The sequence below is a fragment of the Aedes albopictus genome, chromosome 2 (assembly GCF_035046485.1).
Source record: "Aedes albopictus strain Foshan chromosome 2, AalbF5, whole genome shotgun sequence".
Taxonomy (NCBI): Eukaryota; Metazoa; Arthropoda; class Insecta; order Diptera; family Culicidae; genus Aedes; species Aedes albopictus.
The window spans coordinates 487,878,880-488,115,540 of NC_085137.1; the positions used below are offsets into that span (position 1 = coordinate 487,878,880).

Here is a 236,661-nt window from a genome sequence, read left to right on the forward strand (position 1 = left end):
GATTTTAAGGGGATCTATGACAAAAGTTCGAAGATCAAAAGATCGAAGGTCAGAAGTTTGAAAGTCGAAAGGTTAAAATTTAAAAAAATACCAAGATAAAGGGCCGAAACAACAGAAGGTCGAAGTGTTAACTTAACCCATATCCACCCAGCGTCCTATAAATAGGATAGTCCTTTTCATGTGAATATCTCCAGAATTAGGCAAAATTTCAGGAAACTTTCTTCAGAGAAGATGTTTTCCACACCCATACCTTGCTCATAGTGGACAATACAGTTTGCGACTGGTTCACTAGGTGGCGTTAACTATGCTGCAAAGAATGCATATTGTCACGATCTGTGAGCTTCATCTCCAATGCGAAAAAAAATTATTTCCCTGAAATCTTGACAATGGTTAATAATTTACAGTTCATTTCTTCGGCAGAGTTGTTAATCAATACATATAAAATTCTATGCATGTATGATTGCATGTTTATATGCTTGTATGTTTGTATGTTTATATGTATGTACGTATGTACACTCCCGACCAAAAGTTTGGGGTCACCCCTCCAAATGATGTATCGGCCAAAAGTTTGGGGTAACTATCGTAAAACAGGGAAAAGTGATTTGTTGATATCTTTGTCATCTTTCATTCAATTTTAATTCTTCTTGGCTTGTATGAAACAAAATGAATGATACGTACTGCATAGACATTGAACCACACATATTTGTTGAAATTTACATACTAAAACGTAAAGTTGCCTCATTTTTTGAAGTGTGGTGAAATGTGTTAACTTTACATAACATTTTTATATACAAAAATCGTTAAATGCTTTAAGTTAAAGACATCAAACGTAAATTTAGGTAGTTAACTTTGAAATGATCCAAAAAGAATTTAAATTGAACTATAGATGACGAAGATATCGCCAATCCCTTTCCATGTTTTACGAAAGTGACCCCAAACTTTTGGCTGATACATCATATTGAGGGGTGACCCCAAACTTTTGGTCGATGACATGAAGAGTTAATTTACTTAATAACTTTTTTTTTAGATATTTTAGCTAAGTTCTGGGAAAAGCAGTTGAAAGCTAATAGAAAATGGGTCATATTACCGCTTTCATCTTAAGATTTGGTCAATCCAATTTCCAGCGACACTGCCGTAAGTTTATATTCATTTTTTAGAAACATGTTTAAAGTTTCTTTGACTTATTATCTTTTGAATGAAACCTAGGGTTTTGGAATCGGACGCAAATTGGCGGAGATATGGGCCTAAATAAATGACATGTTATTGAGGGGGTGACCCCAAACTTTTGATCGGGAGTGTATAGGTATATGTATGCCGGAACATAGGCATAACTCTGAAATGCATCAAGAAATTTCAATCAAATTTGGTATACACATTCCTGAGGATGTGATAGCAGCAAATTCAATATGGCGACTTAGATTCCAAGATGGCGGTCAAAACTCTAGAATATATGCTTTTTAACGGCAATGCTGTTTCGGATACTATGCAATATGGGTATCTATCGATCGGGCTTCACAAGTAGAACTCAAAAATGAATATACGACGCCATTTTTAAATCCAAGATGGCGGACCATATCCAAGATGGCGGCCACAGAATGGTAGTTTGAGCTATGATACCATGCAATATTGGTATCTGTCGATCGCGCTTCACGAGAAGAAGCCAAAAATTGATATTTGACTCTATTTCAAAATCCAAGATGTCGGACCATATCGAAGATGGCGGCCACAGCATGAGAGTTTGAACTATGAAACCCTGCAATATGGGTATCCATCGATCGGGCTTTATGAGTAGAACTCAAAAATGAATATCCGACACCATTTTGAACCCCAAGATGGCGGCCACGGAATGGTAGTAGCTACAATACCATGCAATATGGGTATAATACCATGCAATATGGGTATCTACCGATCGAGCTTTATGAAAAAAAAAGGGTAGAAGGTTCTGGTATATGGTAGGGTAGCGGGAAGGATAAACGGTGGAGCAGTCGGTCGGGTACAGGGCTTGGGTGAAGGATAGAGTAGAGGGAGTGGAGTAGAAGGTTAAGGTAGAGGATAGACCAGACGGTAGGGAAGAGGGTAGAGAGTAGGGTAGTCGGTACGGTTAAGCACAATATAGACTAGAGGGTACGGTAAAGGATAGGGCAGTGGTTATGGCAGAGGATAGTTGAGAGGGTATGACAGATGGTAGGGTTGAAGGTTATGATAGAGCGTAGGATAGAGGGTTGGAATAGAGGGCAAAGACGACAGTAAAGTAGAGGCTAGAGAGTAGGGTGAAGAATTGAGATGAGATTAGATGAGCTGAAGTTCTTTTTTGAGATAGCTTCAGGAATTCTTTCCTGGATTTCTTCAGGCATTCCTTTCGAGAATCTTCTTAGGTTTATTCCCAGGATTCCTTTAGATATTGCTTCCGCGATTGCTGTACGGATTCCTCCGGAGTTCTCTTCGGAGATTTTTGCAGGGGTTGCTTTGGAAACTCCTGAAAGGATTATTCTAATTATTCTTTTCTGCATTCCTTCAGGATTTTGTGCTGGAATTCCTTCAAAGATTCCTTCCTGCTAAGCTTCTGGCCGGCATTTCTGTCATGATCTCCCTAAGGATTCTATCAGGTATTCTTTACGAGGTTCCTTCAGGAATTACTTCAGGGGATTCTGCCAGAATTGCTTTGGAAAATACTGAAAGGATTCTTTTAGAAATTTTAACCGGCATTCTTTCACGGATTTCTTCTAGAATTACTTCACATATTCATTTTGGTATACTTTCAAAGTGTTCTATTGAAACAAATTCAGAGAATCCTAATAGAATACCTTCTACGAGCCGGGATTCTCGCTCGAGATTCATACAGCAATTCCTCCCGGGATTTCTTCTGTGATTATTTCAGGGATTCCTACCAAGCTTTCAGTTGAAATTCCCTCAGAACTCTAACAGATGTGCCTCTCAGCACTCCTTCTGTAAATCCTCCCGGGATTCCTTCGGGGATTTCTACCGGGAATGTTCTTCCCCCCAGCGTTGTTTTCCAGACTTTTGTACGTAATTCAAAATTGCAATCGGTAGTTCGAATAAAATTGAATTTTTGGGTAGTTTATCATTTTTCATGTAGCCGAAAGACACATTATCTTTTCGAAGTAACTTTGATAGTACCCAGAATAACACAATAAAACCCACATATTGTTCACGAATAAAAAATCTTGGAGTAGTACAAACATAAGTGGAGAAGCCGTGTAGAGTATATCTTGTTGAAATTTTATGTGAAAACATGGAATGATGATGAATCTGGGCTTGTTATCGCGAGAAATCGAAGACGACCTTATAGTTGAGGTCAAAATACGTATCTGTCAAAGGACAAATGAAAAGGAACAGTACTTAACACGATTTTCTTTTTAAAATATGTAAAACTTCTGAAAAGTTTACGTATGGCGAGTACGTAAAGAGAATTTGTGGGGTAATGAAGGAAAAGTTCAATTACTTTATTAGAAATCATTGTCTGTGTAAAACCTAACTTCTACAGTATTTTAACGTTTGGTTATGCCACACATAGTGAGCTCTGTTTATTTGATTTGTTAAAAAAAATGAGAAATGTTGAACATTGCAGTCGAAATTACATTATTGGGGTCCTTGTCCACTTAAATCAACTTTAATTGCCCATACAGAGTAGTGCTAGATTTATTCACACCGTACATATTTATGCATGCATTACGGCTTGAGTAGCGTAATTATGTACATATATGTATTACAACATTTATCATGTCTGGCTTCGTGGTTGTTCGGCTAGTGTCATCAAGAATCGCATCCTGCTGAGTTCGATTCCCGCCGCACCTATCAGGAAAAGTTTTCGCCTGTGCCCGTGTTTTTTTTTTAATTCTAGACGTCTCGAAACACTGATAAAACTGTTAAAAATTGCTATAGATATGCATACAAAATTAATCACAATTCACAAGTTTGGTTATGCGTAATAAACATATGAGCGTTGCATGATTTAAAAAAAAAACATAGATTTTTCAAACATGAAATACATTTCTTATCTTCCCTATTATCTGCTCTACCACTTGCTTTCATAATGAAAAGTATGAAACAAACCACACAGCATAAAGAACGAGATCACAAAGCATAAAACTCCAATTTCGAAGCATTCCCAATCACACCAGCGCCGCAGCCGTCTCACAACCATCAAGCGCAAAACAGCAGAGGTACCTAAGCAAAACGAAAAACCACATTGCCCCTCTAGCAACGCAGCAAGAGCTAGTGTTTAGGGTTACCAACCTGAACCGGCATGCAAGTCACCGCGCGCATCGATGCGCGAAGGAGCACGCGATCGCGATCGTTCTCGCGCCACACAGTCAGCCGAAAGCGCAACGCGCGCGAATGATAATGGCCTGCTATGATGGCCGATCATCGCCGCCGTCGCCGCCGCGCTCAGCGGCGGACAAAACGATAACCGCACCGAACCGAATCGCTTCGGTTTTTTGAGAGAGGTTCAGTTCGGGAGAGAATCTCCGCCGCTGCCGCTGCTCGCTCGGAAACGATCACTTTTTGTTTATCTTGATCGTTGAGTGGGCGAGGTGGTGCGCGACGCGCGGTCGACCACAGGTTGATCCAGTTTAGAATGTGCCGTGCCTTTGCGAGCGGGCGAGCAGCCTGTTGCGCGCTTATCCTGCGCGAAAGGCAAACGGAACAAACGCGACGAAAGCTGATAAAATTTGAATCGAGAGAGCGAATGGTGGTGAGAGAAACGATCTGTCTGTCGCCGTTCGCCACCGCGCTGCAGTCAAGCCGCATGAAAAAACAACAAACGAACGGAACGATCAGTCTCTATTTGACGCTCGTTGAGGAAGGGTGTGTTGTCGCGTGTTTGCTAACCGGGCTTTCTATTGGCGATAGGATCAATCGAAGATCGCGTGCGTGCGAGTGTTCTTGCAGTAAATCGGAAGATCGATACAAAGTGTAACATTTTGGCGAAACTAAATCGGTCGATTATGATTGTGACAAGTAATAGAAGCGCTTATGATTTTTGTGTAGTTTGACGCAAGCGTCGCGCATTTGTTTACATTCGGTGATTACCGGCGACGCGCTTTGTGGTTTATTTACGTTCCGAAGGAGATGATGGTGTGACGCGAAGCGTGAAGCGACAACAGTGCACCACACCAAAACGTTCAATATTGGAATAAAGGCGGTTTTGTGTGTGGAAATGTCTTAATCGTTATCATACGGGCGGATCGAAGAGGGTTCATTTATCTTAATGGAATAAAGTGGTGATTCGTTGCTTTGGTTGGCACACACTTGGAAGTTTGCAGAGTTTGTATGTTTGTGGGATTTCGGAAGATCAGAAGAGAAGTGATAATACCAGACAGTGTTTTTGATTGAGTGATAATCGTGATAGCCGTTGTGGAAGATTCAGATTATTGGGATCACTTGGTGATGATAAAAGTGTGAAGAAATCAGTGATCGTAATCGCAGTGACCGATTGGATTAACACAGTACACTGGAACTTCGGGACCGCAGATCGTTCCCAGTCTGGCGTCCGCCAAGCTTGTCGTTCCGCTCCTCGTTGCTGCACATCAAAATGCTACTGTCCCTGCGGAGGACGGGCAGCACGAAGCAGCTTCTATGAGGTGTCTTAGGAAGAAGATGAGCCAGGTCTTCTCGCTGACCCACCGATACAAACGGGCCCTACAAATAATGGCGATCGTCACCTTCCTGATCTACATGACACTGGTCCTGTACCAGAACGTCTACGGCTACAACAGCGCAGGCAATAGTGTACAGGTACGCGGAATTTCCCAAAATCGTTGTTACGGATCATGAACGATTTAATTAGCCGTAAAAACCAAATTCCCTCGCCGCCGGATTCCGGGCAAAAGTCCAACCGAATCGCCGAGTGTCAGGCAAAAATTTGCAAAACATTTTTCCTCGTCGCTGTCCACCTTGTCCGTCCGGCCTGGCCTTATCGATCCGGGTAGACAGCCCGAACTAACAATCCCGAATCACGCAAAAATTCTCGGTCTTGGTCTCGGTATCGAAGCAAGCCAAGTCAAGGGAGAAAAAAAACAACGCATTGCCGTCGGTGTTTTGGTTTTCTTCGTTCCGATCGTTGTTGTGGGTTGATCGGATCGAAGAAGACCATGACGGGTGGTGGCGGCGGTGGCGACGAACAGAACGCGATCATCCAGTCAGAGCTCCGTCACTTTTGCATATATTACTAAGGAGACGACGATGACCAAGACCGACCAAAACCAAGACGGCGCGGTACTGGCCGCCGGCGGCGGCGGCAGCAGCGCGGTCAAGTTTTGCGGTTTTGCGCCGGATTGCGTTTTTTTTATTGAAAGTGACGGGAGGAGATCAATGCACTTGATCGGGTCTCTTTGGGCCAGTAATGGGACGGGGGATGATCGTTGTCCATCGAGAGGGGTGATGGGATGATGATGACGATGGACAATTGAGTGATTTTCTTAGAGAATGTGAAGGCTATGGGGTTTATGGACTATTGATGTTTTTAAAGTTGCGCTAGTCTGAGAACTCCGTCTTAATTGCTTTATCATTCTGAAATTATGATATTAGATAAGATGGTCATCTACATCTTTAGAGCATGAAATAAGAAAGATCGAGGATACTTGAATAGATTTTCATTTGTTATCTACATAACAACCCTTTTCTATTGTTAAAAATTACATTTACTGTAAACTTTATGGTGGAAAACCATAGTATCTGTAGTTGCTCTATCGTTCTAAACATTTGTTTTAATGATAGCTATTATTCATTGAACGTATTGTCACAATACATTCTATTGTATTGTTATGACCATATCAGGGTTCTATACCCACCTGCAGAACCTTCTATTAGGCAGAAACACATTATTTTTATCTTGTTCGTTCATTAAGGGCTCAATCGTGTGTAAAGTGTTACGGAGCCGGAATATGCTAGCCAAACCTTCGTCGATGAGGTCATGTTGAAGATGGTTTTGGACGACCAATCTGCAGTTGATGAAAATAAGGACCAATCAGAGCTAAACCAATCAGAAACAGGACAGGACCACACATATCTTTAAGATATTATCTGCTTGTGTCGGCTTAGGGAAATTGCAATGAAGAATTTCATGTTTCAGTTTTGTTGTTCAAATACGCTAAATAGTGTCTGTTTGTTATGTATTTTTTTTTGTTTTTCAATGTCTTGGTTCAAGCGTAAACCAACCAAAAAATATGTCATTCTATTATTTTTTGGTTGAACGCGTAAATCGAATTGTCCAAAATAAATTCGTATGAAATAATAAGTAAGAAAAAACTGAAATTGTTGTATTATACCAATGTATCAAATTTCAACCATCACGCAACAATAATGACAATTTCGCAACCTGTATTTGTTGCGGCAATCCACCCAATGCGACATAAGTTTATCCCAACTTGAACAGAATGGGATAAAGATCGTATATCAAGAGTTTAGAGATGTTTGAGCCTAGCATTGCGATTTGCGAGGGATAAATTCGAGTCGGTAAAAACTGAACCGCTATTGAAGATCTACCATCAAACAGTTTCGATTTTAGGGTAATTGATTATTCACGAGTTAAAAAGTACGCAACAAATTCAATTTCTGTTTTGTCACCAACAATTTTTTTTTTTTTTTTTGAGATCATGATATTTTGAAACAGATCAAGCACAGACAAACAGACGTCTCACTCTACTCACTTTCCACCGTTTCCCTTTTTAACGGATTATTCAAATATTCTGTAGTTTGCAAACCGCTCGCTCATAGCGCTCGCATCGCTTTTGCTCCTGTTTGACGTTTGCTCACTACTGCCATCGTCTCAGTGGGTTTGCGTACCACTGCATAATTAGCATTGGGCGATTATGTTTACGTGACGATGATTTTTATCACATTTTGTTCCAAGTGATACGTCTGTTTGTCTGTGGATTAAGTGTTTTCCGAAAAAGTGCTGTGACGAGTGATTGTACCTGATCTGCTGATACAAACTTTCCAAACTACAGTTTCCTTCCTGAAGAACGAGGGATGTTCATAATCTAGATACACCGCAACTTAAGGTCATGTAGTAAAACCTTCCTGCCCATCCCCATGCACCCTTTCTTATGTTTCATTTCAGAGACTTCGCAAAGGTACTTAAGCCTAGGCACAAGGGCCAGGACACTTGGGGAAATATCTGTGTCCCCAAGTAACACGCATGTCATAGAAGAGTAACGGCAGCGCAAGTTTTGGTAGTATAGAAGTTATTGTGACGTTATTTTAACACAATGTTGGAATTACGTCAAACTGACTTCTATACAACCACCGCTGCCGAAACTCTAATATGGCATGTGTGTTGCTTGGGTCCTATCCTAGGATGCTGAAGATCAAGGAGTGACACTAACCTTCTTAACAACGTCACTCCCATCCTCACTTTTTTGAATATATGTATCGTATATGTATCGTATCGGAACGGTTGGTACCCCAAGCAACACGACTTGTTTCAAAGCCAGTACCAGCAACATCAGTGCAATTTATTCACTGTTTGTATTAAGGACAACAGAACATAATTGCTTCTCCTTTGAAACGCAAAAAGCGCAAATTCTAAATCGTTATGCAACTTGAGCTAAGGGGATTGATAAAAAAAAAAGAAAAAATGTCCAGACTCGAACCATGGACATCAGGAGTATTAACACCTAACATACTACACTAGAAGCTCTGTGAGATATTTGCTGCTCAACGAACCATAAAAGCTACTGAAGTTACGCGTTACTTCATTGTACCTTCTTTGTCACAAGTTAAAAAGCTGTCAAAATGAAAAGACGCGCAAGTTTTCCGTAACACATTTGGAACCTAATCTGAACAAACAAACCACAGTAAGATGTTTCATGTGTGTTACATAGCACATTTAATGCAAGCTGACTGTATTGTCACTTGTGAAGAATTTGTTAGCTCCGCCTCCATAAATCGATGTCAAATACGATGTTTTTTGTAATTCCTATGAAACAAAGCTGCAACTTAACAATATTTGGAGTTTAAATGCAACTCAACTGACAAGATTGAAGTTGCGTGTGCTTTTATTGCAACTCTTTTAGACCAAAGCATAGAAAGCCACATTTTGGAAGAAGTTGCAGGTGCTGCTTGGGACGAGATACCTGCGTTTTTTAAATACCAATAACAACAACAATGCTGCACAGAAGACCTAACCGCTTTAATGCTTGTAATACATCTTCGAAGTGCTGCAAGTATTAATAATGTCAAGAAAATTATAGAAGTGGTCGATTCTATAATTTTCTAGGATTCTTCCAAAGAATGGCTGTGTATGTCTAGACTAGACTAGATTAAATCTCAAAACCCGTAAAGAATTTTTGAATATTTATCTCAACAAATTTGTCTAGGTTAGTCTCTAGATGCTTGCTATGGAAATCCCTTTAAAAGTGTCTCATGGAGTGTCTTGCCGAATCTTTGAAGTTTTGAAGGTAATTTAAAGAAAAAATCTAAATGCATGCAATATAAATTATCTCAGAGAATATCTGGCATGTGTAGAGCTTCCTGAAGGCAAAAAATACTGAATGTAGATCAAAGATTTTTAGAACAGTTTTCGGTAAAATACGTCCCAATTCAGGAAACTGTGCCCCAGTTCTTGAAAAACAATTACTAGAGGAATCGCTTGATATATCTCAGATTTGCCTGAACAAACTTTTGAAATTTTTGGCCTCGTAGTGTGGGTTCGATTACCGTTTCAGTCAGTGAAAACTTAACGTCAAACGAAGAATTTCCATCTGGATCACTGGGTGTTTCGTGTTTTGTCCGTTGTCTTATGTTTGTGATCATTCAGTCTGTGGATTGTGCAACCTCTAGATAAAAACGGTGTTATGTTAAAAAGCAGTTTCTAGAACTGCATCACTGTTTATCAAGTGACACAATGTACCTGATGAAGGTACATTTGCAACAGTGACGTTTGTTGACAGTTCCCACGGGGCATCCCTCGCAGACAGTACCTTTATCACAGCGAGGTAGTCTAATCTCGAGTAAACATTCCCAATAAATGATAAACTCGTTCGAATGAAGGAATGCAATGAAACCTAATTTGCCTTTAACTCTGTTCAGCTCGCTTCATTGAAGTTCAAGCCCATACGCCAGCATTTTTTTCCTTCGGTACACTTCACCAATTTATGTGTTTGTTTATGATAACGAACCTGTGCGCGCGAGTCACATTTTTTTTTTCGTTTGGTGAGCGAGACTTGACTTTGTTGAAGTGATGATGACGATGGTGGCGGTCGGCTAGCGCGAGCAGCCAAATCGGTTAAGTGTCCTCATCATCATAGTCGTAATCGTATGACTGGAGTACAATGAAAACAATGGTCTGTCTGTTTTGTCAGTCAGATTTTGCGTTGACTGCTGCTGCTCGAGGAGAAACAGTCAACCATCAGTCGGCCGGCCGTTCGAGTGCCGCTTGACACTGTGTGAGGAACGAACCCTAGCAATGGGTTGCGATGCGAGGTTAGGGTCAATTCCGATTTATGGCGGATGTTGACGGGGTTGTCTTCTGAAAGAGGGCTGCGTGTTTATATTTGGAACTTTTGTGTATTGTCATTGGTTTACATTGACAGTTTGACAGAATTACACATTTATAGCTGTTGTTGTAGCTATTCTGGCAAAAATCATACAATTTTATCACAAGAACAATTGTTAGACCATAACATAACCATAAGCAGCATGGTTCTCATATGGTAATAACCTGAGACGAGACTCGCGAAGACGGTCTTCTTTTTCTCCACATTATTATTTTTTTCTTTTTTCTATCTGTGTTGACATTATGTTTTGGGCTGGTGGTTCAAACACGTACGTGACCGCATCACCTCACATGCAGTGTGACTGAATCCCATTCACGCACAAAATCATGTTGAGGTGAAATTTTGCATCGCCAACAATCGCCAAGCAAAGTAATCATTGGAATATTTTGTTTTCAATTTATTTTTGACAGTACAGGAGAAGAAAATGCTGCTCGGAGTGAATTTTGGCTTCAGAATTTATTTCGGATAGCAATACTTTACTCGTTTTAGGTAACCTAATCAAACGGGCTACAACTGACAGCTCAGTTGGGCTGCACTTGACGTTGCTTTTTTTCCTCTTCGCGAGTCTCGTCTCAGGTAATAACGTTTTATATCAGCATGTTTTCTATACCACTGCTTCTGGAAGAATTTTATCACATGTCAGGCTATGTATTAATCAATGTTGATATCAAGTGGAAGATTTAGGTGATGGTATTTGAATGGTTTTCATTGAAAGGTACACAAAACAATGTGGAAAATGAAGCCTACATCCATTTCACTAGTGACGTAAGTATACCAGTGGACTATCTCGATATTGACCTAATTTGACAGTTTGACAGATGATAAGTTATCACTTCATCCAAAATCACTGTTTACAATGTACTTACCGCAAAAACAGGCTTGTCCGCACTGAGCGCATGAAAATTCTGCTCTTTTGATTTACATCCCCTAAACCATCGTATTTATTCAACCTTCCTATCCTACCTGATAGAAGGATGTTGAAATATCCAAAATGTCATTTCGAACTGTCAAAAAATCGCACCGCAGTGCCACACTGTGCGCGCAAAGAGATTTTCACCCGGGTGAATTCACCCCAGTGAATTTCTCTTTGCACGCTCAGTGCCGCGCTGCGGTGCGATTTTTTGACAGTTCGAAATGACATTTAGGATATTCAAACATCCTTCTATCAGGTAAGATAGCAAGATTGCATAAATACGATGGTTTTGGTGGTGTAAATCAAAAGAGCAGAATTTTCATGCGCTCAGTGCGGACAAGCCTGCGCAAAAATATAGAATTAAAATGACACGTGTTGAAGCTACCGTCTACCCCCGTTGGTTTGACCTCATCTAATCTGAACACTTTTTAATTTGACCCCCTCTAATCTGAACATCGTTCACACTAAAAATGGTTTAAACGTCATTCTGCTCATGGAACGGGGTGAAACGGAACGCAGAATCAAAACAAAACAGCAAAAAGGGTTACCACCAGTGTGTTTTTCGATACCCACAGGGTTACTAGGAGTTCAAATTAAAAAATGAACCCCGTTGGTTTGCATGAGGTGTCGTAAAACCAACGGAGGTAGACGGTATTCTAACAACTTGGCTTATAAAATAATACAATTTCATTACAAGTACTTTTAATTGTTAGGACATGTCATAACCATTTATGGTATGGTTGTCGTATGGTAGCTTAATTCAATATCAGCAAGTTCATTAAACTATTGCGTCTGTAAGAATTTTATCGTATTTCAAACTATGTGCTAATCAATTGGAAGATTAACGTTATGGTATTTCAATGGTTTCCACTTAAAGTTACGCGAAATATGTGGGAAATAAATTTTAAAACCATTTTATATGCAAAACAAGCAACTCACCTCGACATTGACAGAGTTTGACAGATTGACAGAACGACATGTTAGCACTTAATCCAAAATGATTTGTTTACAATATACTTACCGCAAAAATATAGAATTCATAGTACTTACCGCTGATTGTCCTCTCTTTCTGAATATCAAATCCCGCGTTTCTGAACGAGCCGGTCCGAAAACGACATCGTAGCCACTCAAAAACAAAAGCCCCAATTAGCTGCTGCCGCCACCATTACCTCTGACCTACCAGCCACCTCTCGGTTTCGTGATACCGATTATCTCCCGGCACGTTCAGCAAGAAATCCAAACCGAACTTCGAATGCACAGATCTCTTCAGCTCCGGCGAGTAGCCCCGCGCGAGACTTGTCCAAAATGGTTCTCCTAAAAGCTTCCGCTAATTTTCCAATCAAGCCCACTTCAGTAGAACTCACTGACTGACTGTGTGCATTGCATACCTCTTCTATACGGTAGGCAGAATTATTGTATGAAGCAGACAGGCAGGCAGGCAGTAGTTTCAGCAAGAACAAACGAAAAACAAATCCAACTCGGACCGACACGAGATGAATGAAAAATTGGACCGATTTGTTTGAAAGGAACCTTTTTCCTTCGTTTTGTTTACCTCACTCACACTAGCGTCTGCAAGAACAGTGACACAGCGCCACTGACTGCGTGAACGAATGAGTTGGACTGGCAACCTCTGAACAGTGATGCCAAACTTTTGACAGCGTGTCAAGTGTCAAATGCAACAATTCCCGATTGTTTACTAAAACTAGAACTACTCACTTCTCACGAGTAAGGTCTTAGCCTACTGTGATATGAATCCAACAAGTAGAACTTTTAATGTCTTACTCATTTTCGGTTTTGTGGCTTACTGTAATCCCATCCCATGTTTGTTTACATTCTGTTTTTCGGTTTTTGTTTTATGTTTCCACAGACGGTACCACAAAACGACAGACGCCTAGGAAGAGGGAAAACAAAATCGTATGAACGACGAACGAGCAATTCGATACGGGCTCGCCGTGCGTCGTAATTAGATCCATTACCCTCCTAAAGAGAGTGCGGCGTGGTTTGCTAGGTTTGCTAGCGCAGCCAAGACCACGAAACCAAAGAGGGAATAGGGAAGACAACGCAACAACGATTGGAAAACCATCCAGTTATCGGTCCCGGCAGGGTAAAAGGTCAATCACAGGTGTTTTCAAATGTTTCAGTTTGCTTGCTTTCCTGTGGTATAGGGTACTTAGTGTAGGAGATAATGCTTTGTTTACATCGGTGTTTTTCGGTTTTTGTTTTGGTTAGTTGTTCCAGACTTGCTTTGATCTGTGCCGACATAAAAACAATCAACGCAACTGTTTTCAGACGATGTTTAAATCTTGTTAACTGAATTATTATTCGACTTATCGTCCTTATCATTCACAGAATAATCCAAACCATTCACCATACTGTCGGTGAACTTTCCTTGTAGATTCCAACCATTTCGGCGTCTGTCGTCTCGATTTTATGACGAACCGCGTTGTCACCGATTTGCATAGACACCCATATGTCATTCTTTCACTTTCCTGTAATAACCATCATCGGTGCCTTCAGACAATGTCGATCGCATGAAGGTTATCGAAACCGGATTTTTGGAGATGCAACAATGTTGCATATCCACCACCGTGCATTCCAGTAGCCCGCTGTCATTTTTATCACTTTTTTTTCGGTGTCACCTGGTCCGTCTGGATGGGGACCGCCCGTGTATCTTGCTCCATTGTTGATAAACAATCTACATCGTCGAAAGAGTGTGGCGAATTGAGAGAGCGGTGATCCAGTCTGGCCTAATTATCGCCACGTGAAGTCCATGGAGTCGGGGCTTTTGTGGTGCAGATTGTTGCAAATATTTTTGTTGATCTCAGCAGATGAGATGGGGAATTGCATGTGCAATTGCTTTGCTTCGCTTGAATGGGATTCAAATTCAAAAGAAGGCGGTTTTTTGCGATGAGAAAACGTCAAGCTGTGAAAATGACATCGGCACAAGTAATTCAAATGTCGGGATCGTTGAAACTGAATTCGCAATGGAAAATTCGATAACTGCAATGCTTTTTTTATCACATACCTGACAGGTGCACATCATTAAAGACTATGTCGGCAGCACTGGCTCTCAAACAGCTAAATTCTAAACCGATGTTAAACTTTTGATAGTTGATTGTTTACTATTTCGGAAATGGTTTACATATGGTATCTATTATCTATGTTTATTTCCAGTTTAAAGCAGTTTGGTTTAAAAACAAAAAAAAAACTTGGTGTTACTCGCAAAATATCTGTGATTATTTTCTATTGGAGGATACACCTTATGATATTCCAATGGTTTTTATCCCAAAAGACGTCATACGGTCGTACTATCGAAAATTTTAGAAATTCTCAAAATTTTGCTAAACAAAAACTGCAAAATGAAACAGTAGGAACAGAATACAGCGGGAATTCCTAACGGAATTCAACGTGAATTCCGAACGGAATCCAGTGAGCATTCCGAACGAAATCCAGTGGGGATTCCGAACGAAATCCAGTGGGGATTCCGAACGGAATCCAGTGGGGATTCCGAACGGAATCCAGTGGGGATTCCAAACGGAATCCAGTGGGGATTCCGAACGGAATCCAGTGGGGATTCCAAACGGAATCCAGTGGGGATTCCAAACGGAATCTAGTGGGGATTCCAAACGGAATCCAGTGGGATTGTTTACTATTTCGGAAATGGTTTACATATGGTATCTGTTACGTACAGTGTTAATTAGATGTAGATAGGCCGATATATGACTCACCAGTCGAAGCGAAATCAGAATGAGCATGAGTACCGCCAGAACAATTTCTCTAGTTCGCGCACCGCAGATCGACAGATCGTGCAGGTAGTCCCCGATCCTCGGCTTTTGAGTGCCACCGATCGCGCTGTTGATCAGCAAGCACAGATAGGCAAAGTTAGTTATCTCCCGTACGTCGGTCGCGCCGGCAGTAAAATATACAGTCCGCTACAGTCAGTATCGTGTTCAGTTTTTTGTAGTTTAATACACCGCCAGTTGTGAAAAATTTGTATTTTTAAATCCAAGTCCGAAAATACACTATTCCGCGAGTGAACCGTGGGTGTGAATATCCGGCCAGTGAAGATAGTTTCATACGTAACATTTTCTGGTCCTTCGAGCCGGATAGGGCCAATCCGCGGACCACGTTTTCAGTGAATAGTGCGGCGTGGCTTGGGTGCATTGTACTGCACACCCTTTGTCCGTCGGTCGAAATTGTGCTCGATCAGTGAACTCTCGATCGAAGCCAATAATTGCGCGCGCGTGTGCAAAGTGATGCTGCCGACTTGGGGCAGCGAAGAAAAGTGATTTGGAGTTGAATCCCCTGCATGAAAGTGGATTCCTTGTGTACTGCTGGGAGCTGAATTTCCTGTGGGACCCGGTTATCCTGCAAGTTGCTGAGACCGCCGTCCATCCGTCGGCCGTTTATTGGATTCTTGGTGCTGTTCGCCGTCGTCCTGTTCCCCCTTGGAGCAGTTTCATCCCGCACCGAGGAGTCAGATAAGTAGCCAGTGTGTGTGAATGTGTGGTTGAGGTGGCTTTGGATAGCGTGGTCTGCATGTGACGCAATCCAGCCGATAGCGCTTTGTTCTGCTGCATTTAACAAGCGCTCTGTTACCGTACTGTGGTGCGAGTTTGGACAAATTTGATTATTCTTGTGGAGGATGTTTTTTGAGTTCTCCGGTTGATAATTTGATTTTGGCACATTTGCGATTTTGCCGTTTGGATAATTCCCACAATTCGTGGTTGATAATTGAGCTTTCTGTCTGTTCTGTCAATTCGTTCCGCTTGAGGTCTCGGTATCGGTTTTCTGTTCTAGTGAAGTGTGATAGTGGTGAATTATCAACGATGACGAAGTCCAGTTTAAGGCAGTTGGTGAAAGAAGAACACCAATTGCAGTCAGCGTTGGAGAATGTGCAAAAGTTTGTGGATAATTTCGACGAAACTCGTGATCAAGATGTGGTTGAATTTCGTTTAGTGAAGCTAGATGAGATTTTCGACAGATTCTGTGCAGTGAGAGTGAAGATTGACGTGCTTTTAGAGGAAACTGGTGAAGACTATGAAAGTGCTGGTGACGATGAAGGTGCTAACAGTGTGAAGTCCATTCCTATCCGCACTGACAGTGTCCGTACCTACCAGGATTTCGAGAACTCGTACTTTCGACTGAAGTCAGCACTGTCTGCAAAACGACCCAGAACCCAACTAGGAGTTGTGGAGCGTCAACCTGCGGTTGTAGGTGTTCAGCCATCACGATTGAAGTACCCGGAGCTGAAGTTACCGTCGTTTTCCGGAAAGCTGCAGGATTGGATCAATTTTCGAGATAATTTCCGATCGCTGATTCACGACAACGCTGAGCTGAGTCCCATCGACAAGTTTAATTACTTGCGAGCTTCGTTGAGAGATGACGCGCTACTGCAGATCAACCAAGTGCAAGTGAGCGCTGCATCGTACCCAATTGCCTGGGGAATCCTCGAAGCGAAGTATGAGAATCATAAGCTGATTGCGCATGAGCACCTGAAAGCGCTGTTTGCAGTTCCATCAATGAAGTCGGAGTCTTTCGAAGCACTGAACGTTGTCCTAACGACGTTCAAGGTCAATCTACAGCAGTTGGAGAAGCTTGGAGAAAACACCAACAATTGGAGCACTCTTCTGGCGTTCATGCTATCGCACAAGCTAGACACCGCTACGCTCCGCCAATGGGAGACTCATTATGGCTCCAAGGACATCCCACGATATGACGCCTTGCTAGACTTTCTGGATAAGCATTGCGCGATTCTGCAGTCTACTTCGACACGGAGTGGATTTGAGCAAAAACGTCCGTTCAAGAGCTCAGCTGTTCACACTCTAGTGCCATCCGCTACCAGCAGTTGTCAAATCTGTAATGGTGGAGAGCATAGCGTTGAGCAGTGTCGTCGCTTCAGCAAGATGCGAGTGGTGGACAGAAAGCTGGCGATTCGAAGACTTGGGCTCTGTCTGAATTGCTTATCTTCCGGACACTTCGTGGCAGATTGTTCCAGACGTACGTGTTCCAAGTGTGGTCAACGTCATCATCACCTGCTGCATCCGTATTCTCCACCCACTTCTACCCCTCAGAATCCGACTCCGAATACCCCGAACAGGCCTCAAGCCGCGAACGCGAACACAAATGCTCAAACACAGTCTCGTCCTCAGTTTCAAGGACATCAATCGCAATCGAATTCTCAAGGCCAATCCCGGATGAATAATACTCAAACAAATCCACAAACACCTCCCGTCCAAAACACTTCTCCGCCACATACACGACAGTCACCTCCCACAAATACACCGACTACTTCTCACCACACTGCTATTTCATACAACACTCGAAGTCAGCGAACTACTACACTTCTGTCAACCGCGCTCGTGAAGCTCGCCGATCGCTTCGGAAACACAGTCATTGCTCGTGCGTTGCTGGATAACGGTTCGCAGATATGTATGATCACGGAGAACCTGTCTCAGCGGTTGAACTTCAAGCGGTTCCATGAAAATCTACCGGTGAATGGTGTTGGCGGTGCTTCATCGGTGTCCAAACAGTCAGTGTTGGCGAGAATTCTGTCACGTTGCTCGTCGTTCGAAACTGAGGAAGTGAAATTCTACGTGCTGCCTCGGATAACGTTGAATCTGCCGCAGCAAAGCTTCGATATCAGTACTTGGAAGCTGCCGTCCGACATCTGTTTCGCTGATCCAGGCTTCCATGAGTCCAGTGCCGTAGATGCAATCCTTGGCGTGTCTGTTTTCTACGATTTGCTGATGGGAGAGCAGAAAAGGCTCTCGGAATCTGGTCCGATATTGTGCAACACAAAACTCGGATGGATAGTGGCCGGAGAGATTCCAGAAACTCCTGTCACAACCCTTAGTGTAGTCACCGCTTCAGTTTCCACGGAAGAGATCCACGAGCAGTTAGCACGCTTTTGGGAACTGGAATCCTGTAGAACGAAGAGCTGTCTTTCCATCGAGGAGTCTACGTGTGAGTCGATCTTCGAGCAGACAACGACGAGAGATCCTGATGGCAAGTTTCGGGTAGTATTACCGAAGAAGGAGTATGTGCTGAAGCAGTTAGGCGAATCTAAGGCGATTGCCACCAAACGGTTCATGGGATTAGAACGTCGCTTAAAAGCGAACCCGGAAATGAAGGCTTTGTACACAGAATTCATCCACGAGTACCTGCTGATGGATCATATGCGAGAAGTTCGTGACGACGAGGAAGAGCCGAAACACAGTTACTATTTGCCGCATCATGCAGTCCTGAAACCTGATAGCACCACAACGAAGCTCAGAGTAGTTTTCGATGCGTCGTGTGCTACAGACACCGGAGTTTCCCTGAACGATACCCTGATGGTAGGACCGGTGGTACAGAGCGACCTCTTGTCCATTCTTATTCGCTTCCGACTCCAACAATATGCGATCGTCGCTGATGTGGAGAAGATGTATCGCATGATCAACGTAGTCGAAGAGGATCAACCGCTGCAGAGGATTCTTTGGCGAGAGTCCGTAGATGAGCCACTCCGAACGTATCAGCTGACGACCGTGACCTACGGTACCTCTGCCGCACCGTATCTAGCAACACGGAGCTTGAAGAGATGCGCAGAGGAGGGAGAGCAGACAAATCCACCCGCAGCCAAAACCATCAAGAAGGATTTCTACGTCGACGACATGCTAACTGGAGCGAAGTCTGTGAAGGAAGGAATACGGCTGTGCAAGGATGTCCTGTCGCTACTTGGTTCCTTTGGTTTCAACCTCCGGAAGTGGCATTCCAATCAGCCTGCGATTCTGAAGAGCATTCCACGTCACCTGCGTGACGAGCGAGAGCTGCTGGATATTGACGCGACATCTACAGTAAAGACCCTCGGCTTAACCTGGGAACCGGCGACAGACTTGTACTGGTTCAAAACACCTCGCTGGAGCCCGAAGCTGCCAGTGACACAGCGTATCGTACTGTCTGATTCCGCACGTTTATTCGATCCGTATGGTCTTGTAGGGCCAGTGATCGTGCAGGCGAAGATGTTTCTACAAGAACTTTGGAAACGGAAGTATTCTTGGGACGAACCGTTGAGCGCAGATCTGCAATCACAGTGGCTCGAGTTCAGAACGAACTTGGATCGAATCGATGCAGTTTCCGTACCCCGCTGGATCGCATTCAGCGATAATGTGATATCATGCGAACTACACGGATTCTGTGACGCCTCAGAAAAGGCGTACGGAGCAGCAATATACCTTCGTTGCGTTGCACAGGACGGAACAATTACAGTTCGGCTGGTGATGGCTAAGTCCAAGGTAGCTCCATTGGAAGACTTGAGCAAGAAGAAGAAAAGGCAGTCAATACCCCGACTAGAGTTGTCTTCAGCACTGCTATTGGCGCACTTGTACGAGACAGTAGCAGAGAGTATCCAGATCCCAGCGAAGACATTCTTCTGGACCGACTCGACCATCGTGAAGTGTTGGCTTTCTTCCCATCCGTCCAGATGGCAAGCGTTCGTCTCCAACAGAGTGTCAGATATTCAACACATCACTCGAGAAGGCGTTTGGAACCACGTGCCTGGCGTCGAGAACCCGGCAGACGTAATATCTCGAGGTGCAACACCGCTGCAGCTTGCCGAATGTTCAATCTGGTGGAGTGGACCGACGTGGCTCCAAGAAGACCCGAGTGCTTGGCCGAAGATGAGTAGCAGCCCAGAACAACAGTTTGATTCAGTAACGTTGGAGGAAAAACCGCTAGTGACAGCAGCGTTGCAGATGCTACCGCCCAGTGAGATCTTCGTCCGCTATTCGTCTTTGCTGAAGCTAGTTCGATCAACTGCCTGGATACTTCGTTTTGCCAACAACTGCAGAGCTGGAAATCGAGCCTGCAGACGAAGTGAAGTCCTGAACGCGAAAGAACACGAAGAAGCTCTGATCGCATTAGTGAAGCTGGCGCAGTCGGAGTGTTTCCCAGTGGAATTGGCAGATCTAGCAGCGAAGGGACAAGTGAAACCCAGTTCGAGATTGCATACGAAGGATCCGTGTCTGCGAGATGGATTAATTCGTGTTGGCGGAAGACTTCGCCATGCTCCAGTGTCGTTCAGTAGAAAGCACCCGATTGTACTGGACAGCAATCACCCGCTGACGAAGCTGATAATGGTTGACTACCATCACAGATTGCTCCACGGAGGAGCGCAGCTGATACTGTCCTGTATGAAGGAGCGGTTCTGGCCGCTGTCCGGAAGAAACTTAGCTCGGAAGGTAGTGCACGAGTGTGTAACCTGCTTCAGAGCTCGTCCACGAGCCCACGAACAGTTGATGGGAGACCTGCCGATGGAACGAGTGACTCCTGCTCCTGTTTTCCTTCGTGTCGGAGTCGACTACTGTGGTCCGTTCAACGTTCGTCAAGCGTCTCGTAAGACAGCACCAATCAAATGCTACCTGTGCGTGTTCGTCTGTCTAGTAGTGAAGGCGGTACACATAGAGATGGTTGCAGATCTCACTACGGAAGCATTCATAGCGGCACTGAGACGATTCGTGTCGCGGCGTGGGAAGCCAGAAGTGATCTTCTGCGACAACGCTACGAACTTCGTAGGAGCGCGTCGAGAAATCAGTGAATTGCATCGTCTGTTCCGAGCCGAACAGTTCCAGAACGCAGTTGTGACGGAAGCAGCCAGCAACTCGATTGAGTTCAAGTTCATTCCCGCCAAATCGCCGAACTTCGGCGGATTATGGGAAGCGGCCGTGAAGTCCCTGAAAGGCCACATGCGAAGAGTGATAGGGAACACCGTACTCCGTCCGGATGAACTGTTAACTGTTGTGACGCAGATCGAAGCCTGTCTGAATTCGAGACCGATAACTCCGATTAGCAACGACCATCGAGACCTGGAAGCATTGACCCCCGGACACTTTTTGGTACAGCGTCCGCTAACAGCGATTCCGGAACCGAGTCTGGATGACATCCCGGAGAACCGACTGAGCAGATGGCGCTTGGTTCAGCGTTACAGTCAGATGCTGTGGAAGCGATGGTCTACGGACTATTTGTCAGATCTCCACAACCGTAACAAGTGGACGCGAAGAAGGGATAACCTGCATATCGGAACAATGGTGTTACTAAAGGAGGATAAACTACCGCCGCTGCAGTGGCAGCTTGGACGCGTGACGGAGATTCACCCGGGAGCAGATGGTATCATCAGGGTGGTTACCGTTCGCACGCAGCAAGGAATATTTCGTCGAGGAATCCAGAAGATATGCATTCTCCCGATTCAGGACAACCAACCGCAGGTCGAGGAAGCACATTAGTTCAGCATCAGTACATCAGTCCGCTAAGTAGAATAAGTATTTCCGCCCCCGTTGGGGCACTTTAGGCAGCAGGCGGCACACATTTCGCCGTTGATGTCTGGGGGCGACCCTCAAGTTACGTTCATCCTGTTTTCGTATTTTGTTGGAACCTACCGCTTTGTTTTCCATCGCTAGGGATGTCAACACCAACTGTCTCCACTGTCGTCGCCGCAGCCCAGACGATCCGTTAGATGTGATGCTTCTACCATTCCTGTTACCTGCTCAGACAACCACCAGGCTAAGTACGCCCCCATATGGGGCAACTGTCGGCATTCTGCGGTGCTTTATTACCGCTACGCCACGGGGGCGACGTATAAGTTACGTTGATCCGCTTAGTGTTTCTTCTGGATCCCAATAGCCTCGTATCTTCGACAGATCATCCGCATCCTCGTTCATCGCTAGTCATCAGTGTTTCCTAGCCCGAGAGAGATGCCCGGACTTCCATCCGATGTACAGCCAATCGTTTTTCATCCGTTCAACGTATCAGCAGCAAGGGGCTGCGCTTCAGCTAAGTATTCATTGCCCCCACGGGGCAACTTTGGCAAGCTTTGGACATTCCGTCCATTTATCGCCAGGGGGCCGACCGTTAAGTTACGTGTCTCCTCTGTAAGTCCGTGTATCGGATTACAGCCGTATTTATCTTCGACAGGCATCGAACCGTCAGATACCGCAGTCGCCAGTGGCAAGTTCCAATTCTACCGGACGTTGACATCAGTGCACGGATTCATCGTCTACGTGATGCGGACATCGTCATCAGTGATCAGTCGTAGGAGGACCAACCGATCCTGTCCAGTTATTGAACGATCGTCTATGTATATAGTGTTAGAGTAAGCGACGAATCTCAGATGAGATCGTTGAACCGTTTGTGACGAAGAGTCGACCAAAGCAAAATTGTATTCCTATTGTTCAGTTGAATTAGTTTGTTATAGTTCCAGTTTGTTTTTGTGTTGAGTTAACTCAAGGCCGCCGGCATGTTACGTACAGTGTTAATTAGATGTAGATAGGCCGATATATGACTCACCAGTCGAAGCGAAATCAGAATGAGCATGAGTACCGCCAGAACAATTTCTCTAGTTCGCGCACCGCAGATCGACAGATCGTGCAGGTAGTCCCCGATCCTCGGCTTTTGAGTGCCACCGATCGCGCTGTTGATCAGCAAGCACAGATAGGCAAAGTTAGTTATCTCCCGTACGTCGGTCGCGCCGGCAGTAAAATATACAGTCCGCTACAGTCAGTATCGTGTTCAGTTTTTTGTAGTTTAATACACCGCCAGTTGTGAAAAATTTGTGTTTTTAAATCCAAGTCCGAAAATACACTATTCCGCGAGTGAACCGTGGGTGTGAATATCCGGCCAGTGAAGATAGTTTCATACGTAACAGTATCTATTATCTATGTTTATTTCCAGTTTAAAGCAGTTTGGTTTAAAAACAAAAAAAAAACTTGGTGTTACTCGCAAAATATCTGTGATTATTTTCTATTGGAGGATACACCTTATGATATTCCAATGGTTTTTATCCCAAAAGACGTCATACGGTCGTACTATCGAAAATTTTAGAAATTCTCAAAATTTTGCTAAACAAAAACTGCAAAATGAAACAGGAGGAACAGAATACAGCGGGAATTCCTAACGGAATTCAACGTGAATTCCGAACGGAATCCAGTGAGCATTCCGAACGAAATCCAGTGGGGATTCCGAACGGAATCCAGTGGGGATTCCAAACGGAATCCAGTGGGGATTCCAAACGGAATCTAGTGGGGATTCCAAACGGAATCCAGTGGGAATTCCGAATGGAATCCAGTGGGGATTCCGAACGGAATCCAGTGGGGATTCCGAACGGAATCCAGTGGGGATTCCGAACGGAATCCAGTGAATATTCCGAACGGAATCCAGTGAGGATTCCGAACGGAATCCAATGAGGATTCTGAGCGGAATGCAATGAGGATTTCGAACGGAATCCAGTAGATGATTCCCATAATGGTAGTTTAATAGTAATTTCTTTGGATTTTTTTACATTTCATAAATCCGGAGTAAACATATCACGAGCATTGTCATTATATATGTGATGGTTAGTTTTATTGCTGATTATGGTTATTTAATGCTCATTTAATGCCAGTGGATGAAATAGCATGACGATAAGATAATTATAAGTTTTGTCTATAGGGTTCAAGATCGCACCTGCCATATGGCTCCGCACCAAATCTCTTCCCAAAGACGCGATAAATTCTAAGCCTCTTCCCAGCTGCACCAGCTGATATTACCTGTCAGATCATTTCCTTTCGACAAAGAAGTAGATCACCCCTTTCCCACCACGCACACTGCACCTGACCTGACCGAAGAAGAATTCCCATACTGTTCTCTCCCAGAAAGGTATATAATTCCACAGCATCAACGGGGGCAGCAGGCGGCATTCGCACGCCCCTGACCTGCCACGACCTTCGGTCTGTATTTCAATTTTTGCCGTTGCTGCTACACTGTTGTATCGATCGAACCCGCCCGGAACAGCACGCATAGCACATCTCCTCTGCGCCATCTCACCTCATGTACTAGACTCATAAGGCTGCGCTGAGAGTCAGCAACGGGCGAGATCCGACCAGCAAGAGGTGGTACCCTCATCAGCCCCGACTTTTCGCGTCCATCGCCGTCTCCGTCTCTCCGCGTCTTTTGATCTGTGCCTTTATCAGCTTCGCTTACGATTTCGAGCAACTGACCAAGGGGTTTCGAATTGATTAAGTTCGGAAACTTGTCCCTTCCTCAGTAGGGGTCGAGGGAAGCGAAGGGTAGATGGCCAGGGGTGATGATCGTGCGAGGATCGCGCGGGACTTCATCATCGTCGTCATCGACGTCGTTCGTGATGATACTGGCTCGCACAAAATTTATTCCGAGCACCTGTCTTCGGTTTGTTGGCCGGTTCTTCCCATTCGACGGGGATCTTCGAAAATACGCATCGTTCGTGGATGGCGGAGTGAATGAGGCCTCGTCAGTGGGTTGTTTTCGTCTGGGCACGACTTTTTCGCCTTCGATGGATCTATACGATACACAATATGGGATGGTTCCGGGAGGTTACTACCGAAGGAAAGGGCAATTACTATAGCGGGAGAAAGGTGGATCCTGGTGAACGTGGATCCAGTAACCGCTTTGGGCTCGTTCGGTACGAAGAATGATGGTCATCAATCTGAATGGTGTTGGCACTTTCGATTTACGGGCGTCTGTTGATCAAAAGTGAAGAAATTCCAGAGAAAGGATGCGTTTATCGATGAAAACCATACAAGTACCATAGAAATATGATTTATAGAATGGTAATGCAACAGTTTATTCAGTATCTTTTACATTCAAACGTTTATAAGGCGTTTAAAAACGTTTGTAAATTTCTGATAAATTTTAAGAGTTGTATAATCATTTGGTAGAAAAACCATTTAACTACCATTGTGTGAATCATCCTGCACATGTCAGCAATAAATTAAACTTAAACTGTTAAAGAGTGTCCCGTCATTATGGGTCAAAGGTATATATATCAACTTACTGATAATAACACACGTACCGTGCTGCAACTATTACCCTAATGGTGATCAAATAGTTCTCCAGAAAAACGGCACAAAATTAAACTTTCAGTTTATTTCAAAGACTCAAACACTTGCAAAAAAACTCTCAACAAAATTCAATACCCGACCAGGTCCAGGAAGGCGACAAGTGTGCAGCAGGAAATGAAGTTAATTACTTTAACAGTTAGTACAGTCAGTCAGTGTGCTCAGCCGTCGTCTTCGTCGACAGCGACGCAAACTTACTGTTGTTGTCCGTCCAACAGTTGGACTTTTCGTCGTCGTTGTTCACTTGTACAGCGGACTGCTGCACTCATTAAGAGAAGTGCCTTGCACAAAAAATTGAAGAAAAAAAACGAGAGCAAAGTTAAATGGAAAGGAATAAATGTCCTGGCTGGAGTAACTTTTTCTGTCCCTTCGTCGTAAATGTGTCTTTTGCTGTGTTACGAAAGATGATGGTAATTAAATTGTAAGAAAATGATGGTACAGCTGCCGGCAGAGGAGTTTCGGAAAAGGATACTTGACGTAATAAATCGTTGGCCTGGTTCTAAGTGAATGGCTGTTGAATAAACGTTTCTGTTTATAATTTCAATTTGAAGAGAAAAACTTGTCAAAATAATTGTGGGCAATGTTGAGAAATGTATTTCAAATCATTCATAGAACAAGCAGAACATTTGGGATTGTTGTTCTATTTTGTTTTCTATTATAACTGTTTTGCTATTATGAAAGATGAGGTAAATATTAACTAACTGTTAATATTATGGTTTTTTATCCTTCAAAACAGTATTTTTCTTAGAATTTTCAAGTAAACTGATTACAAATAATGCTATCCAATTTTAGGTATGATACGGGTGATTCTACCGATAATATTATTTGTAAAAAAAAAACTGCCTGAATGATTCCCGCAATCAATTCCGGAGGAGTTTTTAAGCGAATTTCTGAAGAAATGATTCATGCAACTTATGATAATCTCGTTAAAGAATAAATAAAAATTCCGTAATGTCGAAGGAAACTCAGAATTTTTTTTTAATTATTTTTTAAAGAATACCAAGATTATCCAAATAGAAATATCGAAACAATTCTAGAAATCGCCAGAGTAAATCATGCGACAAATTTTCTAGGTATTTCTTGAGGAAATTTCCGGAGAAATTCTTAAAACAATTGGCGGACATACTTCCATATATTTTGATGAACGAACTACCAAATAAATTGCTCAGTAGATAGGCAATGGAAGTTTCTAAAAAAGTTGCCTGAGGAATTTCCAGAGGAATTGTTGGAAGAATTGACGGAGGAATTTCTCAAAAAAATTGCAGCAAGAAATTATGAAAAACTTCCTGAGGAATTTCTAGAAATTTCCGGCACAATTTCTGACAAAAAATGAGGAAACTCTCAGAGGAGCTTATTAAAGAATTACCTGATGAATCGCAGAAGATTCTGTCGGAAAAAAACCCCCTGCGAAAATACTGGATAAGACTTAAAGAAACTATTGGGGCATAAAGAATAAATCAATGCAAAAAATCTCAATAATAAAAATAAAAATTAAATAAAAGGCTGCCGGCAAATATTTTCAAATAGTTTGATGAAGGAATTTCCGGAAAAAAATGCCGGAGAAGAATCAAAAACTGCTGGGGCATGAAAAATAAGTCATAGCTAAAAAATATCATTCAAAGAATTGAAAAAGGCTGCCGGAGAAATGCGTTATTAAGTTGCCAAAGAAAGGTTAAAAAATGGCAATGATTTCTTAAAAAAAATTTACGGAAAATTTTTGAAATAAACTAAAGGATGAATTGCTAAAGAAATATCAGAAGGGCATTACTTGCAAAACTCTGTCGAGGAATCATTTAGCGAAATTTAGATGTAATTGTTCAAGAAACCGCCAGCGGAATTACTCAAGAACTTTCCAGTTTTTTAAGGTTTTCCAAAAGATTTCCCGAACGAAAGATCGGATGAGTTGCTCATGGCATTGCCAGGGGAATTTCTCAAGTAATTGCCGAAGAAGTTCCAATAGAAACTGGAGGTGTTCCTTAAAGAACTGTTGAAGAGTTCCCAAACGAAAGGTCAAAATATTCCTGAAGAATCTGTGACTGAATGGATTTCTTGGCAAAGTTTTGAAAAACTTTATCCCAAAGGAATTATTGGAGGCAATCATTAGAAAATTTAGAAAAATCATAAAGAATTCCTATGGATAGTCCTTTGGAAATTTCTTCACGAATTTCACCGATAAATTTTTAGGATTTCCAGCAATGTTTTTCAGGGCTTTTTCAGCAGCTCTTTCAGAAAGCTCTCTGACAGTTTATTTTTTTTCCAAAAAATCTTTAAAAACTCTATCGACAATTCTCTACAACAGTTACTTCAAAAAAATATCTCGAATTCCACAGCAATTGCCTTTTGGAATTCCTTAAACAATTTGTTCTGAAATCCCTCAGTCCTTTTTTTTTTGGAAACATACCGAAAGTCTTTTAAAAAGTTATTCATTCTTCCACGAATTTTTCCCAGGAATTTCTATTCTTGAAAAATTTGAAAAAATCTTAATAAAAACCTACAACGAAGGTTTCTTCAAGAACTTATCAGGCTACTATTTCAGGAACTCTTACGAAACTTGTTTTATTGCATTACTTAAATATTTTTTTAGAAGTTCATCCGGAAATTCATTCAAAGATTTCTCCTACCATTTTTCAGTAAAATCCTCGACATATTTTATTATTCCCATGCCATTTTTTTCAGATTTTTTTCCTTGTGGGATTTCTCTGGCAATTTCTTTAAAAACTTCTCCGACGATTTATTTAAGAATTCCCTGGCAATTATTTTAGGAATTCCTTCGAAAATTCCCATGAGTATTCCACTGTAATTTACTTGTAGAATTCCTAAGGTAATTTCCTTAGAAATTCATTCGGAAATCCCTCCCTTCAGAAATTGCATAATCAATTTGTGCTGAAATTCGTCTGGCAATCTTGTTTAAGAAATCACACCGGCAATCCTTTGGAATTCTTTCGGAGATTCTTTCAGGAGTTTCTCTAGCAATTGCTTTTTATTTGTAACTACTTCAAAAGCTTTTCAAACCAGTTTGCCAATTTCTTTAGAATTCAATCCGAAAAATAGTTTAAAAATTCTTCCGACTTTTTTTGTGAATAATTTTCAGAATTTCTTCCTTAAAAGTTTTTTTTTTGAAATTTATTTTCTCGACTGCTGGGCTTATTTTCCAAAAAATCTCCTTTAAATTCTAACAGCAACTGCTCATGGAATCCCTCTGGTTTTGTTTTTTCATGATTATTTTTTGGAAAATTCTCTGCATTTTTTAAAGAATTTTGATGAAAAGTGGAGAGACGAACCAGCCAAGGGCTGGAAGTCTCTTTAATAAAGACAAATCAATCAATCAATTTGATGAAATTTTCTTTTGGATTTTCTTCGAAATTTTTTTCAAGAATTCCTTCGAAAATTCCCTCAGAAATTCCACCAATTGCCTTATGGAATCCGTCATGCAATTTTCTCGGAATTCCTTAGGCAATTCCTTTTGAAATTCCTCCTACAATTGATTCAGCAATTTGTTCTGAAATTCTTCTAGAATCTTTTATAAAGAAATCATACCGACAATCCTTTTAGGAATTCTTCCGAAGATTCTGTCAGGAATTTCTCATGCGATTTCTTTTGGACCGGGGTTTTTTTTCAGGATTTTCTTCGAGAATTCCTTTGAAAATTTCTTGAGGAATTCATCTGGCAGTTTGGAAGAAAATACTACGACGGTTCATTCAGAAATTTTTAGGGTAACGATTTCGAAAATACCTACAACAGTTTCCTTTGGTATTCATCCGGAAAGTTTCTCCGACATTTTTTTTATTATTTTTCCGGCATTTTTTGAACTTATTTTTCAGGATTCCTTTTTTAAGAGGTCAATGCGGCACATTTATTTGAAAAATCTCCAAATTTAAGAATTTAGAAATTTCCTAAAAATATTTCAGGATTCACTCCCATTATTTCTCTATGAATTATTTCCAATACAGTTTCCTTTGAATTCCCTTCGGCAATTCATTTTTAAATTTCTTCGACACAACTCACATTCCTACAAATTCTTTCCTCTGGAAGTGGAATTGCGCTAGAAATTTTCTGTGGAATTCTCCCTGAATTTGGGAACGCTCCTAAAGAAATACTCTGTAATTTCCTTCAGCAATTTTTCAGTCAACTTTTTAAAGAATTCCGCCGAATTTTTTTTATATAATTTCTCCGGCGATTTATTTAAGAACCTCTCGAACAACAACTTTTTGAAGAATTCCGCCGAATTTTTTTATATAATTTCTCCGGCGATTTTTTTAAGAATCTCTCGAACAATTGATTAATAAATTCCTCAGGGAAATTTCTTAATAAACCCCTCCAAAAATTTCTCAAAATCTCCTTTTGTAAATTCTTTGCTAAGAATTTCATTGCTACAGAAGTTACTAAATTATTCGCCCGAAGAATTCTCAGTAGAAATTACAGGTGATCTTCTAAAGAAATTTTAAGAGGAAAAGCTGAAAAAAGTTTTCAAGTTATTGCCTTCAGGCTGGAGAACATTTCGGAAAAGTTGTTGAGGAGATTTCCAACGAATGTTCTACAAGAAATTCCCGGGAATACTTCAAAAAGAACTGTCAGTGGAGTTCGTCAAGGAACTGTTATAAGTTTTTCTAATGAAATGACCTGAAAAATTCCCAAATGTATTACTTACAAAAATCCAGAAAATTTTCAAAATAAAACGATGCTGCAGACATTCCTACATACAAGCCTACAGGCATTTCTGAAAGATCAACCAAAACAATTTCCGAAGTATTGCCTGAAAATTTTCTGAAGAGATTTTCGTAAGAGAAACTGAAGGAATTTCTAAAAAAAAAACTACCAGACGGTTTTTAAAATATATTTCAAAGGAATTGGCGGATGAAATCCTACACAAATTGCTGGATAAATTCCCAAAGGAAATTCCAGAGGAGTTTTAGTGTATATTGCAAAGAAATTTCTGAAATTTCTTGTCTAAGCGAATTGCCAACAAAACAATTCCGAAAGAAGCTTCCAGAGGAAATCCTTGAAGAAGTTGTCGTATGAGTGCCTTGAGAAATTTCTATACTAAATACTTAAGAAATTGCCAAAGAAAGTTCTAAAAAAAACAGGGATTGCCTCAAGGTAGTCCATGAGATATTCTTAAATATTGAGCCGGAAGGGTAGTTAAATAAATAAGCATCGGATTTTCTGAAGTCATTACCGAATGAATTCGTAACACAATTGCAAGAGGAATTTCTAAAGAAGTTTCTAAAAAATGTAATTAAATTGTCAGAAAAATTCCGTAACAAGATGTCAAAGGTATTTCTGATGGAGAAATTCATGACAGAAATTCTTAAGGAAACCTCAAATTAACCGCTTAATGAATTTTGAAAAGAATTTCTAGAACAATTCTTTTAGAAATTTCCGGATAATATCCTGAAGACATTGAAGAAATTCGAGGTAGTATGCCTAAAAGAATTATCGAACGATTTCTGAAGGAATTGCCGATGGAACTTAAAATGAATGAGCAGGATGAGTATTTAAAGAAAATAGACGAAGGATGCTTAAAGGATTTGACGGAGAAATTCATGACGAATTTCTCTAAAGAATTATTATAAGAATTGTTTAGGAAATATCGAAAAGAATGCATAGGAAAGTTTTCGCAAGAATTACCGAATATTAAACTTGTTGTTGAATTACCGAAAATTGATCTGATTTTTACTGCATTACTACCGTGGAGATTTAATTATGTACTATTGAAATATTTCACGAGCAGTAACTTTATCCTATTTAGTACATTAACCATCGTTGACTCACTATTTATGTTATAGTTTTTATCTTACAAAATGGTGTTTTCTAAAGATTTGGCAGGGAATCGATTGAAAATATCATTAATATTAGGAAATCATTTCATCATTTCATCACTAGATTCTGTTAAAAAAACGCCGATACATTAGGGGTACTCACTAAACAGATTAAATTGCTGCGTAAGCCATGATTTTCTGCTGATTTGAAATGTTTCATGATTTTGCGAACGAAATAATCAAAGATTGCCTTGGTGATCACAACGTTTAATCAGTTTAATCAGTTTACCCTGTTAAGTGAATCCCCCTATTTTCTTCAGCATTCATGTTGAATCGTCGATGAAAACGTTTTCGACTGTTCAAATATTATAAATCAAATAGTACAACTTTAACCTTTGACTTCGCCAAGTATCGAAACCAGACATTTACTCTTGTTCCTGTCGAAGTTTTCGTTCACATTACTATTTTAATACTCAAGCAATCCAATTTTTAGCCACGATCCTCCCCCCTCACGATCACTCTCGTCCTCATCGCTTCCAGCCATCCGCCACCTACTGCGATCGTTCGCTTAACCTCAAAACAACAATACAAATGGTGGTCGGCAGCATTACCATCAGCACGGCACAGATCGTGACAGTCGAGTGCACCTGCTGTGTTTTGTTTCGTCGTGGTTTCTCGTTTCCGAATCCAAATCCGACCCGCTATTCTCAATATCACGCCTGTTATCATACCATGGCCACCAGGCCATGTTCCGTTCCATGTTTTGTGTCATTCCCCTGGTCGGCGGCTTCCTGCCGCGCGTTCGTAAATTCGATTACCGAGCCTCTGATAGATTTGCTCTTTTTTCTTTTCTCTCCATTACAGGAACTGCAATACAACTCGCTGGATCCGGCGGCTACAGAAAATGTGATATCAAAACGGGATAACGGTGTAGTTAATAGTGATGTTCTTAGTGGTGGTGCTAGTGAGGATGATACCCCGAATGGTAGCGCCCGAGTGGCCAAAATTGGCGCCAATAGATTTAATAGGAATAGCAAACCGACCCGGTCGGACTACTACGATTCGGGCTACCCGAATGGGCAGCAGTCGGTCACGGGGACGCCGAAGCCGCCGACGACCGAGCTCGACGATCTGCTGATCAGCGTCAAGACGACCAAGGGTTACCACGACACGCGGCTGGAGATGATCACCAAGACGTGGTACCAGCTGGCGAAGGAACAGGTAAGAGCGGGTGGGGGTCTATGGTTACGCACCGTTGAGCGTAACGTTTCTGAATAGTATGCGGGAGGGCGGAAAAGATTGGAAAGTTTTTGCGGGTATTTGTTGTCGGTTTATGCTACATTGTGGTTTTAGTGAGTAAACGAGTCATTGGTTGAACTAGTTTTGCTTGGAAGATTACAAAAACAGTTGATTTTTTCGGAGAAACATATCAAAACAATATGAGTTATAATACTTTATATTCTCTGATAATAACTCAAGTTTTTATTTAATCAGCACAGTAATAAAATGAAGGTCAATCAAAATACGATGCATGGTATTTTTGCATTAGCTATCGTACAAAAACCTGTAGAATAACAATTTAAATTATTGCTATTTACCATACGATGAATCGTTAATGTACAATCACAAGCACAAACAGTACATGCAAATAAGTATTGAATAACTATACAACAACCATACATCTCATCTTAAATTCTTCATGCAAATCTCGGGGTGAAGCAGTAGACTGTTTATGTCTTATAGCGTTTCACATAATCATGCTCTTGACCTTCACAGCAAGACCTACCCCTATTTTAAAACACTCGTTTCTTTTAAGCTCTGCCATTACCTTTTGTCTCCTTCCACATTATAATTACCAACTCGTGCACATGAACGAATGGGATTAATTTCACTCCGCTCCTTCACCATCGGTCCGACCTTCTCCTCTTCAACCATTTTGCCACCTCGCAACGAAAGGACATAATTGCGATGATTTTTTTTCCTTACATGCCTACTTCTTGAATTTCCTGAACAACACTTGAAGAAGGCACAAAGCGCAAAAGAGTATTTAATTATAACCCAGCCTAGTGTTGCCCTCGTTTTTTTTTCTCCCCTCCTATTTACAGTTCCTACTGCTTTCTTGAAATGATTGATCTTTCAACTCGTCGCACAACCTGGCTTCTAGCCGCGCGATGATGACATTTCAATTAGACCACTTCATGCAAAAAAAAGCCGGGAAAATGTTACTTTGTTGCTCCGTGAACGCCCGTCGAATTGTGCAACTTCATCCCGATGCAATTAAAATGCAGGTTGCAAGCAGTTTTTGCTGCTCCCGATTTCCGATTTGCCGTCACCCTTTGTTGTTTGACAGGTCGATGATGGATCAATCAACCCGTTGATGGTTCTGACGTTACCTCTGGATTACCATTCAGGTTATGATCCATTTTTCGACAAGTGCATTTTGAATTACTCTTCACTTTTCTCTTCCTCATTCGCATTCGAATCAATTCTAGAACAATAAAGTTATCATTTTACCAGCCTTCATCTGACCGGTGGTGGTCACCATTCAATCATAGTTCCCCATTCAGGTAACAATCATCCCAATTCAGTCAGTCCGTCAGTCTACAGTTCCACATTTAAGGTCGGTCTTTGTGCGGTGGTGGTATGTAAACACTATTCCGCTGTCACCACTGGAATCCGAACAATCGGACAAGCTCTCGTTTTCGAATCTGCATATGTTTACCATAGGTAGTAACCACAATCGATAAAACCGTACCTCGTCGCTATCCTCCCACCATTCAGTCACCATACGAACTACTGTGATCCATCATCGATCATGCATGCATGGCGCTCTATGCGCACCTATATCTCATATGCAAAGCCCTAGCAGAAGTAGGCTGATGCATATTGTAGACTGCACATTGAGACATTTTATCGCATCCATCGCCGCACAGCAGTGCAGTAGTAGGCTTGTGCTGCCGGGTTACGACGTTGTTCGCTGCACGGATGCTGGAGGAGATCTTGTAATCATCAATATGCAATTGTAGGCAGCCAGTATGAATAAATAGCGCTTCGAATTCTAAATTGCTCCGTTTGGGTGCGCTGAGTTGCAGCAGGAGGGAAATAAAACAAAAACAGCGAAAACGAGATTCAGAGTACTTACTTTCCATAACCAGTTCGGAGGGAATCGAGATCGTTCGACAGAGAAATTTTACGGCAGCGTACTATTTACTTCAAATGTGATTTTCAATAGCAAACGTTACAAACCTTCAATTGAATAATCTTATACATTGAATTTACTGATCATTATTTTATGAAGAAAGACAATTCAAGAAAGAGCTTCAAGGTTCATCTTAAAAAAGGAGTTTTATTCGATTTTTGTTCGAAAATATTGACATACTCGTATAACAACCATAAAACTTATGGTAAAAGGAGAGTTATCGTTAGAAAAATCAGCGACAGATTCCCAACACAGTCTAGATAATAATGCAGAAAAGAATTCAAATAAGTTCGAAATAGAATCAAGGTGGTGGATTACAAACGAAATTCAGAGATGTATTCCAGAGATATATTCCCTACGAAATTCAAAGATAGATTTCAGGCGGAATCCAGAGATAGTTTGGTTTGGAGAGACTCCTCTACAGAAATGTGGAAGCATCATCCTCAGGATATTAAGAGAGTTCTCCAAAAGATTCTGAGAGAATCCTCCTCAGGATTCTGAGAAAATCCTCCTCTGGATTCTGAGAGAATCCTCCACAGGATTCTGAGAGAATCCTCCACAGGATTCTGCGAGAATCCTCGTCAGGATTCTGCGAGAATCCTCGTCAGGATTCTGCGAGAATCCTCGTCAGGATTCTGAGAGCATCCTCGTCAGGATTCTGATAGAATCCTCCAAAGGATTCTGAGAGAATCCACCAAAGGATTCTGTGAGAATCTACCAAAGGATTCTGTGAGAATCCACCAAAGGATTCTGAGCGAATCCTCCAAAGGATTCTGAGAGAATCCACCAAAGGATTCTGAGCGAATCCTCCACAGAATTCTGAAAGAATGCTTCAAATTATTCTGAGAGAATCCTTCACAGGATTTCGAAAGAATCCTTCACAGGATTTTAAGAGAATCCTTCTCAGAATTCTGAAAGAATCCTCCTCAGGATTCTGAAAGAATCCTCCTCAGGTTTCCAAAAGAATCTTCCTCAGGATTCTGAAAGAAACCTCCTCAGGATTCTGAAAGAATTCTCCCCCGATACTGAGAGAATCCCCCTCAGGAATCTGACAGAATCCTGCTCAGGATTCTGAAAGAATCCTCCTCAGGTTTCCGAAAGAATCTTCCTCAGGATTCTGAAAGAATCCTCCTCAGGATACTGAAAGAATCCTCCTCAGGATTCGGAAAGGATCCTTCTCAGGATTCTGAAAGAATTCTCCCCCGGTACTGAGAGAATCCTCCTCAGGAATCTCACAGAATCCTGCTCAGGATTTTGAAAGAATCCTCCTCTGAATTTTGAAAGAATCCTCCTCAGGATTCTGAGGAAAAAAGAGTCCTCAGGATTCTGAGGAAAAAAGAATCCTCCTCAGGTTTCCGAAAGAATCTTCCTCAGGATTCTGAAAGAATCCTCCTCAGGATTCTGAGAGAATTCTCGTCGGGATTCTGAGAGAATCCTCGTCAGGATTCTGAGAGAATCCTCGTCAGGATTCTGAGAGAATCCTCGTCAGGATTCCGAGAGAATCCTCGTCAGGGTTCCGAGAGAATCCTCGTCAGGATTCCGAGAGAATCCTCGTCAGGATTCCGAGAGAATCCTCGTCAGGGTTCCGAGAGAATCCTCGTCAGGGTTCCGAGAGAATCCTCGTCAGGGTTCCGAGAGAATCCTCGTCAGGGTTCCGAGAGAATCCTCGTCAGGATTCCGAGAGAATTCTCGTAAGGATTCTGAGAGAATCCTCGTCAGGATTCCGAGAGAATCCTCGTCAGGATTCCGAGAGAATCCTCGTCAGGATTCCGAGAGAATCCTCGTCAGGATTCCGAGAGAATCATCGTCAGGATTCCGAGAGAATCCTCGTCAGGGTTCCGAGAGAATCCTCGTCAGGGTTCCGAGAGAATCCTCGTCAGGATTCCGAGAGAATTCTCGTCAGGATTCCGAGAGAATCCTCGTCAGGGTTCCGAGAGAATCCTCGTCAGGATTCCGAGAGAATCCTCGTCAGGATTCCGAAACAATCCTCGTCAGGATTCCGAGAGAATCCTCGTCAAGATTCCGAGAGAATCCTCCACAGGATTCTGAGAGATGGATTCCAGACGGAATCCAGAGATGGATTTCAGACGGAATTCAGAGATGGATTCCAGACGAAATTCAGATATGGATTCAAGACGGAATCCAGAGATGGATTCCAGACGGAATACAGAGATGGATTCCAGGCGGCATCCAGAGATGGATTCCAGACGGAATCCAGAGATGGATTCCAGACGGAATCCAGAGATGGATTCCAGACAGAATCCAGAGATGGATTCCAGACGGAATCCAGAGATGGATTCCAGACGGAATCCAGAGATGGATTCCAGACGGAATCCAGAGATGGATTCCAGACGGAATCCAGAGATGGATTCCAGACGGAATCCAGAGATGGATTCCAGACGGAATCCAGAGATGGATTCCAGACGGAATCCAGAGATGGATTCCAGACGGAATCCAGAGATGGATTCCAGACGGAATCCAGAGATGGATTCCAGACGGAATCCAGAGATGGATTCCAGACGGAATCCAGAGATGGATTCCAGACGGAATCCAGAGATGGATTCCAGACGGAATCCAGAGATGGATTCCAGACGGAATCCAGAGATGGATTCCAGACGGAATCCAGAGATGGATTCCAGACGGAATCCAGAGATGGATTCCAGACGGAATCCAGAGATGGATTCCAGACGGAATCCAGAGATGGATTCCAGACGGAATCCAGAGATGGATTCCAGACGGAATCCAGAGATGGATTCCAGACGGAATCCAGAGATGGATTCCAGACGGAATCCAGAGATGGATTCCAGACGGAATCCAGAGATGGATTCCAGACGGAATCCAGAGATGGATTCCAGACGGAATCCAGAGATGGATTCCAGACGGAATCCAGAAATGGGTTCTAGACGGAATCCAGAGATGCATTCCAGACGGAATCTGGAGACGGATTCCAGACGGAATCCAGACATGGATTCCCGACGGAATTCAGAGATGGATTCCAGACGGAATCCAGGGATGGATTCCAGACGGAATCCAGGGATGGATTCCAGACGGAATCCAGGGATGGATTCCAGACGGAATCCAGGGATGGATTCCAGACGGAATCCAGAGATGGATCCCAGACGGAATTCAGAGATGGATTCCAGACGCAATCCAGAGATGGATCCCAGACGGAATCCAGAGATGGATCCCAGACGGAATTCAGAAATGGATTCCAGACGGAATCCAGAGATGGATTCCAGACGCAATCCAGAGATGGATCCCAGACGGAATCCAGAGATGGATCCCAGACGGAATTCAGAGATGGATTCCAGACGGAATCCAGAGATGGGTTCCAGACGGAATTCAGAGATGGATTCCAGATGGAATACAGAGATGGATTCCAGACGGAATTCAGAGATGGATTCCAGACGGAATACAGAGATGGATTCCAGACGGAATACAGAGATGGATTCCAGACGGAATCCAGAGATGGATTCCAGACAGAATCCAGAGATGGATTCCAGACAGAATCCAGAGATGGATTCCAGACGGAATCCAGAGATGTATTCCAGACGGAATCCAGAGGTGGATCCCAACGGAATCTAGAGATGGATTCAAACAAAACCCAAAAGTGGATTCCAAAGGCGGAAACCAAAGGATGGATTCCAGATGATTCAACAGATGAAACCAAATGCAATTAAATGAACATTCCACAACTAAGGCTTTGCAGTTATTCAAATGTTTTGTTATTAAAGTCTTTTAAAATCCAATCCACTCTAAATCACCTTCATTCAGATTAGTAATCGTTCCAGCTTTGGCAGAAAAAAAAAAACAAAACTCATCTCGCCGGTGCAAATTGAAGTGTAGGCGCGGTAGCTCTTCCGTTCCGTTCCGGCGCTGAGCTGAGCTGAACTGAGCTGACCGTCTCTGTAATCAGAACCAGTTCGGACGCCCTGCGGGGATAAAATAAAAGATCCAACTAACCAACCAAGTCAGCCAGCCAGCAGAAGTCGTACCGCGCCTCGTTGTGAGGGCTTGTAAATTGCATTTTTGCTTTCGTTTAACAACGCACGGGCGAAGAATGTCGTTTCGGGAATGGATGCAATGCAAAACACACTCGAGGGATGCGCTGCTTACACTTGGGGAAAACAGTAGGAAGAAATTCGAATGATTTGCACTAGATTCGGTAATCAACGAATGACGCTACCTTATCGACAGTTTTGACGTTTGATCGATATACTGATGAAAAAGACGAAAATAGATCGAAATAAATCAATAAACATCAACAGAAACTTGAAATTTCAGTGTCGAGTTAAATGCAGGCAAAATGGAAACTGATTCTACACTACTTTACCGACCTTTTGACGTTTAGTAGTTACACTGAACAAATGACGATGGTGTAAAATCGAAAGAATGTAGTCGTCACCAATCGAAACCCCAAATTTTCATATCGTGTCAAGCGCTGTCCAAATGGAGGCTGATTCCATCCTACTTTACCGATATGTTGACGTTTCGCGGTGACACTGAAAAAAATAAACCATACAGGTGTTAAACCTTACAGATTTTACAAAATCTTTTTTTATGTTTTGAGCATTGATATTCTAAAAACAATGATTGAATCATTGAGCGACACACCGGCAGTTCTTTATCGACGTTTGAAATGTTTCATGGTTACACTGAAAAACAAAGTCATGTGAAATCTATTGGCTATTTCTTTTTTCTTTTTTGTGCAGAAATAAAACTTCAACCGAGAACTGATCATGAATTCAGAAACAATTCTTCATCGACATTTTTCTTATGTTCGATGTTTACACTGAAAAAAATTGCCAGTATAAAATCTGTCAAATTCATTTGCTATTTTTCACGCCGTGAAAAATCCAGCGGAGGACAAGTCCACCGCAGCCTTCACTTTCGGTGACCACGCGGAAACGAAGCGCAATGAAGTGTACCACCAGCTCAAGAAAAAAATAATTACCTCTTTCGGGAGTCCTTTATTCAGCGCGTCGCCGGTGCCCGCATTTGGGCATCAAGTCCAATATTTCTGCCACTTTTGCTTCTTCTCCATCCACCCTAGTTTCAATCCCCGTTTTTTTTTCGCTTTTATTTGGCTACAGGTTAAGGCCGTCCTGTTTGAATATGCCCATTGCCCATTGCCCAACCGTGCGCGTCTGCCCGCCAAGTTCATTCAGCGAAGGTAATGAGGCAAATTATAGGTGTGCAGCAAGAGCGAGAGCAAGAAGCAAGAAGGTCTGTCAAAATTAATAAGTCCCCTTTGTGCCATGGGCACACACAGTCAGTGGCAGTGTTATGGCGAAGGTTTGTTGGTCAAAATCCGTGCGCAACCAGATCGAAATAAGCAGCACGGATGACGGACACAACGAATGGTTCGGAATCGAAATTGAATCATCACCCGGATTAATGATAGAGGGCAGCACGAAGGTTTTTTTTCTCTATGGTGTTGAACCGTAAAATCTATGAGAACGCACATCTAGTAGCCAGAGTCTGCAGACAGTGGGCGGAGATTCAAGTAATCCCCTCGCCGGCCGGTTTGAATGTGAGTGAAGGAGAACGCAGCAAACTCGCGGCTGCCTGCGATGCTCTCTTCTAATTGGCCGGCCGAAAATTGCCACCACCAAACCTAATCTCGGTGGACGGTGGATGCTGTGCTTACTTGCTGACGGAGCAGCAATGCTAGATCCGAATGTACAAATCTAGTTTGGGTAGTTGTTTCGTTTACTTTTTATGCCGCAATTCGCTCATTAGAATCCCCTTCCTCTTGGTAAACTTCGTGTGGCAGTGCGAGTCCGAACGAGCTTAGAGCGTTTCATCTCTAAAAGAGTAATAACCGTAGCAATATAGATCGCTATCATGAACAATACATTTTATGGTTGTTATACAGTCAATATAAGCAATATTCCATACTTTACATTAGCCTATCATAGGTAACAATAATGCATATGGTTTGTGCTTGAAATTTATCAGTTGTACCGATTTTTCTATTGTTATGATTCAATTCAATATTAATATAGCAAAAACCATTAAGAAACAATATAGGGTATGGTTTTGTTCAAGAAATTATTTATAGATAACTTTTAACTTCCTATGTGTTTTATACACCATAACCATGAGTTGTGTTATTCCAAAAAATGAAAGAAACATGTTGCTGCAGCAGGAAGTAACTATATCAGGTATAATATTTCCGCTGAGAACTTCTATTGGGGATGCACAAATCGCCAACAGGAAACAATCTCTCAAAACTAGTAGCCTAATCCAGTCACAGCAAATCCGCACACAAGCCAAGTATTCTCTTACGACAAATGTTCAGACCCAAATGGGCCGATTCAAATCGCGAAATCGATTAATTACTGCACGGGTATCGAATGAAAAATCCTAAAATCTGTCCCATTTGCGACCTCTTTTTGAGAGTTTTGGGTCTATTTTGGAATCGAAACCCCTAGAAAATAAATGCGGTCTGAGATTACCGAACCACGAAAGCTCATCTTTTATTCAATTAGGTTTTGATGACGACGGTGACCAACAACGCTTGCCCCACTTTGATTTTGAATATTAATAAAGCGGATAGATTTTTTTTTCGGATAATTAAGCGGAACCGTCACCGTCGACGGTGGCGGCAGCTGGTGACAACTTGAAAGGAAACCGGTAGCCACGATAGAGCAATAGATATGGAACGCACACAGTCGGTAGGGGTTCCATTCCCCTTGTCGTCACGGCAAATTTTTGCGTAATAAAATGGCGAATTAGGAGGGATTTTGAACGATTTTGGTAAGATTATGTGGGAAATTAATATGCATGAAATAGTCTTCTAAGAGAAATATGTATTTGGTCAGCAAAATTTAATGGGACACATATATCTGCTATAATTTTATGTGGAATACGGAATAGCCTTCATATTAATTTGGGTTGATAATCTATAACTCAGGTAACTCTAACGCCCTTACAACAACACTAAACATCCTTTTGGGATCCATTTTTGGACTTCATTGTAATACAACTTTGGATTCCGGCTGGAAACCATCACTGGATTCCGTCTAGAAGTGCACTTATAGCAGGCACTCTCTGGATTCCGTCTGGTATCCATCTCTGGATCCCGTTTGCAATCCATCTCTAAATTAAGTTTGGAATCCATCTCTGAGGATTCTCTCAGAATCCTGAGGAGGATTCTCTCAGAATCCTGAGGAGGATTCTCTCAGAATTCTGAGGAGGATTCTTCCAAAATCCTGAGGATTCTCTCAGAATCCTTAGAAGGATTCTCTCAGAATCCTGTGGAGGATTCTCTCAGAATCCTGTGGAGGATTCTCTCAGAATCCTGGTGAGGATTCTCTCAGAATCCTGTGGAGGATTCTCTCAGAATCCTGGTGAGGATTCTCTCAGAATCCTGGTGAGGATTCTCTCAGAATCCTGTGGAGGATTCTCTCAGAATCCTGTGGAGGATTCTCTCAGAATCCTGTGGAGGATTCTCTCAGAATCCTGTGGAGGATTCTCTCAGAATCCTGTGGAGGATTCTCTCAGAATCCTGTGGAGGATTCTCTCAGAATCCTGTGGAGGATTCTCTCAGAATCCTGTGGAGGATACTCTCAGAATCCTGTGGAGGATTCTCTCAGAATCCTGTGGAGGATTCTCTCAGAATCCTGTGGAGGATTCTCTCAGAATCCTGTGGAGGATTCTCTCAGAATCCTGTGGAGGATTCTCTCAGAATCCTGTGGAGGATTCTCTCAGAATCCTGTGGAGGATTCTCTCAGAATCCTGTGGAGGATTCTCTCAGAATCCTGTGGAGGATTCTCTCAGAATCCTGTGGAGGATTCTCTCAGAATCCTGTGGAGGATTCTCTCAGAATCCTGTGGAGGATTCTCTCAGAATCCTGTGTAGGATTCTCTCGGAATCCTGTGGAGGATTCTCTCAGAATCCTGTGGAGGATTCTCTCAGAATCCTGTAGAGGATTCTCTCAGAATCCTTAGAAGGATTCTCTCAGAATCCTTAGAAGGATTCTCTCAGAATCCTTAGAAGGATTCTCTCAGAATCCTTAGAAGGATTCTCTCAGAATCCTTAGAAGGATTCTCTCAGAATCCTTAGAAGGATTCTCTCAGAATCCTTAGAAGGATTCTCTCAGAATCCTTAGAAGGATTCTCTCAGAATCCTGTAGAGGATTCTCTCAGAATCCTGTGGAGGATTCTCTCAGAATCCTGTGGAGGATTCTCTCAGAATCCTGTGGAGGATTCTCTCAGAATCCTGTGGAGGATTCTCTCAGAATCCTGTGGAGGATTCTCTCAGAATCCTGTGGAGGATTCTCTCAGAATCCTGTGGAGGATTCTCTCAGAATCCTGTGGAGGATTCTCTCAGAATCCTGTGGAGGATTCTCTCAGAATCCTGTGGAGGATTCTCTCAGAATCCTGTGGAGGATTCTCTCAGAATCCTGTGGAGGATTCTCTCAGAATCCTGTGGAGGATTCTCTCAGAATCCTGTGGAGGATTCTCTCAGAATCCTGTGGAGGATTCTCTCCGAATCCTGTGGAGGATTCTCTCCGAATCCTGTGGAGGATTCTCTCCGAATCCTGTGGAGAATTCTCTCCGAATCCTCTGGAGGATTCTCTCCGAATCCTGTGGAGGATTCTCTTCGAATCCTGTGGAGGATTCTCTCCGAATCCTGTGGAGGATTCTCTCCGAATCCTGTGGAGGATTCTCTCCGAATCCTGTGGAGGATTCTCTCCGAATCCTGTGGAGGATTCTCTCCGAATCCTGTGGAGGATTCTCTCCGAATCCTGTGGAGGATTCTCTCCGAATCCTGTGGAGGATTCTCTCCGAATCCTGTGGAGGATTCTCTCCGAATCCTGTGGAGGATTCTCTCCGAATCCTGTGGAGGATTCTCTCCGAATCCTGTGGAGGATTCTCTCCGAATCCTGTGGAGGATTCTCTCCGAATCCTGTGGAGGATTCTCTCCGAATCCTGTGGAGGATTCTCTCCGAATCCTGTGGAGGATTCTCTCCGAATCCTGTGGAGGATTCTCTCCGAATCCTGTGGAGGATTCTCTCCGAATCCTGTGGAGGATTCTCTCCGAATCCTGTGGAGGATTCTCTCCGAATCCTGTGGAGGATTCTCTCCGAATCCTGTGGAGGATTCTCTCCGAATCCTGTGGAGGATTCTCTCCGAATCCTGTGGAGGATTCTCTCCGAATCCTGTGGAGGATTCTCTCCGAATCCTGTGGAGGATTCTCTCCGAATCCTGTGGAGGATTCTCTCCGAATCCTGTGGAGGATTCTCTCCGAATCCTGTGGAGGATTCTCTCCGAATCCTGTGGAGGATTCTCTTCGAATCCTGTGGAGGATTCTCTTCGAATCCTGTGGAGGATTCTCTTCGAATCCTGTGGAGGATTCTCTTCGAATCCTATGGAGGATTCTCTCCGAATCCTGTGGAGGATTCTCTCCGAATCCTGTGGAGGATTCTCTTCGAATCCTATGGAGGATTCTCTCAGAATCCTGTGGAGGATTCTCTCAAAATCCTGATTTTTTCTGTATCCTGTAGAGAATTCTGTGGAGGAGTCAATCAAATTTTGAGAAATTTATTGGCCGCTAGTTATATGAAACGAACTCACTAACTGTCTGCTGGACTAATTTAAATAAGCTATAATCTATAAATCCCTAAAAAAAATTCTTGAACTTTTCTTAAATGAAGAATTTGCGGTTAGTTGCTTCTCAACTGGAAAAAACGTAGACAATAAAATTAAGTGATGTCTGGAGTCTGGAGTCTGCACACATGCCTAACCGCAACATTTTCAACGAATGAATACTCATTCCAGATCAAATGACCGCATGCGTTCTCTTAATCAGTTCTGGGGTCCGCCTCACCACCACCTCTAGTCACCAATCATCCGTTATTTCATCCTCCCAATCTCCAGAAGATCCCCACATAGACTCCATCAGCCTCGAGCTCTAACTTTTATTGGCTGAATTGCTGCTTCCAACCCATCCCCAATCTATAGTATGTACTAGTGATTCGACACCGACCGCAGCCTAACCGCAAAACTGTCCCACAGCATCGGGATCGAATCGGGTCGCATGCGTCACTATTCCGGCTTCCGATCGCGTCGCCAATTGAACAGAGAAACCGCCAAGCCATGTGCGCGCCAGCCGACCCAATTCTGCGCACTCGCCGCGTTCGTTCGTTGTTATTTGCATTCATTGGAACGCGCACGCTACTGAGACTGCTTGGGCCTGGCTGAACGACGGCGAAGAACTTTGCGCCCCAAGCTGACGGCCAGCCGTAAAAAAAGTTGATAGCGAAACTAGTTGGTCGGTTTGCGCGTATGCGCTCTACTCTGGTTATTATTTATGGGGAACAGAAACAGTCAACCGCAGTCGGGCGTTGTTGTTGAGACAATTGGAGTTAGGGGTGTTCAAATTGATGGTCGGAATTCATCTCCGGGTTCTTTTCGGGGTAATTAACGAGATACTTATCGAAACCGTCTCTGGAATCCGTTCAGAATCCATCTCCTATGTATACCAGTCGGAATCCTTCCAGTATCCCTAATGTTGTTCAGAATCCATCTCCAGGCTTCATTCGAAATTCACCTCTGAGTTCTGTTAACAATCCATCTCTTATTACTAAATTTGAAATCCGTCTCTAGACTCCGTTCGGAATGCGTTTCTGGACTTTGTCCGCAATCTAAATCTAGTTTCTATTCGGTATTCTCTTTGAACTTCTTTCAGAATCCATCTCTAGATTTCCTTCAAAATACGTCTCCGGATTCCTTTCAAGATTCCATTCGGAATCCACCGGAGATTTCGTTTGAAATCCGTCTCTAGATGCAGTTTAAAACCTTCCGAATCTTGAAACCGTTCTGAAAACTTCTCTGGTGTCAATTCGGAACCCTCTTTGGATTTTATACAGAATCCGTCTCTTGATAATGTTTGAAATCCTTCTCTAGATTCAGTTCTAAATCTGATTTCATCCGTCTCTGATTTTCATTCGGAATCCTATTTACATTTCGTTCAGAAATCATTCCTAGTTTTCGCTTGGAATCAATTTCTAGACCTCGTTGGAAATCCATCTCCAAGATTCGGCTTTAATCAACATCTAAACTTCGCTTTAAATCTATCCCTAGTTTTCGTTCTTTATCTGCGCTGGTTTTTATGCGTAATCCGTCACATAATTTCGATCAAAATCTGCCTCTGGAACACTAAATAAAATGTTTGATCATCCCTAGCAAAGTTAGTTTCATTTCCTACTTTGACTCTGCGAATTGCATTGGATTCAGTGCAAGTCGACCCGAGCACGTACGGTCTGGAATTATGCCTAATGGCAGCCCTTTAGGTCCCGTTCATAATCGTAGCCATCGAGATCAGTCTACCAGCACCAGAAGGATTGAATCCCGCTCTTCGAGATAACCGACAGACCGAAGACGGTGGCAACCTTTATCCAGTCTGCTTTCATCGAGAAGGATTCATTGCTCGATTCGAGATGCTCTAGATCTGCACCACAGCAAGCTCGGTATTTAGGGATCATTCATCATCATCATCACCGTCGCCATCCGGCGGACATCGGTCGCTACCATCTTCGTCCGATCCGATGTGAATCTCTGCATCCAATGGCAATGGGCGATGGGGTGCTATCATGAAGGACGACAGCACCTTAATCATGCAAAGTGACATCTCCACCACCGCACCGGTTTCGTTCGCTTTTCGCAATGGTGCTTTGTTACAAGAGAATTTCATGTTCACAGTCCACTAACTGATGTTCAACGGTGTCGTCAGCTGCCCAGCGGTTTCCAATCTGACATTTGTGGTTACTATTAAACTATGATACATAATCTTGTGAAGGATTCTTTTCGAATCCTGTGAAGGATTCTTTTCGAATCCTGCGAAGGATTCTCTCCGAATCCTGCGAAGGATTCTCTCCGAATCCTGCGAAGGATTCTCTCCGAATCCTGCGAAGGATTCTCTCCGAATCCTGCGAAGGATTCTCTCCGAATCCTGCGAAGGATTCTCTCCGAATCCTGCGAAGGATTCTCTCCGAATCCTGCGAAGGATTCTCTCCGAATCCTGCGAAGGATTCTCTCCGAATCCTGCGAAGGATTCTCTCCGAATCCTGCGAAGGATTCTCTCCGAATCCTGCGAAGGATTCTCTCCGAATCCTGCGAAGGATTCTCTCCGAATCCTGCGAAGGATTCTCTCCGAATCCTGCGAAGGATTCTCTCCGAATCCTGCGAAGGGTTCTCTCCGAATCCTGCGAAGGATTCTCTCCTAATCCTGCGAAGGATTCTCTCCTAATCCTGCGAAGGATTCTCTCCTAATCCTGCGAAGGATTCTCTCCTAATCCTGCGAAGGATTCTCTCCTAATCCTGCGAAGGATTCTCTCCGAATCCTGCAAAGGATTCTCTCCGAATCCTGCAAAGGATTCTCTCCGAATCCTGCGAAGGATTCTCTCCGAATCCTGCGAAGGATTCTCTCCGAATCCTGCGAAGGATTCTCTCCGAATACTGCGAAGGATTCTCTCCGAATCCTGCGAAGGATTCGCTCCGAATCCTGCGAAGGATTCTCTCCGAATCCTGCGAAGGATTCTCTCCGAATCCTGCGAAGGATTCTCTCCGAATCCTGCGAAGGATTCTCTCCGAATCCTGCGAAGGATTCTCTCCGAATCCTGCGAAGGATTCTCTCCGAATCCTGCGAAGGATTCTCTCCGAATCCTGCGAAGGATTCTCTCCGAATCCTGCGAAGGATTCTCTCCGAATCCTGCGAAGGATTCTCTCCGAATCCTGCGAAGGATTCTCTCCGAATCCTGCGAAGGATTCTCTCCGAATCCTGCGAAGGATTCTCTCCGAATCCTGCGAAGGATTCTCTCCGAATCCTGCGAAGGATTCTCTCCGAATCCTGCGAAGGATTCTCTCCGAATCCTGCGGAGGATTCTCTCCGAATCCTGCGAAGGATTCTCTCCGAATCCTGCGAAGGATTCTCTCCGAATCCTGCGAAGGATTCTCTCCGAATCCTGCGAAGGATTCTCTCCGAATCCTGCGAAGGATTCTCTCCGAATCCTGCGAAGGATTCTCTCCGAATCCTGCGAAGGATTCTCTCCGAATACTGCGAAGGATTCTCTCCGAATCCTGCGAAGGATTCGCTCCGAATCCTGCGAAGGATTCTCTCCGAATCCTGCGAAGGATTCTCTCCGAATCCTGCGAAGGATTCTCTCCGAATCCTGCGAAGGATTCTCTCCGAATCCTGCGAAGGATTCTCTCCGAATCCTGCGGAGGATTCTCTCCGAATCCTGCGAAGGATTCTCTCCGAATCCTGCGAAGGATTCTCTCCGAATCCTGCGAAGGATTCTCTCCGAATCCTGCGAAGGATTCTCTCCGAATCCTGCGAAGGATTCTCTCCGAATCCTGCGAAGGATTCTCTCCGAATCCTGCGAAGGATTCTCTCCGAATCCTGCGAAGGATTCTCTCCGAATCCTGCGAAGGATTCTCTCCGAATCCTGCGAAGGATTCTCTCCGAATCCTGCGAAGGATTCTCTCCGAATCCTGCGAAGGATTCTCTCCGAATCCTGCGAAGGATTCTCTCCGAATCCTGCGAAGGATTCTCTCCGAATCCTGCGAAGGATTCTCTCCGAATCCTGCGAAGGATTCTCTCCGAATCCTGCGAAGGATTCTCTCCGAATCCTGCGAAGGATTCTCTCCGAATCCTGCGCGAAGGATTCTCTCCGAATCCTGCGAAGGATTCTCTCCGAATCCTGCGAAGGATTCTCTCCGAATCCTGCGAAGGATTCTCTCCGAATCCTGCGAAGGATTCTCTCCGAATCCTGCGAAGGATTCTCTCCGAATCCTGCGAAGGATTCTCTCCGAATCATGCGAAGGATTCTCTCCGAATCCTGCGAAGGATTCTCTCCGAATCCTGCGAAGGATTCTCTCCGAATCCTGCGAAGGATTCTCTCCGAATCCTGCGAAGGATTCTCTCCGAATCCTGCGAAGGATTCTCTCCTAATCCTGCGAAGGATTCTCTCCTAATCCTGCGAAGGATTCTCTCCGAATCCTGCAAAGGATTCTCTCCGAATCCTGCGAAGGATTCTCTCCGAATCCTGCGAAGGATTCTCTCCGAATCCTGCGAAGGATTCTCTCCGAATACTGCGAAGGATTCTCTCCGAATCCTGCGAAGGATTCGCTCCGAATCCTGCGAAGGATTCTCTCCGAATCCTGCGAAGGATTCTCTCCGAATCCTGCGAAGGATTCTCTCCGAATCCTGCGAAGGATTCTCTCCGAATCCTGCGAAGGATTCTCTCCGAATCCTGCGAAGGATTCTCTCCGAATCCTGCGAAGGATTCTCTCCGAATCCTGCGAAGGATTCTCTCCGAATCCTGCGAAGGATTCTCTCCGAATCCTGCGAAGGATTCTCTCCGAATCCTGCGGAGGATTCTCTCCGAATCCTGCGAAGGATTCTCTCCGAATCCTGCGAAGGATTCTCTCCGAATCCTGCGAAGGATTCTCTCCGAATCCTGCGAAGGATTCTCTCCGAATCCTGCGAAGGATTCTCTCCGAATCCTGCGAAGGATTCTCTCCGAATCCTGCGAAGGATTCTCTCCGAATCCTGCGAAGGATTCTCTCCGAATCCTGCGAAGGATTCTCTCCGAATCCTGCGAAGGATTCTCTCCGAATCCTGCGAAGGATTCTCTCCGAATCCTGCGAAGGATTCTCTCCGAATCCTGCGAAGGATTCTCTCCGAATCCTGCGAAGGATTCTCTCCGAATCCTGCGAAGGATTCTCTCCGAATCCTGCGAAGGATTCTCTCCGAATCCTGCGAAGGATTCTCTCCGAATCCTGCGAAGGATTCTCTCCGAATCCTGCGAAGGATTCTCTCCGAATCCTGCGAAGGATTCTCTCCGAATCCTGCGAAGGATTCTCTCCGAATCCTGCGAAGGATTCTCTCCGAATCCTGCGAAGGATTCTCTCCGAATCCTGCGAAGGATTCTCTCCGAATCCTGCGAAGGATTCTCTCCGAATCCTGTGAAGGATTCTCTCCGAATCCTGCGAAGGATTCTCTCCGAATCCTGCGAAGGATTCTCTCCGAATCCTGCGAAGGATTATCTGGAAGGATGTGTGTATTCAGTAAAGTTGGATTCCAATACTATACAATAACCATAACAGGTGCTGTTGAAACAAAATGTAATATTTAAATGGATAATTTGATAGTTTTAATGTTTAAGTTCATACCATTATACAGCATGGAACCGTACAGTCATCTTTCACTGAATACTTATATAGTTTTCTAACTGTACAATAATTATAACATAAATGGTTACAATTTTGAATTATTAAATCGATGATTTGAGAATGGTTGAATGTTCGAACAGTGTCATAAAATAACAAAACATTGTTTGATGACTCAAAATCTTAATTGTTTTTACACAATGAACCATTCCATGAATAGTGAAATGCTGTTTATTTTGATGTGGGTTAGTATTTCATATAGTTTCCACTAAATTTCAGCAGTGTCAAGAAGAGTTTGGAAACCTCTACCGCCTTCTGCATCACAGAAAGTCAATGAAAAACGACTGCACCGGGAATCGTGACACTCAACCTCCTGCTTGCCTGGCGGAGCATCTTCTGAGGTCGTTCGTTTGACCGAGCCTCTGTCTCTCCCTCGAAGTGCTTTTACACTCGCTTTTACAACCAGAAACATGAGTTATATACAAATAATGCGAAATTTCAATGAGGACATAAATCTTAATTTTGAGATCTGCTACCTCCCCGACCGGCGATCCCACCGCTATCACACAAGCTGTGCGCAGTGTTTCCTTATCAAGATCATCTTCTCTCGTTGTTGTTGGACACAGCCAGCCGCGGCTGAACAAGAAGCACTTTCGGTTTCACCCACCACTTCACGGATGCACTCTCTCTCTACGCTGTGCATTCTTCCGGGGGTCCCTCAAAGCGAGCGGCAAGGTTAGAGGTGCAGACGCGGAGAGAGAGTGTTAAAATGTACAATCAACAAATACGGCTAACAAATGAAGCTGCGCTGCGCGGCGCGGAGATCCAGCTCCGTAATGTTGTCCGATGCCAAGTGCCCCCCTCAGATGCGATTCCACGATTCATGAGAGACGAGGGGTGAGCGCGAGAGTTTCAGATCGAGCGAACGCAGATCGCGAGAAAACTGATTTATGCATCAATGTCAGTAAATTAAATTGATATTTGAATAGAAGAGACTCTGCGCGAACGACTGAACAGTCTGAGGGGTTCCATGGGAAAATCAAGGAAGGGTGAGGAAGCAGTTGTTGTGGTGAATGGTTCACGGTTCACTGAAGAGGTTTGTCTGCCCTGGTTTGGGTGTATGAATATGGAGTAGTTTACGGGGATCGAGGGGCCCAACGATGGATTTTAAATAAACCAAAACTGAACCTGCATAAAATTCAGAGTCGGATGGATTTTGAACTAAGATGGATTTTGAAGTATTCCAAACTCTATCCAGAGATCGTTTTCACATGGACTTTCAACAGATTCAGAAGGTGGATTCTGTATGCACTTGACGGTAGATTCCGAATGCATATCAGAGATGAATTGGAAAATGTGTAGGCATCTTCCATTTTCCAACTGTTCGTATTATCATCTGGTTCATAAATCTATGATACATCGAATCATATTAATGATAATAGTTATCATGTTAAGAATTATAACGATAGATCGAATGGATTGTTGACTTTCAGAAAAAAAAAAATTAAGAGCCAAATGATATCCACCCTAATAAAACGGTATTTTGCAGTTATTGCACAGAATACCTTTCCCAACTATTCGTGTTATCATAAACTGGATCAGAAATCTATGATATAACGGATCATATTGATCCGTTATCGTTTTACAATATGTAGCCAGTGGAACGGATCTGGTTGGATGGTTAGAACACTTGACTATCACGCCGAGGACCTGGAATCGAATCCCACTCCCGACAAAATGTGAGTTCTTCGGAAGGGAAGTAAAGCGTGGGTCCCGAGATCAACTAGCCCAGGGCTGAAAATCTCGTTAATACAGATAAAAAAAAATGTAGCCAAAAATCGCGTTGGTTGTACTATATTCAGAATCCTGAGAATTCTGAGAGAACTTTCCTGAGGATTCTGAAAGAATCCTCCTCAGGATTTTGAAAGAATCCTCCTTAGGATTCCGAGAGAATCCTCCTCAGGATTCTGAAAGAATCCTCCTCAGGATTCTGAAAGAATCCTCCTTAGGATTCTGAAAGAATCCTCCTCAGGATTCTGAAAGAATACTCCTCAGGATTCTGAAAGAATCCTCCTCAGGATTCTGAAAGAATCCTCCTCAGTATTCTGAAAGAATCCTCCTCAGGATTCTGAAAGAATCCTCCTCAGGATTCTGAAAGAATCCTCCTCAGGATTCTGAAAGTATCCTCCTCAGGATTCTGAAAGAATCCTCCTCAGGATTCTGAAAGAATCCTCCTCAGGATTCTGAAAGAATCCTCCTCAGGATTCTGAAGGAATCCTCCTGAAAGAATCTTGCTCAGGATTCTGAAAGAATCTTGCTCAGGATTCTGAAAGAATCTTGCTCAGAATTCTGAAAGAATCTTGCTCAGGATTCTGAAAGAATCCTGCTCAGGATTCTGAAAGAATCCTGCTCAGGATTCTGAAAGAATCCTGCTCAGGATTCTGAAAGAATCCTGCTCAGGATTCTGAAAGAATCCTGCTCAGGATTCTGAAAGAATCCTCCTCAGGATTCTGAAAGAATCCTCCTCAGGATTCTGAAGGAATCCTCCTGAAAGAATCTTGCTCAGGATTCTGAAAGAATCCTCCTCAGTATTCTGAAAGAATCCTCCTCAGGATTCTGAAAGAATCCTCCTCAGGATTCTGAAAGAATCCTCCTCAGGATTCTGAAAGTATCCTCCTCAGGATTCTGAAAGAATCCTCCTCAGGATTCTGAAAGAATCCTCCTCAGGATTCTGAAAGAATCCTCCTCAGGATTCTGAAAGAATCCTCCTCAGGATTCTGAAAGAATCCTCCTCAGGATTCTGAAAGAATCCTCCTCAGGATTCTGAAGGAATCCTCCTGAAAGAATCTTGCTCAGGATTCTGAAAGAATCTTGCTCAGGATTCTGAAAGAATCCTGCTCAGGATTCTGAAAGAATCCTGCTCAGGATTCTGAAAGAATCCTGCTCAGGATTCTGAAAGAATCCTGCTAAGGATTCTGAAACAATCCTCCTGAGGATTCTGAGAGAATCCTCCTCAGGATTCTGAGAGAATCCTACTCATGATTCTGAGAGAATTCTCCAAATGATTCTAAAAGAATCCTCCTCAGGATTCTGAGAGAATCCCTCTCAGGATTCTGAGAGAATCCTTCTCAGGATTCGGAAAGAATCCTGCTCAGGATTCGGAGAGAATCCTGCTCAGGATTCGGAGAGAATCCTGCTCAGGATTCGGAGAGAATCCTGCTCAGGATTCGGAGAGAATCCTGCTCAGGATTCGGAGAGAATCCTGCTCAGGATTCGGAGAGAATCCTGCTCAGGATTCGGAGAGAATCCTGCTCAGGATTCGGAGAGAATCCTGCTCAGGATTCGGAGAGAATCCTGCTCAGGATTCGGAGAGAATCCTCACGGAAAGATCGATGTACACAGAGCAAGGAGTTACTTTCACGCAGCGATCGAAAAGACAAAAGATTTCATGCAAACTTGTGTGAAAATTCACGCAAATTTGTGTAAACCCGGATCAGCACATTTTTTGTGCTGATCCAGTCAAACGCAAATATGAGTGAAAAATCCTTTGTCTTTTCGCAAGTTACTCATTCGCTGTGTACTTTCGTTTTAGGGTGCTGCTCAGGATTCGGAGAGAATCCTGCTCAGGATTCGGAGAAAATCCTGCTCAGGATTCGGAGAGAATCCTGCTCAGGATTCGGAGAGAATCCTGCTCAGGATTCGGAGAGAATCCTGCTCAGGATTCGGAGAGAATCCTGCTCAGGATTCGGAGAGAATCCTGCTCAGGATTCGGAGAGAATCCTGCTCAGGATTCGGAGAGAATCCTGCTCAGGATTCGGAGAGAATCCTGCTCAGGATTCGGAGAGAATCCTGCTCAGGATTCGGAGAGAATCCTGCTCAGGATTCGGAGAGAATCCTGCTCAGGATTCGGAGAGAATCCTGCTCAGGATTCGGAGAGAATCCTGCTCAGGATTCGGAGAGAATCCTGCTCAGGATTCGGAGAGAATCCTGCTCAGGATTCGGAGAGAATCCTGCTCAGGATTCGGAGAGAATCCTGCTCAGGATTCGGAGAGAATCCTGCTCAGGATTCGGAGAGAATCCTGCTCAGGATTCGGAGAGAATCCTACTCAGGATTCTGAGAGAATCCTGCTCAGGATTCTGAGAGAATCCTGCTCAGGATTCTGAGAGAATCCTGCTCAGGATTCTGAGAGAATCCTGCTCAGGATTCTGAGAGAATCCTGCTCAGGATTCTGAGAGAATCCTGCTCAGGATTCTGAAAGAATCCTGCTCAGGATTCTGAGAGAATCCTGCTCAGGATTCTGAGAGAATCCTGCTCAGGATTCTGAAAGAATCCTGCTCAGGATTCTGAGAGAATCCTGCTCAGGATTCTGAGAGAATCCTGCTCAGGATTCTGAGAGAATCCTGCGCAGGATTCTGAGAGAATCCTGCTCAGGATTCTGAGAGAATCCTGCTCAGGATTCTGAGAGAATCCCGTTTGGAATTCTGAAAAAATCCTCTAAAGCATTCTGAAAGAACCTTCCACAGGATTCTGAGGGAATACTGTCCATTCATCCTGCTCATGTTTTAATATTTTGCTATGCATAGAGTAAAGTGGGGCAAAAGTTCGAGTGGGGCAAGAGTTTCTTTTGAAGTTTTTGAGCTTAATTCAAATTATATCTTACGGGTGTCAAGGTTATTCGAAGCCTTTTTGAAAAAGAGTCTTTCACTCCAAAAATTATGAAAATTGATCAATATTTCAAAAAGTTATGACAAAATGTTGGTTTTTGATCAAAAAATTGTAATATGCGATGGTCCTTCCAACGCATGGAATGGAATTGTAATGAAATCGAATTCGATATTTTATTTTGGGGCGTAACTAGGTATATTTTGAAGATGCTTTAGCATGTATAACTTTTTGCAAAAAAGATTTGGAAATCATATTTTACACGTAGTGGGGCAAAAGTTCGAATTGTGGGGCAAGAGTTCGAGTCATGCGGCAACTTGATCTAAAATCCTAAAACTCTGCAAAATGTACATATTATCTCTAAAAATGATGGAATCAGTGAGAAAATTCGATCAAAGTTGAAAATAAATGTTGTTTTATCTGCATTTGGCGGAAAACTACTAATTTTTGGTGAAGTAAATTAAACCCTGTTTTGGGTAAAATCCAGATCGAACTTTAAAGTGTGTTCCAGTTCCAACATCAAATATTAATTGGTTTTAGGTATTCCAATTACCAAAGTGTTGAAATAGTGTTCTACGGTTAGCGAAATACCACAAACACTAGATTCGAACTTTTGCCCCAGTGGTGAGGCAAGAGTTCGAATTAGACACACACATACAAAATGTGTTGTAACTCAAAATTGAAAAGACATTTGGCGTAACTTTGTTCAGCAAAATTTTAGCTCATGGATGGTAGAATCACCACACGGTATTCATTTATTTATATCTGCTTCACATTCTTGATAAAAATTGAATTTTCAACTAAGGTCGAACTTTTGCCCCACCTTACTCTATGTTCCTTGGCAGGCTTGCGGAGTATGTCGCAGCTTCGGTCAATCCAGCTCCAGCTCAAGTTTATTCTTCCTACGTTGTTGAAAGCCTGGTATTACAGAGAAGTTTCGTTCCTTTCACGTCCACTTAAATTGAAACACAGCACCTTCTTATCTAAATTTTCCGACACTAAGTGGTGCAACTATTGACACATTTGCGCGAATCACCACCGCAAAGAGGAAACTGGCGTCAATTTTCTGGAGGGTCACCTCCTTCGGAATTCATTTTTATCGAAAAATTACCCATTCGTCCTGCCCACTGACTGCTGGGTGCTGAAACGGACATTGTTGCATAAATGGGATCAACCTCCTTTCACTCGTTGTTGGGTTGGTTCGCATCAATTTTAGCACATTCGTTATGCACACCGGTTGGCGCGCGGAGGAATGGAGCTCGATCAACCGGACGACAACGTAGCTGCATCAACGGCGGCAGCTGCCCCATTCGACTCCGTTCTGTTATCTCCCGCTTGTTTTTACGATGAGGTTCCGAACTCGAACTGATTAGAAGGTCCCCTCCGCGCGCTCTCTGAGTGGGATGAAAAATTACGACCGCACAGCAGGGTAGCCAATATCCATTTATCGTGCTGTGGCTGGTGCTGGCGGCTCATGGTCATGAGTCGGAGATCGCCGGGAATAACGGAGGTTGCCGTCTCCGGTCGGAGATTTTCGCGGAACTATCGATCGCCAACCGAACCACCACCACCTCCGTCGACGAGATTGATGACAGCGAAATGAATCAATTAGCTTGGGGTCCCTTACCTGCCCCCCTTCCTGCCTGCATAGGACATACAATGTCTTCGTGGTGTGGAACGAAACTGAACCCCAAGTGCGAGGTTGAGCCCTCACATATCCGCGCGATCTCCAGCTGATTCCAATTTAGCACCAAGTGAGCCCCACTCAGTCAGTCAGGGCTGCGGCGGCTGCTGCTGCTGCTCTTTCGTCGAATCTATTAATTTCCTAGGCGAAATGAACCACGACGATGCGGAAAGTCAGCCAACAAAAGCCAACCGATCTAAAATCGATAATGACTCTCATATATTTCAACTCCTCCGAGCCGAGACCGAAGACCAAGACCGCAACCGACACACACGGGAGAAACCGCAGCCGATTTGATTTATCGATCTGCTCTGAACAGAACGCGCGGGGAAATTATGTTAAAGATCAAAGAATCATAACTCAATCGGTTACGGTTTATGGATGATCGCGCATCTCGGCTTTTGCTACGGGCTTCGAAAGGGAACTACGGACGGACGTGGTCCCTAGTCTACTAGGAGGGAACTAGTGAGAAATGAGGAAAGTGCAACATAGAAAAGGGATCGGTCCTCGCCTCAGGGAAGTGCCTTTTGTCACCAGTCGTCAAGTACCTACCCTGAAGCTATCCGAGTCGGTACGGGAGAAGGCGGGTGCGAAGGCGGATCGAGGCACCGAGTGCTGCGCTAACGAGGACTTCGACCCGCATTGAATGTAGGCTCATATGTTGAAAGTTGGAATATTAATAGATTTGTTTAAAAATTTCCCATCGCCCGCCGCACCGCTCAGAACGCCGAGAGAAAACAGATGTAATGTGGCGTGTAATCGCGTTGACAGAGTTGACTGTGATACACGCCGGGTTTACACTCCGGGGAATAATTAGAGGGTGTTTGTTTTGGGAACCGTTCGTCGTCGGTGAGAGAATTTATATACAAGGGGACAGTAATGGCCTGTTCCCGATGATGGATGGAAGCAATTGTTTTGGAAATCTTCGGTTAGGTAACCCTTTTTGGATTGAGTTGTTAAAACATCTTCGTCGCGTGGGAAAATCTGAATCCTGAAAAATATCATATCTTCAACAGAATCTTGTGCAGGGTGTCTACTACCTAGAAATACCTGGAAATCCTGGAATTATCAGGGAATTTTACTCGACCTGGAAAAATCCTGGAATTCTCAGGGAATTCTGGTGATCATCAGGGAATTTCTGTGTTTATCATTTTAATACAAATTTTCAGAAATGCCTCAAAGCGAATAAAAATTTCGGCTTCGCCGCTATTAACTACCCGCACGTTAAATATTATTTATCAGTACTTTTTTCACAGCACTCTCCTATTTTATGTTTTACCTATTTCGGAAAACTGAGTCGACATGCTTTTATTGTTAGAATTTTAAATTCTCAAATCTTTCAATCTATTGCAGCGTTAAATATTGGCTTAGTGACTTAAGTTGATTAAGCTATTTTTCTTTATTTCCATGTGAATGAGCTAACTGTCTTGCAGATTTTATTGAGGTTTGCCGAACAAATTCGCAATCGCCTGTAGCTGTTGGAAAATACCTGAAGGAACTTAAAGATACATTTTGAGCGTAGTTCCTGAAACTCCAGCAGAATATTATTGAACAATTGGAACTTCTGGCGGGTTCGATGTTAATTGTTAACTAACTATTGTTAATGTTAACTAGATGACTTCTGGAAGAATTTTTAAATATTTTTCTAACCATTTCTGAAACGTTTTTAGAACAACTCATAAATGATTCTTAAAAATGTTTCAGAGAATGTTCAACTCTCTCTTTCCCATAGTTGCTTCTGAGCTCCACATATTTTAACGAACTCGAGAGAAACTATATTCGATGGACATAATGCAATAGTTTTGGAACATTATTACCAACTCATTAGTATATTCCAATTGTCAATTACTTGTTTAGAGAGTGAAACTATTGACAACCAAAACTATTGAATTACAATTTTTTCTATTAATTTTGAATGTAGCCCATCTTTAACAATGTGTGTTCGTATACTTTTGGTAAAACGATGTTTGGAGCAAAGTAATCGTTCAAATTTGTAGTGGAGAATTATTATTATTATTATTATTATTATTTATTAAAGAGGTTTTAACTTGAGTCATTCACCTCTATAGTGGAGAAAAGAATTAAAATATTCTGAAGGAATTAAGAAATTCCTCTAGTTGCATTTACAGTATCGGACAATAAAAATGCACCAAAGCCGTTTTCCCATACAAACTAGTCAACTTTGGATTGCCATATCTCAGTTATGTCTTAACCGATTGTTTTCATTTTTCTGTGGCTAACTACAAAACATTTCAATTTTCAAAAACTATTGAAAAAGTTCAGTGATAACTATTGATACAAAAGTTACTGATTGAATTTTGACAATAAAAATGCACCAAGACAAAAAAATATATGTAGCCAAAAATGCTGAAGTCAAATCACTATACTGTCTTCGGCAAATATGTTTCTTGTGTGATGACCAATAAATTTGCTGAGGACACAGCATTTTAGGCTACACATTTTTTTGTCTTGGTGCATTTTTATTGTCAAAATTCAACCTATCTGTAACTTTTGTATCAATAGTTATCACTGAACTTTTTCAATAGTTTTTGAAAATTGAAATGTTTTGTAGTTCGCCACAGAAAAATGAAAACAATCGGTTGAGACATAACTGAGATATGGCAATCCAAAGTTGACTAGTTTGTATGGGAAAACGGCTTTGGTGTATTTTTATTGTCCGATACTGTATGTGGATATTTTTTAAATTTTCATGTGTAACTGGCAGTATCATTTGAAGTCAATTCTTTTGAAACTCTAAAGGATTTTCTGACTGAAGTCCAATAAACATATCTATCATTGTTGCTAGCAATTTCTATAAAAGGAGGAATCGCTAGAGAGAAGAATCTAGCGAAATTCCTGAAAAATACATACTTGAGCGATTCTTTTGCGAAACCAATAACGTGCGCAATAACTGAAGATATCCGTGAAATGTTTCTTTGAGGATTTGTTTAAAAGCGTTAGCTGCAATTTTTAAAATGTCCGACAATATTTAAGAAAGTTTGCACAGGAACCACTCGAAAGATTTTTTGCTGGAACTGCCAAGCTTACCTTATACAAAAATATAGTGTAACTTCTTGTTGTTTTCTTTGCAAAATTCCTTCATAAATTCATGAACAAAATTTTAAACAAATTATGCAGAAAATTCTTCTAAAGTATCGCCAAGATTGTATTAAGAATTCCATCATCTCATGCTTCTGTCCTAAATGCTGGTGGAATGTTCTCCTTAAATGTCATCTAGTTGGAACTAGAAATTTCCCAAAAAGTTGCGTTTCTACGAATTTCTAGAAATCTGAAAACATGTTTAGTTTAGTCGATTTGTTAAACCTGGAATTATATTCAAAAACCTGGAAACATCCTGGAAATATCAGGGAATTTCATTTTCATAATTGAGTAGACACCCTGTTGTGGAGGATTTTTTCAGATAAGAATTCTCTCAGAATCCTGCGAAAGATTCTCTCAAAATCCTGCGAAAGATTTTATCAAAATCCTGCGGAAAATTTTCTCAGAATCCTGAGAGGGATTCTCTCAGAATCCTGAGAGGGATTCTCTCAGAATCCTGAGAGGGATTCTCTCAGAATCCTGAGGGGAATTTTCTCGGAATCCTGAGAGGGATTCTCTCAGAATCCTGAGAGGGATTCTCTCAGAATCCTGAGAGGGATTCTCTCAGAATCCTGAGAGGGATTCTCTCAGAATCCTGAGAGGGATTCTCTCAGAATCCTGAGAGGGATTCTCTCAGAATCCTGAGAGGGATTCTCTCAGAATCCTGAGAGGGATTCTCTCAGAATCCTGAGAGGGATGCTCTCAGAATCCTGAGAGGGATTCTCTCAGAATCCTGAGAGGGATTCTCTCAGAATCCTGAGAGGGATTCTCTCAGAATCCTGAGAGGGATTCTCTCAGAATCCTGAGAGGGATTCTCTCAGAATCCTGAGAGGGATTCTCTCAGAATCCTGAGAGGGATTCTCTCAGAATCCTGAGAGGGATTCTCTCAGAATCCTGAGAGGGATTCTCTCAGAATCCTGAGAGGGATTCTCTCAGAATCCTGAGAGGGATTCTCTCAGAATCCTGAGAGGGATTCTCTCAGAATCCTGAGAGGGATTCTCTCAGAATCCTGAGAGGGATTCTCTCAGAATCCTGAGAGGGATTCTCTCAGAATCCTGAGAGGGATTCTCTCAGAATCCTGAGAGGGATTCTCTCAGAATCCTGAGAGGGATTCTGTAAGACTCCTGAGAAGGATTATCTTAGAACCCTGAGCTGGATTCTCTCAGAACCCTGAGAGGAATTCTCTCAGAATCCTGTGAGGGATTCTCTCAGAATCCTGTGAGGGATTCTTTCAGAATCCTGTGAGGGATTCTCTCAGAATCCTGGGATAAATTCTCTCAGAATCCCGAGTAGGATTCTCTAAGAATCCCGAGTAGGATTCTCTAAGAATCCTGAGAGAGATTCTGTAAGACTCCTGAGTGGGATTCTGTAAGAATCCTGATTGAGATTCTCTCACAATCCTGAGAGGGATTCTCTCACAATCCTGAGCAGGATTCTCTCAGAATCCTGAGACGGATTCTCTCAGAATCCTGAGAGGGATTCTCTCAGAATCCTGAGCAGGATTATCTCAGAATCCTGAGAGGGATTCTCTCAGAATCCTGAACAGGATTCTCTCAGAATCCTGAGCAGGATTCTCTCAGAATCCTGAGTAGGATTTTCTCAGAATCCTGAGCAGGATTCTCTCAGAATCCTGAGCAGGATTCTCTCAGAATCCTGAGCAGGATTCTCTTAGAATCCTGAGCAGGATTCTCTCAGAATCCTGAGCAGGATTCTCTCAGAATCCTGAGCAGGATTCTCTCAGAATCCTGAGCAGGATTCTCTCAGAATCCTGAGCAGGATTCTCTCAGAATCCTGAGCAGGATTCTCTCAGAATCCTGAGCAGGATTCTCTCAGAATCCTGAGCAGGATTCTCTCAGAATCCTGAGCAGGATTCTCTCAGAATCCTGAGCAGGATTCTCTCAGAATCCTGAGCAGGATTCTCTCAGAATCCTGAGCAGGATTCTCTCAGAATCCTGAGCAGGATTCTCTCAGAATCCTGAGCAGGATTCTCTCAGAATCCTGAGCAGGATTCTCTCAGAATCCTGAGCAGGATTCTCTCAGAATCCTGAGCAGGATTCTCTCAGAATCCTGAGCAGGATTCTCTCAGAATCCTGAGCAGGATTCTCTCAGAATCCTGAGCAGGATTCTCTCAGAATCCTGAGCAGGATTCTCTCAGAATCCTGAGCAGGATTCTCTCAGAATCCTGAGCAGGATTCTCTCAGAATCCTGAGCAGGATTCTCTCAGAATCCTGAGCAGGATTCTCTCAGAATCCTGAGCAGGATTCTCTCAGAATCCTGAGCAGGATTCTCTCAGAATCCTGAGCAGGATTCTCTCAGAATCCTGAGCAGGATTCTCTCAGAATCCTGAGCAGGATTCTCTCAGAATCTTGAGCAGGATTCTCTCAGAATCCTGAGCAGGATTCTCTCAGAATCCTGAGCAGGATTCTCTCAGAATCCTGAGCAGGATTCTCTCAGAATCCTGAGCAGGATTCTCTCAGAATCCTGAGCAGGATTCTCTCAGAATCCTGAGCAGGATTCTCTCAGAATCCTGAGCAGGATTCTCTCAGAATCCTGACAGGGATTCTCTCAGAATCCTGACAGGGATTCTCTCAGAATCCTGAGAGGGGATTCTCTCAGAATTCTGAGAGGGATTCTCTCAGAATCCTGAGAGGGATTCTCTCAGAATCCTGAAAGGGATTCTCTCAGAAGGGATTCTCTCAGAATTCTGAGGGTGATTTTCTCAAAATCCTGAGAGGGATTCTCTTAAAATCCTGAGAGGGGTTCTCTCAGAGTCCTGAGAGGGATTCTCTCAGAGTCCTGAGAGGGATTCTCTCAGAGTCCTGAGAGGGATTCTCTCAGAGTCCTGAGAGGGATTCTCTCAGAGTCCTGAGAGGGATTCTCTCAGAGTCCTGAGAGGGATTCTCTCAGAGTCCTGAGAGGGATTCTCTCAGAGTCCTGAGAGGGATTCTCTCAGAATACTGAGAGGGATTCTCTCAGAATCCTTAGAGGGATTCTCTCAGAATCCTGAGAGGGATTCTCTCAGAATCCTGAGAGGGATTCTCTCAGAATCCTGAGAGGGATTCTCTCAGAATCCTGAGAGGGATTCTCTCAGAATCCTGAGAGGGATTCTCTCAGAATCCTGAGAGGGATTCTCTCAGAATCCTGAGACGGATTCTCTCAGAATCCTGAGAGGGTTTCTCTCAGAATCCTGAGAGGGATTCTTCCAGAATCCTGAGAGGGATTCTCTCAGAATCCTGAAAGGGATTCTCTCAGAATCCTTAGAGGGATTCTCTCAGAATCCTGACGAGGATTCTCTCAGAATTCTGAGCAGGATTCTCTTAGAGTCCTTAGCAGGATTCTCTTAGAATCCTGAGCAGGATTCTCTCAGAATCCTTAACAGGATTCTCTTATCACCCTGAGAGGGATTCTCCCAGAATCCTCTCCCAGAATTCTCTCAAAACCCTGAGAGGGATTCACTCAATATCCTGAGAGGGATTCTCTCAGAATCCTGAGAGCGATTCTCTCAGAATTCTGAGAGGAATTCTCTCAGAATCCTGAGAAGGATTTTCTCAGAGTCCTGACGAGGATTCTCTCAGAGTGCTGACGAGGATTCTCTCAGAATCCTGAGAGGGATTCTCTCAGAATCCTGATAGGGATTCTCTCAGAATCCTGAGAGGGATTCTCTCAGAATCCTGAGAGGGATTCTCTCAGAATCCTGAGAGGGTTTCTCTCAGAATCCTGAGAGGGTTTCTCTCAGAATCCTGAGAGGGTTTCTCTCAGAATCCTGAGAGGGTTTCTCTCAGAATCCTGAGAGGAATTCTCTCAGAATCCTGAGAGGGTTTCTCTCAGAATCCTGGAAGGGATTCTCTCAGAATCCTGAAAGGGATTCTCTCAGAATCCTTAGAGGGATTCTCTCAGAATCCTTAGAGGGATTCTCTCAGAATCCTGACGAGGATTCTCTCAGAATCCTGACGAGGATTCTCTCAGAATCCTGACGAGGATTCTCTCAGAATCCTGACGAGGATTCTCTCAGAATCCTGACGAGGATTCTCTCAGAATCCTGACGAGGATTCTCTCAGAATCCTGACGAGGATTCCCTCAGAATCCTGACGAGGATTCTCTCAGAATCCTGACGAGGATTCTCTCAGAATCCTGCCGAGGATTCTCTCAGTATCCTGAGCAGGATTCTTTAAGAATCCTGAGCAGGATTCTGAGAGAATCCTGAGCAGGATTCTCTCAGAATCCTGAGCAGGATTCTCTCAGAATCCTGAGCAGGATTCTCTCAGAATCCTGAGCAGGATTCTCTCAGAATCCTGAGCAGGATTCTCTCAGAATCCTGAGCAGGATTCTCTCAGAATCCTGAGCAGGATTCTCTCAGAATCCTGAGCAGGATTCTCTCAGAATCCTGAGCAGGATTCTCTCAGAATCCTGAGCAGGATTCTCTCAGAATCCTGAGCAGGATTCTCTCAGAATCCTGAGGAGGATTCTCTCAGAATCCTGAGGAGGATTCTCTCAGAATCCTGACGAGGATTCTCTCAGAATCTTGACGAGGATTCTCTCAGTATCCTGACGAGGATTCTCTCAGAATCCTGACGAGGATTCTCTCAGAATCTTGACGAGGATTCTCTCAGAATCCTGACGAGGATTCTCTCAGAATCCTGACGAGGATCCTCTCAGAATCCTGACGAGCAAGGATGGAAATCTAGTGATCATGATCAGATTTCGAATGTGTCGCGGTCGAACGGCATCGCGCGATCATAGCAACAACGAGACCATTTTGTCGTCAAGCATCATAACAAACTTCGGTCCGAGAAGAATGATTCGCTCGGCATGTGCGGGCGCGATGCGATCGTTATCATGAAGTCGAAATGATAAATTAGTGATTTCATTCACTTTTTGAGCATTCTTGGTGATTTAACTTCCAGATATGCTTATGAACGTATCATTTCGAATCATGAATGCGGCTTACGGGTGCATAAGTGGCAAACAATGTGATGAATACAATTTATCATGACTTGTAACATGATCCGATAACGGGTCATCACGCGATAAAGCGTGCATCAGATGCTTTAATTGTTTTGTGATACGAGCACGGTGTGAGGCGTCGGCATCATGCTACCGCAAGAACAAGGCTATCTTGGATTATTCGTATCCTGTATCATTTATCGCTTGAAGTGATTTTCTGCCATCCTTGCTGACGAGGATTCTCTCAGAATCCTGACGAGGATTCTCTCAGAATCCTGACGAGGATTCTCTCAGAATCCTGGCGAGGATTCTCTCAGAATCCAGAGCAGGATTCTCTCAGAATCCAGAGCAGGATTCTCTCAGAATGCTGAGCAGGATTCTCTCAGAATCCTCAGCAGGATTCTCTCAGAATTCTGTGCAGGATTCTCTCAGAATTCTGAGCAGGATTCTCTCAGAATCCAGATTAGGATTCTCTCAGAATCCTGACGAGGATTCTCTCACAATCCTGACGAGGATTCTCTCACAATCCTGAACAGGATTCTCTCAGAATCCAGAGCAGGATTCTCTCAGAATCCAGAGCAGGATTCTCTCAGAATCCAGAGCAGGATTCTCTCAGAATCCTGACGAGGATTCTCTCAGAATCCTGAAAGTGATTTTCTCACAATCCAGAAAAGGATTCTTTCAGAATCCTCAGGAGAATTCTCTAAGATCCTGATGAGGTTTCTTTTAGAATCTTGAAGAAATCAATTTACTGGGACAGCTACATTTCTGCCGGTAAGTGAATTAGTCATCCACGTCGAAATTTTGCATGTTCGACTTTAAATTTGTTTACTTAACCGTGTCACTTTTGCCATACCCGCATGCGAACACCCGAAAATCGACTTATTTACACTCGATTGGTCAAGCTAGTGTTGTTGTTGTAAAATGAGAAACGAAACACCCGCCAATAATGTATAGTCAGCAAAATTTTCAACCGCCGAGTACCAACTGTCGTCGTCCGCCGCTTTGTTTGTCGGCGCGTAATTTGACCCGATATTTCCTTTTGGCGCACTGGCACCCTGGCAAAAGTTTTCGGCAATTCGATTGTCGCCACGCTGTGCTGCCCCGCCCGGGTTGCGTTGCGATCTTTATGGGGGTTTATTGGATGCTTGCATTATTGGTTGTTTTCATGTTTTTGGGACCCAAATTAAACTGCTTCGCGAACGTCAGCTATGGGTAGAGGGCAACGACAGTTGGGTTTGTTTTCATTTTGGTTTTATCATGGTTCTGAGATGTCCAAAAGCATCTCAGAACCATGATAAAACCAAAATAAAAGTAATTTTGGTTTTAAAACGGTTTTAGAACCTATCCTAAGGAAGCTGGATTTCTATTTCAATTCTTCTTTAAGCTTTTAGATTTGCTACACATAAAAAGGTTACATAAACAAACCCGTTGCCTTCTCCCCATAGCTGACGATCGCAATGCAGTTTAATTTGGTTCCAAAAACACCTATTTAATCAAACAAATGTTGAATAAAAGGCTATCTCTTCGTTAAAATATGAATTATTGGCATACTTATGCCTTCAATTCTGTAGCCATCCACTCTGAGTAAGTGTAATGACCCAACCTTTGAAAAAATCTCAATCGTTATCTTCAAAAGTCTGTAAAGTAGAAACAATCGATCGATCTTAGCTCCGGCGCAACAAGCCTATAGGCAGTGCCTGCCTATACTTCGATCTCATCCAATTAAAATTTGTCTCCGTCATCACCCACTGACTGCCACAAGTCGCTGACGCTGGATTGGCTTGCTGGTTTCCATGCAGCGGCATATTACTCACCGTGGATGTCTCATAATTTCCGCGCAACGTGGGCGCAATGAGGGCGGCTCTCTACGATCCAAGACTAGGTATAGGTATTCATTCTGAATTCAAAGTTAGTAGGTACGCATTGGCATTGCCTAAAGGACAAACGACTGCATGAGTGCATGATAGGCGGAAAGGGAGGGGGCAAGTGATCGATTTATAATCCCATTGAAGCAGGGGTTGCTTCAAAGTTCAATTAGTTAGAGCGACACAATTAGCTTCGCGATGACAATGATGGAAGGGATGGAATGGTTTTACGGACGTCTCGATCTTTATTCTTTTTGGATGAGCTTGATTCGAGAGAAAGATGCTTGTGAAGCGGATTTATAATAGGCGAACGTTGGTTCAGCAATTTGATTTCGGAAGATGTTCGAAAGATGCAAAGAGACGTATTCTTTTCGTGGCGAATTCGTCCGAGACGAAAAGACTCGTTGATATAATTAAATGGTTAGTATTACTTTTTGTCCCTTAATTTTCAATAGTTTCGTATTGCACCCGTTATTGATATTTCCAGTGTCTTGCCATTGAGCATATGAACCCATTTAATAAGCGAGAAACCGTCAATATTAACCCATATGTGGCGAAAAAGGAGATGGTGAACACATTGTATACTGGTGGCTGGTGCTGCGAGAACGTGTGTCCAATATGTGTATTTGCGAATAAAACAAAAAGCGAAAAGTCTAGAACCTTTATTTTACCCAACAGTTAAGGGGTCCGCTAACAACCAAGAGAAGAAAAACTCGAGAATAACTTTGAAATAAAATCACGGAATTGGGAAAAAATATTCTTTTTGTAACCTTTGCAACCTTTAGAGAAACCTACAACAAAATGTTCCTCGAAAACAACAAAACATTCAAAGTCTACTAAAATGTTCAATTTCACCTTTTCGACCCCAGAAAACCAACACATTCTCATTATCTCTTTTTCTTTTTCTTTTTTCAGGTATGTAACAATAACTTTTCGGAGTTTTGTTGATGCAAAAGCATTGTGAACGCTATGCTAAACCTTAGAGAAACGTGGGGTAAGAGCTTTCTTCGTTTTCAATGAAAAACAGTCTCATATCTAAGACATTCAAAGTGCAACATTTCCAAAACTAGTGCATTTTCTTCGATTTTAAGCTCGTAAAACGGAAAAGATGTCAAATGCTATCTACCACTGGGTAAGACTCCAGTTGACATAGACAACATGGGCGTCAAAAACCATGCGTCTCCATGTGTTTCTCAGGCTCCTTGAAAACACATGGTTGATAACATAATCACCAGAAATCCTTACGACGAGCGTGTAAGTTATCATTCAACATACCTGTGGGTTAGGGTGGGGCGTGATTTGAAAAATCTATCCCAGACATAATTTCCCAATTTCAAAATCCCGATCATTTTTCTAAACGAAATCTTTAATTCTAAAACCCTAAAGTGTTAAAATTGGACCTCGTAATTGCGATATCTCTACTGGTTTCTGAGATATAATCCAATTTTTGTATGATTTCACAAGGAACTTATTCCGAGATTTCTCCAAGAATTCTTTTTATGGTTTCTTAAGAAATGTATTCCAAATTTCTTCTAGGATTTTTTTCCATGATTCCATCAAGGAGCTCCATCTGGGATTCTTCTCGCGATTTCTTCAGAAGTTACCTCTGGGATTCTTCCAGGAGTTCCTTTTATTGCTATTCCTGGAAAGGTACAATCTGGGATTCCTGCAAGAACTTTTTTCATGATCCCCTCTGAGATTCCTTCTGGGGCTTCAAGGGATTTCTCCAAAAGTTCTGGGAATCCTTCAGAGATACCTTCGGAGATACCCCTAATAGTTTCTTTTAGAATGTCCACGGAAGTGTTTTCTGGTATTTCCAGAAGAAATTCCAAGAAACTTCGAAGGAATTTCTTGCAAATCTGCTGATGCATGAGGACTTTTTCGAATGGCCAATAGCTTGATTTTGTTGGTTTTCGGCTTACAGTCTTATAAATTGCGTTGATTAGGTGGTTATCAAGGAACTCCTATAGGAACTTGACTGATTGCTTACGACTGTAATTGACGAGTATTTTGCTGATGTGTATTTCACCTTCTTCTAGTAGCTTCTAATTCCCAGAAGAAAATGAAACACAAACCGAAACGTAGAACAGTAGATGCAAAAGGCGTTTTAACTGCTTAATAAAAAATGAATGAGCCGTTGAACCAGCAAAATACTCCCATAGGAACTTTATAAGGAACTTCTGGAGTATTTCTGTGAGAAATTCCAAACTCCAAGAGTAATTCCCGAATAAACTCCCCAAGGACTGCCATTAACAACATCTGGGAGAAATTGAGAATGAACTTCAAGAGGAAATCTATAACGAACCTTTGGAAAATAATTAGAAAGATTTCCAAGAGAAATCCTGGAAGAAATTTCTGAAAAATCTCAGAAGCTGTTTCTACAAAATCCTGGAAAGAGTTCCCAATGGAATCCCGAAAGAAACCCAAAAAGGAGCATCTTCCGGAAGAAGTTCCTGAAAGATTTCCGAAAGAGATATATAAAGGAATTCTGGACAGAGTTTCTGAAGGCATTCTCACAGGAATCCTGGAAGTAATTCCTGAATAAAATCCTGAAGTAGTTACTGTAGGAATTCCAGAAGAAGTTCTTGAAGGAATACCTGACGAAGTCCTTAGAGGATCCCTGGAAGGATTTCCTAGATGAATCTCAGAAAAAAATCCTGAATAAGTCCTGGAGAAACGTCGAATGGAATTCCTGGAAGAGACCTGGAAGGAACTTCTGGAGGGGTCCTTGAAGAAATTCTGGAAATTGCTGGAAATATCCCAAAGTAAGTCTCCTAACTTCGCTTCGAATACAGTTTGACTTTCTATTCTGCAGAACCGTAACTTGTTATGAGACTTAGATGGTTAAAGCGCCGAACTAGAGCCGTCGATTCGAATCCCATGAAATCATTTATCTCTTAATTTGTCAATTAACCGTTCTTTGCTTGAAGTATTTAGTATATATTTCAGAGACATACTAGCCAGAAATACCGGAAAAGGGCAATGAATAAATTGTAATAAATCTGTCCGAAGCCTTCAAGCTTGACGTAAACTTTCTTGACAAAACTTATAGCTTGTACATATTACTGTACTGTACTGTTTGTTTTGAAATGCTATCTGACTACTTACATTATTCAAACAACTGCAAATCATGTTAGTATTGCAGGTTTCTGTACTGCTGTGTAGGGATTATTTCGGTAGACATCGGAGTTTCTTTTGCAAACAAATAAATAAATCTGAGATTCAGAGTTGCTATGATAAAACCGTTATTTCTATCGTTAGCTCTGTTAAAGGTACCTCAGGAGGGTTAACCCTATTGAGGAGAGTTGATCCCTGGGCATGCCTGGAGAAACCCCGTTTTTATACTTAATCTAAACAGTTTTATCCTAGGATCAGAATGTGTGATGCACTAATTTTTAAGAGTTGATTGTTTGTTTTCAGTACTTCAGAATTTCTTTAAACTGGAATCTCAAACTTTGTGAAAATTTGGTAGATTCGTATCAAATTTTCATAAATTGGAATGTTCGATGCAACTGTATGCATAAATCAATGATGCCGATACACTTTATCCCTTGAAGATAACACAAATAGGGTATTCACTAAACAGAATAAATGACTGCGTACGTCCGCGAATGTGAAATTAAGTGAATTCCCCTAAAGACAAACATGGATGTATGAACAAATCATATTCTATTCTGAAGCTTCTAATCCTAACTCTTGATTATTCAGTGCATTTTAAATTATATTTCCTTTTGAAGGAATCTTGGAAGAATGCCAGAAAAAAATCCCAGAATCCCAGAAAAAAATCTCAAAACGAAGAAATTCTTGAAGAGTTCCAGAAGGAATTTCCCGAAGGAATTTCAGAAGGAATCATAGGAACTATTCTTGAAGGAATCGGTAAAGACATTCTGAAAGGAAATCCAGTAGGAATTACACACGCAATCCCAGGAGAAATTCCAGAAGAGGAAGTAGGAGAAGTAGGAGAAATTCCTGATAAGAAATCCCAGGAGGAATTTCCTCAAGAATCCCAGAAAACTTCTTGGAGGTTTCGTAGAAATTTCAGGCGGCAATTCTGTTGAAATTGCAGAAGAAATTCCTGAAAAAAAAACCGGAGGAACTTCTGAATGAATCTCGGTAGGAATTCCTGGATGAATCCCAGGAGGAATTTTTAAAGAATTAACAGGAGGAGTTCCTGAAGGGATCCCAGAAGAAATTAATGACGTAATCTCAAGAAGAACTCATGGAGGAGCCCATGTATGAGTTACTGAACTGCTGAAATAATTGCTGGAAGAATTCCTGAGAGAATCCCTGGAGAAATTCTTGGAGAAATCCCAGGAGAAACTACTGAAGAGACTCCCAGGAGGAATTCCTGAAGGAATAATTGAAGGAATTCCTGAAAGAATACCTAGAGGAATCCCGAAATGTATCCCTGAAAGAATCCCAAAAGGAGTTCCTGGAGGAATTCTTGGAAAAGTTCCTGAATTAACCCCAGCGGAAGTTCCTGAACGAATCCCTAGAAGAATTCGCGGAGGAGCCCTTGTAAGAATTACTGAATTCCTGGGAGAAACCCTAGGGGGATTCTCGAGGGAATCTATAGAAGAAGTCCTGAGGGATTCTCTGGAGGAATTCCTGAGGGAATCCCTTGGGAAATTCTTGAGGGAATCCCTTGAAGAATTCTTAAGGGAATCCCTAGAGGAGTTCCTGATGGAATCCAAGGAGTAATTCTTATAGGGAATCCCAGGAGGAATTCCTGAAGGAATCCTTGGAAGAGTTGCTGAATTAACCCCAGGAGGAGTTCCTGAAGGAATCGCAAGAAGCAATTTTAGAAAGAATGAATTGCTGAGAGGAACTCCTGCAAACATCACAGGAAAAGTTCCTAAAGGAATTCCTGGAGGAGTTTATGCAAGAACCCCTGAAGAAATTCCTGGAGAACTCAGGTGAAATATCGGGAGCAATCCCCGAAGGAATTCCTAAGGGAATTCCAGGAAACATTTCTAAATGCATCCTCGGGAGAATGCAAATCCTGAGGGAATCCCTGGGAAAAAAATCTGAAGAATTCCATGTCTGCAGTAATTTCTAGACAAATTTTTGAAGGAACGCTTGAATGAACTCCTAAAGGGTTCTTTGAAAGAAAAAAAAATGAAGGAATTCTTGGATTAGTTTTAGCAGAAATTCCTGCATAAATGCTTCAAATAATTCCATATGGAAATATTAGAGGTTTCTTCAAAGCGGAACGTTCTAGTTTCTTCTTCTTCTTGGCGTAACGTCCTCACTGGGACAAAGCCTGCTTCTCAGCTTAGTGTTCTATGAGCACTTCCACAGTTATTAACTGAGAGCTTCCTCTGCCAATGATCATTTTGCATGTGTATATCGTGTGGCAGGCACGAAGATACTCTATGCCCAAGGAAGTCAAGGAAATTTCCTTTACGAAAAGATCCTGGACCGACCGGGAATCGAACCCGTCACCCTCAGCATTGTCATACTGAATACCCGTGCGTTTACCGCCTCGGCTATATGGGCCCCTTCTAGCATTCACCATATAATATTCCTGACATTCATCCGATACGGATTCGTAAACAATTTAACAAAAGGTAACTTTCATTTATGGTCCACTCCCCCAACTTTGAATCCCTTTCGTCACGCTCTTCAAAATCGTTAAAAAATACCATAATTTGCAAAAAAAGGATTCAATCCCCAATCCAACGATCCAGCAATAAATTAAAAATTTGCACCACAAGGCCGTTTTTCATCTTTGAATACCTTGTACATCTTCGCCCACCATGGACCGACCGAAGAAGATCTTCTTCTTTAGCATCAGCTACGAGAAGAAAAATGCGACGATTTTGCATAAATTACAATCACCACTGACTGACTGCGCAGGGTGGCGGCACAGTCCTTGGACAATCAGTAACGGCTGATGGTCCGATGAAACCATAACCATCCCCCTTAAATTTTTTTTTCTTTTCTTTTTCTGTGTCTGAGGAAGATTCGATAAAATATTGACCATTGCAAAATTAATAACCGGTGATGTGAGCTTCCCCGTCCGCTTCGGTTGCAGGTCGGTGCCCGGAAGACGATTTTTGATCACCCGATTACGACGCATAATAGGTAATAATAAAGTGTCACTCATATATTTCCGCGGGTGAATAAGTGTCAAAAAAGCACTTGGGAAGTGTTGCCAGTTCTGCGAAAGCTAAGTTGAATGTCAAAATTACGGCAGGTTTGCTCTTTGTGTAATGAAATGTGGCAGTATGACTAAATTTTCAATGCATTTCAGTCTAATAAAAAAAACTGGCAACACTTCCCAAACGTCACCTATATATACTCTTAATCGTTTTTCCACGCAACATTCGCCGCAACAAGACAAATCAAGACCAACAATTGAAAAGACCGCATCAACATTTTGTAAACAAACATGTTTCCGTCGACTTAGGGCCATCTGAGCTCCACCCACACACTTAACCACCCAATAATCACTAACAGAAAGCGCAAACATCAAGCTTTCTGTTAATGGTGGTGAGATGCGTGGGTGGAGCTCAGAAGGCCTCAAGTCGACGGAAACGTGTTTGTTTACGCAATGTTGATGAGGCCTTTTCAACTGTTGGTCTTGAAATGCCTTCTGGTTCTACACAAAAGAAAATTACAAGATCATTACCGTTGTATGGCCACTGCGGCTTTTCATCGTGCAAAATTGAAAATGCGGCAGCCCAAATCAATCATCATGTTGTGAAGGCGCGCAGTTACATGTGATGTCGTCACCGCGATCGCGCTGGTTGCACTGTTGAAGCCGTTGCTCATACAGGAACAGGGCGTTGTTGTTGCGTTGCACCCGGTTTGCGTGAGATTTCTTCTACTGACTGGAAAACGGAGCTGCAGAATCTGAGTCTGTTAAGATGTGAATAGTGGCGTGCTTGAAGCTGCTTTGTGCGCACGTTTGTGCGCCGTACTGGGGGCGTCAAAAGACGATAATTGAGATTTTCAGCACGAGAAAATTGCTTTTATTTTAAGACAGAGACTGGGACTCGCGAAGACGGTCTTCTTTTTCTCCATTTTGTTATTTATTTCTTCTTCCTATCTGTGTTGACATTATGTTTTGGGCTGGTGGTTCAAACACGTACGTGACCGCATCACCTCACATGCAGTGTGACTGAATCCCATTCACGCACAAAATCATGTTGAGGTGAAATTTTGCATCGCCAGCAATCGCCAAGCAAAGTAATCATTGGAATATTTTGTTTTTGATTTATTTTTGACAGTACAGGAGAAGAAAATGCTGCTCGGAGTTAATTTTGGCTTCATAATTTATCTCGGATAGCAATACTTTCCTCGTTTTAGGTAACGTAATCAAACGGGCTACAACTGACAGCTTAGTTGGGCTACACTTGACGTTGCTTTTTTTCCTCTTCGCGAGTCTCGTCTCAGGTGGAAACCAGGGGTAGTAGGGTATGTGTGCCATCAGTAATCTCACGCTCCCATATTCATCCTATTCGAAAACAAGCGATTACGGCACCGATTGATTCCGTTCTTTTTGTTTTCATGGGTGCTCACTTCTAAAAAAAAAATACAAAAATAAGAAACAAAACAAACAGCGCTGCAATTCTTTGTTTTTCGTAGGATGAAAATGGGAGCCACATGCTTAATAAGGGAACCAATACCCTAGATGGCTACCAAGCTGCGTTGCTGGATTCTGATCAAACTGCAAAAAAAGGGCCTTTTCGTTTGACAGGTTCATGTATGGAATGGGCCTTTTCGTTTGACGTCTTAAGGACAGACTTGTTAGAATCCCAAAATGGCCGACTTTGGCACCTACTAACGATTTCGAGCGCACAAATCTCTCGTAAACAAAAGCAACGCACCTGATCTTCTTATTTCAAGCTTGTTACAAGTGAGCAAGAACAGAATAATAAAAGGCATTGTTGTTTGAAGCTTGCTGCTTGAGATTTGTGCGATTGAAGTTGTGATGCACTGTTAAAGCGGGATTACAAGACGTTTGTCCTTAAATCAGCTGATTTTTCGGGTCTTTGGCAGTTCTTCTATGGAGATGACAGGTCCGTACTACCAGCTGTTGTTCAACCTTTGTAAACAAATGCATATCACATGAAAAGGCCTATTGCTTACAACAAACAATGGCGCAAGCTCAAGTCTGTCATTTTCATCGGAGAACAACCAAAGACCTCCAAAATCAGATGATTTTGAACGTCTTGTGAATAGGCTTCTCTATTTTTTCAACAAAATTGGTTTTGGTTGCAAGCGTTGTTTTGATCTGGATTTCCACTGTTTGTTTACATTCAGTACCAGCTAGAGATGTCGCCCATGTTGGTCGGGAGAAACAAGGAGAGCTTTTCTCCGCCTGGGTTAGCTGTTTTGACTGGAGAGAATTTGTTTAGCACTTAATAATTTATTTGATCCTAACTTACAAAGTAGATGGATAGTTTTGACGAAAATGCGATCACGCCTGGAAGCGACTGCGAATAGAGCACTGCATTGTTTTGATTTTGTATTGGATATTGGCATTTACAGGCCTTGTTGTTTACAAAATTTCAAGAAGAGTGAAAGGGAGGGACAGAAATTCATGCAGAGTCCTATAACCGCTTTCAAAACAAGGAGCAAGGTTTGTGTTTTCGTTAAGGTATAATAGAGCAAAGGTATGACAGTCAGCATGAACTGTTAAACTCTAAAATGTGTCACTTTATTCTGATGTTAAGTTGACACATTCCTGTGAGGTTGACTGGCGCTTTTAAATGGAGATGAATCTCGAACCATGGAGTCGCTTACCATACAAAATTGCATTAACGTTTTGAGTGCCACTTTTCGCCTCATTCACGTCTCACTTAAGTCTTGATGAGGATCAAAATTGCCCAAATTTTGAGCTCATCAATCCTTCCCTAGGAAACTGCTGATCCATCGTCCACCGACTACTTACCCAAATCATTACTCGCAGTAGCAACCATGGCAACAATTGCAAACACTGACAAAAATTACCTTACTTGTACGCACCTCGTGCACCTAGACCGACGATGATGGGAGATTTGTGCCTCACGATCGACGGTGGCGATAATCTCGACGAGCGCCCCTAAAAATGCTCTCCGGTACTCCAAAGCGCCCCCGACAATTGAGATTTTATGATAATTCAAAACGGTCGCGGAGCATAGGTCACGCTTGCGTATTGGTCAGTTTTGCGGTCTTCTGCCACGCCAGGCGGCTCCCGCGCCGCAAGAACACACTGAAACACAAATCGGCCCATTATTTATGGACTTTCGCCTCGGGCCGAAGGCGTTCGGAGCGTTCTGGCTTGCTGCGACTGCCATGTTGAGGTTATGTTTGGCGTTGTGCGCAGGGCACGAGCGCTGCGTCATCTGCGCGATCGGCCGTCTTCAGTGCGCGGGGGCGGCATTGCAAAACGTGTTGCGAAACTCAATTATCGCAATGCGTAGGTGACACAGACGGTGGTTTCCATGGCTGCGCGGCGGCGAGGGCGTAAAACTGTAACAAGGGCGACTTGTCCGGCTCGGGTTGCTGCATCCTCCCCGATTGTATTGTCTACCGGAAAAGGGCGCACTGAGCGGCGGCCGGTGAGCTGAACCGGTTTTGCGCACTGGTTGGTGCGTGTTGTCATTGGCGAGTAGGCTGTTATGGTGGGAGAAAAGGCTTTTGAAAGCTCTGTAGAGGACCTCTTCACCACGACGGTTGTTGTTCTCATTTGAATGAGTGGTTTTCACTTGGTTGTGTTGGGGGCGCTCGAGTACCAAGCTAGGGCCCCGATCGGTCAGTCGGAGTCGGTAGAAAGCCAAACAAAACAAACGAACTTGCGGCCGAATAGGAGGAATCGAGGAAACAGAGAAGAATGCCCGAAAGCGGATAAACATCAATAATTCGCTTTAAATCTTGGCTTTTGCTTCCAAAATGGATTGTAATCAAAATATTGTTGTTATTAGAGTAAGAAATGAGTGCAAAGAGAGAACAAAAGGCTCTCTCTCTCGCAATGCGATCTTATCCGATGATCGCGCAGCGCAGTTGGTGGTGAGCACGAGAAAACGACGTCGACGACTCGAAGCCCTCAAAACACACGATCGATCGATCGATCATTATTTCGTTGTCCGTCGGCGGCCGCTGCCCAGGCTCACGATCGTCTGTTTGATCCAGGGTAAAAAGTGTTCCACGTTCACCAAGCCGAAGTAGTCACTGGTATTGCAGCCGGCCGTTTCCGTATAAACCCGGCTGGTGAACGAGATGATCCCACGCAGAAACCAGCTCTGGCCGCTGCGGAAGAACATACCGCCACCAGCGTCGCCAAAGCAAGGAGCCGTTCCTGGAAATGATGGTTGAAGTTACTTATGATCAAGATGAAGGGTGAAAATTTGGATCGGACCTACCGTTTTGTAGTCCGGCGCAGTACATTCCATGGTTAATGTTCCGACTGAAGAAATCCCTATTACTCTGGAGGCACGTGAGAATGGGAATGACCGGAACTTGAGCGCTTTGCAATGTGTCCGAGAGTTTTCCGGCTTCGTAGAATCCCCAGCCGACGATTGTTCCTAAGCTGTCTTCGAACGTCTCTATCTTCTGAACAGACGTCGGCATACATGCCGGTTGAATGTAGTCCGAATAGTTCGCTAGAGTCTTCAGCTTCAGAATACCAATATCGAATTTGTTTTCTCCCTCCTCATAGCTGTCGTGGACAACTGCTTGACTGATCGGGATCTGCCGTGTCTGAGCGAAGGATTCCTGCAAGTTGTGCTGACCTAGCTCAACCAATATCGCGCCTTCAGGTTTGTCAACACCGTATCTTGCACAAGAAGCCGTTGTCAGAACGATATTTCTTTGAATCAACGTGCCTCCACACGTGTACTTCCTAGTTCGACCTCCATCGCTGACGTGGTAAACCGCTACATGCCAGGGCCACTCTCCTGGAACCGTCTCCGTTCCTTTCACAATCAGAGCTTGCTTCGTAATCTTCCGTATTCCACAATACGTTGGTGGATCCCGACGCACTACTAGTGCTTCATATTTCGAACAGCTGACTACCGCCAAAACCAGCGCGAAAACTAGAACAACGTCCTTCATCGTTACGCGATCGAGTACAACTGATCGACTTATTCCAAGTACCTACAGCTAGGATTTCCCCAAGCGTGGACGCTGATAAGCGAAGTTCGTTAGGTCACCACCACCGCTTGATAACTGCGAGTATTGCGCATTCCGCTCCATAAACAAACACTTTGCAATTCAATCGCGATTGGGGCGAACTCCTCCGAAGTCAATAGCTGACTCGTTAGTTCCAGTACTTAAAATTAATCACCGCCATGCTATACCCCATGTGCCAGGACCACACGCGAAGTCCCAACAGAAGCCCATCGATAAAACTTAAGAGAACCCATAATGTCCAGTCATCATTCTCCGAATGCAATCATCTCGCGTGCAACTGCGCGCCGATGAACTGAATGCCGAACAGGCAGTCGAACAGTCGTCAGACGACGGACGGAGTACGAGAGAGACAAAAAGGGCGAAAACAAACGACAATCCTCGCCATAAAAACAAAAGGAAACCTGCTGACGATGACGATGTTGCCTGTGCGGCGTTTATACAGCGATCGTCGTCGTTTGCTCGCACGTTCGCGTGTTCATTCCCTGGAACATAAACATAAAATTAATCCGAGCACTGTGGATTATGAATCTACCGTCTCGACAGGAGAGTGCTTTCTCTCAGCTTGATCTGACATGGAATAGCGAAATAGGCCTTTTCATGTTGTAGATCCATGTATGCATTTGACGAACGACAGTGGGCCTTTTCATTTGACATCTTAAATCAGCTGATTTCTCGGGCCTTTGACAGTTCTCCCTTGAAAATGACAGTTTAGCGTTTGCGCCTTTCTTCGGCAGTTGTAAACAATGTCATGCGCGGATCTGTCAACTGAAAAGGCCTGTTACAAACACTGAACTGTCATTTCCGTGAGAGAACTGTCAAATGATCTGTTTAAACTTTCAACCAAGTTCAGCCGTCAACAGAGCCCTTTGGTTGTGATTCATAAAGGCCTTTTTATTGTGATATTAACCCTTTTCAGTAACTGGAGCAGAAAATTGTACCACGATTAGCGAAGTAGGCTGTACATCGTTCATACTCCATTTTTGCACTAGTTGGGCGCAACTGTCATCCAAGAAACCTTGAATATGCAAAGTCCTTAAATATCTCGCATCAATCGCTCTGCCATTGTTGTTTTTTTTTTTCACCCAGCACACTCGACTCGTTTGCATTCCATCGCTCATAAGCCACCCACACACCCAGAATAACCCTTAAGTTGCATTCACACTGAGAGAGACACTGACTGGCGCGGAATGCTCTTCTTCATTTTTTCCCTCCTAAACGCGATCTGCCCGCAGCACCGCACAGATGCTTTGGCTTTGCTTACACTTCAAATATTTTTGTTTTTGTTTGTGACACCCATGGCGAACGAAAACAACAACGTCGTCGTTGCCGTCGTCTGGTTGCAGTCAGTACCGCACGTTATGCAAATTTCATTGCATCTCTCATTCCTTCTATATATAATGAACCACCGAGAGACTCGATTTGTTTACATTTTGAATCGGGATCACCGCCGCCTACTTCGAGGGCAGTGGTAGGTGGTTGTCGCGCGCGTCGATCTTGGCGGGCGGAAGTTTGACCGATCGCCGTACCGTCGCCAAGAAAGCAACCTGTCAAAAACCGCCTACTGGGGATCGTTTCTTCTGACTACTTATTCCTTCAGATTACCACAGGGAAGTAGGAAGAGTATTGCACACGTTGTCGTCGTTGCTGTTGGTTTTGTCAACTCGTTTCCATTCCGGTTCAAAATGTCAACGCAGAAACGTGATGAACATTTTCAAGTGCGGTTCGTCTCCTGGATTAATAATAGGTCATTCCTCTGTCGAATTTTATCCTCATGATGATATTTTTATCAAACTAACGGGAAAGGCCTATTTGCTGACGCGGAGAAACTCGACTGCGCATTTCCTCTTCGGCTTCTTGTTTATGGCTAGTTTCCACCTGGTAAGTACTGTGTAAAAAGATAGGACAAGTAATGGTCACGTAAAACATTTGCAATCAAAATTACTTAAGCGTTCGCAGTTGATAAGTAATTTGCAGCCAGAAAGATTTGCCAACAGATGGCACTGTCATGCGATGCTGTCAGTTATGTTGTTAATTTTCCGTACGGAATAATATGTCGATGTATTATTCCGTGAGTTAAAGTGGCATTTCTCTTTCATTTTTGTTTCTTTTTTCGCCCCAAAGACATCAGGGTGCATTAAGCTGTTAGTACACAGGGGCCTTAGGCATGTGGTACACAGCGTCAAATATTTTATTTATTTATTTGATTGACGTCAAATAAATAAAAAAAAATGACAAGGAAAGAACTCAAGAAACAACATCAGTTTGAAGCGGAAAACGCAATGGGTTCGGCAATGGAATGCGGAAGCACTGCGGTACGTACTAAAAAATCCGCAGGTTTGCCCGAGGGGCGATTCACTTATGTATTTTCGATGCAGGCTGATGTATTGAAAAGTGAATTTGTGTATTTTTTGTGAATTTTTGCGTATTTTTGGTAATAGTGTATTGTTTTGCACTTTTATGAATAAACTTGTATTGATGTGTATTTTTTGTTTTTATGCGTATTTTTTGAATAATTTGCATTTTTCGCATTTGCATTCCTGTTGTGATTAAATGCGAGATTAAATGTTTGTAAACAAGAAGAAAATGCATTTGCAAGTGCGTTGCTGTTACGAGGATTGTTTTCGAAATCATTGAGATCTTCACTCCATTTTTTTTAGTTCGTTAGCTCAGCAAATTGCCATGACCGTCCAGTTTCCTAAAAGCAAGTCGGCTTTTCGGGCCCGTATGAAGTTGATCACCAATATTAACTTCTTTTCCCGATCAGCCTAGATAGCTGTGTAGTGTCGGTAGCGGTTAGTTCAACTGGCTAAGAATAGCACTACGGACCGCCTGTTCCAGTGGTAGGAATCCACTAATCAGGTGACCCCTAATTCATGGTGTTATGCGGCTTTACGCTTACCGTGCCTAGGAATGAATGGTTAGGGGGGTCTTATAAAAACCTAATCGCAAACGGAGCCTGTGGAGTACCAGGGCACCCTCCACAGTATTTGCCCTTACTGTGCTAACCGGAGCAATAGCGCGGTGGACCTTGTTTTTCTCCGAGACAATCAGCTGCCCTTCTTCAATCTCATACTTGAGGCTGAATAAGGGCGGGATTATGAAGATGTTATTAATTAGTTTAGATTTTCACCTATATGGTTTCGCATTATGCGTTTTACACAGTGTATTCTGTGAATCCTCGCCTTTGGCGCACTCAAATCGATACCGATCTGGCTTTATTGTTGCTGTTCTTTTTTGTGCTGTGATTGTTAAGAGTTTAATCTTGCCTAGTTTGGGTAGTGGCTACGGTTAGGATAGCTCAGATCAATCTTCAGCACAAAAGAACAGCAACGATCAATCTTTGTAGACTTATGCAAAATGGTACAGCCCAAGTGGCGTTAGTCCAAGAACCTTACTTTCGTAAGGGGAATTTCTATTTAGGAAACCTTGTGAATCCGGTGTTTGCTACTTTCAGTAAAAATGAAATGGCAAACTCACGTGTCATGCCTCGAGCATGTGTGCTTGTCAACAACGCAATCGTTGCTACACTCATCTCTGAACTAACTACCAGAGATGTATGTGCTATCACAATAGATGTATCTGTTGGAAACCTCAACAGGAAATACGTTTATTGTTCGGTTTATTTACCGCATGATGAACCATCCCCTACGGATGCTTTCAAGCAAGTCATTGCATACTGCACTTCAAAAGGCCTTCCGCTAATTGTTGGTAGTGATGCTAATGCTCACCATATAATCTGGGGCAGCTCAGACATCAATTTGAGAGGCTCCAGTTTGATGGAATACTTAAGTAGTACAGATCTTGGATTACTTAACATAGGCAACCGCCCAACCTTCATGGTATCTGGTAGAGAGGAAGTGTTAGACATAACACTTTGCTCTAGCAGAATTAGTCATGAGCTGACCAATTGGCATGTGTCAGATGAAGAATCTTTATCTGACCATCGTTACATCTTGTTTGAACATGTGAATGTTACTTCGCAAACTTTGCGTTTCAGGAATCCCCGGTCAACCAACTGGGATCTCTTTACCGATTTGGTTGCAGCCAAATTTCATGGATACTCACCATCAATTGACACTCCAAGTGATTTAGATGATGCCGTTGATACTACAACGGCCTTCATCATGGAAGCTTTTGAAGAAGCCTGCCCTCTGCGGTCTGTGAAGACCACGAGAGGAACCCCTTGGTGGAACTCTGATCTGGCGAAGCTCAGGAAACAATGTAGAAAGAGTTGGAACAGACGACGTTCGGCTGGATCGGAGGCTTTCAGGTCGGCTCGCAAGGCCTACCAGAAAGCTCTTCGGTCTGCTGAACGATCCGGCTGGAAAAACCTTTGTACAAATGTTTCCAGTCTGAGTGAAGCCAGTCGATTGAACAAAATCCTTGCAAAATCTAAGGATTTTCAAGTGAACGAACTTCGTTTGCCAAATGGTGATTTCACTTCCTCTGATGAGGAAGTTTTAGAATGTTTATTCAGTACACACTTCCCCGGATGTGTGGATATTACATCTTCGGATGAACCTGATGTCTTTTCTTGTATTTATGATTCTTTAGCTTCGGCTCGGAGTATCATAACTTTAGAATCGATTGAATGGGCACTTAATAGCTTTGCTCCTTTCAAATCTCCTGGGGCAGATGGGATTTATCCTATTTTGCTTCAGAAGGGATTTGATCATTTCAAACATGTTTTGAAACAGCTACTTGTTTGCAGTTTTGCTACAGGGTATATTCCCAAATCCTGGCGGGATATTACTGTGAAGTTTATTCCGAAACTGGGTCGCGCGTCGTATGAAGAAGCAAAGAGCTTCAGACCTATCAGTTTGACCTCTTTTCTTCTGAAATGCTTAGAACGCATAGTCGATCATCACATCCGTGATGTTCATCTGGCCAATGTGCCTCTTCATGTGAACCAACATGCTTACCAATCTGGAAAGTCCACTGTGACTCTTTTACACCAAGTTGTTTACGATATCGAGAAGGCATTCGCCCAAAAGCAATCCTGCTTGGGTGTTTTCTTAGATATCGAGGGTGCCTTTGACAACGTGCCTTTCGATGCCATATTGGAAGCCGCACGGGGTCATGGTATATCTCCAATGATTTCCAATTGGATTCACCAAATGCTCAAAAACCGACATCTCTTCTCGACATTGCGTCAAGCGGCGATTAGGAAATTGAGTGTTTGTGGATGCCCCCAAGGGGGAGTTTTATCACCACTTTTATGGAATCTCGTAGCAGATACGCTGTTGATGCAAATCAATAATAGCGGTTTTCCTACTTATGGTTTTCTTGACGACTACCTATCATTGTTAGTCGGTATGTGCATCAGCACCCTTTTCGACCTGATGCAAAACGCTCTTCAGGTAGTTGAGGGTTGGTGTCGCCAATATGGCCTTTCGGTAAATCCGAGTAAAACATCAATTGTTCTTTTCACGGAAAAGCGAAACCGTAATGGTGTTCGAACTTTACGTCTCTTTGATTCTGAAATCAATGTGACTGAACAGGTAAAGTACGTTGGAGTCATTCTTGATTCCAAGCTTTCCTGGACACCTCATGTTGAGTTCAGAATCAAGAAAGCTTGTATGGCCTTCGGGCAATGCCGGCGAACCTTTGGTACAACTTGGGGTCTAAAACTTAAGTATATCAAATGGATCTACACAACTGTTGTTCGGCCAATATTGGCCTATGGATGCCTTGTGTGGTGGCAAAAGGGCGAAGTGAGAACGGTCCAATCAAAGTTAGGCCATCTCCAAAGGATGTGCTTAATGGCGATGTCTGGAGCGTTCTGTTCAACTCCTACGGCAGCTCTCGAAGTTCTCTTTGACGTTGCCCCACTACACATTCATCTCAAACAAGAAGCACTTTCTTGCACTTACCGCCTATGGGTACTCGGTTTACTAGAGGAAACTCCTGTGAACCGCAGTTTAACACACACCTCGTTGTTTCCACTTTTGGTGAATTGGGACAAAGTTGTCCTTGCTCCAAGTGATCTTACAATTGCTTGTAATTTTCCATATAGGACATTTTCCACGAAATTCCCTTCCAGGGAAGAGTGGACATCTGGTTATCTGGAGAGAAGTATTTCAGACGGCATCGTATGTTACACTGATGGCTCCCTTCTCGAAGATCGAGCAGGTGCTGGTGTTTATTCTCGTGAGCTAAGACTGTATCAGTCTTATTCACTTGGCAGACACTGCACCGTTTTTCAGGCCGAAATCTTTGCTCTTATGTGCGGAGTGCAATCAGCACTTCAGCAGCACGTAATGGGCAAAGTAATATACTTCTGTTCAGATAGCCAGGCTGCTATTAAAGCACTTGCTTCGGCCAACTCCAGGTCGAAGATAGTTATCGCTTGTCGAACTCAAATTGAGGAGTTGAATTCAGCAAACGCTGTTCACCTTGTATGGGTACCTGGCCATTCTTCCATCGCTGGAAATGAATTGGCTGATGAGTTAGCTCGCACTGGAGCATCACATGACTTCATTGGCCCTGAGCCAGCTATTCCGGTATCCAAGTGTTGGGTGAAGCTTCAGATTGACACCTGGGCTGCCACTCAGCACAAACAATACTGGAATAGTTTGGAGTCATGTCGTCAAACAAAATTGTATTGTACTGAGCCATCTCTAGGGGTGGCAAAGTATCTAACAAATCTGTCAAAGCAAAATTGCAGCATGCTGGTCAAAGCATTGACTGGCCACTGCCGACTCAGTTATCACATGGCGAATATTCAGCAAGCTGATTCATTTGCATGTGATAGCTGTGAATCCGATTATGGAACTTCGTATCATTTAATATGTAACTGTCCAGTTTTTGCGCAATTGCGTTTCCGAGTACTCGGGAAACACTTATTAAGTGAAACTGACTTCAGAAACCTGAATCTTCAGGACGTTCTGTTGTTCTTGACCCGCTGTGGTAAAGAGCTATAGGCTCTCTTTACGCTTTATGCATTATCACAGTGCCCTTTTCAGGGCGCTGTTCGAACCCATTGTGGCACGCTTATGCGTTATTACAGTGTCCTTTTCAGGACGCTATGTGAACCCATTGTGGTACGCTTTTGCGAGTATGACGATCCTATTCCCTTACCTGTCCTTTCCCATGTCCTATCCTTTTTCCTTCCCTTCTCCGTCAGGTAAATGATGAATAGGCTCGTGTTCATGGCGATGGCACAAATTTCCCGAATGGAGGAGAACGTGCCTCTAGAGCCGACCTACTGATACCTGATAGTACACAGGGGCCTTAGGCATGTGGTACACAACGTCAAATATTTTATTTATTTATTTGATTGACGTCAAATAAATAAAAAAAAATGACAAGGAAAGAACTCAAGAAACAACATCAGTTTGAAGCGGAAAACGCAATGGGTTCGGCAATGGAATGCGGAAGCACTGCGGTACGTACTAAAAAATCCGCAGGTTTGCCGGTTTGCCGCTGCGCCATAGGCGCCAACTTGTGAAGTAGTTGGGGGGTCGAAGCTCTCCAAAATTGGACAAAATTCAACTTTTTCAGTCCAATGCACTAGTTTTCACGTGGATATGCCTAAATAAGATGAATTGCATCGATATTTTCCGCATTCGATTGGTTTTGAAAGGCCTTGCCCCCCAACTACGTCACAAGTTGGCGCGTATGCGCTACGGCAAAACACAATGAGCGCGGATATCCTGCGGTTAATTTCAGAACATCTCCAGCTCGGTGAATATGTTTGTTTCCTGGAAGAAAGGAAATATGTAAGAATCTGCAGCATTGCTCTTGCTATGTTTTGCTTTATCAAAAGAAATCTGAGGTTTTCTTTTTATCGAAAATTCCTAAAAGAGTACTCTCAGGAGATTCCCGATATTTCCTCTAGAATGTCCCCCAGGAGTTAACGGAAGTTCATCCAGAAGTTCTCCTCCAGTTCTTCCTCCAGGAGATTATCAGGAATTCTTCCGGATTTTCCCGGATATTCCCGTGGGAGTGCCCCGGAAAATCCTCCAGGGATTCCCCCGGGAAATCATCCAGAAATTTTCAGGTTCTTCTTTCAGGAAACCCCCATTAAAACTTCCGGGAGTTCCCCGGGAATGCCTCCAGAAGTTCCCCGTTAATTCCTTCAAGTGTTTGCCGGGAATATATCCAGGAGTTCCCCGTGAATTCTTATAGGAGTTCCCCGGGATATCCTGCAGAAATTCCCTTGGAATTCCCCAATGAGTTCCAAGAAATTCCTCCAGGAGTTTCCCACGAACTCATCTAAAATTACCTCGGGAATTCCACCAGAAGTTCACCAATAATTCTACCAGGAATTTTCCTCTGAAATTCCCGTGCAATTCTTACAGAATTCCTGCAGGACTTTCCTGGAGGGATTCCTGGAAGAATTGCCCGGATCCGAAGGAATTTATGGAGCAATCATCAGAGCATCTTCTGAAGCAAATCTCCAGAAATTCCTTCTGAGATTTTTCCAATAATTCTTCCAAAAAATCCTCCGGAAATTCTTTTGGAGATTCCCCCGGAAATTCTTCCAGACATTTCTCCGGGAATACCTCCAGAGGTTTCTCCGGAAATTCCTTCAGGAATTCTTCCGGAGATTCCTCCGGAAATTCCTCCGGAGATTCCTCCAGAAATTCCTCTGGAGATTCCTCCAGAAATGCCTCCAGAGATTCTTCCAGGAATTCCTCATCAAGGAATACCTCCGGGGATTTTTCCTGGAATTTCTCCGGAGATTCCTCCAGATATTTTCCGGAGGTTCCTCCAGGAATTACTTCGGAGATTCCATCAGGAATTCCTTCGGAGATTCCTCCCGGAATTCCCCCAATTCCTGCCGTAGTTTTATTGGAGATTCCTCCAGGAAATTCTTCGTAGATTCCTTCAGGAATCCTCCCAGTGATTCTTCCGAGGAATCCTTGGAGAAATTCCTGGAGGAATCCTCAGAGGAATTCCTGGAAGAGCTCTCGGAGAAATTCCTGGACCTCCGGAGGAATTCTGGAAGAATCTCCGGAGGAATTTTTGGAGCAATTTCTGGAGGTATCTCCGGAGGAATCCCTGAATGTATACCTGGAGGAATCTTCGGAGAAATTTCTGGAGGAATCTTTGGAGGAATTATTGGAGAAATCTCACTGATGCCACTCCTGGTGTAATCTTAAAAGAAAATCCTGGAGTAATACCAGAAGAAACTATAGGAGGAACCCAAAAATTTACTCCTAGAGGAGATCTAGAAGGAGGTTCTGGAGGAATACCAGAAGAAGTTGCTGGAGGAAGGATTTTCTCTGCGAAATCCCAGAGAAAAACCTTCCAGAAGATTCATCACAAAGAATCCTTCGTGAATCTTCATAAAATTTCTCGTGAAGCTTTGTTCCAGTATTTCTTCAACAACTCCATAAAGTAACCGCCTGAGTTCCAGCAGAATTCCTGCCATCGTAGTCCGAACGCCTAAATTGCAGAATTTTTAATTAGTATCTAACCTTAGTTCACTCTGTAATACCTGAGGGATGCGAATAGAATCAAAACGGTTGTCAAAATATCTCCATGCACCGCTGTCAAAATATCTCCGTCGAGCTGTCACAGCTCCAACAGCTACTGTTCTAATGCGATTCCACCCGTCGGAAACGTATTGCCACAATATTTTTCTGAACAAGTCAAACACGACATGACAAAGTGCAAGGGTCACGTGGGAAGCAAGGCAAATAATAAAAACTGTTATTAGTGCATTGTAGTTTATTTTGAAACGACGAAACATTTAAATGTCCACCGCAAATTAGAAATGGATAAACTTTGAACAACAGAAATATTTTGGAGTCATGGAGAGATTAATCATGTTTATCTTTTTCAAACAGCGTCGCGACGGCGTGTTTGACAATTGCACCGACGGTGGCGGTGGCATGAAAATTAAACACTCGTGCGTGTTTTCAAACCGAGCGTCAAAAGTGGTGTACGTTAGTTAAATAGCTTGAAAAATAAAACCGTTCCTATTCGCAGCCCCCAGTGTAATACTATTAGAAGCTCCCCCAGAATTCCAGCGTAATGTCTCTAATCAGTATTTTCCTTGGAAAGCTTCACAACTCCGTTGGAATCTCACTATCTGGATTTTCCCCAGAAGCCCACCCAAAAGTTTAAAATTTAATCATTTTCCCTACACGCGCGCGAAAAAGTACATTTAAATTTCAATAACATTTCCTGAGGAAACGAACGAAGTCCAAATCGTAAACAACCTGGTGCCCTTTTCTTCACATCCTTCTTACAGCATCGTTTCGTTAAGAGGCTGTCAGTTAAACCAATGTCAAAATTACTTACGGAAAAAGGTGAAATTTTACTTGAGCGCTCTACTTGGCAACAGGAAACTTAACTTAACTACCGCACTACACAGAAACAAAAAACACGACTAATGGTGACAGATGAGAGATGTTAAAACAATTGACTTCTCCGGCGCAGTTGCATCGCATCTTTCCTCATTTGTTGAACAACGGCAAGTGAATAAGGGAAATGAAACAAGTTGTGCGCTGGGAAGCAACATGCGACGATGAAGACGACGACTACGCGCAGTGACAGAATAGTAATTGACTGAGTGCTGCGAATAGAAACGGTTTTATTTTTCAAGCTAGCCAACACACAACTTCCCACTCGCGGCACACAGCTTGTAAACACGCACGAGCGTTCAATTTTCTTGCAACCACCTCTCTCAGCTCGGTTGTCAAACACGCCGTTGCGACGCTGTTCGGAAATGGTAAACATGATCAACCCACCATCATTCCAATTTTGTTCTCGTGTTCAAAGTTTATTATTTTCCATTCGCGATGGAAATTTTGATGAATAGTTTTTACAAAATTAGCTAAAATAGGCTCAAAACAATGTTTATCCTTCTCCTCGCTTTCCAACGGCTTGACAGCGGCAAATGGAGATATCGTGACAACAATTTTGATTATATCCGCAGCACCTAGATAACAATACTTTTCAATCAATCACACAGATTCAACAAGGTTTAACATAACCTCTATCTTCAATGTTTGGCTCCCGATGTTTGGCTCCCGCTGAGAGAGCATATTGAGTCAGTCCGCGAGACTCAGGTAATTGACGGTAACAATGAACTACAACTACGAGGATGGAAAGGGGCGGGGGCAGCAAAACACACAACACAAGAAATGTCAAGTGTCAAAAATGGGTCTGAGGAAGACGTGGGTTTGGCAAATGTCATGAGATGTTTTGGACGGGTGGAAATGGCTTCTTATCAGTCTTGGTCATGGAACATAGGCCTTTCCACAAGTTTCATAAACAGGTGTGTATTAAACGCAGTTTGACAGTTCTCTTATGGAAATGTCAGTGAATGCAACTGTTGTTCGAAAGCTGTTATCAAGGAGAACATGAACTTGACATTTGAAAAGGCCTTTTGCGTTTTTTTATTCAGTGGGCACAATACTAAAAAGTAGATAAACCTGCTTCATGTAAAATGGCAAGGTTGTCCGCATAATTCCCGTGTTTCCGTTGAATCTGACAGTTTACCATGGATCAAGTTTAAAATTCGACACTTACGGACGCCATTTGTTACATGATTTGCTTACAGATAAGGATTGAAATCTCTGAGATCTTTTCGAGTTACTAAACGACTTTAGGCAGATGTCTGATAGCTTGCTCCTTAATGGATAGTAAGTCAAACAGGCCTTTTCATTTGACAGGTTTATGTTTGCATTTGTTTACACTTTACTGAATGAAGTTGTAAACACATGTATGTTGTAAACACAAGACTTGTATTAACATTTCTACCGTAGAAAATCCGGTACATATGAAATTGTCATTTCCATAGAATAACTGTCAAATAACTGCCAAATAAGCTGTTTCGAAACGCTTCTTGAAAAGGCCTTTTAATAATTTCAACTGAATAGTTGTCTAGCAAGGCTTCACACCAGTCAAGACGGTGATCTTCTTAGAAGCTCACGATCGCGCTTCTTCAAATTGCAATTAGGCCGGGAACAATCCCAAATTGTCCATTTCCTACTCCGTCGCTCCCATCCACCAACTCGAGACCCTCAGCACAGACAAACAGACGTAACACCTTGAACGATTTTCATGGAAATCCATCGCCCAGTTCATACTACCAACACCTAGTGGAATAGTCGCACGAATCACTGTGTTGTGCAATATCGTCAACAGAAAGCGCTAGTGTTAAACGTCAAACACATAGAAAAACGATGCGTGCGCCTCTGGTTGTGAAAGCCACAACTATGAAAAATTAAAATGATCGTTCAAAGCGAGGTCGATTCAAATTTTACAAGTGTTACGTCTGTTTGCCTGTGCTCTCAGCGTTGCAATCGGTTTTCTTCTCCAACAGTGATGAAGACGACAATGTGTCGCGCACCGAACCAAGTGCGGAATGTGCAATACCGCACTCTTAATCGCACGATAATGCGCTCCGACTTCGTCGTCATCATCGTTGCCGTTTGGTGCAGAGACCTTACACGGCTTCTGTATGCGAATCGTATACGGATGTAAGAACGTGACTGTCGACTGACGAAAGAGACCATTTTTCCGCACTTACCCACATCAGAAGGTGAGAACCATCAGTAGCAACAGCTGCACAAATGCAGCACAGATGGAATTCACCCGGACAAATGATTATTTAATGACAAGATCGTGATGATAGCGATTGATGCTACGCCACACCACGGGTTTCTCCTGTGTGGAACTTCTGGATTTCTAGAAGAACCGTGGGATGGCGGCGCGATCGACAAGTGTCATCTTTCGGTTCTTTCTAGTTGTACCGTTTGCCACCGTTTGCAGCAGTGGCGCTAGTGAAAGTACAGTAAACGGTTTAGATTGCTCCGCAATCCTTCAGAGGATAAAACGGTGAGACACGGAAATTTATTGACTTGCTACCTTAAAGTTTCTTCCACAAGAAATCAAAAACTCCAGAAAAAAACAGGGATGTGAATCACGTCCAACTATTCCATCTCGGTCGGTCGATCGATCTTTTCCTCCGTCGCGTCGCCACTCGCCCGACCTGTCCATCGACGACCGCAAAAGGGATTGAATTTTAATTTGTGCCGAGTCCGTTTTCTCTGTCCTGTGGCCGGCCGAATGACCACCACACCGAATCGACTGACTTGGTTCTAGAAGGAGAAAAAATCGAACTTGATTGAATGTCGTTCGTTGGACTCGGCCGCCGATGTAATCGAATTTCTTCTTGGCGCAATTCAGATGTGTGGTTTTTTAGTTTTTATTTATATTGACAATACGCGCACGGTTCTGCAGCTTGTCGCAAATGAATAGTTGCGGTCGCAGTGGTTTGCTTCCTTCGTTAGGGGCCGTCCATGAACCACGAAGACTTTTTGGGGGGGGGTGTCTGACCAAAGTTTACGCTCCATACAAATTTCAAAATATTTGTATGAACAAAAGTCTACGAGGGGGGAGGAGGGGTCTGAGATGGCCAAATTTTGGTCTACGTGGTTTATGAACAGCCCCTTACCGGTTCGGTTGGTTTGGGAAGAAAACCAGGACAGATGACAGATCTGTGTACGGTTTGAGGTTAGAGGCACAGTAGACGTTCGGTCGGTGCAAACGGTTTAACTGCAATGCTTTTTAACTGTAAGTTCGGTAAGTGGAACAAATTTGCAGTTATCGTACACTGAAACCTCCATTTAAGTCCATGCATGGCTGATCGAAAATAATTTTTACCATACAAGCAATGAAAAAACTATACACTTTTATATTTTTTAACACTTCGCATGACAAAGGAGATTTGTCAAAAAATATAAAACTGTATAGTTTAGTCATTGCCTGCACGGTAAAAATTATTTTCGATCAGCCATGCATCGACTTAAATGGAGGTTTCAGTGTACCGCTATCCATCAAAACGGTGCGCCAAGTTAGCCCAAATGAACAGTCTAATGAATTTTGCGTTAATTTAACATCAACTGATGGGTTGTTGACGTCTGCCTGACGTTGCAGTTATCGAATTTTCTTTGCTAAGTAAAACGTAAACAAGTTGCAGTTATCTTCGACGTTGAAACATGCGAAAAAGGTTCGAAGTGTAAAAATTCCGGACGTCGAACAGTGTGTAAAAATCCCCATTAATTAATTAATTAACTCTCCCGTTAACCTAGCAAGGGTACAACAATTGTTAATGAGGCCATTTCACCAAAATCTCGACAAACATTCGTGTAAATATGGCACTTCACAAGTTGTTTAACTTCGAGCTCTGAAGAAGATCCAAACCCGAGAATCGAAACGTCGGCGATGAATTAAAATAAACAACGCTTATTTCTGTGACTGCAAGCCGAAACCATTCGATGTTCCACCAAAATCAGTCATCCAATAAACAAAAGTTGCAGCTATTGAACGTCTACTGTACACATGTCTGGATGGCCTATAACTATAGATAGGGCAGCAAGCAGTTCGAATGCATTATACGGTCTGCTGTACGACTTATTCAAATGCTTAGTGGTTACCTGGGTTTTAGTCTTCAAAGTTGTGATCATCACAATTAGAGGCGCGCGCATAGCTTTTCACTGCGTTTGACGTTTCACACTACCCAACTAACATTTTCAGCGCTATAAGCTTCAGTCATTTGCTTTCTGTTGTGTAACCATCGAGTTAAAGCAGTCCACGCTGAATAAAAGGAAAGCTAGTCAAATATAAATCATAAGCTAATACACGACTGCAAAACCATACAGCTACCAAACTCGGTTTTCAGAAATCCATTGCTTGTCACTGGGGCTGCCTTTACTCCACCCTATTCCAACTCCGGGAGATTTCCCGGAAGATGTGAAAACTTGAACACATCGAATAGGAGTTCCCACTAACAAAACAGCTGCTAATATACAGTACAATTCATTATATTGGCAAATCCCCAAACCAGCAGCGCTTTAAAGGCCGTTATGCAATTTTAATTACGGCTAGAAACTGCAATAAAGAAACTGTTGGTTTACCAACACGGCTTGTCGGATGTAAACATTATTGTCAAAACAAACTTTAAGCGGGATATATAGCTACTACACAAATTCTTTACAGCTATCCATGTATGTGCTGTGAAATTATTTGGGTTGCTTTTATTGCACTTTAATTCAATGCCGGAAGATGTGCAAATCGATTAAGAGTCCCAGCCACTACAACAGCTGCTTTTATACAGTACGTTTTGTAATGTTGCCAAAACACAAAACAGCAGCGCTTCGTAGCCGTTTAAAGAACACTCTTTCAGCTAGAAGCTGTGAAGAAGAATCTGTTGGCGCAACCACACAGCTTGTTCAATGTAAACATTATTGCGTTTGACGTTTCACAAGCTTTTACAGCAAGATGAAGTTGGGTAAGGTTTCTTGTGGCACAATTATGAAGCCTAGTCTGGAGTAAAACAAAACGGGCTATTTTCTATGTTATTTATATATAGCAGTGTGGCAGCGAGGACATCATCGGGACCAGTGGATACGGAGATCGGGAGTTCGATTCCAAGTAGCGGCAAGTACTTTCATTATTCAATTTTAAAAGTGATTATTCCAGTTCCACATGTATTGCGTCACGGTATCCATAACCTAATTATATTTAATCGTTCAATTTGGGGATGCCGTAAAACTATTATTTAACAACTGCGAAAAGGCTGAAAAAGCGCCTTCTCAAGATGTTATTCAGTTAGTGGTTACATAGGAGCCGAGAAAAGAGCTATGACTAGGTGGCATAGAAGCTGATCGCACAGCATGTACAAGCTGATTAAGTTCGCCAGATTCATTGGTATAGGGCTTGCATAGAAGCTTCCGTCCATATGTACAACACAGTAACTCAGCATCAAGCCGTATTAAGGACGCTTTGTTGACGTTTACATTCACAATAAATGTTAGTTGGGTAGCGCCTTCTGCGGATGTTGTTGCACAACACAGTGTTTCGTGAAACATGCCATCCAGGTGATGGTAGTGTTAATTGGACAATATATTTTCACGAAAATTGTACTGGGTGTTACGGCTGTTTGTCTGTGGATTGGTCCAAGGGCCTAGAACGAGATTTCTTCTGGAATTTTAATTAGAAACATTCAGGAATTTATTTAAAGATACATATATTCGAATATCTCTTCCAAGTTTTTCCCTCGTGATGTTCCTCCCTAGTAACATTTTAAAGTCAAATAGATTAGAAGAGGTTCTTAGAATAATCATAAAACCAAAATAAAAGGTATAAGCTTTTATGGCGGTTATCAAAACCTCTACAAGACTAATTGGTCGTCAGAATGTTACTTGGACTTCTAGCTATTGCTCTGTAGCACAGTCAAATAGACGTAGCATTCTATTAGTTCCCATCGTATACCGATTTAACAGTCAATTTCAAAATTTGATAGTTGGCCAACTGACCATCTGTGGCGCTAGCATCGTATTTGTTCGAGTTCGACTTTGTCCACTACCGCCACCTAGTTGATGGTTGGCCAAACTGAGTCTTTTTAGCATTGGGCGAACATAAATCGAAAAATGTTCGCAGTGTTACGTCTGTTTGTCTGTGGTAGCAGTTTAATCAGGTATTCCTTATTGAAGCTCTTCAATGATTCTAATAGAAATCTATCCAAGATACCAAATGGGATCCCATCTGCAATTTTTCCAGCGATTTGAATATTTATGAATTATTCAAAATTTCCGTAAGAGATTTATCCCTTAGAGGATTCTTCTAGGAAGAACCACAAAACATTCCTTCAAGCTGTTGCAGGCTAGCAGATCAAGGATTTTCTACAGAAACTTCTCCAAAAAGTCCCAATGGAATGTTTTCCAAGATCTCTTCAAGGAATTCCGCCATGAGTTTGTCCAGGAGCTTCTCCAAAAGTTTCACTGGGAAATGTGGACCGGGTTTTCCAGGAAATTCTCAGGAGTTTGAATCTTCTGATGCCAGTCAAAATATTCCCAACATTTTTTGTAGGAATTTTTCAAGTTTTTCATAAAATTCCTCAAACTAGTTTTTTTTTTCATTTTCTCAATAAGTTCTAATGAATCCCTCAAGCCGTTTATCTAATTTTATTCAAACAATTGCTTCTCTTCTATCCACAAGGAGTTTCTGCTGGAACTCCTTTTATATTTTTTAGAAATTCCTTTGATAATTAAACCAGGAGTTACTCTAGCAACTTTTTCATGGGTTCTTTTACAAAATACTCCTAAAACTCCTTTTGCAATCGCTTGAGAATTTTCTTCGGAAATGCCCCTTCGAGGAAGAATGCAGAAATTTATCTAGGAAATCTTTTTAGAATTGCGCCGGAAGCTCCTCGAGAGGTTTTTTTTTCGGAAATCGTCCAAAACTTACAGGAATTTCACCGGTAGTGTATCTAAAAACTCAGTGTATCAGTTTACACACACTATACTAAAATAATGATAAAATAACATAGTCGGAGCAAAGTCGATCCAAGGCAAAAATGAAAGAGCTTAAAAGTTACGGTAGGTGAAGCTCGCCTAATTGCCATAGTTTTTGTGCATCATTGATTGATTGATTTGTCTTTATTATGATTATTATTATTATTTCAGCCCTTGGCTGATGGTTCGTCTCTTTGTGCATTAAAGTATCTTCTTTTTAACCCTTCGTGAAGCCTGAGCAATCGGCGAAATGACAATGACGCGTGTGTTACGCCTGAAAAAGTATCGATCAGAAGGAATTAAAACCTGCTGAGTGATTAATTTATCAGTTCGCCTTCCAAACCCTGTTAAAATTTATTCACGATTGCCAGGAGAAAAATTCAATTGAGAAAAACATGATAAAATTTCCAAAAGAACATCCAAAAAGATTTTCCCTGGATGCCCTGGAGGAACTGCCAGAGAAATTTCCAGAAGGACTTCTAGAGGAATTTCCAAGAAACACAAAAAGAAATCCCAGGTGATGACGCCTGATGTTGATTATTGACGGATTGAAAGAAAAAAAATCTGAAAGAATGTACTAAAAATATTTCTGAATGAATTCCTACAAGTAGTCTCTAACGTATCTCTTACAGGAACTCCTGATTCAAATTCTGAAGCAACTCCTAGAGAAATTTCAAAGAAATTTCAGAAGGAACACCTGCAGGAATTCCTAAAGGAGCTTCTGGAGGCCTATCAGCAAACCTCCGGGAAGAATACCTGCAGAAACTACTGAAAATATTCATGCGTTAACTGATGGAGGAAGCTCTGGGACATTTGTTAGAAAAACTGCTTAAGGAACCCCTTCAGAAAATTTTGAGGCACTTCGAGAAAGAATTGCTAGGGGAACTATTGGAGAAATTTCTAAAAAAAATCTCCGGGAGTAATTGTTGAAGGAATTCTTGAATAAACTCCCAAAATGATTTCCTAAAAATAGTGTTGCAGCTATTCCTCAAGGAACTCTTGGAAGAATGTTTAATGAAACCCTTAGAGAGATTCCTGCAGCTGGACTTTTAGAAAGATTCTTGAAGGAACGCCTGGACAAATTTCTGAAGGAAACCCTTAATGAATGCCTTAAGGAATTCTTGGAGTAATTTGTAAAACAACTCTTTAAGAAGTTTATTTCTGAAGGAATTTTTAACTTGAAAGAATTCCTAGATTTTTTTATTGAAGGCGTGGAGTAATTGTTTGAATCCGTTTTCAATTATACACATATACACGTTGCAATTAGGCTGATACAAATTTATTTTTGACTTTTTGTCTCTCCCCCCCCCCCTCCAAAAATTTTTGACTGGATTTCGCAGGCAGATGAAAAGTATTTATCAAAATATCGGATCTTGCTAAAAATTCTTTAACAAATCCGATAAGTTTTTAATATTTTTCAGAATAAATATATCTATATATATAAAAATGAGTTTGAAGTCCCTTTGAGGCAACAAAACTCAAGAACGGCTGAACCGTTCGGGATGACTCTTGCATGGTTTGATTCGTCATGGTGGCTGTGTTTATATGCAAAAAAAAGTTACGAAAATGAACTAAAATGTAGAAAAATTGTGAAACTACCGCAATTTGCGAGAATTGGGAAGAAAACCAACACGATCGCAATAAAACCGATCTAGAGTGCCGTGGTCCAATGAACCCAACAGTTGTCAAACCACCACAGCCACAAATGGCAAAACAACGTTTGCCGGGACAGCTAGTACTTTATAATTGTGTTATAATAGTGTTGAATACAAACAATCGATGTCGGTGCATAGAACTACACTCGATATCTTCAGGATGTAGCTGATAAGAACGGTGTAACGGTGTTGCGCGAAAATGACATAAGGGTTTTATCTAATTTCCGTCTACAGGGTGCGGCAGGAAAAAATGCGAAAAGTTCAAGGCACTATTACACGCTAAATATGGGATATATATGACTATTTTTTCATGACAGTGTATCAGTCAATGTCTATATTCTAGCACTGAAAAATAAAAATGAACAGATTTGATGTTTAACATGTGATAATGTAGGCCTAATTAGCGGATATCAATAAACTGCGCGCCCAATGGTCATTAAACAAAATGACTATAACAGTAACAAAATTAGCTCAAATTCGATGAACAACCAGACCACACTGATCCAGAGCCATGTAGTTTCACATAGCAGATGAAATAAGTACATATATTTGATGATATTGTAGAGAAAATCAAAAATTTTGTTTTATCAGATGCGAAAATTAGCGACCTGTGCGATTTTCTGCGGTTTGAAAATTCTGGTTGTCTTCATCTTCAGGCGCCGCCCTGTAAAGGTTAGTGACCAAAATGGGAAATTTTTTAATTAACTTTTCAGAAAACTAGCATATTATAGATCATGGAACGTTGAAACATAGATTGGTTAATGTCAAATGGACGAAAATGAGGTATGAAGTTGAAAAACACTTTCGCATTTTTTCCTGCCGCATACTGTACCTGATGCCTAGAGGTAATGATCGAGTTTATTCGTGCATTTCGCCTAATGCCTCATGGCCAACTTGGTATCCATTATTCATTTATAAATTAGCATCCATATGTGGAAAAATATTGTGAAATATCTGCAATTTCCGACAATTTGAACAATTGTCCCTTGAATTCTGTTTCCGTCTAGTCCACGTCTTTTTCGGGCACAACCTGAACTCAATTCCCGGCACACTTTTTCGCCACACTATGGTACATAGGATGGTCAAAAATTATGATATGACCGAAAAATCGGTTAAATTCTTCGTAATCCTAATCAAATCATGTGCTCAAAGCACGATTAAGCAGAAAACTTTTAAATTAAGATGGATGTAGCTTTAGATTAAGGACCAAAATATTCAAATTAATATTTTTGCCCACTAGCTCATAATAAGTCATCACAGTTCAACGAAGAAATCTTTCTCTATAGTTGAGAAATACGATGTTTCGTATGCAGAATATCCACGCACACTTTTGCTTGCATCCCTAGGCGAAGACAACTTGTTTTTCACATTTTACTGACTTGAGAATAGTGATTTATTTGATTAATTGAACAACTTTAGCTGTGCTCTGCAGCAGTGAAATCAATCTTTGAAGTGCCACAGAGCATTTGTGGGGTGTGAAATGAAGGTTGTGAATCTGGAGAAGTGAAAATTGAATGATGATGAAGAACAATTCGGTTTGCTGTTGCTTCGGTGCGGTTGCCTTCATCGTACGCAAAACGAGAAAAAAATTCATGTAGAGTGTAATGAAAATGTGAAATACCGCGTAGTTTTTCGATTTTCTGTGCTATTGGAGCAGGTTATTTACATCTTTTTGCTTCCATCTAATGAGCCATTGGCAAAGGTAAGTTGAAATATCTGTAATTATTGGCTATTCTCGGTCTGATATGACGGGAATTAGCGCATATGATGAAGTAGATTTCGACTCTAATTGGCATACTTGTCCAATCAATAACAAAACAAGCTGAGAAAAAAATATATCCCCTATTCAGCTCAGTGTCGCTTTTTCACAAACAATTTCAGAAACACTGAACGCGATCAACGCGTAGTTTTTCCTAGAAACTCTTATTGCCTTTTCGAGGTAACGCGTGGTTTGTTTACATACGAATCCTCATTGTTAAAATGTGTCGCGCTCTCTCGAAAACACCGCAAAGGGTTATGGGATAGAAAGAACACATTATTACAGAACCAGAAACAAGGATCACGCAAGACTGCACTGTTGTACAGCAGCAACAACGGAAAGATTCCAAGTCGGAACAACCGGAGGAAGCAAGGCGATGAATAATAGCTTAATTTTTATGAACTTGTAAACTGAAACATGTCACCCGCGTCGGTCGTGAAACAACTGACGCCGACGTCGGCCGGTTAGGCTTGAATTGCGAGAAATGATCGTTCAAGGGCTCTTTTTAATGTTGTCGCTGTTGGGGCTTGGGTCTGATGTTCTGATGTGTCGTCCGCGCATATGTTTCGTTCCGGACCGAATATGATACACATATTACGGCTTCAGCAGGCCAGACGCGGGGAGTTGGAAAAAAGTGGATATCGCACACTCACTCGGCTTGTCGCGGGACATTGCTGTTCTTGTTTTTGGTAGAACGTTAATGAGCGAGATGTGGGAAGGGTGATCTGTCAGTAAAGAGACATGGTCGAAGGGGAATGATGGAACGGAACATGTCAGACGCAGTTATTTTATTTTATTTTTTTCTGACAATGGGAAGTGTTATGAGAATTGAGAATGTTAAGAAAGATACAAGGAAGAAATACAGAGAAACAAACGCCATATTACTCAATTGATTCAAACATGCATCGATTGTTAATTTAGCAACGGTTACCATTCGCAGTTGCCAAATTTCATTGGAAAATACAGAGTAGGGTGGCCAGATTTTCGTAATAATAGGATACCCCGGTCAATGTCGAAGTCGAATAAGCGGAGTAATGCGGTACTAAGCTGAGAAGCAGGTTTTAGAGAAGTATCAAAAAAAAAATCAAATGCTATTTTACATCGAAACACAACAGTGATAGAAAGGTGTTACCACAGACAAACAGACGTAACACTCTCGAAATTTCCATCGACCACTCTTTCAACGATAATTTTGAATCTTCATAGTTGTAGGTTTCACAACTAGAGGCGCGCGCATCGCTTTTCTTTGCGTTTGTCATTTCACACTAGCGCCTTCTGTTGACGATATTGCACAACTCAGTGTAGCGTGAAACTTTTCCACCAGGTGATGGTAGTGTGAGCTGGGCGATGGATTTTCACGAAAATTGTTCTAGGTGTTACGTCTGTTTGTCTGTGGCGTTACTGTTAGGCTCCAGTGTATATTTAGCTTAGGTTTTTGTAATGTTATCTCATCTAAGCGAAACTCTTTACTACCAACCGACGACCTCTTATTTGGCCAATACAATCCACGCCAATCGTTGAATGAACCGCGTGAAATCGGTAGCTGCTGTTGCTGTTATTGTTGTTGTCGTTGTTGTCATTCCATGATGGCACATCGTTTACAACAAAGTGGACATGATCAGAATTTCATTCCAGCTCGCAAAAGTTGACACTGTTACCGCTGCTGCTGCTGCGGTGAAGCGTGATCTTCCGTCCAAGCGTGTTGCAACCCCCTTGAAAAGCTGTTGCTTTGCTAGTTCTCTGTGTGCTGGTTGATGCTGTGTGACCAACCAGCAAGCCCAGAGTGGAAACAAAAAGTGCCCCTACAACAAGTGCAGAAAAATGCTAAACATTTAAATGCGAAATTAATTCAATTGTTGTTTATTTTATACCGAAGTCAAGCCACTGCTGCTGCTGTTGCTGAAAGTCCGTTCCTCCCCCGTTTCCATCCAGTCTGTTGCCCAGAGTAGTGGATGATGATGTCGGTTCGCGGATGGTCGAATGGTGACCGTTTGGCGCAATTTCTCTTCTAAAACTAAAAAAAAGAGAAAATCATCACATCATCCTCGCCGGTAGAGTACGTTGGGGTCAACTTCTGGTCCCAGTTTAAAAGAAGTGATGTTTGCCCCATTTTCCCGTACACTGCAAAGCGTGTTGTACCAGCCAGTGCCAAACGACCGCTATAGCGCTGGTTCATTGTCTCTCCTCGGTCTTCATTTGGACCGTTGTTGTTGTTGTCGTTGATTGTTATCAGCCATGTTAGATCTGGCGCGCTGGTTAGACCCCCATCGCATCGCATCCCATCACTCCGCCATGGATGGAAAATAGTTCAAAAAAGTTTCGCTCCCCAACTCAAAGTCTCATGTTTTACATGTCCTCGTCGCGTCGCCACGACCTGGATGGAAGTTTGCCGAGTTTGTTCTTTCTATACTCTCGGCGGGACTCGGTTATCGAAAATTAAAATCACATTCAAATTACCGCCCCGTGTGTTTTGGAAACTCTCGTTCCGAGCGGAGATTTATGATTATTTTGTTTGCATATTGGTGGAGAATGGGGAACTCAGCTTTTGTCTCCGGACTTCAGGGTTTCGTTCCTGATGGGGTGAATTTAATTTAAACATCTTTCTCTAGTTGGGATGTATGTTGAAAGTACACTAGATGCTTCGAAAGAGAAGTTCAATTTATCAAAAATAGCATGCTATCTGCATAGGGCCCATATAGCCGAGGCGGTAAACGCACGGGTATTCAGCATGACCATGCTGAGGGTGACGGGTTCGATTCCCGGTCGGTCCAGGATCTTTTCGTAAAGGAAATTTCCTTGACTTCCTTGGGCATAGAGTATCTTCGTGCCTGCCACACGATATACGCATGCAAAATGGTCATTGGCAGAGGAAGCTCTCAATTAATAACTAAGGAAGTGCTCATAGAACACTAAGCTGAGAAGCAGGCTTTGTCCCAATGAGGACGTTACGCCAAGAAGAGAGAGAGAGCATGCTATCTGCAGTTTCAATTTCTGAAGAGCTTCAAGATGGTAACAGAATCAATTTCTGGCTACATGCAAATCTACGTTTGTTTGATAATCTTCAGCGAAGTCTGTATGATACAGGAATACGAGAAGTAACTTGAGTTCTAATCAGAGAGTAAGGCAGAAAATGCTTCTTCAAAAACATTAGCTAGGTGAAACCTTACATAATATTGCACGAAACACTTTTGTTTTCGATACGCTGTTTTCTTTTTAATTATCCACAAATATGTCCGCCATGAAGAAGTGGATTTTTAGGTATACACGATACTAAATTGCTAAAATATAAAATGCAATGATGTCACACTTGCGAGCCAAATCATGGAATTAAATGAAGCGCAAAGAATAAGTTCAAAATGGAGGAGATGTATGAATTGGCGAGCTCGTTCCATGCTATTATTATATTGTAAAAGTTTGTAAAAACATTTTATCGTTAGTAAGGTATTGCATTGATGAGAAATATATGTATGGTTCGTCACCTGAGTCGACTTACTTTCCGTAAAATGTCACTTAATGCGCAACCTGTATTTATTGCGACAATCCACCCAATGCGACATTTTGTCTTTTGTCTGACAATTAACTTCGCTGACTCAAATCATATAACATTCCATCCATTCCGACTGATAAAAACGCCTGTCCGTAACAACCGTACCCGACCTGACCCCAGCACAATCCGGAATATCACCGGAATGCTTCCGGATATTGCATGGCCACTTGAGTATAATAAACTAGCACCAATTTATGATCGATTGAGGGTGACTCCTAAAAAAGGTTAGGATATATTCCGAAATAAATCCTAGTAGGAGAAATCCCGGAAGAAATTCTCGGAGAAATACCGGGAGGAATCTCAGGATGATTCTCGGAAGGAATTCCTAGAGAATCCCTGAAAAACTCCAGAAGGATTCCTGAATAAAGCCCTGAAGCCCTGAGAGAATCCTGAAGGCATTCCAGAAAGAATCTTAAGAAATCTAGGAAGGAGTTTCGAGAAAAGGATGAGTTAAGGGTTCCTGGAGAAATAATGAGTTAAGGGTTCCTGGAGAAATCCTGGAGAAAGAATCTGTGAAGAAATCCCTATAAAATCTCTGGACGGATCCCTGAAACAAAACCGTGTAGAATTAATGAAGAAATCTTTGAAGAAATCCCTAAATAAATATCGGGAGGAATACCTGAAATAATGGCGGAAGGAATCCCTAACTGAATTGCGGGAAGAATTCCTAACTAATACCTGAAAGAATATATGGAGGAATCCCTACAGAGAAACTGATAAGTATCCCTGGAAAAAAATCCGAATAAGAATTCTTGAAAGAATTCCTGATGAATCTCCAGAGGAATTCTAGAAAACTCGTTGGAAAAACTAATGGAAGAGTTTCAAGAGAAATTTCTGAAGGAATCCCGATAGGAATTCACGATGAAATTCCGGGGAGAAATGCCTAAAGAAATCTCGACAGAAAACTCAGGAAAATCCTGGACAAATTCCTGATGATGATCCCTGCCTGATGCATTCTTGGCAATAAATTTTGGAAGAATCCCGGAAGAAACTCTCAAACGAATCTCGGAATGAATCAATGAAGGAGTCTCGGGAGTATTTCCTGATGCAGGAAAACATCCATGGAAGAATTGCGGATGTATTAACTGATGGAATTCCGTAAGAATTCTCTGTAAGAATCCCGTAAAAAAAACCTAATGGAAAAAACCTGAAAGAACCTCAGAAGAAACCAATGAAGAATTTCCTGAAGGAATCTACGATGAATTCTTAGGAGGAATCCCTGATGGAATCCTCGACGGAAACTCAGAGGAATCTCGGGAGAAATCCTCAAAGGAATCATAAGAGAAGCTAATGAAGAAATTCAGGACGACATCTCTAAAGGCGTCCCTGAAAACATACAGGAAGAAATCCTAAATGAATCTCTAAATAAATACCTGAAACAAAATGCCATATGGAATCCCGGGAGAGATAAATTAAAGAAGTATCAGAAGGAATCTCGAGATAAATCCCCGAAAGAATCCTTAAAAGAACCAGTGATTGCATTTTGGGTGGAATCTCAAACAAAAAAAAACGGTAAAAATAAATGACGAAATCTTTTTAGGTAACACCGAAGCAATTCTGGGTGGATTTCCTAAAAAAATAGTCCCGAAGAAATCCCTGAATGAAAGAGTACATGAAGGAATCCCGAAACAATAAGGAAGAATCCTGGAGAAATCCCTGATACAGTCTCGGGAATAATCCTTTGAAATCCTGAAAGAAATCCTTTAATGAGTTCCGTGAGAAATTGATGAAAAAATTATGAAAAGAATTATCAACTGAATTCTAGAAAAGAAAAAACTACTCGACGAATTCCTGAAGGCGAGCCTGAAGGAATCGTAGGAGAAATTTCTTCGGGAAATCCGAAAACGTCCATTGGAATGCACCAAGAAAGGAATCCCGGGGAGAAATCGTTGTAGGAGTTCCGGGAAAAAATCCGAAAGAAATCCCTCCAAAAGTTCCGGGAGAAATCCATTAATCCTGAAAGGGGACATCCACATAGTACGTCACGATTGAAGGGGGTTCTCAAATGTGTGGCAAGCAATGTAGTAAGTAGGGTATCGCGCCACTTGTTCGGTGGCTTCTATATTCGTCTGTTTTCCACTATAACCCAGTCAATTTGGAACCACTTGACTTGAAATGTTGTACACGGGTAGATACTATGCCTATCTCACCACATTCCAAAAGTTGTGTCAATTGGTTCAAATTTGACTGAGTTATAGTGGAAAACAGACGAATATAGAATGATGATTAACCTGGGCTTGTTAGGGGAATATCTGTAAATAAAAAGAAAATCGCGTTATGTACTGTTCCTTTGAATTCCACTAAGAATTTGCATCCTTTGACGATTCGAATATAGAAGCCACCGCCCAAGTGGCGCGATTCCCTATAGGAAAAACCCGTACGAAGATGGGAGGGGGGTTGAAAATTCCCATTTTTCGCGTGACGTACTTAATGGATGTTCCCAAAGGATTCAGGAGGAATTCCCATAAGAATCGATGAATAAATTCTGGGAATAATACCTGAACGAATGTCAGGAGAAATTCAGGGAGAAATCGATGAATGAATCTCACGAGGAATTCCGGTAGAAATCCCTAAACGAATATCGGGAAAAATCCTTGATAGAGTCCCTGTTTGAACCGCGAAAGGAACTCCTAGGAAATACTGAAGGAATCCCGAGAGGAATGCTTGAAAAAATCCTGGGAGAAACCCAAGTCCTTGATGACAACCCAGGAGATATTTTTAAAGGAGCCTCAAAATGAATACCGTGAGAAACGAACCGAAGGTGCAATTATTGGAACGATTTTAGAAAGAATCTCAGGAGAAACATCTGGAAAAATCTCTGAAGGAATACCGGAAGAATTTCTTGGAGAAATCCCTAGAAGAAATACCATAAGGAATCCTTAATGGAATAGTGAGCCAATTTTATAGTTCACCTTGTACACGGAAAATCCAAACTACCTAATATTTGGGTCGATTCTTGGGTCGATTATACTCAAAATTGAGTATATCGAATAAACTCGTTTCCAAAATTAGGTTGTTTTCCCTCTCTGGCTCACCGATGTTGTCAAAAACAAACAATGGTGCATCTACCCAAAGGGGGTCCTTGACCCCAATAAGCCAATTTGGGGTGAATGTCGGTTTACTCAAAATTGAGTTGAATGAGGGTGGTCTTAGGTTGAATTTACCAACTCTTGAGTATATATTTTAGCTGGGGGTAAAGGCAATCTACCTAGCGTAAGTGTAATCGATTTACTCAAATTTTGGCTTATTGGGCCGAACTATGAAATTTCGTCAAAAGAACTCAATTTTGGGTAGTTTGGCGGTTCCGTGTAGGCTTGTACGTAGTGTTCTGAACAACTTCTTCAAAGACAGTATCCTGAAATGTAAAATTCTAAAAATATTCACCTCCAAACTACTGTCCTATAAAAAAACGGTGGGTGGATACTGGATATGGGCTGAGCACAAATTGGTGATACATTTTTACCCTTCTTACACCCATAAGAAGGGTATAAATACCGCTCGAAAACCCGACTTTCGATCCGAGGCCCGCAGGACCGAGTCTCATATACCAATCAACTCAGCTCGACGAACTGAACAAATGTCTGTGTGTGTGTATGTATGTGTGTGTGTGTATGTGTGTGTGTATGTGTGTGTGTGCGTATGTTACAAAAAAAAGTCACGCACGTTTCTCAGCCGTCTGATGTCGGATTTGGATTCTCTTTGTTGCAAATGAAAGCTACAACATCCTAGTAGAACCCTATTGAATTTGATCACGATCGGACATTTGGTTACCGAGATATCTTTCGAAGAGTACTTTCAAGTAATATAGGTTAGCTTTTTGAGAGATTTTTGACATTTAGCATATTGATGAATATCTCAGCCATCTGTCCAACGATTTGAGTTCTCTTGGCAGCAAATAAAAGCTACAACATCCTAGTAGAACACTCTGAAATTTTATTTCGATTGGACATTTGGTTACTGAGATATCTTTCGAAGAGTACTTAGGAGTTATACAACTAAACTTTTTGAGATTTTTAACAAAGTGTATCATATTAAATATCTCACCCGTGTGTCAATCGATTTGGGTTCTCTTGGCACCAAATGAAAGCTACAACATCCTAGTAGATTGCTCAGAAATTTCATTTGGATTGGACATTTTGTTACAGAGATATCTTTCGAAGTGTACTTAGGATTTATTCAACTAAACTTTTTGAGATTTTTGACCAAGTGTATCATAATAAATATCTCAGCCGTCTGTCAACCGATTTGGGTTCTCTTAGCACCAAATGAAAGCTACAGTATCCTTGTAAAAGGCCCTGAAATTTTATTTCGATTGGACATTTGGTTACTGAGATATCTTTCGAAGAGTATTTCAATAAAATCCTTTTTTATTATTATATTCGTTTGTTATCTTGCATGAGCTTTTGACCAGTCTATCGGAAATTATTGTTCAATCAATAATGCTGACCTCATATAAAGTGTATACTAGCAGGTTATTGTTTTCAATAAAATTATAAATACAGTGACCCCACAATTTATGAATCGGCAAAAATGACCACAGTTTATGGATCACTCCATTTGATCAACATGGTGATTCATAAATAGTGTACAAAAATTAAGGTGATTCATCGGTGTGGGGTCACTGTAACATATTACAAATAAACAGGAATTCTAATTTATTCGACTGATTAAGATATATTAGACAAAGTGTATCTCGCTGATTTTCTTATCCATTTGTTAATCGATTCAAGATCTTTTGGCAGTTAACAAAAGATACAATATTTCACACAAGATTCTAGAAGGTGTCTGGCATTTCTGGTAGTTACACCATGGTCCATGATGCTATTTTGGAAACCAATCCACTAGATGCCAAATCCACAACATTTTCTAGAACTTTTGGTCCATCACACAAAATTATTATGGTAAATACAAATAATACAACAATATTTTAATAAGTGTAAGAAGGGTTCTGTTCACCATAGGTGGATTAAATCGGGTTTTTTCTAGATTCCATTGATTTCTTGTCAATCATTGTCTGAAAATAGCCCTGAGCACCAATGCTCTAAGTACAACCAATATGACGAAGAGGGGTTGATGACCATTTGACCTGCTTAAAATTCAGCCGCAAAGTCGAACATCTACCAAAACATGTTGTACACGTTGTACCAAATTGTATTAAAGTATCGTTTTGTAATGCCCCATTAGCTTATACGTACGTATAGAAGATACGTCGGAACTCGCACCAAATACCTTAAAACAAAAGTGACATTTTGACAAGTGGTTTTTCCCGTTCTCTTGCTCTGTTTGATCCTCGCACATCAATTCAGCTTCCAACAACGTTTTTCTCATCTGCCACGTTTTTATACAAAAAAAAACTGAAACAAAGCGACAGTTTATGTACTCATCTTTTCGCAAGCTGTCGCTTCTCTCACGTCGTCGTCATCTTCGCCATCCGGAGCGAGAAGGAAATTGTTCCCAGCTTTTCTAAACACACACGGAACACATTGCCTCGCTGACGACCGACGGATGAACCAAAAATGCACGGAGAGGGGGAGGTGGTATAACATGTAATTATAAACAAGATCGTGGGAAATGTTAATTTAATTCTGTTCGCGTACTTGCTGCTGCCGGTCCGGTCGACACATCGAAAAGCCGGTTCCAGTCGGAGCCGAGCGTTTTCCACCACTTCGATGATGATGACCGACCGACTGACTGGACTTGGGAAAACTTCTTGCCCTATGTGTCTGGTCTGTTGTCACCCGCCAAAGCGTTCATCATGGTCGAATCGACAATGGCTTGGAAGTGACGCAGGCAACCGATTGAACGGAATCCATCTCGATTAATTGAAACTTGATATTGTCTGATGGCTACTGAAGCAGGCCATCACACGCCTGGCTTGGCGCTCGTCCACTGCGTTACTGTGAGATCATCTGCCAGTGATGCCAAATTTGTTCGGAAATGGTGCCGGCCACGTCCTGCCAACCAACGATCTTGAGAAATTATAAAATAAAAAAAAACTTCTTCGCAAAGTTTAAATTTCTGTGGTTCCATTATAAGAGTATGGATTCTCAGAGAAAGTTCCTTGATATATCATAAATATTTACGTAATTTGTTTTGAATCCAACATGAGTTAGTGTTTTTACAACTTCATTTCAGTAATTTTCACACCTAATCATTCGTTAATCGAAATTAACGAAACCCTGATTTTTACAAAGTCATGAAGAATTACAGAAACTTATGAAGAAATCGAATTATTTGTATGGGAAATGGAAGAACTTCAATGTTAAATCATACGTCAGTTGAAAAGACCCATAACTTTCCCACGGATCTGGCATCACTGACCTGCGCCCCAGTGGAACCCCAGTAGTAGTGGACCGGTAGACATACGGCACATGACACAAGTCCCGCTTTGTGGAGCTTCGTTTCGTCGTTCGACAGTGCAGTCAGCCAGTGGTGCGTTTGCGCGCTCTCAACAACAGCGATCGCGACAAAATTCCGGGAAAAAGTTGTGAATAAATAATTAATGGCAGACGGCGACCGAGCTGTGCGAGAAGAGGCGCTTAGCTCAGAGCGGTCGTCATTTGATCCAGATTCTCAGCTGACGACGTCGTCGAACGAACGAACGAACGGTTCTTTCGATCTCTCTTGCCCGCTAATGAGCCTTTCCAATGTGTGGTTGACTAATGTCAATCGGGCTAATTGTGAAGCCTGAACTATGGTTGGACGGTGCACAATGGTCGGGAAAAGATAAAGGTCGGCCAAAACTCTTTTTATGTGTTTAATCGAAGTTATAGGTTACCTAGATATGTTATATAGTATTTTTAGTGTTTAAAAAGGGGTATTCAAAAATTACGTAATTTCAAAAATTTCAAAAACGGTTAAAATCAGTAAACCCCATATTTTTTTGCGTTTTTTGTTAAAAAATCAATTCGAATTTTGATAAATGATCATCTTTCGATCAAATCCAATCAAGTTTGTTCAAAACGTGTGAAAAATGCGAAAAGATAAATTTTATTTCAGTAAAAAATGGAATAATAACGTAAAATATATGAAAAAACATGACTTTTTTGAATAGCTCTAATTTGAAAAACTGCAAATTTCTGCAAAATATTTAAACGTTTTTAGGCAGCTCTAAGCATGATGTTTAAGATGTACTGTTCGAAATTGCGGCGACACGTGACGACACGAACCGTTTTTTAACTTAAAAATTACCAAAATTTCTAAGGTACAATATATGAAAATTTGAAAAGTTTTGTGACATATTAATTTTGCACCATACGTGCATTCAAACAGTTCAATAAAAACCTTTCATATGCTGGATAACTTAAAACATATATTCCATTCTCAAAATATTATTATTTTACTTTTTGTGAGTGGCTGTCAACGATAGAATTCGTCGTTTTGTAAATGGAACGTCAGTCTCCAGCGAAGGAATCTCGAATTGAAACCTGAGACTGTCAGTAATGGGCATCCAAGTTAATCCCAAAGTCTTAACTGATTGGTCAGGATCCAGATCAACTTCAGTGGTATTCGGTATTGCCCTCTAAAACCCCAGGAATGTTACAGGGCCACATCCTTTGTTTGAAGCCACCGCAGTCCATCGTCTTCGTCAGTTGGTTTTTTAGACAAGTGGTAGCCACTAATGTCATCTGTTCCGGTGATGACGTCATCCATGTAAACGTCTTCACGAATTGCTCTCGCCACGAGCGGAAATTTGGATTCTTCGCAGCTGCCAAATGTTGTAGAGTTCGGGTTGCCATAAAGGGTGCAGGTTTCGTTCCATACGCTACGGTATTCAACTCAAGCACCGTATCTTCCTTATCAGGAGAAAACTGTAGTGTAGTATAGACTGTAGTGGTCTGTCCTCTGGTGTAGTGAGTATCTGTCTTAATATGTTCTCGACATTCGATACGAAGAGAACCTGTTTCGTCCGACTCCTCAGGATTATGAACCTCAAATCTTCCTGAACTACTGCTCATCATTCCAGGACACCCCGAATAATGTTTTGCAGGAAGCGTCAAAGACAACCCTTACCTTAGTGGTGGTACTGACTTCCTCGACCTCCAGATGATGAGTTGAGGATCATCGTTTTATGGATTCCTCATCTGTGTCTACCGCATTTTTCCCAACTGTACACACCAAAAACCGTTTGAAGGTTTCAGCAAAATGCTTTGCTGAAGCACATTCAGCAAACACATACTTTACTGAAAAAACCAGTGATCCGAATGTGTTTGCTGAAAATCAGCTAAGTCGACTGAATTTCTGAAATTTCAGCAAAAAATCCGACCGCTCGCCACCTCGGCTGGCTACTTGTCAAAATAAAAAAATGACTTTGTGTACATCGCGTGTTGTCGCGGCAACCAAAATCCTGTTTTACTATTATTTGAGAAGTTTCTTCAATGGAAACGTGGGTAAAAACTGTTTAAATAAATCATCATGCAATGTTACACCTTTTAACAGGTATGTATCATCGTTTAAATACATAACAGTTTTGTTAATTCCGGAAATTATTTGTTTTAGATGGTAAACAATGTCCATAATTTCTTCACATCCAAGTTATTGGTGGATCCAACATTGTTCCCGAGATGGTTTTGAAGCAACAATCAATCCAACTTTTATAAACTTTTTATTAATTTTGAATAAAACTCTGAAAATCAAACAAGTGTTTACCTTTTTAGCCAGTTGGTTTCAGATAAACAGTGGATTTTTTAAATTTCGCATCAATTTGCTGAAATCCATCAGCAATAAGCTGGCAAATCTCACGCCGGACGAGTTAACTGAATTTTCAGCAATCCTCAAGAATTTGCTGATTTTTCCAGTAAAATTTTGACATTTACGATAACAGCCGAAATTGCTGAAAATTTCAGCAATTTTTATTGCTGAACGGATTGCTGAGATTTCAGCTCGGCAAAATTCAGCAAAACTTTGCTGATTTTCAGCGAAAAAATTTGGTGTGTAGGTGCTCTTCCATGAATGAAACAGTATGCAGTAGCTTTCACCAGTTCTCGTTCCTTGCCAATCTTTGTTCCGTTCCAAGTAGACGCTGGTTCCCGCGATTCGTCTATATTTGAAAGGATTTCTGCAGTTTTGGGTAAGGGAACAGTGTATCGAGCATGTGAATCTTGTCGGACTCCTCGTTGAAGCATATCTTCATGCAATTTCTCTTTCGGGGCCAGTTTCCTCCGACCAGTTCCGAAGAACTCGAAAAAAACGCTTCGATTCCAAGGACTAGATCGACTGCTTTGGATTGGAAGAATGGTGGGTCCGCCAGCTCGGGGTCTCCCGTTTGCCTAGTGGTTAAGGCTATGGATCGCCAATCCGGAGACGGCGGATTCGATTCCCGTTCCAGTCGGGAAAATTTTCTCGACTCCCTGGACATAGTGTATCATTGTCCTTGCCTCACAATATACGAATTCATGCAATGGCAGGCAAAGAAAGCCCTTCAATTAATAACTGTGGAAGTGCTCAAAGAACACTAAGTTGAAGCGAGGCAGTCCAAGTCCCAGTTGGGACGTAGAAGGAGAAGAAGGTCCGCCAGCTGGATTCCGTCTGGTAGGTGCCAGACTTTCGCGTTGATGGATGCCGTGGAAAGGTTCGTAGTCACCTTGGGCAATACCAGAAATATCGGATTGAGTGTTTAACCTTCGTGACTCCTTCTCCTATGCCGTGGACCGCTGCAGCGGATAGTCGTTCGGATACGAAATTGCTTTCCGACCCGGAGTCCAAAAGGGCTCGAGCGTTGTAAGCAAGATTATTGATGATACCTGAGCAACGTTACATGCCGAAACGTCTGTGGCCGCCACGTTGGCCACTTGGGTAGAATTGGAGCTTGCGGATCCACGTGATAGCTGGGAATTCGTTGGATGGTTGCTCCCAGAAACAGCCGTCGTGACGTTGTGCTTCCCCGCTCTGTCTGAAGAATATCAGAGTATAGAGCCGATTTTTGCAGATTCGACAAGAAAACTTGGAAGATTGGAAATCCTTGGCTTGGTGACCAGATCGAAAGCAGTTTTTACAAAGTCCCTTGGATTTCAGCAACGAGTCCCTGTCCGTCACGGGTAACTGTAGGAAAGCGGAACATTGGTATAGAAAATGGTTTTTCTTGCAAGCCACACTTCTTCCTGGGTTCGGCTGAACCGAATTAAAACTCGTTCTTACTACTGGCAACTAGGATTTGAAGAAGGAACTTGAATTCGTTTTCGAAGGAATTCGGTTAGATCCCCCAGTGAGTCTTGCTCCTTGGTAGCCGTATATTCTTCCCATGCGTGGCAGGTGTATCGGTCTAGTTCACTAGAAATAATTTCTTATAGTCCACTGGTACTACGATTTGATCGCGCGTTTGGACGATCCAGTCGAAACCTTCCATTGGAGTTCCCCACTTGGAGACGAATTCCTTGAAGAGGGTCGGAAGCTTGAACTTGCTTCTTCTTCAGTTTACACAAGGTGTCCCAAGCAATTTGATAATTGGCCTTGGTATTCTTTAGCGAATCGACCATGCTCTTCGGTTCACCTTGGAGGCATCGCTTCAGGTAGTGGAATTTCTCCATCACTTGCAACTTGTAAGTCGGTTCTCCAATGAATCAACGAGGTAAACAAATTCCTGAAGGTCGACCATTTGTTGATTTCTCCACTGAACGGTGGTCGAGACGGTTCACAAACAGATTTCTCCAAATCAGGTTGCATGAAAAATTTCGTGAGATTTGAGTTCCACCACAGCGTCACTGCTTCGAATACGGTGGCTATTGTTCTGGTATCCAGCTCGATCGTAGTGCTATACAGTGAGGTTGTATGTTGTTTTTAACTAGGTTATCCATTGTCGGCCAAAAACGAAAGCTAAAGCAATTGCATTGTGATGGTCTAGTTGCATCCTCTAAAGGTGATCTCCGTTCTGAGCCTTTATAACATTCAGTTTCCCTCATTGACAACCAGATGTTGACACCATCTTGACACACCAGCAAATCGTCTGAGGTATTATCCGTGCAGTTGAGTTTCAGATGAGTTCAAAAGTATAGTCCTGTTCAATGACTGAGGTCCCGACTAGAAGATTCTAACAAAAATATAACATTATTATAACCAACCCTGATATTTAAAACTCAATGTGATATAATCAAGTTTTAATATCTTTGGGTTTCAAAAATATTATATTTCAATTATATCATATTATGTTATAAATGTTGTTTAATTACTCATTGTGAAATAATTAAGTTTCAATTACTTGACATTCAGAAAATCATTTTGTACAATTGTATCAAAATATGATATGAACTAGTTTTCTTGAAGCTAAAACTTATATCATATTTTGTTATAATATTGATCAGATCATAACAAAATAGGTTATTATTTTGATTAGACCGGTATACTTTTTGTTACAATTTTAGTTATTTTAACATCATCCTGCACCTATTTTATAACATAATAAGTTATAGAAAATTTTTATAACATCATAACACAATGTGTTATAAACTTGATAGATTTTTCTAGTCGGGGTTGAACATGCTCGAACTAGCTCGGAGTTGCTGCATCCTGCTCTTACCCATTCGTCAACAAATGGGTAAGAGCAGGATGGAGCAACTCCGAGCTAGTTCGAGCAAGTTCAACCTCCGTCATTGAACAGGACTTATGTTAAGCCGGTGCCCAAATCTTGATGACATAGATACAAGATATCCGCACCTTATTGGAGAACTATGATCGTTTTTCTAGAGTTACGATGAAAACGAATGCACTAATTCCATCATTCAAAGTTTTTAACGTCACACATTCCGGTACGGTCAACATTCTTCGCAAACGGTGGGCGACCACATCTCACAAGACATCCTACACTCCTCTTGCTCTTTTGCTCTGGATTTTTATTCGCTTTTCTGCTCCTGGACAAGCCTCCATCCCGCCATCATTATCCCGGTTTCCCTGTCCCAGAAGTTGTAGCTCTTACTCGTCCCACAACCAACCGGTAAGTTTTATGTTTTATTTATAATTCATTAATATTTATCTCTCGCTCGGTAATGCTCCTCCAGGTTTGTCTCTGCCGCGCGGTTAAGAGTGTTGTTCAAGAACTTGAAAGTGCCTACTCGCTGAACCTGGACGACGCGACGGTGACCACAAGTCCACGAGTGGGAGTTGACTGGCTTCAACAATTGTTTGCAAACTGTGGACCTGAACTCGTCCCGCTCCGGTTCAGAAAGCACATGCATCCATGGAACTCCGTTAGGGTCCAGCGCGCACTTCTGGTCGACCTACTCTTTCAGAAACTTTCATAAATCACCACCTAGTTGACCCTTTCGTTTCGGTTTGGACTCTTCACCGCTTCACCACGACCCGAAGTGATCAACATCGTCACCAACCAACCATCCGAGAATTGACATATCATTCAACTGGTGAAGCGTTTGAGCCCTCATGTCGAAGCGTTTGCCCACCGTTTTATTGCCTTTTCCACTGAAAAGTACTAAAACAGCTTTTGATTTTTCGTCGAACGGTGACGGCGGCAGCAGCAGCAGCATCCCAAGCAGCCGCCGCAGTCGCTCCAAGTGAAGAAATAAAAATTTACATAAATTTTGTACGCTCATAAAGTCGTTGGAGAAGTTACCGAGCGACCGGCACACGGTGGTGGAATGAAGTACCATAAAGTCGACTCTGTGGACGACGGCCGATTCTCTTCGTGGCGGCCGCAGAGCTGGACCTCTTCTTGGGTCCGTTCTTGCGAACGGGATGAGCTTTTCGGTATGGGGTTGTATCGCTCCTGGCTGAGCACGTGCTCGATGAGGATTGACCGAGAGGATGATGCGGGTGGTTGGTTGTGGGTTGTAGCTGTGGCCGCCAGCCGGCACCGCACACGACGACGTGATCGGAGAAACAATGGTCGAAAGTGGCTCGAGGACTGACTGGTTTATGGGCGGTGTAGATTATGTACTGAATGTGGTGGAAACTGAATGCAGTTTGTGGTATTGACCTGGATTTCGTAAATTTTGCGGATTTGATTTTGTGCTCAGTTGATGAGAATTTGATGAAAATTATATGCGATAGTTTGGGAAAAAAATCAAAAAAATTCTAAAATAATCAGCAAAATAATTTTTCAGAATTCAGGCTAGGCCTTCCTCAGAAGCTGGCTAGGTAATTTCTCAGAATCCCGGCTAAGGATTCTTTCAGATTCCCGGCTAGGGATTATATGAAAATCCCTGGCTAGGGAATCTTTCAGAATTCCTACTAGGGGTTCTCTCAGAATCCCGGCTAGGGATTCTCTCAGAATCCCGGCTATGGATTCTCTCAGAATCCCGGCTCAAGATTCTCTCAGAATCCCGGCAAGCTATTCTTTCAGAATCCCGACTAGGGATTCTTTCAGAATCCCGACTAGGGATTCTTTCAGAATCCCGACTAGGGATTCTTTCAGAATCCCGACTAGGGATTCTTTCAGAATCCCGACTAGGGATTCTTTCAGAATCCCGACTAGGGATTCTTTCAGAATCCCGACTAGGGATTTTTTCAGAATCCCGACTAGGGATTCTTTCAGAATCCCGACTAGGGATTCTTTCAGAATCCCGACTAGGGATTCTCTCAGAATCCCAGCTAGGGATTCTCTCAGAATCCCAGCTAGGGATTCTCTCAGAATCCCGGCTAGGGATTCTCTCAGAATCCCGGCTAGGGATTCTTTCAGAATCCCGACTAGGGATTCTTTCAGAATCCCGACTAGGGATTCTTTCAGAATCCCGACTAGGGATTCTTTCAGAATCCCGACTAGGGATTCTTTCAGAATCCCGACTAGGGATTCTCTCAGAATCCCGACTAGGGATTCTCTCAGAATCCCGGCTAGGGATTCTCTCAGAATCCCGGCTAGGGATTCTCTCAGAATCCCGGCTAGGGATTCTCTCAGAATCCCGGCTAGGGATTCTCTCAGAATCCCGGCTAGGGATTCTCTCAGAATCCCGGCTAGGGATTCTCTCAGAATCCCGGCTAGGGATTCTCTCAGAATCCCGGCTAGGGATTCTCTCAGAATCCCGGCTAGGGATTCTCTCAGAATCCCGGCTAGGGATTCTCTCAGAATCCCGGTTAGGGATTCTCTCAGAATCCCGGCTAGGGATTCTCTCAGAATCCCGGCTAGAGATTCTCTCAGAATCCCGGCTAAGGATTCTCTCTGAACCCCGGCTAAGGATTCTCTCAGAATCCCGGCTAAGGATTATCTCCGAATCCCGGCTAAGGATTAGCTCCGAATCCCGGCTAAGGATTAGCTCCGAATCCCGGCTAAGGATTAGCTCCGAATCCCGGCTAAGGATTCTCTCAGAATCCCGGCTAAGGATCCTCTCAGAATCCCGGCTAGGGATTCTCTCAGAATCCCGGCTAGGGATTCTCTCAGAATCCCAACTAAGGATTCTCTCAGAATCCCGGCTAAGGTCCTCTCAGAATCCCGGTTAGGGATTCTCTCAGAATCCTGGCTAGGGATTCTCTCAGAACCCCGGCTAGGGATTCTCTCAGAACCCCGGCTAGGGATTCTTTCAGAATCATAGCTAGGGATTATCTCAAAATCCCAGCAAGGGATTCTCTCAGAATCCCAGCTAGGGATTCTCTCAGAATCCCAGCTAGGGATTCTCTCAGAATCCCGGCTAAGGATTCTCTCAGAATCCCGGCTAGGGATTCTCTCAGAGGCAGAGCCCTGGGTGGACATTCTTCCGGAATCCTGACTAGAATCTCGTTGAGAGTTTCAAAACTCACAATGGCCTTCGATTCGCCGTACTCTCACCAAACTAATTGATCCGTTACCTCTTCCCGGGCATTAATTAATCAAAAATTTCCCATCCATGGCCAATTCCATCGCCCAAATTTAGCATAGAACCACGTAAACAACGCCAACAATTCAAATCGTTTTTCCTCACTTAGCTTGGTGGACAGCATCTGAACAAAACGGTTTGAACCATTTTCCAGTAAAGGCAAGGACCCATAAATACCTTAAGGGGTTCTGTCCGACCGACAGCGACGCGACGACAACAACGACCACAGAGGATTGACATTGACCGGTTCTTCGGTCTCATCATGGTCCACGGTGCTCCACGATGGCCATTGAAAAAGACCTAACCGGGGCCGAATGTGACGATGATTTACTCTGCATTACCTGCCAGAAGGTAGGGATGTTCAAAATTGTTGGTAAGTCGATCGAAAGTATATTTTGATCGAATTATTTGGAACGACTGTTAAACGAACTGAATCGCTGCACGATGAAGAAACGCCGCATCAAACGACTTTCCGGTCAATTGAATGCTTGATCAGACGACTAGTCGATCAGACGACTAGTCGATCAGACGACTAGTCGATCAGACGACTAGTCGATCAGACGACTAGTCGATCAGACGACTAGTCGATCAGACGACTAGTCGATCAGACGACTAGTCGATCAGACGACTAGTCGATCAGACGACTAGTCGATCAGACGACTAGTCGATCAGACGACTAGTCGATCAGACGACTAGTCGATCAGACGACTAGTCGATCAGACGACTAGTCGATCAGACGACTAGTCGATCAGACGACTAGTCGATCAGACGACTAGTCGATCAGACGACTAGTCGATCAGACGACTAGTCGATCAGACGACTAGTCGATCAGACGACTAGTCGATCAGACGACTAGTCGATCAGACGACTAGTCGATCAGACGACTAGTCGATCAGACGACTAGTCGATCAGACGACTAGTCGATCAGACGACTAGTCGATCAGACGACTAGTCGATCAGACGACTAGTCGATCAGACGACTAGTCGATCAGACGACTAGTCGATCAGACGACTAGTCGATCAGACGACTAGTCGATCAAACGACTAGTCGATCAGACGACTAGTCGATCAGACGACTAATCGATCGGACGACTACTCGGTCGATCAGCAACTCAATGTGATTATATAGGTAGGATGATCAAAACCTAATCACAGTTTCTTCGTGAAGAGTGCGTTTAGTGGCTTGAATTTTTATGAGCTGAAGTGATTTTTTCCTGATTTATCGGCTACTCGATCAATTAATCGACTTATCAAAGGGTCGATCTAGTTAATCGATTATCTGAACTTACAGTCGATCAAACGATTGTGGATTTCAAGAAAAGTTGAGGTATGGAAAGTCGAATCGACAAATTTTGCAAGTCGATCGATTAATGATCAAATAATCGACACATCACTGCTGATCGATTCAGTAATTGATATTCGACTTATTTGCCATCCCAATTGCAGGACAGTGAAAAAGTAGTTGAATCGCCGCCGCCTCACCGAACAAGTTTTCCCTTTTAAGAAATTGTCGACCACAACGACTTCTTCCGTTCGTCCTCCGTCCTCCTGTTCCATCGATCGATTGTGATCGTTGCGTTGTTGTCGCCAATGACTCTGTGTCGTGCCATATTTGGATAGAATCCCAGCTGTTGCGAATAATGATGATGTCTGCCCGGCTCGGCCCGGTTTGCTCTGGCCGGCAATTTTCTTCTCACAATCTCCCGCCGCCGCCAGTTGACAGATCGGGATCGATCGCGATCCGTCACTCGACAACGGGGGAATTCGTCGACGTCCGACGTCGGACGTCGATCGAGCCATCGATCGATCGATCGATCGATCGGCCGGTCGGCCAGTCGCCCAAAGGGGAAATCGATTTTTTAATTAGAATGATTAAGCTGATTAAGTTTTTATTGCCCCCTTTCGGTGAATGGAGTTTTAATTTCTTGTCTTCTTGTCTCTTTTCAGACGTGGTTCTTCACCGACACCGACGACCAGCACTACCAGAAGCTGACGAGTAAGTATCGATCGGGGTGATTCTGTGTGTGTTTATGTTGGTTTTTTGATCGATTGAGGAAAAGCGGCTTTTGTTGGAAGAACCTCCACGAATGATCCCACGGTCTTTGGGGACTTCGGGGACTAGGATAGATCAAGTCTAATGGAAGATGATTTCTTCCGAGAAAGAATTAATCACCCATCCGTCGATGTCAATAAAAGTAGGCACTCGATGCGTGTACGATCAACAGCTAGCAAGGCAGTGACTAGAGACGGTCGAACGGATTTTTATGACTCTTTTTTTCAGCTGAATTGGGAATAGTATCCGTTCTTGCAGCACCGGCAATATGTTAGGTAACCATTGAGTACAGTTTGACCAAAGACTACTTTATCAAGAAGACATGGAACTCTGCTGTTGTACCTTACTAATGTCAAATTAACTTTAATTAGTACCACAGTACCTTTGTATAAAAAAGTGTTGAATTTTTTGAGAATATGTAATTTGAGCATTTGAGCACCCCTCGTCATCAGGACAACTTTTATGTTTAGAGATACACCATGCTTTCATTGTGTATTGTCAGATAATGTTATTGTTTATATTTGTGAATGTAAATGGGAGCGGCGTCGGTGGTGTAGTGGTAAGCGTGGTTGCCTCTCACCCCAGTCGGTCTAGGTTCAATCCTAGTCAACGCCGTCGGTATTTCTGAGACAAAAATATCTGATCACGCCTTCCCTCGGATAGGAAGTAAAGCCGTAGGTCCCGGCCCATGTGTTGATGGGTTCGATATGTAGGGTGTCAGGTGTGTGTGGATGTCTCCCTGACCGTCCGTGTTTAGGCTTAGTACCAGAAATAGGCGGACGTTAAACTAGAGCTGATGCCGAACGGTGTCGGCTCGCCAGAAATAAGAAAAAGAAAAAAGAATGTAAATGGTCAATAAATCATTCGTTCGTGCATCATCAAACTGTGCACAAGAAGTTTGCTTTTACTCCAGTCTAATAAAAGTGTGTGAGTGCTAGTATGAAGATTTACTATCATGAATAGTTCCACCTTCATCCGTGGGGTGCACTGCTAACAGCGACTCCCGATTTTCAGCAGTGCTGCTAGTCTTCTTGATTAAGAGGTCTTCGGTTTGACACTGGACCACGTTGAGGAGGGGAGTGCGTTTAGTACTTCATCAAACAGAACCGACACCTCAGAGCTAAGTGAAGCCATTTTCTTTCAGAATTGCCAATACGATGGCCTTTACAGAATTTCATAATTCATGGAATGATGTAGTACAATTTAGAGCTCACTACCGCCAGCTACTTTGTGGCTTTTGCAACACAGTTGGTTTAACATTGGGCGATTATGTTTTCGTAATGATGATTTTGATCGCTATACATTCAATTTTGAAGAATCAGTCAATGCATTAATGGCTCAGTAAACAGCTCAGAGCTCTTTATCAACATTGTTCTACGGAAACGACCTCGAAGCGCTCGAAGGTCATTTTCAGCGGTCGCGTTTCATTTTTAATTTCGACAGACAAACAGAGCTTTGCATTTCCATCGATTCGTTCTAAATCCTATATTCGAACAATTTCGGTTTAAATAACAGTTTACAGTTTTATCTCTTCCAGCATTTGGAACAGCAAATTGTCCGACTTTTGTTGTTTGTTGTCGTTTGTCGTGTTCGTCGTCGTCGTCGTCGTCGATCTCTTGGTGAAAATAAGAGTTATTTTGGTAATTCTTTCAGAAGCTATTCTTGGAATTTCGTCAGAAACTTCCTGTGGGAATTCCTTCACCTCATCCGGAGGTTCGTCGAAGATTCCCAATGGAAATTCCTACAGAATTCCTTGGGGAATTACCGTCAAGGACAACTAGAGAAATTGCTCCATTATTTTTGAAAAGATGCGTAACAGTTTCTTCAAAACTTTAAGTAAATTTCACTAGCAGTGCCTCCGACAATTCCTCTTAGAATTGTTCTGAAAATTAGCCCAAAAAATCACTTCAGATATTCCAATGGTAATTTATTTAAAAGTTGCAACAAAAGTTTTCACATGAGTAAGTGTGGAATTTCCTTCGGTAAATTCGTTTGTAAACCTTTCTGCAGTTCTTTTGAGAAGTGTTTCCACAATTCCTTCAGCAATTTTTGTTCAATTAGATCAATTTAAAAATTTCTTCGGTATTTATTTTGGAAATTCGTCTAGTTATTGCTATTGGGAATCCCATCACTAATTCCTGTGGACATTCCTTCAATAATGCCGTTGAGAATTGATTCGGCAATTTTTTGAAAATTTCTTCGGGAGCTTGTTCGGCAATTATTTTGGGAATTTCTTTGACAACTGCTTTGGAAACTTTTTTGAAAATTTCTTTAACGATTGCTTCAAGTTGAATCATCAATTCCAATGGAAACTGCTTTAGAAAATCCTTCTGTTATTTCCTATGAAAATAGCTCCTGCCATGTCTCCAGCAATTGTTTTGTGAAAGGATCCGATGATTCCTTTGTGAATTCCGTCGGCAATTTCATTTGGAACATGGCGTTTTTTATAATTTTATCAAAAACTTCTTCCGTGGATTTCTCCAACAGTTTGCTATGAATTGCTTTAGAAGTCTCTCCGGAAATTATTTTTAAAGTGAAATATCATCTGATGTTTAGCTGGACATTTCTATAAGAGTTCCCGTGGAAATTTCTTCAGGAGTATTTGCCTGTATCCGTTAGCATCTCTGAGAATTCCTTCGGGAGTTTCTCCGAGTATTCTTTTAGGATTTCGTTCGCAAATTCCTTAAGCAGCTTCTCTGGGATTTTTTCAGGATTTCTTCTTAGAATATTCCTCCAAGAAGTCGTTTAGGAATTTTGGAGTTTGGGAATTTTTAGGAATTTATCAGGATACCTCGTCAAAACGTGTATTGGGAATTTCTTCGAGAGTTCCCCCATCAATGCCTTCAAGAGTTGCTCATAAAATTCCTTCGAGTATTTCTTCTGGATCAATGAAAAAATGTCCATAATGCTTCCAGTAGTTCCTTTGAGAAGTCCATTATGAACTTTGGCCTGTGTACCTTTTTCAAAGATCCTCCAGCAATTTCTTCAAGATTTCCTCTGAAAGCTTTTCCAAAAATCTTCCAAGAATTTCTTGGAAATTTCAGGATTTTCTTTTTTATAATTTTGCCATGGGCTCCTTTTGAGAATTTCTTAAAGATCTTTCTAGGAATTCTTTCAAATGTTTTTTTTTTTCTTCAGGAGTTCCTTTGGAAATTGATTTAGGGGTTCGGAAACAACACATTATACGTAAAATTTACCACTATTTGTAAAAGTTTCTAAAGTCTTAATCAGAAAAACCTTCGGGAATATATGCAGAGATTATCTCTGAAGTTTCGCCTTGATTAAATTCAAAAACCGTTACATAAATGAATATGAAGATTCCGTTAAGCAGAAGGAAATTTATGCTATATTCGGTAACGTTTTTCTCTTCGTCGTGGAGTGTCATTCAAAACCTTTTGATCGCGACGTTGGCCTCAAAACTTTTCCTGTTAAACTGAATTATTCGACCAAATTTCAGACAATTTGGCCGACAAAAACCGCTCATGAACCGAAGAAAACAAAACTGCCGAAAGTACTCTCAAAGTTACCCCATGCGCAAGAAATTTTAAATTGTCCCATAAATTTCTGTATTATTCGATCGCTAATATGTATCCTATGATCCTCCATCCACAAATTATTCGCCGATTATTCTGGGTAATGTGTCTATGAAGCAGTGTTTTAAGAATTACCCCATGAAATACTTCAGGAAGTTTTAGTAAAAAATACCTGTCGATTTCCACTTGTAAGAATCAGATGGCGTCTTCTGAAATCTTCACAATGTTTCTCACAAATTTCCACGAAAAAATCCTACTGCAATAATTTTCCACATATTTCTACCATATAATTTTGAATTTTTTGCATGGCATATTTCTTCTGAAATGTAGAATTATTTTTAAAATTACTTCAGTGGTTTCAACAACGGTTTTTTTTCTAAAATTTTCTTCATTTAAAAACTTCTCAGGCATTTCTTCGGAGTTAACTTTCTTCAAGGAGTTCCTTCGGATACTTCTCCCTAATCTCGTCATTTCTTGTTGGAGATATTTTTGCATTTTATTGATTCCTGAGATTTCTCCCGGTTTTTTGAGGAACACTGATTTTTTTCCAGTTATAGTAGAAACCGCAGAAGAAATCCCAGGCGGATTACATAGAAAAATTCCAGGAGAAATCGTGGGTGAAAATCCTGGAGAATTTCAAGCTGGGCTTCCTTGAAGAATTTCCGCGAAGCTCCTGCAAGAATTCTGGAAAAAAAAAATGGAGGAATCCCTGCAAGCAATCCAAAATAAAAAATTCGGTAGAACTCTCGAAAAAATCCCTGCAAAACTCCTGGAAATATTCTTGAATGAATTAGAAAATCCCACCGAATTTTCCTCAAGAGCTCTCAGTCGAATTTTTGGAAAAAAATTTACGGAAAACTTCTGAAATTATCTCTAAAAAAGCTTCAGAAAAAAAATCCCGCAAAAGCATTCGAAGAAAATTTTTCTAATTCGGGATTTTTTTCCAAAAGAAAAATTGGAAGACGGAAGAAATTACGAGAGAACTTCTAGAAGAATTTCTCAAAGATCTTGTGCAAGAGTTCCCGGAGTACTTTCGAAGAATACCTCCTGGAATACCTTCGAGAGAACTTCCGAATGCCATTTTGAAAGGATCTTTCAAGATGCTTTGGGGAATCCGCCAAGAGAAGTCCTGCAGATAATTTTGGAAATTTCAGTAATTTCCAAAATACTGAGGTGCATTCCGTAAGAGTTTTCATAGCAACTTCGGGGAGATTTCACGTTGGAAATTCCAGAAGTACAATTCCCGGAAGAACTTCTGAAAGAACTCTTCTGAGGAACTCTTGAAAGAATCTCCGAAGGGCTAGGGACTTTTGGTTCCGGTAGAACTCACGGAAGAACTTCTGGAAGTACTTTCGCAAGAATTTTTGGAAAACTACCGGGGCAACTATTGGAAGAATTCGTCGAGAAACTTCTGAAAAATTCATGGTAAAACTTCTGAAAGAATTCCAGGAGTTGCTTTCGAATAAACTCCTGGAGGTTCTCATAGGAGAATTTTCAAAAGAAGAGATTACAAAAGAATTTCTACAAAAGTTCCAAAAGGATCTTCTAGAAGAATCCCCGCAGGAACATCTGGAATAGTTCTCGAAGCAAATTCCGGAATACTTTTCGCTGAAATTTCTTGATTTTTTCTCAGTGGCACTCATATAGGAATTTCGAAAAGATTTCCCAGAAGAATTCATACAGAAAATCGTAGTGAAACTCTTAAAGGAATTCCCTGAGGAACTTCGAAAGGAATTCCCTGTGGAAAGCTACAGGAATTCCCAGTAGAGTTCCCAGAGAATTCTTGAAGGTAAAACATCAGATAGAATCGTCAACGACATTCCTGGAGGGTATCCCAAGAAAATTCGGATTGGAACTTCCAATGAATCTGGGAATAAACTCCCAGTGCAGCTTCTTGAGGTATTCTCGATGGAATTACTGAAGGAATTTGCATTAAAACTGCTATATTCTCAGTGTAACTCTTGAACAAATTCCCAATCAAACTGGTCGTAAAACATCCCAGCAGAACTTCTGGAGGTCCTCCCAGAAAATACTTATGGAATTCTCGGAAGAGCTTCTAAAGGAATTTCCGGAGGATCCCTTAATGAAATTCTCAGTTCATAGAGAAAATCTTGATTGACTTCTAGAGAAATTCCCTTCGTAACTTCTGAATTTTTTAAGATGAAACATCAGAATCCTCAACAGAATGCCTGGAGTATTTCAAAATTAAATTTCTTATGTATTTTTCAGCAAAATTCACTGCGAAATTCGAAATGAAAATCCATGAGAAATTCCTAGTGGAACTCCTAAAGGAATTTCCTACGTAACTTCAGAATTATAAAAGATGAAATATCAGTAAGAATAATTCACAGTAAAACTCCTGGAGGTCTCTCGGAATTCTTGGAGAAATATTCAGAGAAATTCCTGGAGAAATTCCCAGAGGAGCCGCTACATTAATTCCCAAACGATCATCGAGATTTTTCTCCATCACTTCTGGAAGCAACATTTGTAAAGGGCCTTAGAGAACACCAAACTTTTTCCAGGTGTAAATGGTCCTTTCGTTCTGTACTGGGCTAGTCTTAAACTGACTTTATGCAACTAAACCGATCTTCAGAGGCTCAGTAAAACATTAGATACTTCATCGTGAGGCCCAGTTTTTTTTGTGACATCTGTTTTCTATAGGTTCCGTTTTGATCATGATTTGGACATATTCTTTTCTATCCAATTCTTAAACTCGATTTTCTTCCAGTCATAAAAAATCGCTTTTTAGACAATTTTATGAGCCATATCCAGATGTAGATCTAGACAAAATTTCTTACAATTTGACTAAACAAGCTAGTTCTATGAAAACAGAGATTAAAAACTACCAAAGCTTCTGCTTCATTAAACGCTGAGTGAACCTTCATCTCATGGTACGGTAGTTCTTTGCATAAGCTGTCACAAAAAATGTACCATTCATCACCCTAATAGAAACATATGATACAACGTGCTTAACAACCCTTTCGGGCTATCATCTTGATCATACACGGAATAATACAATCATTCACCCAATCGCCAGTGTATAATACATTTTTATTAGGACAGTACCAGAGGAGCATAATTTACTAGGTCATTTTTTGTTAATAATCCTGTTGATGTTCTTCGGTATTTTCAGAATTGGGCTTAGTAGATCGTTTCTATTGGATAACTTCAGTGATTTTCAAAACTTTCCGGTAGTTCTTTTCAAATCTTACAAAGCAGAACTCTCCAATACTTACAGGGGAGTGGTACCGGTAGTTTTTCACGTTTCAGTTGTTTTCATCAGGGGCTCAGTTATTTGCTGAGCTTTAAAATACCTTTCCTTGTGATTTAATGTTAGAGACTAGTTCGGCCGTCAATTGATAGGAATCTTCTTTCTCTCAGAAGAGTCATAAAGTACCAGTTGATGACCTCCATTTGAACACATTCAACGACCTTAAGCGATAGTTCACGGAACTCTCTATAGCCTCCTTCTATCGATTGTAGATAAACTTAAGTACGTCCTATCAACTCCCTTTTCTTGGAATAAAACAAACATCTCCGAGACCCACCGAAGTCCGACCTCCCCAATCGATCAACGATGTGACGTTGGTTCGTGAGTTATTAATCAACTCGCAACCACAAAACGTCCCACACCGGCGACAACCGGGGGTCCACTACACCTAGACGGTAGCTCTTGTTACGTACCTGCACTACAGAGCTCAGCAGAACAGTGATTTTTATTCGAATTTAATGACGAACGGACAAGAAAGCAGATGTCAACGACGGCGACCGACGCGCAGTCTCTCACGCAAGCAAGTGACGAACTCCCATTTCCGAAATTTAAGAATCGAAAAAATCGAAAAAAACGAAACGTTTTATGATGGCTCACTTCAGTCTCCGTTTCGTTCCCAGTCAGTGTGTCGTGTCGGGAGCGCCAAAGTCGTAATTTTGGTACGGGAGAAACGATTGGGTGATTGATATCTATTATGGTGAGGTCCATAAAAGCTAGAAGATGTTCGTTCGTATGAGCGAGCCCGTATTAAAATGTTGTATGGGAAGAACTTTTTTAGGAAGCTTATAGTCTCGTATGCTAAGTTATGACGCAGCTAGCGTTTTGTTTAGGATGGTTCCTAGGCCGCATAAAACCAATAAAATTTAATTGAAAATTTACGATCGCTTCGATCTTGCGTGGACGAACTGTGGGGTGCGTTTAGTAGTTCGGTGATTTCAATTCAGAAGAATGGAGCATCAAATAATGGCTTAGTAATTTCGAATACCTATCTCTTTTGGTTTGTCCGGTTTGTCATCCACAATGTGCAAACGTTTTTCTAATACAAAGTGAACGTATTTATTTATTTATTTTTCGAAATAGACCTAGTAAATCCAAACAGTTTGGAAATGCATTGAATTTTTATTTTAGATTTGTCTTCGTTGAAAGGCTTACGATTATGTTTTCCAATAGCTCAAAAAGGTTCTCTTAAAACCGCTTTGCTCCCAAAAGGCCTAGCTATTTGTTTGTTAAAATCATAGACCCAGAAAATCTGATGAACAGTGATTTAAGCAAATCGAAAGCTTGACAGTCAAACTTCAAAAATGACCTAGTAATTTTAATTCTAGGAATTTCTTGACTTGGGAGTCCTGAGTTTTATCTTTAACTAAATTTTAAGTACACTCAAGAGGCATAGTGAATCGAAACAGCTTCGAAAGTCATTGACTCTCATCTTGATATTTCGTTCTAGTTGGTTTTGTTCGTTATATGAAAAACACTGTCCTTTCATTAAAAATGAGCAGAGATACCCATAAACCCAGGGACTTGGTAAATCGTTGCTACATAAAACGAAAGGCTAAGCAGCTAAACTTCAAATTATGACTCAGTCAGATTGATTGCAGGAAAAACATAAGGCTTAGTTATAAACTACAAAAGACCCAGTAGACTTCTTCAGAGATAACAAGTCACATTTCAAGCTTTTTTTAGACATTCTTTTGAAAATTATAAAACAAAAGTCTGAAATCATCCAGGGCATTTTTTTTCTCTGTGACCATTCCCAACCTGTCGGAATGTCCCTATCAGAAATCTATCTGATCCCGATGAATTTCCCCCAAAAAATCCCACGCTTTCTCACAACAACCGTGCCGTGGACAGTTAGTGATGCTCCATCAAAACCAATTAAGCACCCCGCAGAAAAAAAAACCCAAAATCCCAACGGTAGCTCTACCCTTCGCTACTACGAAACGCTACGCAAAACGCGCGCGCGCGTCTTCTGCCTTCAATCTCGCTCTCTTCTATACGTACCTACGTACATATATATTTCAGCTTGTTAGCGAATTTTTGATCCCAAATACCTCCTAATGATGTGAAATTCCTCAAATGGTCAATGTTTTTCGTTCAGCTCGTTTTTTTTTGATCTTTTTTTTTTTCGAAAGATCCGAAAAATTTCTCAAACCTGTTCCCTGGTGACTACACACACGGTGTATAGAATCGAAGCGAATCGCGTTCGTGTTCTTTTCGATCGAGTTCTGTTCGGTGGATCGTCGTCAACATTGCGGTTATTTATTTCCGTGTTATTCCGCCAAAGCTGCAAAAGATTCCCGAATGAGGAGGGGGAGCAAAACTGATACAATGCTTACTTAAAACTTTCTTAAACTGTTGATGAGGAAAATGGTTCAATAACTAAAATGAAAATTCGTGCACAGACATACGCACATACACACGCACATACAGACAGACATTTGTTCAGCTTTTTTTTTTCAAAGTTTTCTTTTTTTTAGTTACTCGTTACTGTACTATTTTAAATTTTAATATTGAAATAACACGTTTAAACGTTACGCTGGATAAACCTGATAAATCAATCAATGTCTGTGTGTATGTATGTATGTATGTATGTATGTATGTATGTATGTATGTATGTATGTGCGTGTCAATGCAAATTCTTTACTATTAGTTCACAGGGTATGTTAACCTATTTTACAGTATTTTCCTACAATATTTGATTCGTTAACTAAGTTTGAAGTAAATTTGAGCTAAAGCAAAGCTTAACAAAAGTAAATATTCGCCTCCTATCACGATACATCTCCCCACTCGGGAAAATCCGCCTTAGGAGAGGAAGAAGATGCGACTTGTATTGATCGTCTTCGTCTTCGCTTTGGTTGGGATTAGGATCGTAAAAATGTCAACCCGCTCCAGAACCCCCGGAAAAATTTGATTATTGTTCGGAATTGCTTGTTCGCCGGGGCTCGCTCGTTGCTCGCGTTCGGTCGGTTTCACGGTGATTGATGACCGGCGGAATGGGCTGTCAGCAATTTGGACAATTTTATAATGACGTCTGCGCTGCGGCTGCTCGTGGGCCTTGAATCCGTCACTAATGAGGTGATTTTTTTTTCGCGAAGAATTTTGCAGGCAACTGATTTTTTTCCTGAAGTTGCTTGGCGTTTTATTAAAAAAAAATGGGAAGGTGATGCGGCAACATTCAAATCAAGCGAAGGTCTCTTCAGCATCACTATCAGAAACATTATCAAACCGAGAGCGCCGGAGTAGATAACATATTCGACCCATAAATATCTGTAGCACCTCTCCAACGAATCATCCGGATTCAAAGTTCAGGAGGAAGGCTACTCTTCTTATTAGAGCTCTAAGAGGCAGGTGTGAGAGTGCCATAAACTTTCCGATCGGCGGCGGCGGCATCGAGGTTGTTGGAATCGATTTGATTTAGTCCATAAATTATCCGGCTGTCAGTGTTTTTCGCCAAGATCGTTGTTGGCCATAATGTGGCCAATTTATTCGAGACTTTATTTCGAATAGTTTTGGGTGTGTGTTTGGATGGTGAAATAACTGGGCAGAAACGGACGTAACAGGAGATTTATGCTATTTAAAACAGTTCCAAACATTCGTGGGATAAAACATGTCCTCAAAACTATATTCGTTGAATACCTGGTCGCTCCAAATTTTCTAGGACATCTACTAAGCCTCTGAGAAACAAATTTTATATTGAAGGTTGTCATCTCAATGCTTTTTCTCTTGAATGTCAAGTTTATTGTCGAACGTGTTTTATTCTAATCATAGTCATTTAGTCTTACTACTTTACCAAGACACTCCTGGTCAATCTACCAAGCCCTTTTGAAGTGTGTTTATCGAGCCTTTTTACTACGTCTATGAAGAAATCAATTTAAGTCTTGGAACAAAACGAGTTCGTTATTTTGAGTTCAGATTTTTACTAAGTCCCTCCTTGTAAATCCACCTAGCCCTTTTTCAATGTACTTTACAGTTTTTATTACTATGTCTCTGAAAAGTTTAAATTGAATATAGGAATAACAGTTCATGTTTATAAACTCAGATTTTTACTAAGCCTCTCCTAGTAATTTTCACTATCCTTTTGTTCTATCAATCCATTAAGAAATCTACTGAGCCTCTGAGAAAAAAATGATATTTTGAAATGTGCCCTTTCCAACCCTTGAATGTAAATAATACTAAGACTTTTGAGCTTGTTTTTATACTATAAAAAGTTTGAGAATTATTCTATCCGGACTATTTTACTAAGCTCCTCTTTTTCCATCTACTGAGCCATTCATGGAGATTATTTATTAGTTATAATCATCGCTAAAAATCTTGCCTCCAGGAAGTACACTAAACCCTTGAGAAACAATAAATAACCACATTGGCTAGGCTCCCGAGCTAGATCTTAACAAGTCTGTTCACAACGTGATGCATTCTTCTTCTTCTTCTTTATGACTCTACATCCCCACTGGGATTTGGCCTGCCTCGCTTCAACTTAGTGTTCTGTGAGCACTTCCACAGTTATTAATTGATTTTCTTTGCCTGAGGCAAGCACAATGATACACTATGCCCAGGGAGTCGAGAAAATCTTCCCGACTTGAACGGGAATCGAACCCGCCGTCTTCGGATTGGCGACCTATAGTCTTAACCACTAGACTAACTGGAGACGTGTTGCATCAGGAAGGTTAATGAGGGAACTTAGTTTGCCGGTACAAGTTATGTTCCTAAGAGTTTAAGATGCAGCCAAGAAAGCTTCCGAGTTTCAGGGCAGCCTAAAAGGAGAGGGTTACAAGGAGTCTCAAGGGTGTTTCAAAGCTCCAAGACCGTACTTGAAACTCCTGGGGAACCCACTGATACGTCATAACACACCCATGCACCCTCCTGAGACCCTTAAGCCCCTTGAAACCCCGTGAGAACTCCTGAAACACATCTGAAAACGCTATGAATTTCCTGAAACGTCCTGAAAACCCCCTGAGATCCCATGAAATGCCCTGATGGCTTGTAAAACACCCTTAAAAATGCTCCTTAAACGACCCAGAAACTCTTTGAAACACATGAGATCCCATGAAACTCCCTGAAAATTTTTTGAATCTCCTTGACACCATTTGAAAGCCCCTGAAATCCCCTGAATTTCCCCTGAAACTCCCAGAAGCCTCCTGAAAACACCACACAAACCGACTGAAAATGCTAGAAACCCTGAAACGCCCCAACAAATATCTGAAACCACCGTAAACGCCCCTAAACACAACTTATTGGAACCCCTCCGTCCAAAGTTTTTGAAATTTCATGAATCCTCCTGAAATCACTTAAAATGCTCTGAAATTCTCCTCAGACCTTACTGAAAGCCCTAAAAGCCCTGTAAAACCCCAGAAACTCCTGTCAATTCCGTGAGTCGTCCTCAAACGCCTCTGGAGACCCCCAAACCTCTTCGAAACACCTGAAACACCTCTGGAAACCTCCAGAATTCCCCTGAGACTTCTTGGAAACCCCCAAAACATCCCCTAGAAGCCCTCTGAAACCACCAGGGACCCCGTGAAACGTCACTGAAACCTCTTGAAAACCCAGAAAAGTACCAAAAACCCTCAAAATCGGTCCTAATCTTTTCTGAAACCACCTGAAACGCCCCTGAAAACCCCTCAAAATTCCATAGACTCTTCTGAAACTCTCTGAACCTCCCTTAAAAACCCTGAAACTCGCCTAAAATCCTTTGCAATTCCGTGAGTCGCACTCAAACGCTCCTGAATTTCTTTATACCCTTTGAAATTCTGAAAACCCTCTGAGGCCCCTTGAAACACCTTTAAAACCACTGAACTTCTCTAAAATTCCTTGAAACCCCTTGAGATCCTTAGATACACCCCGAAACCCCCCTGAGATCCCGCCCTGAAAACCTCTGAAACGTTCGTGAACCCCCCCTGAGACCACCTGAAACACCTCTACAAATTTCTTAAATTTCCCTGAGAGCACCTGAAACCCCCTAAAAACTAACCTCCAGAAACCCCTGAAACGCCACTGAAATCTAATATTGAAAACGCTAGAAACGTTCCTAGAATCCCCCAGAAATGGCCACCTGAAACGCTCCTATGAACTTCTTATTGATATTCCTCCGCTTAAAGTCATTGGAATCTCAAGAACTCTTCTGAAACCCCTTATTTATTTATTTGTATCATCTATTTATTCATTTGTAATCATTCATGTATCGTAAGGACAACCCTTTTCTTATGTGTTACACCTTAAACGCACTGAAACTCACCCTCAGACCATACTGAAAGCGCTCATAGCCCTTTGAAACACACACAAACCTTATTCAATTCCGTGAATCGCCCTCAAACGCCTCTGAAAACACCCGAAATCCTTTGAAATCAGAGTTGATGTACACGTGCTGTAACACCTGGAAACTTCCTGAATCCCCCTGAGACCGCATGGGTGCTCCTGAAACATTCCTTGGAAATCCTCTGAAACCACCAGAGACCCCCTAAAAAGCAACTGAAACCTCTTGAAAACCAGAAACGTCCTCAAGACCCCCAGAAACGATTTCCTGAATTCACCTGAAACCCCCCAAAACGTTCTTAAAATTCCTTAAACTCTCCTGAAACTTTGTGAACATCACTTAAATGCCCTGAAACTAGCCTAAAACCCTACTGAAATTCATTGAAGCCCCTGCAAACATCCAGAAATCCCTTGCAAATCCGAGAATCGCCTTCAAACGCTGCTGAAAACTCCTGAAACCCTTTGAAACCTTTGAGCCCCTCTGAGGGCCTCTGAATCACCATTGAAACCTCCCCAACGAAGCTTCCCAATAAACCCCATATACCTAAAACCCAATAAAAAAGCAAAAACAGTCACGAAAAGCTCTAGATAGGTTCCCATAATTTCCTGAAATCGTCTAAACAACCCTGAAACCCGATCGAATCCACTCAAAATATCCTTGAAATCCAATAAAACCTCCTAAAACTCCGCTAACATTTAACTGAAACCTCTTAAAACCAATTGAAACATCCAGAAACACCTTGGAATTCCATTAAACATCTGCAATCGCCCCTGGAATCTCCTGAAATTTCCTGCAAATCGCTGTATACCACTGAGATGCCTTGAATCGACTCTGAAACCCAACAAAACACAAAGAAATTTCTTTTGCAGCACACTGGGACCTCTTGAAACGTACCTGAAAGCCACACGAAACTCCCTGAAACATTTTTGAATCGCTCAGAAACACCCCTTGAGACCCTCTTCAAATACCTCAAATGCACTCATAAATCCTTCTGGAACTCCTTTGAAACCCCTATAAAACCCCTATGAAGTCCACGTAGCCCTTTGAAACGCATGTGAAACTTCTTCAAATCCCCTGAATCACCCGAAACTCCTTTGAAAATCTTTGAAAGCTACTAAAAACCCAACGCAACGGAACACATTAAAAGTCGTTTCTGAGACCTTCCATGGCCTCTCCCTTAAGACCCGCTAGTTTGCCCAGTTTGGGTTGCAGAATCATAAAATTAATGCGCTTCAAAAATAGTGAATATTATCATCTTGGAATGAAATAAATCAATTTGTTTATTAAGTAAAACTATCTCGAATCACAAGAAAACTAAGCAGAGAGAGTTTATTTGTGTGAGCATGTTATGGAAATGGTGGCAAACTATCAATTCATTGCTAATTTGAGCAAAATAACTATTTTCCATTCACGTTAGCTAATTCTTTAATATAGCGACAACCATAATCAGCGAAAATAAAACGAAAGCAAGTTTACTTTTATGATGACCGCAATAAACCTAGAAATGTTGTAGTTCTGCTTTTCCACCAACAGATGTTACTATTCGAACGAATCGCCATCTGTTGAGAGTTTTAACAGTTTTATTGTGGTAATAATGATTGCCAGAAGGTTTACAAATCGAAAAGTTTTGTTTACTTTTAAAATCTGTCTTTATGGATATCTTCAAGTATACTATAAAACATTTTATCAATGGTTTTCATAAAATCAGTCATAAAACTGCGAGTTTTAATTATTGTTGTAATAAAACCCAAATAAAAAATCAAACAAAACCATCCAGCAATGAAATTGTTACTTGGGATAAAACTCTCCTGAACTCCCCTTAGACCCCCTAAAAGCTTCTGTAACACCCCTTAAACCTTCTAATGAAACAGCAAAAAAACGTATCTAAAGACTGCCCCAGAAAGTATGGACGCACCTAGTCTTCAGTTGACTGGGCCAGATCGATGCGATGGTTCTAGTTTCGGGCTTCGTTTTGGCTGTTTCTGCTTACAATAGGATCGAAAATTCAAACGTTCTTTGCCACGATGAACATTGGAATTCGAAATGGTAACTTTTTTGGCCATACCCCGTGTTAGTGAGGTTTTTTTCTTGTGCTCAAACACCTTCAATATTTGTTTTTCCAGACGAGGGTTAGCAGGGTCTATATTTTTAATCAGATTTTTGCCTATGCTTAAACGTGTTCTCCCCACTGTTTTTGCTGATTGCTGCTTGCACGGCTTTCTCACTAACTCCCACCATATTTTGCCTATTTCCTTAGTGATCTTTCAAGCTCTGTTCATCGTTTGTGCACATTTTTTCGACGATGTTCCGCTAAAAGTTCATGTATTTTGAAACAAACTGTTGGTATCGCAAAAACCGCTATACAAATGCTGATTAAATAGGTTGACCAACAGGATGTAGCTTTCAAAAAGAACTACTCATCAATAGTTTTGAAATGCCAGTATTTTCTTTATGCGTCCATACTTTCGGGACCGGTCTTTAGAACTCCAGAAACGGCCCTCAAATATCCTGAAACAACATGAATCAACCCTGAAAACCCATTGAAACCACCTGGAACATCCTTGAAATCCCTTAAAGCCTCCTGAAACCCGCTGAATCCCTATCTGAAACTTCACTCAAACTCTACTGAAATCACTTAAAGCCCTTTGTAAAACATCTAAAACACCTGGAAATTCCATGAATCGTCCTCAAACGTCCCTTAAATCTCCTGAATCCTCCTGACACACCCTGAAACCCCCCGAAATGCAATGACCGCTCTCTGGGATCTATTGGAATAGCTCCCCTCCTAAAAACCGTCTTGAAACCTCTTGAAACCGCTCATAAACTCCTCAGAAACTCCTCTGGAACCCCTTCGAAACTCGTATGAAATCCCCATAGCCCATTGAAACGCCTTTGAAACTTTTTCAAATGCCTCTGTGCGAATGTGTGAGAATGCTACGGAAATCCTTTGAAAATCTTTAAAAGCCACTGAAAACTCCACGGAACCTATTGAAGTTCTTCTCTAGGAGGGTCTCACCTTAACTCTAGTAGAATGTTGGGAGTAATATAACCCAGTCAGGCTCACTTATTTGTATTTAGGGCTTCCTAACAACCTAGACAACCTGACAACCTAGAACATCCTGAACACCAGAAATTTGGAAAAACGAAATAATTGACATATTTACCAACTGCTCTAAAAACTGAACTTGGATGTGGGTTACGTTTATATGTATTCATTTAACCTTTAGCAAAAGATGTTTTATATTCTGGGAAGTTCTATGTGTTCCTACAGTGCTACAGTCCTACAGTGAAGTCCTTCAAATCTACAAGAATAATTTTATGTATTTTCGCCACAAATAATAGCATTGCATATTCAACTGGGATCCGTTGAGCTCTTGACATCTACCATGTCAATTATAGACACTATAGGGATATTCCAGGTCAGCCAAACTACCTTTTAGATTAGAACTTTAGGCCTACACTCGTAACTATAGCCATATCTGTTATACTGAGTAATGTTGCATAATCAATCGCAGTTACTGAAGTAATCTGAAGTCAATTAGCTCATTACAAACCTTTGGGACATTCAGGATCGTCCAAACTGTTCTATAATGAAGCCCTTCAAATCTACAAGAATAACTTCATGTTTTTTCGCCATAAATAATAGTACTGCATAATCTGCTGGTATTCACGAAGCTCTCAAATGTCATTTAGAGACACTGCAGGGATATTTCAGGTCAGCCAAACTACCTTGGATTTCAGGACTTCAGGTCTACACTCGTAACAACTGCCGTATCTGCTATACTGAGTAACGTTGCATATTTATCCGTGGTGTGGACCAATCTGAAGTCTTCTTTTTATTACACACCTTTGGGACCCAAGCAACACCCATGTTATATATTAGTTACGGCAGCGCAAGTTTTGGTTGTATAGAAGTTTATTTGACGTTATCCCAACACGATGTTAGAATTACGTAAAATTAACTTCTATACAACCAAAACTTACGCTGTCGTAACTCTTATATAACATGTGTGTTGCTTGGGGACATTCAGGTTCGACGTTTTTGACATAAATAATAGTATTGCATAATCTGCTAAGATCCGCGAAGCTCTAGGAATCTCAAATGTCATTTATAGACACTATAAGGATATTCCAGGTCAGCCAAACTACCTAGGAGTTCAGAACTTCAGGTCTACACTCGTAACAAGAGCCATATCTGTTATACTGAGTAACGTTGCATAATCAGCCGCAGTAACTGGAGCAATCTGAAGTCTACTAGTTTATTACAAACCTTTGCGACATTCAGGATCGTCCACACTGTTCTATAATGAAGTCCTTCAAATCTACAAGAATATATATTCCTTGTTGGGTATCTAAGTCACTACGACCAGTTGTTAGATCTATTGTGACAATCTATCAACAAGAATAACTTCATGTGTTTTGGCCATAAATAATTGTACTGCATAATCTGCTAGTGTTCATGAAGCTCTCAAATGTCATTTAGAGACACTATAGGGTTATTCCAGGTCAGCCAAACTACCTTGGAGTTCAGGACTTCAGGTCTACACTCGTAACAACAGCCATATCTGCTATAATGAGTAACGTTGCATATTTATCTGTGGTGACTGGACCAATCTGAAGTCTTCTTGTTTATTATAAACCTTCAGGACATTCAGGTTCGTCCAAACTGTTCTATAATGAAGTCCTTCAAATCTACAAGAATAACTTTATGTGTTTTCACCATAAATAATAGCATAACCTAATCTGCTGAGATCCGCGAAGCTCTTGAAATCTAAAATGTCATTTAGAGACACTGTGGGAATGTGCCAGGTCAGCCAAACTATCTTGGAGTTCAGAACTTCAGGAACACACTTGTACACTTGTAACATCAGCTTTATCTTACATACTGAGTAACGTTTCTAACCTGTAGTCTACTATATATTATATTGAACCTTCGAGACATTGAGAGTCGTCCAAATTATCAGGAAGTTCAGCTCTTGATAGTAATAGTAGTTGTTCTCACAATAAACTTTAAACTGTAATCTGTTAACGCCCCGGCATATCATGAGTCATTTCAAGATAGTTTTGAGATATTCCAGATCAACAACACTACTCTGGAGACCATAGCTTCAGGTCCACACTTGTGATAATAGCTTTTGCCACTACGTTAAGTAGTGTTACATAATCCACTGTATCTACCAAAGAAGTTAGAGGATCAATAAGCATTGTTATATATTTTTGGGATATTATGAAGCTTAGTTGATAAATGCAAAGACTGTGACATGAGGCGATTTAGATAGTAATGTTACACTTTTGTTTTGATCGTTTAGCTACGTCGTAAGCTCTGGTTGTATTCTGTGAGCTCCAGTAAGTATGCATTGCCAGAACAGAAACTTCAATTGCTATAGAAGCTAGATATTAAACATCATTATAGCTTGGATGGCCCCGACTGATCTTATGATATACATTGAACATTCAGAAGATTTATTGGACAATGGACATGATAGATTACAAATCGTAACTTTGCATAATGAAAGAAGTTACCGTTACACCCGTAGACTTTGGGATCTAAACTCAAGAGCAGTTTAGATGACCTACGATATATCGACTGATCTGATACTGTCTATTGAATTTTCAGAAGACTTACTGGACATGACAAATTACAAATCGTAGCTTTGTATAATGAAAGAAGTTACCATTGCGCCCGTAGGCTTTAGGATCTAAACTCAAGAACAGTTGGGATGACCGAGAATATCCCGACTGATCTTATAGTGTCTATTAAACTTTTAGAAGACTTACTGGATTTGATAGATTACAAATCGTAGCTTTATATAATGAAAGAAGTTACCGTTACACCCGTAGACTTTAGGATCTAAACTCAAGAACAATTTGGATGACCTAGGATATCCAAAAAAAACCTAATTAATCCACCTAGCGGTGATGGCGCCTTTCTCGTGCCTTCGAAAACACATTTCAACACAACTCAAGTGACATGTTGATGGATATTGCACTTTCATACATTTAACAGAAATCCATTTCATGGCATCAGAGACCATATCGTTTATCCGTTTTTTTTTTTTTTTTGAGCCGCAATTTTGAATTTTGAGCCGCCGTTTAGGATTAAAGTCCGGCAGCTTGGAAATTCTGGTCGCTATTTTTAGGCTCTAGACTTCTTCCCCATACAAGATACACCCATATTGTACGGTTTTAGAGCCCAAAACTCCATTAAACAGAAGTCATTTTAAGTTTTGAGCTGCCATCTTGGATTGTAGACCACCATCTTGGATACTCTGTTTGTCATTTTTGGAGTCCAGATTTCTTCCCCACCATTGCATGGCTTCAAGTCCTGAAACTCCATTAAACAGTCGCCATCTTGAATTTTGAGACGCGATCTCGGATATTTTGGTCGCCATCTAGGATATTTTAATCGTCATTTTTGGCTTCACACATCTTTCCAATACCAAATATTGCATGGTCTGAAACTCCTTTAAACAGCCGCCATCTTGAATATTAGGATGCCATCTTAAATTTTGGACCGATATCGTGGAATTTCTGGTCTCCAGTTTTCATTTTCGCATAAAATTCGTAAACCATGCTAAAGGTTACAAAAATCGCCGCAGTTTGATAAGTCGCATAATAAGGCTTGGTTCAGTTTTATATACGGCCAGTTCCACCGGTGCTGGTCTGAATCACTGAAATGGCCATAACTCCGAAACGCCTCGACCGATCCGTATCATTTTTAATAGCAATACACAATAGACTGGATCAACAAAGTCAATTTTTTGGAACACAGCTTTTTCAATTCCTTTTGGCGTCCAAAACAACAGTGCAAAATTTGGGAGCGATTGGTTGCGTTCCCGTATTCCGCATTGCGATTGAAATTTGTATGGAATTTAGTCTAATCTAATCTAATCTAATACAAACGCAGCCAGTACGAGAAAGCATCCTGGAAAGTAATCAGGTTAGATTAGGCCCAATTACTTTTCTTGTCAATATTGAGGCTTGCAGCATATCGAAGATATGATGCAAACGTCAAAGCGGCCAGGCCTACTGCGTTGTATTTGACGCAAAGATGATTCTTCGAATTGTCTCGAGTTTAAACGATTGTTTTCCTTCGAAGTAATTCTAGAATCTACAGGGGAGGAGGGATGCGTGGACATACCGTACCAAACGCTCCACATGAAATTTGTATGGAATTTAGTAAGGAAAAACGTGTTTTTTTTGCATTTTTCTCCTAAATTGAATTTTTTTTGTCTTATTCAATCCAACTAATGACGTTGAAGTATAGCCTAGGACATGCTGAAAAACTTTGCCGAAGACCGCAAAGTAATCCGACACTTGTAAAAAAAGTTATTACGTGTAGATTGCCCAGTGGTGCTTAACATTTAACATGTAAAGGAATAACATCCATAAAATCTCAACTTTTGGCCTAAGTTACCGAAAAAATAACTTTTTTCACAAGCGTCGGATCACTTTGCGGTCTTCTACAAAGTTTTTCGGCATATTCTAGGCTATACTTTAACGCCATTAGTTACACGGTGTTAGACAAAAGAATTCAAATTGTGAATAAAATGCAAAAAAAGTACGTTTTCCCATATTAAATTCCATACAAATTTCAATCGCCATGCGGAATACGGGGACGCAACCAATCGCTACCAAATTTTGCACAGTTGCTTTGGACGCTAATACAGATTGAAAAAGCAACGCTTTTTTAGCTCCATACAATGTTGACCCACTCTAATACACACATACAGACATCATCTCAATTCGTCGAACTGAGTTGATTGGTATATGTGACTTGACCCTCCGAGCCTTCTATCGGCCTACACTTCAGTGTAGGAGAACGGCAAAATTATACTTCCGAGCTTAATTGCTTTAGAAAACTAAGTTATTAAACTAACTCAATAGATTAAAAGATCTTTTTGGAAAGAAAATTTATTAAACCTACGAATGAGGGTTAAAAAGCTGCGATAAGTTTGACCATTTTCAAGTAATAGCCAGTTTGAGGTAGCAAAGTAAAAAACATCATCTTCTTCTTTTCGGCTCGACGTTCGACGGGAATCGAACCCGCCGTCTCCGGATTGGCGATCCATAGCCTTATCCATTAGCCTAACTGGAGACCCCTCTATCACTCCTTAAAAAGTTTGCATCCACCCATCGGGACCCCCGGAACCGGTTCCGGAACACTACCGGTTCAGATATGGTTTGATACTGTTTTTCTGCTTACCGTTCATCAGGTTATTGAAAACGCCGCTGTTTGATGTGTCGCATGAATAAGTTATGGTAAATTTTATATTTGGCCACTTCAGGCGGAACACCCAGAACCGGTTCCGGAACACTACCGGTTCAGATACGGTCTGAGACTGTTTTCATGCTAACCGTTCATCAGGTTATTGAAAATGCCGCTGTTTGATGTGTCGCATGCATGGGTTTGGTTATCTTTTATATTTGGCCACTTCCGGCGGGACATCCGGAATCGGTTCCGGAACACTACCGGTTCAGATATGGTCTGAAACTATTTTCCTGCTTACCGTTCATCAGGTTATTGAAAACGCCGCTGTTTGATGTGTCGCATGAATGAGTTATGTTAAATTTTATATTTGGCCACTTCAGGCGGAACACCCAGAACCGGTTCCGGAACACTACCGTTTCAGATATGGTCTGAGGCTGTTTTCATGCTAACCGTTCATCAGGTTATTGAAAATGCCGCTGTTTGATGTGTCGCATGCATGGGTTTGGTTCTCTTTTATATTTGGCCTCTTCCGGCGGGGCATCCGGAACCGGTTCCGGAACACTACCGGTTTTGATATGATCTGAGACTATTTTCCTGCTAACCGTTCATCAGATGATCGAAAATGCCGCGGTTTGATATGTCGAATGCTTGGGTTTGTTGCATTTTCATGTCTGGCCCCTTCCAGAGGTACCGGTCCGGAACACCTAAATGGCCATAACTCCGGAACGGCTGGACCGATCTGAACCATTTTCAATAGGAAACAATGGGACTGTATGCCGCGTCGAATGAACCATCGGTCATTAAAATCGGTTGAGGTTTACTGCCAAAAAGTGATGTGAGTTTTTTGTACACACACATACACACATACACTGGGAAAAAAATCTTCATTCCTTCTATGTGTCCGGGACATGGATTTTTGCAATGGGGGTAAACAAATGTTTTCCATTAGTGCGACTCATACTTTTTATGAGGCACCATACAGCAGCGGCTCATACAATTTAGAGCACATGCTATTCATGTGCTAATTTGCCTGCGTAATCGGGTATTGGTTGCATATACTTTGGATGTGGTTTGGCACATGGATATTTGCCATTAAGTATGAGGCAATTTTCCTGAGTGTACACACACACACACACACACACACACACACACACACACACACACACACACACACACACACACACACACACACACACACACACACACACACACACACACACACACACACACACACACACACACACACACACACATCACCTCAATTCGTCGAGCTGAGTCGATTGGTATATGAGACTCGACCCTCCGGGCCTTCTATAAAAAAGTCATTTTTGGAGTGAACTTATAGCCTTTCCAGTACACTTAGTGTACGAGAAAGGCAAAAAAACAACTATTTACTCTAGCAACACACTTTAAGAAGAAAAAAGAAATGTAAACATGGTTGAAACCGATCGTTTGACTCAAAGTAACTGATCGTTTATACTTCAAATTTGATCGTTTCCATAAATTACAGAACATCTCAAACTCCTGGATTGTTTCGGGTTTGAAATTAACCCTCTATCTACACACTTAGAAAAAATCACCGAAATCTCAACCGTTTGTTGTTTGTTTTACAGGAAAAATTCGGTAAAGCTTGCAACTTTTACCGAACTTCGTTAGAGTTTGACAGATAAATGATAAAATTTCACCGAACGTTGGTATTTTTTACAGAATCTCGTCAAAAACCCGTTCCCGAACGCTCAGCAGTTGAGATTTCGGTAAGAAATACCGAACGCGACTAGCTGTGTACCCGTAACTTTAGAGATCGCAAGTAAAATATAAAAATTTTGCGTAATTAGCTTCACCAGCAGAACAGCACACCACACTAAAAAGAGTAGCTGCAATTAGGTGACTTACATAAACAATTCATAACGGCCTGTTCGGCCCGTTTGCAATCAACGATCGCGCGGACCCATAAATGTCACTTTTTACACCGACAACGGACCGCTGCTAGTCCAACCAGAGATCGTAATTTTGTTTACATTTTTTTCTGGAGGAGAGGGAACCCGCAGCAATTCACCAGAAGAACAACAAAAATCAACCGCCGCGCAAGGCATGACAGCCGTAAATCATTACTGCTTGGGACCCCTCGCCGTCGGGGGTCCTCCAGCGGTGAGCTATTCCGAACATTTGCGCGATTCGTCTATAACTCGACCTAGCCTGGATAGCTTAGAAACTCACGCAACGCGCGTAGCTCGGAAAGTTAAGCGCGGAAGCGTAAAATTCCACCATAAAATTCAATCAAGAGTTGGAAGGTCTGGAATTGGGCCTCTCTCTCGCTGTTGGGCTGGATGACTGGAATATTTTTCCCGGAGGGCTGAGGCTTGGTTTGCTTTTTTGTTTTCTCATTCCGTGCATGTGGAACACTACAAGTCATCATAAGCAATGAGGCAGGGTAAAAGTCGATCAAAATTGAAGCGTGTGTTCCGAAAAACGATACAATTTGACATTTAAACGATAAATGTTTATCGTTTAGAGTGCAAATGGTAAGAAACGATCAAAAAGTTTTTCATTTAATTCTAACCTAGAAAAAGTGTTAATCTAACATACTTTTATATATCAAATGTTAAATATTATCGTTAAGATGTCAATATATATCGTTTTGTTGACACAATGTCAGCTGTCCCAAAGCTGTGTAATCAAAGTCCTAATGCTGCAAGTGGTAATACTGGTTTTTGAACACTCTTACCGTTATGATCGTAAATTTGATCGTCCAAGTATCAAGTTTTACTCTTACAACGACTTAAAATCATCTTGAATGGTGTAATCAACAGTATCCATCGACAGACAGATCGAATTTTCGATTCTCATTTCATATTCAACCTGCAACGCATTGACCATCAAATCTCGATGAAAACAACCGCCCCGATCGTTTCGTTGCGATGAATGTCTTATTATATCGCGTATAACTTAAAATGTCGTAAAATATTAATGAATAGCGATCGCGCGGAATAGATTAATAATTTGTCGCTGCCGATCGCCATTATTGAATTTGCTGCGTTGTCGCGCTCGCAGTCGTAAAACAACGCAAAAGGCCCCAAGAGGTGATCGATAAACGATGATCGATCCGCCTTTTGGGTTACTCACTAATGAGGTGACAATTTATTCGATGGACGATCGTCCGTACGCAAAAAGCTTTTACCTTCGTGCTGCCTGCCATCATTAATTATTTCGGTTGGTTTTCCAATTCCGAGTTCCTAGAATCACTTCGATTTCGGAGTTAGTGCGAAGTCTGCGGCGACATTTTTCGCTTATCTAGCCCCTTTCGTAACCGCAGCTAGAGAGATGGGCTTCGGAGATTCCACTCGCATTAATTCGAAAACTCCATAAAACACGGCATTCACGGACGGAATCGATGGGAACGTTCCGCGCCTCTTTGTTTTATGGTAATCAGAGATAGACACACATCGAACATTCGCCAAAAAAATCTGGGTGTTAATTGGCCACTTGGCTATTCAAACGACGATGAAGACTACGACGACGCGGCGTCTTCTTCGGCCGCTATGATTCTTCATCGGTCAAAAGTTCGTCACCGATTTGGGAAAAGGCACATGACGATGACGAAACTCACCCTCGAATTTTGCGCTTGTTTCATTATGCAAAATACATGCAGCACGCAGTGTGGGCGTTGTCGTCGTTTGCCGAAGAAATATGTTTATCGGCTGGTTTTGCATGGACGTGGCCGCCGGCCTTTGTTGATCGTCCGTCGCAAAACAAACACGAGCACGAGCGGTCGTAAATTTCGCTCTAGACGAAGCGTGTAGACCGCCGAAGACCGCGGAGGCAGCTTTGACAACAAGGGCTATTAGTTTGATTGCGTTTTAATAACTCAATGGGTACTAGATCGATTGAATAGAACAGATTTGACAGATAATCGATGAGATTTTTTTTCTTTTTTTTTAGTTTTTATTAACGTGTGTTTTAACTTAAATGCTAATTCTACACTCTAATCGATAAGAATTGATCGATCTTCTATCAGATGACATGATCCAAACGGCCAAACTTCATATATATTGAAGGTTGCCACCCAATTTGATTCAGCAGGGCATGTCCTTATTTTGGACTTTTTTGTTCAAATTTTCTCAACAAATCCGAATTTACTAGTTTTTATGAAAATACATAAAATAACCTGATTTTATATGATGACAATGAGCTTATCTTTTACAAAGTTACCATTTTGTATGCATGATTTATCAACGATCAGTTTATCCACACGCATTCAGTTCCTGAATGAACTGCAGACGAGTATAACTCATTTGACGTTTGAGCGGTGCCGTATTTATCAAGCATACGAGCGCTAATGGTCGTCAGAATTTTGCTCACTTTCTGGTGGGGATTAAACTAGCTTACGTCTGGCCTGTGTCGTTTGACAATTGATCGATATGATTGATGATCGATCTTATCGATGAGCTGTCAAACGATACAAGCAAACTGTCGGTTGATCCCTACCAGAAAGTGATCAAATTTCTGGCGGCCGTTAGCGCTCGTAAAATGCTGGATAGACGAGTGTACCGATGAACTGAATTCATCGCGGTCCGATAATTTTGACACAAGAGCGGGGCCAATTGTTAAATTCTGATTGGAAATCGTTCACTTCTGATTGGAAGCGGCCCCGCTCTAGTGTCAAAATTCTCGGACCGCGATGAATTCAGTTCATCGGTGCACTCGTCTATAGGCTAATGGTATTATCCACCAGTGAACTGCATTCACTCGGTCCGATAATTTTGATACTAGAGCGGGGCCATATTCAATCAGAAAGTTGAGATTCTGATTGGAAACGGCCCCACTGTAGTTTCAAAATTCTCGTACCGAGTGAATTTGGCTCACCGCTGGATAGGTCCATGGAACTGGTTTCACCTTGCGCGAAAAAGGATGAACCAATTGACACTTTTGAATTTTTGATATATAGAATCTACTTTTTCTCTACGTTAAATTAATCCACATCCATCCAATTTCCTGGCTTATGGAGAATGAACTCGTTTCCATGGCCACCAACATAAAATGGTGCGAATCAAAAGTCAAACGGGTGAACACGTGGCGTTGTAGACAAATAATTTGACACCACTGAAGCAGTGCTGTGGTCACAGTAAATTACCTCCTTTCCCGGACCACCTAGCACCATTTAAATCACAAACAAGTCAACGCGTGCGAGGCCCATGGACCTTTGCACGAGTTCACTAATAAGACGTTTGAGCGGTGCCGTGTTTACTACGCAAAAGGAACTCTTTTCCATGGCCACCTATTATCTAGCGAACAAGTTCATAAGCCCATTGGAGTGAACTGATGCACGTGTTCATCCGTTTGACTTTTGAGCAGTGTTGTGTTATCCTGGTGGCCTTGGAAACTAGTTTATTTTGCGTGAACACGGCAGACGAAGTGTTCACTTTGTGTAAATGGACTTTTCGATTGGTGAACTGAATTCACTCGATCTGAGAATTTTGACACTAGAGCGAGATGAATTCCAATAAAAATTGGTAGATTCTGATTGGAAACGGTTCCGCTCTAGTGTCAAAATTCTCAAACCGAGTGAATTTGGTTCACGGTTGTTTTTACGTGTAATCAAACCTGCGGTAAACGTCAATCGTGAACATTAATCTTCAGCTTTAACACTGGAGTTCATTAATGACACCATCTTGCATAGATGAATTCAAAAATACATTTCAAGTGGTTTTTAACACGCTGAAGTACAATGTTATTCTGGTTCAGCTCACTTTTTCTCATGTAACTAATCAATTTCATTCAATCACCATATTTTTTTATTTTACTTTTCATCGTAAACAAACTTCCAAATCACAGTCCCCTACAATAACATTAAAAAATCATAACTATAATGACTACCGCTCGCATTGCATGTCTTCCGCTCATGAAATTGAAAATCTGACCTCAATGCTCGTCGTCTAGCTACTGCTTCATTTCCCGATTCGAAAGAACAAGCCCAAAATACCGCCATAAATGTCGGAATAATTTACCGAATAAACTACGGTGCTTCTGTCCCTCTGTCTCGTCTTCCTATACTAGTCTGACCTCTGGAAGCCGCAGCGGTGCCCACTCTCATCAGATTCACAGCTTTTACTACACCGCTAATTAACCGTCGCCCTCTTTCTGCGACGGTTTTTGTTCCCCTCCCAAAAACCAATCCCAATCCACTTGGGTCCAATTCACTCTCGTTCTTATCCCGGCGCGGAACGAAGCGGAACGGTCCGATTCAAATATGAAAATATTTCCAAAACATTTTGATTAGCTCCGTTCTGTGGTGTTTCCCTGGATTTTCGTTTGGACTGCCGAAAATTGGAACCAGCAAAAAAAAATAAATATGCATCCATTCTTACATATTTTTGATGTTTTTTCTCTTTCAGATGGGCACATGGTCAACACCAACTGTTCGCAAGGACACTTCAGGAAGGCGCTCTGCTGCAAGATGGGAAAGGAGTTCGAGTTCTTTCTCGACAGTGCCAAAAAGTAAGTGAAATCTGGATCGAACAAGTTTCTGATTCTCAAAAACAATTTTGAAATGATTACATTTTTTTATATTTTTTCCATTCCAACGATAATTTACTTCGAAATGATAAAAAAAAAACAAATAAAAACGTGAGATTGTTACACGCACTATCGAATATAAACCTGTCGAAGTACAAATCGTACATTACCAAATACAACGAGCCAAATATGCCAGATGAACATGGTCATTGGTGAGCTAGTTTCATGATATTTGTCTTTTTGCAAAAATAAAAATTGGAATATAATAACAGTACTTACAAGCCTATCACGTTTAAAAAGAATCCTTGTCTATCTTGGTGATTCTTTTTCTAATGTATTGCTTACTTGTTTATTTTTTTTTCTGCTATTTTTTTTTTGGCATTTTCATCCTTTAATGAGTAGTCAAAACGAATTTCGTTTCTACTGTTTTTTGTTACCGTGTATATTTACCCTTTTTATATTTTTTCCTATTTTATTCATTTTTTTATTCATTTTTTTTTTCAACAAATGTATGTTTTATTTTCATCAACGGTACATTTATTTTTTATTTACTTTTTAACAAGTTTAAACTAAAATTTGTAGTCTTGTAGCTAAAAGGCTACGCAAAGATAACGTAAAAACATCAATTTGAAAGTATTCAATAGATTGTGTCCAACCCTAACATATCTGATTATTCTGATTTCGAAAGGAGCCCCAATCAAAGTTCATACCAAACAAAAAACCAATCAAATCTCTGTAGATTGCCCGATCGCATTTTTCAGGTGTCAAATTTAGCCGCACCACAATATGGTCTTGTGTTCGACCATTGCCACCACGCCACGCCTAGACGCCCTACCCCCCAACCAACAAACGCAACGCACGGGCGATCCGCTCCAATCCGATCAATCTCACACAGTTCGATAAATCTCCGCAAGCAATTGATTGCATGCGGAAAAAGTTTTCCTTTCTTGGGCGAACACGATCGCCGCAACGACAACAACAACAACCTCGGCCGGCGAGTCATGTTCGGCTTGTGTTTACATTCCGCTTGAACTTATCAATAGACCAAAATCTCTTCGGTACGCTTGGGGTCCGATTGATCCAAAGACCGATGGGGTGAGTGGTCACAGGCAGCCCCAGCTCTATTTGGTTGAACTCAAATCGATCGCACGGTTTGCTTGTAGCGTGATCGTTGTTCGATGACAACTTATAGGCGTGCGTCCGTCGTGACCCTGCGTGAAAACGAAAGCGATGGGTGTCCCAAATAGTGAATGATTCCGATTCATGGTATGTTTCATTGAGCTTATTAATTTTAAACAACAACAAGCTGTATTGTAGTCTCAATATAGCTTGTTGTAGTTTTATGATTTTAAAAAGCACATTCACATTATTGACGTTAAAGAAAATGATTTGTCATCGATTGTTAAACTAACCATTTGTAGTATAGTTAAAATTTAAAAAAAAATCTATCATCAACATGATACAAGGTATACTTGGTTCAGGTTATATGTAATGATAACATGAATTATTTAGAAATGATTACCTATACCATAACTGCAAATCTTATGCTATTTCTATGTCATATGCCAACGTGATACAGCGAATGATTCTATAGATTTCAAAACCATCCGTGATATGGTACATGTTTTACCGTACTCTGTCAAAAGTTATGATACAGTTTATTGTAGTTTTCTGATTGTAAACAACAGATCAATTTATTGTTTACGCAAAAGTGATTCTATTCTGAACAAATTTCCATCGTTTGCATAACAAACTATTTGGATTATCGTCAAAATTATAAGAAAATGGTACACGATATTGTCATAACAGTACAGTGCATCGTTTTCAATTACATTTTATGATCCCATCTTCTGTTTCTTTTTGGCGTAACGTCTCCACTTTAATGAAGCCTGCTTCTCAGCGTGTTCTATGTGCACTTCCACAGTTTTAACTAAGAGTTTCCTCTGTCAATTTCGTGTAGTAGGCACGAAGAAATCTATGCCCATGGAAATCAAGGAAATTCCTTTTACGAAAAGCTCCTGAACCGACCGGGAATCAAATCCATAACTCCCAGCATGGCAATGCTGGATACTCACGCCTTTACAGCTGTGGATTTATAGGCCCTTAAGAATACTCTAAACATAACAATCTGTATCAAAACAGTGGCACTGAGATACCATATCTCGTGACGATCGTCATTTTTTTTACATTTTTCTTTTTTTTACAATTTTTAATGTTATCTCATTAAAGTGTTACATATTCAGACTACCATACTATACCCTGATAAGTAGTATCGTTTTCCCTCGGCAGTGTAAATAAAACTCCAAATAACAAAGGATATATAACACAGTTGCGAATTATCGCAATTTTCCATTTGATGAGCATTGTGGAAGAGTCTGGGTCAATCCTACCAGCAGAGTTTGGAATTCGATCATGGGTACGATTGATGTTCATCTGCCGGGCACATGATTCAACAACCAGCATGTTCTTTCATCGAATAATCGTCATTAACCGATAGCTACCCAGCGTCCTATTTATAGGACAGGGCTTTTGAAGTGAATATCTTGAGAATTGCAAAATATTGCAGCATATTGTCTTCGAAGAAGTCGTTCAGCAGATCCATACTTTATACATGGTGAACAATTAGCTTCAGATTTGACTCCACCAGGTGGCGCAAACTTTGCTACAAAGATAACATATACTCGCCATTTACGAACCCAATTTAAAATATGGCATGCATTTAATGGCCATGGTTTGAAATTTGAAGTTAATTGATCTCTAGTTGGAAATCATCTTACTAGATGATGCTGTAGTAAATTTAATTTAATTTGATAATATCTCAGCCCAAACAGATTCAAGTTTAGTGGCATCTGCAAATGTGTTTATCTTACCAAACTTAGCCCGATGCTGTAATTATTAGTAAAAAAAAAGCCTTCAAACAGGTGGTACTGGGGTGAAAAAACTACTGTTGCTAATATCTCGATTTAATAAAGAAATTATGATTTGAAAATATGCTGCCATTCATTAGATAATTCTCCGTGGATTTCTCCTAGGAATTCTACCTGACTTTATTTTGTAATTCCTCCCGAGAATCCTGTAAAGATGCATTTCAGGATATCTTCGGAAATTTCACTCAGGATTCTTCCTGGAATCCTTTCAAGTACTCTTTTTAGGATTCTTCCAGAATTTTTATTTTTTGGGAGTCTTTCAGAGGTTTCTCCCAGTATTCTAAAAAGGAGTTCTCCCATGATTTTTCAAAAAATCCATTAGAATTGTTTCAGTTATTTCTCCCGTGATTTCTTTCGAGATTCTGGCTGGGCTTCCACCAGGGATACCTTCATCGATTTATCACGGGATTCCTTTAGGGATTTCGCCCAGGATATCTTTAAAAATGCCTCCTTGGTTTCCATCAGGGATTTCTTTAGAGTATCCTCCAAGCAAATCTTCATTGATTTCTCCTGGGATTCTTTCGAAAAAATCCACTGGCATTTTCCCGGGACACCTTTTTTGGAATTCTTTCCGGTACTCCTCTAGAGATTCAATTAGAGATTTCTCCTGGAATTTTTCAATAAATAATTTAGGAATTTTTACCAAAACTCGGTCACGTTTGATACTTCCAGTGAGTTATTCACTCTTTGAAGGACACTGTGTGGGCTCGGAGTCAGTTTGGCTTTCTATCCCGCTGAATCGTTACCTGTTTTGTGGCTTAGTTGGTTAATGCGCCGGTGTAGGAAATACAGAGTCAAAGGTCCGAATCCCACTAGAACGCGATTTTTATTTTCTTCATTTTATCTCTCCATTTACCAGTTAATCAACATTTTGTGTCTTCTGACTTTCAACCGTTTTCCAGCAGGACGCTATACACCGAACCGGACTAGCATGCAACGTGCAGTGGCACAGTCGAAAACTTTTCCTGGCAGTTGCGGCGGGAGTCAAACCCATGCTTCTCAACACGATGCGACTAAATGCGTTGTGACACTAAAGGGTGATACGGTCAAAATTTGGTCACACAATTTTTTTCATAACTGTATACTGCGTACACCAAAACAGCTAATTTTTGGACCAGTAATGCTACATTATATGTAGCTTATACCATAAAATTTTCATCAAAATCGATTAAGTATTGATTGATATATAGATAAAACCATCGACCTACCTTTTTAAAATTTTGTACAAAGGCGCTCCATAGTAAATTTTCGGAAATTTAAGATCAGTAAAGCACAATTTTGATTATAGAACTACCAATACTGCTCCGATTTTTATCAAAATTTTACAGTGTAATACTATTATGAAAATATGTTCTTAGTAAAATTTTGAGCCATTTTGTATGAATACTTTCAAAGTTGTAACAGTTTGAATATGAAAAAAACTGACCGGGTGCCACTTAAGCAAATATAACTTTGTAACGGCTGGATCAAATTGAATGAAATTTTTGCACACTATTTTGATATGCATACTTAACATACAGAAAAATTTTCATTGAAATCGGTTAAGTATCTCTGGCTCTATAAATAAAACAGTAATAATGGGTTCTTATTTGTGCACAAAATTGTAAAATTGCAGATCTCAGGGTTCAACAATATTTCCGCAAATACAAGACCGATTTGGATGAAAATTTTATGGTACAAGCTACATATAATGTACCATTACTGATCCAAAAATCAGCTGTTTTGGTGTACGCAGTCTAAAGTTATGAAAAAAATTGTGTGATCAAAATTTGACTTGACTTGACAAAATTTGACAAAATTTGACCACCTAAACAAATATAACTTTGAAACGGCTGGATCAAATTGAATTAAATTTTTACACAACACTGTGATATGTATACTTTACATACATAAATTTTTTTTATTGAAATTGGTTCAGTATTTCTGGCTCTATAAATAAATGAGTCAAAATGTGTTCTTATTTTTTAATCCTCTTTGAACAAAATTTTAAAATTGCAGTTTTCAGGATTCACAATATCTCCGCAAATACTAAACCGATTTTGATGAAAATTTTATGGTATAAGCTACATATAATGTACCATCACTGGTCCAAAAATCAGCTGTTTTAGTGTACGCAGTCTCAAGTTATGAAACAAATTGTGTGACCAAATTTTGACCGTATCACCCTTTAACCGCACGACCACGAACCCACAGTACAATTCGAGATTCCTTCATGGATTTCACACGGAATTTGTTAATGGATTGTCGACAGGATTTATTTGGAAATTTCTCTTGGTTTGCGTCAATAATTCCTCCACGGATTCCTTTAGAGATTCCTCATGGGATTTCATCATTCTCCAGAGACTCTTTTACGGATTTCTTCCGGCTTTTTTTTTCCTAAGATTGCTTCAGCGATTTCCTCCGGAATTCCTATCGGATTTTTTCCTGGCACTCCTCCATTGATCTTTCCCGGATTTTTGCTGGATCTCCTTGATTCTGACGAGGATTACTCCAGGAATTATTTTTGGAATTGCGGTAAAAACTCCTCCAGAGTTTGCTTCACTGATTTCTCCCAGAATTCCTTTAGGGATTCCTCCTGGATTTTTAAGGAAATTCTTGCGGAATTCATTCAGTGATATTTTTGAGTACTCAATCAGGGATTCTCCTCTTGATTTCTTCTACAAAATTTTCCAGCATTCCATCAGTAATTTCCACCGGAATACCTTCTAGGATTCTATCACAGACAGGATTATTCCGGGATTCCTTCGACAGTTCCTTCCAGGATTCCTTCTTCGATTTTCCACAGACTTTCTGTAGAGATTCCTTCTGATATTTATTGGGGAATTCTTTCAAGGGTTCTTCCCGGGATTCCTTCGAAGATATCTTCCGGGATCCCTTCTGAGATTCCCGGGATTCCTTCCGACGACCCTCCAGGTATTCCTCCCGAGATTCATCCGGATATGCCTTCGGGGATTCCTCCTGGATTCTTTCAGGATTTTCTCTTGAAAATTCTCTCATAATACCTTCATTGATTTCTCCCGGGTTTCCTTTTGGGGTTTATCCTGGTATTCCTTGGAAATCCCTCCTGAGATGCTTTCAATTATTCCTCCTTGGAACCTTATTAGGGATGCTCAGGAGGGCTTTCTTCTGGGACTCCTTCCGGAATTTCTCTTGGCATTCTTTCAGGAATTCTTTCCGGAACTTCTTGAAGGATTTCTGCTGAGACTCCTTCATCGAATATTTTGAGGATTTTATCCGGGTTACCTCAAGGCATTTTTCTCTTATGATTCCTGCATAAATTCTTTTTGGGATTCCTCCCGAGATTCTTTCAATAATTTCTTTTGGAATTCCTCCAGGTATCTTGCAGAAATCTCTCCCGGGATGCTTCCAGAGATTCATCCACGATATTCAAAGAGTCTCCTCTTGAGATTAGTGCAGGAATTACTCCAAGATTCGTTTGAAGGTTTCTTCGGAGATTGCTACTGACATTCTTTCAGAGATTGCTTCGGAATTCATTCTGGATTTTCCTTCTGGGATTTCTCCTGAGAATTCTTAATGCATTTATTCATCCTTTCTCCCAGCATTCTTCCGTTGAGTCCTTCCGGGATCCTTTCATCGATTCTACCCAAGTTTCCTTTAGGAATTCCTTTCAAGATTCTTACAGGGATCCTTTCGAGAATTCCCTCGGAATTCCTTTGGGGGTTCCTTTATTAATTCATTCATTGGGTTTGTGCTGGGATTCATTCCGATATTTTTTCGGATATTCTTCTTGCAGTGGCGATTCACTAACCTTTAATCTGCCTATTCAACAACTGTGAATTCTTGAATTTTCTGACCATGTTAGTACAGACAAACAGACGTAACACTCCAATAGTTCCCATCGTATACCGATTGAACGGTCTATTTAAAAAAATACTAGTTGGCCAACTGGCCATCCGTGGTGCTCGCATCGTTTTTGTTCTAGTTTGGCGTTTGCTCACTACCACCACCAAGTTGATGGTTGGCCAAACTCAGTTCTTATAACATTGGGCGAACATGTTTCCTATGATTTGAATCGAAAAATGTTCGAAGTGTTACGTCCGTATGTCTGTGATATTAGCTTGTATATGGTAGAATATTAGGAACATAGCTGTTTTTTCATCATATTTTTTTGCAATTGACTTCTTTTGCAGTGTTGAGATAATTCCATATTCTACATCTGTACGTCAAACTGAGCCGAAATCAAAATTTTCATGAATGTTGATGCCCGGGAGAAATCAATTTGAAGTTTGTGTGGGAGCGATTTGTCGGATCACCCCTCGTCGCATTTTGTACTGGACGGAGCTGTCAAACAGTTGCCCAGCTGTCAAAAGGTGTTTTCAATAAATCTCTTTGAAATTGGTTTTAGGCATCAAATTAAAGTTCAAAAAATCTGAATAAATCATAGTGGCTCAATAAAGGTACTCTTTCGTATAAAATCAAATAATAAGTACATTTTTCAAAATTAAAAAACCCAATTGTGAGGTAACGAGACTCCATTGTCTTCTTGTGATTCGTTCAAGGGGATTTCTCCTGGGTTCCTTCAGGGATTCTTTCAGAGATTTCGCCAGTAATTTCTTCATTGATTCTTCCTGGATTCCCTTTAGAGATTTTAGAAGAATATTTCAGGGAATCCTACCGAAAATCTATGGATGATTTTTCTAGGGTTTTACGATTCCGCCAGGGATTTCTTCATGGATACCGCTCGGGATATCTCACCGAATTCATCCTAGGTTTCCTTCCGGGACTTCTTCAGGGACTCCTAATGGGATTCTTTCAAGAATTACTCAAGGTTTCTTTCAGGGATTGCTCCCTGGATGCCTTCAAGTATTTGCTCCGGGATTCTTAGAGACTACTCCCGTGATTCCTTCCCGTGGGTTCTTCCAGATAATTTGTCCGGGATTCCTGCGAGGTTTACTCCATGTGCTGGAAGCTGGAGATTTTTCGATAGTCATTACACTTACAATGTGTTAACCATGGGAAAAATATGCTACAAGGGACTGAAGAAAGCTAAAAATTAGAAAACTACAACGTCATTTATGGACTTTCCGATCTCCTTCAATCGTTTAGAGTTGTCTTGTAACCATACGGATTAGATTGTAACGATGGTACATTTATACTGAGCTGAGGTCTCACTTGAAAAAATTATCAGATATTCAGGACATACATTGAAGAATGCTATTGGAACTAGATGATTGTTTGTAACATAATTCATTTGAAAATTTAAAATGTTTTTTGCATCTTTGTAACAATGTTTATTTTCATGTATAGGTTCAACTGGGAAGTTGACTTATTTCTTGGGGGATTTTGGCTATCAGTCAAAGAAAAGCGTTGATTTTCTTATCTCATCGCTAACGTTTTGATCCAGTTGTTGGGAACTTCTTCAGGGCCTGCGGTTTGATTGATAATTAGGAAGGTTTTTGACACTACATCTAGAGTGCGCTTACACGGAATGAATCAATTTGTCCGATCCGGTGTACATCTCACGATTGATTTCGCACTGCACAAATTTTACTGTGGAGTTAAAGCCGTCTGAGAAGTAGTTTTGGAAACACGGGATATTTGCATGGCTCATTTGAATTCTATTTAGCTTGTCGGCAGCAACATTGCCTACTTCCAACTCTAATCTTTTTGTGGACATTATTTGCTCGTAGATAGGTGTGGTTGCTGTTTATCTGCGGATGGGGATAAGTACTAGTACTATTCATCCATTCGGTGATGAAGGAATTTATGTTGTTAGAAATCATATTTGTAGAGTTACAATCAAGGATACAATTAATGATCAACAGGTTAACTTTATGTTTACACTAAAATAATTCTATCCCAAACAATTTTTCATCGTTTGCATAACAAACTATTTAGATTATCGTTAAAATTATAAGAAAATAGTATACTATATCGTCATTAAAGTACAGTGTATCGTTGATTTACAATTCCATTTTATGATTCCATCTTCTTTTACTTTTTGGCGTAACGTCTCCGCCTTAATAAAGCCTGCTTCTCAGCCTGCTTCTATCGCAATTTTCCATTTGATGAGCAAACATTGGAAGAGTCTGGGTTTATCCTACCAGCAGAGTTATGAATACGACCATGGGTATGATTGGTGTTCATCTGCCGGGTACATGATTCAACAACCAGCATGATTTATCGTGATTCATCTACCGGGTACACAATTCAGCAACTGGAGTCTTCTTTTACCGGATAATCGTCGTTAACGTGTGAAACATCACTTCAAATCACGCCTTTACCATCCATGTGACAGTGTGGCAGTATAGTTCCATGGCCCCGCTCTTGGTACTAGTGGCATTGAGTAGAGTTTTGTAAAAGTAAATCTCACAAGGAGCTAAAATTAATTGGAGTTCCAGCTGTTGCTTGTGCAATTCTAACTCGTTGCTCAATATAGCCGTCAATTGTAAATGAGAAATGGGCAAATTTTATCTTATTATAACACTTGTTTAAGACTGTACGGATTGTTCGTTTCTAACGATTGTGCGATATTTGCCAGAAAACCGTTCGCCAGAAAACCATTCGCCAGAATGACAAACGCCAGAAAACCATTTGCCAGAAAGTACCATTTGCCAGAATACTATTTGCCCGAAAGTACCATTTGCCAGAATGTACCAATCCCCAGAATTTAATATTAAATATTAAGTTCTGGGGATTGGTACATTCTGGCAAATGGTACTTTCGGGCAAATAGAAATTTTCTCCGTTTTCTAAGAATTAATTGAAACTAAATATGTGATTGTGAGAATTTGGTGGATATAATTCAGTCCATTTACATAAAAAAATGTCATAAGTTTCAATCGTTTACAATAATTCAATATTTTCACTGCTAGGATGATCTCTTGGTTTGTTCCGAGAAAGGACGACTAGGGCTAGAACAACGAAAACAACAGGAAATGATTCACCGGTAGTTCTTGAGCAAAGAGAAAATCGATGAAGAGAAATCGATCATAGCAGATACGCCTGTATGATACTAAGCGCGAGACTTCGATGTAACTAGGCTATAAGTGCATATGTCCACAAATATCTGGTATGGTCAAAATACTGCTGACCGAAGTCCATTAGGCCGAATGTTCAATAGGTAGAATGGTGATCACGAATCGCAATTCAGTGATTATGGAACAGGAATTGGAACGGTTTCTTAAATTTGTTCGGTTTTCCAATAATTAGCTGATACTTAAATAATATTAATATTGCCTTATTGTTTTACTGCAATCAACAATTTATGCATGAGCATGAGCATAGATGACCGCACAATTCGTAGTTGCTACTCCGTGATTGACCAGAGCAATCGAAATTGCACAAGGAACCAATGAATAGGGCTTGGGACTAGCTTACTATTCTCAATGTACACAGGTCGAGAGCTCTCAACTTTAATAAGGTCAATAACGGCGCCGGCCACGTCCTTACGGTCATCGAGGATGGAAGGGAATGTTAGTAAGCCAAACGTTGTTAAAAAGACCGCGAATCCCTGCATCTCCACGTTTGTCTCAGGAAGGATTTTTTTGTTAGTAGGGTAAGGTACATTGTCAGTCCGGGAGTCACCTATGGTTGGTGATATGATTTGACAATGGATCAATATACACAAACCGCCGTTAACAACCGATCACTTTTCGACGCAAAAACGAGCCAAAAAGAAAATTCTATCGCGCGTCTCCACTCCACTAGGGAGCAGAAACCTTTAGTCTATTCCACACAGAAATACACTGAACGCGACTCACTTGTCGGCGCCCGGATTTTTTCTCGACCGGCGAACCCGAAGTAACATTTTTCACTCTTTTGTGTAAATGCAAAAAATGAAAGAAAATATTTATTATCAACTAAAAGTGTATTGGAAACTAGCGCCGAAGGGAAGCGAAAAATTCGGAACCGACTCGAACCACGGCGCGCGCACACTCGTCCCGTCGTCGGAGCCCCGCAGAGAGATGAGGAAAAAAAAAATCGCAAAAATCTAGTAAAGCGAGCGCGCGAAACTTTGCTGCTGCCGAACTACCGCACACTACTGACTGCTTGGCGTCCCGTCGTCGGAGCCCCGCAGAGGGAAGAGAAAAAAAAATCGCAAAAATCTATCAAAGCGAGCGCGCGAAACTTCGCTGCTGCCGAACTACCGCACACTACTGACTGCTTGGCGTCCCGTCGTCGGAGCCCCGCAGAGGGAAGAGGAAAAAAAATCGCAAAAATCTAGCAAAGCGAGCGCGCGAAACTTTGCTGCTGCCGAACTACCGCACACTACTCAGTTTTACTGCAATCAACAATTTATGCCAAAAACTAGTCTTACGATGAAACTAGAAAGAACAGCCTATGTTCAAAAGAAGGCAAAATTCACTAGTTGAACATCAACGGTTTCGGTGCAAAAAACTATTTTTCTACAATGAAACTATTCTCTCTAGTTCAAATAGTGAATTTTTCCTTCTTCTGAACACAGGCTGTTCTTTCTAGTTTCATCTAGTCTAGTTTTTGGCATAAATTGTTGATTATATTAGAATCGTAAAGCAAAATTGATATTGCGGAACAAATAGTTAAATTATTGAAAAAAAATAACAGATCTTAAACCCGTATATTGTTCCTATATTTAAAAGAAGGAAAGATTCATGGGTAAAATTCAGTAGCTCTAACTTCAACAATTGTTTTGACAGCATAAAAGAAGAAAACGAAAAAAAAATATGGCCATTCGGCAAAATAACTTTTTGACTCAATGACATTCGACCCAATGGCCTTCAGCCGAATGCCCTTACACCATTGATAGTAAGATTCTATAACAGTAGCCGGAGCGCCATTAGATAAGCCCAAATATGTTAAGCTCACATGTTACAATCACCGTGATAAGGGAATATATTGGTTAGAAATGGCGCACATAAACTAAGAAGTTCATCTAGAAAGAACAGCAGATGATTAAAAGAAGGAATAAACTGCTGGAAATATTAGAATCAATTTCCTCAAGAACACGCTTTTTAGGCCATATATTCGGCCTAATGGTACATTCAAGCTTGTGATATTGGGGGTACTGGCTTTCGGGCAGTCACAGTCAGGCTAATGGTATAGGTAAAACCGTCACTTAAGCTATTATTTCTGTGTATTTTACTTGTTGCTTCTATAAGGTTTTTGTGTATGGTATTCGATTGACTTCAGTGTGTGATCAACAATTCCGGGTAATTTTGCTGTTTGGCACCAAAATTATTATTTAAAGTCATCATGTCATTTTTATTGTCAAAAATAAGCTTTAAAATTACTTTCAATTGAAAGAAGGGAATCTTTGAAAAATGTTAGTTAAGCAAAAAATTCCATATCAGTAAAAGCTGGAAAGAACATCCTACGTGTTGAAGAAAGGAAAATCCTTCTATTGATCAAATTCCATCAAAATAATATTTGATCAATTGGATCCACATCCTGATCAACTTGTCCACAAAACAAATTTGTGGAAATATTCTAGCTGTTGTTCGCAATAAAATATTAAATAACGTAAGAGATTTAATGTATTGTAAAGTTTGAAAGGTTTGAGTTCACATCAATTTATTGTTTCAGAGTGATTTGCCCTTCTTCAAACTATAGGCTTTTCTTTAAAAGTTACTCTAAAATTATTTAATGTTTGCTCTTACATCAGTTCCAATAATTTATTTAACTTTCGCATATAAATCTGAACAAAATTAAAATTTTACATTTTTACAATCGTTATTGTGGGCTAATCGGTCCAAAACAAATAAAAAACACGATTTATTTTTTAAATTATCATTAGATTGCGACCACTTCTGGATTGAGAACTTCGGAAAATTTCTGGGAAATGGTACTTTCTGGAGAATGGTACATTCTGGCAAACGGTTTTCTGGGAAATGGTATTTTCTGGCAAATGTCATTCTGGCCAGTGGCATTCTGGCGAATGGTTTTCTGGCAAATATCGCACAATCGTTTCTAACCTCAAGCCTAATAAGCCCTGACAAACCATTGGCAACTTGTTGAAATGAGGTGAACAATTCGAATCGAGAAATCAACCATTCACTGAATGCTTTTTGAATGGTTACCATAGACTCCGACACTACGATCGCTAGATATCATTCATAGATGCTGGGAACAGACGAAGACGTCGACTACCGTGCGCTGAACAATGCAATAATGATGGCGGCAATATTGCTCTTGCTCCATCACCGCCGCCGTCATCGTGGGACTTCTTGATCCAGCAAGCAATTTTCGGTCGTGATAAATGACATCTCAACTCGACACCAAACACTTGTTGGGGCCTCCACTCTGAGAAGAGCCGGATAAATCATCAAACACTTGAGCAGAGAACGTCCGGACGAGCAGCTTGATAGAGTTTTGATCCGAAACCGGAAAACATATGTGAGCTGCAATGTTATGTTATTTTTTTTTTTTCAATTCCATTCCCGCGTGTTTAGTTGTTGGGTTGGGGTCTGCGCAGCTGAGATGGGAAAATAATTCCTCCGGATGGATCCACGCTGGGAAAGGGGGAGCAAAAATTGAAAGATCAGCGCGCTCGGAAGAATGGGATGAAATGTGAGAAAATAAGCGCCTTAATAAGCACATGGCATGGCTGTGGTGGAGCAGTCCAATGTCGACGAGGAGGGGGCAATTCCGGCCTGCGATACAATGTGGCTTACTAGCTAGTACCAAGCCAAGTCGGTTATTATCCGATCGAGACGAGACGAGAACCAGATCACGTCATCTGGAGGGAGGTCCGACCGTGGCAAACTAGATTGCGTCGGCAAGTTCCCATTTATCACCAACTCATTAAAGTGCGGAACGCGAGGAGTTGGTCACACGATCACGAGTGTTTCGAGATCAAGCGGAATGTCGACTGGATCACTACTTTACATAGTAGACCGATTAGAATAAGTAATGGGAGGCTATCAGCCAGGGAGGTATGGTTCGAGAAGTGAATTTACGACCGCATCCAGTCAGTGAGTTTCATTTGCATTTTAAAGATTGAGAAATGACAAGTTGTAGGTACGATTTTGCGATCGAAATGAACTCAGTTTTCTCAACAACCAGAAATCAAAACAAACGAACCAATCACGGGGAAAATGACTCGTATTCGTGTTGGATGATTTGCATACGCGCTCTGACTGACTAAGACGGGTGCATTCATCTGTCGTGCCACCTCCATACAAGGTGTCCGGGTATAGCACTGAAGTCGTTCCGTAGAAGGAACTCACGCAAATCGATCGAATGGAGTGACGCAAGCGGTTCGATACTTTTGGTCAATCTCTTCAGATTGTCATTCCAAATAATTAGTTTATTTAAAAGCGAAGCCATACTACGCCATACGTAGATGGCTGGATAACACAAACTCTTCCAACGATCTTCAGAGCCTACGAGCTCCCCGATCGCCGCACTTCCAAGAAACAGCGCCAACTCTAGGCGCTCCAAAGTCCTCAATCAAACGTCACTAGATCCTTTATTTCCAAAAAAAAAACCGACAGCCTCTAATCCAGCTGCGGCGGCGGCCGTCACTCGCCTTCCACTGGACACAATGGCCTCCATTCAATGGAATCGATCACTCGATCAACCCTGGACAATAGCCGCCACCTCAACAGCCAACAGCCTAGACACCGTCGAAGCGATCGTTGAGCATTTGCACACAGACCAGTCAGCTATCCACCACCCCATAATCGACACCATTGTGCTCCGAGTGCGACGCCGAGGTACGCCCGAGTCTAGGATAATTTGTACCCGGAGCCTAATCAAATCAATCCTGCTCGACGTGGACGTCTACGATGACGATCCGCGGCAGCGGCGCTGGCTGCAGTTCAAACAATGAGTTCAAGAAAAGACCCGCGCTCGAGTCCTAAAGCCTTCTTACTGCTGCTGCTGCTGGCTGATGCTGCATGTTACTATCTTAATTAATCGCTTGCGTCCGCCCCCAATTTTGGACGATGAAATCGGACAAATGATCGAAGCGGGACTGGACCAGCCAAGGAACGACGAGAACGACGATGTAGCTGAATCATTACACTTTTCTTTCGGCGGCGGGTAAACCCGTCAGGGACTGCCGGCAGAGAGACTTGGACGGACGATCGGTCACCTTTAGAGGGAGCGTGCAATGACGGCGACGACGACGACGCAGCGAAACGAAACGAAAATATGAAAAATTGAACTGTAATGCTGGTTAATGAAGCCCTGGGTAGAAGCGCACAGGATGTGCGAAGGAAACGGTCGCGTTCGGCGTTTGGTGAGTCAGGCGCATGGTGGCGCGCGCATATTTTATCGATTACGATGTTTCAAATGCAGTCTTCTGGATTTTTCCGCTTGTTTTTGGCTGGGATTATTCGTCAACATCGTGGAATAGGATTTTTTTATTCTTCAACCAGTTAACCTAATTTACAGCTCTTTTGTCCACTAGGGCACTGCTTGAGCGATTCCAATTGGCAGCTGCACTTACACTTGGTACAGCGCCTAAATGTATTCTATTATGACTCTACTATATCGAACTAATTGCCAAAAAACGCGGTTTTTCCTTTCCTCGGGGATTTGCCGCGTGTACTTTTGGGCAACTGCGTTCTGCGGATTCCTTGAAGAATTTCTTCTGAGAATTTCTTCAAAAAATACTTCAGACATTCCTTTTGGGAATTTAGAACTGTTTCTCTTTGGGAACATGAGTCAAGTCGCAAATCCAAGGTTGCAATGTAGGGATTCCTCCAGGAAATCCTCCCTCTCCCAAAAAAAAGCTCTTTAAGAAATCCTATCGATCCTGAAGATTTTCCACGATGAACTCTTGGAGGAATTCCTAAGAGAACTCCTGCAGGAACATCCGAAAGATTTCTACTAGGATCTCCTGGAGATTTTCAGAAGGAACTTGTGGATTTCTCCAGCTTTGGGGGCTACCACAAAATCTTGTTTTTGGTTATTACACTTCTACTTTATGTTTCAGATTGCTGAAATACTGTTTGAAAACAAAGAAAAATGTTTTTGCTCATCGCTTTTTCAGCTCCAAGGGGCCCCCACATCCGCTCGGGCCTCCGCCCCCCACAGTCCAGGCCTGGGAATTGGGGTTAATTTTAGAGCGAAATTTCGTTGGGAATTCGGTTATTATGATAGGAAGTATTCCGGTGGAAGTCATAAGAAAATGCTGGTTGGATTCAACAACAAAAATTCAAATATTCTTGTAAAAATATCATGTACTTATCGTGACTAACCGTTAGGCGATCGCGACGATCAGATTAGATCAAAACAATAACAATCCAGCATTGACGGATCGATGACGAACAACATGACATTTCCACTAATGCCCAAGGTGATCCAAAGAGAGCTTGCATACAATATTGTACGCGAAACCCTACAAATGTTCTGGTGACATATTAGCAGAGAAAAGAAGGTAATCTCCGCAGTCAGAAATTGATAAATATTTCGTGCTGTTGGTCGCGACACCTAGCAGTTGAAAATACACTCTTTACACGGAAAATTTCAACCGTTTTGACACGAAAGAGCAAAGTATTTTGGAGGCAGGTACAGCAACTCAAAGACTGATTCCGAAAAAGATTGTGTTTAAATAAAATGTAATTCGGGGGCACAGTCAAAGTTGCTTATCTCTTAAAACCGTAAATAGGGTACACTACCCAATAGTGGTTGGGAAACATATATTACCGTCCCGAGATTAAAGGGCTAAAAATCTCGTTAAAACAGATAAAAAAAAAATATTACAATCATGATAATTAATCAAAATTGGCAAAACGCCATTATTATGCTTTATAACAGTCTGCAATTGCAATAAAAAAACATGTTTGATACATATACCATATTGCAAAAGTGGTCGAAATAACAATTGATATGCTCTCAATGAAACAAAATTTCGAAAAATAAAAAAATAAATCATCGATATGACGTCATCTATTCATTAAGGTGTCATGATGCATGGTCCAAGCTTTCAAACGAATCATTGACTTTTTGCTTTTAAATGATTGTTTGCCTCGCGTTTTTGAAGTGATAAAAAACTGTCAATTCTGCAGCAATCCAGCAGAAAAAGTATCATCGTCATCACTGCAAGTGAGCATATAGGATGATACTTTTTCATACGAATATTCGCTTTGGCGACAGAGAGTTATCACTTTGAAATTTCGAGCCACATATCCAAAATGGCTGCCGATACTGACGATGCCGTAAAAAGCTTAAATTTTGATTATACCTGAACGTAATCTTCTTCTCTTCTTCTTTGTGGCACTACGTCCCCACTGGGACCTCGCCTGCCTGGCTTCAACTTAGTGTTCTTTGAGCACTTCCACAGTTATTAATTGAAGGGCTTTCTTTGCCTGCCATTGCATGAACTTGTACATTGTGAGGCAAGTACAATGATACTCTATGCCCAGGGAGTCGAGAAAATTTTCCCGACCGGAACGGGAATCGAACCCGCCGTCTCCGGATTGGCGATCCATAGCACATAACATAAGTGGAACTACTAAGGAGAACGACGACGAAAAGTTGGTTCTTTTTGCTTCGAAAAGAATAGGTATAACTGGTATACAGCACACCGTTCTGTCATCGATATTCGTAAACAAAAACTGGCATGACAGCTCTCAATTATTTGCAGCTGGTATAAAACTGTGAAGTCTGGCTAATCCGATATTGAACACTTATGAGACAAAATTTAAAAAAAATTCTCTTGAATTTATCAACAGATTTCTGGCGAATACAGTTTTTTTATTAAGCGGTGCTGTATGGCTCGTCAAGGTGAAAATGACAAGAGTAAAACTTAATTAGACAGGTCACCCAATCAGTGTAATTTATCCCTTTTGTAAATTATTTATGTAACAAACTGAGGCTAGCATGAGATTCTAGTTTTGTAACGAGCTGTTTCTTATTGGTCTTGTTTCTGTGAAAACTGTCAGGTTTTTCAATTCTAATAAATCTAATGCACGGTGTGATGACTTGTACGTTTCTTCGGTGACCAGTAGAAAACATCCCGAATAAAACGGTATCATACGATTCTGATACAGTTTATCGTTTTCCGATTATTCGTGGTATCATTATTTTGATGATAAATCAATGATACTGTGAATCATATTGGTGATAACATGTATCATATTTGGAGTTTCAACGATAGACCGAATGGGTTGTTAAGTATCGTTACTATTCAAAAATGGCCCTTTCCACGAACAAAAAAACTTGTCAAATCATTCACATTATAATCACTTTATCGTTAACTTTATGATACACTGAATAATATAAACAATAGGCCTGTCCAGCTTTTCAAAAATGTTCTCTGATTCTCAAGTCCACCCCCATATTTTGATTGGCATCCTAAAAGAAGTAACTGGTCAAAATTTCAGCCAAATCCATTGAAATTAAGAGGTGCATCAAATCAATTTTGTGTTTTTCGACTATTTTTGAACTTCAAAAAATCATAACTACACTAAAACTTGTCAAAACTTAATTCTTTTGGCAGAAATTGAAAGCTATACTTGTTTGCTACAACTTCTCGGAACAACGTGTGCCAATAAAATTGAAGGAAACATGTGTAATTATCACATTTGTAATCCGAAAAACCTTAAAAAATTGATTTTTTGATAGATTTCGTTCTGGAACACCCTAATATACGTAATAAGTTAGATTTTTCAAAACGGCATCATATTCTCCAGTGTTTTTTGGTTATTTGCTTCTTTGACACCAATGATGTAGGAGTTGAGCAAAAATTCCTAAAATTCGTGAAAGCCAAATGTGGCCTAAAAACTAGGTTTTCGGGTGCAATCACGCTTTGGCGCGCAAAAAGTGGCATCGCGTCAGCACTGATATGATAGCCAACACCTGTCATTACGCTTGTTTGTTATCACCCGTGATAGGGGGTAGCCAAGGCAAACTACAAGGAAGCAAAGCTACTACGTTCAGTACAATTTCGCGCCACAGCGTGATTGCCCCCAGAAAGCTAGTTTTTAGGCCACATTTGGCTTTTCCGAATTTTAATATTTTTTGCTCAACTCCTACAGCATTGGTGTCAAAGAAAGAAATAACTAAAAAACATGAGAGAATATGATGCCGTTTTAAAACATCAAACTTATTACGTATATTAGGGTGTTCCAGAACAAAATCTATCAAAAAAACAACTTTTTAAGGTTTTTCTGATCACAAATGTGATAATTACGCATGTTTCCTTCAATTTTATTGGCACACGTTGTTCGGAGAAGTTGTAGCAAACAAGTATAGCTTTCAATTTCTGCCAAAAGAATTAAGTTTTGACAAGTTTTAGTGAAGTTATGATTTTTTGAAGTTCAAAAATAGTCGAAAAACACAAAATTGATTTGATGCACCTCTTAATTTCAATGGATTTGGCTGAAATTTTGACCAGTTACTTCTTTTAGGATGCCAATCAAAATATGGGGGTGGACTTGAGAATCAGAGAACATTTTTGAAAAGGTGAACAGGCCTAATAAACAAGCTTGAAATATTTCGTAATTCTGCATTACCGATTGTAAAAAAGCACACCCCTGCGGAATCATTCTGTTTTACCAACTGTCAAAGTTCGTGACGTAATCCGTTCTGTTTATTTTGGTGCTTAAGCTTTTTTCACACCGTAGAGAATTGAACTGCAGTTGTGTGGTGATCGGTATTCGGCTGGTTTCCTGTATCCTCGCGCAGTGCTTGCCCGTGAGACCACATCGACGTAGTGCTCGCGGTTGGCAAGAAATCGATTTTGTTAAATTAGCTGATAAGGATAAGCTGCGAGAGGAACAGTCATAGAATGCCGCTGCAGGATGGGGAAGGTAAGTTGGCTTTGTCTAGGCAAATGCATATTCACAGCTTACTTGGAAATGTGGCCATCGAAATAGTTGCTGCGTTTGTATTTTGATCACCCAAGCACACGGGCGGTAGAAAGAGCGGCCGTTTACGCTGCATCACCATCGCTGCACAGTGTTCTTAGCATTTTATTAGAATTATACCTGCATTGACGCCCGTGTTCCGGATGCGAGTGTAGGTGTGGAATCATCTCCCCTCAGGACCCCACGACTTTTTCGGCCTGATTCACAAGCGTAAGGGTCAAAATTATGGGGTTTCTATATCTAGGAAGCTGAAAAAATGATTTCTCGTCCAATGACTCTTCAATTTTCACATTAATCAAATCAAGGACGCGAAAACGTATGATTCAAAACTATATACGTATCATTCAATGAATCATTATTTTAAATGTGATGATCCCTGAAAGGTATTGAATAATTTATTTTTTTCTTACTCAACCATCCCATTATAAAATTATTATAAGATGTATGGTTATTATTCCACGAATCAACTTCCTATGATATGAAAGATACCATGAATTGTATTTTTCTAAGCGGGATGATTTTAAAAGCACTTACAGCGACAGGTCGAACAAGACAATGTCGACGGGACAAATGACAAAATGAAAAAAATAAAAATTACCTTATTTTCAAAGATCGATAATATTTCCAGAAATGAAAAAAGTCTACGAGTTTGATCCCGCTTTTAATCTACACACTAAGATCTCGATCTTGAGCTCGGATTTTTTTTTGCCGAGTTATAACTTAAACTTTACTACCGGGCTCGACTACCGATTATCAAGAATTCAACAGCTGAGCTGGCTCGACAATTTAGCTCTTTACAATAACTTAGTAAATGAAGTCATCGAGCGAACCAAGCTTAATTTGCTGTTATTTTCACACTACGCGCGTTCGTGGCTATTGAGGTTGATATGCCCGAAAAACCGGATTAGTTCGGCGATACTGTGCGTTATACTAGTTTGACGTCTGCGACAACGGCGACAACAAAGCACGCACGAAGTGGCTACTCAGCAGTCGTGCGAGGGGCGACTGAAGGCAAAAAAAGCTTGAAGCGGTGATAATATTTTGACATAAATAAAAATTCGTATATTTTATTCATTTTTAAATTGAGTTTTGCCACCGCTAACAAAAATAACATTGAACGCACTCTTTCTGTTGGTGCAATGAATACATGGTTCGTTCAGCTGCTAAATGCTATGCAATCTGACGTTTGAGTATTAATTTTATCTCTTCGAAGATTTACTCGAAAGTCTACCAACGAATGAAAGATGCTATACAGTAGACGTTCGGTCGGTGCAAACGGTTTAACTGCAATGCTTTTTAACTGCAAGTCCGGTAAGTGCAACAAATTTGCAGTTATCGCACCGCCAAACGTCAAAATGGTGCGCCATGTTAGCCCTAATGAACAGTCGAATGAATTTTTCGTTCATTTTACGTCAATTGACGGCTTGTTGACACTGTCAGGCGTTGCAGTTATTGAATTTTCGTTCGCTAAGTGAAACGTAAACATGTTGCAGTTATCGAACGTCTACTGTACATACTTTTTTTTTATTTCATTGCGGATAAGAGGCGGAAAAGTGTTACACTTGTAAAGAAGATCGTTTAGTACAACATGAAAAAAAAGATCAATGTGCGTTATAATCGATTTTTTTGACATCCCGATATATCTATTGTGTAGATGATGCAACATAAACGAATATGTTTATGTAGCACGATGCTTGTATATAAATACCCAAAGAAAAAATGTTAACATATTTAATAATTTTGTTCGACATGTTCAGATTGTGGGACCCCTCGTATATAACTGCTCAAGGCATACATTTAAAAATATCCTAAACTACTAAAGGATGAAAGTGAAATTATAACTGACAGTAAATCGATGTGAATTTTATATTTAACGGATTCCTTATATGAAATGTATTATTACAGATACATAGACTTGCAGTTGCAGGTGCGGAGTACAGAAAGCACGATTTTTTAAACGTGCTGTACAAAATACAACAGCACGATCGCTCGAGGGTTACCATCACTCTCGATGCCTACGCCGGTAGACACCGGATTGGCCAGCTAACAAAAAATCCGGAAGATTGCTCGCCGGAGGCATAGCAAGAGCTCCTCAAATTAATCACTTAAATCACAGAGAACAGACATCCAAGTCCAGTTCCGAAACTGTGTAAGGAATTTAACGGTCATTTGAAATCGGCAACACAAGTGGCAATAGCGTCGCGCTGCAATCGGTTGATTCCCCATACTAATTTAATTCACCACTTGAAATGTTTCAATTCACCACTGACTGTGGCAATATGGTGTTTGGTGGCGTTAGAGTTGTCATCGTGTATTGGTTTGCAACCTTACTCAAGTAAAGATTCAAATCCTTACACAACTTTCCGAATGAAATTTGTTCTAGCCTGGATGTCTGTTCTCTGTGCTTAAATTGTTCGGAAGTACCCACCGGATCTAAGCGTATCTGAAAAAGAATTAAATGTTTTTTCCAAAAAGTGATTGTTCGGTTCTCTACGATTCGGAATTCGATAATAAAAAGTGAAAAAAGTGCAGTTTGCCTATGCTGCGCCATGGCACTTTTTGGCAGCGTCACTCTTTTCATAGGGTTCTCACTCCTGCCACCAGATGCGGAGGGATCGTTAGCTTCCGTCAAATTTGCCTATTTGTAACACTATCCTGCTGAGCCAATTTTCTCTACCTTTTCCTCTACCTCTTAATACCATATACCTCTACCTTTTACTTACATCACGCGAAGCATTTGTAGCATCATGGGTTCTATAGAGATGGGTGACATTTTAACACACACTCAGAAATAAAAGTATAAGGCAATCCATGAGACAGATGCTGTTGGCGCGTATCCGGGGCCAACTCCGGCGGGTCTAGGTGGACTGTAATTACTCGGGTCGGGAATTCGGAATGAAAGGCACAACACCACTGGTTCACTACTAATTCACTACTTTATTTTACTCTGCACCTTACTACACTACTACTTAACACTATTTGGAATTACTTAGCACTTAGCACTATTCACTTTACTTTACACTGGTCGAAGTATAACACGCGGTGGTAGAAACATAACTGAACACTGCGGCGAATCATTCGCATATTTATATGTGCGCACCCGCAATCTGGAATGTTCGCGCAATATCGCGACGCTGGTTCCAGACGCGGGTGGAACTCTCTCGATGGCTGTCACTCTCGGGGTGCTGCTGTGGTGAGTTTGGCGTTAGTCACCACACTTCGGAGTCGGCGACGACGGTGGGAACCTGTCATTTGCGCTCACTGTGGGTACTCACGGTGGCTGTCGGTACTCACGTTCTCAAAGGCGTAGCAAGGGTGGGTCGTGTTGGGGCGGCAAATCGGTAAGTGTTTCGCATTCTGTCGATGGCAGTGGCTGGGTTGGGTGATTGATTAGTTCTCGTTAACTAGTCTCTTGTTCTGTACGGAACATACTCCCCCCGGTTGACACGAAGTTCAACAGATTTCATCGTTGGTTGTACTGACTTGTCGTGGGCAATTGAAGTCCATCGGTTGCGCATGTTGTCTGCTTTGGGTCGGGATACTCTTGAGCTGAGCGATGAGTTGTCTTCTGTCGTCCATTGGTCGATGTTTGAACTCTATAGCGTATGTCGTTGGTGTTGGGGTTCCACAAATTTCGAAGCGATTCTTTTGACATATTATGCAAAGGTGAAGACTGGATATCTGTCGGATTCGGTGGTTGCTGCACTCGGAGGCGGTCAGGTGGCCGGTTGCACCTGAACATCATCGTTGAAACCTTTGTAGATGACGGGGTTTGACATTGTTTGTCCTGCACAGTCCACGCACTGCAGCAAAGCACTGGAACATTGGCAGTCGACCTCGTAGGGCGGTACACGACACGACGCGTTGATTGATTTAGATTATCCTCTCGCATTCCTCGGCAGTATCTCCCATTCTGTGGGATACTGGATGTTGAACTTGGACCGGATAACTCCTGGGTGCTACGGAACCGCTGGTTGATCTTCTCGTTGTGGTCCACCAATGCGATGTGCGAATGCTGAACACGCTTGGAGATGGGTCTTTCCTTGAATACTCCGGCTACTACCCATCCTAGTGTGGTCTCACGTAACTCGGGGAAGTCGTTATCAAGCTTGATGTAACCTGGGCGTAGTAATTTCAAAAACAGTTCGGCGCCAAGCAACATGTCGATCTTCTCCGGTTTGTAGAATTCGGGGTCGGCGAGTTGAACTCCGAAGGGAATACTCCAAGATGAAACATCGATTCTTGATGCTGGGATGACTCCTGTTACGCTTGGTGTTACGAGGCACTGCACCTGCGCTTCGTAGTCGGAGACACGGGATCGGAATTTCACTACTACCTTGTCGTACGCAGTGGTCTGTACATCATTGATTCCTCTGATTGGGATGTTGACACGGTGTTTCGTACTTCCAATGCGACTCGCAAAATCGGCTGTGACAAAGTTCACTTGGGATCCACTGTCTAGCAGCACGCGGCAGGGATGTGGTTTGTTGTTTGCGTCCAATACGTTCACAACAGCTGTTAGCAGGAACACAGTCTTCGTAGAGTCGGCAAAGTTGCAAGAAAGCGGAATGTTCGATGATTCTCTGGTGGATGTTGCAGTAGATTCGATACTTTGAGCGATTGCAGGACGAGTCTCCTTTTCTGGTAATGGGACGCTGGAGCTTGACACTTGTTCAACCTCTTCGTTGTGGAGTTGAGTGTGATGACGCTTCTGGCATTTCTGACACGATTTTGTTGACGAGCAATCTCTGACGCTGTGCCCCTTGCGGAGACAGTTAAAGCAGACGCCAGAAGCTCGCACTTTCTCGATCCTCTTGTCGAACGGCATTGCGCTAATCACGTTGCACTGGTAGTTGCGATGTAGGCCTTGGCAGAAGTCGCAAATGTCTTTCCTCGGCTCGGATGTAGCGGTGTAGATTTTCACGGTGGATTCGTTCGTAGAAACTTCTCGCTTTGTACTTGGTTTCGATGCATGTTCGGTGTTGGCGGTCGGAAAAGCCATTTCGCAATTCTCCAACATCTGGCACCTTGTCTGGAGGAACGATATGGTCTGTGCGTACGTAGGCAACTTACCTTTCTTTTGGGTGGCCTCCCAAGCCATCCTTGTCGCTTGATCCATCGCAGAAGCTAGAATGTGGACCAGGAACAAGTCAGAAATACCCTGGAACTCCTGCTCGAGGTACTTCAGGCTCTCGACATGGCGGACACATTCGTCGTGAAGTCGTCGCAGCTCCTTGCAGGATCCAGAAACCATTTTCTGGATGTCGAACAGTTCACGGATGTGGGTCTCCACGATGATCCTTTTATTTTCGTATCTTTCGCTGAGGATAGCCCATGCTTGCTGGTAGTTCCCTTCGCTCATCACCTTGGCATCAAGAACTCCAGCCGCTTCACCAACAAGCGCTTTATCAAGGTGATAAAGCTTGATGGCGTCGGAATCTCCCGAGCCAGCCATCAGGTCCTGGAATATAGCCTTGAACTTCGGCCAGTTGGCGTACGATCCATCGAAGGTGGGGATCGGGACCTTCAATGGTTGCTGCTGCACGATTACCTGAGGTTGTGGGAGTGGAGCTCTGGTGGCATCAGTCTCTCTGGAAACCATCAATTCGTCGATGACGGTGCGGACGTGGTTGTATCGCTCTTCGAATGCAACGTAGATCTCCTCTTGTTGGCGGAAGGCTTCATCCGGAATTGCGGCGATGAGTTTGCTGTGCACGGCACTGAATTCGTTGTAGGCATCGTCGATGTTCTTCAAATACGTCCTCAACTGCGAAGGGCTGATCACGTGTTTGGCAGTGGCAAGTGCCCTTTGCACCCGCGTTAGCTTCATACTTACTTGATCACGCTGGCGGGACAACGACGACAACTCCTTCAGTGTCTCAGCATCGGCGGTGATTTCCCAGTTGGTCGAGTAATTTTCCACATCAGCGTCCAGCTGCTGCTTCAGCTTTGCAGCTGCAGCGGCCTTAGCTGCCCTGGTCTTCGGCGTATGACTTTGCGACATGATGAAAATCCTTCGGGCGGAACACGCAGCTAACGACGGTGCGAGTGCGTGTCGGGTCGGAGCGGCGGTGCAGAATACTCCTCGGGCGATTGACGACAGATTCGGAACAACTTACAAGCGGCGGCGACAGTAGCGATTCTCTCCTTGGTCGGTGCACGTTCTGGCAAGGGTGCCACGCAAACGTGTCGGGCGGAGGTGTCGTATCCTTTCCAACGGCGGCGGGGCGGCACTGGATCCGGTTCGCTAGGACCACTATGTTGGCGCGTATCCGGGGCCAACTCCGGCGGGTCTAGGTGGACTGTAATTACTCGGGTCGGGAATTCGGAATGAAAGGCACAACACCACTGGTTCACTACTAATTCACTACTTTATTTTACTCTGCACCTTACTACACTACTACTTAACACTATTTGGAATTACTTAGCACTTAGCACTATTCACTTTACTTTACACTGGTCGAAGTATAACACGCGGTGGTAGAAACATAACTGAACACTGCGGCGAATCATTCGCATATTTATATGTGCGCACCCGCAATCTGGAATGTTCGCGCAATATCGCGACGCTGGTTCCAGACGCGGGTGGAACTCTCTCGATGGCTGTCACTCTCGGGGTGCTGCTGTGGTGAGTTTGGCGTTAGTCACCACACTTCGGAGTCGGCGACGACGGTGGGAACCTGTCATTTGCGCTCACTGTGGGTACTCACGGTGGCTGTCGGTACTCACGTTCTCAAAGGCGTAGCAAGGGTGGGTCGTGTTGGGGCGGCAAATCGGTAAGTGTTTCGCATTCTGTCGATGGCAGTGGCTGGGTTGGGTGATTGATTAGTTCTCGTTAACTAGTCTCTTGTTCTGTACGGAACAGATGCGATCAGCTGTTTTTTTTTTGTTTACCATGTATATTTGACATCCGATGATCGGGGTGACAGTTGAACACAAAGGAATTTGTTAAGCACCGACGACACATGACGAAACTTTGTTAAGTTGTACTCACACTATGTTTACATTTTTTAGCTGTCACTCCCATCGCGAAAAGTCGTCATGGATTGCCTTATACACGGAATTACTATTATTTATGCATTTTGTATCCGCATCTCTCTCACTCTCTTTCTGTTTTCATGCTATCTGGTGCTTCAACTGGGTTGACGAAATACTTTTTTTCAACCCAGGCTAAACGGCAGATAGCATATGAAAACAAAAAGAGAGTGAGAGAGATGCGGATACAAAATGCATAAATAATAATAATTCCGTGTATACTTTTATTTCTGAGTGAATGATCAGTGTGATTCTTTGTTTACAATTCACCTGCTCGAGCAGGAGACTTAAGCTTGACAGCCTACCTTATGCCGTTTTTTTTTGTTTCAGTTCCAACCTGGTTTGGAACTGGATGAGTTCACGGTTGCACAACTTAGGTTCGATTGTGTTGCACATTTGTTTGACTTTATTAGTTTCAGTATTTTCCGACAGTCCAGTTCTAATCCAGGTTAAAAAATAAATAAAACGGCATTAATTAATGCACACCACGAAAGGAAGAAAAAAACCTGCCAGTAGTGAACATGCATAATTAAACATGATACATATTGAATCCTTAGATTCTTTTAAAATGTTAAGCTCGTAACTAGTATAATGGTTTTGACATTTCGATGTTCCTTATACCATACTCAAATCCCACACTGGGTACAACTTTCTGAGCGCGAGTTCCACTTATGTTATGTGTCCATAGCCTTAACCACTAGGCTAACTGGAGACCCCTGAACGTAATCAATACACTTTGAGCCATGCAGTTGTTTTGACGTTTATACACGATGGAAACGAAATGGACAGAAACATAAAAAATCGAGTCGATTTTTCAAGTCTAAAATTTATCACTTTTCGTGTGGTCGGTTTGTTCTGAGATGTCCTTCTCTTCTCTGGTAATAGTTACTCCTATTTGAATTCAGTGTTGTGAATAATGCTATTATTTGCATATTAATCATATCGAACTACAAAGTTGAATTAGACGCTTCTAACGACCTAACAAATGAAATACAGAATCACTATCTACAAACCACGCTAAAACTGTGTTTACGTTTAACAATTCTACAGGTATTATTCCCTGCAAGAATTTCTTTCCCAAATAACTCCGGAAACCTTTTTGGAATCGGTCCGGAAAATCTCACAGAATCTCCTAGGAATTTTGATTGTGATTACGAAGTAACTCAAGATTTTGTTATGGGATTTATTCCATGATCACTTCAAAAGTGTCCTCCCAGAATTTCTTCTAGGAGTTCATTCCGAGGTTCGTCCAGAAACTATTTAAGGGATTTTTCTTCTGAAATTCTTGTCAGGATTTCTTTATACTTTCCGGGATTTTTTCAGGAGTTCCTTCTGAGATTCCTCTAGAAGCTCAAGGATTCTTTCAAAAGTTTTATATTCTAAGATTTCTTTAGAGCATTTCCAGATATATTGGCACGACTATTTGTGAAAATTCTGAAGAAACTCTTGCAAAAAATTTGCTGGGTGTTTTCTTTAAGAAATTGTTCAGGGAATTTCTCAAAAAAGCTGTTCTATAAAAATTCAAAAAGTATTGGAGAATACAAAAAAAAACAAAACCTCATAGAAGATTATCTTTCGAAACACTTACAATATTGACGACGACTGCTATGAAGATTTTCGAATAGTTTTTGGCATTTCAGTCTTTTCGGGGTCAAAAACAACTAAATGTTTTCTTCTTGCAAGGATCGAAACCCTTATTGGATCTTCCTCAGGGAATCTGTAATTTATTACAGTCATAAAACCAATGAAAATGACTATTATAAATTACAGATTCCCTGAGGAAGATCCAATAAGGATCGAAACGTTGGAAGAAGAAAAATTTAGTTGTTTTTTGACCCCGAAAAGACTGAAACGCCAAAAACTATTCGAAACACTTACAGTGATTTCATAGGTAATTCCAAAGAAAAAACACCTGAATGAATTCCATAATAAACTCCTGAACATCTAAGAGAATTTCATAATCAATTTTCTGATGAATTCAGCAGAAACTACAGAAGAAGCTCCTGGAGAAAACAAAGAAGGAACTTCCTAAAGAGTACCAGGTTATCTCCAGAATTTTCTTTTGTAAACCCAGTTCCTACCAAAATTCATCCAAAATTCCTCCAGGAGTTGCTTCTGGGATTTAAGCTTGAGCTTGAGCTTGATTGACCGCCCGTGGATGCTACTCCAGTATCGGCTCACACTCACACAGGGAACCAATGAGATTATCTAACGGGGACTAGCAATGCCATGTCAGGTGGCAGGTCAATGTGAGGAAAATTTCTTCCCCTTCTCCAACGATTGCAATCGTTTGTATCCCCGTCTTGGAGTTTATCAATTCCATTGCACCTGACTGGGAGACGACGCGTCGTGGCAGTAGCTGATTACTTGACACATGGTAATTAGCTGGCTAGATGCGAATATCAAAACGGGACATGCCACAAAAGTTCAGCCTATTGGACGCAGTGGCTTAATTTCCCCAACAGGGGAGGAAAAAAAATCCCCGTCAATCCGAATATACCTCTGTGTCTGCATAAACTCATGTTGATGTCGCAGTGTTGGTGGGATATGGTTGGCAGAGGGTTCACACATTGCATTAGTGCGTGTACGCCAGGTGTAAGGTGGAAGATTAGAATGTTTATTACTCTGAAGGTAATGCGGCACAGTTCGCGTGATTGCATAACTCAACGGCGTTATCTGATAGATTAAAACTGTGCGGTGAAAGTTGGAAGGAAGGGAAACGGATTTATCAATCCACTTCTTTTCTAGCGATGGTTATAAACAAGTGAATATACATGAGTTGTATATGTAGAGAGGAGGGAGAAAATATACAGAAAGATACAAATTAGGAGGAAAGGGACGGGCCAAGGATTGAACCTAGGACCCTCTGCCAACGAATCAAAAGCGGTAGCCACTATACCACCAAACCCGTCTGAGGAGATGCTTCTGGGATTTCTACAAGAATCCTATGTAGGATACATCCTGAAAATCCATGCTGGATTTCTCTAGGGGTTTCTTCTGTCTGTGGTTACTCTAATAGTTCTCCTTTTGCGGGTTCTTCTGAGATTCTGAGGTTTCCTCTAGTAGTTGACGAGTTCTCCCCCACATTTCCTTCTGGGATTGTTCCAGGAGTTTCTTCTCAAATAAGCCAGCAGTTCCTTCTAGGAAAACTTTGTTAATCCCTTCAAGAAGTTCCTGTTGTGAAAGAGACGAACCAGCCAAGGGCTGAAAGTCTCTTTAATAAAGACAAATCAATCAACCTGTTGTGATTCCTTTTGAGGATTACTTCTTCTGAGATTCCTTCATGTTTTTCTTTCTGGGATTCTGCCGGAGAAACTCTTTTTTGAGATTAACCAGGAGTTCATTCTAGGGCCCTTACTGGAGTTACTTCACCGGAGCTCCTTCTAAAATTTCTTCAATTCCTATCTAAGATTCGTCCAGTATTTTCTCAATCATTAATCCAGGAGCTCCATCCGGGATTCTTCCAGGATTCCTTCCCGGATTATTCTAAGCGTTCTTTCTGAAAATTCCAGTAGCATTTCTTTTTGGGGTTTCTGCAGGAAATCATTTCGGAATTACTCCTGTAACTTCATGCCTCCTGGACGTCTGTATTGCATTTTTCCAGGAGGACCTTCATCGGTTCTTCCCACAAAACCTTCTGGGGTTCCTGCAAGTTTTTTTTTTAAATTACACCAGGTGATTTTTTTTTGTGAATTTTCCAGGAATTTCAACAAGGATTCTTTTTTCAGAATTCGTTCAGAAGATCTTTCTAATATTCCTTGAGATATTGATTATTTTGCGGGATTCCTCCAAGAATTTATGTGGATTCTTACATTAACTCCTTTCAGAAATCACTACAGCACATTCTTCACATTCTTATGAAATTCCTCTAGAAAATCATTCTGGTATTCTCTCAGATATTCTTAATCCTTATAGGAGTATAATACGCAATTCAAGAGTTTTTATTTTTTAGAATTAATATTTAGTAGGAATTCCTCCAGGAGTTCTATCTGGAAACACTTTCTGGAAACCGCAGAAGAAAAAAATACCTGAAGATGTTCCAAAAGAAGGAATCAAAGGAGGAAATCCTAAACTTCCTGAAGAATCTCAGGACTTCTGGAGGAATCGCAGAGAGAATTCCTAGAAGATTGCTGGAACTCCTGATGCAATCTCGCAAGAACACTGGAGGAATCCCAGATGGAACCTGTTTAGGAATCTCAGAACCATTTTCCTAGTCAGAAACATGCCAGAACCCACCAAAAATCTCGACAAATATTTCCATCATTTGCTACTAGAAACCTTCACCGGATTCGCCATTTGATTCCCACCGAATTTTCCTCAATGATACAGTTCGTCCCAGTATGTCTTTTAGAGAGTTCCCCAAGATTTTTAACAGGATTTTCGAGGAAATACAAGCATATTTTTTCCTATCGTATACTGAACCACAATCGTATGGAGCTTTTGGTTAAGCAGATCAACTAGAATATATGTTAGAACAAATAGACACATTCGAAGTCTTGGTAGATTGAATGGTCCAAATTAACGTACTTTTTGGTGGACCTAGAATATGATGATGCAGTAGCAAAAGTTAGAATTTTGACTTGGAGGATCAACTTGAATATGCCTTGCTACAACAGAACATCTTTCAATTGTTTGTTGATCTGATAGATCATGTAATGTAATATTGGAACAGTTTGGAGTATCCCCAATGTCTGAAATACGTTTGAATTGACTAAAAAATAGTGTTTTTGATGCAATGAGCCTTACCAAGCTTGTTCTGCTAGGAGAAACGTAAAGAATTCATGTATTTATTATAATCTCCCAGTATTACAACTCCAGAACAGTTTGGATGACCTAGAACCACTGCGAAATATCGCCACGGAGAAAGAAAAAGGCCATCGCCACAAGCTGGCCGAAGCCCATAACCTTCAGGTATCAGTAGGTCGGCTCTAGAGGCACGTTTTCCATAACCTTAGTGCCGGCATGGGCAGCCCCCACGAAGCCGTGGTGCAGCAATCCATCCGCCAGCTTGACCAGACCACCAAGGCCCCCTTTGTGGGTCGAATCATAGAAGATGAAGTTCGTGCGGCAGTGAAGCGCGAAGAGATCAGATCAACCCATCAAGCTACCGGCCCATATCATTGCTCTCAGCTGTCGGCAAGGTGCTGGAACGACTCATCCTCTACCGGCTGCTTGAATTCGTAGACGAAAACAACATCTTCGCCCCGGAACAGTTTGACTTTAGGAAGGGCCGTCCACCAGCTGGTCCGTACAAAATGCTTTCCAATAATACAGCCATGACCCTGCTCGACATTGAGAAAGCGTTTAATAACGTTTGGCACGACTGGCTCATACACGAATTGGTACAAGCCAGCTTCCCAGGATACCTGACGAGGATCATCCGGAACTACCTCGGAAATCGGACATTCTAAGTCTTGTTCTAAGTACACCTAGCAGGCCTCGGAAGCCCACGCAATCCCTGCTGGAGTGCCCCAGGGCAGACTCCTAGTGTCCATCTTATACAGCCTGTACACTTCGGATGTACCGCAACTCCCCCCGGCTGTAGTTTGTGCCTATACGGTGACGATAGTGCCCACCCTAGCGAATGGCCGAACCCCCATGGTCTACAGATCACGATTTCAACAAGGAGTAACCACCTTCGTCTCGTGTCTCACCAGCTGTAAATTCAAGCTGAATGAGACGAAAACGCTAGTGATCCTGTTCCGGCATCGCCAGACGCCGAAACTGCTACCCCCTCGGACTGCGTCACCAAGGTCAACGGTACCCCTGATCAAGTCAACGGTTGACTGATCAAGCGAGGTCATTTACCTTGGAATAACTTTTGAAGACAAAAGGCTCTACAAAACACACACCGACAAGCTAAGAAACCGCTGCGCCGGACTGATTACATCGCTGTACCCCCTGATCAACCGGCGGAGCACAAGTTCGCAATACTCAAAGCGATCATCGTTCTGGTTGTGAACTACGCGATGCCGGTATAGGGTACCTGCGCCAAGTGCCTGCCACATACTGAAACTACAAGTGGTCTAAAATTGGCTGCTAAGAGTAATCCTCGACGCCAAGTTCGACTCAAGAACAAGCAATCTTCCCCGTCCACAGGCCCTTCAGTAGATCGGTGAGTATGCGGGTGCTACCAATGAAGTTGAGAGATCAGCAGTTCTGTGTAACAAACGCAAATCCTCTTCATTCTGTATAACCCAGTATTACCTCGATATGGAAAATAAAATGAGCATTTGTAGGGTTCTGTTAGAAGTTGCCCGCAATGTGTCGCCCAACTTGGGATACGATGCATTTGTAGTGGTCAGCATAACTTCATTGGGGTATGTATGTGTTACATTTAAGACTGTTTCAGGCCTTCAAAAAATGATCTTGAACTCTCCATATCAGGCAAATGTTTTCTACTTGTTGTTTTGTGCACTTTTTGAATAACGAATTTCAGCAAAATCAGTTAAGACCTCCAAACTATATTGTAATCTAGAACACTGAATCTACCATCCCTGTCGTATACTTTTTGTAATCTTTTCCACTCATCAATGCCCTCTTCATCATCCAAACCGCAACCCCACAGAACAGTTCAATTAAACATTTGATTTACCTCGATGTTCCAAGTTTTATGACTTTGATCGAAGATCTGGGGGCATTTTACTGCCCCTGATTATCTGCCCTCGCAGGTGACAAATGAGTACAACCCAGTCGAAAGATTGGAATTAGAAAGGCTCCAAGCAGAGAAGTCAGTCGCTCGTACTACGATCTCCTTCAGCACACTTAACTCGGTAGCCGGGACGGCGGACGTCCCCGCAGAGTGCAGTATCAATAAATGTCCAGATATCGGAATGGAAGCATATTTTCTCCCGCACCACGTTCGATCCAATTTTTGCGCTCGTTCGCATGATGATGATCGGCGAGAGGTGCGGGCGCGCGCGTAATGAAAACCGGTTGGAGCGAGGCAAAGACGACGTCGACTTCGAAACGGCGGATTTAATTAACTCCAATCTTAAGAATAATAAAATATTTGAACAAACTACCGGGGTCCGCAGAGTGGACGTCCGCGACTTGCTCTAGCGATTGAGCGAGACCGACGACGCATCGATGCATTGATGCAAATTTGCCTTCGATTGCAGCCACTTCGCCACTTCGCGATCGAATGATGGTCCATTTGGTTGCAACTGTAACAGTTGGCGGCGGCTCTATTTACGAGGACGCCGGACGGTTTCTAGTTTGGAATGATCTTTTTGGAGGCGGTGGGCGGAGGTTCGCCGGGGGTTAATTAAAACAGCAAAGTCTCGCGGTGAGGGCGGGTCGGCCTAGCTCTGGGAAACTGGATTAGCGAAACCGTGTCGTCGATTAATGGCACTGGGGCTGGGGAGTAATTAGAATTTATGGCACCCGATTGGGGCGGCTACTGGATGGTGGTTATCTACCATGGAGAAAAACCGGGGCAATTGTGAGGTGAGAAACATTTACAACCGCACGAAATGATTACCATTTCCGGCGAGAGTTAATTGAACGAGGAGAATTTGTTAGGTTTAAGATGGTAAATGGTAATTTAAAACGGTGTTGAAACTTTGTAGCATAGTACTAGGCTGTTACCAATCTTCTCTTCAGATCTTCATATCTACCTTCTTCGTGGATTTGTTGATCAAAAGATATTACAACGGTCTTGGGGTCAAGAACCTTGAACCTATTCTGAGGTCCAGGACTGTTGTCATATTTGAATTCCTCGACCAATTACAATATCATCAAAATAACTCAGCTATGAGTGTAGAGTAGATCTTGTGTTCAGAACTTTAAAGTAGTTTGGATGACCTAAGACATCCCAGGTCATCATGTTATATCCGTAGATTTTAAGTTGTGATTCTGCATTAATTAACATAATTACCACGAAAGTTTTGAACTCCGCAATAGTTCGGAGTCCGAACAAAGGTTCGGCAACTCCAATGCTCCCACACTTCACCAACCAATCCTCTTCCAAGCCAACTCCACACCAAAGGCCCCAAAAGCCACCAACCACCCCAACCCACAAACCACCCAAAGTGGCGCCAAATCCCCAAACTCGATCAAGTACTCCCCGGAAGCCACCAGCGGTCGAAACTGTTCCTCCTCCCTCTTATACTGATCGTAGATCTTGCGCCAAACGCCGCTTTCGAACATCCACCGCAGCATCCGCTCGAACCGCTCCCGCAACGGGTGATCCCTCGCAAACCCATAGCTCGACGGATACGGATTCAACCGTTCCCGCAAAATGATCATCAACCGATCGTTCGTCAGCGGGTTGTAGTTCATGACCGAGTTGATGTAGCCCTCGGCCGTCTTGCAGAAGTACAGCATCGCACGATGCCCCAGGAACCGCTCCTTGGAATAGGTCACAACTTCCATGTTGATCCGGTTGCCGTACGCTTCCAGGTAGTCGATTTCCGGAGGTCCCACGACGAACCGTTCACCGCGGTTGATCAGGTCGTCCATGGTTCTCGGGTTCGGGGCGTACCGCAGCGTAGTCATGTACTCGATGACCTTGACTTCGTAGCATGCGGTCAGTACAAACTCGATCAACAGCACGGCCAGCAGCAGCAGACGCCAGCGGTTGAAGGTGAAGAAAAACCGTACGATCATGAAGATCGTACTGACGATCCACGCTATTGGTTGGAAAGGTTTAGCGAACTGTAGGAGAACCAGGCGTTCGTGCCGTTTTGGGAACACTACGCAGGTGGCGTCCCATTGTGGCAGATAGATTCGATTGACGGAAATTACGCTGCAGGCAGATCGGCGAATATGCAGGTCGACTTCGGGTGGGATTCCGGGGCATCGCTGAGCGGAATTGTTATCGTGTTGAAAGAGGATCGTGGCATTTTGATAGGTTGCAATGGTTTCCGTAAGTTCCCGATCGAGACCAAAGTAGTTGCTTCTTGCATGGATGAAGTAGAAAAATGGGTAGAGACGTTTGTAGTAGACATGGTACCGGTATCCGTGAAGGTTGTTTGATGGGTATGGGTTGATCAGGTCGGTGAGGGATTTGGGTTGATCGGAGGGTAGGTAGGTGTAGAAGTAGATGTTGATGTTTGCGAAGTTGTAGACTACGTAGACAGCTTTTGCCACTTTCAGCTCGCGAAGAATAGTGGTAGTTCGACGAACGACTTCCGCAGCAGACGACGAGTTACGGTAGAAGATTATTGGTATTGTAAGAGGGTTCAACTGCAACGAGATGTTCTAGAAAACGAATTCCATGGGTCAGACCTTGGAATACTTAGTAATCAATCGTTACCTGGTATGATTCCTTAAATAACTCAATGAAGTACAAAATTCGAACTCTCTTCAAGGGAACGTATGGTAGTTGATGAATTTGCTTCGGAAGCGTGATCTTCTGCGTCAACAAACTCAAGAGAGACACATCCAAATCGATGAACAGTGCGTCATAGCCATGGTTGGCGCCAGACTTCGAGAGTTCATCGAGAAACTTTGCCTTATTGAACAATTCACCGCAAATAGTGACAAAACAGAGGACAAAGACAATCACGAACCTCATTTTGACATAGAATGAAGGAATGGTAGATATGAGGAACGACTAATGGTACAATTTCGATGTGATAACTCTAAATTAGGAGAATTCTTAATGGTGCAATCTAGAATAATAACCGCCTATCTGCCAAGATTGCAATGCCATTAACTCAGTTCTACTATCCACTTATCTAATGGAATCTTCCAACGACAAAATGTAAATCGCGAATTACAGGTCTGAAGCCGACACTTCATGGTTAACAACAATGTCGTACAAGTCACGGCTCAACTACCAAACATATCCAAATTAGTTAGAAGTTTTAAACACCAAATCTACGGCCGTCATGATATCATATCTGCAAGAATTATCACTCCGAAAAATGCACGTCAAAATTCCCATGTAATTCGCGTTCTTAATAGAAAAGATCCTCAAACTGTTCAGTAGTTTTGAACACCAAATCTACAGCCGTTACAACATGGTATCGGCAATATTGCACTTCCACTGGTGTCGCCTCATCCGATTTGAGCATATGATGCTCTGGGACGGATGCTGACACTTCTTCAATCCGCTCTGCGATGGTAAACATATGCAAGTCTCTTATTAATCACTGAATCATCCTCTAAACATGCAGTAATTTTGAACACCGAATCTACAGCTGTTATGGCATAGTATTTGCAAAATTCTAGCTTCATCAATGTTCCCACGATTGCTGATATATGGCCTCACTCACTCATGGATCCTGAACACTTCCGGGAGCGCATAGAGCCAACAATGAATGAAAATTTCGTGTTAGTCACAACTCAATTACCAAAGATCTCCAAATTATTCGAACTCAACCATCAATCATCGGTCGTCATGTATTTGTAAAATGCTCACTCCACCAAACGAAAGATCTCCGAATCGTCCGGTAATTTTGAACATCGAAGCTACAGCCGTTACTACGTGGCATCTGCAAAATTCTTACTTCACTAGTGTCCCTGCAACCAAATTGATGCATGACCTCACCCACTCAAAGATCCTGAACACTTCTGGGAGTACGTTGAGCCATCAATGACAGGGAATGTCGTGCTAGCCGCAACTCAACTACCAAACTCCAAATCATTTGGTAATTTTGAACAACGAACAATCAACAGTAGATATGGCATTGTACTTTTTTGTGAGATGCTCACTTCTCACTACACAATCCCTGACCGTAATACGGAAAATCTCCAAATTGTTCGCCAATTTTGAACACCGAATCTATAGCCATATATCGGGATCGCATTTGCGAAATTTTTATTTCACGGATGTCCCCACATCAGAATCGAATTATGACTGGTCGTTAGTGAACAATTGTGCAGCATTTGGTATTACAAAAGCAGGCCAACAGATCAACCTCCAAAGAATTCCAAACCCTTCGTCAGTTTTGTACCCCAAATCTGCAGCAGATACGACATCGAATCTGTAAAATTATCACTCCTATCAACCCATGCAGAAATTCCAATGCAACTCCCGATCCAAATGCGTAAGATCACCAAAACGTTTAGCAATTTTGAACACCGAATCTACAGCCACCATGGCTTCGAATCCACGAAATTGCAATTCCATCGTTGTGCCCACAACCGAATTGAGTTATGAATGGTCATCAGTGATAACAAGTACTAAATTTTAGATTGACAAATAGAAATTAGTAGCAAATTTCCGAAAATCTCCAAATTATTCGGCAATTTTGAACGCCACCGCACGCATTCCAAAATTCTCATGTAATTCACGACCTAAACGTTCAAGATCTCCAAGCCTTTTGGCAGTTTTGAACACCGAATCTACAGCCACCGTGGCTTCGATTTCGCAAAATTCCAAGTCCACCAGAGTCCCCACATCCGAATTGAGTTATGACCGGTCGTCTGTGAACAAATGACACAGCGTCCCCAACGGCGCACAACAAATGCCTTTCGTTCAGAAGTCGCCCAAGCGTGTCGCTTTGTTCGTCCAGGGAAAATAGATCCCTTGCAAGTAATTTTCACAGCGACAGCGATCACCCATCCTTGCAATGATCACCCATCATTAACCATTGGCCATGGGTTGGCATCGCAGAAGCAAGCATAACCGTCGTCGTAGTCGACATCCTCAATGCGGACTTTCTTTTGTGGAATGGGAAGAAAAACGGCGCACAACGAAACGCGACACGCTTATGGTGAGTGATTTTAATCAAAGCCAGCAAGACGCCGCTCGTCGTTAGACTGACGACCACAAGACCCAGACACAAGACGACAACGCGACGACGACGATGGAGGTCTCAGGTTGCAACACATTAGTCAGATCGGTGCCATGACAATAGACATAAAACCTAAATGATTTTGTGTTGACTTCATGTTGATTTTAAGGACATCTGCATAAATATTTGACTTAAACCTGTAACTCGAAATGATAAAATAATTAATTCAAAGCGAAAGCCATGATAAAACCGTTTCGAGAGTTTACCGTCACTTCAATTTGATGAATAATTTCTTTCCAGTTGGAGTATTTTTTTAAATTGATAATCATGGTTTAAGCTTTGAGATTTTGCTTCCACTTTGAAAATAACGTCATGTTCTCAAAAGTTTGCTAGTAATCTTGGACGCCAAGGAATATTTAGTTTTATTACTGATTAAAACCTTGATAAAACCAAGAATAACATAAGGGAGCTACAATTAGGTTATGATTAGAGAAAAGTTTTTCTAGGTTCATTTTCAATAAAGTTCATTAGGAATCTCTCAAAAACTCCGGCTTTGTATGATTTGAACTCGACTAACTTTCTCAAAACCTCCACAAAATCTAATTTTTCTTAACTCTAAAGTGAATGAATCTCGTCGATCACAAAACCATACACTGTAATCTACATTCAATATTTACACCGATCGATGTCGGCCCATTCGGTCGGTCAATGATTCATCCAAGTCGCGAGTCGAGCAACAGAGTGAGTAGTTGCCATTGCAGAACGATACCTAATAGCAAGCTAGTTGGTAGGTACCCGGGCTCATAATATGTGGCAATTTGTTTCCAGCTGCTGCTGGACCGATCCAAAACAACCTCGTTGAAAGCTGAATCGCTCGTTTCGTCTCGCTTGGACACGGGATCGATACACGGGAAGTTTTTAATTGAAATCGAGATTAAAAGCTTGTGATTGTTGTTGATATGGTGGCGATGAAGCTTGCTAGGGTTCTGATGGTTCTAGTCATCACTTCCTCGAAGAAATTCGACGAACTAGATGCTGGCGGGCTTCTGAATGAGAAATGAGCGTTGGGCTGGCTGAGGAGAGTGAAAAAACCGACCCGAGTCGGATCATATTTTATAATCAATTAGTTGTTGGTCGGTCTCGTCCGTTTCTTTGCAGCTATGTGCACTTTTTGCGCGCACTCAGCGAGGCTGGAAGCGATGAGCTTCGGGCATACATCCCGTGCTTGATTGTCCGATGTAATTGAAACTGAAACATGTTTATAAGCAATAAATAATCGTCGGCTGGGATTCTGCCGTTTTTTTGTTGAACAGCGTGGTCAGGGCTGAGGGCTTTCTGCGATGAATTGAGAGTTTTTTACACTTTAGATTCATGCTGGTCGTTAAGATCGTTGTATTACAATGTCTCAAGGACTTTGGTAGTGGTTTTCAAGGTCTATTAAATACCGAAATCAAAGATTTTCCATTCCATTACGTTGTTTCAACCGTGAAGACATTCAAGGGTAAAAATGCTTCCTGAAATAACGTTACGATGGCTGTAGATTATGTGTTCAAACTCCAGGAAAAAATGGGAGGCCCTTAAAAAATATATATAAAAAATACCTGTCAGCTCTAAAGAAAGAAACGACTACGTGTGAATTAGTTCCAATAAAATGTCCAGCAGGCTACAAACGTAAGCACTGGTAACAGCTCCTAATAGCTTTCATCCACAATTAAGGCCTAACTATCACTTGCTACTGCAATAATTACCTTCAAGTTCAATACAAAGCACGTTTACACAATCATTTCGTTCATTGTGGATCAGAATGAGGTTCATCGTAGTCGTTTCACTATGCATTACATCGGTAGAGCTACTCAGCTTGATGCAGTTCAGCGACGAAGTTCTGCAAAACGCCATAACCAACAACTACGACGTAATCTTTGCTGGTCTGAACGAACCCCTAATGAGTCCTCTGGTGAAGAACCTCAAGCGTCCTAAAATTATTACTAGCAGATCGATGTGCCAAGTATTCAGAAGGACCCGAGTTATACTCCTTCTGCAGAACCTTACAGATTCATCCAAGGTGACCCGTTTCCAAGTGTTCATGAATCCCTCAACTTGACCTTATGTCTTCCAGAACTTCACAGGCTGCCTTGAGTCCCACATTTTACCCGTTATATTCTACCGCAGCTCTTCAGACATCACGGAAACCATTAAAAACTCATCAGCCGTACTTCGGAAACTGAAAATTTTCAAAGCGATCCACGTAGTCTTCGATCCCCTCAGTATGAACCTCACGATCACTCCGTACGCTTTCCTACAATTCGACGAGCCCCAATCCATCACCACCTTCATCACCCCAAGCCCGTCTACCAAACTGCACGGTTATCTCTACAAAGTCCACTACAAGATCCTCTTCCCGTTTTTCTTCCACACAAAAGTTAACGGCGTCCGCAAAGTGGTCGGCCTTGACCAACAGCTAACGGAAACGATCGCCCTCCACCAGAACGCCTCCATACAGTACGAGATCGATCCCGAGTTCTACAAACGCTGTCCGGCCACCAACTTCTCCATTGACTTCAACACTCGCCGATCGGGATGTACCATGATCAACGGCGATCGAATCCACCTGCCGGAGTGGGACGCCGTCTGCGTAGCAGTCCCGAAGCGCCACGAACGGCTCATAATGGTCCCGTTCACCAAACCTTTTCAACTGGAGGTCTGGGTCTTGGTCATAACCTTTCTGATCTCGCGGTTCTTCTTCCCCTTTGACCGATGGTACCTGCTGGCGCTAGTCGTAGGCTTGATCGAGTTCATGCTGACCGCAAGCTACGAGGTCAAGGTGATCCAGTACATGACAACACTACGGTACGCTCCCAATCCACGCACCATGGCCGAACTGATCGACCGGAACGAGTTCTTCGTCGTAGGACCTCCGGAAGTTGAGTTCCTCAACACCTACGGAAACCGCATCAATATGCAAGTGGTGGAAACCACCAAGGAAGTCTACATTGGTAGGGCCTCGATGTTGTACTTCTGTAAAACGGTCGAAGCCCTGATCCACGCGAAGGTGAACTACAACCAGCTGACGAACGATCGGTTCATGATATTGCTGCCGGAACGGCTGAGGCCTCACCCGACAAGCTTCGGTTTCGTGCGGAATCATCCACTGCGGGAGCGATTCGAGCGGATGCTCAGCTGGGTGTTCGAGACCGGGATTTGGCGGAAGATCTACAACCAGTACGCAAAAGAAGAGCAACAGTTTCAGCTGCTGGTGGCACCGAACGAGCACTTGATCGAGTTTGGGGATTTTTTGCCGTTGTGGATGGTGTGCGGTATAGGATGGATGCTTTCTTTTGGGGTGTTTGTTGCTGAAAAGTTTTGGAATGGAGCCCAGAAGCGTTGAATGGTTCTAGGGGTTGGTGACTTGTTGGAGGATGGATAAATCTGCGGCACTCTAGAATGTCTGGAAGGTTGATGTCCGTGGAACTGTTATAGTTATGCATACCTACTTTTTCGTATCGCACACTTGTGGAATTGTTCGTTGTTTTTCTAACACAAAGAACGTAGTTTTTACTGTACAAAAGTAATACAATGTTGCTGTTATAGTCTGCAGGATATTCTCAGTAATTTCTCATCTATCTGTAGTGATTGAGCTCGGAATGTGCTCATACAGACTCTTAAAACAATATTGTATTGAATGCTGTGATCTAGAGGTTTTCAGGATTTCCCAAGAGCTCCTTGAACTAAGGCCTTTAGATCTACAAGTATGATTGCTCAACTATCAGTAGCGTATGTGGAATATGCCCACACAGAGTCTCAGAATGAAGTCTAAATCCCCATACAAGACTGACGTTCTACTCGTCCACAGAGTCTTTCAAGGACGTTTTGGAGTAAACACCTTCAGATCTACAAGAGTAACTAACCATAAACCGACATTTTTTGGAAGCAGCGTACATCAGTACAGACTCATAGAACAAAATAATTGAGTATTGAGGTCTACCGGACTGCAGTGTCTTCCTAGAGCTCCGTTAGTTAAGGGCTTTCAGATCTACAAACGTAAGTGATCATCTATATGTAACCTCTGGGTACGGAATGTACTCATACAAAATCATGGAACTCATTGAGTACTGAGATCTACCAGTCGCTAACCAGTCGTTAACCCTTGAGTGATCGCGCTGTTGTATTTTGAAAAACGTTGAAAAACTCTCGCTTTATGTACTCAGCATTAGCGTGGTGCTGGTGGTAGTGGCCAACCGCGCGAGTTATGGAAGGTTAACTGAGGTCTACTGGTGTTTAGCATCTATGAACATCGTGAGTACATACCGATTTCAGAATACAGAAGTGATCGCTAGTCATCCCTGTTGATCTGTAGGTGTGCCCAGCTGGAAGTTTAATGGTCATTCGGAACCTCAGTTGAACTCAATTAGACCTTCAGGTCACCTCCAAAACCTAAAGGTTTAATACGCTATTGAAAAATATAAATTGTTAATTGGTCATGATTGTTGATGTGCTGGATGACTTAGAACACCTAAGGAACCTCATACATGTCAGCCTTATGAAGCTATATATATGAGCTATCAATAAGCATTGAGCTATTTCTGGAAACATTTTTTGACCTGTACAAAGCCTGTGCTCCCGAGAATCCGGAATAGGCCGTCCGGAATTGGATCGTGGTAGCTGTAGATTCCGTGTACAAGATCCACCTGTGCTCTACAGGTCTTTAGAAGTAAAATACCTTCCCATCTACATGCGTAACTAATCATCAGCTGAAAATTTCTGAAGGGAGTATCCAGACAAACCCCAGACACCCAGATAGAACCAAACGTATTGGGTATTGAGCTCTACCGGTCTGCAGGATCTTTCAAGAGCCCCTTTAGTTAAAGACCTTCAGATCTACAAGCGTAGCTGGTCACCTATTTGTAACGTCTGGATGCAGGGTGTATCCATACAGAGTTATACAACAAAATTGCATTGACTACTGAGTTCTACCGGTCTTAGCAATCTTCCAAGAACTTTTTTTTTGACGTGAAGGCTTTCAGATCTTCAAGCGTAGCTGGCCATCTATCTGTAGCATCTACATGCTGAACATCCCCATACAGACGGAACACAACAAAAAGGATCTTCCAAGAGCTCCGTTAGCTAAAGGCCTTCTGATCAACAAGCGCACGTTTACTTATCGAGTATGTGCCGGTAAATGAAACATCCATTGAGCACTTCAATCGAACTCCTGGATTCATCAAAATTAGACTTGGCAAACCGCTAGGACTGTAACCATTGTTCAGAATTCGTCCAACACCCTGCTCAGGAATCGTCCAAAACACTGCTCAGGATTCGTCCAGAATCCTGCTCAGGAGTCGTTCAGAATCCTGCTCAGGATTCGTCCAGAATCCTGCTCAGGATTCGTCCAGAATCCTGCTCAGGATTCGTCCAGAATCCTGCTCAGGATACGTCCAGAATCCTGCTCAGGATTCGTCCAGAATCCTGCTCAGGATTCGTTCAGAATCCTACTTAGGATTCATCTAGAATCCTGCTCTGTGTTCGTGCAGAATCCTGCTCAGGATTCGAAAAGAATCCTGCTCAGGATTCGAAAAGAATCCTGCTCAGGATTCGAATAGAATGCTGTTCAGGATTCGTCTAGAACCCCGCTCAGAATTCGTCAAGAACTATGCTCAGGATTCGTCTAGAATCCTACACAATATTCGTCTAGAGCCCTGCTCTAGATTCGTCTAGAATCCTGGTCAGGATTCGTGCAGAATCCTGCTCAGGATTCGTGCAGAATTCTGCACAGCATTCGTGCAAAACCCTGCTCAGGATTCATGCAGAATCCTGCTCTGGGTTCGTCCAGAATCCTGCGCAGGATTCGTCCAGAATCCTGCGCAGGATTCGTCCAGAATCTTTCTCAGGGTTCGTCCAGAACCATGCTCAGGATTTGTCCAGAATTTTGCTCAGGATTTGTCAAGAATCCTGCTCAGGATTCGTCCAGAATCCTGCTCAGGATTCGTCCAGAATCCTGCTCAGTAGTCGTCCAGAATCCTGCTCAGTAGTCGTCCAGAATCCTGCTCAGTAGTCGTCCAAATTCCTGCTCAGGATTCGTCCAGAATCCTGCTCAGAATTCGTCCAGAATCTTGCTCAGGATTCGTCCAGAATCCTGCTCAGGATTCGTCCAGAATCTTGCTCAGGATTCGTCCAGAATCCTGCTCAGTAGTCGTCCAGAATCCTGCTCAGGATTCGTCCAGAATCCTGCTCAGGATTCGTCCAGAATCCTGCTCAGGATTCGTCCAGAATCCTGCTCAGAATTCGTCCAGAATCTTGCTCAGGATTCGTCCAGAATCCTGCTCAGTAGTCGTCCAGAATCCTGCTCAGGATTCGTCCAGAATCCTGCTCAGTAGTCGTCCAGAATCCTGCTCAGGATTCGTCCAGAATCCTGCTCAGGATTCGTCCAGAATCCTGCTCAGGATTCGTCCAGAATCCTGCTCAGGATTCGTCCAGAATCCTGCTCAGGATTCGTCCAGAATCCTGCTCAGGATTCGTCCAGAATCCTGCTCAGAATTCGTCCAGAATCTTGCTCAGGATTCGTCCAGAATCCTGCTCAGTAGTCGTCCAGAATCCTGCTCAGGATTCGTCCAGAATCCTGCTCAGTAGTCGTCCAGAATCCTGCTCAGGATTCGTCCAGAATCCTGCTCAGTAGTCGTCCAGAATCCTGCTCAGTAGTCGTCCAGAATCCTGCTCAGTAGTCGTCCAGAATCCTGCTCAGGATTCGTCCAGAATCCTGCTCAGAATTCGTCCAGAATCTTGCTCAGGATTCGTCCAGAATCCTGCTCAGTAGTCGTCCAGAACACTGCTCAGGATTCGTCCAGAATCCTGCTCAGGATTCGTCCAGAATCCTGCTCAGTAGTCGTCCAGAATCCTGCTCAGGATTCGTCCAGAATCCTGCTCAGTAGTCGTCCAGAATCCTGCTCAGTAGTCGTCCAGAATCCTGCTCAGTAGTCGTCCAAATTCCTGCTCAGGATTCGTCCAGAATCTTGCTCAGGATTCGTCCAGAATCCTGCTCACGATTCGTCCAGAATCCAGCTCAGGATTCGTCCAGAATCCTGCTCAGGATTCGTTCAGAATCCTACTTAGGATTCATCTAGAATCCTGCTCTGTGTTCGTGCAGAATCCTGCTCAGGATTCGAAAAGAATCCTGCTCAGGATTCGAAAAGAATCCTGCTCAGGATTCGAATAGAATGCTGTTCAGGATTCGTCTAGAACCCCGCTCAGAATTCGTCAAGAACTATGCTCAGGATTCGTCTAGAATCCTACACAATATTCGTCTAGAGCCCTGCATCAGATTCGTCTAGAATCCTGGTCAGGATTCGTGCAGAATCCTGCTCAGGATTCGTGCAGAATTCTGCACAGCATTCGTGCAAAACCCTGCTCAGGATTCATGCAGAATCCTGCTCTGGGTTCGTCCAGAATCCTGCGCAGGATTCGTCCAGAATCAGGATCATAATGTCCTTTTGGGTTATATTCAAAGTTAAAATTGCTGTTATTTTGGATATCTTTGCGTCATTTTCTCTGAATTGGTGCCTTTTCATGAAAATGAGATGATGACTTCGTAGGAAATCCTTTCAGTGTATCTAGGTCACCAATTTAGTGGTAAAAGGTTCATCCCAGCGGTAATTAGTCTACTACGTTCTAGGATATCAAAGGTCGAGCAGAACTATTTTAAGCTGTGTTTGAATTAGCATTGCCCCTATTGTAAATCAGAATGAAGTCCATCGTATTACTCATGCTGTGCATAACAACTGTAGAGCTGATCGGCCTGAATCACTTCAGCAACGAACTCCAGCACAGCGCTCGACTCAACAACTATGAGATGGCCTTCATTGATTGGGACGAACCTCTTCTTGCCGCCTTGATCAGAGACCTCAAACTCCCCAAAACTATATGCAAATCGATTTGCGGTGAATTCAGTAGCAACCGAGTTTTGTACTTTCTTCACAACATCACGGATCCGTCCAAGGTGACTTAGTCTACTCCCATTGCCACCCTCTCATAACTTCCTCTTCTCCTTCCAGAACTACACAGCTTGTATCAAACCTCACGTACTCCCGATCATATTCTATCGCAACACTTCAGACACTCCGCAAGCCATTCGATCCTCGTCAACTTTGCTCCGAAAGCTGAGGATCGGCAAAGCGTTCCACGTAGTCTACACTCCGATCACCCCGAACCTCACGCTCATCCCGTACGGCTTCCTTCAGTTTGACGAACCCCAATCCATCGCCAGCCTTGTCAGTCCTAGCCCCAACACCAACCTACACGGCCACGTCTACACCGTCCACTACACAAAGCTGTACCCCTTCACCTACCATGTATACTCCAGCAAAGGCCACAAAGTTTGTGGCCTCGATCAGGAACTGATCGATACCGTTGCAACCTTCCAGAACGCCACCATCAGCTATGTGGCCGACCCCAGATCGTCCCATCCGTGCCCGTCCATTCAGCCGACGGCGGACCTCAACATACGGCGATCGGGTTGCCCCGTGGTTTCCGTTGATCGACTCTACCTCCCGGATTGGGACGGCGTCTGCGTAATGGTTCCCAAGCGGCACGAACGACCCGTCATGCTCCAGTTCACCAAACCATTTCTGCTCGAAGTTTGGATCTTCGTTCTTCTATACCTGGTCGTGCGGTTCTTCCTCCGTTTCGATCGTTGGCCCTTGCTACTGCTGGCCGTAGTTATGATCGACTTCATGCTCACCGCAAGCTACGAGGTCAAGGTGATCGAGTACATGGCCACGCTACGGTACGCTCCCAATCCACGGACCATGACCGATCTGATCAACCGCGGTGAGCTGTTCGTCGTAGGACCCATGGAAGTGAACTTCCTGCGGACCTACGGCTCCGCGATCCGGATAAAAGTGGTGGACATCTCGAAGGAAACCTACCTGGGTAAGGCCGCCTTGCTGTACTTCTGCATGACGGCCGAATCCTTGATGAATACGCCTATGAACTACAACCCGCGAACGAACGATCGCATCATGATCATGTTGCCGCAGCGTCTGTCGCCGTATCCGTCGAGTTTCGGATTTACCTTGGGTCATCCGTTGCGCGAGAGGTTCGAGCGAGTGCTCGGGTGGGTTTTTGAGACGGGGATCTGGCGGAAGATCTACGACAAGTACGCCGACCAGGAACAGCAGTTTCAACCGTTGATGGCGCCGAACGAGTACTTGATCGAGTTTGGGGATTTTGTACCGCTATGGATGGTCTGTGGACTCGGATGGACGCTGGCCTTGGGGGCGTTCGTTGCCGAAATGGGTTGGGAGAAGTATAAAGTCTCGACAAAGAAGGGTTGGTGATTCTGCAGACGAATCTTGTATTCTGAAGTAAGAGGTGGAAGGGTTTCAAGGAATCACTTCCAGATTGATTTGTAAAACCACGTCAACACTGGGTTTGTGAGTGACTACCTGACTTTATTGAACACTGTGCATAGAATTGATCGTTTTAATGAACCAATCGCAATAAATAAAGACTTAGAGTTGTTCATCACCACAGAATGTAAAAGTTTTCATTTATACCTTCTTTTGCATTAGGGTCACTTTGACCCTAACCGTACTTTACGCCAGTGAGCTGTTCGCAACGTGAAGGAAAAGTTGTCCTTAGTAAGCACTTCACAATCTGTAACTGATTACCTACAGACTTGACATGTATCGAAAGACATATTCTCTATCTGGAACAGCTTTGTATTGAATAAATGTAGGAAATTCTCGAATGTTTCGAAGACCTTCCTCGTAATTGATGCTATATTCTGTTCAATGACGCAAATAACGCTAATGGTGGAAAGTTCCATTTTGAAGGTCTAATTAGTACTCAATCTAAACTTTTAGGGTATAAAAGGCTACCGCTCACTACCTTCTAAGGCTGTTTGTAGAATCAATCGTTGTACATTGATCAACAAAATGAGATTCATTATAATGTTTCTAGTATGCATTGAAGTAGCAGAATTGATCAGCTTGGAACGATTCAGTGATGAAATTTCCAAGAGCGCATTGATCAACAACTACGACGTAGTCTTTGTTGACCTTAACGAGCCCATTCTAAGCCTTTTGAGCGCACAGCTAAAGCTACCCAAAATCATTTATAGATCATCATGCTCCGCTTTCAAAAGGAATCACGTTCTGTACTTTTCGGAGAATATTACGGATCCGTTGAAGGTAAGCCACCAAGATTGTTCTTGCAGACTTCGTAAGTAACGTTAATGCTATTTCCAGAACTTCACAGCTTGTGCTAAATCCCATGTTCTTCCGATACTGATGTACCGGAACTTCTCAGATTCAACGAAAGCCATTCAAACTTCAACCCTTTTGCTACGACGCCTAAAAATTGCCAGAGCAATCCACGCAGTCTACGATCCGCTCCACATGAATCTCACGCTGTTTCCATACAGCTACCTACCCTTCGATGAACCCCAGTCCATCGAAAACCTCGTCAACCCAAATCCACCCATCAATATCGACGGATATGTCTACACAGTCCACTACACAAAGCTATTCCCTTTCACCTATCACTGGACGTCCAAAGATCATTCCGAAAAACTCGCAGGCCTAGATACCCAGCTGATCGAGTCGATCGCAGCTCACCAAAACGCCACCGTACGCTACGTGTTCGATCCCAAATCCGGCACTCGATGCCCCGCCTTAGACATTTCGGTAGACTTCAACATCCGACGACTGGCTTGCCCGATGATCTCCGCAGATCGCCTGTACCTTCCGCAGTGGGACGCCGTCTGCGTGGTGGTCCCCAAACGGCACGAACGCCTGATTATGATCCAGTTTGCGAAACCTTTCCAACTGGAGGTGTGGATCTTCGTTCTCATCTTCCTGATCGCGCGATTCTGGTTCCGATTCGATCGGTGGCACTTGCTTCTGCTGGCTGTAGTCTTGATCGAATTCCTGCTCACCGCCAGCTACGAAGTCAAGGTAATCCAATACATGACCACGTTGCGGTACGCTCCCAACCCTCGGACCATGGCTGACCTGATCAATCGCGGTGAACGGTTTGTAGTGGGAGCCCCAGAAGTCGAAGTCTTGGTGCCCTACGGATCCGCGATCAACATGCATATAGTGACCGCTTCCAAAGAATCCTACATCGGAAAGATGGCAATGCTGTACTACTGCGGATCCGCCGAAGCATTCTTCAACTCCTACATCAACTACAACCCAGTGACAAACGATCGCTTGGCGATCTTGCTGCCGGAACGTATTTCACCGTACGCCACGAGCTTCGGCTTTGCGAGGAGTCACCCGCTACGGGAGAGGTTCGAGCGCATGCTGAGTTGGATATTCGAGACTGGTATCTGGCGCAAGATCTACGATCAGTACGCCATGGGAGAGCAACAGTTCCAACCATTGGTGACTCCAGGCGAGTACTTGATCGAGTTTGGTGACTTTAAACCGCTGTGGATGGTTGGGGCTGTTGGGTGGATGTTGTCTTTTGTGGTATTCTTGGCTGAAATGATGTGGGCGCAGGTTCAGAAATGTAAAAGTTCGAAGGTGAAGATTCTTCTGGATCAACCTTAACGTAGGACGTCTTAAGGATGCGTAGAATCATAGGATATTCACATCTGCTTGTTGTACTGTTGTTAGCTTCTCAATAAATTTGCCGTGTAATTTGCTAACGCCAGATCTTCGCAGCTGATCGCGGCATCGCCACCTGGACCATTCCCATGGCCAAAAACCCCGACCACTATCAATAGGTTCCCCATCACAAAGGAATCATTAACCCTCTGGTCCGGTCGAGGTGGTCCACCGCAATCCCAATGAATAGCTATTAGACAAAATGTGTTGCCACCCCGCGTTCCCATTGCGCTGTGGCCCCAAGCCTCGGACCTCGGCAGAGCTTGACAGTAATAGACCCATTCCGCATCGCAATCATTAATTATCGCCCCTTCGGCCACTCTGGTTCCGCCCGCGTACCAGACGTGTGATGTGTGGTGTCTGTTTTGAGAAAACGATTAGCCACCAAATATACTGGCTATTGAAAGTTTTAATGTTTTTGAATCGATGATGTTCGACAGCATGGGCCGCGAACGAGATTTGGACGATGACCGACCGTTCGTTGTTTGGCAGGCCGCTGGTTGAAGATTAATGATCTTTCTCTAGGCGTGCATATGGTGATCGTGGAAAAGTTTCGCTCTTGGGAGAAAGTCCCAGAATCGGATGCAAACGATCGCAACTTTTGTTAAACGAACAGAATAGTGATTAGCGTCATCAATGTGGAGGTCTGCTAAATGGACTGAGGTCTTTCAAAGAAATCAAAGTTCCTTATGTGAATACACCATGCCCGTCGTTTGTATGCTCGCTTAAAACCCAACAAAATATTTCGAGAAGCATTTTGAATCAGTTGTAGAGGTTTCTGGTAAGTAAAAACCATTGAGATATTGAAGGTCCCACCACCTCGATCTTTCACTAAACGATCGTTTAAGTCTCAGGACATCATATTTCTACACTAAAAATGATTCCTACGCAAATGGAAAAGTGAGAACGTGGATTTATCAGAAGATTAGGAACAATAAAATTGTGCAAACTCTTTGAGATATTGAAGGACTCCTAGAATATCGATCTTGTAGATCTGCTGGTTCATTGTCTCCAATCCAACATTCGAATGCGTCATCAACCCCAGTCAACCATCCAGCTCCAGAATTCGAAAGTCATCCATCAAGCAACCTCATCCAACCTGTCGGTAGATCACGCGTTCAAACGTTTAAGAACCCAATGATACCCCCTAAACGACTTCGATTTGCTGCTCTATTTGTAGAAGCTTTTAGCGCTCCCTCTAATTGTGGGTAATTAAATCCAAAGAGCGCAGGTACACAAACACACACAGTGTCGATACGCGCGCAAGTCATTGTTTGTGGGTCCCCCTCTGCCAACAGCAACAACAACGAGCCGACTCCTAAACGATGATGATGATGATGGGCCTGCCTGGTGGATGAACCTTCGACCTGATAAAGGCCCATTCTGCCTCTTCCATCCTATCCGCTGTGGACGATAAAAACCTAAAAACAAATATCTTCGCGAGCATTCTGGCATCGGCTCACATCCGAGGTGCGAGTTGTGAAGGTACCTGTTCCCCACCGGAGTTCTGTAATCCCGCATACACGAACGGACAGGAACAATAAACCAGAGCAAACCAATGCAAAAGCATCAATTTCCAGCGAGCGCAATTATTCAACATTAGTAGCGTTTCCCCTCGCGGTTTGATGGTTCGCTGTGGTCTTGTCTTGGATGAAAATGTAGACGTTGTGCCTATATAGCTCTGACTCTGCGAGTACGCTAGGATTGAGACGGCCACATTAGACCATGAGTGTTCAAAAAACGTCGTTCAATCTGTCATTGGAAGCCTGATTCGTATTAAGCCCTATACAACGGGACTATGATGACATTGCTGGACTGATCGTTTGATTGTATTGCTCTGTGTTGCAGATGATGATGAACCTGAACCTGTTTTGCAGCCTAATCGGATATTTCTATTAGAATGTTTCAATTAAACTTTGAAGTTACTCTAAGCTGTTATGAAATGTTCAATGATTGATAGAAATAACCAACTTACGTCTCACCAAATTGTTGATTGTGGGAGTCTCAATTTTAAAGCATAGAACGGTGAGATGGACAAATTGTTTTAGAGTTTCTATCAGTGCTGCTTAGTGTTATGATTCACAAAACAAAGGATATTAAAATTATACCGAAAATTTATTATAATAATCGGTCAAGTGTCTCATTTTTGGATTTTTTTTCTTGCGGGTGTCCCACTTTATTGGTTTAGTTCACCCGAAGCCTTTGAGGGTCATTTTATGTAACCTAGAATTAATTTTCGGAATATTTTGTTCTACTTTCAATTAAATTTACCTCCTGAATCGATGTCCTATGATTCAAATCTCCTCATTGGGTGTCCCACATGCACTTATTGAGTGTCCCAGTGTCTCGAAATTTAGAGTGATTCGCAATGTAGGAGCGAGAGATTGCGTGAATCTCACTGTCAAACTTTCAGAACCTGGAATGCTCATAGATGGTCCTTCGTCAATAATTTCACATCGAGAGTCCCAAAGCCAAGGGCTGAAAGTCTCTTTAATAAAGACAAATCAATCAATCAATCGAGAGTCCCACGTAGTACTAGCAGTCGTTAGTACATGTCCCATGTTGTTTCAATCTGATTATCTCAAAATCAATTTACTATTTTTTTACTTCTGGTTTTATAATTTCTGCTTCGGAATGTGTAATTTCACGTAAATTCCACTGTGTGCCCTTAACGGATGTCTCATACGGTTTACGGGTGTCTCACTCCCAGTAATTACAGAATTACGCTGGAAAACAGGCTTTGGGTAAACAAATTAATCATTTCTTTGAGCTACTTCTTAAAATTATTCTAAAATGTTTTGAAATTATTTCTAAATCTATCTATTTTCTTCTTCATTACAGGTATGTAACGCAACATGAAATTGACTGACTGTCCTATATTTGTAAGTTTAATATTTAGAAGGAATGAAATATTACAAATGAGATTGAAATTTGCGAAGCTTTTCTCGCGGAAGCTTACCGCGAGCTTCTGGGAAGCCTTCCGCAAGCTTTTGGGAAGCTATCCGCATGCTCCTGGGAAGCTCTCCGCTAGCTTCTGAGAAGATTTCCGCAAGCTTCTGAGAAGATCTCCGCAAGCTTCTGAGTAGCTTTCTGCAAGTATTTTCGAAGCTTTCCGAAAACTTCCAGAAAGCTTTTCGCATTCTCCTGGGAAGGTTTTTGCAATCTACTTGAAAGTTTTTTCCAAACATCTTGGAAGCTGTTCGCAAGCTTCTGGAAAGCTTTTCCCAAGCTTTTGGAAAGCTTTCTGTTAGCCTCTGTGAAGCTTTCCGCAAGTTTCTGAAAAGTTATCTGTAAGCTTCTGGGAAGCTGTTAAAAAGCTTCTGGGAACATCGAGAAATATTTCTACTCAGTGGCTGAGTTGGTCCTACTCAGAAATCGAAGAATCCTTTGTTTTCTTACTCAGCTTCAGTTAAAAGTGGGACAACCCATTGCCAATGAGTTCCCCTTTTAGAGTAAGAAAACAAAGATTTTTTTAATTTCGGAGTAGGGTCAACTCAGCCAATGAGTAGAAATATTTCTCGGTGAAGATTTCCCCAAGCTACTAGTTGCCTTTCTACAAGCTTCTGGACAGCTTTCCCCAAGCTTCTGAAAGGCTATGAGCTTCTGGGAAGCTTCCCGCAAGCTTCTGGGAAGCTTCCCGCAAGCTTCTGGGAAGCTTTCCGCAAGCTTCTGGGAAGCTTTCCGCAAGCTTCTGGGAAGCTTTCCGCAAGCTTCTGGGAAGCTTTCCGCAAGCTTCTGGGAAGCTTTCCGCAAGCTTCTGGGAAGCTTTCCGCAAGCTTCTGGGAAGCTTTCCGCAAGCTTCTGGAAAGCTTTCCGCAAGCTTCTGGGAAGCTTTCCGCAAGCTTCTGGGAAGCTTTCCGCAAGCTTCTGGGAAGCTTTCCGCAAGCTTCTGGGAAGCTTTCCGCAAGCTTCTGGGAAGCTTTCCGCAAGCTTCTGGGAAGCTTTCCGCAAGCTTCTGGGAAGCTTTCCGCAAGCTTCTGGGAAGCTTTCCGCAAGCTTCTGGGAAGCTTTCCGCAAGCTTCTGGGAAGCTTTCCGCAAGCTTCTGGGAAGCTTTCCGCAAGCTTCTGGGAAGCTTTCCGCAAGCTTCTGGGAAGCTTTCCGCAAGCTTCTGGGAAGCTTTCCGCAAGCTTCTGGGAAGCTTTCCGCAAGCTTCTGGGAAGCTTTCCGCAAGCTTCTGGGAAGCTTTCCGCAAGCTTCTGGGAAGCTTTCCGCAAGCTTCTGGGAAGCTTTCCGCAAGCTTCTGGGAAGCTTTCCGCAAGCTTCTGGGAAGCTTTCCGCAAGCTTCTGGGAAGCTTTCCGCAAGCTTCTGGGAAGCTTTCCGCAAGCTTCTGGGAAGCTTTCCGCAAGCTTCTGGGAAGCTTTCCGCAAGCTTCTGGGAAGCTTTCCGCAAGCTTCTGGGAAGCTTTCCGTAAGCTTCTGAAGCTTTCCGCAAGCTTTTGGGAAGCTTTCCGCAAGCTTTTGGGAAGCTTTCCGCAAGCTTCTGGGAAGCTTTCCGCAAGCTTCTGGGAAGCTTTCCGCAAGCTTCTGGAAAGCTTTCCGCAAGCCTCTGGGAAGCTTTCCGCAAGCTTCTGAGAAGCTTTCCGCAAGCTTCTGGGAAGCTTTCCGCAAGCTTCTGGGAAGCTTTTCGCAAGCTTCTGGGAAACTTTTCGCAAGCTTCTGAGAAGCTTTGCGCAAGTTTCTTGGAAGCTTTCCGCAAGCTTCTGGGAAGCTTTTCGCAAGTTTCTGGGAAACTTTGCGCAAGTTTCTTGGAAGCTTTCCGCAAGCTTCTAGGAATCCCTTCCCAAGCTTCTGGGAAGCTTTTCGCAAGCTTCTGGGAAGATTTCCGCCAGCTTCTAAGGAGCTTTTCGAAGATTCTGAGAAGCTTTTCGCAAGCTTTTGGAAAATTTTCTGCATGCTCCTGGGAAGCTTTCCACAACTTCTGGGAAGCTTACACATGCTTCTGGAAAGCTTTTCACAAGCTTCTGGGAGGCTTTTTTAACATTCTGGAAAGATTTCTACTACCGTTTAGGAAGCTTTCTACAACCTTCTGGGAAGCTTTCTGCAAGCTTCTAAGAAGCTTTCGACAAGATTCTACGAAGCTTTTCACAAAATTCTGGGAAGCTTTGTACAGACCTCTGGACAGCTTTCTACAAGCTTCTAGGAAATTTCACCAAATGTTCTGGGAAGCTTTCTGAAAGCTTCTGGGATGTTCTATTCTAGCTTCTGGGATGCTTTCTGGAAACTGTTAAGCTTCTGAGGCGCTATCTAGTAGCTTCTTACGAGCTTCTGGAATCATTATGTAAGTTTCAGAGATGCTTTCTAATTGCTTCTGGGATGCTTTTACCATGCTTCTGGCAAGCTTTCTACAATATTCTGAGAAGCAATCCAAAAGTTTTGGAAACATTTCTCCCAGCTTCTGGCAAACTTTTTCATTCATTTAAATCATTTATCGGTCGTGAACCCCTAAGCTCACGCGTCACCCAAATCACAAACAAACAGCTCCGAGTGGCAAAACAAATTTGTCTCTGGCGGCAGCGATTTGCGATTGAATTCCTTTGGCTACACCCAAAGGCTTGTATTAATCCGTCAACTGTCAACCTGTCCATCTGATTGCTCGTCATATCTGCGATATGCTCGGGCTTCCAAATCTCCCGTTCGGAGGTCCGAGGGGCCATGTGGGGGCCGAAGGGGTGTTCGAAAAAACTCGCGTCTTGACCAAATCCTGTCCAGCCCAGAGTAGGAAGATGGTGGTGATCCACATTAAAATACCAACGCAACGCGCGCGCAGCGGAGCATTTGTGGATTTCGGTCGTGGGTCCCACATATGCTAATGACCTCTGACAGTTTCACGGGCCCCTTCGCGGGCGCGCGCGCCCGCTCTCTCTCCCTCGCTTGGGTAGAAATAAAATTATTAAATTGATAGCTCCCTCTCTGTGACGGGCAGTTCCCGCGATCATACGCGGAGTAGCGCTTGGAAGAAGACCGAAAATGGGAGGAGGAAGTTTCGTTCGGTCGGCCTGGTCCACGCAGCACAGGTTTGGTCTCAGTTTGGCTTGGGGTCGCCCACCTGAAAGATCATAGATGACCCCCCTTGGAGTAGCTATTTCGAGCATCGAGCAAGCGTGTAGTGTGGTAGGCTAAATAGGCGAAGAAGAAGGTGGAAGGTGACTGTGAATGACTGATTGCCACTGGACGCTGTCACGCTTTTTTTCTCGAGGGTTTGAACTAAAAAGTCCAGTGAGGTTTTGGGGTTTCTAGTAGAGGAATGGGAAGAAGACGAACAAGATGCTGCGTAGGGACGGGTTTCGTTACTTTTTGTTAGTTGAAGAATACTGATGGAATTAGTTGAAAACTGTAAAAATCTATGAAGATTTACAGGTGAAATCCTTGGATGAATTCCAGGATGAATTTCTGGAGGAACCGATGTATATATTCCAAGCGAATTCCCTGAAGTAATTCCAGAATAAATTTGCGGAGGAATTCCAGAAGGCATTCTGGGAGGAATTTCTGGAGTAATTACAAGAGGGATTCCAGCAGCAATCCCAGGAGGAAATCCCGGAGGATTCCCGGGAGAAATTCCTGGAGATTTCCAGGAAAAATTCCAGGAGGAATTCCTGGAGGAATCCTTGAGGGAATTCCAGGAGGAGTTCCTGGAGGGATTCCAGGAGGAATTCCCGGAGGAATTTCAGGAGGAATTCCCGAAGGAATTCCAGGAGGAATTCCCGAAGGAATGCCAGGAGGAATTCATGGAGGAATTCCTGGAGGAATTCCAGGAGGAATTCCTGGAGGAATTCCAGGAGGAATTCCTGGAGGAATTCCAGGAGGAGTTCCTGAAGGAATTCCAGGAGTAGTTCCTGGATGAATTCCAGGAGGAGTACCTGGAGGAATCGAAAAATCCTCCTGGATTTTTTTTAGTAATTCCTATTGGAACAATTCAATTCCTCCAGGGATTCTTCCTAGAATTCTTCCAGGGGAATTCCAGGAAGAGTTCCAGGAGGAATTCCGGGTGGAATTGCAGGAGGAATCCTAGGAGGATTTCCAGGATGATTTCCAGGAGAACTTCCAGGGGGAATTCCAGGAGGATTTCCAGAATGAATTCCTGGAAGAATTACAAGAATTTTTTTCCGAGCAAAAAACCTACGAAAGTTTGATCCGCCCAAAGGTGAATGCATCCATGTTTATTCCGCTCCGAAAACGATCGGTGGGCGGATAAATCCGGACTGACACTGATGAGAGCTTCTGAATAATTTGAATAGACTATTAGAGACAGATTTGTGCAATGATTGCGATGCTAAATCATTACACACATTGGATTTTGGCTGGCATTAAGTTGTTCGCTTCGCATCCTAAGCTAATATTTTACCAGCTCAAGCCCATATGGCACATTTTTCCCATACCGAGGAAGAAGAGTGACATCCGAGCCACCACCTATGGAGCGAATGCAATTCACCGTCCGATGTCGTGATGAAATTTGAAACCCAAGCCTTCCTCGTCGAAGATCGCGTCTTGAAAAGATTCACTCGAGCTGTAAGGCTTCCCTCCTAGACCTCTGCGTCCCCTTCCTAATGAAGCCAATCAGTTGGGCTATTTATTTTTCGGATAATGAACGGCCACAGCTCTCGGACTTCGCCCACACTCACACCATAGCGATACGCTGCCGGTCCGCGCGCTGCCGTCCATAGACTGACGTAAGATTAATTGCTCCAAAATGGTTCCCAATCATCATTAGCGTCCGTCTCTATTAGCATGCCTGAGAAGCCCTGAGGTCCATCACCTAGCTAGGTTTGCACTGCTGATCATCGGACGGACCCTAGTCGAGCGAGGTGCGGAGCGAAATCAATCTCGATACTGTCAAATGGCTCATTTTTCTTAATAGATCCCGCGCGGCTACGATCGAACTAGGATTGGCTGCGCATATTCAAATTAATCATCTTCCGACCTGATGCCTATAGCTGCCCATGGGTTCGCAGTCAAAATACTCTTCGCGAGTTGATCGAATCGCAGCATTGGGCGATTTTGTGTGTATTCGATGAAAACTTAATCCAGTAGAATTAGAAGATTCTGAGATATTTTGTGAATCGCTCATGCACTTTCACATATCGTGGTTTTATCGTGGTTTTAGTGATCAAAACTGGTTTTCAAAACTGCTTTCAAACCATGATAAATCCACATTCGCTTTTAGATATTTAATCAAAAGCTTTTCTATTAAATCTTGTTTGGTAATGACACATTAGGTTTTATTACGGTTTTATTCACCAAAAATGGGTATAAAACTGCTTTAAAGTCTCAATAAAACCACTACCGCATAAAATCGCCCAATTCTAACCGATCTGCATCGATCAATCGAGCTGACTGGTCAGCGAGAGAGCGCTTAGCCACCCATTTAGGATGACACCGAGCACGCCAGGCTCACCACACCACCACACGATGATAATGATCGCTGCCCCGGCCGGCGATGATGTTGATGATGAGAGATGAGCAGGGCGAAAATCGCACCACGCACTAATGATCGCATTCGAGATCGGGGTGCTGAAAGCATGGAATGCTGCCTGCCAGAGAGCAAATCGATTGATTTTCTGAACCGATTGGAGCCTACCGGGCCGCCACACAGGTGAAGATCCACGGGGGAAAAGCGTTCATTTATTATTGATCACCCAGAGGAATGGAAGAAGGAAGAAGAATGGAGTCCGCGCTTTCCAGCGCTAATGATTCTAAATGGATTGGATCTGGAGCGAAACACGGACGGGTTATGGTCGCAGCCACTGCCATCCAAGCGAGCCACTACCTTCCTTTGACTGGTTTTTTGGGTGATCAAAAACGGGGAAAATTGGATTTTGTATGCATGTTAGGCGGTAACAATGGAGCTGCCTCTCATTAGAATGGGTGCTCAAATAGGCTTATCACGGATTTGAACCGGTTTTGAAGAGGTCTTTGAGTCGGTTGAACTATTCATATTTCATCAATGGTTTCAAAGCAAAACAAAAATCACAATTGGAAACAATCTTTTCAAATTGATTTACATTGTTCACGTGATACTTGCTAACAACTTCAATAACTCATGCCTAGACTTGAGAGTAGTTTTAATAAAGCTTTGAAATCTGCTTTTGGTACTATCAGAAAAACTACCTGAAAGCATATGAGAAAAGCTCTTCAAAACAGGTTGAACGATGCCCGAGGCAACTTCAAGCAAGCTCCTGGAAAACTTTTTCACATGAGGCTGGAAAGCTTGAAAGACTAGATAAATCCCAAGGTTTTAAGGAAGCTTCCATAAAACTTTTCTCATAGCCACTTAATAGTTTCTCTGTTAGAATCTGAAAAGTATTTATGTCAAGCTTTCAAAGCTTTCAAGCCAGCACTTTGCAAGCTCATGAAAAAAGTTTTTCAAAGCTCCCTAAGAAACTAAAACTTTTGGAGAACTTTTCTAAAACTTCTGGGAGCTTTTGCTATAAAGCTTTCCCCAAGTTTCTGAGAGCGAGTAATGGCGCTTAAGCCTAAGCATAAGGGCCAGGATGCAGAGTAAATACCTGTGTTCCATCCCAGGAAGCTAAGGACCAAGGGGTGACATTAACCTTCTTAGCATCATCACCCCCACCGATTTTCAAAGTTTTTTTGCTTTTAAATAGGCTGAGCGGTTGGTACGAGATGGCCCCACTCTATAGCATTCTTGTAAAACCAATAACGCTGCACAGTAGGCCTGGCCGCTTGTAATGCACTTCTGATGTACTACACGTATTAATAATGACAAGAAAAATGGTAGAATTAGTTGGATCTTTCATTTTCCAGAATTCTTTCAATGAATGGCTGTGTATGTGTAGACTAGACTAGACTAGACTAGAAGCCTTCCCCAAGTTTCTGAGAAAAAATCCTGGAGCTTCTGGAAAACTCCCTAAGAGAAGCGTTTCCCAAGCTTCTAGGAAGTTTCACCCAAGCTGAAGGAAAGCTTTCCCAAGCTTCTGAGTAGCTTTCCCTAAGATGCTAAAAATCTTTGTCCATGCTTGGGAAGTTTACTCCAAGCCTCTGAGGTGTTTTTCTCAAGTAACAAAGCTTAACAAAGCTTTTCCCAAGCTTGTGAGAAGCTTTTCTAAAGCTTGTGAGAAACTTTTCCTAAGCTTCTGTGAAGATTTTCCCAAGCTTCTGGGAAGGTTCCTCAAACCCAGGGCCCGATGTAAGGGGGGCCGGGGGGGCCAGGGCCCCCCACAAAAACCTTTTTGCTTGCTAAACATCAACAAAAACAAAGAAAAGCTTATTTGCTTATTTGCTTTTGTACCTCCGAGGGGCCTCCACCCACATCCACTCTGGCCCCGGGCCCCCACAATCCTTAATCCGGGCCTTCAAGCCTCTGGGAAGCTTTTCACAAGCTGCAGGGAAGCTTTTCATAAGCTTCTGGGAAGCTTTTCCCAAACTACTGGGAAGCTTTTCCGAACCATTTGGGGTATATTTCCGAAGCTTCTTGGAAGAATTCCCCAAACTTCTAAGATGCTTTCCCGAAAATTTTTGGAAGCTTTCCGTAATAGTCTGGATGGCTTTTCCTAAACTTCTGGGAAACCTTTTGCAAACTTATGGGAAGCTTTTTCGAAGATTCTGAGAAGCTTCTGGGAAGCCACTAGATAGCTTTCCCTAAGCTTTCCCGAAGCTTCTAGGAAGATTTCCACAAGCTTCTGGGAAGTTTATCCGAATCGTTTGAAAAGTTTTCCCGAAGCTTCTGAGAATCGTTCTCGAAGCTTCTGGAAAGCTTTCCCGAACCATCTGGGAAGCTTTCTGGGAAGCTTTTCCGATGCTTCGGCGTAGCTTTTCCAATGCTTCTGAGAAACTTTCCTGATACTTTTTAAAAACTTTCCCGAAGCTTCTGGGAGGCTTTCCCGAACTTTTGTAAAGCTTTCCTTAAACTTCTGGATTTTTTTGTCTTTATTTTTGAGATTTTCAGCCCTAGGAAACTAGGAAGCTTTACCGATGCCTCTAGGAAACATTCCCGACCTCTCTAGGAAGGTTTCCCGATTCTTCCAGGGATCTTTCCCGAAATTTCTGGGTAGCTTTCCCGAAGTTTATGGGAAGCTTTCGCGAAGCTTCTGCGACGCTTTTCCTAAGCTTTTAGGGAACTTCTCACTAGGTTCTGGGAAGTCTTTCACTAGCATCTGGTCAGCTTTTTCTTCGCTCCTCAAAACTGTCCCCAGGCTTCTGAAAAGCTATTTTGAAACTCATGGAAAGTTCTTCTTAAACTTTTTCAAGTTTTAAAGAAGCTTCTGGGACGCTTTTCCGATGCTTCCAGGATGCTTTTCCGAAGCTTCTGGGAAGATTTTCCGAAGCTTCTGGGAAGATTTTAAAAGACTATTCACACCGTCTTCAGCCAGAGGCTGCACAGACTGAACACATTACTTACACTAGACAACGGACAACACACAGAACACCCAGTGGCCCAGTGAAGAATTTTTCGTTTGACGAAAAGTTTCCACCGACTGGAGCGGGAATCGAACCCACACTCCGTGGCTTACGATACGCCTAGACGACTGCCGCCGCTAACCGCACGGCCACGAAGCCCACAACAATTTTCCGAAGCTTCTGGGAAGATTTTCCGAAGCTTCTGGGAAGATTTTCCGAAGCTTCTGGGAAGATTTTCCGAAGCTTCATGGAAGATTTTCCGAAGCTTCTGGGAAGATTTTCCGAAGCTTCTGGGAAGATTTTCCGAAGCTTCTGGGAAGATTTTCCGAAGATTCTGGGAAGATTTTCCGAAGCTTCTGGGAAGATTTTCCGAAGCTTCTGGGAAGATTTTCTGAAGCTTCTGGGAAGATTTTCCGAAGCTTCTGGGAAGCTTTTCCAGAGCTTGTGGAGAACTTTTCCGAAGCTTCTGGGAAGCTTTTCCGAAGCTTCTGGGAAGCTTTTCCGAAGCTTCTGGGAAGCTTTTCCGAAGCTTCTGGGAAGCTTTTCCGAAGCTTCTGGGAAGCTTTTCCGAAGCTTCTGGGAAGCTTTTCCGAAGCTTCTGGGAAGCTTTTCCGAAGCTTCTGGGAAGCTTTTCCAGAGCTTCTGGGAAACTTTTCCGAAGCATCTGAGGAGCTTCCCCAAAACTTCTGGGAAGCTTCCTCGAAGCTTCTGGCAAGCTTTCCCGAAGCTTATGGGAAGCTTTTCCTGAGCTTTAATTAGATTCTGGGAAGCTCTTCCCAAAGCTTCTGGGATGCCTTCTCGAAGCTTTTGGGTAGCACTCCGAAGCTTCTGGAAAGCTTTCCCGAAGCTCCTGGGAAGCTTCCCCTAAGGAAGCCCCAAGTTCCTGGGAAGCTTTTCTGAAGATTCTAGGAAGGTTTTCCGAAGTTTCTGGAAAGCTTGCCTCGAAATGTTACCAAGATTTTGATAATCTTTTTTACAAGTTTCTAGAAAGCTTTACCCATGCTTCAGGGAAACTTTTCCAGTGCTTCAGAAAATATTTTCACATGGTCTTCCCTATTCCTCAATTAAACCAGATTCTAGGAAACTTTTTCCTTACCTCGCCTTCTGAGCAAGCCAAAAAGGAAGCCTTTTCAAACATCTGAGAAGCTTTCAAAAAGCTGTTTCCCAATATCTGGAAAGCTTTTCCCAAGCTTTTAGATAGTTTTTTTTTAATTGCTGAAGCGTTTTTGTGGAAAAGCATTTTACAAGCTTTTGTTTGAAAAATACATTTCTGAGATTTCTGAACTAGTGTTGACTAATCTGCTGGTACTGAGTTTTATTCATCTTTATCTCATAGGTCGAAAAAAAACATAGAAGCTTCCTAAATGCCCGTGTTTTGAGCAAAACAGAATTCGTCAAAATACCTTTCCTTCAGTCCCCGCCCGCCTTTTAATAGCCCAAATGAACATCGATCAACCAGAACTAATCAATTTCGACCCGACTATAATCCGGTTGGATTAGACGCAATAGATACCGCGCACCCCCTCCGAACTCAGCCAAACAGCAGCCGCCACGACAGATGACGGACAGCCGAATGGATCGGATGCAAACGAAATTGGACCTGGGGGGCTCTCTCTCGACTAAACTAATTAACATGAGCAGCAAGTGGCCAGCCAGCCGGCGGGTGTCCATTTATCCTAGAGCAAGGTGCGATGATCTAGTCAAAAAGCTCTGGGCGGTGGTGGCGCAGCGCGGCACGGCTAGCCTAGAACGCCCAGGTCCCAGAAGATAATTAGAAATTAAAGCGTAAAATCACGTCAGCTGCGGCGGTCGTCACCCGAACGGTGGTGGAATGGAACTATAGTTGGAGCTGGAGCTGGACCCGGGAAATGGATCGTTACGGCGCGTAAGCGAATGGCCAATTTGAAACCGCTCTATTGTGTGACGAATGACGACGGGGAGACCCGTGCTAAATGCAAATTAGGTTCGTCGCTTAATCAGGTACAGCGGCAGCATGCGAGGAATGTTCTTCTGTGGCGCGCGATAAAGTTGTGACCAATCAAGCAGGGAGTCGCAATAAATCATATTTTATGCAAATTTTTGTTTGAGACGGTTACCGGTTAGGAAGATTTGCAACTGCCTTGCGGGTGGAAGCGATTTTAAGAGAAAGACTTCAATGGGTTGCAAGTGACGAACCCTTTGTGGGCTAAAAGCTCGTCATAACTCAGTTCATTTGGGTGAACGACATATCCATAATTGAAGTCCAACTGTTAGCGGTAATGCTTTTTAGACGTATGAAGACACTAATGAGGTTCAAGTCGGCGATGATGTAAACTGATGGACAAGAAAAACAGAGGAAGGAGGAGCTGGCGAAGGAAGTAATCATGTCAATCGGCCGTTGAGCAGAGATCGTATCTCGTTTGTCTGGTAAAAGACCAAGATCGTCGACGCGATAAGCCCAAAATCGACTAAACTGGAGGTTGCAAGTTCAAACAAAAAAATGGTCTTTCAGTGTGCACGGGGCCAAGTGTTGAGGGGCGAAGAATGGACCGCGGAGGCAGCTGCCAAGAGAAATAATTACATTTCATTAGGTACGCTGGTAGGCTTTGGGGGTAGTGATTTTGTTGGATAGATCGATCGGTCGATCGATCGATCGACCGATCTATAGATTGTTACTCAATCGCTACGGAACTCGGCCCATGCTCTTCAATGTAGTCATTAGACGATTTTTTCCAATTTCTGCGCTGGTCGGAGCTGCTGCTCACGTGGGTCTTTTGACGGGAGCCTATGACTTTAAGACCGCACCGTTGCTGCTTTATTGGTTTGTCCGGGAATAGGGCAATAATTAGGCAGCCTAAGCACAACCTAAACCATGGTACGGGTCCGTTCCACCTTCCACCACAGTAGTGGAGAGCGAACTAATGATTGACGGGGTCTTTTCTTCATCTGCCAATAAACTGCTCCGAGTCGCAGGCGAGCGCGCGCGAGCATAACGGTCCAACGGCTGACTGTAGCTAGTAGACACATTGGCAGTGGTTCGGGCCGTTGTTGGTACCATAATCAATGTTATGCAAGACGCGGGCGCACACAAACTGCTCTAGCTGTGATGGACGGTCTGATTCTGATTGATCTTCGGGAGTCTTTTGTGTGGACGTGTCAAGATTGAGATGATTTGCGGTGCTCGCTGGGCAGTTCCAGTCCAGTACAATGTTGGGGCTTTGCGGGAATTGAAAAGTTTACAAAGCAAACCCATCAGTTTAGAATTTAGTACATGAATAGACCGTCATAGGTTTGTATACTCAATCTAACAGGAAATGCGGTTAAACGAAACCCCATTTATACAGTTTGACAATAGAATAGTAAAACTTTTCATCTGCTACAAAGGTTGATGCTGTCTATTGTGCTTTTAGAAGACTTACCGGACATGATAGATTACAAATCGTAGCTTTGTGCATATAAAAAAGTTATCGTTACACCCGTAGACTCTGGGATCTAAACTCCAGAACAGTTTGGATGACCTAGGATATTCCGATTGATCCGATATTGTCTATTGAACTTTCAGAAAACTTACTGGATATGACAAATTACAAAACGTAGCTTTGTATAATGAAAGAAGTTACCGTTACATCCGTAGACTTTAGGTTCTAAACTCCAGAACAGTTTGGATGACCTAGGAAATCTGATGACTGATCTAGTACTGTCTATTGAACTTTCAGAAGACTTGCTGAACATGATAGATTACAAATCATTGTTTTGTATAATGAAAGTAGCTACCGTTACACCTGTAGACTTTAGAATCGAAACTCAAAAACAGTTTGGATGACCTAGGATATCCCGATTGATCTGATACTGCCTATTGAACTTTCAGAAGACTATTATTTACTGGACATGATAGATTACAAATTCTTGTTTTGTATAATTAAAAAAGTTACTGCTACACCCGTAGACTTTAGGATCTCAACTCGAGAATATGACCTAGGATATTCAGAAAAAATATTCCACATCATGTTATACCCTATTTATGCTGTTGAGCACCAAAACTACAGAAACATGTAAAAAAAACTCTATAATACCGCTTGGAAAAAAAATCCGGCTTCAAAGGGTTAAAGTACGTAGAGAAGTAGAGAAACTCCTGCAGGATTCCTTGGAGAATTCCGTTTGGAATTATTGGAGCATTCTATGATGATTCCTTGGCATAATTTTCGAATAAATACTTGGAAGCGTTCCTAAAGGGTTTCATCGCAGGTACTTTTTGAAAAAAAATGTGTAGGATGCCATGATTTTTTTAAATTTTTAATAGAACTTTTGAAGACCCGCGTTGAAAAAATCCTTGGAACATTTCCGTAGGAATCCTTGGAGGCTTTTCGGGAGGAGTGCTTGAAGAAAGCATTGGAGGACTTGTTGTAGGAATTCTTTCAGGACATCATTCATTGAGGACATCCCGAAGAAGTCCTTGTGAAAGTTTCTGAAGAAATCCTTGAAGAAAGTTCCAAAGCAATCTCTGGAGAAACTCCAACCAGAATCCCTGAAGCAACTTCAGGATAATTCTGTTTCGAGGTTATTTGAGAAATACCTAGATGTTTTCAGCAGGAATTAAAGTAGAAATCATAGTGGAAACATTCGGAGAGATCTCTGGAGATCTCTCTTCAGAAGAATTACAGGAAATATCATGCAAAACTCTAGGAGCAACCTCTGAAAGTACCCTTGTAGAACATTGCTGAAGACATGAACTCTAAAGGTGACCTGAATAACTAGCACTAGAACTTTTACAAACAAGCATTCTATAGGTATTCCTTGGCAAAAATTTCGAACAAATCCTCGAAAGCGTTCCTGAAGGAGTCATTGAATAAGGAAACATTTGAAAACACGCAGGACTCCCCGACAAATTTCATGGAGTAGTTTCGGAACGATTTCTGGGAGGAACTCCCCGACTAGAAAAATATATCAAGTTTATAACACATTGTGTTATGCAATTGTTCTATAACTTATTTTGTTATAATCTACATGCAGGATGATGTTAAACCAACTAAAACTGTAACATAAAGTACACCGGTCTAATCAAAATAATAACCTATTTTGTTATAATCAGAACAGAATTGTAACACAATATGATATAAATTTTAGCTTCAAGAAAACTAGTTTCTATCATATTCTGATACAATTGTGTAAAATGATGTTCTGAATGTCAAAGAATCAGAACTAAATTATTGCACAATGAGTTATTGAACAACAGTTTTAACATAATATGATACAATTGAGTTATAATATTTTTAAACACCAGTGATGTTAAACATGATTAAATTATGGTTTGTTATAATTATGTTATATTTTTGTTAGAATGTTTTAGTCGGGTCGTGAAGCAACTCTTGAAGGAATTCCTGAAAGATGATTTCTTGGAAGATTTCCCGGAAGAATACGAAAGGAATTTCTGATGGATTTTGGCAGAATCTCCTACCGCAACCCTTGTATGAATTCATGAATGAAGCCTTGCAACATTTTTTGAAAGATTTTTTTTTGAAAGATTTTTTTTTGAAGGAATTGTCAAAGGAATTGTAGAAGAAATCTTTGGAACAATTCTTGTAACGGTTTTTGGAGGAGTTCATGAAGCTATTCTTGAAAAACATTCTGTAGGAGTTCTTTGAGGACATCCTGAAGAAATCCTTGGAGATCTTCTCTAAAGAATCCTTGGAGAAGTTTCTGAAGAAATTGTTTTCCAGGGCTCTTGGAGAAAAACCTGGATGTGTGCCTGGAGCAGGGATGTCATATGTAAAGATTTATCTGTATTATACAGCTTTTAGGGCATACGTTTTATATGAAATACAGATTTTTGATTTGGAAGGGCTATTTTATTTTGGTATGGGATACAGATCTTTGAAATTTGTGATACAGATTTTTAAAAAAATCATCTGGCATCCCTGGCCTGGAGTGACATCATCAAAAGTTAAAGTAGGAATCGTAGAGGAAACCACAGATGAAATTTCCAGAAGAAGTACAGGAGAAATACCATGAAGAACTCCAGAAGCAACCTCTTCTGAACAACTTTGCTGAAGACATGAACTTTGTATGTAATCTGAATAGCTCGTTCCAGCATTGTTTTGGGATTTCTTGGCAGAAGTTTCGAATAAATCTTTGAAAGCGTTCCTGAAGGGATCATTAAATAAGGTATTATTTGAAGAAATTCCGCAGGAATCCCTTAAAAATTTCGTGGAGAAGTATCGGAAAAAAACTCTGGGAGGCATTCGTGAAGGCTGATTTCTTGAATGATTAATCTTTCAAATGAGAGGAGGAATTTCTAATGTTTTTTTGCAGAAATTCCTAATGCTATCCTGCATTAATATTTGCAAAAACTTCTGACAGAATCTTTATCGATGATTTTTTTTTTTTTACAATTGTGTAGGAATCCTTGGAAGGCTTTCTGAAGGAGTACTAGAGGACTTCCAGAAGGTATCATTGCAGGACTTCTGTAGGAATTATTTGCGAACTTCTTGAATAAAATCCTAGGATGACTTACCGAAGGAGTTCTCGGAGAAGTTTCTGAAGAAATCCTTAGAAGAATTCCTAATGGAACTCCTGGAGAATTGTTTTTCAGGGCTCTTGGAGAAATACCTGGATGTTTGCCTGGAGGTTTCTCAGCAAGAATTAAATTAGGAATCGTAGAGAAAACTTTCAGAAGGGTTTCGGAATGATTCCTGAGGGGTATAAGGAGCTCCTAAGGGAGGTTTCAGATATATATCAGTACCTATACTTTTCAAGGAATTTCTGTAGGGAAAGTGCAGGGGACTCAAGGAAGTTTCAGGAGGTTTTCAGAGGAGTTTCAAGGCTTTTCATGACGTTTTTTTGGGTGGTTTTAGGGGATTCTGGGAAATTTGGAAGGTGTTTCTAGCGGTTACAGGATGTTCTCGAGGATGTTGTTTCAGGGAGATTCAGAAGCCGTTTCAGGACGTTTCAAGGTTCTTGGTTCTTTTCAGAATAATTTAAAGGCATTATAAGGTGTTCTAGGGGATTTCAGGTGGTTTCAGGGCGCTTGAGGAAGGTATCCCAAGTAACCAAGTGTTCCGCTTCCCATGACGAAATGCACTTTCAAGTACCACGAGGTTCAAATAAAGCTCCGAATGGAATTTTCTGTCTACTTAAGAGGCTAACAATGAGCCTTGCTGGAACTTCGCACACAAGTTCGGGCGAGGCTCATTGTTAGCCTCTTAAGCAGCTTGAAAGCTGCTTAAGATGCTACTCGGAACTTTGTCGGAACTTTCAAGTTCGTAGAAGTTCATTTCAGTCACTTGTTATGCTATGGATTTTTTTTTCATTTTAGCAAAAATAACTTTATTTGTAAATTTTCATGAATACTAATAGTTCATCGAATTTACCAAATTAATGGATTGAAAGGGTACCCACCGGATTCGCACCGGAAGCCTGTGAGTGAGAGCCCTACACGTTACCCCAATACCACAAATGTGATGAAGTACAATGGGGGTGAAATCCGACTTAGATCAATGCTTCGTCGACGCCTAGATTTGTACACTTGCGCAGTAGCACAGTTAACTTTGCCACAACAAGTATCTACAGCAGCGCAGCGGTACGGCAGTAGGAGTGTGCCATGTACAGTAAAGTTGGTCATGTTTTAGGTAATACATGAATTAACACAGGCTGTAGTGAATCTAGAAAGTACACAGATAAAAATAATGAGGTTTACACGTCATGTAAACTTCATTTTAGTCATGTAAACTTAGTGTTTTGATGGTTTACATGATATATCATGTAAATTTGTGTTATATGTCATGTAAACTCTCAGAGTCATGCTGAATTACATGACATATAATGGAAGTTTACATGATATTTCATGAACTTTACATGATATGTCATGTAAACTTCTGCGATATCCCACGCTCCAAATATGTGCATCATATGTCACAGAATTTTACACACTTTTTTCGATCTGTGTAGGATATCGCGCCACTTGGGCGGTGGCTTCTATATTCGTCTGTTTTCCACTATAACTTAGTCAATTTTGAACCAATTGACTTGAAATGTTGTACATGGGCAGATACTATACCTATCTCACCACATTCCAAAAGTTGTGTCAATTGGTTCAAATTTGACTGAGTTACAGTGGAAAACAGACGAATATAGAAGCCACCGCCCAAGTGGCGCGATTCCCTACAGTTTTGTTTTCTTTTTCATTCATTTTGAGAAGTTCCATCAGAAGCTGCAAAGCAGGCTAACAAGCTTCCTTATGTGAACTTTCAAGTTCCGAAATTGCTTAAAAATGAAGCTGCTTAGAAGGCTAAAGAACATCCTCCAGCAAGCTGCTTAGCTCATAAAGCACCCTCTTATCTGAACTTCTGGTTACTTGGGATGGCAAGAGATTTCGATGTGTTTCAAGCGTTTGAATACCCTCGGGTTTCTAGGGCGTAACCCCCGAAAGTCCACCGGAAACTGTATGAATACCTCTGACCCCCCTGAGACTCATTGAAACCCCTTGTAACGACATTGAAACCCACTGAAACCCCCTGAAATGCCCCTGAGGTCTCCTGAAACGCCTTGAAACTTCCTGTAACGCCCTTGAAAGCACCTGAAGTTGCCTGTGACGCTCTATGCCCATGGAGCCACCCTGAAACGGCTCTGAAATCCCCTGAAATGCTCCTAGAATCTCCCGGAACCACCTAAAATCGCCTATAATACCCATGAAATCTCTTGAAATCCCATGAAACGGCGCTGTAACCCCCGGAAACATTCTAGAACACCCCTAGAACTCTTTAGAAAGCACTTCAAACCTTTTGGAACGTGCTTGACCCTTTTGAAGCCCCCACAGATCTCCTACAACACTACTAGAACAATTAGAACATCTTGAAACCTCCAGAAACCTACAGAACACCCCTAAAATCCCTCTAAATCCCATTAGACCGTGCGGAACACTCCTGGAACTGGAACGCCCCTGAAACGCCTCTGAAACCGAAAAAATTGTGGCAGTGGTGCTAATAGTTTGTGGGCTTCGTGACCGTACGGTTAGAGGCGTCAATCGTCTGGCAATTTCGTAAGTTTTAGAGTGTGGAAAAATTCAGTTCCCGGAGAAATTCGGGAATCAATTTCCTGTAAAGTTTACCAAAGATCCTAATTAAATGAAACAGAGATGAAATTGTAAAAAAAACGAGTTCTGATGAGATATGAACCCACGACTCCGTATTCACTAGACCGGCGCTTTAACCATTTAAGCCACAGAACAGATGTTCCCTGGCCTCAGGCGAGCTATTTCCAAGCCTCTTTAGAGTTCTAATAAGCAGTGCAATTTAAGCTCCTTAGTAGATTATCGCAAGCACTATGCAACTGGGTTTTTAAATATTCATTCTATTTGTTTATTTTTAATATTTTCCGATAAAATTAACAGCATTCCAGTGGTACTCAAAACACCACAACTCCGCACCAAGTGCAGTCCAGTAGAATCGTTTAAAACTATTCAGTCAATCATTGCATCTATCGAAGCTGCCAATGAGCTAGTGGAGGAACCTGCGTCCGCGGACCAGGCCTGCCTCATAAACCAATATTATTATTTACCAACAAAGTGATCATAATTCCTCCTGTCAACGGTCGATACGTGTCCGTACTTTCAATCAACTTCCCCCCTCTGTGATCGAGTGCCGTCGTAGTCCATAGCGGACCCGTGCGCGGTCATCGTGTTTGTTCTTCGCGATCGCGACCCGCCTTCGCTACACCATCCACCGGACGCTCTCGTGACATCTTAGGGCATTTCGCTTTCGACAAACAAAAACTTCAACCAGCGCGTTCTGCATTTCGATCACGTGTCGCATATTAACTAAACAATGACCGTGTGCGTCGGGAGCAGCAAGCAGCGGGAGCTGCCGAAGCCGAAGTGGTCAAACAATGCTTGCAATGATCGGTCAGTCGATGGATCGATCGAGTGGTGGCGCAGCGCACCACCCGAAGACAGCCTTCGGTAAACAAAACAAAAGCTCGGACCCGCGCTACATCGCTGCTGACATCGAGTGGTTTTCTATGAACTCTTCGTCTCTCCGTTTAACAAGCGTTTGACCGATCGTCGTCTGTCGGGCTGTCGTGAGAATCTAGGTCGGAAGCCGGGAACAACCTTCACCGGAAGAATTACACCACACTCGATTGGCTGTTGCCATAGGTTTTTTCGAGGTTGATTGGCTTCTGACTACCTTGTGCTTGTAGCTGTTGAGTTAAAATTAATTAGGAAACTTTCCTCCAATCGTCAAAAGCAGCTGGGACCGGAAATGATCGATCCATTCGACTGCGCGTGATCGCCACCACTGACTGGCGTACTCGTTGGTCGGTCGGTCCGTCGGTGAAGATCAAGTGTTCAAGATCGCGTCGCGTCGTAAATTAACTTTTCCACACAGCCTTTCGCTCGGTTCTGACACAGCAAAAACCAAGTAACAAAGAATGCTGGACAGTGAGAGTATTAGCTGAACATTGGCTGGTTAATGGTGTCAGTGACTGAACACAATGATAGCTGAATATTGGTCTGAAGTATGGCTTGTTCAATCTCATTAATCAGTAATACATGGATGGCTGAATATCAAGTTGAATAGAATATTATTTAACCAACTTTAAAATAGACATCAACATGCAGAATTAATCATCTGTTGTTCAACCTCTAATCAAATAATTTTTGATAGCTGACCAAAACAATGTTTTCGTAGAATCCTGAACGCATCTTCAGCCTTCATTTTCAAGAATATGTTTACAATTCAGGTCAATCATTTCAATAGGTCCTATCTGCATTTGAGAGGCTCTCTTTGTTCACTTTCTCTTTTAATTATTGCAATGTAATGGTACACTTTTCAACTATTTTTGCAGTACAAATCAAAAGACGATTGTTTCGACCATCGTTCAATGCAAGGAGACAATCATAATACGAACAAACAGCTGAGATATTAACGAAAGAGAGGGAAACCAAAGAGAACCTCTCTTCTGCAGATAGGACCTTTAGACATGTTTGCCCTGAATTGTGTGTGGTGTAGGTGCTAAGGTGAGTGACTATAGATCAGGAGGTCCGAGTTCAAATCCCAGTTTTCCCATAGAATAATTTATAAATTCCTTAACATCTCTTCTGGAAATAGAAAGCCGCAAATAGAATACAATGCTTAGGAAAGTGTTTTTTTTTTATTTTTAACCAAAATAAATCAATTTTTCAAGACTGATTAAGCGCATATTAAACCCTTAATCAGCCTTTCAATTAACTTTAAATCAGCCCAAAAGTGAATAAAATCACCAAAGTTAGATGTTTAGGGGCTGAGTAATGGATTGTACCACTTGTGCTTAGCTTTTGTTCAAATAATGGCTGCTTTAAAATAGTTGAAAAAACGTTTGTACAGCATCAAATTGTTACCAGGGCATAGTTTGAACCCCGAAAGAAAAGTTTTTCTTTTTTAAATCCGTCGCTGCGATAGCTTTTTTTCTGCTTCTAAAATGATCGTGATCATTTTTACCACTTTTTCTACTGTGTACGCAGCGCTTTCGTGGTAGATTGCAGCTTCCCATAGCATCACGTTTCGTTTGGAGTTGCGCGCAAATCAACAACGCTCGACGCGGACCGGGAGTTTGATCAGTTGTCGGTCGGTCGGTAGTAGATTCACGTCCACACCACCACCGCGATTGGTCTGCTGAAGGTACCTGTCGATTCGTTGGAAAAGGTCCCGCTACAACCAACCAAGGCGGGCATCCCATCCGTCCGCGACGACGACGTCGAAAAGATCGCTGAAGAAAGATGTGTTTTTGTTTTGCTGGCGTTGTTTTGCTGAGTTTCCTCCCCCTTCCTACTCCTTTCACATGCCGCAAACCATTCTCATTGAAGTCGAACTCACATTTAGCGTCAAAGGGAGCGAGGAGAAAGAAGCCAACCGTTTTCATGGATCGAACGCGATCGTAATTGAAATTTTAAAATTAAAAACGTGTTTGCCGGAACACTTGGCTGCTGCCGCTGCCGTCTTTGGTTGTCTTTGGTCGTCGTTCGCAGGCCGGCTCGGTTGAAGGTAATTTAGGCCTTCTCGATTAAATCGCGCAATTTTCTGGAAGCCACACAGAGGCCACTCTCTTTGTGGGCCGTCCGGAATCACAATCAACTCGTAATGCAACGAACTGCTCGCGAGGAGGGTTCTGCAAAGTGCGATTTACTGGCATTAGAGCGGAGGTTCTCAAACCAAAGGTTGCGATCCTCTTCTGGGATATCAGAGAGCTTGTCAGAAGCTTGTGGAAAATCTCAAAGAAGTTTGGGGAAAGCTTCCCAGAAGCTTGGGGGAAGCTTCCCAGAAGCTTGGGGAAAGCTTCCCAGAAGCTTGGGAAAAGTTTCCCAGAAGCTTGGAGAAAGCTTTCCAGAAGCTTGGGGAAAGCATCCCAGAAGCTTGGGGAAAGCTTCCCAGAAGCTTGATGAAAGCTTCCCAGAAGCTTGATGAAAGCTTCCCAGAAGCTTGGGGAAATCTTCCCAGAAGCTTGGGGAAAGCCTCGCAGAAGCTTGGGGAAAGCTTCCCAGAAGATTGGAAAAAGCTTCCCAGAAGCTTGGGGAAAGCTTCCCAGAAGCTTGGGGAAAGCTTCCCAGAAGCTTGGGGAAAGCTTCCCAGAAGCTTGGGGAAAGCTTCCCAGAAGCTTAGGGAAAGCTTCCCAGAAGCTTGGGAAAAGCTTCCCAAAAGCTTGGGAAAAGCTGCCCAAAAGCTTGGGGAAAGCTGCCCATAAGCTTGAGGAAAGCTTCCCAGAAGCTTGGGGAAAACTTCTCAGAAACTTGGGGCAAGCTTTCCAGAAGCTTGCGGAAAGCTTACTAGAAGCTTAGAAAAAAGTCCCAAAAGTTTGGAGAAAGCTTACCAGAAGCTTAGTTAAAAATTTCCCAAAAGCTTGCCGAATGCTTGCCAGAAGCTTGGGTAAAGCTTCTCAGAAGCATGGGGGAAAATTATCAGAAACTTTAGGAAAGCTTCTCAAAAGCTTGGGGAAAGCTTCTCAAAAGCTTGAGGAAAACTTCTCAGAAGCTTGAGGAACTAAGGGAAATCTTCCCAGAGGCTTGAGTAACGCTTCCCAGAAGCTTGTGGAAAGCTTCCCAGAAGTTTGAGCAAAGCTTCCCAGGAGCTTGGGGACAAGTTCTTAGAAACATGTGGAAAGCTGCCCAGAACTTAAGTGAAAGCAGGAGCTTCAGAAGGCCGGCTCCAGAAGCGTGACGAAACCTTCTCAGCAGTTTAACGTAAGCTTCTCAACAGCTTGGCGAAAGCTGCTCAGAAGCTTGGAAAAAGCTTCTCAGATGCATGTGGCAAAATTCTCAGAAACGAAAGCTTCTCAGAAGCTTGTGATAATGTTCCAAGAAGCTTGAGAAAAATCTGTTCAGAAGCTTGCGGAAAACTTCCCAGAAGCTTGAAGAAAGCTTCCCAGAAGCTTGTCAAAAGCATCTCTACCCAAAAGTTGGGGTAAAGCTTCCCAGAAGCTTGGAAAAAGCTTCCCTGAAGCTTGGAAAAAGCTTCCCTGAAGCTTGGAAAAAGCTTCCCTGAAGCTTGGAAAAAGCTTCCCTGAAGCTTGGAAAAAGCTTCCCTAAACCTTGGGGAAAGCTTCCAAAAAACTAGGGGAAAAGTTCCCAGAAACTTGAGTAACGCTTTCCAGAAGGTTGAAAAGCTCCCCAGAGAAGGTTTTTTCAGAGAAACTTGAAAAGATTCCCCGAGAATCTCGGATATCTTCTCAGAGAAGCTTTGAAAGTTTCCCAGAGATGCTTGAAAGCTTGGAAAGCTTCCCAGAGATTCAAAAGTTTTCCAAAAAATCTTGGAATGATTCCCAGAGAAGCTTCGAAGTTTCCCAGAGAAGCTTGGAAAGGCTTCAAAAGTTTTCCAAAGAATCTTGGAATGCTTACCAGAGAAGCTTGGATAGCTTCCCAGAGAAGCTTGGAAAGCTTCCCAGAGAAGCTTGGAAAGCTTCCCAGAGAAGCTTGGAAAGCTTCCCAGAGAAGCTTGGAAAGCTTCCCAGAGATGTTTGGAAAGCTTCCCAGAGAACCTTGGAAAGGCTTCCCAGAGAAGCTTGGAGAGGCTTCCAAGAGAAGCTTGGAAAGGCTTCCCAGAGAAGCTTGGAAAGGCTTCCCAGAGAGACTTGGAAAGGCTTCCCAGAGAAGCTTGGAATGGCTTCCCAGAGAAGCTTGGAAAGGCTCCCCAGAGAGGCTCGGAAAGGCTTCCCAGAGAAACTTGGAATGGATTCCCAGCGAAGCTTTGAAAATCTTTGCAAAGATGGAACGCTCACCAGAGAAGCTCGACAAACTTTCCAGAGAAGCTTGGAAATGTTCCCAGAAAGGCTTGGAGAACTTCCCAGAAAATATTGGAAAAAAACTTCCCAGAGAAGCTTGGAAAGCTTTACATAGACCTTTAGAACGCTTCCTCGAGAAGTTTGAAGAGCTTCCCAGACAAGCTTAGAAAGCTTACAACAGAAGCTCGAAATGCTCCCCAGAGAAGCTGGAAAAGCTTTCCACAGTAGCTTGGAAAGTTTTCCAGAGAAGCTTGAAAAGCCTTACAAAGAAGTTGGGAAAGCTTCCCAGAAAAGCTTGCAGGGCTGCCCAGACCAGCTTGGAAAGCTTCCCAAAGAAGCTAGGAAAGCTTGTTTTCCAGAGATGCTTGGCATGCTTGCCAAAGAAGCTTGGAAAGCTTCCCCAAGAAGCTTGGAAAGCTTCCCAAAGAAGCTTGGAAAGCTTGTTTTCCAGAAAAGCTTGGCATGCTTGCCAAAGAAGCTTTGAAAGATTTCCACAGAAGCTTGGAAAGCTTCACAAACTCTGTCTGAACTGTGAGGTGATGAGTTTGTCTATGTTGTAGTAGAAACATCACAAACTTATTCTGAAGTTGAGAAAAAAAACCTACCCCCAATTTACGCACCAACTGCCAAATAGCGCTCCTTCGTTTTGAGTATAAATTGGGGTTTTAGTGTAGTAGTGAAATCTGCCAAGGCAATCTCTCTACTATTTCTAAAAAACGTTACAAGAAAAATCCCTCAGTTCAGTAGTTAATTGCTCAAAGAAACAGTTTTATTGTCAAAGTTAACGAAAAAGTGAATTGCTGAACTACTGCCACTATAAAATTTCTTGCTCCCATACCAAAAACCCTCGATCCGAACCTGGGGAAAGCATCCCAGAATCTTGAAGGAAGTCTTCTAGAAGCTTGCCGAAAACTTCTCAGAAGTTTGGCGAAAGCCACTTAGATTCTTGGTAAAAAAAAAACCTCAGAAGCTTGGCGAATACTTCTCAGAATCTTGACGAAAGCTTCTCATAAGTATGACGAGCTTGGGGAGAAATTCAAAGAAGCTTGGTGAAAGCTTCCAGACGCTTGGGGAAAGCGAAGCTTGAAGAAAGCTTCCTAGAAGATTGAAGAAAGCTTGAGGAAAGGTTCCAAGAAGCTTGAAGAAAGCTTTCTAGAAGCTTGAAGAAAGCTTCCTAGAAGCTTGAAGAAAGCTTCCTAGAAGCTTGAAGACAGCTTCCTAGAGGCCTGAAGAAAGCTTCCTAGAAGCTTGCAGAAAGCTTCCTAGTAGCTCGATGAAAGCTTCTCAGAAGCTTAAAGAAGGCTTCCTAGAAGCTTGAAGAAAGCTTCCTTGGTACTTGAAGAAAGCTTCCTAGAAGCTTGGGGGAAGCTACCTATAAACTTCTGAAAACTTCTTAGAAGCTTCTCAGAGGTTTGAGGATAGCTTTTCAGAAACTTGGGAAAAGCTTCTCATAAGCTTGAATAAAGCTTTTCATAAACTTGAGAAATTCGATTATTTTAAATCTGGGACACTAGTTAGTTGAATTTGAGAACCTCTGAGTTGCATTCAATCTCGGTATGCGAAAGGAAACGGTGAAAATGAACAAATGTGCATTCTTGTTTCAATTTTTCCAATACAAGCTTTTAATTTAAATGGAAGAATAGGGTTGCCAGGAAGATTTCAGAGGATTTCGTCGATTGACAGCAGTGGACTAAAAGTCACAAGAATTTCAAACACAATCTAAAGAATTCCTATCAATGCAATTAGCATTAACAAAACGATTTTCTGGATCGCTGGCGCCTGAAGTCTCATTCCTTGATTCATGATCATGATTCGAGGATCGAAATTCCCTAAAAAAAGCAAAATGATCTACATATCGCCAAACTCGACAAGTACAAATACATCGTGCTCCTGCGATTTGTTCCCTCGTCTGAGCCCACAGAGTCACAAACACACGGCGGTCATTAATCTTATATCGTGCGTGTCCTAAACACGATCCTCACCCAGGTCCACTCTGCACGATAATCGTCGTCACTGACTGCGATGGCGACGCGGCGGTGGCAGCGAACAGGTTGCTCGCAAATTTGTTATCTGCCAGAGTCCGACCCGGTTTACCCAGAGAGAAGACGCCAAAATCGCATGACCCAAGGTGATACATTTGCCATTTGTCTTCGAGTGGGGTTCGGTTGTTGGGCATCCACGTCCACACGATCACCCAAGTGCTACCGCGAACTCCACGAGATTGCGTGCCGAAGACACCAGATTCGAACACCTTGCAGGGCCGAGCCAAGCGAGCGGTAGCAGCAGCATCTTAGCGCAACATCCTGGAGCTTGTACTTTCGGTGTTTGCATGCAGCCAATGAATGTTTTCGGGCTCAGGATAGAGAACCAAATTCCGTGCCTCCGTGAGACGACCGCGATGTTTGATTGTGAAGGGATGGTAAAGTGGAATTAGTGGGGAAAATGATTAAACGAATTTGATTTCCGAAACACGACCACAAACGGCAGCAGCCGTTTGATATGTAGGGTTGCCAGGAATTTGCTACTTGCCTCAAGTTTGATCGCAATATATGCTACTCGAATCTAGATTACTCCAGAAATCCTCATCGTAAAGTAGTAACAATCTTTCTTAAGGACTTTGAAGCTTATCCTGAAATTTCTGAATATGTTAACGTTCGAAAGTAGTTTGAATCAATGATTTATGGTTTGTTTCAATCTTACTGCTTATATGTGAAGAAATAACCATTGGTAAGTACCAGTACAAGAACCTTTCCACCATTAAACGTACTCTGGGTGATCGCATATGTGCATGATTTGTAACAGCGCGATCTATGGCATGATCTACGATCTATCTACGAAACCAGCGCGACCCCGCCATGAGTCATGGCTCGCCATGAACGGGAAATTCACACCCGATCAATTGAAACCGCACTTTGACCGCCCCGTGAACACAATCCGCGCCTTTCGCGACCGATCTATCGACCAAATGGTGATTAATGGTCGCGCTTGCCCAACTGGATCCCGCCGTCGTATAGATCCACCCGCCATGCCGTATGTTCGGTCTGGCCGTATCTGGCCCGGGTTCTGCTGACAGTCATACCTACTACAGTCATGTTCCTCTCTAGGAGGTTGTTGTTTGCAAGTTTCTCGGCCGTATACATTAAAATATCCCTTTCGCCCGGTGAATACGCGGCCGATCGCGCCTGCCGCCGCCACATTTGTACCATATGACCATGGACCATTTCGAAATCGTCATTAGATATGCAACACGACAGACAACGATATTGCCTTTCCACACCGGTGCGGTGTTGGGGCGGTGTTACACAGTGGGAAAAATGGGCTGAAAATGCGAAAGAAGTTAATCTGACTTCTGAAGCAATTAGGTTGTTAAGCGGTTAAATTAGTGCTAATGTGTATTGCTTCATGACAAAAACATATGTTTATGTATACAAGACAGTCATATAACGCTTGAATTAGACGTGTGCGCCGGCGGCGTAGCACAGACAAACAGACGTAACACTTGCGAAATTTTCTTCGACCACGCTTTTAACGATAATTTTAAATCTTCATAGTTGTGGCTTTCACAACCAGAGGCGCGCGCGTCGTTATTCTTTGCGTTTGACGTTTCACGACGCCTTCTGTTGACGATATTGCACAACGTTGTGTTTTGTGAAACATCTCCATCAGGTGATGGTAGTGTGAAGTGGGCAATGGATTTTCACGAAAACTGTTCTAGGTGTTACGTCTGTTTGTCTGTGATTTTAATTTTATTTTCGTGAAAACCCTAATTAACCCACTTAGCGATGGGTGATGCCTTCGAAAAACCACTTTAACAAAACTCAATTGACATGTTGATGAATATCGGACGTTCATACGTTTTAAAATCCATTTTATGGCGCCAGAAATCATATCGTTTATCTGGCTTTTGATGTTTGAGCACCAACTCTTAAAAAAAATGTAATCTTTAATTTTGATCCGCCATTTCGGTCCGCCATCTTGCAAATTCTGGACGCCATTTTTTTGACTCATGACTTCTTCATCATACCAGAACCAGATATACCTATATTGAATGGTTTTAGAGCCTAAAACTCCATTCAATAGTCGCCATCTTGGATATTAGTACCCCATTTTGGTTATTCTGGGTTGCTGTTTTTGGACTCCGGCAATCCTCCCGATACCAAATATACCTATATTGAATGATTTATTAGCCTAAAACGCCATTGAACAGCCGCCATCTTGAGTTTTGGAACGTCATCTTAGATTTTAGATCGCCATCTTGAATATTCTGGCCGCCATTTGTTGGACTCCGGGCATATTCTACATACTATGGTTTTAAGGACTAAAACTCCATAAAACAACCGTCATCTTGAACTTGGAGCCGCCATCTTGGATTTTAGACCGCCATCTTGGATATTCTGGTCGCCATGTTTGGAGGCCAGATATCTTCCCTATACAAAAAATATACCCATACTGCATGGTTTGAGAGCCTAAGCTCCATTAAACAGCCGCCACATTGATTTTTGAGCAGCCATTTTGGATTTGAGACCGCCATCTTGGATATTCTGGTCGCCATTTTTGGACACCAGACATCTTCCCCATACCAAATGTAACTATATTGCATGATTTTAGAGCCTAAAACACAATTAAAAAGCTGCCATCATGGATTGTGGGCCCCCATCTTGGTTCCAAGACCGCCATATTAGATGTTCTGGTCGCCATTTTTGGACTCCATACATCTTCCCCATACCAAATCTACCCATATTGCATGGTTTTAGAGATTAAAACTCGCTAAACACCCGCCATCTTGAATTCAGAGTCGCCATCTTCGATTTTAGACCGCCATCTTAAATTTTAAGCCGAGAGAGTGGAATTTCTGGTCTCCAGTGCTGATTCCGTCAACCATGCCAAAGGTTACAACTATCGGCGCAGTTTGATGGGGCTTGGTGCGGTTTTATATACGGCCAGTTCTACCGGTGCTGGTTCGGATCATTGAAATGGCCATAACTCCGGAACGCCTGAACCGATCCGGACCATTTTTAATAGCAAACAATGCGGTAAAATTTCGGTTCGATTCGAGATATAATCCGGAAAATCTGGCCAATGGGAAGTGCCGTAAAAGTAGGTGACATTTTTTGTACACAGACATACATACATACACACAGACATCATCTCAATTCGTTGAACCTTCTATCGAAAATTCATTTTTTGAGTGAACACATAGCCTTTCAGTACACTTTGGGGCTGTTCTTAAACCACATAGACCATAATTTGGCAATCTCAGACACCACCCTACCCCCTCGTAGACATTTGTCAATACAAATATTTTATTTTTTTTTATTTTTAATTTTTTTTTATGTGTAGGGTATGTGTTCCATCATTAATCTCACGCTCCCATATTCATCCTATTCGAAAACAAGCGATTACGGCACCGATTGATTCCGTTCTTTTTGTTTTCATGGGTGCTCACTTCTAACAAAAAATACAAAAATAAGAAACAAAATAAACAGCGCTTCAATCCTTTGTTTTCCGTAGAATGAAAATGGGAGCCACATGCTTAAGAAGGGAACCAATACCCTATTTTAACTTTATCTGCTAATTCTACACTCAGATGGACAAATATTTTAGAATTTGTAAGAAGCGCGGACTTTGGTCAAACAAAAAGTCTACGTGGTTTATGAACGGCCCCTTTGGTGTACGATAAAGGCAAAAATGTCAACGCTTCGGTACCCATAAAACAAATAACAAACAAAAACTATGTCCAGGATAATTTTGTTGTTCGGAGCTTCTCAGGTGCGTTACATGAACTCCGAGGGGGTTTAAGGGGGATTTTGGAGGCATTTCAAGACGTTTCAGAGCATTTCCGGCGGAATGCATAGACGTTGCTTAAGCGTTACGAGGAGTTTTCGTGGAGTTTGGAGTCCCTCAGGTGCGTTACATGGTGTTCGAGAGGGTTTAAGGGGGATTCTGGATGCATTTCAGGATGTTTCAGACCATTTTCGGCGTGATTAAGAGGCGTTACGGACGAGTTTTCGGGGTGTTCGGAGCTTCTCAGGTGCGTTACATGGGGTCTGAGGGGTTCTAAGGGGGATTTTGGAGGCATTTCAGGACGTTTCAGAGCCTCTTCGGGGGAATCAGAGGCGTTACGGAAGCGTTACGGAGAAGTTTTCAAGGGATTCAGAGCTTCTCAGGTGCGTTACATGGGATCCGAGGGGTTTTATGAGGGATTTTGGAGGCATTTCAAGACGTTTCAGAGCATTTTCGGGGGATTCAGAGGCGTTACGGAAGCGTTACGGAGGAGTTCTCAAGGGTTTCGGAGCCTCTCAGGTGCGTTACATGGGGTCCAGGTTTAAGGGGGATTTTTGAGGCATTTCAGGAAGTTCCAGAGCAGACTCTGAAATACCTGAAAATGCCCCTCAAACCTTTTGTATCACCCTTTAAAGGCTCCTGAGATCCTTTGAATTGCCCCTAAAGCCCATTGGAACGCCCCTGAAACCCACTTAATACTATTAAAATACCCCGAAATTCCCCGTAATCCCATGAAAACACCAAAAGAATCTTGACAGAACACTCTTAAAAGGCTCCTCAAATCCCCCGAAACAACCCCTTAAAACTCCTCTGATGCCCCTTGGAACCCCCTTTTTGGGCTCTCTGGAAACTTTCTAGAAACCCCCTTAACCCCACCTCAACTGCCCAGGAGCAAGACCTGTTCTTGCAAAACTAGATTCTCTAATTAAAGCCCTAACTTAATTTATGCATAAACTTCACTCTTTTTATGTTTTTTTTTTAATTTATGCACATTTTCAATTTATGCAGTCCCCAGTCATGTGCATAAAAAGTGGTTCCAGTGTACTTCCTCCTGGGATTTCAATGGTAACTACTACTGGAATTCCCTCAGCAATTCCTCCTGAGATTTCTCCAGGAATTCTTCTTAGAATTCCTCCAAGAGTTACTCAAGGAATTCCTACAAAAAATTCTCAAAGAATTCCTCCAAAAATTTCTCCAGGAATTCTTCCAAGGATTCCTCTAGGAGTTTTTGTAGGGATTCCTGTAAAAAATTTCTTCAGGGATTCATTCGAAAATTCCAGCAAGAGATTCCTCCAGTAATTCCTCTAGAGATTCCTCCATAAATTCCTCCAACAAGGCCATCAGGGATTCATCCAGCAATTCCTCCAGGGATTCAGGGATCAGGAATTCCTCCAGGGATTCTTCCAGGGATTCCTCCAAGAATTCCTATGGGGATTCCTGCGGGGATTCTTCCGGGGATTCCTCCAGGGATTCCTTCAGAGATTACTCCAGGGATTCCTCCAGAGATTACTCCAGGGATTCCTCCAGGGATTCCTCCAGGGATTCCTCCAGGGATTCCTCCAGGGATTCCTCCAGGGATTCCTCCACGGATTCCTCCAGAGATTCCTTCAGGGATTCCTCCAGAGATTCTTCCAGAGGTTCCTCCAGGGATTCCTCCAGGGATTCCTCCAGGAATTCCTCCAGGGATTCCTCCAGGGATTTCTCCAGGGATTCCTCCAGGGATTCCTCCAGGGATGTCTCCAGGGATTCCTCCAGGGATTCCTCCAGGGATTCCTCCAGGGATTCCTCCAGGGATTCCTCCAGGGATTCCTCCAGGGATTCCTCCAGGGATTCCTCCAGGGATTCCTCCAGGGATTCCTCCAGGGATTCCTCCAGAGATTCCTCCAAAGGTTCCTCCAGGGATTCCTCCAGGAATTCCTCCAGGGATTCCTCCAGGGATTCCTCCATGGATTCCTCCAGGGATTCCTCCAGGGATTCCTCCAGGGATTCCTCCAGGGATTCCTCCAGGGATTCCTCCAGGGATTCCTCCAGAGATTTCTCCAGGGATTCCTCCAGAGATTCCTCCAGAGGTTCCTCCAGAGATTCCTCCAGAGGTTCCTCCAGAGATTCCTCCAGAGGTTCCTCCAGGGATTCCTCCAGGGATTCCTCCAGGGATTCCTCCAGGAATTCCTCCAGGGATTCGTCCAGGAATTCCTCCAGGGATTCCTCCAGGGATTCCTCCAGGGATTCCTCCAGGGATTCCTCCAAGGACTCCTCCAGGGATTCCTCCAGGGATTCCTCCAGGGATTCCTCCAGGGATTCTTCCAGGGATTCCTCCAGGGATTCTTCCAGGGATTCCTCCAGGGATTCCTCCAGGGATTCCTCCAGGGATTCCTCCAGGGATTCCTCCAGGGATTCCTCCAGGGATTCCTCCAGGGATTCCTCCAGGGATTCCTCCAGGGATTCCTCCAGGGATTCCTCCAGGGATTCCTCCAGGGATTCCTCCAGGTATTGCTCCAGGGATTCCTCCAAGAATTCCTCCAGGAATACCTATACGTGGACAAGATGGAGAAAGTAGATCGAAATATACAATGTAAAGGAAAGGGACGAGCATGGATTGACTCAAATATTTCAAAAAACGGTAGCCACTAAACCACCAAGCCCGTCCATATATTTAAGTTTTTATGTGTTCTCTTTCGTCCGTAAATAACATTTTCGTTTTTACATTAAGTTTTGAGCAGTTTCCCACTGTGCGTTGGTTACTGCCTGCAACAGTTTTGTCCGGCTGTTCCATAGTTAGCATAATTGTTATCGCGATCCGGGGCCATTCGAGGCTGATGTTGCTGCTGTTGTCTCGATACTATGAACCCGTACCAGAGGTACAAGCGCAGACTAGAGCACGAAACATCGCGCCCAGCCCGATGACGGCAGCGGGTTGTATCGGGGTCAAACTCAGACCCAAACGGCGGCCCAGCCCTCTGTTTAATATTCAAATATGATATTGTTTTTGCGGCGGCGGGCGACGACGCCAACAACGGCGTGCGCGCACGAGCTAGAGCCTCAAAGCGGGAAGTGGCCGATTCTTATCTGTGTGGGGATCCGCGTTCTCTCGTAAAATGAAAGTCTTGCATTTCCGCGACCCAAACTGAGGCCGGAGGCCAACGCGAAACCGAATGTTTGCTTCCCGATAAAAGTTATTGTCGTCGTCGTCGTCGCGTTATGACAATTGTTTGCATTTCGCCGCGTGAGTTCGCCCGAGGTCTGCGCCGGGGGCATCGATCGGGTGCACGCTGGAACAAATTTTCCGCGTATTTTTCTAGCCTGGACCGGGACGGACGGCAGTCTGCGATAGCTATCTCCCCGACTTCAAATTCAACTCCGTAGCGCCCTCTTTCCCGGAGGTACCCACAACAGAACAAGCAATCAGTCGCTCAAATTTGGTCCCATTTAGGCGGTTAAACGTTTCCCATTTGTAGCCTTCCTCGCGGATGGGTGCGCAATTTCACCGGAACGCGCACGGAGATCGAGAAGCGACGATCAAGACATTTGTAATTCAAAAGGTTCCGACTTCTGATGTGGCTCTCGGTGGAGAGGGCAAAAAATCAAGACGAACGTCGCGTCGGTTGATGTTGGGAAACTGATTCCCTCTAGGGACCGGACGAAGCTCGTTCACGATGCGATGCGATCCGATGGCGGCGACGATGATGTGTAGCAAAAGAGGCAAAAATTAAATCAAACTTGATATACTTCATTAAGGTGCACACACATCGCCTCTGCCAGCCAACCAGCCAGCGATTGACGAGGTGGACTCCGACGAACAGATCGACAGTTAGTCTGCGCGCTGTACATACAGGTTGAAGGGGAGATCGATATCTGCCGGTGGGCTTCGTCGAGTTTGACAGGGAGAGTTTGTTGTTGGCGTTGAATGGCTTTTTCCGGGATTGGATTCGATCGTCAGTAGGAAAGTCTTGGTAGTTTTTTTAGTACAGACAGTCCAACAATGATCGTTTTAAATCGTTTATTTGACATAAAAACCATTAATGATCTATTTGAACTTCTGGAAAGCTTTCAAGACCTTTAGCCAGCTTCTAACAAACTTTGGAAGCTTTCTAAAAGCATGCGAAAAGCATTTTATGAGCTTTTGGAGAAGCCTTCCGAATGCTCCTAGGAAGCTTTGGCATTCTCCTGGGAAGTTTTTGGTAAGCTTTTAAGAAGCTTTCCGAATGCTTCTAACAAGCTTTTTCAAGCCACTGAGAAGCTTTCAGTAAGGCTGTAAAATGTTTTCCCAAACATTTGAGAAGTTTAAGTAAATTTATGATACAAGCTTTTGGAATATTTCCAAAAGGATTTCCCTTAACCTTCGCGAAGCTTTCCGCATGCTTCTAGGAAGCTTTTTGTAAGTTTTTGGGTAGTCTTACGAATGCTTCTATGAAGTTTTCTACAGATTTATGAGAGGCTTTCTGAATTTTATGGAAATACTCTGGAAATCGTCTTCTGTTTTCCATACTGAAAGTTTTCTGCATGGTGCTGAGAAGCTTTTCACAGCTTCTAAGAAGCTTTCCACAAGCATCTAGGAAGTTTTCGACAAACTTCTTAGATGTTTTCCATCAGCTTGCGGAAAGCTTTTTCCCAAGCTTCTGGGAAGTTTTACGCAAGGCTCTGGAAAACTTGCCGCATGCTTCAGGTAAACTTTCCGCAAATTTCTGGGAAGCTTTCCCCAAGCTTTTGAAAAGTTTTCTCCAAATTTCTGGAGATTTTACGCAAGCTTCTGAAATGCTTTCCGCAAGCTTCTGGATTGCTTTCCGCAAGATACTGGAAAGCTTTCCACTATATTCTTGGAAGCTTTTCCGGGAAACTCTTGGTAATCTTTTGATATGCTTTCCACAAACTTCGAGGAAGCATTCCACAAACTTCTGAGATGCTTTCCATAAGGTTCTGGGAAGCTTTCGATAAGGTTCTGGGAAGCTTTTCACAAGCTTCTGGGAAGCTTCCCATTATCTTCTAGAAAGCTTTCCACAAGCTTCTGGGAAGCTTTCCACAAGCTTCTAGGAGGCTTCCCACAAGCTTCTGAGAAGTTTTCCACAAGCTTCTGAGGAGCTTTCCACAAGCTTATGGGAAGCTATCCACAAGATTCTGGAAAGTTTTCCACAAGCTTCTAAGAAGCTTTCCACGAGCTTCTGGGAAGCTTTCCACAAGCAACTGGGAAGCATTCCACAAGCTACTGGGAAGCTTTCCACAAGCTACTGGGAAACTTTCCACAATCTACTGGGAAGCTTTCCACAAGCTTCTGGGAAGCTTTCCACAAGCTTCTGGGAAGCTTTCCACAAGCTTCTGGGAAGCTTTCCACAAGCTTCTGGGAAGCTTTCCACAAGCTTCTGGGAAGCTTTCCACAAGCTTCTGGGAAGCTTTCCACAAGCTTCTGGGAAGCTTTCCACAAGCTTCTGGGAAGCTTTCCACAAGCTTCTGGGAAGCTTTCCACAAGCTTCTGGGAAGCTTTCCACAAGCTTCTGGGAAGCTTTCCACAAGCTTCTGGGAAGCTTTCCACAAGCTTCTGGGAAGCTTTCCACAAGCTTCTGGGAAGCTTTCCACAAGCTTCTGGGAAGCTTTCCACAAGCTTCTGGGAAGCTTTCCACAAGCTTCTGGGAAGCTTTCCACAAGCTTCTGGGAAGCTTTCCACAAGCTTCTGGGAAGCTTTCCACAAGCTTCTGGGAAGCTTTCCACAAGCTTCTGGGAAGCTTTCCACAAGCTTCTGGGAAGCTTTCCACAAGCTTCTGGGAAGCTTTCCACAAGCTTCTGGGAAGCTTTTCACAAGCTTCTGGGAAGCTTTTCACAAGCTTCTGGGAAGCTTTCCACAAGCTTCTGGGAAGCTTTCCACAAACTTCGAGGAAGCATTCCACAAACTTCTGAGATACTTTCCATAAGGTTCTGGGAAGCTTTCGATAAGGTTCTGGGAAGCTTTCCACAAGCTTCTGGGAAGCTTTCCACAAGCTTCTGGGAAGCTTTCCACAAGCTTCTGGGAAGCTTTCCACAAGCTTCTGGGAAGCTTTCCACAAGCTTCTGGGAAGCTTTCCACAAGCTTCTGGGAAGCTTTCCACAAGCTTCTGGGAAGCTTTCCACAAGCTTCTGGGAAGCTTTCCACAAGCTTCTGGGAAGCTTTCCACAAGCTTCTGGGAAGCTTTCCACAAGCTTCTGGGAAGCTTTCCACAAGCTTCTGGGAAGCTTTCCACAAGCTTCTGGGAAGCTTTCCACAAGCTTCTGGGAAGCTTTCCACAAGCTTCTGGGAAGCTTTCCACAAGCTTCTGGGAAGCTTTCCACAAGCTTCTGGGAAGCTTTCCACAAGCTTCTGGGAAGCTTTTCACAAGCTTCTGGAAAACTTTCCACAAGCTTCTGGGAAGCTTTCCTCAAGCTTCTGGGAAGCTTTCCTCAAGCTTCTGGGAAGCTTTCCACAAGCTTCTGGGAAGCTTTCCACAAGCTTCTGGGAAGCTTTCCACAAGCTTCTGGGAAGCTTTCCACAAGCTTCTGGGAAGCTTTCCACAAGCTTCTGGGAAGCTTTCCACAAGCTTCTGGGAAGCTTTCCACAAGCTTCTGGAGAGCTTTCCACAAGCTTCTGGAGAGCTTTCCACAAGCTTCTGGGAAGCTTTCCTCAAGCTTCTGAGAAGCTTTCCCCAAGTTTCTGAAAAGGTTTCCACAAGCTTTTGGGAAGCTTCCCATAAACATCGAGGAAGCTTTCCACAAGCTTCGGGGAAGTTTTCCACAAACTTCTAAGATGATTTCTACATTCTTCTGGGATGCTTTTCACAAGCTATTTAGTGCGGTATTCTTATTTTTTTTATGAGTTTAAACCCCCTACTGAAAATACCTAGAATTCTCAAATGAATATACCTCATAAAATGTGTAGCTTTGAAGAAAATAAAAGAAGAATTCAATTTTTATTGTCAAAATTCTCGTATTAACTGACGACCACACAAACTGTGTTCCTTAGTCTTGTACTGTCTCGACATTTTTCTGAAAGCAAGTACTTTCACCGTGCACTTTCCAAATTGTAAGGAGTCCAACTGCACCAGAACGATACCCGCTCCTGCAGACCTTTGACTTTGCAATCACAAACCTGAACCAAATCCAGGGCGTGCAATAATTTCCACTTCCCGGGTGGTCCATCCCATCGTCTTTCACACTTGGGCACTCGCGCAGCCAACCGACGACCAACAAGTATCAACCTCCCGGTAAAAGTACACAGCAGATTACAATTTCGAACGATTCAGCATCTTTGGATTGGGGGACCGAAACCTCCCGTCTCGCGCCTGACTGCAGCTGCGCAGCAATGCATCATAACGGATTGAGACGGGGGTCCCAACAACGACGAAAGAAGCCCCACGCAAACCACACCGACGCGACGATGGATGAGGGTGACGACGACGACTGCGCCGACGACTGGATCGGACTACATCGAACAGCAAGGAACAGTTTAAATAGCACTTGGGAACATTTTGCAATTTAACACTAATAGTACCGGTTGGGTTCGGAGTCCGGACTCTGGAATTATCATCATAAATGTACAATTAATTTATGCACACCATGGATGGTTGGGTGGCTGGGGTCCGTTCGTTTTGCAAAATGATAACTTTACGGACCCCCTAGCGCAGCCCCCCATCCACCCAGCAGCGACCACCTCTCTAAGCTAATCTAATTCGATCCGTTTTTTTTCTTCCTCTGTATTTTTCCAGGTAAGTGGTCACATTTCATCTTCCTCCGAAGCCTTGCGATGCCTTGCGATATTGAAGCGAATCGCCAGCCCTAACGGTAGAAGTAGCTCAATATCGATTAGACCCCGGCGCGGCGTAAGTACTACCTACCTTCGCTTCGTTTGGTTTCTCTCTTGCTGACTTACACGTTGCACGTTGGATTTGTGGAAGTGAGGCAAAAACTGGATCCCTCTTCTCCACTACCGGACACACCGCCCGGTTAGTGACCGCGTGTGGATTTACGATTTATTAGATCAACGTCGTCGCCGTCACCGCGTTCAAGGTATCGTTCGGTTTACTTCGACGGGTAGTGCTGCCAGGTCCCTGTTTTTGAATCCTTATCCCAATCCTACAGTTTTTCTTTCCGGAACTCTTATAGGGATCCATTTAGTATTTTATTCTAAAATTCTCAAATGAAATTCTCTGATTGAGGAATCAGTTTTATACCTTCTTCACTCTATACTAGCAGAGTTAATATACTGCTTAAAGGGTTTGAAAAGTCGGTACAAAAGTTTTATGGTCAGTCCCACCGGTGCTGGTTCTGATCACTAAAATACCCATAACTACAGAATGCCTTGACCGATCCGGATCATTTTCAATAGCAAACAATGCGGTAAAATTCCGATTCGATTCGTGCAAAAAAACGTTAAAATCGATCAATGGGAGGTGCTTCAAAAGTGAGAAAATGTTTTTGCGCACAGACATACATACATACATACATACATACATCCAGACACGAATGCCACATAAGTGGCAATGTGTCTTTAATAAATATTAATAATAATAATAATACATACCTACACACATACAGACATCATCTCAATTCGTCAAGTTGATTGGTATGTATGACTTTATCTTCCGTTCCCAGCGCGTCTAGCCTTTCCAGTGCACTTAGTGTACGAGAAAGGCGAAACACTTGGAAAATGTTTGGCAAATTGAAGTTTACAAAGAAACTTTTATAAAAGTCTTTGTTTGAATTCCTCAATCATTTTTTAAAAAAATCTTGAACAAAATTTAAAAAAAATCACAAATATTAATCACTTCAAATTTAGAAGTTATTACTTTTTTTCCTTCATTTCTACATTTATGCAGCACCCAGAAATCTCTGCATAAAATAGCTTGAAACTTTTGGGATTTTTTACAAGTCTACAATAATTTTGCGTTCACAAACAGTTTTTGGAAGTTTTTTTCCTTTTTTTTGTAAATTTTAACTTGAATGCTAATTCTTCACACAGTTTTTGAAAGTGTATTTAAAGCAATTACTGGATTTACTGGACGAGTTTTGATAGTTAATAATATAAAATCTAATAAAAAAAAAAACTGACCAGTTATGCCAAACTTAGAATAATAACAGAATCCTTCGTTTTTTTTACGTTTGAGGAAGATTGAAAAAAAAAATAAAAAAAATCAGTGAAAGCTTCTCTAAAAAATAGTTTTTTTAAGTTTCATCGGGATTTGCCACAAGAATATCTCAAGCTTAATAAATCCCTCTATGAAATCATTGTTAAACTCTTACTGCAAAAAAAAAATATATAAAATAATCGCAGAAACTCTTGAAATAACCACAAGAGGAGTTTCTTTAATTCCTGTAAAATACTTCACAAAGATTCGGGAAATCAGTCCAATGAAAATTTAAAAAAGGATAAATCCTAAATCCTTCCACAACTTCTCTTAGATTTATCAATACTAACATTTGACAACGACAACACATATAACACCCAGTGGCCCAAGAGAAATTTTCGTTTGACGAAAAAAAGTGTTCCCCGACTGGAGCGGGAATCGAACCCACACTCCGAGGCTTACAAGACACCTAAACGACTGACGCCGCTAACCGCTCGGCCACGAAGCCCACATGGGTTTAACTATTAGTTTCTCTTTTCATTCTGTTGTTTAGTGATTGACGGGCTTGGTGGTTTAGTGGCTACCGCTTCTTATTCGTATTCAGAAG

At 42.4% G+C, this 236,661-nt stretch overlaps 3 protein-coding genes across 3 annotated transcripts in view; 2 read left to right on the forward strand and 1 right to left on the reverse strand.

Annotated features, from left to right (window-relative positions):
• The first annotated feature begins 5,459 nt into the window (after positions 1-5,459).
• Positions 5,460-198,589, forward strand: LOC109623129 (fringe glycosyltransferase). Its single transcript, XM_062854192.1, has 5 exons — positions 5,460-5,760; positions 31,943-32,299; positions 117,737-117,785; positions 145,498-145,600; positions 198,471-198,589. Exons 1-5 carry the CDS (start codon positions 5,602-5,604, stop codon positions 198,496-198,498), a joined length of 696 nt encoding a protein of 231 aa, XP_062710176.1. The 5' UTR covers positions 5,460-5,601; the 3' UTR covers positions 198,499-198,589.
• On the reverse strand, positions 75,582-76,951 carry LOC109623130 (coagulation factor XI). The gene is made up of 2 exons (XM_020077613.3): positions 76,070-76,951; positions 75,582-76,005 (listed from the first exon to the last, which is right to left on the reverse strand). Exons 1-2 carry the CDS (start codon positions 76,758-76,760, stop codon positions 75,782-75,784), a joined length of 915 nt encoding a protein of 304 aa, XP_019933172.3. The 5' UTR covers positions 76,761-76,951; the 3' UTR covers positions 75,582-75,781.
• Positions 198,590-216,782: 18,193 nt separating the features above from the next.
• The window catches only part of LOC134283931 (mediator of RNA polymerase II transcription subunit 13), a 31,399-nt gene continuing 11,520 nt past the window's right edge, over positions 216,783-236,661 (forward strand). Inside the window, exon 1 of the mRNA XM_062848671.1 lies at positions 216,783-216,916. Within this exon, the coding sequence (XP_062704655.1) occupies positions 216,783-216,916 (134 nt within the window). The remainder of the gene's footprint in view (positions 216,917-236,661) is intronic.

Coding starts and splice junctions, on each gene's coding strand:
- LOC109623129 (XM_062854192.1), top strand. CDS start 5,602: ATGAGGTGTCTTAGGAAGAAGATGAGCCAGGTCTTCTCGCTGACCCAC. Junction 32,300..117,736: donor ACCAGCTGGCGAAGGAACAG/GTAAGAGCGGGT, acceptor GTCTCTTTTCAG/ACGTGGTTCTTCACCGACAC. Junction 145,601..198,470: donor TTTCTCGACAGTGCCAAAAA/GTAAGTGAAATC, acceptor TCTTCATTACAG/GTATGTAACGCAACATGAAA.
- LOC109623130 (XM_020077613.3), bottom strand. CDS start 76,760: ATGAAGGACGTTGTTCTAGTTTTCGCGCTGGTTTTGGCGGTAGTCAGC. Junction 76,006..76,069: donor CTGCGCCGGACTACAAAACG/GTAGGTCCGATC, acceptor CATCATTTCCAG/GAACGGCTCCTTGCTTTGGC.